Source organism: Chroicocephalus ridibundus, chromosome 17 (assembly GCF_963924245.1).
Source record: "Chroicocephalus ridibundus chromosome 17, bChrRid1.1, whole genome shotgun sequence".
Classification (NCBI taxonomy): Eukaryota; Metazoa; Chordata; class Aves; order Charadriiformes; family Laridae; genus Chroicocephalus; species Chroicocephalus ridibundus.
In genome coordinates this window covers 4,367,671-4,587,198 of record NC_086300.1, presented here as the reverse complement: position 1 = coordinate 4,587,198, position 219,528 = coordinate 4,367,671, and the positions used below count along the sequence as shown (strand labels likewise).

The 219,528-nt window shown below is 53.3% G+C and overlaps 12 protein-coding genes across 56 annotated transcripts; 7 read left to right on the top strand and 5 right to left on the bottom strand.

Annotated features, from left to right (window-relative positions):
• Window positions 1-227: 227 nt before the first annotated feature.
• Window positions 228-52,465, bottom strand: MAPT (microtubule associated protein tau). 2 transcript variants are annotated; one of them, XM_063354786.1, is made up of 14 exons: window positions 52,367-52,465; window positions 29,020-29,109; window positions 27,558-27,644; window positions 26,096-26,182; window positions 24,376-24,441; window positions 17,859-17,914; window positions 15,212-15,344; window positions 14,540-14,590; window positions 13,818-14,083; window positions 10,589-10,681; window positions 10,349-10,441; window positions 6,656-6,737; window positions 5,922-6,034; window positions 228-3,210 (listed from the first exon to the last, which is right to left on the bottom strand). In XM_063354786.1, exons 2-14 carry the CDS (start codon window positions 29,060-29,062, stop codon window positions 2,995-2,997), a joined length of 1,386 nt encoding a protein of 461 aa, XP_063210856.1. In that variant the 5' UTR covers window positions 29,063-29,109; window positions 52,367-52,465; the 3' UTR covers window positions 228-2,994. The 2 variants fall into 2 exon arrangements, with proteins under 2 accessions (XP_063210856.1, XP_063210857.1); XM_063354787.1 differs by lacking the exons at window positions 10,349-10,441; window positions 10,589-10,681.
• Window positions 52,466-61,049: 8,584 nt separating this feature from the next.
• SLC25A39 (solute carrier family 25 member 39) lies at window positions 61,050-67,676 on the top strand. Of its 3 annotated transcripts, XM_063354428.1 has the most exons (12): window positions 61,050-61,205; window positions 63,433-63,541; window positions 63,617-63,676; window positions 64,337-64,381; window positions 65,084-65,193; window positions 65,327-65,394; window positions 65,526-65,650; window positions 65,836-66,009; window positions 66,138-66,247; window positions 66,417-66,498; window positions 66,599-66,679; window positions 66,762-67,676. In XM_063354428.1, the coding sequence occupies exons 2-12, from the start codon at window positions 63,445-63,447 to the stop codon at window positions 66,878-66,880; spliced, it is 1,071 nt and encodes a 356-aa protein (XP_063210498.1). In that variant the 5' UTR covers window positions 61,050-61,205; window positions 63,433-63,444; the 3' UTR covers window positions 66,881-67,676. The 3 variants fall into 3 exon arrangements, with proteins under 3 accessions (XP_063210498.1, XP_063210499.1, XP_063210497.1); XM_063354429.1 differs by lacking the exon at window positions 64,337-64,381; XM_063354427.1 differs by lacking the exons at window positions 61,050-61,205; window positions 63,433-63,541; window positions 63,617-63,676 and having other exon boundaries at window positions 63,688-64,381.
• A 427-nt stretch (window positions 67,677-68,103) lies between these two features.
• RUNDC3A (RUN domain containing 3A) lies at window positions 68,104-75,000 on the bottom strand. Its single transcript, XM_063354430.1, has 11 exons — window positions 74,764-75,000; window positions 72,456-72,571; window positions 72,112-72,245; window positions 71,289-71,374; window positions 71,058-71,147; window positions 70,862-70,942; window positions 70,523-70,688; window positions 70,137-70,294; window positions 69,438-69,575; window positions 69,175-69,281; window positions 68,104-68,941 (listed from the first exon to the last, which is right to left on the bottom strand). Exons 1-11 carry the CDS (start codon window positions 74,841-74,843, stop codon window positions 68,799-68,801), a joined length of 1,299 nt encoding a protein of 432 aa, XP_063210500.1. The 5' UTR covers window positions 74,844-75,000; the 3' UTR covers window positions 68,104-68,798.
• Window positions 75,001-76,944: 1,944 nt separating this feature from the next.
• Window positions 76,945-91,283, top strand: SLC4A1 (solute carrier family 4 member 1 (Diego blood group)). 7 transcript variants are annotated; one of them, XM_063354377.1, is made up of 22 exons: window positions 76,970-77,083; window positions 79,790-79,869; window positions 79,970-80,066; window positions 81,100-81,169; window positions 81,302-81,402; window positions 82,617-82,690; window positions 82,884-83,061; window positions 83,138-83,273; window positions 83,512-83,653; window positions 84,259-84,334; window positions 84,979-85,163; window positions 85,814-86,024; window positions 86,133-86,336; window positions 86,557-86,705; window positions 87,413-87,607; window positions 88,371-88,538; window positions 88,789-88,878; window positions 88,995-89,161; window positions 89,279-89,532; window positions 89,619-89,788; window positions 90,024-90,197; window positions 90,575-91,283. In XM_063354377.1, the coding sequence occupies exons 2-22, from the start codon at window positions 79,852-79,854 to the stop codon at window positions 90,653-90,655; spliced, it is 2,940 nt and encodes a 979-aa protein (XP_063210447.1). In that variant the 5' UTR covers window positions 76,970-77,083; window positions 79,790-79,851; the 3' UTR covers window positions 90,656-91,283. The 7 variants fall into 7 exon arrangements, with proteins under 7 accessions (XP_063210448.1, XP_063210451.1, XP_063210449.1 ...); XM_063354378.1 differs by lacking the exon at window positions 79,790-79,869 and having other exon boundaries at window positions 76,945-77,083; XM_063354380.1 differs by lacking the exons at window positions 81,100-81,169; window positions 81,302-81,402 and having other exon boundaries at window positions 76,972-77,083.
• Window positions 91,284-96,038: 4,755 nt separating this feature from the next.
• UBTF (upstream binding transcription factor) lies at window positions 96,039-115,633 on the top strand. Of its 12 annotated transcripts, none has more exons than XM_063354499.1 (22): window positions 96,039-96,315; window positions 100,535-100,650; window positions 103,423-103,598; window positions 103,885-103,968; window positions 104,662-104,817; window positions 105,600-105,664; window positions 106,259-106,388; window positions 106,860-106,970; window positions 107,278-107,411; window positions 107,829-107,970; window positions 108,313-108,354; window positions 109,124-109,237; window positions 109,432-109,587; window positions 110,068-110,223; window positions 110,452-110,562; window positions 110,652-110,740; window positions 110,927-111,116; window positions 111,345-111,392; window positions 111,628-111,696; window positions 112,097-112,243; window positions 112,649-112,768; window positions 113,205-115,633. In XM_063354499.1, the coding sequence occupies exons 2-22, from the start codon at window positions 100,593-100,595 to the stop codon at window positions 113,316-113,318; spliced, it is 2,412 nt and encodes an 803-aa protein (XP_063210569.1). In that variant the 5' UTR covers window positions 96,039-96,315; window positions 100,535-100,592; the 3' UTR covers window positions 113,319-115,633. The 12 variants fall into 12 exon arrangements, with proteins under 12 accessions (XP_063210569.1, XP_063210572.1, XP_063210568.1 ...); XM_063354502.1 differs by lacking the exon at window positions 96,039-96,315 and adding an exon at window positions 96,670-96,807; XM_063354498.1 differs by lacking the exon at window positions 96,039-96,315 and adding an exon at window positions 96,776-96,964.
• Window positions 115,634-117,362: 1,729 nt separating this feature from the next.
• ATXN7L3 (ataxin 7 like 3) lies at window positions 117,363-126,736 on the top strand. Its single transcript, XM_063354295.1, has 13 exons — window positions 117,363-117,538; window positions 119,349-119,464; window positions 119,570-119,702; window positions 120,419-120,590; window positions 121,480-121,577; window positions 121,858-121,880; window positions 121,988-122,033; window positions 122,281-122,312; window positions 122,417-122,485; window positions 123,438-123,481; window positions 123,625-123,696; window positions 123,999-124,132; window positions 124,453-126,736. Exons 2-13 carry the CDS (start codon window positions 119,414-119,416, stop codon window positions 124,599-124,601), a joined length of 1,023 nt encoding a protein of 340 aa, XP_063210365.1. The 5' UTR covers window positions 117,363-117,538; window positions 119,349-119,413; the 3' UTR covers window positions 124,602-126,736.
• A 228-nt stretch (window positions 126,737-126,964) lies between these two features.
• On the bottom strand, window positions 126,965-133,602 carry TMUB2 (transmembrane and ubiquitin like domain containing 2). Of its 13 annotated transcripts, none has more exons than XR_010073566.1 (8): window positions 133,155-133,602; window positions 132,839-132,903; window positions 132,568-132,745; window positions 132,389-132,444; window positions 132,128-132,304; window positions 131,426-132,011; window positions 129,123-129,200; window positions 128,850-129,025 (listed from the first exon to the last, which is right to left on the bottom strand). XR_010073566.1 is itself a non-coding variant. In XM_063354298.1 (5 exons), the coding sequence occupies exons 4-5, from the start codon at window positions 128,602-128,604 to the stop codon at window positions 127,297-127,299; spliced, it is 906 nt and encodes a 301-aa protein (XP_063210368.1). In that variant the 5' UTR covers window positions 128,605-128,843; window positions 128,971-129,051; window positions 129,123-129,200; window positions 132,128-132,259; the 3' UTR covers window positions 126,965-127,296. The 13 variants fall into 13 exon arrangements, 11 of the variants coding, with proteins under 11 accessions (XP_063210368.1, XP_063210370.1, XP_063210367.1 ...); XR_010073565.1 differs by having other exon boundaries at window positions 128,850-129,051; window positions 133,155-133,601; XM_063354298.1 differs by lacking the exons at window positions 131,426-132,011; window positions 132,389-132,444; window positions 132,568-132,745; window positions 132,839-132,903; window positions 133,155-133,602 and adding exons at window positions 126,965-127,660; window positions 128,063-128,843 and having other exon boundaries at window positions 128,971-129,051; window positions 132,128-132,259.
• A 6,174-nt stretch (window positions 133,603-139,776) lies between these two features.
• LOC134524785 (G protein-activated inward rectifier potassium channel 1-like) lies at window positions 139,777-154,563 on the bottom strand. Of its 6 annotated transcripts, none has more exons than XM_063354950.1 (4): window positions 154,435-154,563; window positions 152,090-153,601; window positions 145,028-145,244; window positions 139,777-142,440 (listed from the first exon to the last, which is right to left on the bottom strand). In XM_063354950.1, exons 2-4 carry the CDS (start codon window positions 152,738-152,740, stop codon window positions 141,860-141,862), a joined length of 1,449 nt encoding a protein of 482 aa, XP_063211020.1. In that variant the 5' UTR covers window positions 152,741-153,601; window positions 154,435-154,563; the 3' UTR covers window positions 139,777-141,859. The 6 variants fall into 6 exon arrangements, with proteins under 6 accessions (XP_063211020.1, XP_063211019.1, XP_063211018.1 ...); XM_063354949.1 differs by lacking the exon at window positions 154,435-154,563 and adding an exon at window positions 154,162-154,281; XM_063354952.1 differs by lacking the exon at window positions 154,435-154,563 and adding an exon at window positions 144,419-144,497 and having other exon boundaries at window positions 142,287-142,440; window positions 152,090-153,685.
• Window positions 154,564-154,715: 152 nt separating this feature from the next.
• MPP3 (MAGUK p55 scaffold protein 3) lies at window positions 154,716-178,091 on the top strand. Of its 6 annotated transcripts, XM_063354946.1 has the most exons (20): window positions 155,089-155,278; window positions 155,892-155,978; window positions 157,840-157,950; window positions 159,547-159,665; window positions 160,177-160,254; window positions 161,844-161,924; window positions 162,479-162,616; window positions 163,581-163,662; window positions 164,308-164,393; window positions 165,875-165,949; window positions 166,985-167,181; window positions 168,056-168,120; window positions 169,322-169,342; window positions 170,149-170,190; window positions 170,618-170,782; window positions 171,507-171,587; window positions 172,995-173,088; window positions 173,925-174,033; window positions 175,468-175,590; window positions 176,502-178,091. In XM_063354946.1, the coding sequence occupies exons 3-20, from the start codon at window positions 157,926-157,928 to the stop codon at window positions 176,682-176,684; spliced, it is 1,764 nt and encodes a 587-aa protein (XP_063211016.1). In that variant the 5' UTR covers window positions 155,089-155,278; window positions 155,892-155,978; window positions 157,840-157,925; the 3' UTR covers window positions 176,685-178,091. The 6 variants fall into 6 exon arrangements, with proteins under 6 accessions (XP_063211014.1, XP_063211013.1, XP_063211012.1 ...); XM_063354947.1 differs by lacking the exons at window positions 155,089-155,278; window positions 155,892-155,978 and adding an exon at window positions 154,836-154,973 and having other exon boundaries at window positions 176,505-178,091; XM_063354945.1 differs by lacking the exons at window positions 155,089-155,278; window positions 155,892-155,978 and adding an exon at window positions 154,836-154,973.
• Window positions 178,092-180,078: 1,987 nt separating this feature from the next.
• On the bottom strand, window positions 180,079-188,319 carry LOC134524786 (ras-related protein Rab-18-B-like). Of its 3 annotated transcripts, none has more exons than XM_063354955.1 (7): window positions 188,097-188,319; window positions 187,963-188,018; window positions 187,739-187,800; window positions 185,432-185,504; window positions 184,339-184,457; window positions 183,400-183,541; window positions 180,079-182,522 (listed from the first exon to the last, which is right to left on the bottom strand). In XM_063354955.1, exons 1-7 carry the CDS (start codon window positions 188,261-188,263, stop codon window positions 182,347-182,349), a joined length of 795 nt encoding a protein of 264 aa, XP_063211025.1. In that variant the 5' UTR covers window positions 188,264-188,319; the 3' UTR covers window positions 180,079-182,346. The 3 variants fall into 3 exon arrangements, with proteins under 3 accessions (XP_063211025.1, XP_063211026.1, XP_063211027.1); XM_063354956.1 differs by having other exon boundaries at window positions 183,400-183,466; XM_063354957.1 differs by lacking the exon at window positions 180,079-182,522 and adding an exon at window positions 182,532-183,130.
• On the top strand, window positions 188,310-197,222 carry DUSP3 (dual specificity phosphatase 3). Its single transcript, XM_063354959.1, has 3 exons — window positions 188,310-188,522; window positions 194,000-194,226; window positions 196,178-197,222. Exons 1-3 carry the CDS (start codon window positions 188,401-188,403, stop codon window positions 196,381-196,383), a joined length of 555 nt encoding a protein of 184 aa, XP_063211029.1. The 5' UTR covers window positions 188,310-188,400; the 3' UTR covers window positions 196,384-197,222.
• A 139-nt stretch (window positions 197,223-197,361) lies between these two features.
• Window positions 197,362-208,790, top strand: SOST (sclerostin). The gene is made up of 2 exons (XM_063354958.1): window positions 197,362-203,595; window positions 206,918-208,790. The coding sequence occupies exons 1-2, from the start codon at window positions 203,376-203,378 to the stop codon at window positions 207,337-207,339; spliced, it is 642 nt and encodes a 213-aa protein (XP_063211028.1). The 5' UTR covers window positions 197,362-203,375; the 3' UTR covers window positions 207,340-208,790.
• The last annotated feature ends 10,738 nt before the right edge of the window (window positions 208,791-219,528 follow it).

Genomic DNA, 219,528 nt, shown 5'->3' with positions numbered 1-219,528 from the left:
CGTAGTAATGAACTTTATTTCCAAATTCACTTTTTTTTTTTTTTTTTATATACGGCAACAGTGTAAACCAGTTGTTAAAACGCACGATACACTATGGACATCCACAGACAGAAGCTAAGCTAGAATGATACACTGAGATCAAACCTTCCCTCCCCGCCGCAGCGCGCACGGGGCTGCCAGCACCACCGCCGGCCTGACACCGGAACGTCACTTAACAAGCATATTCATTATTTTTTTTTTTTTTTTTTTGAGTGCAGAAACATAGGGGGGGTTTGTGTTTTTTTTTTTTTTTTAATTAGTGCCGGTTTTAACCCTTTTCAGCCCAAGATGTGTGGAGCAAAGGAGAAGCCATGGGTCAGGCTGTCCGGCTGCTCATGGAAACCATCAGGCCTGGGTCTGAACGCGGGGCTGGGGACGTGGCTCGGGGCTGCTGGAAGGGGACAGCGGGTGACACGGTGGCTGGAAAGGGCTGTCGTGGGACCCCCCCGGCAGCCCCCTGGGGGGGAGGATGGCGGCAGATGGGGCTGGGATGTGCGCGCAGCCGAGGATGCTCGCAGCGGGAAGGGGCACCTGTGTCCCTCGGGAGCCGCACGGAGGGGTGGCAACGGGGCAGAGGACGCTCAGCTACGCGCCATCCCGCAGCCGAAAAGGGTTAAAAGGGGTGACTGGCGGTGGGTGGTTCTCCCGCTTGCTCGTTTTTACAGAGGACAAAAAAAAAAAAAAATATCATCGCAGCGGCTCCTACACCCGACAGCGCGACAGGGACAGTCACAGACTGGGGGACAGAGTCTTACAATCATAGAGTCAACTGAACCGCAGCGAGCAACAAGCTGGACGTGGGCGTTGGCGGGACCCGTTGGTGCTGGACCAGCCTCTCCCCAGCAGTAAAGCAGCTCCCGGGGCTGCAGAGACAAGGGTTGGACCCCCCCCCCCCCCCCAGTAAATTGCCACCCCCAAACCCAACCGTCCTCCTGCGATGCCAGAGGCCGGTGCTCAGGTCCCAGCATGGCGCAGAAAAGCCCATCAGAGCCCGCGCGGGGCGTGCGACGGCAGCAGCAGCCCCGGCAGGTCCATCAGCTCCCGCTGCGGAGGGAAGCGGGAGGAACCGCTGCTCTCCCGAATTAACAGCCACCAAAACAGCCCCCGTCTCCATCTCGAGGGGAAGCGGTGCCCATCACCCCAGTGAGACCCCACACACTGCGACTTTGGCCCCTTCCCCCCACCCCAGGCACCCCTCTGCCAGCTCGACCCCCCCCCAGCTCAGCTGGTGCCTCGGGGGGAGCCAGGGTGGGAGGACGCACACCGAGCTGCACCGGGCGCATCTCAGCCTCTTTGGTTGTCGAAGGAAGGGGCGTGGGGGGACGGCCACGGGTGCAGCACAGCCCCAGCCCCCCCCCATGCTTCCTAGGTTGCCACAGGAACAAAAGCAGCATAAAAATGAAATCAATCAATCCATCATCTCTTTTCCCCTGCGTGGTGCTGGGGGGGGTGGTGGTGCTGTGTGAAGGAGACACCGCGAGCGGTAACGTGCTGCGAACGCAGACGAGGAGAGGTCCCTGGGGGGGGGGGTTCGGTGCCAGGGAGCAGCCCGGGGGACCTGGGGGAGCTGCCACCATGCGCCAGCTAAAACCGCCCTCGCACCGTCCCCTCGCGTCCTCCCGGTTGTCTCCTACCGCTGCCAACGGCCCGAGAACAGCAGAGCCATGGAGCTGCCGCTTCGCCATCTCTTAGCTGACCTTGCAGGGGAAAAAACAACAACAACAAAAAAAAAAAAAAAAAGAACAACCCAAAAATGTTACAAGCTGCACCCAAATCCAGGGGCCACCCCAGCCCTGGAGCTGCGAGTGCCCCTAGCACAGCATCCCCGGGCCCTGGGAGGTGCAGAGAGCCGGGAAGCCCCCGCCGTGTCCCCCCCAGCCCTCCCCAGGGAGCAGGGCAGTGGCTCTGCGCCCACCCCTGCGCCCGGCAGACATGCGGTGCCGGGCTGCCCCATCAACACCGGCTCCGGGCACAACCCGGAGCTCGGCAACGCTCCCCCTCAGACCCTCCTCGCTGGGAGCCGGCACGGGGCAGCTCAAAACTACTTACAGCATTATTATTATTTTTTTTAACACATGCTCATTTATGAAAACAATCACCCTGGCACGGTCCAAGCATATACAGACAAATCTACTCTACGACACGAGGGGCTGCCAAAGGAATGGGGAAAAGCCTCTACTCATCCACTCAGCGGTTCCAGCACAGCCACGGAGAGGGGAACGGCCATCCGGGGCCCCTTCCGCCGTGAGACACCCCGGCGTCGCCGGTACTCCAGCTGCCGGAGCTGAGAGCGGGTTTAGGGGATACCTGGCAGTTATCTTCATACACATCTCGTCTTTCGGAGGTAAAAAACAAAAGGTTTTCTTCCAAATCAGCAGGCAAATTTAACGCAGAAAGGGAGGGCACCTCCCTGCAGTCCCTGGCTGCAGCACCCACTACCTGTGCTGCCCGCAGGCCAGACCTCCGGCCCGGGCATCGTTAGGGCAACGAGCAAGGGAAGGTGACGTTCCCTCCCCGTGAGGGCCTCCCGCTGCCATGCGCTGCGGTGTGGGGTGCTGGGGTCGGCATCGTGCTGCGGCTGCCCCCTCTGTCCCCCTCCCCGGGGCGGTGAGGGTCCCCACCAGGGCGGGTGGCCCCAGGTGGGGCTGGGACAGTGAGGGACCTCGTGGGGGGACGAGGGGAGGGAGTGGGGGACGGGGACGGGCTGCGCGCTCCGAGGAGCAGGGGGAGAGGAGGTTTTGTACCTCATAGTGTCACTGATTTTGAAGTCCTGGAGCTAGAGCTGAATGAACAGTAAAAGCAGGTTAAATCATTAACCAGTTAGGGGATGGGGAAGCAGCTGTAAAAGGAACAGAGGAAGAAGGCCAGATTATTATTTTTGTTTCTTTTCTTTTTTTTTTCTTTTTTTTTTCTTTTCCTCCTCGTCTTCTCTCATCTTCGCCCGCCGTGCCCCGATCACAAGCCCTGCTTGGCCAGCGAAGCGGACACTTCGTCGGCTAGCGTGGCGAGCTGGGGGGAGTCCACCATATTGATGCTGCCGGTGGAGGAGACGTTGCTAAGGCGGCGTGGGGAGGCATCTCCGGAGATGGTGGGGGACTTGTAGACGATTTCGGCGCCGTGGTCGGTCTTAGCTTTGGCGTTCTCGCGGAAAGTCAGCTTGTGAGTCTCAATCTGCAACGAGAGGAGAGGGCGGTGAGCGGGGAGGACGCGGGACGCCATCCGGAGAGGCCGTTTTTACCTGCCAACTGTCCACTTGGTCACCGCCATTGTGCAGGTGGGGGGAAAGTTCAGTTCATTGGCCCGATGCCCCCAGTGCTCCCAGTCCTCAGGCATGTCCCTTCCAGTAGCCCACACGGGGAACGGGCACAAGCAGAGGGGATGGCGGGGCTGGAGCACCTCGGGATGATGCCAAATCCTTCCCAAGCGCCCAGGCCCGGTGTGGCGGTAGGTCCCAGGCACCGGACTCGGCTGGCACAACCCGGGCTACTCCCACTCCCCTGGCAGAGATTTACGGAGGGGGTGGGATCCCCATACGGTGCATAAGGCTGCCCCTTAACCCACGGCCCAGCTGGGCACAAACCGCTGCTCCCACGAGCCAAACCCCTCTCTCCCAGCGAGCGCGAGGGCCAGGGAGGGGAGGTGAAGTGGATCGGGTTTGCTACTTACTGGTGCCCTCCCCAGCCGAGTGCAAGGCTGGGAGCTGGCTCTCCGGGGGGGTGGGTGGCTCCAGCACCAGGGACTGGAGCCCAGCAGGGTCTGGGCTCGGGGTCCGAGCAGCCTGGGGACGGGTCTTGTCTTCCTTGCCTTTCTCTCTCTACAGGTGAAGAAACCCGCCCAGGGCGGTGGGGTGCAAAAAACGCATCAGCAACAAAAACCAAGACCCAATAAATGTCAACCAGAAGGAAAAAGACAAAAAAAATAAAGACAAGAAATAGAAAATTGGGGAGAAAAAGATCTGAAAAATAGGGCCATTCACTGACTCATAGGAAGAACAGCGGCTGCCTTTGGAGACGGGAAGGAAAGCTCGCCGTGTGCCGCAGAGGAGAGCAGACGCTGCTGGCACAGGTACTTTGGCAGAGCACAGAGCGCTCTGGCTTCCCACGGGGGAGCCAATGAAAGAGTGGCACATTCAGCCTGAAAAGCTGTGGACTACGTGTCCAAACATGGATCTTCTGTGTCGCAAAGCAAGGAGAGGACTAGGGACATGGGAAAGGCTGGGGAAGGGGCAGCGGAGCCGCCCACAGCCGCTCTACATGGAGGGTTGATGGGGGCTCAGCTGTGTCCTGTCCCCTCCCTAGGAACAGAGTGTCCCACCTCAGAGCAGCACTGCCCGAGGATGGTCCCTGGTGCCAAGGTGTGAATGGGAATGGGCTGGACGAGGAAAGAAATCTGAGGCGGCATCTGAACCCCAGTTACAGCGACAACCTCCTCCAGGTGTGGATTCAGGCAGGGTATGGGCAAGCGCCACGCAGGAAGGCTGAGGCAGGGGATGTGGCTGCTGGGTCACACCCTCGTAAATAAATTCCTCCTCCAAAGGGCAAGTTCTTCAAACTATGGCCCAGTGAATGTGCCGGGATATGAAAGAATCATCGCTGGAATCATAAAAACGATGAAAACGGGCTTAGTGAAGCACAGGGCAGTCTGATGCGTAGCAGCAGCGAGAGAAGGGTAAGGAAGTCAAGCGATCCCTCAGTCAGAGGCCAGCGCGCCGCTGGGAGATGAAGAGCTGGGAGGTGCACAGAGAAAACGTGGCCAAGAACAAAGTGCCAAAATACAGGAGCCAAAACAGAACTTTCCCCTCCCATTGAGAAAAAAAGTGTTTGAAAAAACAAGCAAGATAAAACCCACTTTTCCCCACAGAAATTCAACCATGCGTGTCACCAGGCTGGAGTCTCAGCTCCGTGCTCACCTGAGCTCCCTGCTCCCCTGCCTGCAAGGGACCTGGCTGTCCTTGAAGCGAGGTTGTTGGAGGCGTTTTACGTAGGTAAAACTTACTGTGAAGTCACCATCAAAGCCTCCAGCGGGAACGGCTCACCCCAAGTTCAGTATTTCACCTGATTGTCTTTTTGTCTTTCAATTTAAATCCCCCCAAACGCACACCACTCCCTACAGAGTCCTCGGCCAGTCTCAGCTGCGAGACCGAGACTCAAAGAAGGAGGAGTCACCTTTTTTCTGAAGTGACGGCCTACTGCAGAGTCACCTTTTCTAAATAAAGCTAAGCCTTTAATGCTCCACTTTCACTGGGGAACCAACAGCTATGCAGCACCCTGAGCCGCCAGCTTTGTGCCACGCCACTGGGAGTAACTGGCAACGCAGTGTGCAAAAGCAGTTGCTGCCGGTAGCACCCCTTCATGTGAAAGGTTTGAGACACAAATGCATTTCTGCACAAACTTCAGAGAACAGCAGAAAGAGCAGGAAACCACAGGAGAGGATATCACTTAGATTCACGCTCATTCAGGTGGCCACGGGCCAGAAAGGGGACAGACTGCCAGCCTTGCAGCTCTGCCACAGCTGTGCTCCAGCAAACGTCCTCCAGGTCGGCAAATGCAGGCCAGGAGCCTGCGGCCCTGCCCGCCTGCAGCGAGCCGCTGGCAGGAAGGCAAGCTGGCTGCTCGGGCAGGGCTCTTTTTGTCCTCTGAAGGACTAGCATGCACAGCCCACCCCCACGCTAGATCACGGGCAGCACATCCTTTCAAGCGCTGGGGAAGAAGCGCTGCCTGGTAAGCAGAGAGGAGAGGCCACGTGGTCTAAAGATGAGCTGGGTGAGCAGGACCTTCTCCGAGTCCAGACTTCCGCCGCTCTTTGCTTGCACACCTGCTCCCAGGGCAGACAGACACTCGCAGCAGAACAGCCTGCCTGTTCTCGACCCAGTGCCCCTTTACCTTTTTATTTCCTCCTCCAGGGACGTGGCTGATGTTATCTAAGGACCCGATTTTCGATTGCACCTTATCTTTGAAGTCCAGTTTCTCAGATTTCACCTCCACCTGGCCACCGCCTGGAAGGGAAGAGCACGAGCTGCGTTAGTTCCTGTGCCAGCCAGGGCAGGCTGGAGAGAAAGCACTGAGGTCTGAGCTGCTGCTCCGAGGTACTTCAACCAAAGCACTCGGAGACCGAGCAGAGGGCGAGGACCAGGAAAACAGCAGCAAGAGGGACTCAGTGGTGATCCAGGAGCCACGGCAAATTGGAACCAGGGTAAAAAGACTTTCCAAAGAATGCTGTGCAGAGCTGACGTACAACCCAGTGTTTTACAGAGCAAAGGGCGGGGAGCTAGCCTTACTCCCCTGAACACCAGCACTCCTCCCTATTTATTCCTAAACACTTCCCACTTACAGTGATCTGTTGTCACAGACAAGCGTGTTCATGGATAGCACCAGATCCCTCCCCTACCACCAAATGGTCAGGCAGACTGGAGTGGGTCTGGCAGTGATGGAGCTGGGAACAGTGTCCAGCACCCCAGGGCTCACTCCGACGCTCTGGTCACTGCTCCACGTGCCTCCCCTCGCTCCCTGCACTACCCCAACCCTCTCCCCGTCTCCAGATGCACACCACAACGCAGCCTGCGAGCTCCCAAGGACCAGCACCCGGTGCTGCCAGGTGCCGCGGAGTCAAAGGGTACCTGGTTTGTGATGGATGTTGCCCAGGGAACCGCATTTGGATGTCACGTGGCTCAGGTCGACTGGCTTGTAAACGATTTGAACCTGTCCGTACGAGAAAGGAAAAGGCAATGAGCTTATTGCCACCCTGGGCACCCTGGGGAGGGGGAGGCACAACACACACCGGCACCTGATCTGGATTCAAGGGAAAGGACAGCTTAAACCCCAGTAAGATTAATAATACAAAAGAAACTGTCATCAGAAATGGGAGATCATTAATGCCCATGTGCAGTAGCCTCTCTTAACATGTCAGCATGCACAAGATCACCTCTCCACAGAGGGGGGAAGTAGAGGCAATTTTAAAGTGCTTAAGTGAGAGAGAAAGTGGAGTGGTAATTAATTAAGATTTGCATACACATCATCCAAAAGGAGGAGATATACCAGAGAGAAAACGTAAAAAATAAATACCTTTTCTGGTGTAAAACATAAAGCTTATGTCCACAAAAACTGAAAGAACAGAAATGATCAATGTGCACAGAACTTTTAAAAGAGTGACCAAAATATGCATTTCTGAAAAATGCTGTAACGGAAATAAGGGTTAAAAAAAACCAAAGCAAAGTCTAAATATCTGGCAGGAGTTTACATAATATAAATTAAAATGGCAATTACGATATACTGAACTGGAACATATTCATGATATTATGCTGTGTTTTTCATTTGTTTTACCCATTATGTCTCTGAACATGGGCTCCAGCAATTCCACTTAAACCACCCCATTCCGAGACCAGCCGGGGCACCGTGGCGTGCCTGGGCACGGGGCCGGCAGCCTCTTGCGCACGGACAATCGGGTTACACGAGACGCACACACAAGGAATGGTTAACGTGGAGCTGTTTAGTGGTTACGTTAGCGGTTAAACACCACACTGGAAAACACCAATGACTGGAGAGGTCTGGGACCATCAGGTGTGTCGGGGACGGCAAACCACAGCACATACACACCAGCTACACCAGGAGCAGGAGACAAGGGGGTGAGAAAACATCCCCATACCCCTAGAAGTTACTTTGGACCCTGGTTTTGGACTCACACCTGTGTGTGAATAGGCTATTGCTATAGTTAGTGGGGCTGTGCAGGAGAAACTGGATCATCAACACCTCAAGGTTGGTTCCTACTCATTGGGAAGCGTCTGGCTCTCAGTAATAGTCTGGATTTCAAGGGGAGTGTTTTCACCAAGTACCATGGCGGGCGTGCTGCTCTCACAGCTCTCGGGAAGGATGTGCCAGCACCAAAGGGACTTTGCAGAGGCCAGGCAGCCTCTGGACCAAGGTGGCCAAAAGCCAGCACAAAGGATTCACCGCAGCCACTGCTCTCCATCGCACCTGAGCGCCCTGTGTTGACTCAAAAGCCCCAGGGTGAAGGTGCATCCTTCTGTTACCATGTTGGCCCCATGTCCACCGGCCCCATCACCCTCAGAGCTCGGTGCTGGACTGTGGTTGTGCACACCACTGAGAAACACTCCCCCCTCCATCGTGCAGCCAGGAAAAGGAGGGGGGAACAGAGGTTCAGTGCCACCGTCCCACCAGCTCCAATGCTCACGCATACCAAAAGGCACATTTGACAGAGAGTAGAGACAGAGAGAGGGGAGAAAAGCAACCCTCGGGTCTGGGAGCACACTGCACACAGAGACACGAAGACAGCACTGGGGAAAGATCACACATTTAATGCACTGGGCAGGAAGAGAGCTAGATGCAGTCGGAAGGCAGGGAACAGACCCCAGAAGAACAGCTGGTGCCTTTCTAATCCCAGCCGTGACCCCGAAGGGCCTGTGAGCAATTCGGGCACCACTGGGACTTGGGACTGAAAGACCTCCCATTTCCAGAGCAAGCAATCAGCAACTGAAACACTTTCTGCTCTCATTCCAGTTCCCTTCTTTTACAGACAGGACTCGATTAACCCTTCCCATCCTGCTGGGGAGCAGAGAAGGGTCCTCCCCATTTTAGCAAGGAAGGAAAAGGGGCACAGAGTTGATTGCCCAGGAAGCCAGTGCCAGAGACCTGGGGATCCCACCTCTCAGCATCAGCAATGCTTAAGTCAACTTTTGCCTAACGAATCAGCTTGTGAGAGCATCAGCTGGCATTAAAAATAAAAAGGTACCAACCCCACGTTACTGTAGCAAGAGTTCACTCCTCTTGAAGTAGCAATGGCTGGGCAGGCAGTCACCGCTGACAGTGTCGTGGAGGATTAAGACATCGAAAGCCGGTGGTGTCTTGTTGCCCCTCCATCAGAGGAGCCCCAAGGCACAGCTCTGCCGCCAGGAAGCCTGTGCAGCCACACTCTGGCCATGTCAGCACAGGGCTTCACTCCGAGCACCCGCACCCAGAGCTAAGCTGCTGCTTTCCGTGTTAACACAGCCAGGCAGCGATCACACAATTTTCACTGCTGGCAGAGCTCGGGGCCGGGGGGGGGCGATGACAACCTCCAGCCAAAAAATCCAGATAATTCTTAACCCACTGCAAACACTTGCCCATGGTGTGAGCTCTCAGTGGAGAAAAGGATGAGCTCACCACCCCATGCTGAAGCTAATTACCAGCCACAGCACAGATGATTCATGACGAACACTAACTCCTGGCGTTAACAAGTGGTCCACCACGCACCAGGCAGTCCAGCCAGTGCAGGACCCTGGGGTAAGAAAAAGCAGAACAAGCATGGAATCTGCTTCACAGAGGTCTGACCTCCGCAAAGCAGTTCCTCTGGCCCGTTAAATAAAAGCAGAATGACATCAAATTTAAGACGGAGGTTGCAAACCCAGTTATATGTCCCAGTGCTTACATGCCAAGCCCTCTGCAACACTCATTTTCTCAGGGAGGGCGTCCACAGAATCAAAAACAGCACACAAAAAAAATAATCCATCGGCAACATCTGAGGGGCACTAGATAGCTTCCTCAGATGGCCACAGACCAGGCAACCACAGACCCTGGGCCACACTGTTTGGGGTCTCAGAGATGCTCCTTCCTTGGTTCGTCATCTTTCCTGGACCCGAACTCTGTCTCCAGAGAGACTGGGGTAAATCCGCCAACCTCTGTGGAGTTTCTCCAGGTTTCTGGCACAGTAACTGAAAGCTGAGTCTGGCTATTTAACTGCGATGGCTGGAAATGCCAGCATCCAAACCGATTCACTCAATATTACTTTAGGCTCAGCCTCCCTGGGCACTGCCAGACACATTCGTTAGCAAGGAGAAGCTTAGTATTTGCATGGAACATACTTGCCTGATGGGAATGGGCAGGAACCTGCGTTTTCACATGTTGTGCAGAGTCATGTGCAATTTAGCAGTACATTAAGCAACCGGGACTGCGTTTGCTTTTAAATCTATCCACCTACTGCATCAGCAACTACGTCACTGTCTGCTAGAGGCCACCCATCCTGCAGACAATGAGGCATTAAGCCTTCCAAGTAGTGTAAAACCTTTTGGTTAACAGGATGTTTTGTTACAGACATGGTTTCTACATGGGTCAGTTAGTTCTGTCCATGTCAGGCATGTACAGGACTTGTTAGGGTTCATCTAACCACGTCTTTTGGGTTAATGGGGTTAAAGGAGAGCACGTCACCAATCGCTATCTGATAGCAGGGTCGCTGCAGATAGCATTGGCGATTTAGTGTATACAACATGCCACTAATAATAAGGATTATTACAGTGCATTCAAAGTGTGAAGGTACTCACACTGCCTCCTCCCGGGATGTGTTTGATATTATCCTTTGAGCCACACCTGGATTGAACGCTGCTAAAGTCCAACTTCTTATTAACAATCTGCACCTTTGGTAGCCAGAAAAGAGTCATTGCACGTCACCAATAGCTATCTGACGGCAGGGTCGCTGCAGATAGCATTGGCGGTTTAGTGTATACAACATGCCACTTATAATAAGAAGTATTATAGTGCATTGAAAGTGTGAAGGTACTCACACTGCCTCCTCCTGGGATGTGTTTGATATTATCCTTTGAGCCACACTTGGATTGAACGCTGCTAAAGTCCAGCTTCTTATTAATAATCTGCACCTTTGGTAGCCAGAAAAGAGCGTGAGAAACAACATGACCATCTGCAGCTTGACCATGCGTTATATCACTAAAACCAGGAACCTGCCTTCTAGTGCCAAGAGCAAAGGAGAACCTCTGGCTTGCCACTTAGATTTGTCTACTCATGGGTTGGAAACTGAAGATGGAGGTGGGCAGGTTACAGCTAGAGAGAGGATATATCTGGCTAGCAAAGCAGCCCTGGTTTCCAGGACAGAAACACTAACAAAAAAGCAAGCTAACTCCATTTTCTTTCATTGAACAAAATGGGGAACTTGCTGGGCAGCAAACATGCTGGAAGGCACCAGTGCTCTGGACTCAGCTTCTGCAGAGCCAGTGGAAGGATGAAGGATGGAGCTGAGAGAAAAATGCCTGCTCAGCCCCATCTCCTGTGCCAGGGAACATGCCCCTTCTCTAGGACAGAGAGACGGGGCCTCACATTTCAGCAGCTTGAGCAAACTGGGCAAATGGGAGCAGCTGGCTGGGGCAGCAGGCTGGAGAGCAGGAGTTGTGTGTCCAGCACGGTCTGGGAGAGGATGCCTGAGCTCTGTGCTGTGCAGGGCTCAAACTCCCTCTACAGTTACAAAGAGAAAAAAGCAAATGCTGCCAGGGATGCAGTCCCATGTCTCCAGTTTTCTTAACTCCTGTATAGATGAGATGAAAGGGGCAGCACAGACCACCCCCAAAGGCAGCAGCTCTATCGCGTATTCCTAACACCACCTCGGGTGTGAGAGAGGATGGAAATGGCTTTGTCCCACAGGGGAACCACATACCATGCTAACTTCACTCTCCAGTCCCAAGGCCTCTATGCCCTCTCCTCCCACACACAGATTTTTGTACTAATTAATTAAACTGTTTCCCTTTAGGCCTTGTTTTCCCTGTTTGGGTTTTATAAGGGCAGCTATGCTGGAGTGACCCGACGTATAGGAGCAGCTGTTCCAGACAAGGCAACGATGAAGACAGTCCCTGCTCCTTCCCCTGCGTGGTCGGGATTGGCTTTACAACCTACACAAGTATAAACCAGAGGTAAATGCAGGTGAAAACCAGCAGGCACACAGGCCTGCGCTCCCTCGGGAGAAAGCCTGTTTGAAGCACAACCCTCACGAGAGGAAGAGAGACACGGCATCCTGCAAGAGAGCAGCATCACAGTCCCTAGATACAGTCCCTAGATGACAACACCCACAAAGCTGTCTAAGCAGGCAACCTCACTCTCTGTTTCAGCATGTCCCCAGCCTGCTGCTGCTGCTGCAAGGAGAGCTCCTCGCTATACCCCGGTTCTTTAGCATGAGAAGCACCAAGGCTGACACACACCTCCAGCATCATTTTCCAAGTTTACATCAAGTAATTCTGCAAAGCAGGACACAGTTCTGCAAAGCCTGGTCCAGCCAGAGCAGTAGTCTGATCCAGGAACAAAAAAAGTGCTGAGACAATGCAGAAGTACTGGAAGAGATGTGGCCTGGCTGACTCTTGGCATGTGTGCCCCAAGTACTTTTCCTTCCCTAGGCTGGGGGGGCCAAAATCTGTGTGGAGAGCTGGCTCCAGACCCATCTTCTGGCCACCCTAAAATCAAACTTGTGGGATCAGCCCCTTCTGCTCCAGCTGCAACCATTCTGCTAAGAGCAGCCTCGTGTCCTACAAACTCCCCAACAGAGCATCCAGCCATTCTCCCCTGCAAAGAGCAATGAATTGTCCCAAATTCAGCTGTTCTTACTCTTTCACTGACAACAATAAACATGTTGCCTGACAGAGAAGCGGACAGAGGAAAAAAAAACCTCAACTCATAAAAGCTGGATTAAAAAGAATGAGCAAACAATTTAACCAATTTACAGTAAATAGAAGTTTCTTTCCAAAATCCCTGAAAAGTGGTGTTTTGTGGGGGTGGCAGGAAAACCTTGTGCACATAAGGAAGTGCCAAAGCACGCTGCTATTTAAGATGGTGAAGAGAAGCCATCTCAAAGCCTCCCCCCATGCCAAAGTCGAACATTCGGAGCCACGGGGTTACCTAGTCGCATAAAATGGCATGCACTGCACTCAGGGAAAGATTTATCATGGCTCTGTTGCATTAGCAGCCGCAGAGCAAGGTCTACAAGGCGGTGTTCACCCCCCGGGGCAGGCGAGCACAAGCACACGAGGACTCCTGACTGCACCAGCCATCAGACGTGCAGTTCTGCCATTTAACATCTGTATAAGGGCCACCAGACCATCACCAGTCAGAGCCCATCACCACGGGCTTTCACGTCTCCAGCCATGCAGCAAGGAGGATTTTATAAAAGCCTCGGGACACGGCCACACAGTGCAATGGAGCAGTGCAGAGAGGCTCGGATGGGTGCTGAGCAGCCAACACCACAGCTGGAGCCGTGCAACCGCACACTGCTGCTCTCGGGGCTGCGCGGACGAATTAGCTCACACCACTCCCTCACCCAAACCCTCCCCTCTGCTGGGCTTGCAAAATTTAGCACAAGACCCTGGTTCCCAAGCACTTGCGGCGCGGAGTTCACTCTGCTGCTCATGAAACTGCCTCTCTGGGAGTGAGAAGTACCAGTGGTTGAAATAGTGCCACCAGCTCTGGCCGTGCCACACTGCATCATGCAGCAAGACAGCGCCTGATGGCAAAACACAATCCAAAACCTTGCCAACAGAGTTGGATCCAAAACCACAATGTTCTGAAAAAATGGGACCCTCACAGGGAGGAGACCATCCTGTCTGCTCGCTAATGAAGACATGGAGGCAGCTGCTCCAGATCACACAGTATACGATTCAGAAACACAACCCTGATCTTGCGACTCTTCAGGGCTGCAGGTCACAATCTGCTCTCCCTAACTGGACACCAGGAGGGAATGTCATTCCCCTGGCAGCCAGTCCATACACTGACGTGCCACTCCATGAAAGCCACATCACAAGCTCTCTGCAGTCCTCTCTGTGGGACAGCTCTACTGCACTAAGCCAGGCAAGCAATTTCAGGACAAGCACCCAACCCAATCAGCCCAAAAAACTCCAAAATCAGCATCAGGCTGGAGATCAGCTGAAGCATGGCTGCTCACTCTGACCCCAGCTCGGCTGCTCTCCCTTCCCAGATGCTGTCCCTACAGACAGCCCCCTGGAAAGCAGAGCCCACATTTACCTTGCCACCTCCGGGCTGGTGCTTCAGGTTTTCAGTTGAGCCAATTTTGGACTTCACATTTTTCAGATCAGGCATGGGTGCGGCTGACGGCTGGATGCGGCTCTTGGCAGACGCAGGAGATTTCGGTGGTGTGCGAACCACTGCCACCTTCTTGGGCTCCCTGGCTGGTGGGGTGGGCAGAGAGGGAGTGCGGGAACGGCTGCCTGGAGTCCCGGGGGAGCCGGGACTGCTGTAACCGCTTCTGTCTCCAGACTTTGGCTGCTCACCTGAAGTTTGCAGAGGGATGCAAGCACAGGATAAGCAATCTGGGTATGCAATCCCTTCCCCACTCACTGCCTTCCTCTATGGGGCTGATCTGTCTGGTCCCAGGGCCCACCCACTGCTCCTAGTGAAGACCATCAGCAGGGGAGAGATGGCTGCACTTTCTTCTACTTCATTTTGAAGTGAAAACTGTGACTAAAGGCATTTTTCTAGTATCTCAGAAGGAAGATGGTCTTCATTGTCTGGACTAATGGTAAGACTCCCCACCCAAGTGTGACATTAGCATGCATGACAAACTACAGACAAAAGACGCTCAAACAAAACTACTTTTCTATTAGAAATTTGGAAGCATTTTTACAAAATTATTTTATGCAATTAAATAAGGCTGATCACTGAGCAGTTTAGAAGCGTCCCCAGCCTGAAAAGAAATGGATGAAGAAAAGAAAACCCTTATACATCACCTTTCTCAGACTTTGCTGCTGCAGGAGGTGGTTTTTTCTGCTCCTTTCTGCCTGTTTAATGAATGAGAAAGATGCTTAAACATAATAAAGCTGGAAATTTAATTGATTTAAGATTTTATGCAGCTCTGGTTAAGTATAAAATAGATATATATCCAGTGAAATGCACCGTTTTAATGGAAATTTACAATGCCTGATGCTTTCTGGTGGTTTCTTCTCTGAAAATAATGGGCTAATCTCCATTCCTGCAATCGAAGAATTGATCCTCTTGCCTCTGGTCTTTGTGAAATATTGTCAAAAGAAAAGGAATAGATGGATTAAAAAAATGAAGCTGCCTAGATCTTCCAAATTGGAGGAAATTCCAAAGGGATAAAGCAAGTGCCCTCTTCTACACACTGGCAACTGTATGAACGGAGCAGATAAAGCAGCATCCAGAAGGGCTCATTTCAGAAGAATCGTCCCCAGCTCTGCACCCACAGTCCCGTGACAAGGCTGAGCAGCCCCCAACCTGCTGGCCATGCTCTTGCTGTGAATGACCCCAGCCTGCACTGAGGCAAATTTGTTCACTACCTCAAAACAATTTCGTAGAGAACCAGGGAGCACCACCAAAGCAGAGCCTCTATAGTCAGAGACCGCAGGGGAGGGCAGCAGCACGCCGCTCTCGCCATCACCTACCGGAGCTGGGAGGTGTCTTGGGGGCCGTGGGTGTCTTTGCTGGGATGCGCGTGGCATTGGTTGAGTTCCTCTGAGCCTGCCCAGCTGCAGATCGCGGCGTGGCCGTCTTCGTGCCACCTCTCATCTCCGGGCCCTGGGGACGCAAGGGGGAAAGGCTGATGCAGGGGGAATCTGCCTGGTGATGGGCCATCACACCTCATGGATCAGAGCACGAGACCCTCCTGCTTCCGACCTTAACAGCCCACAGGAGCTCCCACAGGCTTCCCCTCACGCAGGCAAATCCGCGATGTGCCTGTTCACACCCCATTTCCCATCCTTTGTCTGTTCTCCAAATTCCATCTTGTTTCCCCTGTCCTGGTAAGATTTTGTACAGAAGATAAATAAATCCATGGACTAGACCAGAGGCTCCATTCAGGAGTACAGTGCCAGACTCCAAACACAAAGAAGCACCTCCTTTATCCCCACCTGTAATACACTCCTGTAACACGTACACAATCTGTAATGGCGTGTAAACAGCAATATGCTATTTATTGTCTTCTGATCCTGCAGAAAAACCTCCCCGGATCTATAAACTAACACATCCTCTTTCTGATGAGTTTCTAATGCTGGTCCGTGTACAAATGCTCACGAAAAACACGCAAGTGACAATTTCCATGCTAACTGGTCCCAAGGCAGCAGGGAACCAGAGCAGAGCCATAGCAATCCCTATTGCAGTAAAACCGTATCCCATTGTCTGCAACCTGCAATCTCTGCTCTTCCCCTCACCATGGGTGTATTTGTATGACTAAACACCATAAAGGGAAACTCCAAGCTACTTTTTACATTGCAGAATAACCACGGATGTGCGTGCATTTCCTATTCTCTGTGTAGCACCTGGCAGATCTGGCTCTGGCACATTTCAAATACATCTGTTGTTTACAGCCAACGCATCCATAAAACACAGCATAAAGCTGCAAAACAAAGAAGAGCATAAAGAGACCGGGAAACGCCTCAGAGAGACCAGGTAGCACCCGGCAGCAATGAGCTATTTTTGCCGTATCGCAGCGCAAGGCGCCTACATGCTGGTGAGATGGACCCAGCTGCTTCAAACACCAAAACTGGAGCCAAGTCTGGCTACGGCCACTGAAAGGTGAAGGGGAAGCACCTCCCACCCTCTCCACTGAACGGGACACGGAGAAGCTGCCCAGCCAAGCACTGCCAGACCTGTCAGGAATGCTTTAAGGTATTCCCCAAGGCAGCCTTGCCTCTCTCACATCCCATTTCCTTACCTTGGCTTTCATTTCTTGCGTTCCTGAACTGGCAGGTCGGGATGTGACAGAAGAGACTCGTTTAGAGGTGGAAGCAGGGCTGGAGGGTGTTTTCGAAGGGGTTGTGCTAGAGGAGGTGTGTCGCTGGGGGGGGATGGAGGGTCTAGCGCCTGGGGGTTTGGCAGTGGAAGGTGAGGATTTCTTAAACATGGAAAAAAAATAAAATTGGAACAAAAAAAATCAGTATGGATGGGAAACAAAAGGGGATCACTAACATGAACTAGGATTAGAAGGTGCAATATCGAACTGGGTGTGGGACAGGCGATGGCTGGTCCTGCCTTCTCCCTGCAGCACAGAGCTGGGCAAGAGCTGCGGGGCCCGGGGTCCCATGGCTGCACTGGCAGACGGGGGATATCTCAGCTCTTTATCTCCCACGCAACTTAGCACCATGTGTCACCCCCATGACAGCATGCCCTTGCCACTGCCCTCCACACCAGGGGCACGTTTTACCATTTGAACCGCTCTGTTTACTCCCAAACTCTCCATGTGCTCTGCCAGCAAAGACGCTGCAGGTACAGCACTATCAACACCAGGATTTCTGGGAGATGCAGATGACTGCTCCCAGATCCCCCAAACCCACCATATCTGCTTTATCAATAACAGATCATTGGTTTTTATCCAGACTATTCCTTGGAATCTTGTCAAATGTCTAGCCTGATACAACCCTCCAAACCTCCCTAGAGAAAGACCCAATTTCACATTGTTTGAATATACATTTTCTCATCTTTAATTCTTCACCAACTGAATTGCCCATCAGCTTGTCCATTACCTCACCCAGGCACTAGCCAGGGTAATGGCCAGCTGAGCTAAACCTTCTCCAAATCAGCAGTGTGACAGATACCTTTAAACTTCTTTACTGAATTCACTCACTATTAAACTCTATTCCTTACCCAGAACACAGCATCTGCAAGGCCTAGATGATTTAATTTTTTTAATTACAGGTTTTGTTCTTTTCACTGTTACAGCGCTTGTCCCCAGTACAGCCCAATGCAGTTTTGAGTTTGCTTTCGCACTGGTTTGCCCCAGCAAAGCCAGCTGGCTGCTTTCCAGTCTCAGGCTGAGAAAATGATTAACCACCCACCCAATCCCACGAGCCACATGTTTGGTTTAGATTTGGTTTGCTTCCTCGCCCTCAAAGATCACCACGGATTGCACCATCCAAACCGGGGTGAGGGAAGACAAAAATAAAAACGTTCTTGAAATATAGATGGAAGAATGGAAGGTAATGGCAAGGATTCCTAAGAGGCACAACTGCAGTCCAGGAGAGGAGGAGAGGGAGTTGGGAACACGCACAGCACTTAGGGGGCTGACGTTACCCCTGGTTTTGTTTTTTAGCTTACCTTCAGTTTCTTTTCCTCAGCTTCAGTCCCTTCCTTGTCTTTGCTGTCCGTACGACCTGAGAAATGGAAACACACAGTTACACTTCTTGGGACTGGTCCGTAAACTCCAGGGAGATGACAACGCCTGCGCTACAGCAACATGCATGCTGGGTGGGTGTTCCATGTTCCTGCTCTCCTTTAAATTAAATCCTACTCTTAGAAATATTACAAAGTCACCCATTTCTTGCAGAAATACTTCCACGTCGTAACTTTCTGACTTAACAGATTATCCTGTGCATAGGCAACAGCGCATTAGTCACCACTGGAGCATCAGACACACGCAACAAGGTCTGTATGAGACCATTTTGCCCAGATTTACACTCAGTTCCAGTAGCATCTGTTCAGTTCAGGACACAACAGTTCTCTTGAATCCTAAACATCAATCTCCCTCTCTAAAACACCCATGGGTTCTACCAACCATATATGTAAAGATTAAAATTGAAGGATGCCCCGATCCTCGGAGCACCAGGTTGCCCATGATCTCATTTAAAGTTGTTGTTCAGTGCATCAACTTTGCAAAGCATTTTTATACCTGGCTGTTGTTGCTTCCCATCTCTCCTGACACGCTGCTTTCAGCCTCCCCAGCAGAGCGCCTTCCATCTGGGTCAGACCCTGCAGGGTCTTAAAGTTTTAGCTGTTGTCCTACTTGATTCGTATGGAGCACAGAGCGACTGACAATATTTCAGTGTTTTGTCCCATTAGTCTACAAGCACAACAGACTGCAGTATTGCTAATTAGGAGATTAGAAACAGGGAGGAAGTAATGTTTGTATTATAAGGCAGTCATAACAAAGCTCCTTTTCCCAGTCTTCAGCTAATTCCTCCCTAATCTGGGAGGAAAAGCTGCTGGTATTCTCCCCAGTGTTTTGGAAACTTGCCCTGGGGGGGTCAGCCCTTTCCCAGTGACATGAAGAATGTTGTTAATCCGGCACTGAGGACCCTGACCCATCCCAGCAGCCACTCCCAGAGCTGCCGGATGCACTACCCTTCCCAAATTCAGTAAAACTACAGACTGGAGCAAGGCTGAAGCTGAACAGCCAGAAAGTATCTCTGTCTTTGAAGGAAAAGACCATTAAATAATTAAAGAAATTCCTCCTATTGGGTCAGAAACTGGTTGACTCTGGGCAATGCATCCCCAGACGGCCATCATTTTCAGGCTCCGATGCTAGCAACAGAAAGCCATGCCAATGCCCTGCAGCACATGTGCAAAGCTTCCCGCTGGTTATTAGGTAGTGAAAAAATGAGAAATATGTTATGAGCTTTAGCTCCAATGGAAAAAGCTACATCAACAATTTCTTCATGAACCCCACGCAGCGAAGAGCGCACTTCTCTCTGCCGCAAACCAGAGGGGCAGTGAGCGGGATGTCCAGGCTAATGGAAGCAGCCAAGCCAGCTTTTGGCATGCGGTGCTGAGGTGAAAGGCAGAGCTTCCCCCAGGACAGGCCCTGGACAACTGGAGATGAGGTACAACACCGTAAGACACCACTGGGTTTTAATGTGTGTCCTGCTGCCCCAGCTTATTAACACAACTCACTGCAAAACCTGCATTTGGCCACTGAGCCAAATGACATCCCTCTGATATCCCTAGTGACATCCCTCTGACCCCCAGGAAAGGTGGAAAATAACTCTTGGAGAAAGAAAAAGTGTAAGAGCTGCTCTGCTGGCAGGGATGCTAAGACTGAGATTGTTGCACAAACACAGCGGCTGCGGGGTCTGCCTGCCCGTCCAGCCCAGCCCGGAGACACACATGCTGTTAGATGTGCCCAAGAACCAGCCCTCCACACACACCGGCAGCTCCCACAAAACACCCCAAATACAGCCATCGTGTTGCACCACGCAGGGACACGCTGTCCAGAACTGGGATCGGAGAAGGATGCTTTGTAAGAGCATCAGCCGTGCCCTGTAGTGAGGAAAGGTCCGGCCAGCTGCAGACCTTGCCTCCCACAGCAGCCAGTAGTGGTTATTTAAGGGAAAAGTACAAGAAACAAGACCAGTGTAGGGCCTTTTCCATGGTTAGACCTGCCATCTCACTTGCCTTTTTCCTCTCTCTTTAGGAAAGCCAATACAAAGAGTTAGTGGACCGGACAGTGGACACATGCAAACTGGATGGCATGTGTCTCGCTGGAACAAGCCGCAGCGTGCGCCGGGTTAGCCCCACTCCAACATGCCAGAAAAACATCCATCGGGTCTTCATCTTCTCCGGGAAGGTGCCAGGTGCGAGTTAAGGTCCCCAACCCCACAGATCCAAGAAAATCAAAACAAAAACAGGTCAACAAAGCATAATCTGGGACACGCCAGCACCATGCAAGGGACGCAAAACTGAAGCGTAAGGGTCTGGCAAGTACGCCAGGACATCCAGGATTAAACTAAAGAGGGAAGGAGGGGAGGAAGAAGCAGCGGCGTTTTGTAGATCAGTTCACAGCAAAGGTCCAGGCCATTTCCCAAGCAGCAGGATTCAAGAGGTGGCAGCAAGCTGAAATACTTGTGCAGGCAGCCTTGTCGTGAGCAAGCCACCGGCAATGTCAGCTCAGGGCAGGCAAACGTTGCACACACCTTTTAGGAGAGGGACGCGACTGACAGCTTTATCTGCAACCTGGGCACCAGGTTTCTTCTTGGGCGTCCGGCGTTCTCCTGTATCTGGCACAGCCTCTTCCAAAGGAGCATCTTTGTCTTTCACATGATCTTTTAACTCAAAAGGGAGTTTGGCTGTTTCTGGTAAGGGTCCAGAATCTTCTCCCTCCTCAGGCTCAACTTCTTTTTGGGAGATTTCAGAAGGCTCTGATGGGGTGACATCTGTGTCTTCTTCCCCCTTTGATGGCTGTCTCTTCTCCTCTTGGTCCTCCCCTACCTTATGAGATTCAGTTTCCACAAGAAGTGTCTCTCTTGGTATGTCTCTGAGGACATCTTTGGACTTGTTTTCTTCAGAGGCATATTCTTTAAGAGCTTCCTTGTCTGCTGCTGGACACAAGCCCATTTCAGGCCTTGGTGAAATATGCTGTCCCACCAGGGAATGAAAATCCTGTTCAGAAGTTTCGTCAATATCACGGTCCTCATCTCTTTCCCGTCCACTGGCATCTTCTTTTAATGGGGCTCTGGTGTACAAAGGAGATGGCCCATCTTTAATATGGGAGTCATCTGTGCCACCTGGTCTTGCCAACCCCTCAGTGCGCACATCATGACCTAGCTCTGCTCCCAGCGCCAGATCCACACCAATGCCTTCTCTGCCTCGCTGATCCCACAACTCATTGTTGTCTTCAGATGCTCTGGAGTCTTGGTACATATCCAGGGGTATTGGGATGGTGACCTCGATTCTGGTGGGAGCTGCTGTTGTGCCCTTCATTTCATGCGACAGAAGAGGCTGCTGGAGAACCCCAGCTACCTGCTTTGTGGGCTGGCTTTCTCTTTTTGTTGTGTCTCCCACATGTTCCTGAGGGCCAGGTTGTAGCTTTGGAGAGCATGACTCCCCTGGAGTTGAAGACGCAAGGTCCGAAGCACGGGCAAACAATTAGCACAGGCATATCAAATAAGCAGTCAGACAATGTAATGCTGAAGAGGGATTAAGGATTTCGACTATCTAGAGGAAAAAAGGAAGTCCCACACTGCCCCACTGAACGGACAACTCACTTCTACAGTGGCTTTTGCCTTTAAAGAAACTCTGATCCCCATGGGAATCAGGAACAGTGACAGCCACAGCGCCTGGGAGAACAGACTCCTTCCTGGACCTGGTCTCGGGGGTGACTGGGGTATCCCAGGCTTGTGCCATAAAGGCCAAGATCAGCCACATCCGCACTTTATGAGCTAGTTTAGCTAGAGAGGGTTCCAGAAGCCAAAAACACACCCATTTTCTAATCTACCACCACCACTGGACCATCAGTTTGCTGGTCAGTGACCACCCCTTCTTGCCTCAAGGGCCTCAATAAAACAGGCCAGACACCCTTCCCTCTCTCACGGGCTTACAAAATCCTTCAAGCCCTCTCCTCCCTGGCAGGAGATGTTCATGCTGACATGGCATCAGTTACATACCCCCCAGAGCTCAAACCAGCTCTGCTTTGTTCTCCAGAACGTTTCTATTGCTAATGAGCTTGGGGAAGAGCACTCCTGTCTCTCCTCTCTTACCGCTGTGTATTTCAACAGCCAGTGCAGCAGACAGCCTCAGTGGAAAGGAGACTGTAAGTAAAAAATGTGGCTGTAGCCACAGGGCCACAGCAATTTTGGACTGTGCACCCACTCAGGCTAATTAGAGCTCCAGCACTGCTGCCACTATTTGGGCAGAGTAGAAAGTGTGACATTTAAAACCCAAAACTTAAGGTCACAGAGACACAGATCTCTTTTTTTTTTTTTTTTTTTTGGTAAAAGAGAGAATTATGTTCTATCGCTGATCTCATGCATGACACAGACCTTTACAATTTCACCCAACAATTGCTGCATTAAGCCATATATTCTGGTTGAGCTGGAGCTTTTCTGGTAGAAAAATCACTCAACTGAAGCAAAGATGCACTGAGCAATGGAGAATTCACCCTGAATATAGGTAAATTGCTCTAAAGTCAACTGCCCTAGTAAGAAGGTCCATCTTATATTACAAATTTGTCCAGCTTCAAATACTCTATGGTCTTTTTGAGCACTGATGGGGTAAACTAAAGAGCCTAGATCAGAGCACTGCAGTACTGAGATTTCAATTGTTGCTTTGTTGGATTAACAAACAAGATCAAAACAAGAAAAGAAGAAGTCAAGACTGACTCGGTCTTTTATCAATGTTCTCCCCGTTTGAGCCATAATGGTTCAGTGAAAATACCACACAAAGACCTCGGAAATTGTGGTTTAAGAGAAATCCTAAGTTGGCACCTACTGGAAGGTAGTATTTGAAATGTGGCACCAAGAAACACCTTTTATAACCACAGGAATTTGAAGGGTGTTTATGCAGTAGCCAGCAGACCGTCCTGGCTCATTTCTTCGGCAAATGACCAACACTACCATTAAAGATGCCAGTGCAGAGGCGTGGACAGTCAGTTCATTAGCTGTACTTCCATACTGCCAGACCTGTCAGCGGTTCCAAGGCAAACGTGCTGCACAAGGTCAGGAGCTGGGAGAATGCCAGCAGAGTGAAAACTGTGAATCAGAAGATGCTTCGCCACCTGAGACTCCAAAGGCATTTTAACACGTTCCATCTTCACTGCAAAGATCATCTTTTCAAATCCCACAACATGAAAAACGAAGGCAGCCAAGACTGTGTGCGTGTACTGATAATAATGTTTTCCTCCCAATCAAAGAGAACCATTAAAAGGAAGCAGTGCATTATTACAAGTCCACTTTCACAGAAGTAACAATTTACATAAGAAACTAGAAATGTCACGTATAGGTTATATCAGAGCTCCAGCTCTGATCCCAGGACAGTACAGACAGGTCTTATTAAAAATCTGGTGAGAAATAGCAGCTAGAACCAGACTGAACAGGGCACACAGAAAAGAGAACTTCACCCCCCTCCTGCTGACAGTCTTGATTTCTTTTTTGTAGTGACGCTGCTATTTTGCTAGTCCAAGAGCCGCTGGACAGGCAAGGAAAGGTTTTATTTTAATAGTAGGGAGCAGACTGCACAAAACTATGTTGATCTGTGTGTGGAAAGCAAAGACAACCTGAATTCTGCCCTGAGCCAAGAGGCAAAGATCTGTTTACTTCTTTAAAAGACATGGATGTCTGTAAATGCAGTAATGCAGCCATGAGGAGGAAAGATGCTGGCCAAGCAGATAGAGGAATTTTTTATGTCTACTGCACAGAAAACTGCCTTACAAAATGGGGTTTAACGAAGATTTTCACCAGCGCACCAAATTAGCACTACGGTGTATTAGTGCTAGCAACACAGCTGTATCAAAGGGAGTTTGAACCCATACATCTGCCCCACTGGGGACAGAATTAAGCCAGCACTGTGTGCTTTGCGAAAATCCTGCCCTGAAGTTTTCAGTCAAGTCTGAACTAAGTGGAATCAAGAGAGGCCTTCCAGAGAGCCATGAGAAAAAAAGACCCTTAATGTTAAAGTCAGGGCATCAGTGAGTAGGTTTGAGACATGTTTCAAGTTAGAAGAGGCACAGTATTAGAGAAACAATTCACTTCCTTCATGTGCGACGTGCAGGACCCAAAACTGGCTCAGTTCAATGCTGACCAGTTCCTCCTGGCTAACTGCGCCATCCCAGCTCTATTTACTACCTTTTCTAGCCTGAAGGATGCCCTGTTTTGCAACTGGACAAACAAGCACCTGGGCTTCAGCAATCTGAGAGCGAAATTTGGTGCATGAAAAGCTGCAGCTCCCTGAAATGAGTATGTTGGAACATTCAAAGCATGTATGGCCCTCCCCTGTCAGGAACAGGGAGAACTGCACAACTGCTCGTACAGTACAGAGCATTTGCATTACAGAAGACAATTCCCAGTAGCAACCAGCCACACGTGTGGGCAGCAATAACGACCCCAGCGACAGATGATTCACTAACCTTGAGGGACATCTCCTGCAGCATGGTCCTCCAGGTTGGGGGTGGCTCCTACACCCGCTTCTTCAGCTGGTCCCAGTTCAGAGAAAAAATGGGAAAAACATGATCAAAACGAGAGTTAAGTTTAAGCATGTGCCTGGAGAGTTTATTTACCTCCCTGCTGATTCTGCCCATCAGCACTGTATTATGAGCACGGCAGCATCGGAAAGGAAACCAACCCATGCCGACGATGGATCTAGCTAGATTTATTCAGCTTGTGCTGTACCAAACTGGAGAAGTGTTTCACCAACTCGCACATCCTGGGTGGCAGGTTAGTACAAGCTCCCTCAGGCAGAGAGGTGCAGTAAAAACACTGTTCAAACAAAGTTCCCTGTTAAGGAGCAGGGAAACTTGTGGATTTATATCCCCTCTTCTACCCCCACCTAGCGTTTACATTGCCGGCAGCAGTCACATGAATGTCTCTTACCTGAGCCCTACCTTCTTGGTGTCTACTAGCTTACTGTAATGAACTCTGCCGAGGCTATGTGACGCCTGTAAATCCAAGTCTGATATACATCTGACACTTCAGGAATACTGGTACATTAGAGAAGCACAATTTTCTTCACAGGAGCGATGGTTTGTCTCTATCACAATTTTTTGAATTTATTATAGGACTACTTTCAAACAGGGTTAATCAATTATATCTGTATGTCACAGTTCTACAGTCAAACTGGGACTTTCTCTGTTTTCCCCATCTTTTTTTCCAAAGAGTTCAGGAGACACTGCTTCTTCCTGGCTCCCTGGTACGGTCAGATCTTGAACCAGAGACTGCGCGTTCTTGCTAGCAGACAAGCCACTCTGCGTTTCAGCCCAGGGCTCCACCAGCAGCCTGGGGACTGGATGCATGATAGACAATCTGGCTGCCCAAGGGAGTGTGCTAAGGGCTTGTTTCAGTGCTCGGGCATTGGCACAACCCCATTTCCACCCACTACCTTTCTCAGGTTCTGCCTGATGCTTCCAGGAAAAGTCAGTGGCTACCACACAGGGGCCACATACTCATTTTTCACAGACAGACCTGACTCTCCCAGGATCTCCTGCCCTCTTGTACACACAAAGCACTGCTGCAGCTCACTCCCTTCTTACTCTGCCTCTGAAAGACCCACATCCCTCACTGGAAAAACAGGTCCAGGTGCAGCGATTCCCCACAGAGCATTCAGGCTGAATTAGCCACTTCACTTCCTCTGCATTATCCTTAAAACACGCCGGCAGCCAAAGGACTGCTGCAGTGGCCTGGTTTTCACCTGCCGCTTCAAAGACAACCGCACAGGCTGGGCTGAGTGAGAGCTCCAGCGAGACAAGCAGCAAGGTCCTGCGGTGACCGCCTCTCCTCGCCAGCAAAGCGGGGCTGCTGGCAGAGGGGCAGAGATGACCAAGATCGACAGGAAAGCACTTAGCCTGGAGATAGGAGGCGAAGGCACCATTGAGACACCAGATAGAAAGACTGTCAGATGGGGAGGTGAGAAAGAGAAAAGAAAAGGCTGCCAAGTTTCCCCCAGGATGAGGAAGGCAAGAGGCCAACTGTAAGTTAAGAATTATTTCTGCAGGCCGTGGAGAAGCAAGAAGCACGCATCAGGAGCAAAGCATGCCTGCAAGAAGTTTTGCAGTGTTATTTTAAAGCACTAACCAGTCCAGCTCTCTGCTTTGTCTGCATCAAGAGATGAAACTGCACCTTGGTCTCCCTCACCTGTGGTTCCTTCTGGGATCTCCCCGTGCTGTTCGACACCACCCTGATCCTCGTGGTCTCCTTCCTCCACTAAAGGTGCTGTGGCATCTGAAAAACAACGCAGCTTTCACATAGCCGTCGAGTGGCAAAACCCTGTGGAGGCCAGGACATGCCTGAAGAGTGTTTTGCTCAGAAAAGCACCCGACTCCCTTCTTTGAGCCAGTACTTGTGGAGGGAGACAACTGCAAATGACACAGCAAAGCCAGTATCGCAGGGACACCATGAGCTGCCCCCTCTGCCGCACAAACCACACATCTCCAGCGAACTCCTTACGCAGCTGGAGGCTTTACCATAAACACTGTCTGTCTCACTGTCTGAAAAAATGCACAGCTAAATATGGCCGCTGGTGCCTGATCTGCATGCGCGGCAATGCCACCTGCATGGGGACCTCACTGGTCTGGAGCGGGAACGAAGAGCTCCCATCGGATACCTTCATAAACCATCCCAGCACCGTGACGCCGTCGCACTCTGGGCAGCTCTGAGACAGACAGATACCTTCTCCATCTCCCAGAGGGATGTCTGCTCGTCATGACAGTCCCAATCCAACTGGAAAGAGGGACAACATCCTCTTCTGCACCAGCCAGGTTTTACGTATTGATTTATTGAGCCACACAGACAGGAACAGAGCCACTTCACAGATCAGTCGACCCACACCTCCAGCGGGACAGGGCTGGAACAGTCAGCATCTCTGTCCACCTTTCTTTTAGATTAATTTTGCAAACTAATGCCTTTACCCAAAGTCTCCAAGAGGCAGATACTTGGGATTAAAGCAGCCAGAGGAACACAGAAAGTGCAGTTAATTAAAGGGGTGAACAAGTCACTCAGATAACACTCTGGAGCAGCACAGACATGCCCCGAGTCCTACCAAAGGTGGCTTTTACATCAGCACAAAGTTTTGTTTTATGTATAGACTCTGCCCATCCCATCATTCCAGCATGAAATCATGCTGTAGTAAGGAACGTATAAATACAGAGGGGGCAAAAAAAGAGCTATGAGGTACAGCTAAGTCTGAAAGGGAACACAGCGGCCAGCATGTGCTGTGAGTATTTTGGGGAAGCAGAGTGATGCAAACCTCTGGCCCTGGGAGCACACAACACGGGATTGCTCCTGGCTGTGCTAACAGGAGCTCGCAGTCACTGTGTAAAAAGTCTTCAGGAAACAAATCGCAAGCAACTTCCTGAACTATAATTAACGCTTCACCTTCTCTTGCCGTCCAACCCATTCTCCACCTTTAAAGCTCATTATCTCATTCTGCAGAGTGGCAAACATTGCCCGTGACGAGACTAATGAAGAGCATTTGTCCAAGAGTGCAGACACTCCTCCTGAGAAATCCCACCAGAACACCGCATAGCGAGTCTTTCAGCAAGGTTTACCACGACCCCATCCATCATGGTTTCAAAGCAGTAAGTCAAAGAGCTCCCACCTTCCGTAGTTGGGGTGCTCTTTGCGTCAGATGTTTCAGAAACAGGCTCATCCGATCCATCATCGACTGGTATCTGAAGGGGATAGCCTGGAAAACATTCAAATACTTATAACAAGTCCTTGGCTATGAATTATGGCCTGTGAGTTACAAACTCTGATTGCCCAGATCCACAGCAGCAAGAAACTGTTATTGGAGAGTATAAAACACCTGAACTAATAAGCAAGCAAAGCGTGAAAATGCCAACCAAAAGCACCAGTGTCATCACCAAAAAGAGCAAGCAGAAACCCATCAGCAAAAGAAAAGCCCAGTGAACCGGACAGCAAAGCATGGCACAAGCAGGAAAGGAGATCTTAGCAAAGTAAGCAGAAAAGATGTACAACTTCTGAGTCACGGTTGTCCTCTCTGCCATTTCTGGAGCCATTAGCCTCCCTGCCAGAGCAGGCTGCTGAACACTTCCATGAGGCGTTAATTCTAATCATTGCAAACCAGCAAGTCTTTATAAAGGGTCTGGTGTAGCACATAACACACTGCACGAAGACTTGGTTGCAAGAGTCATCTTTTGGAAGAGTAGGGCAAGAGGCGTAAATCTCCTCTCTGCAAGGAGTCTGGGCAAATCAAATAATGAAAACCGGAGAAAATGACTTGGAAAAGAAGATTCAAACTAACATAAGCAAAATCCCTGGGAACCTGTGATGTGTGAAGCTGAGGCTACAAGCTGAGAGGAGCTATCAGACTGAAATGCATTACAGAAGCCGGGATGAATGGATGCTGCAGATTCTCTCCAGGACAGAGGCATTCCATTTAATCTGGTGTAAGCTGTGTCCAAAGCACCTCAAGAAAAGAAAATTAAGATGATGTTCATATGGAGCATAGCTGGGAGTGAGTCCCACCAGGTTTGCTGGTGTTACGTGGGTGTCCAAGCTCAATTGTGGAGCATGGTGGAATGAGAAAGGAAAGGCTTCTTGAGAAATGCAGGTCTGAAATATGGGGCGAAAGACTCTTGCATGGCCCCCACTCCCAGACCTCTCTGTTCAGTTCTCCCCATCTCCCTGTGCAGGTGAGAAAAGCAGGCAGCAAGCAGCTGTGTCTCCAAATAAAAGCAGTGCTGTATTTTTATAGCAAACTGAGGAGTGAACATAGAAACATAAATTTGCAAAGCTGGAGCAATAAGATCATCACTACTCTGGATGCTGGGGGTTCTCCTGCTCTTGCTGGGCAATGATATCAAAGAGCAGCATTATCCTACAACTATGAACATCAGAGCATCTTGTTGGCCACCCATTGTCTGCTGGCTGCAGCCAGCTGATCCACGGTAACCTTCCAGAGACACATACCACCTCCTCCTGGGCATCCCCAAGGACCCCTCGCGCTGCCACACTGGCCCCGCTCTCCCCATTTAGGTCATTCTCTCAACAGTGGGCAAGGCAGGTCCTTTACACCATCTCCTCCTGGAGGTGCTCACCTGATGGGATGTGCTTCTCTTGGCCAGCTGCGTGATCCTCCATCACGGTGACGTCCTGACGCTGCTCCGCTATCTTATCAGCAAAGTTACCTGAAGAGGAGAGTAAAAACAAACATCCATCAGGTAAAACCTGACACAACATGCCGTCCTCTGGAGCCCAGCTGATGTGCTCCCATCTCCTGCTCCACGAGACAATTTTGGTTTGCCAGCCAATTTCCAGAAGCATTAAACGTCCTATTGCAAGCAATCAGCCAACAACAGCCAGACACCTTTTCAGCCACTGTAAGAAGATATCTATTTTGTTCCCTTTTCATGATGAGGCCCGAAATCACACCATTGTGCTCAGGGAAGGTCACAGCTCAAGATACCTGTTGGGTTTCACACCAGTGCTGAAATACTCCCTGCATCAATGCTAGTGCCTCCAAATCCACCAGGAGCATGTTTTGTCCACAGTAGTCAAGTGGAGAAGGACAGGAGGAAGGGAGTGCTAACGTGCCAAACTGGGATCTAAAGGGGCTGCCCCAGCCAGACCACTCTTCAGCAGAGCTCTCAGCGCAAAAGGTCACAGCAATCCACACTCAAAACAGGAAAAAAAAACACCTAGGGGCATGAGCCAAAAGGAAACACGGATTTTGCATAAAAGACATATAAAGGAGCAAATGTTCCTTGTGAACAAAGGGAAGTTCTAATTATTCCTGCACAAGCAAAAGCATGTGCCTGTCACTGCATCCATTGCAATAACAATATAGGCAACTTCTGCCCAGCTGCAACATCAAAATTCCACAGGTATTTCAGATGTTGCAAGCAAAAGGACTATCCTGGTACACACAGGACACTGCTCCGCCACCGTTTTGTCACAGGTGATCACTGGGAGCAGCATATTTAGTGTAGATGTACTTCTGCTGCACACTCCAAACTCTGCATTTGCCAATTAAGCCAGCCTCTCAACAGAAGTATCTGCTGGCAAGGTGTGATGCTGCTGCAGGAAGGGATGCCTCCCACCCCTGTGGATACACCCAGCAGGGATACACGGCTATAATGGTACACTGATCATCTTGAAAGCAATCCAGAAGTGACATACAGGGGTAAACCAGGACTCTTCAGAGACGGATTTGGACCAGGGACTCTTAGAGAAGAGGGTCTGGCTGGGAGGACAGCACAACAGCTGCTTAACCCTGAATCCTTCTTGCAGTGCTCGGAAAGCCAACACCTTGGCGTAGAGCAAATCACAGTAAACAGGTCTAGACACTGGAGTGGAAGTAGAAAGGTGCTGAAATTCAGTTATTTTTCTAATGTGCGTCCATCTGTAAAAGGAAATGAAGTCGCCAACAAACATCCGCTTCTGTGAAGCAGGGACCGTGTTTCTTCTTATTCTCCATGCTGGTTGGACAGACATTGCTTTTAGTTGACTTCCTAATAGCTGATATAATTACAGCCATTGGCAGTGATTAATAACCAGCTATTAGTGTAATGGCACGTTTGCCATGACCGTCAGGAGTGAATGAATCCAGCAATGAAGCTCAGGTTATGAGCAGCAAGGAAGCAAACTCATGTGGTTTTGTTTGCCGGTAATAAATTAACAGGATATATGGAACTACACAAGAGAAACTCCAGTGCCAGTAACCAGATCTCTCATCCAGCTTTTTATAAGCCTTAGCAAGATGACTATGCAATTTAATTTCTGCCTTAGACAGCTACAAAGCCATTTGACAGAACTGTATCAAGTAAGTTTGAGAACCTGCCCTGAAAGGAAATCACCCATATGGAAGTATAAAATAGGAAAGAATTAAGTACCTAATTTTTGCGCCATTTTTTTTTGGGGGGGTTGCCCATAAAAAATGATGGGTCCTAATTATTTAGGCATATGGCTGCCCTCCTCCCAGAGCTCAAAGGATCATATTGATTATATCCTGGTCTCATCTGGCCACTTGATATTATTTACAGGTCTACATAGCACTGAAATACTAAAATATAATGTTAACCTAGCGTACAGGGCACAAAAGCAATCTGGGCATGAACATGAGTGTAAAATGACACACAAATGTGCTGCTCGTGCGGGTGCGTGTGCATGCAGAGAAGAGTGACCTCTCTGCCCCAAACGCACACACGGCTCTGGGTACAGCTCTCCCCATGCACTGCCCAGTCTGTTGGTAGGAAAACGTGGATGGGAGAAGCACTTCTTACCCCACTCACAACTGGTGGTCCTCCCAGCCCAGCTCAGTTGACTAAACATCTACAGATATTAACATCTTTGCTTCCCAACTGCAGACCCAGAGGCAAACCACTCACAAATCTGCTGCGCTGGATTTAAATCAGGCTTACTGTTTCCTTACTCTGCCTCCTTTTCTCTCTTCCTCCCACGTGTTTTTTGCAGCAGAGCAATTACTGTCTCCCCCAATCTCCCTGGAAAGATACATTTAGGTCCTTTCATGCCTCTGGACAAGAATTTCCTGGGACACCATCCAGGGAGGACTCCTAGCTTGACAGCTAGAGAGCCTGCATACCCCGCCGGAGGCTCATCTGCTGGCTCCGTGGACAGCATCCGACACAGCCGAAGACCTTCCACTTTTCCTCTGAATAGAGTATTTAGCATCCGTGCAACCCTGGCACAACAACAGCGAGCCGTGATTCAGCAAAGGCCGGTGGATCTGCTGGCGGGCGCATGGGGTGGCCCGGTCACAGGGCTGACTGTCACCCTGCTTCCCGCTGACCTGCCAGTGCCGAGGCTTTTCAGCACAAAGAAACGGCCGGGTGTTTTTTTACAGAAGCTGACGATCTTGCTATCTGTCTGAGCTTTGCAAAGCAGCCTTTAACGCTGTGCTGCTCGCAGCTGGGCAGAGACAGCCCCTGTTCCCACTGAGCTCCACGCATGGCAGGATTCAGCCGCCTCAGAGCTAAAGGACTGGAGGTGGGCTCGGGAGGATGCAGCCATTAATTTTTCAGAGACATGAGAGAAAGAGCTGCCTTTTCTGTTACAAGGAAAAAAGCATGACCAAAAGCCACAAAGATCCATCAAAAAAAACATTCAATGAGACCCTGAGAGCACCTGAAACCTGGCTGCAGCTTAGAAAGTTTGGAGACGCTCATTCATTTGGAGATGGTGATTTCAGTTTGCAGAAGCATCTCCCAGCAGATGAAGCACAATGTCCTCCCGCCGTGTCTGCGGCACGGCAGGCAGAAGAGCAGAGTCACCCTGCGCCTGAGCCACGGTGTGCAGCAGCCGGTGGCGGAAAAGAACAAAACCTCCTCAAACTGGCACCAGCCAAGAGGCAGGGAGGGGGATCCAGCTCCCACAGGGTTCCCACGGCATCTTGCTTTCAGCTGAAGAAATGCCCACTCAACAGATGCCCTTCTCGCCAGCCCTGCCGCTCTTTCCTAGTGCTCGCCCTCCGAGGCCTGGCAGGGCTGAGATTTAAACCCATTACAATAGGGCTGATGAAGTTTCATCAGCACCAGATAAGCAAATAAATAACATTAAGCGCACAAAGCGATTCAATGGGTAAGTAGGAGCGAGCCGCCGCCGCCACCACCATTATCTCTAAGCTGCAAAGCTCTCCCAGCAGAATTTGAAATACCCAGGCCATAAAATCATAGGTCCTATTCACTGGGAATGTCACCTATAAAGACATTTTATGCCTCTCCAATGGATGCTGAACTTCATTCTCTCCCTCTTTCTTTTTCAGCCATTGTAGATGTCAGCTAAGAGCATCGCTCACTCAAAACCATGCACATGGTCTTGGGACAGATCTGTCCACTTAAAACCAAGAAGCAAAATGAATTGCCTATATGCAACCCCCTTCTTATTCTAGTGCAAAAGTCTCAGCTTTGCTTCAGTTTATTCATATTAATTTATTACCTGAGTGAAAGAGATAATTTAAACCTTACTAAAACTGCGCATTTTAGAATAGACTGAAAATTGTGCAGTTGAAAAACTACTTTGAATTTTGAAAGAAGTCTATAATATCCTATTTGTTTTTCAAGTGGGGGAAGGGGAAATCCCTCTTGGCGAAAAACATAACATTAAGGAGAAAAAATGTTCTAAAAAAACTGTAAAACCAGCTCCACCTTGAAGCAATGGTTCAGTAATGAATAATCATGCCAAGGATAGCTGCGCAGAGATAAACTTCGGCAGCACCCTCTGCATGACAGATAAAGCACAAACCCTCCGAAGAATCTTATCCATTTCCAGCAGAACTATTCTTGTTAACCAGGAACACTATCTAAAAAGCAACAGCCTATCCCATAATTAACAGCTCCTCCAAACCTCACATTTTTCAAACCCGCAGCCCGCCTTTGGAGAGAAGGGGCGTATCGAGCAGTCATTTTGAGCTGTGCAACAAGCCGCACAAGGAGGCGAGTAGGGGGGCAAAGTTTTTACTGCCAAGGAGAAAAAGCTGCTGATTTCTGGCAGCGTAGGCTCAGCCCACCAGTCCCTCTGGTTTTTGCTCTGTTGTGCAACCTCATTAGGGCCCTAAACATAAACGCAGTTTGTCTGAGAAGCGAGTTTAACCAGTGAGAGCTCGTCCATCTCCTGCCACCAAATGCAATTGCTTTGCCATTCGCATGGGTGTTCAGACGAGACGCAGGCTGGCACACAGCATATTTCACTCCCAGGCTTGGAGTTGCTTTCCCAATGATAAAGGATTACAAACAGTGGCCTCCAACTTGTCTGAGAGTTGAATATTGCCATTCCCACCCTCAGAGCAGCGTAACCTGGAGAGGAGCAGATATTCTAATTTTCTGTAATTGGAGTATAATTGCTGTGGGCTGGAGGTGTGCGTGGCTCCATCAGCGGAGCAGAGGGAGCGCAGGGCGGCTTGTGGCATTCAGGCCACCGGGCAACTCCAGTTGCACTTCACGACCCAGACAGCAATGCTCAACATTGCCGTAACCAGGAGCAACTCTCAAGCGTTTGAACAGCATTTCACAGCTGAAGCTAGCCCCAGAGCAGTTCCTGCAGGCCTCTGTTGTACAAAATGTCAGGGGCTAAAAGCCAAAATAGCAGTTTACACCCCAAAGAATGCAGGACCACATATCCAGTAAAGAAAAGCCTTAAGTGAAATGATGCAGAGCCTTAACAGCCAACGACAGCACTCAAGTTTACATCAGGAAGGGAAAGCTATTAGTCAGCACAAGGTCCACAAGACATTTAAAGAGGAAAAGTAATATAATTTTCCTTGTGGAGTTTGGCAAGGATACCAAAGCAACATCCCTCCTCTCCCAGGAGGTTGCAGAGACCTGACAGTAAAGCCCATCAGCTTTAGGTGATGGTTCCCACAGTGCCTGCAAAACCACACTCCGCCTTTTGTCCAACACTCACCAAGGTCTCCGTGCCAGCCCGCACCCACCTGACCTTCCTTCCTTTTGTGACACACCGATCCTGAGTCCAGACACCAAAGCCACATCCTGCATTCGTGCCCAGGAGAACTGGGCCAGAAGTGAAAGCACTGCTCTTCTGCCGCTGTCCATCCTGCAAAGTTATTTTCTAAATAGCTTGTTAGGCTTGAAGGCATCAATAAAATGGCTTGATCTGGTCCGTCAGCAGAAGTAAAAGCTAACAGAGCACAGCTGGGGTGGTACTGTTTAGAGTAAAGCCAACTGCTCGATTCATGGCAACCTCCCGCCCCTGCACAACCCACGCATGTGAAAACTGGTCCAAATGAAACAACTGCTGCATCCTGCCTCCAAGAGGAACTGTAACAGCAGCTACAAATACTATTTCCCAGAGAGGGAAGAAGAATGGCAACAGCCTATGCAAACCAGGATTAAAAAAGAAAATTAAATTAATAAATGAATGAGAAGTTCCTGGCTAGAACACATTTAAGCCCTGTTCATAGGGTATAAAGCAGCCCCAGGTGTTTGAAATAAACTTCTCCTGTACAGCAGCATGTTTCTCCTGCCTGGTGACCCCTCTGCACTGCAGACCACAAGGCCACACGGCTCCACACAGCCCCGTGCCCAGTCTGCAGCTCCAATTCCTGCACAGCCAGCAAACGGGCACCCCAGACGTCTTTCTGGAGCACAGTCAGGGCACATCGTCATCAGCACAAAGACACAGCAGAGTCCCCATTCTGCTGCCGCTCAGGCTAACCACCAGCAAACCATGCACAAAGCCTCCAGCACTCTCCATCTGGGAAGATTTAGATCCCAAATTAAGTCGGGCAGCCCAAAGTCTTAATTCCTTGGCAAAAGGTTTCTCCACAGTGAAAGGTAAATAAAACCAGGGCTGAAAACAACATACCCTATTGAGAGTTGCCTGGTGGCAGAGGGGGAAGAAAGCAGATGCCGGGGACCACACAGCTGTGCTTCGGTGCCGCTCAGCCTTGCGTAATCTGTGCCAGACGACATCATTAGCACTGTCACAAAGGAGCACAAAAATGCATCCCCGCAACCCTTCTGGTGCCAGGAGATGAGTGCTCCCACCATGCCCGTCCAAGGAAAGTGGGTCAGCAGCTGCACCCCACTCACCCGTGGGCCCAGCAACACGCGGGGTTACAGCCGCAGCCCAGGGATCGACAGGACACAACCCAACAGCCGCCGTTCCTGAACGGCTGTGGGATTATCCCGGATCACAGAGGCAGAGGTAGAGTCTCGATCTGCAGCAATTCCAACTGCGCAGCTCCAGGGATCACGAGCCTGGGAACTAATGGCTCGATTTACATACACACAAATCCCAAAATAAACCAGGCGTTGGCAGATCTGCTTGCGGCTGGGTGCAGGGTTTACTAGCCACACATTGGTAAGAAAACAGGAATGAGAAATTTCAGCAGGTGAGTGCAATGCTTTGAGAGAGACATTTGCAGGATTTGCACACTCTGGTACTCATCGCTGGATCCAACCAAGCAGCTCCATCTTTCACACCAGCCACTAAATGTCCAAGCAATCACCCAGCTAATTTCCAGACATGGGCAGATTAACGCCTCTTGGCTATTGTGTCTCATGCTCAGCTGCAGCAGTGTCTTCCTTCTCCGTTATTTAATCAGTAAGGGCAGTTTCTTGTTGCTTGAAAATGAAAATTCAACAAACATGAGCTATCTAAGTGTTACCTCTGAAGGGTGATCAAACACAAACAGGGTTTTAAAAAAGGCATCATTCCATCTGAATTACTTAATTAAAATGGAGTGACAGCCCCGTGAAATAACATCAGCCTGAAAGGCTGTTCATAATTCATAAGCAACTTCCTTTTCATCTCCTTTGTGTACTTTTCCAAGTAGTGTTTTTCCAAGACGCTGGCAGAGGAAGGAATATGGACGGTGATCTCATTAATCGCAAGCACTGCCTAATATGAAGTGAGCTGAGAAATAACATGGAGTTTCAAGTTATCTAGCCGAAAGGCTAGAAAAACTTCCTTCAGGTTCAAAGGCAGACAAGTGCCTCTTAAAACAACAGGAGGGTGTTGCAAAAGAAATAACCTCCAAAATGCATCTTTCTTCATTTTTTTCCCCACATTTTTTCCACGTCATATTTTAAGTGACCCCTTGGGGGCCTGGAACTTTTGACACCTTTCCCTAGAGGCAGGACACCTTCCATGCAGACCTGAGATGGGTTTGGATTCACAGCAGAACGGCTTTGAAGCACAGGAGCCTCAGCACAGCAAGGGTGGTCACATTGGCTTCACGCACACCCATTTGGGACCTGAAGGTTACAGAGACCAAGCAATAAACAACTCCCACACCAGCTAATGACATATTACCATGTGTGGAAAGGAGATGGGGAAAGGGGAGGGTGGTAACGTTGAGGGCGGTAACGTTGAGGGCTAAGAAGCCCCAGGCGATGAGATGCCACGATTCTGTACAAACAGCACCAAAAGGAACAGAAAAGCTGGGTTCGAAGACACAAGAGCTCAGGGAACCATCATTAAATAGCCCTTACAGATCTAACCTCTCCACAGCCAAGGGCTCTGCAAGCTAACTGCTGGGGGTCACCAGCTGGCACACTCAGTCTCCAGGGCACACTCATGGCTAGAGAAAAGCCAAGGGATACTCACGTGCTGACAAGTTCCTCAGTGTTGCTGAGAATTAAACTAACAGAATTTGCCATCCCAAATCAGCTTAGGCCCAGTTCAGCAGCTGCCTCCAAGCAGGGTGGCAATTAGGAGACCAGATTATCCAGGCGCACAACTCCAGCCCGCGGTCCGAGCTGCAAGAGGAGCTGGACTCAGGAGATGGGAAACGGTTTTATCCCTGACCAAATAAAAGGGCACCACAAATGTGGCCTCTTCCAAGAACAATGTGCTGGGGATCACTTGGGGGGCAACGTAGGAATATTAACCCTAGATCTTGCATCAGTTGCTACTGGCAGAAGCACGAGGTGGTTTGCCCAAAACGTATTGTCATTCCCATCCACCCTGCAAGGTGAACAGAGGTGAAAAGGCTTGTCACAGAGCAGGCTGGGGACAAACCAGAGTGGAAGCCAGGCTCCAACAGATGCCACAACCTGCCTGCTCCCAGCTGCACTGCGTTCCTTCAGGCAGGGCTCTCCGGAGCAGCACTTGAATAGAGAAACCAGAGGAAGCTCCTGAGGGGCACTACAGAGACAGAAGGGCAGCAAAGCCCCACCTTCACCTCCCCTGAAACCTCCGTGTCAACCTGCAGCATCTTCCCTCCTTGATCTTTTACCCCTTCTTACCTTTCTTCTTCACTTTTTGTCTGGCTTATCTGACCAACTCAAAGACAACCTTTTGCAATACCACTACACAGCCCCCCCCACACCGCACGCCCCAGCTTCCTCTGTGCACTTTCAGGAGAGCGTTTAAGGGTGACCGCTGCCCAGGCAGGTGTCAGCACTCCATGTCACCCTTCTCATTCTGTACTGTGATGCAAAGATCAGGCTTTCTCTAAGTCCACTAACTTTAGCTAGATTAAAGCTCTGATCAGATGGGCTTACACGGCAGCAAAAAAGGAAGCAACAGTAGTTTTAAAGCTCACCCTGTCTGTTCAGCAGGCTCCTCCTGAATAGAAGGAAGAGAAGCCTCTTTAGCAGGGATTTATTAGGCTACCTTCGGATTTCTTTCCAGCCCCCTGCTAGAGTATCTTGCAGTTGTGCATTTCACAGAGCCATGAGATGGTCTATGGGTGGATAAATTCTTCCTCCCCCAAAATCCTGCTTGCTTGGGAAGCCTTTAAGCAGTTGAACATGTAGAGCGGATCAAAGAGAAGGCAGGAGATCTTATTTACCAGCTAATTCTCTTTGACTCTTCCCATCCCAGGCTCAGCCCAACCCGCTGGAAATCAGAGCATCTTCCCTGCTGCTGCAGGTTTTAAGGCGGGCTCACCAGCATTCAGGCTCGTACCAATAATTATTCACTTAACAGAAAATGGTGGAAGCCTGATATTTCCCCTGTGCTGCCTTTCAAAGGCTCCGCTGCAGGCTGAGATGTGGCTGAACTGCTACGCATGGCAGTGTGGCAGAGCCCTGGGACAGTCCCCCCCTGCCTGCTGCTGCCGAACAGAATCCAGCAGGGAAGGAAACAGAAGTTGATGTGTTCTTAGCATGTTACCTTCCAGCAACAGCAGAAAAGTAACGCTAATGTGCGCTTAAACAGGGAGATGGAAAAGAGAAAAGAAAAGTTCCCAAAAATGCCGCTGGAGTCCTAATGAATGAGCACAGGGGACAGCACAATGCTGTTCTGCCCCATCAAAAGTCTCCTTTACCTTGTCTGGCAAATTACACCATGAGGAGGAAGAAACTGCTTTCCTGAGAGATTGCATTGCCTGAAGAGAGAGAGACATCCATCCCCACTAACTGACAGCTGCCACACGCCTCTCTGTCACTCACGTGGGACAATTATAAAGGATGTTCCCAAGATAAGCAGTCGAGTAAGGTCCCTTTCACACAGTAGTCGGTGGTAAAATGAGCCTGGCAGGGCTCATCTGGTCTGGGGACACTTGCAATCTACCACAAGCAGGACTATTAGTGTGGCCAGCAGTTTCTTATGGTTATCACAATCTTATTCATTAATATGAGGTCAAAAACAAACTGGCAGGACTTATTTCATGCTCCAGCAGGTACCACAACACATCCGAGGGCAGGGAAAGGCTGACAGATACGGGATCACCCCTATTTCCCCCAAACACAGCCAGTTTGGAAAGGCACTGAGCACTGTCACACCGTTCTTGTCTTCCCAGACAGAGCTCCTGAAATGCCATTCAGTCAATTGAAGAGCTGAAAAATACCCCAAAACTCACTCTTTATTACCCAGCCAGACACCAAACGCCCTTAAACAAACCGGAGGGCGAAAACACCTATGCTGGCTGAGGAGACAGCGTGGAGCCAAGCTCTCAGACGGGCGCTCACCGCACCTAGCAGGTGTGGGATGTGATCGACTGACGCGCCAGATAAAGGCGTTTCGAGCAGGTTTAGTGAATAGCGACTCTTTGAAAGCAGCTCTGCTGTTCATCTTCACACGAGCTCTCCAGCACCGTCTCCATTTTACAACCTACTGCTTTGCAGCACAGCCGTGTGCTGTAGGACCCAGCAGAGATGATGGCCAGCGCAAGACCCAAAGCTCTGCTGATTTCCTTTCTCCACAGGCTTTTATAGTGGCACACGTACAACAGCATCCATTTAGTGCACCAGAGCCACAGGCTAGAAAAATGTCTGAAACCTGGTGTGAACGTGGGATCAAGTACGAGCCCTGAGCCATCTGCAGAGCGCACACAGCACAAGCACGCTCTGTATTGAAGAGTTTAAGTTAAATATTCAGCATTTAAGTGCAAAAATTGCAGAGTCCACTGCAAGGAGAGAACCCCTCTGTAGTACTCAGCTGCCTTCCTACCAGCCCCACGAATCTTTCCTTCCTTTGCTGCAGGAGAAAACAGCCACCTTTGGGGCGCTGCAGAGAGACAGGGCGTCCCACGACACGCACGCAGGATTAATCCTTCCTGCGCTGGGAAGGGCCACATCCTGCACTTCCCAGGAGACATTCTGGCCACTGGCCTCAGGGCAAGCAGTGAGCAGGCTGCACACCTTCCTCTCTGTGTGCAAAGACAGACGATGCTGCTGTGTTTGGTGCCAGGCTCAAAGGATGCTGACACTGAAAAGAAGAGATCAACGTGCAACCAGAAGCCTCAAAAATTAAGATAATTTAATGAGAGGAAACTTCACACACACCTGTAAATGGACTTGAAGATCTGGATACTTCCTATCGCCTTCCACCTCAGCCAAGACGGTAATGTGTATGTGTGCGGTGCAGCACCACAGAAAGGCCACAAATTTTGTGGTGAAAAATGTACATCCCTTGGCCTCAAAGCAGCAATATTTTGACTGTGAAAAGATCCAAAGAGTGGGGCCCCTCTGTCAAAACTGGGCAGAGCAAGGCTGTGATTCGACAAGCCAGGCTCAGATCACACTGCTTGGTCCTTATTCCTTATACCACCACCAGCACTGCTCCAACACCCCACTGGGAGATGGTTCAAGGCACTAAACCAGCCGAAACTGAACCCCTCACAAGCAAAAGTTGTGTGTGTGACAGTAGTGCTATGGGTCATCTCACCCCAGCTTTGGAGCACCAAGGTAGGAGAGGGGGAAAGCATGGGAGGCCAGCACTGTGCCAGCACCAGCCGCCATCCAGCTGCACCTTGAGCCCCTCCAGGTTTTGCCTCCGGCTTGAAAAAGACACTGTCAAGACACAAGGTATCTGTTTATTGCTTACTTTGATCTCAGGTGCTCCTTTTTCTTTGATTTCACAGTGCTGACAACATTTGCTGCACCCTGACAGAAGTTCTGTAAATATTCAATGCTGCCACAGTAATGAAGATAAATATAAAAGATTCTTCATGCCGCAGCTCTAGCCTACAAATGGGAGTGATCCTAGTCAGAGTGCACGGTACAGAACCACGAAAGTGCTGTGGACACTAACGTTGCAGATTTTCTCAAGGCAAGGAAAACATTCGAGGTATCTTCTCAGATTGGGTCTTCATTTCTTAAGTTATTTTGAGCTGTTTTAACACATGGATAGAAATTAAAACGATGACAACAGCACCATCTGCTTCAGCTACTGCCATGCCACTGTGGCTGGCATCACTCTTGCAGTGACAGAAAGCCTGTCCTAGGGAAGAAGCCAAGTCCGGGGAGTTTTCCTAGGGAGCACTGTTTTACTTCTGCAGGATCCAGGCCTGCAGAGCTCCTGGCTGCAAAGGTCGATGATGCAGAAGTGGTTTGTGATGTGGTACAGCAGAGAGGCTTCCACTGCTGCCACAAGTAACAGGGAGGGAAGGGAGAGGGTGTCCCAGGCAGTTGCGGTAAGCAGCGATGCTCACTGCCCTCACCAGGGGCAGAAGCCCAGGGTAACATCTCAGACACATACCTGCAGGAACAGACATTAACAGCTTACCTGAAAAACCACAGTTTACACTGCAGTAGGAACCCAGGTCTCTTTGCGCTCCTGTGACAAACCATCACCGCACAGTTTGCCCACCGTGCTTATGTCACCAGGCCATTACTTTTAGCCACTTGATTCCCAAACTGGGCACCAAATACCCTTTGGCCCCATAGTGTCCAGTTCCAGCATCCCAAAGATGACTGACAGCACTGGAGGGCAGCAAGAGGCCTTACCAGGACAGTCTCTCTATAAATACAGGGGAAGGAAACAGTCATGCATTCTTGACACACTGATTTCTTACCCTAGAAAGAAACAAACATGCCAGACCTCACAAGCTTTTGGGGCTTTTGCAGGACTTGTCCTCACCCCAGCAGTCACTATGCAACAAGACAGGGCTCAGAAAAGGCGGTTTTAGCTTCTGTCTAGCTTTTCTGCATTATTTTTGCTTTTCATGACTAAAAGACACTTTGGATCGGGTCAAAAGTCAGAGTGTGTTTTCTGAATGTCTTTTTTTTTTTTTAAAGCCAAAAGACACAAACAATAGGACATTCATCAAGCATTTCTGCTATACTTACATCTCCCTTGTCATGTTATTGCATAACAGCAGAAAAAACACTGTTCCCTCAAAATGTTCACAATGGTATTTATTAAAAACTAAAAGCAGCAGTAAGAAGATAAATGCAGAAAAAAAATTCTAATCTGGAGGAGCTCAAGAAAATAAACCATTAGCAGGAGAGCACAGCCTCGGGCTGAGTGCATCGTCCAACTCCTGGCAGAGAGAGCAGGGACTGGGACATGCCAACCGAGCCAGTGAGCGATGGGGAGATGGGTGGGCACCCCAAGGGGTTCCCACCTCTCTGAGCAGCAGGACGTGGCTGCCCCAGTCACAGGGAGCAGCTGATGGGACCACTCATGGGCTGCCACCATTCCGCCAAGGGGGTTGGTGCTTGTTTTTAGCTCCTCGTTTCACACACATCAAGTAAGGATGGACAGCAAATAAAAATCTTTATACATGAAACACATCCCTACTGAGCGCTCAGGTGTCTCCCCTCCAGCTGGTCTTCGCCCAGTTTGGGCCACTCGGGATGACAACCAAGCAGCAATCTGTCTTGCCTTGATTCTACTTTTATCGAGACCACGAGCAGATTTGCAACAAAAGCAGATGCAGGCAGCGTGAACAGTGACAATCCACATGGGAACTCAGACCATAAATTCAGCCAGAGAGTTGTAAAACCGTTATTTCCCCTCCCAACCCAAACGCTAAAGGAGGAACAAGTTTAAAAATTAGAATCCATGTGCTTTTAATCCTTCATAGGAATTAGCTAGAAGTCCAATTGGTGCCCATCTTCCTTCCCACAGGGATGAAGTGTGGAAACTGTCCGAATCTAAGACTGCTCAAAGTCTAGGAATTCAGGCTCAGTCTTCCCCAGTACATTTGTTAAAAATAAATGAGGTGCAATCAGTCTCCTCAGGGGTTTTATCCCCTTTCAGCTCTAAATGCAGCTCTGCTGTCACACGTATGATATGTATAAAAGGACAGCCTGCTTCAGAGCCTTACTTCTTGCTTAAAATAATATTGCTCCTGGTCTCAGGTTACGAGGGATCCATTCATGTTCGGTAAGGTCACAGGCTCTCACTAAATCACTAATACAAAGGCTGGAATAAACGGGGTTGCCAGTATTTCAGTAGCGCTTCTTTTTATTGCGGCGCATGAATAGAGACAGACTATTTGAAGCGGCTCTGACCACACCTAGAGCCACAGCGCTTTGTCGTTCCTTATCGAGGGAGGCAGAGAGCAGTTTACTGCCGGTGGGAGATGCTGGCTTCTGTTCTCACATCGAGATCAGGCAGCAGCAAAGCAAACCCCACCGCACCCTGACAGCTTTACCCGTCCTACAGAACTGCCCATTTTCACAGATGGGGAGCGTATAGTGCACTTCCCTCTCTGCAGACTACAGGACTTTAGTGCCTAGCGATCCCTACTCCATTCCAAAAACTCGTTTTACTCATGCTGATCTCCCTTCAGCATCACCCAGCTATGCCCAGCTCCCTCTTGCTAACGAGGACTTTCTAGTATTTCACCCAGGCCATTTCAAGTTATTTTGCCACGAGCACTGGTAAGGTGCTTTTCATCTGCACACAAACACTGCTACAATCACAGTACAGGATTATTCTATTTAAGAACTTAATAGCCAAGAGCCCCTCAGACGTTGGCAGAGCAAACAAACCCATGGAGTCAAAAACCCCTCCATAAGGGGAGTACGTGAGCAACAATAACTAATGAAACGTGCTTTGGAGCTGAGCATGGACCTCAGACAGCCGTGACAATAAACCCTATTATTAGACACAATAAAAGCAGTGACATGTTTGAGAGATTAAGCATTAATAAGTGCCTTCACATTAAACAGTATTCATGACTCTCTTCCCCTCTTGCCTGGAGGAACCTGGGAGAAGGGAGGAGCTGGCAAGGTAATTCAGATAACACTAAAACAGGGGAAAGGCAAAACTCATGCAAAGTAGGCTACAAAACTGTAAAAATAAGGATGCAGCGATGACAGCTCAGCAGTGCTGCAGATGAGAGGTTCCCAATGCTGGAAGCCAGGCCCCATCTCGCTCTCAGCAAGTCCAGTTGCCAATCTCTTGCCCAAGGCAAGGGCCAGGCAAGCACCGGCTGCCTCAGGGAAGAGGCTCCCAGGAGCACTGCAGAAGAACATGGATCTGGGTCTGCCAGGCAAGATTTAAAATGGAAGGGAAAGAGGACAGGAACAGGGAAGACTGATGAGAAAGGGAAGGAGACAGGACAGCAAACCCACGTGTGCACGTGGTGCTTGGATTTGGCAGGTGCCCAAGATGCACACACTGCTCAGGAGGAGAACAAAACCTGGGAGCATCGTGGTAGAGTCCTTCCTCCAGCTCACAATTGTCCTTTTTTCAGATCATTCATCCACCACCGCAACCCCTGCAAGTCTCCACAAGTCCCAGAGAGTCACTCCCTCTGTCACATTACTGGTCAAATATCCTCATTTTAGACCCATCCTTTCTGAATCTGTTCTCTTGCTTAATGATGGGCAGCAACTACAAGCAACACCACAGCTTGAGCAGTAGATATTTAGCTGGACTTTTACCTGCTTTCCTTTTCACACCCAACAGCAACATTTATTACTTCTGCTTGCATATGCCCGCCAGGCTCTCAATTACTACACCAGAAGATGCCAAGGGAAAAGCATGCAGTTTTCTGTCCAATTTGGAGATGTCCATTGTTAAAAGCTACTTCTACAAATCCCTCCAGCTAGCTCCAGGGCAGCATTGTTTGTCATGCTGATGAGGCAGTAGGTAAAACCGCATATAAAGAAGTAACTTCAGAGGGCAGAATTTGCTTAGGGTAAAATCTGCCCTTGAATTCAAAGTAAGCGGGAGCTGAAAATGAACCACAAAAGGCAATTCTGCCTTTGGAGCAAATCCCAGCTTTGGGCTCACTAACACCTGACGTCTGACACCACAAGCTACAGCTACCGGCAGAGAGCACACGAAGCTCCAACGTTTGTAACACAACCACACACGCCAGCTTCATCACCGGTCTCACCTTAAACCACAAAGGTAATTCAGTCCCAGCAACTCTTACCCCATCACATCCAGGATCTGCAGTGGGAGGGTAATAAAATACTCAGCACCTGCATGGAGCTCATCAGCACTTTGTACAAGGTAGGTCAGCATTAGGGAAGGAACACGAGACACTTCTACATCTCTTAGGTTTCCTTCACTTCTGACCATACTAAAGTGAAGTATACTTTCAGATAAAAGTTGTATTTTTATTTCCTCTTGCCAGCCTGCACTGACACATAACCCTGAGAGTTCACAAAAGGCTAGAGCTACAAACCAACCTCCAGGAATCTCATCCCGCTGGATTATCCCTTCTCTTGGGAAAGTCTCTTCTGGCACACCCCTTCTGTCATCGCTATGTCCTCAAACTAACCACGCCATGAACACACCCACCTTGAGCCCTGCAAACCAGGACAGGAACATTTGGTCACCTAGAAACCCAGTGCAAGCAAATTTTCAGCCCAGACAAATATTTCTGACACCACAATGCTGACATTCTGCTGATCACCACTCCAAAGCCTCCTGCTGCTCTTGCACTCCTCCCACTGCTGTACCTCCAGTCACCGAGGTCCAACAGCCCCTTCTCTGGACAGGGACCCAGGGAGAAGACAGTATGGCACATATCCCCTCAGCCCTCAGTTTGCTTTACTCCATCTCTTTGGCCCCCTTCCACTTGCATTTTGCTGCATCTGATGCATTTGAGCCTGACGAAAGCTCAGGTGGTCCCTGTACTCATCACCCACCACCGGGGAATAATCCCCTTCAGCCACCACCAAAGACTCAAAGGATATGTGAAGCCACAGCAGCCAGCCAAGACAAACATTGCTTGCCCATCACTTTGCCCCATATCTTGACTTTGCTTCACACCTGCTCTGCCGTCATTCAACCGAGAACTTGCACAGCTGGACAGATGTGTTCCCTGCACCAGGAAGCTCACGTGAAGTGACATTTGAGAGAAAGGAGCAGAGCTGCTTGTGAGCAGGACACAAACACCTTCATGGTAAGACCAAGCCAATGCATGCAGGATGTAAGTCAAGCTTTGATCAAATAAAAGATTAAATGTTTCTTAGGCAGGGAAAAATTTCTCCACTCTGAACATCCCAATTTCAACTACAAAAGGGCATCTCAGCAAACACTTCCAATGTATGGAAGACAGTTGATTTAGCTCAAAAACAGATTTTCAGGCCAGCACAAACATGCACATTGCTGAGCTGGATGTGTTCAAGTACCATGGGAGAGGCTTCTTTAGATTTTTTGAGCCATTTACTAACACCTCAAGGAATTTTATTCTGCAGCAAGTGACCTGACACACTGATGAAATCCATCTGAAATTGCATCAGGCACTTCCAGGCAGACAGCCTGGGACAGGAGCTGATGGGGAGCCATAAAATGAAATGCTGACAAGTGGCAGAAAGCCCGGCAACTCTGTACCACAGGGCATTCAAAGTCACACACATGCTATTCAAAAACCATGAATACAAGTGGTTTCATCACCTCTCTTGTAAGTCCTGAAGATTCTCCACAAACAGCAGATTTTAATACAGCCCTTCTTCCTATCGACTTGTATAATCTGTGCCTTAAGACTGCACCTCATCCTGCAATAACCCCCATCGGCCTTCGTCCTTCCACCACAGACAGATGAACCACAGCTCACTCAGAGCAACACCAACCAGCCCAACAGGGACAAATCCACCTGCCTCCCCAGGGCACTAATGGTGCAATCCCACCAACCACTGAAAAACAAGTCAAGAAGAGTACTGAGGGAGGGTACTGAGGCAAGGATGGACAGACAGTGATACCGGATCTGCTCTAGGAAGAGGGGTCAGGGCAGGTACAGCGGGGAGGCTCCAAAGATGGAAATAATTAGCCCAACTGCAGCATTAATCCTTTTAGCTTAACAGAAGGTATCCCCTGGTGTTCCCTTTCCTTGGATATTTGAAGAAAAGACATTGAAAACAGGAGCCACGCCACACGTAATGACTGCCTTTACTAATCGGACTGCTTGGAAGGGAAAGATCAGTGGACTGATTTCCAAGGAGCACGAAGGGCTCATTAGACTTGCATAGAAAATCCACTCAAGTCTAAAGGCACAGATATATCTCCTCCAGACTCCAGTGTAAACTGCATGTGCTTTCCACAGGCAATTTAAAAAACAGCCTCCAACCGGCAGATTTCAACTTGAAACAAAGCTCCAGCTCACAGATGGAAGAGATCCACCCTGCTGCAAGAAGAGATTCAGAGATTCATTCAGTCCCTCAGGGCAGAGCTGTGCCCACCTTAAAAACCACGCAAGAGGTAACCTAAAGGGCCACAACTCTCTGCTATTATCCACCACATCCTGGGGTGATCTGCAAAGACAGCTTGGGATTGAGGGCTGTTCATGCCAAAAAGCCAATGCCACACAGAGCAGACACGCTGCCACTTGTGCATCTCCAAGACGGTGCAGTGACCCAGATCAGCAAGGGCTGCACCTCCAGCATGGCCCAGCCAGCCTGGTGCTCTGCGAGGGTTTGGCAGGGCCAACAAACAGCCCACCGACCTCTGCCCAGCATCACCCACCCTGATTCTCTTCCTGCAACTGGTTTGAGATGAGTGGGAACATCTCGGCACCGCTCTACACGGATTAGCGATCCAGCTCAAATTACCTCTGCAATTACCCCCCTTCTTTTCTGTCTCCACAGGCAGGCAGAGCCCCGCCGGCAACCTGTGCGTTACAGCACTGCCTCCTTCATTGATGAGCATCCCAACTGCAAGGACATGCCCTTGGGGTGAGCCCCAGACACCATGCCAGCCCACCTCTGGAATCTGAACACCACGGTTAAGCAAGCAAAGATTGCTCTGGATGGGCAGAAAAACCTAGAAAGCCAGCCCAGCTCTGCTGGGACTGCAGTACTAGTGAGAGATCCCCCGAGAGCTGCTGTCCTTCTCCCAAGACATCAGCTAGTGCTTCTCCGAGCAGAGGCTGGGAAGAGCTGAGTCTGGGGTTCCCCTTCCACCTGGCTACAGGGCAGGCACACAAAGGAAACAAGCAGTCGATTCTGATTTTGTTTCGCAGTCTGAGCTGTTCTGGTAAGGCTAGAGAAGTCCATTTGGCTTTTGCAAGAAAGGGCTCACAGTATATTTCACAGACTACATAGGTCTGCGTACCGTAGAGCAAGCTATATACCCAGAAAGCACAACACGCGATGCTGCTGTTTGGGGGTTGGCTGCTTTACCCCCCTGCAGACCCTCCCAAACCTGCACCATGCTCCAGCAGCTCCAGAGACAGCCCTGACGCTGCACACCCTCCCAACATCATCCACATGAAGGACTCATGAGAATGTCACGAGTCCCAGGCACTTCACTGTGAGCTTCCAACTCTCACAGTCCAGCCCCACACCTACATACAGCCTGGGAAGCAGTAAACCAACCTACGAGCCAAATTGGAAAATACTGGGAGCAGGGTGGAAGCCAGCACCCTGATTCTATCTTGCCTAATTCATCAAGTGTCAGAGCATTGCTACAGCTAAATTCGCAGCACTCCCTCAAAAGATGCAGAGGCAACAACCAAGCCTCACCAGCAAAATAAGCTTATTCAGATCAAGACAAACTCAAATCTACACCTTTCTTCCAGCTTTTGAATAACATTCCTACTGGGAAAATATGGAACAGACACCCTCAGCACTTCCCTTCAGACACTGCTTCATGATCCACAATCAAACCAAAAGGGATTTGCCTGAAAGTCTGCACACAGACACATCCCAGCACCAGCATGTCAAATGGCAATGCCAAGTGCCAGTACAGGCGCACACGGACACCCTGACCAGCAGAGCCGGTACAGCTGGGCTGCTGTAAGCGTCAGGACAATTGGTTATTCCCATGCTGATGAACACAGGCTTTCAGAAGAAACGGCAGAGACACCGTCTCAAAAGCATTTTCAACGTGGCTTTCTCCAGACGCTTCTAACAGCCCCATGATGTTGCGAAGCCCAGCTTCCAAATGAGGATACAAACATCATCGAGGAGCAATTTGCTCTACCCCCCGTTACTACAGAGTAAGAACCACTCAGCTAAGCCCCAGCACACATGCAAGGTGGTACCCAAACACTTCCCAATCCTGCGGCTGGCAAAACCCTTAAAAAAGACCATGATGCAACACAGCTCAACAAGCATGCAATGAAGTTCTTCAAAACCAAGCAGAGGAGCATGAAAGGCAGAAGATTAAGACGCCCACCTTACTGGCATGCTACAAGTGTCCCTGACTAGATACATCGGGCTCAGCCTCAACGTGGAAAGAGCAGTTGCAGTGTCACATTTCCCTCATTTTTATCCCATGAGGGCTGCTCTTCTGGACAGGGGAGCAGACTTCCCCACGGCTTTCGGGAAGGAAATGAGAAAGCTGCAGCACTACTTATTCAGGACGGATAAATACATTTACTTGGTCCAGCTGGGTCCTGCCGAAACTGCAGTTTATTACGCACAGAGGAAATGGAACTGTTTGAATGAAATGCCTTGGGAAGGAAGAGGCTGGAAGCAGAGGGCATCAAGGCAACCCAGAGGAACTGATGCAGGGTGAAGAAGACTAAATTAGAAGCCCGACCTGTAAATACTTAACATAGTACTTGAAAAGGGCGTGTGATGAGGGAGGGAGAGACACAAAACCCATACTATTGCACTTGCCACCTGAAGGGACTGGACCCATCTTCTCTCCATGGGAGCTCCCCACAGGGCACACAGAGGTTCTGTCACTTCTGTACTCATCCCAGCTAATGAAGGACAAATGCCCCTATCTTATCTGTGTTATCACCTGTGCCTTCCAGAGTAGCTAACAGCCTTGCTCTGCCAGGCAGAGACCACAACATCTTGATGTGCCTCATGTTGTGTCAGATGGGATCTTTGCAACAAGCTCACCTGAAAGCTGCAGATCAGCAGTGAGCTGTTCCAGAGCAGAGCTGAAAAAATGGTTCTTTTATTTAAAGGCTTTGAACGATAACAACCACGCTTCACACTTTCACTCATTAAGCCAGGCAGAGCTGATTTAGTTCACATTTCTCAAGGGTCAACTTCTGACCATCACGCTATGCAAGATGAAGACAGACCCACAGCACTGGTCACCTCCATGCACCCACTAATGGTCTAATAACATTTTAAACCAAACAGAGCTCAACAGGTCTTTCATTTTAAGCTTTATCTGTTCAAGACTCAACTGTCCTAAGACCGCCTCATGCCGCAGTCAAGCCTTATGGGGGATGGAGACCCAGGCAACCAACCTGTGGGACAGGCATCACATTTTCCCAGAGCACAGGAGCTGGGTCTCAAAAAACCAAACACCACCCGCATCTTAATTCCAAAGCCCTGAACACAAGCCCTCATTTTCAAGGGCATTCGGCAGCATGAGGTACCTCTGCTAACACTGAGGGATGGCACAGGGAACCATGCCACAGCCATACGCCTCCTTCCAAACACCATTATTTTATCTAGAGCAAGAATAAGAACGCGCAATATTATCAGGGGTCAATTATCTGCCTGGAAAACATCCATGCACTACAGTTAAGGCACCTTGCTTTTCTCCTTAGTTGCACGTCTTGGGGGGAAAAAAATAAGCTTTTTGCATATCAAAATGGAACAAAGTGTAACTGGGTTACACTATTTCTCATTTTGAGAGAGAATAAGATTTCAACATTCCTTCTCTCGAGTGCAGCCTGTAAACGCCCAACTGAGAGCTGTTTTGATTGACCACCTTGAGGGAAAAAAAAAAGGCAAAAAAATTTTAATTGCACAAGGAAAACGATTAAACACTCCAAATCTGAGGTATTGGCAGCAAAGGTAAAACCCCTTCATCGGATGTAAGAAGGCAGCCATTGCTCGACAGAATGAATTAGTGATTCTCGGTAGTGAATTTTGTTCCACTCATTCAGACACGCGTTAGACATCTGCCCAGATCCACGCAGATAAACGCGAGGCAGCTCAGGAATACGCTGCATACAAATTGCTGAAGCGACAGCTTAGCTCATCTCAGCTGCTCCTTCCAGCCAGCCCGTTTCTAAGCAAGACCAGCCTCTCGCTGCAAATGGAGCTGCACCTCGCGTGGTGGTACCACCAGCAAATGGAAGGAGAAACTCCCTTTAAAGCGATGGCAGCTGCCCTCTGCAAACGAACAACAGGATTGCGTTTCTAGGTGTTAAAAAAAAAATTTTAAAAATCACCTTTTCCTAACCAAATCCACCCTTCTGCTAACACGGCAGACAGGGGATGCAGGCAGAAATCTCCATCCCTCACCTGAAGTAAGCGGTTTCTACTCCTTATGGGTTTAATTGCTCCGAGCCAGGAGGGCAGGTGTGCCATGCAGCGCACCTGGGAACACCTGGCCAGAAAACTTCCCTTTTCAAGCCTGTGAAGTTAGACTTAAAACAAAGAAATACCCAGCAAATAAAGGAAAAAAAGGCAAAACCCAGAAAGGGGGCCAGCCCCGTGCCCCGCCTGGTGCGTTTTTAGGACAAGAAAGAAGGGGCAGCACGAAGAGAGGCTAATGGAAGGCAGAAGGGGACAATTCCTGCATGAGATGGGGACACCTGTGAGGGACATCCAGGGTCCACCGAGACCACCAGTTACACCATCCCAGCCCCAAACCCACCGGGATGGGCACCAGCATCCCCAGACCGGCTGGAAAACACCCAGGGTTTAAGAGCAGGGGAACCCACCTTGGGCGACCGCGCCGTTAACGGGAACTGTTGGAACCCCTTGGCCGGGCATCTGGGGGATGCAACAAAGCGAGGCAAGTCCTGGGTGCCGTGACCTCAATAACGCTCTCCAACCCTCAAAATTTCGGGCGGGGCGTGGACAGCTCCGTTTTCTGAAGCGTCTTTACCTCATGGTTTTCTATTATTGATTAATTTATCATTGCTAATGACAGCTACCCCACCACCACCACCACCCGCCTTCCCCGAGGGCGGCTGCAGAAGATGGCACCGCGCCGGGGCGGGAAGGCGCTGCCCACCCCTCCTGCCGCAGCCCCCGGCCCCACCTGCCGCAGGGAATGGGGCAAAAAAACGGCGAAAAGGGGGGAAAAAGAAAAAAAAAAAAAAATCCGCCTGTCTGCCTGCCTGCCTCCCTCCCTCCTTCCCTCCCCGGCGGGCACACCTGCAGCCGGGCTGCCGCAGGGGACGGCCCTGCCACCGCAGCGGCGAGCGGGCTGCCCAGGCAAAGCGGCACCGAGGGTGACACGCCCCTCCACGGCGATTTTTTGGGCTGAAACGGCTGGGTTTAGGGTTTTGGGTTTGGTTTTTTTTTTTTTAATTCCTCCCCACCCGTTTCACGCTTTCAGCGCGGGGACAGCGAAACGCAGCGCCGGTAGACCGGTTGAAGGGAGGGTGTCCGGTCGTGCAGCACCCCCCTCCCGCACGTCCCCCCTCCTCGTCCTCCCGCCGGCCGGAGGCCGTGCCCCTACCTGCTGCTGCAGGGGAGTCCGCACCGGAGCCGGGCGGCGAGTGACAGCGGCGGGGCGGGCCGGGGGGCGGGCGAGCTCCGGAACCTTCGCCGAGCCCGCGGGGGGGGTAGGGGGTGGGGTGTGGGGGGGGAGGACGCAGCGGCAGTGCGCATGCGCCGCGCGGCTCGTTACCACCACCACCCCCCCCCAAAGGAGCGTGGCCCCCGGCGCGTGCGCGCTGGGAGGGAGGGGCCGCCGCGGTCTTTTGTCTGCGGGAAGTGGGCGCGCGCGGCCCCGCCCAGGAGGGGGCGCTCGCGCGCTGCCCCTCCCCGCTCACCAACCGTCCCCGGCGCCATTTTGTGCTCGGCACCGACGGACCGCACGGCAAGGGAGAGGGGAGGTTCTGTACCCACACACCGGCCTCCGCCCGGCCTAGGGGGGATGGAGGCACCCTGGGCTCCCAGCCCTGGCTCCCCTTCTCTGCAGTGAGCCAGGAGTCCCACACAGACGCCTGTTCCAGGGGCAGATTCACCACCTGAGGTTTAGCTGTGCTGCCAGCTGGTGTCCTCAGTATCGTAGAATGGTTTGGGTTGGAAGGGACCTTAAAGCCCACCCAGTGCCACCCCCTGCCCTGGGCAGGGACACCTCCCACCAGCCCAGGCTGCTCCAAGCCCCGTCCAACCTGGCCTTGAACCCCTCCAGGGATGGGGCAGCCACAGCTTCTCTGGGCAACCTGGGCCAGGGGCTCACCACCCTCACAGCAAAGAATTCCTTCCTAATCTCTAACCTAAATCTCCCCTCTTTCAGTTTAAAACCCTTCCTCCTCGTCCCATGGCTCCCCTCCCTGATCCAGAGTCCCTCCCCAGCTTTCCTGGAGCCCCTTTAGGGACTGGAAGGGGCTCCAAGGTCTCCCCGGAGCCTTCTCTTCCCCAGGCTGAACCCCCCCAGCTCTCTCAGCCTGTCCCCACAGCAGAGGGGCTCCAGCCCTCCCAGCATCTCCGGGGCCTCCTCTGGCCCCGCTCCGACAGCTCCGTGTCCTTCCTGTGCTGAGGCCCCAGAGCTGGACAAAGCACTGCAGGGGGGTCCCACCAGAGTATAGGGGCAGAATCCCCCCCCCCTCACCCTGCTGGCTGTGCTGCTTTTGCTATCTAAGGAGATGAAAATCCTGACAGCTCGCTAGCTGCTAACAGCATCCCATTACCACCCTCACCAACCCCTGACAGGAGCTACAGCATGCAGCCATCCAACTTTAATTGCATCCACTTGTAAGCTCCACACTAACAAAGGGAAAGCAGCCTTCTGCTACGCAAGGACAGCAGCTCTGCAGCCATTATCCACACACCTCCAACTACATGTACAACAGATAGGCACCGGGATTCCACAGCAGGCATGGAGGAGCAGTGGCGGGCAGCTTTAATGAGCGTCTGGTTCAGCAGACACCTGTGGGAAGGAGTCAACAGGTGACATTTAATCACTCTGAGGCATTGGGGAGCACTGGGGTCCCCCCACCACCCAATACAGAAGACACAACCCAGCCTGAAGACTGGAAAGTGGAGGGAGAGGCTGAAGAAACAAGTCATGCTCCCAAAAGATCCCTCTCCACCTTGCCTGCTTCATCTGGAAAAGCAGCGAGATGCTCTGGCTTTGATCAGGAGGGTTATAGACACAGCGGAGGTCCCTCGATGGAATTACTGCCGCGTATTACAGGGTTACTAACCCTGCTAATTGGATTTAGTGGAGAAACTACAGGAGGGATCTTCTGTCAGACAGGCTCCAGGTTTCAGTTTTTCCTGAGAAACATTCAGGTGCAAATCAAGGGCAAATGTCCAGTCCAAGAACAGGCTTCTGGCAGAGGTTGTGAGGGGGAAGCTCAATAGGGAGAAAGAGAAGCAGTTGTGGAGCCCATAGCACCAGAGGTTTTAAAAAGCAGACTGGGTTGGGAACAGTCCATCTCTGGAACAGAGATATCAAGGTATCCTGTAGTCCTATGAAGAGTCAAAGCCTTTCTCTTACTACAGTATCAATAACTGCAGAAGTACAAAGTACAGTCATATGAGGGGAAAAAAAATAATCTGGATTTATGAACATGTAACACTGAGATATTGACAGAAACAGGAGAGGCATCTAAAACCAGGAGACTTTTCTGCCCATTTTTAAAACGGCTAAAAAGTACCGACTATAAATTAGCTGGAGAATTTTCCCCAGGGTAGACACATCTCTAAAAAAAATTACCACTACTTTGGGAACTGTAAAATAAATATTCCAGTGCTGCAAGGGGATCCATGCTTGTGAGACAAGGAGGAACAAGCTGAATTTGAACTTACAGTGCAAGCAGCTAGAGTCCAATTCTGGAACAGCAGCTCTTCCTACAGGCGGTACAGATGCACCGGGAACACAAGACTGACTGCAAGTCAGCTGAGCATCCTCTAACAGGACTATTTCTTCATCTGAAAACAATAAAACCAGAAGAGACTCCCTGCCCTGATTTCTAACAGGAAGTACTCAGGATGACGACAGCTGGCTTTCTGAAGTCGTCCCAAAGCTGAGTTCTTGGGCACCGAGTCGCTTTTGGATCCAAGAGATCATGGGCTGGGCAGCATCATTGGCCAGTCCCAGCCGATGTTCAGGCACAGCCACTCTTACCACATTCTGGCCATTTAGAAGATCTGTTGGCAAAGGCTAGTCAAGAATTAAATTCATCGGCTGATGGACCACGGTACTGCCAGCCTCAAGTGAAACAGTGATGATGCCCCGCAGTCAGCCCTCCAGGACTGCAGTCACACGAGCGAGCACCTTCTTGTCGCAGCCCAGGACACAGCCACAGGACATGGTGGCACAATACTTGAAAATAAACTGCTCAGAGTATCATCAGCAGTCCTGTCTGGAAAAGGCACAACGAGCATCTTGCTGTTTAATTCCATCCGCGTTCAGAGAAATAGAAGCGCATGGATCTTCTTGGTAAACAAGATTACTGCAAAGACATAATCAAATCCACATCCAGCTTCTCCTCACCAACACCTTGCAGGGCCAAAAACATGGGCTGGATGTCCGTGTCAGAGGGGTGGCAACTGGGAAAAGGGTCCCTTGTTCAGGTGCCCTCACTCCCCACGTCTCGCACACATCTCCAGCTTGCTGCCGGTCCATCCCTTTGATGTAAAACCCCATTGTGCAGCAGGACACTCGTTTTGTACTACATCTCAGGTACAGCCACCCTCCACCTCCGCTCCCCACTGGCACGCACTGTCTGCGCTGGATGGATGCAGGATGCTGCTGCTGCTGCAATACCGAGGTGTTACGGGAACTGCCGGAGCCATCCGAGTCCCAAAGTGCAGCTGAGTGCGCCGAGCCCCAAGTGGAATGAGCTCACGGTAATCAAGAGATCTTGCGCTGGCCAAGAGGAACTGCAGAGAAAGGCTCCGTAGGCAGATTTCTTACCTGTTCGCACAGCAGGCTGACAGCTGAGGTAGACTTTAATCACTGCATGGAGCTCTGCTGCCCACTTCATGTTCATAGGCTGGTTTTGATTATAGGAAAAAGAACCTGGGAATTTATCCTACAATTCTAACTCTGTCCAGGCCTCCATTCCTTTTGGCCCATACTGCTGCAAGGTAGAAACAAGACACTGTTTTTAACATCAAATTATAAAGGAAACCTTTAGGAAGGAAAACATTTAGCTTCCATACCTGTTTCCCCATCCATAAAACAGGACTCATTTTCCTCACAGTTGAGTTTTGTAACTTGTTCCACAACTGTATCGAGGTTTTCGGCGCTGCGGAAGGTAGGATGCGATTTCTCAGGTCTCGCCTGCAGGGGGAATTGACCTGCAGAACTGCAACTATGTGATGAATTCTGGGTTACAGTGGGTTTAAGCCTGATGTCCCCAGGGCCTCATCTATCCACAAGGTGCTTCATTTCAGTCACTTAATTCAGATTAAGGATGGCTTTTGCAAAACCATAATGGGTCCTAGCTGAAATAAATACTCAAATTCTGCACTAGCTTAATTCCATTACAGCACTCCTCAGATCTCTTTAGCAACCTGGCCATTAAAGTACACCTAAAAAAAAAAAAAAAAAACAAAAAAAAGGAAATGGGCTAATGGCTTTCAAAATGGTTTCCAGCAAGGAGACAGGATTGATCTTTCTGAGACAATTCCAGATGCTATTGCACGTGGACAGACCACAGGATAACCCCTCCATAAATAAGGATGCCCCAGGCAGAGGCAGCCCCCGGACTCGCTTCCCAGGGCCCAGTGGCTGATGCGGACATGGCGTGGGACCAGGGAGCCGGCTGGGTTTCGTAAGCTCGCTCTGCTTTGAAGCCTCTCCATGGAGGTGGCAGCAGGGAGCTGGGCATTACACAAGCGGTTTTCCCAGCCGTGCTTGTACTCTGTCCGTGACAGCAGGGCAGCGGGCATTGCCCAGGTCTGCGTGGAGCCGACCACAGCAAGGCTCACACAAACCCTCCCCAGCAGCTCTGACTTTGCAGCTCGAGAGGGGAGTAGAGCTCAGCTGGCTCCGTTCCTCACGAGTCGAAACCAAATGCGTGTATTTGCAACTCAGAGACAGCTCTCTCCAACTGAAGTCAACTTACATTTCATTTTTACAGGCAAGCGGAGCATGATACACCCTAACAACCACCGCCACCGAGGCCAGCGGGACTGTTAGGCTGTAAATCAGAAACCGCCTCCGTGTTCGGACGCGCAGGCAGTGAGCAGGCTGTGACTCAGCAGAAAGAGCCAGCCAGCAAGGTCTCCTCGCCTCCCAGCAGCACTGAGCACCGGGAAAACACATTCACCACTTTCCCTCTGATCATTTTAGCGGATGGAGACACCTGGCAATTGAAACTGAGGCACTTGCACCATCTTATGCACTTCCCTCTTGCCCCCACCCCAGCTGGAAAAAAGTTTATTCCTTTTTCTTTGCAGCTGAGCAGTGTGGAAGGCATGCAGAGCCTGACACCTACAAAGAGACAACGTAAGACTCAATACCCCTAAGGATATATATAGTTTTAATTAATCATTATTCCATTTCTAAATTACCTGCTACAAGAGGCTTTCCAGATCATTTCAACCCTGTGTATCTGTAAGAGGCAGAGTTGACTCATTAGGGATTTACAGGATGTATTCACTTACGCGACCTTGAGGGAATTATGAGGTTCCTGGCCTCACACCACATAAAGTCAAGCTTCCCTTGTACCCGCTATTACGGAAGGGCAGCGAGGGCTTGCAGAGAATTCAGGATCCCTTCTGTCCGCATACCCAGGCTAACAGCCCCTGCAGTTCCTCTCCCTCAAGCACAGACCCAGGGTGTTTATAGCCTCTGCCCAGATGCCAGCCGCCGCTCGCAGGGCTGGTCACAGCTCCTGGCATTAGCTGCCCCTCTCGTTGACAAACTTCAGAGGTGCCAGCAGCCAGAAAGGGCCTTTATTCCTGGAGGAGAGCAGCCGCTGCGGCTCTGCCAGCCCTGCGGAGAGACAGGGAACATCCCTCTGGGGTGAAACAGGCTCTTTACCAAACACCACTGTGTCTGCAGGCTCTGAAGCCCTAAACTGCTCCTGCTCACCCTCGGCAGAGGCTGCTGGTGGCCATCTGTAGATTGCCTGTCCTTGAAGTCTTTCCTGTTCTTGCCACAGGATGGCGCTCACAGGGGAGTGGAGATGAGTGTAGGCACCGGTGCAGTCTTTATGCCTTGAGTTTAAGGCAGGGCAAGAGTTCAGTCCTACTCTAAATCACAGAATGGTTTGGGTTGGAAGGGACCTTAAAGATTATCTAGTTCCCACCCCCCTGCCCTGGGCAGGGACACCTCCCACCAGCCCAGGTTGCTCCAAGCCCCGTCCAACCTGGCCTTGAACCCCCCAGGGATGGGGCAGCCACAGCTTCTCTGGGCAACCTGGGCCAGGGGCTCACCGCCCTCACAGCCAAGAATTTCTTCCTCAGATCTCATCCAAATCTCCCCTCTTTCAGTTTAAAACCGTTTCCCCTTGTCCTATCACTACACCTCCTGATGGAATCCCTCCCCACCTTTCCTGTAGGCCCCCAACTCACAGCCTCAGCAGGTGGGCGGTGAGTAAGGGAGAAGATCGCATTATGCAGTACCACTAACAGGTTTTGCAGTGAAGTTACCACAACCACACAAATACAGAGGCACCAGGCACCTCTAGACCGCAGGTTACCAGGAGGACACACCAGCTGGAGCACCACTGTGCTCCCGTCCCCGTCCTCCTGCCGCAGGCACCCCCAGTCAGCCCCTACTTGTTACCTGCTGGGGCTGCAGAGGGGCACAGCCTGTGCTCCCTGGCAGCGTCCACCCAGGTTTCAGGGGGGCTTTGAGAGCCATCTGCTGTTGTCAGCTCACATTACAGCGTCTGAGAGCACCTCCGTCGGCAGGGTGCGTGGGACACCCCTCAGCACTGCTCTGCTACTCTCCCGTCAGCCCGCGAACAAGCCAGTTTAAAGCATCTTCTCCAGGTTAAAGCGCCAACAGGAATAAGACCAACTCCAAGAGCTCACTTCTTTGCACAGAAGGATTCAGGATGCTCCACAGGAAACTCAGACACTTCCAGTACAGTACAAAGAGCAAACCTGGGCTGCTACGTTCAGCAGAGATGGGACTTTAGCCTCCCAGACGAGTTCCCCAGGTAAAGCCACGGCTCTTACAGGAGCGGGTAGAAGTAACAGAGAAGGCTCCAAGGCTCACCCCTATCAATGGGGACACCAGCCCCTGTAGCAGCCCGGTTTTGAGGGCTGCGCCTCTAAGTAAAACAGCCCTTTTTAAACTGCATCTTTCTCTTGAGGCCAGAGAAGAGACTTAGGAGCCCTTTCCTTGCACTTATTGGTGAATAAAGCCACGCTCAAACGGGAGGACTAGAAATTCAAAGGACAACCTGTAGTCCTCCAAGCAAAAAAGAACTTCCAGCTGGCTAATGCATATCAAGGTACTTAAAAAAGCTCTTAACAGACCACATTTGCCTTTCTTAGGCTCTAACCAGCACGGTGCTGGTGTGCCACCAGCAAATGCATGGGGCTCTTGAGCAATACCATGCCAAGAAGTGTTCCCTTCTGCTCGTCTGACTTCTGCTGCCCATCCTGTGCAGCTCCTTCCTTTGCCAAGAACCTCTCTGGGCTTCTATGTTTCCTTTGGGGTACGCTAATAATTCAAGCACGGCAGAAGAATACATGCCTGCAAAAGTTTAGGGGTAACACACCATACAAAAAATAGACAATTAGAGACCTAAAGTCCATGAGTGTCTTTCCTTGGCTGCCACAGTCTGTGCTTCAAGCCCGCAATGCTTGTCTGCACACCCCAACCCACCTCCCTGGGGGCTCTTGCAGCCAGCGTTACATAGCCCTAATAGAATCACAGAACATGTTGGGTGGGAAGGGACCTCTAAAGGCCACCTAGTCCAACCCCCTGCAGTGAGCAGGGACATCTGTAACTGGATCAGGTCGCTCAGAGCCTCATCCAGCCTGGCCTTGAATGTCTCCAGGGATGGGGCCTCCACCCCCTCTCTGGGCAACCTGGGCCAGTGTCTCACCACCCTCAGTGGAAAGAACTTCTTCCTAATGGCTGATCTAATAGACTGGGCTGGGTTAGAAGGGACCTTTAAATGGTCCACTCCTTTAACTGCCTCCACTCCCCAGCCCGTTTTGGGTTAAAAGGCCTCAGCTGACCCCTGCCTTCCCCCCTGGACCTCAGAGTGGGGTGGGAGCAGGCTCCTGGTGCTTCACTCCCTCAGCAGCACCTGAGAGGAGCTGGTTCCTCCTGGTGTTGGTGAGATGAGGCTGCAGAGAAGCACCTGCCCTGCGGCATCCTGGAGGGGTTCAAGGCCAGGCTGGACGGGGCTTGGAGCAATGTGGGCTGGTGGGAGGTGTCCCTGCCCAGGGCAGGGGGTGGCACTGGGTGGGCTTTAAGGTCCCTTCCAACCCAAACCATTCTGTGATCCTCGGCATCCTCGCTGCGGTCCCGGCTGCGTCCCCGCTCACGGGGCCGGGTTTGTGCTGCACCAGCCTGGCTCGGGGCAGCCCTGGGGCCAGTGTGGGCTGGGGGGGTGTGCAAACCGCAGTGGCACCGGGATGGGGAGCGTGCCAGCCCCAAGGCATCCAGCACGGTGAGTGTGCAAGGTGTGCCCCTCCGCCAGCATGGCAGGCGTGCAAGGTTCCCCTCCATCAGCATGGTGAGGGTGAGTGTGCAAGGTGTGTTCCTGCCACCATGGGAGGATGAGTGTGCAAGGCACCCTTCTGCCGGCATGGTGAGTGTGCAAGGTATACCTCTGCCAGCATGGTGAATGTGCAAGGTATACCTCTGCCAGCATGGTGGGGATGAGTGTGCAAGACATCCCCCTCTGCCAGCACAGCGAGTGTGCAAGGTGCACACCTGCCAACACAGTGAGGGTAAGAGCGCAAGGCACCCTTCTGCCAGAGTGGCGAGTGTGCAAGGTGTGCCCCAGCACGGCGAGTGGGCAAGGTGCGCCCCCCGGCACGGCGAGGGTGAGTGTGCAAGGCACGCCCTTGCTGGTGTGGCAAGTGTGCAGGGCCCCCCCAGCACGGTCAGTGTGCAAAGTGCACCCCTGCCGACACAGCAAGGGCGAGTGTGCAAGGCCCCGCCCCCCCGCGCGATGAGTGTGCAAGGCCCCGCCCCCCCGCGCGTGCCCGTGCGGTGCGGGTTCCCCCCCGGCCCGGCAGGGGGCGCAGGGGCGCGCGGGCCGCAGAGCGCGTGCGCGGCGCGGGGGCGGAAGTGGCGCGCGCGGGCCGGCGCGCGGCGGTGGGGCGCGGGGCGCCCATGGGGCTCCTTAAAGGCGCCGCCGCCCGTCCCCCTCCCGGTGCCGGCGGAGGGAAGCGCCGCACGTGGCTGGAATGAGCAGGTGGGGCCGGGCCCCCCCGGAACACCCCACCCCACCCCCCCCCCCTTCTCCGTCACTCCCCTCGTGACCCGGCACGCGCGGCCGCTGCCTCAGTTTCCCCCCGGTCCCGGGGGTGCTGGGGGGCTCCCGGCCTTGCTGGGAGGGTGCGGGGGGAGCGGGCCCGCGGAGGGGGGGGGCGGGCGGGCGGGCGGGCTGCAAAGTCTGGAGAGGAGGGGTGGAACAGCGAGGGGGCCTGCAAACACGAGGACAGGGGGTGCAAAGCTTGGGGGGGGGGGCTGTTTCAAGTGCCTGGGGGGGCTGCAGACCCCAGGACAGGGGGTGTAAAGCCTGGGGGGGGGCGTGTCAAATACATGTTGGGGGCTTGAAACCCCAGGACAGGGGGTGCAAAGCTTGGAGGGGGGGCTGCAGACCCCGAGAAAGGGGATGCAAAGCCCGGGGGGAGGTGTGTCAAATACCTGGGGGGGGGGGAGGGGGGGCTGGAGACCCCAGGACAGGGGGTGCAAAGCCTGGGATGGTGGTGTCAAGGACCTGGGGGGGGGGGGCTGCAGACCCCGGCAGAGGAGGGTACAGCCGGTGGCTGGGGGGGCTGGCCTGGGTGCCTGCGCGCCCCAGGGGACACGCAGCACCCATTCGGGTGCTGCGTGTCCCCTGGGGCGCGCAGGCACCCCCAGTGCAGGAGGGAGGCTGCTGAGCTCCTCGCGTCCCCCCCCCCCAGCTTTCCTTTATCACCTTAACACATATTTACTTCCCCCCCTCCTCCTTTGCACCAACCGTCACGGCGCTGTGCCCAGCCCCACCAGTGCTCCAGACCAGCCTGGGTGGGTTCTGGGTGGTGGTTTTAGGGGCTTATTTTTTCCCCCGCATGGAAAAGGGAGCAGCTCCCAGCTGAGAAGGGAGCTCGGATGCAGGCAGGGAGCCCTGGAGGTGCTCGGACCCCCCTCGAAGAACCGGAGAGGGCGGTGGCACGTATAAATAACACATTTTAAGCCATTCAGGTGTCGCGGCGCTGGGAGGGTGAGTTTCTACCCCCCCGCCCTGGCTTGTGTCGGGGTTTAGGTGAAGGGCTGGATGCGGCGCTGGGACGAGCGCCCTGCCCACGGCTCAGTTTTGCAACAGCCGCGTGTTCCGCGGGGAACGTGCCAGGGCTTCGCCACCGTCGCGTGACGGGCGCAATGGGACCCGTGCGGGTGGGACCCCTGCCCACCCCGCAAACGCCACCCAGCTCTCCCGGTGGGGCTGGCGTGTGCGGCTCCGGGATAGACCCATCCCTGCCCGCAGCCTCGGGCACCTAACGAGTCCAGAGCCAGGAATGGAGAGATTTGTGGCTGCTGTGACCTTGCAAAATTGCTGAGTCAGATGAAGTCGGGGTTTTTTTGCTGCATTCCCTGGCTTTTTTTTAAAAAAAAAAAAAAAAGGAAAAAAAAAAAAAAAGGCCTAGGTTCCCAAAGCCTGGAATGGAAGCCCTCCTGCCATGGCCGTGGCCCTGTCCCAGTGCAAGGACAGTCCCTGGGCTGCGGCAAGGGGGAGCAGCTGGTCCTGAGCCTGCAGGGCACGCTAGGGCTCGCTTGGGCTTGCTTCTCCGCGTCCTCCTCCCGCAGGAAGGGTGCGATATGCCCAGCTTCCCGAGGGCAGAGACGCCAGCCCCGGGGGCCGCAGCCTTGCCGAGCCTCGGGGCGGGGGGGGGGGGCAGCAGTAGAAGGTTTTGGATGTGCCAGCTCTTTTTGGGGTGCTTGTTGCAAGCTTGCACGCCCGGTGCGAAGGGGGGGTTTCCCCCATCGCTCTCCCTCCATGGCTCTGCCGCCTTCTGGGCGGGCTGTCGCGGCGTGTCTGGTCTTTGGACTTTGTTCCTTCCTGTCCCTTAATTTTCCAAATGCAGGGAGGGGACGATCCTCCCTCCCCAAGGACACAGAAGGCTGGCCAGGATTGTCCCCACCTCTTCAGCCAGGCTGGGCCCGCTGCCAGCAGTGGGGCCGGGGGGTGTGTGTTATCGGGGCTGGGCTGCCTCCAGGACCGTCCCTGTCCCCCCCCGTGGGGCAGCACGATTACTGGGGGGGCCGCGCCTGCCCTGTGCCGTGCCGATAGCGTGGCCGGAGGTGGGACGCCTGTCCTCGCATCGGCAGAGCAGGGATGCTGGGGGGGGCTCCCTGGGGACCCATCGCTCATCACCGGGCAGAGACACCCCCGGGAGCACCCTCAGCCTCCAGCATCCCTCCCCCGTGTGTTGCAGGGGGCCAGCGCCATGGCTGAGAAGACGTTGCCGAGCCCCGGCGGGGGCATCACGCCGCTGCAGCAGATGCTGGCCTCGGGGACGGGGGCCATCCTCACCTCCCTCTTCGGTGAGGACAACAGGGAGCAGGTGGGCGCCGGAGGCTGGTGGGGTCCGGCAGGTCTAAAAGATGGTGTCGTTTCAGTGACGCCGCTGGACGTGGTGAAGATCCGGCTGCAGGCTCAGAGGACCCCCTTCTCCAAAGGTAACCCCGCTTGGGGCAGGGTGGGGGTCTCCCGCCAGCCCCCCCCGCCCCCTCCTCCTCGGGTCAGCCAGCGAGCAGCACACGTGGGTGTCTCGGTTGGCAGAGCCGGTGGCAGGGATTTCTCTGCTCCTGAGCGTGGGGCCATCGCGAGGTGGCACGTTACCGTGGGCCCCTTGTCCTGACAGGCTCCGGGGGCCCCGCTGGGGGAGGCGGGCTGATGCTTTGCTCCATCTTCCCCCCTCCGCAGCCCTGTGCCGACGCCGAGCGGGGTCAGCGCCGTGCCCAGCAGCCCCCTGCCCGCCGGGGAGCAGGGCAGAAGGGCTCAGCCCGCTCCGACTGCTCGCTCTTTCCCCCGCTGCCTTTGTGCCTGTCTCCACGCTGCTCCCCACAGCTTCCACAGGGCAGGAGAGACCCCATGGGTTCTGCCCCCCCGGTCTGTGCCCCTCCCTGTGGGGTCAGCGGGCTGGGGCTGGTCCCAAGGGACTGGTTTGGTGATGGTTGGGGGCTGCTTGGGAAGTGGCTGCAGGGGCATCCAGCCCCTTCACCCATGGAGCTCTCCCACTGCCCGGCTCGGAGCTGCAGCACACGGATGTGCCCCGGCCCGGGGAAGTGACATGTGCCCCGTGTCATCGCTCAGCGTGTCCCCGTTGTGTGTTTCAGCATTGCCAGCACAGTCTGTGCCCTGGGGTGCTCAGCAGGCCACATGTGAGTACGCCTAGGGGCTCCGCGCAGCTCCTGACGCTGGTGGCTTTGCTTTCCCAAGCCTTGACCTCGGTTTGCTTCCCTGCTGGTGGCAGCTCGGGCTCCTCCGGCTGAGGGGACATCCCTCTCTGGTGTGGGGGCTGCCGTCATCCCCAGCCCTGCAGCTGCTCCTGCAGCCCAGCTTTGGGGCTGGCAACATCCCCAGGGGGTCTTCTGGGGGTCTGTTGTACAACAAACCTTGGCTGCCTGTGGTCCTCCTGTCCTTGCTCTGTCTTGTCACTTTGTGCTGTCACTACATCAAAGTCCCCTTTGATCTCCGCCATCTCCTTGCTCCCTGGCGTCCCTGTGCCTGGCCCGAGAGCACGATGGTGGGGTTATGCTGGCTCCCTGCGATGGCTCCCCACCATGCCGGGACAACGGAGCTGACACCAGGCGAGGCACAAACCTCTCCTGCCGCTGGCAATGGCTCTTGCCGTGCCCCTGACCCCACAGCGGGGCTGGATGCCCCCCAGCCCGTGGGGCTGGCTGTGGTCAGACCCTTGCTGGAGGGTTATCCCTCTCTTTGCCTGGGGCTGGTCCCCACCGGGCTCAGGCATTGAGGGTTCAGCTCTCTCCTGGAAGAGATGGTGGTTTTGGGGATGACATGGGCTGGGCAGAGGGGAAGGGTCCCCTGTCTAACGGTGATGCTGTTGTCTCCCACCCCAGGGAAGTGTTTCCTCTACTGCAACGGGCTCATGGACCATCTGTACGTCTGCCAGAACGGCAATGGCTGCACCGCCTGGTACAAGGCCCCCACCCGCTTCAGCGGCACGCTGGTAGGGGCTGCGGGCGCAGGCAGGGTGGGCAGGGGTCTCCCTGTTCCACGGAGGGGGTCGGGGTGTTTGCTGGGGGGTGGTTACTCATCTACCCCCTCTAATGCCTCTCCCTGGTGCTCCGCTTTCTCCCCAGGATGCCTTCGTGAAGATCACACGCTACGAGGGCATCAGGTCTCTGTGGAGCGGCTTGCCCCCCACCCTGTAAGTTTGAGCCCTGCCTGGGGGGCAGTCTGAGTGCTAACGCCTGCCCGGGCACATGGGCATCCACACCAAGCCTCCTGCCAGCCCCCGGGGAGGGCACGTGTGCCACTCACACCCCTCCTCCTCGGCAGGGTCATGGCTGTGCCAGCCACCGTCATTTATTTCACCACCTACGACCAGCTGCGGGACTACCTGCACGCTCGCACGGGGAGCCAGGGGCACCACATCCCCTTGCTGGCCGGGGCCCTCGCCAGGCGTGAGTACCCCTCCTCTCCGGGGATCCCCCACTGCCCACCCTGCATCCCCGCAGGAGAGCACAGCAGGTCTCTTGGCTGTTGGTGCCCACGTTCGGCACCTGGCTCTCCTGGCACGGCGCTCAGATGGCTCTGGGACGGCTGCTGGAGCGGATGGCACTGATGCCCAATGTCCCCTCCATTGCAGTGGGCGCAGTGACGGTCATCAGCCCCTTGGAGCTCATCCGCACCAAGATGCAGTCCCGGCAGCTCAGCTACCGGGAGCTGGGTGTCTGCATCCAGTCGGCGGTGGCTCAGGACGGCTGGCTGTCCCTCTGGAGGGGCTGGGGACCCACCGTGCTGCGAGACGTCCCCTTCTCCGGTATGGCTGCAGGGGGATGGGGTGGCACTGGGAGATGGGGACGAGCACGGGGCAGGGCAGCCCCGTGCGTGGGGAGGTTGGTGTGTCTGGGGTGCCTTGTAGCACTGGTGTTTCTTATCTCCTCCCAGCTCTCTACTGGTTTAACTATGAGCTGGTGAGGGAATGGCTCTGCAGGCAGGCCCGGCTGGAGGAGGCCACGTTCATGATCAGCTTCACATCCGGGGCCATCTCCGGGACGGTGAGTGTGGGTCCGTGGGGTCTGCGCCACGCAGGGGCTCGCGCAGCTGTGAGCCGGGGGGGAATGACCTCCATGGGGAGCAAGGGATGGGGCTGGGAGGTGACGGCAGAGCTGGCACTGGGCAGGGATGGCGAGGTCCCAGCTCACCACCCGGCCGCTGGCCCCGCAGGTGGCTGCGGTGCTGACGCTGCCCTTCGACGTGGTGAAGACCCAGCGGCAGATCGAGCTGGGAGACAGCGAAGCGCACCCAGGTGAGGAGCCGGGCTCCGGGGGGATGTCTGGGGGGCCGCTGGGACTCCCCGGTGGTACCTGGGCATCCCCGGACCCTCACCTGCTCCCTCCTCCCCGCAGTCACAACCTCCAAGCCTTCCTCCACATGGCTGCTCATGCGGCGCATCCGCGCTGAGTCTGGCACGCGGGGGCTGTTTGCAGGTAAGGCCGTGCCCCCCACCCTGGGCTGGGCTACAGGGGTGCCCTGGTATCACCGAGGGGCTGATGGGGGCTGTTCCCGCAGGCTTCCTGCCCCGCGTCATTAAGGTGGCACCCGCCTGCGCCATCATGATCAGCACCTATGAATTTGGCAAGACCTTCTTCCAGAAGCTGAACCAGGAGCGGCGGCTGCCTGGGTTGTGAGCCAGGGCTGGGACAGGGCTGGATGTGGCTGGCCCCCCGGTGGGGGGGAACGGGGACGCTGCCAACCCCGCTCCCGGTGAGGCGCCCCGGGAGCAGCGAACCGCACTCGGCTCTGCAAAGCCCAAGTGCCTTCGTGCCATGCTCTGCCTCCCCCCTGCCTGCGCCCGCGGGCAGGGCCAGCCCGGCCCCCTCTCCATCCCCAGCCAACCTGGGGGACACCTGTGCCTGCTGCTGTGACACTGCGGGGGGGGGGAGGGGGAGTCCCCCACACTCATCCCTTGAGGCTGGACAGATGCTGCTGCTGGATTCACGGATGCTCTGGCGAGATGGGGGTGCCCTGGGAGACTCGGCACGGCAGGAGATGGGAGCCGGGGCTCGGTCAAGGACCAAATCCTCGGGGGCTTCTCTGTGTGCCTGCCCGGGCCCCCCAGCCCTGCTACAGCTGGGGGTCTGCCCCTTCTTGCCATCAGTCACGCACAGCCTCCCCTTGCCAGCACTGCGCGGCACGGGGACACGTCAGGACCCTCTCCCTGCCTCCGGACCTCTCCCACTCCGGGTGTCCCTGTCCCCTGGCAGACCCTGGGCTTGGACCCTGTGTGAGGACAGACCTTGCTGCTGCTCTGGGGGGGCCGGCAGGCATTCTGGTATCAAACCTCTGCCCCTGCCCCCTCCCTTCACCCCGAGGACCTGCCCCAGCATTGTACCCACTGTGGGTGCTGCCCCAGCTTGCTCCGGGACTCCAGGGGGGGAATTTCTCTTATTTTCTTAAATAAAAGGAAATTTTATTTGTCTCTTAGGGCAAGGATTTCTTTCCCTGCTCTCCGCACGCTGGGGCTGTGGAAGGCATCCCCAGGCAGTTGGGGGACGGCAGGGCCAGCCCTGTCCCTCCCGCGTGGGCACGTGGTGCTGTCATCCGCCAGGTCCTTGCTGGGCTTTCACTGGGGGTAACAGACCCCAGGACCCCCCTGCTACCCCCAGCAGCACTGTGTCGCCCCCCCTGCACCCGCACTGTGGATGGGGCAGGGATTGCCCCATCCTTGGGTGACCTGCTGTGTCCCAAAGGTGCTCTCTGTGCTCTGGGGGGGCCGGAGGAGGCTCACTGCCCCCCCCCCACCTCCCTCCCCCAGCGTCCCTGCCTGGGACAGGACCTCCTGGCGGGGGGCACAAGGGGTCTTTTCACCCCTTTCCCTCTCCCGACTCGGGGGGAGCTCACGGAGGCCAGCTCGGCTTGCTGCGTTTATTGATTCCTTTTGCTCCAACGAGGCAGATGGGGCTGAATTAAAAACCAAAAACACCCAAAACAACCCGAAACCCAGAGAAGGATGGGAAGGAGGAGGAGGGGAGGGGAGGCGTATCCCTGTCGTGGGGATGCTGCTGCAAGGAGGGACAGCTGGTCCCCAAAGGAGGGGACAGGCCAGCCCCCCTGTGGCGCCTGGGTGCGAGGGGGGGCCGGGGGGAGGCTGGGCAGTAGAGGGCAGGCGAAGCCCGGGTGGGTGCCCGAGGGAAGAGCGGTGCCCCCAGGCTGAGCGGGACGGACACTGGGGCTGTGCCCGGACCCTCACCCCCGGGGGGGTTATGGCCCCGACCCCCTCCCTCACCCCCCAGCAGCGGTCGCTCCCGGTGTCCTCCCTTGGCACAGTTCACCCCCGCCTCCCCATCCCCAGCTCGCACGGTCCCAGTCCAACGTCCCCCATCCCAACGGGTCCATGTCCCCAGCCAGGGGCCGGGCTGGGGGTCCAAGGCGCAGCCGGGGTGGGGTGTCAAGACGGGGAGGGGGACACCCATCCCTGGCCTCCCCGGTGGGTTTGGTGAGTCCCTTGTTGATCCTGGGGTGGCGAGGTGGGGGGATGAGGTCAGTCCTCTGCCGTGACGCTGGTCTGGGTGGCTGGGCCGTGGGGCAGCGAGGGGGCTGGGGGTCTCAGCTGGGGCTGCGGGTTGGGCTGGCTTCGGTGCTGTCGCTCACCAGGCACTCGTTGGACTTGAGGCTGGCCAGGGACTTGCAGCTGGGCAAGGAGGCCAGGGAGCCGCAGAGCCCCAGCATGGAGGGCGTGGGGTCCTTCCCTGCGGGCACAGAGCGGGGCGTCGCGGGGGGACTGCGGCCTCGCACCCCCCAGCCCTGCCACGGGGGGACAGGGACCACCTCTGCGGGGGGGACCTGGGAGTCCTCGACGGCAACCCTGGCATGAGGAGGGGGCTGCTGGGAGGGGACGGGGGGTCCTGATGCCTGGGTGTGTGTTCAGGGACATGCTGAGCCCCATGGGACACCCTGCAGTGTGTGTGTGGGGGGGTCTTACCCAAGGGCCCCCAGGGCTCGCCTTCGCGCTTGCCCTCGCCCAGGCGCTGGGAGTCGGAGCTGAGGCTGTTCTCGGCCGAGAGCTGGTCGGTGCTCACGAAGCTGTGCCTGCGGAGGGACGGCGCTGAGCCCCCCCGTGCCGCAGCCCCCCGGGGCCGCGACAGCCCCTTCTCCCCCGTCCCCTGCCTGGGGCAGACCCCCCCGGGGCAGGATGGGGAGCTGGGCGCGGGTTGGGGCGGATCTTCCCCCACAGGGGGGGGTTACCTCCGGAAAAGCTTGCTGTCCGAGCCGCTCTCGTTGCCGTTGAGGGTCCCCAGCGAGGGCCACTGGTTCACCAGGGGCGTCACCATCTCCTTGGAGAGCTGGGTCAGCTGCGGGTTCTCGCAGGGGATCAGCCCCGTCCTGTGGCAAAGATGGGTGCTCAGCACCCAGCACAGCCATGAGTGCCGGGGACCTGCTGGGCAACGCATCCCATGGGGCATACGGGGCATCGGGGACCCACCACGTCCCTCTGGGCGTATGGGACACTGGGGACCCTCCAGGTCCCACAGGACATACAGGCACCAGGGACCCACCACGTCCCATAGGACATATGGGGCATCAGTGACTTGCCACATCCCACAGGACATCTTTTGCACTGGGACCCTCCATGTCCCACAGGACATATGGGGCAGCGGGGCACCATCATGTCTTACATCACATATGGGGCACCTGTGTACCGGGGACCTGCCACCTGTCACATCCCTTGGGGTGTATGGGACACTGGGGACCCACCGTGTCCCACAGGGCATATGGGGCACCCCGGCACCGAGAACCCACCACCCATCACACCCCACATGGCGTGTGGGGTGCTGGGGACCACTGCTCACCCTGCCCCTCAGGGTCGGTGGGGCACTGGGGACACTCAGGCACCAGGGACCCCCCACCCACCGCACCCGGCCGCAGCGGCAGGTCCCCACTCACAGCTGCTCCTGCAGCTCCAGGATGACGCCCTCCAGCTCCCTCTTCTCCAGCTGGTTCTGCACCATCACCTCCTCCAGGCGCAGCTTCAGCCGCTTGTTCTCCGCCTCCAGGTCCTTCAGCTGCGACTCCCGCAGCCGCACCAGCTCCTCCAGGTACCCCTGCGCGAGGCCACCATCAGCAGCACCCCGCTGCCCCCGCCTGCCCCCGCCATGTCCCCAGGGACACCCAGAGTGAGAAGAAGAGGGCTGGGTCACCGCAGCAGCGTGATGATGGGCTGCGGGTACCACTGGGCTGCAGAAGCAGGGATGCGGTGGGGGGATGCTCTGGGGCTGGAGCATCCCGGGGGGGAGTTGATACCTGGTCGGCCCCATCCCGGATCCCGGTACCTTTTGGGCATAAACGATGCGAAATTTCTGCTCCATCTTGCGCCACTTGCTGTACCAGCTGTCCTCGTCGGTGACCAGGGGCAGGTAGGGGTGCTCGGGGGAGCTGTCTTCGCTCGTGCTGCTCTCCACGCTGCCCCGCTCCTCTTCCTCGCTCAGGTAGTCGTAGCTGGGGCGAGGGTGGGGGGAATGGGGGCTCAGCATGAAGCTGGCCCAGCATGGAGCAGCCAGCACCGCAGCGGGGGGGCTGGCACACACCGGGGGAGCCCAGCTGAGCCCCACCGGGGCTCTGGGGGAGAGACGGTGGGGTCCCCACCCCAGAGAGGGCACCCCGGCTCTTACCTCTGTGTGAACTTCAGGTAGGGCGTGTAGTCGATGACCACGGGCGTTTTACCGTCCATCACCTCACCCTTCAGGCAGAAGCTGAGCGGCAGCAGAAGGAGCAGAGGGTCAGGGGAGCCCCGGGGGGCCGGCAGGGGGGACGGATGGGGCAGGGTGCCCACGTCCCACCACATCCCACCGCGCCGCCCGCCCCTACCTGAAATTGATGGCGCTGAGCCCGATGAGCGTCCCCGTGAGCACCACGGAGTCGTCCCGCAGCATGATGGCCCCATCGTCGTAAAACCGCCTGCGGGGAAAAACGCGGCTGCACGTGCACCCTCCGGCACCCAGAGACCCCCCGCGGAGCCCACCCCGGCGCACCCTGAGCACTCCTGGCATTGCTTAGGCGTGTGCGTGGCCGTGGCCGGCCGTGCCATGGGCTGCTCACCGGGTGGTCTGCGAGTCCTTCACGGCTGTGTAGATGTACTCGGACATGCGCTTCTCCATCAGCACCATGCGGATCCAGGCACGGCCCTGCAAGACACGGCCCCGCGGGGCAGCCCTGAGGACAGGTGCCACCTTCGGCTGCCCCACACCATGCTCCCGCCTGCTCCCCGGGCTCTGGGCATTGGCAGGCGGGTGGTCCCCACCCAGGAGCTGCTTTTGGCCCTGTTATTCCCCCACAGGGACCTGCAGCTCCTGTTTTGCCCCAGTGATCCTATGGGGTGAGATGGGGCTGCAGGAGGGCAGGGACAGGGGCAGAGAGGGGATGGGAACAAGGATGGGGTGGGATGGGATGGGGATGGGCTGGAATGGAGATGGAATGGGCATGGAGATGGAATGGGGATGGAGATGGATGGGGATGGGGAGGGATGAGGATGGCATTGGGGTGGAGATGGGATGGAGATGGATGGGGATGGGGTCAGGGAGGGATGAGGATGGCATTGGGGTGGAGATGGGATGGAGATGGATGGGGATGGGGTCAGGGAGGGAGGGGATGGGGATGAGTATGGGGACGGGGTGGAGGTGGAGGAAGATGGGGTTGGGGAGGGGACCAGGATAGGGAGGGGATGGGATGGGGTGGAGATGGATGGGGATGAGGATGGGGATGGGATGGGGATGGGTCCATGTGCTAGGGACAGGATGTGTATGGAAATAGGGCCAGGAGTGGGAATGGGGATAGGGACAGGGATGGAAACATGGAAGGGATGGAGATGGAGTAGGGATGGGAATGGGGACAGGGACAGGGCAGGGGCTGGCACCTTCCTGACCTTGGCCCTGGCGGTGTTGATGTTCTCCATGTTCTCGATGCTGCTGATGCAGTTGTTGGGGACCTTGCTGCAGGCCAGGCGGATGTAGTCCCAAAACCCGCGCTGCCCATCCGAGCTGAACCAGCTGACGGGGCCTGCGGGGACCGGGGCGCTGCCGTTGGGGGCTGCCCATGCCCACAAACCCCATCGGCCCAGAAAGCCCCAAGCCAGAGCGCAGACATACTCCCCAGTGCCGGCACGTGCATGCATGCATCCCCATCCACCGTGATGGGAACACAGACAGGGATGGGGACAGGGACACGCCAGGGGCTGTACGGGCACCTGTCCTCGTGGACCACCATTACCTTTAAAGCGGTGGCTGAGGATATGCTCAAGGATGGCGGCGAAGTTAAGGAACTCCTCGGAGGAGTCGTCGATGGGCTCCACCGTGTATTTCTCCATCAGAGCCTTCACTGAGAACCTGGCGGGGACATGGGTGTCACGGGTGGGAGGGGACAGGCCCCCAGCGCCCTGCTCCCAGCGCCCTGAACACATTAGGTTTCAGCAACGGAGCAAAATGCTTTTGCAGACATGGGCTGTCGAGGCCGGCAGCGGGAAGAGGGCGGCGGGCTGAGCCGTGGGCCGCGGCTCGCTGACCCCCGTGTCCCCATGTCCCCGGGGACCCCGCCGGGGCGGCCGCCGCTCCCCCACCGTGCAAGTGGCCAGGAAGGGCGAACAAAGGCCCCCTTCCTCCCCGGGCGTGCGCGGGCGGTGATGGCTTCCCCTTCCGCCCGGCTGCTCGTGCTCAGCAGGGAGAGATGCCGAAGACACAAAATCCGCTGAGCCTGGCAGGACAGCAGGGGACGGGGCAGGTGTCTGCAACGGGGGGGATCGCCCCGTCTGTGGGTCACAGCCACATGTGGGGAGGGTGAGACTGGGGATCCCCATGACGGCAGGTGGAGGGTGCCTCGTCAGGGCAGTGGGGTCTGGAGGTGCCTCGTGGCACGGCAGCAAGGTCTGGAGACATCCTGGTGGCAGGCTGAGGGGTCTGGAGGTGCCCTATGCCATGACAAGGAGATCCAGGGGTCCCCGTGTCATAACTGTGGGGTCCTGGAGGTACCCTGTGACATGACAAGGAGCCCTGAAGGGTCTCCATGTCATGACAGCGGGGTCTAGAGGTGCTCCGTGCCATAGTGAGGAGACCTGGGGGTCCCCACCTCATGACAGTGGGGTCTGGAGGTGCCCTGTGACATGACAAGGAGCCCTGGAGGGTGCCCATGTCATGACAGCAGGGTCGGGAGGTGCCCAATGCCATCGTGAGGAGCCCTGGGGGGGCCCCATGTCACGCCAGTGGAGTCAAGAGGTGCTCCATGACATGACAAGGAGCCCTGGAGGGTCACCATGTCATGACTGTGGGGTCAGGAGGTGCTCCATGACGTGACAAGGAGCCCTGGAGGGTCACCATGTCATGACTGTGGGGTCAGGAGGTGCTCCATGACATGACAAGGAGCCCTGGAGGGTCACCATGTCATGACTGTGGGGTCAGGAGGTGCTCCATGACGTGACAAGGAGCCCTGGAGGGTCACCATGTCATGACTGTGGGGTCTGGAGGTGCCCCGTGACATGACAAGGAGCCCTGGGGGGCCCCATGTCATGACAATGGGGTCTAGAGATGCCCTGTGATATGGTGAGAAGCCCTGGGGTCCCCCAGACCCCAAAAGCAGGACCTGGGGGTCCCTGGCACGGTGACCCCAAGCCTCGGTGCCCCCCACGCCCCCCAGCAGCCCCGGGGCCAGGCTCCGGTCACAGCCCAGCACAGGCAGCCCCTAACCAGGGCCCGGGGCCAGGGGGGGAGAAACTGACCCCATCCCCACGCTCGGGGGCTGGGGACAGGCAGGGACCACCAGCCCGACCACCCCTGTCCCCACCACCCCATCCCTGTCCCCCCCATCCGCGGCCCCCCCGCCCCGGTCCAGCCGGGCGTCGCCATGACAACCCTCATCCTCCATCCCCGCTGCCTCCATCCCTCCATCCCCGCCGCCCGCAGCGGGGCCCTGACGTCACTTCCTCGCCCCCCCCCCGACCCCAGGGGGTCCCCGTCCCCCTCTCCGACCCCCCCGGGCCCCACTGACCCCGACCCCCATCGCCCCCCCCCCCCCCGCCCGCCTCCCCCACCTCGACCCGGCTGCTCCCGGCACCGGCAGCCTCCATGTTGTCGTTGTGTCCCCGGACCCCCCCCTCGCCCCCCCCCGGACCCCCTTCATCCCCATTGCCCCGGCCCCGCTGCCCGCAGCCTCCAGGCCCCCCCACTTCCCCTTCCCCTTATCCTCATCCTCTCTGAAATCTGAATTTTTCCAATTCTGAATTCCTCCAAATCTGAATTCCCCCCCCCCCACCCCGCTCCGCTCAAAGCGACTGCAGCAACAACAAAAATAATTCCGCCTCCCTCCCCCCGGGGTGAAGGGGCCGCGGGGAGGAAGATGATGAACCCCCCCCCGCCCCAGCCTTCCACAACCCCCTTCCCCATCCTCCCCCCGCCACCGTCTCCTCCATCCCCGCCAGCGGTCGTCGTTTCTCTCTCCCCCCTCCCTCTCCCCACCTTACCTCCCCTCCCCTCTATTTTCGGGTGCCCCCCCCTACCCCGCTGCCCCCCCCGTCCCCCGAGGCCCTCACTTGCAGACGGTGATGAGGTTTTTCCTCTCCACGGCGATGTTTCGGGAGGAGGCTTTCTTGGAGGAGAACCCCAGAGCCATGGCAGCCTGCGGGCAGCTCGCCCCCACCCAGCGCGGGGGGAGCCGGCGGGGCCACGGCCACGGGCGATGCCCCTTCTCCCCTGGGCACCCCCGCCCCCCCCCACGGCACCGCGCAGGCTTTGCTCTGCCGCCCCCCCCCCCACCCCCCCCTCCGCGATGCCCACGCCAACGGGCCTTGCGCCGCCTTCCCCCCCCCCCCCCCCGCCCCCCTCCCGAAAAAAAAAATAAAGATGCGGGGTCTGGTCCCCTCCCCGACTCCAGCCCCCCCAGATCTCTCTCCCGGGGGGGGGAATAAAGGAGGGGATGAAGGTGGGGGGCAGCTGTCCCCGGGGGGGGGGGGTCCTCCTCCCTGCAGGGCCCAGCCCCTCGCTGTGACGTGCCACCGGTGGGGACCCCGTGGGCAGAGCCACGGAGGGGGGGGGACAGGCTCCGGCCAGACCCTGGGCAGCCCCCAGGGAAACTGGGGGGTCCTTCACCCCCCCCCCCGCCCCGGGCTAAGCTCGGCCACCTGCCCCGCCCCCCGCCTGCCGCGGGTCCTGGCTTTGGGGGGATGCTGAGCATCACACACACCTCGGGGGCTGTGGGGTGCGTGGGACCCCCCCGAGCAGGGGGTGTGGGGGGGTGCGAGGCCCCGGGGACTGGCTGTGCCGGGGGTGAGGGGGCAAACCCTGCAATGCTGCCAGCACCCGGCTTTTGTGCCATGCCTCAGTTTCCCCATTGATGTGACAGGGAAATCGGGATGGGGGGGGGAACACCACAGGCACCCATGTCTCCCCCCACAGCACCCAGATAAATCAGAGTCACCCTGAGCAGAGAGGTAAACCTCCCCCAGCCACAACCTGTGGGGACATGTCCCCCCCCTTTCTGTGACCCCAGGGTGCCCCACGCCCTCCCCTGCCCCTGCAAAGGGGTCCCAGCCCACAGCACCCAGCTGGGGGGCAGCGGGGAGCCCTGGGGGGGGAGGGACCCCCAAAATCCCCAGAGCTGCTGCAGGGAGGGGAGCCCTTGGCAGCACCCAGATAACGTGGGGGGGGCTGTTATCGGAGCACCCAGCCTGCAGCTATTGCACCTCCCGGCTCCGCGGGAGGTGCCACCGAGTCCCCAAAATGCGTGATGGGCTGGCAGCCCACGGCCCCCAGCCTGGATGGTCGCCCCAAAAGGGGGGGCAACGCCGTCCTGACCCCACAAGCTGGGGCAGGAGCCAGGACGTCCCTGTGGGTGTCCCCAAGCAGTGGGGTGGCCGGTGTGTGCTTATGTATGCGCGTGTGCATGTGTGCGCACATGTGTGCACCCGCGTGCAATGCTTTCCCAGCCCCTTCTCCCCTTCCCTGCCCCCTGGGATTTGGGCCAGGGGGCCGGGAGCCCTTCAGGGGCCTTGTAAATGTAGAGACACGCATGTGCGTGCACACGCGTGTGTATATGTGCATGTATGCACCTGCACGCACGTTTGCATGCCTGCACATACACGCACGCACGGCTGAGCGTGCGCGCCATGCGTGCATGCACACGTACACGCCTGCACACCCAGGTATGCATGCACATCCATGTATGCACGCACTTGCACGCGCACACGCCTGCTTGCACACCCGCGTGCACCCACAAGCGTGCACACCCGCGCGCGCTCACGCCCCCCCATTCGCCCTGCACCGAAGCAGCCGTGCCCGTCCCACCACCTCTCTGCCAGGCACCCCGGGCACAGCGATCCCCGGGGACAGAGGGAACCCCGGCCACATCCCCCGTCCCCTCTCGCCTCCTCCCCCGGGGGAACCTCCCCAGGAACCCCCATTTTTTTTTTAAAAAAAAAAAAAAAAAAGAGAGAGAGAAAAACCCCAACCCTGCGTGAAGGAGGGGGACAGCCAGAGGATTCCCGGGGATTCCCCGCAGGGAAACCCGGAGCCTCGTAAACAAGATAGTGGGGGGCACGGGGAGCACGGCACGGCCTAGCCGGGGCAGGGTGAGCGGCTGGGGAGGGCTGCGGGGCGAGGGCGGGCAGCGGGCGGGCAGCGGGCGGGCAGCGGGCAGGGCGCAGCCCATCGCAAGATGTTGCACCCCGATAACCTTGTTTACGGGGGGCCCCAGGGGGAGAGAGGTGGGGGCCGGGTGAGCCCCAGGGGGGGGAGATTAGGGAGGGGAGCGTGACTCAGGGCATTTGGGCGCGCTCCCCCGCGCCGCGCGGCTCTTTCCCCGCGGGCAGCAGCAGGCAGAGCCCGGGCAGGGGCGTCGCGGAGGCACCCCCAGGGGTAGGTGCGGGGTCCCGGGGTGTTGCTGGGTGAGGGGAGCTGGGGGATGGGGGGGCGGGGGGCTGCGGGGCCAGGCGAGGCAGGGGCAGCACCCCCGGGTGCCCCCGGCGTAGGGTGGTGGCTGTGGGGCCGTCAGTGAGGTGTGCTGGGGTGGGAGGTGCTGTGACAGGTATGGGCTCCACGCTGAGCCACGATGGTACCTGCTGCGGGAGGGAGCTGAGCCACGCTGCGTGGATGGCGTGGGATGCACGGAATCCATATAGAGCCACGATGGGTACCTGCTGCATGAGGGATCCCAGCCACGCTGCGTGGATGGCGTGGGATGCACGGAATCCATACGGAGCCACGATGGGTACCTGCTGCATGAGGGATCCCAGCCACGTTGCGTGGATGGCATGGGTTGTATGGAATCCATACTGAGCCATGATGGTACCTGCTGCTGGAGGGATCCCAGCCATGCTGCATGGATAGCATGGGATGTATGGGCTCTATATGGAGCCACGTTGGGTACCTGCTGCATGAGGGATCCCAGCCACGCTGCGTGGATGGCGTGGGATGTACGGAGTCCATACTGAGTACCTGCTGCGGGAGGGAGGTCCTGTACTGAGCCACACTGCGTGGATGGTGTGGGAGTTATGGGCTCCATGCTGAACGCGTGCTATGTGTGCTTGGGGACCTATGGGCTCTATACTGAGCTGTGCTGGATATATGGCATAGGAGGCACGAGTCCAGTCCTGAGTCACGCTAGCCGCCTGGTGTGGGAGGTATGGGCTCCATCCTGAGCCCGTTGGCTCTGTGGTGTAGGAGGCACGGGCTCTATACTGCGTACAGGTGTTGGATGGTGTGGGAGGTGTGGACTCCATACCATGCCCATGATGTGGGATGCATAGGCTCTATGCCGTGCCCGTGGGGTGGACGGTACGGGAGGAACGGGCTCTGCGCTGTGCACGGGAGGTGGCCGGGGCGGGAGGTGTGGGCTCTATGTTGCACACCCGGGGCGGGACGTATGGGCTCTATACGGTGCAAGGTGTCACCGGGACGGACTCGGCAGGTGCGGGCGACCCAGGCGCAGGGTGCCCGGTGCCCAGGGGGTCCCGCAGACCATCACCGCGGCCTCGGGCCCCGGGGCGGCAGCGGGGGGAGCGGGGCGGGGGCCGCCACCGGCGGGGCGTTATCAGCGGGGCGCAGCCCGCCGCACCGGGCTGATGCAAGAGCCGCCGGCGGGGCCGAGGGGGGCCGGGGGGGGCCCGGGCCGGGCCGGGGGGCCGGGGGCCGCCGGCGCTGCGGGGCCAGGCGGGGCAGGAAGGAGGAGGCCGGGTCCGGAGCCGGCCCCGGTTCCCGTGGCCCCGCCGCCGCTCCCGCGCCCCGTCGGGGATCCCGTGGCCCCAGCGGGGTCTCCGTGACAACCCCCCCCCCGCCTCGGCTCCCGCGGGCCCCGGCCGGGAGCGGGCTCCTGCATCACCCGGGTGAGATCTGGGGGGGCTGGTGTCCCGTCCCCCCCCCACCAAAAACCCCCACGCCCTGACCTTGCAGCCCCCCCCTCCCGCCTCCCGTGAGCCGCCCCCCGTGTGGGGTCCCTGGGTCGGGGTGGCGGGGGGCAGCCGGGGTCCCCGGCCCCCCAAGCTGGGGGGTCCCCACGGGGGGCTGGGGTGGGGAAGGGGCTGGGGGTCTCGGGGCAGGATCCCCCCCCGGGGACTCTGGGTTGTGGGGGGCAGATGGGGGGGGTCATGGGGGGTGAGGGGTTACGAGGAACGGGGGACCCGGACGCCCGGCTCCCTCCGGGGCTGCCCCGGGACCCGGCGGGGGGGGGAGAGCGGCTTGCGGGGGCAGGGCGCCCCCTGGCGGTTGTCCCCCGGCATGGCCCCGGGGCAGCTGCGGGGGGAGGTCGGGGGGGGCAGCGTGGGGGGGCACAGGGGGTGCAGAGGGGGAGTTGCAGGCACAGGCTGCACCTTCCCCCCTCCAGGCACCCACCCACCGCCCAGGGGGCTGCAGAGGCTTTGGGTGCTGTGCAGGGGGTGGGGTGGGCAGCAGGGTGCCCCCCCCCCCGGCTCTGTACCCTGGGTTGCTGCAGGGTGCTCCTGCCATCCCGCTTTGAGAGGTCCCCATGAGCTCCGCTGTGCCTCAGTTTCCCCTTTCTCACCCCAGTGCTCTGCCGGGGGGCTGTGGGAGCTTGCTGGGGGCGCAGGGTGCTGCAGTGTGGGACCCCAGCCCCTGTGCGTGGGTCTATATGGGACCCCACCTATGTACGTGCGTCTATATGGGATCCCACCCATGTGCGAGGGGTCGTGTGGGACCCAGCCCATGTCCCATAGGGGACCTGACCCTGGGTGTGGGTCCACAGGGCACCTGACCCCCAGGCGCAGGACATGGCAGGACCAGCTGGCATGCGTGGGCATGGGTGGGCCGGGGCGGGATGCCGCGTCCCTGGTGGGAAGCTGCCGGGGCTCTGCCGTCGCCTGACGTCGGTTCCCATCCCGGATGGCGGCAGGGCAGGGCATCGCTTCCCCGGGGACCCCTGGCCCTGGGACCTCCCGGCCTGCGGGGAGCAGGTTACACGGGTGGGGGCTGCGGGAACGGCCGCGGCGTCCAGCCCCAGCCCCATCCCAGGGGACAAACCCCACGTCTCCGGGGACACTGAGCGCTGCCCAGACCTCTCCTAACATATTTTCTCTCCCTTTCCCCTCCGCGCCCGCCCTGACGCCGCAGAGCGCCGGGTTATGGTGCCGCCGGGCTGATTGCCGGGACGCAGCGAGGCAGCGGCGGGGGCCATGGAGGGGCCTGGCCAGGTAGGGAGACCCGGCCCCGAGCCCTGGCTCTGCTGCTGCACCCCGGCCGGCTCCCACCCCCCATACGGCCCCGCTGAGCCCCCTTCTCTCTGTCCCACAGGAGGCCTACGAGGAGAGGATGAGGAGGAGCCTGGACCCCGAAGGCTACGAGGACCCTGGCATAAAAGGCTCCCACCTATCACTGGGGGAGATGAGCAGTGAGTGGCTCTCTCGGGTGCTGGGGGGCACTGGGCACGCGTGGGCATCAGCATTGCATGGGGGATGGCATTGCATGGGCACCGATGTCATACAGGTGACAGCATTGCAGAGGTGACGGCGTTGCATGGGTGACAGTGTTGCATGGGTGACAGCACCTCCTGGGCACCGGCGTCGCATGGAAACTGGCACCAGGGGGGTGCCAGCGTTGCAGGGACAGCAGTGGTTCAAGGTCGCATGTTGCATGGGTGCCAGAGTTTTGTGGGTGCCAGCTCTGCACGGGTACCAGCATGGCACAGGCTTGTTGCACGGGCACCAGCATGGCATGGGCACTGGCATTGTGTAGGTGCCAGCACTGCATGGGCACCAGCGTTGCATGGGTGACAGCATTGCATGGGTGACAGCATTGCATGGGTGACAGTGTTGCATGGGTGACAGCATTGTATGGGCACCCATGTTGCATCGGCACCACATTGCATGGGTGCCAGCATGGCACAGATGTGCTGCATGGGCACCGGCGTTGCACAGATGCGTTGCACGAGTGCTAGTGTTGCATGGGCACCAGCATCGCGTGGGCGCCAGCATCGCATGGGCACCAACATTGCGTGGGTGCCGGCATTGCGTGGGTGCCAGCGTTGCACAGACGTGTTGCACGGGTGCCAGCATTGCACGGGCAGCGGGGCTCGCTCGGAGCCCGGGACGGTCAGGCAGGGACACGCAGCCCTCGGGATCCCGTCACCCACAGCCCTGAAGCCCGTGAGGTGCCACCTCCGGTGCAAGGGCTGTGGGTGTCTGAGCTTGGGGACACCTCAGGTCCTTGAGGCCATGACCAGAAGCCCCCTGGGAAGGGAGGTGAGGGAAGGTTGGGGGGGGTCTGTGTGCCCCGGAGCATCCCCTTGCCCGAAGCTTTGTTGATTCAGAGCTTCCACCCCGAGGGGGTGCTTGGGCTGTGCCAGCTCCCGACATCCAGACCCTCGGGTGCCCGTTGGAGGTGACACAGGTCGGGGGGGTAATGCTGCCGCCTGTTCTGCGCAGGGGCCGGCGCTGGCACCGGGTCCCCCTTGCACGCGTGGAGGGCCAGAGCCGAGGAGCTGACGCCCCTGCGGTGAGTCCCCAAAATCGGGGAGGGAGCTGCATGCTGTCCCCCCTGCCCGGCTGGCATCGGCAAGGGGGGGCTGCTGGCACCCGTGGGTGCCCGGCGCTGACCCCCCCCATCCCGGCGGTGTGTGTTTTGCAGCCAGTATTTGCCCAGCCGCCGGGGATGCTATGACGTGGATGGGAGGAGGCGCGCGGCCGGGGCCCCCCCGGGACAGGCGAGCCGCCGTGGCGGAGGGCAGCGTGAGTGACCGTGGGGGCACCGGGGGACAAAGCCCAGCCTCGGCGTTTCCCCCACCCCCCACCCTAGCCCTCCGTCGTGCCGCCCACCCTGGCATTGCCACCCCCAGCCCCGCGCTCCACGGGATGACCGTCACCCGGGCGTCAGGGCACGCTGCGGGGTGACCGCTGCCGCTTGCCCGTAATTGCCCGCTGATTGAGGATAAATAAAGTCTTTGTTTGGGGTGAGGACAAGAACCACTTGGGGCTGAACGCTGGCTGGCGCCGGGCGGCTCGGTGGCAGCGGCAGCGGGCCCAGACGAGGACAAGCTCATGCCCACGTGCCACGGCCAACGCCGTCGGGGACACTGGGGACACACACACACACGCACCCCATCCCCTCTTGCGTCGGCACAGCACCCTTCAGCCGGCAGAGCAGGATGCGGCACATGCAGCATCCCCCCGCTGGGTGACCTGGCCGGGGGGCAGCGAGGGGACCGCGGTGGTCCCCAACAGGGGCAGAGGGGGACGGGGTGAGCCTGTCCCCGCCACCGGGGCGGCCACGGGCGGGCGGGAGCCGCACTGGTGTTTACTGTCAGCAAAGGCAAAGTGCTCCGGGATTTACGGTGCACACAGGGCGGCCGCGGGGCGTGGGGCTCGGCCCCCACTTTATAGGGCTGGAGCTGCGGGGCCGTGGGGGGCGCAGGGGGGGCCGCAGGTAGGCAGGGGACGGGGACAACTTGAGCTCCTGGGGTCTGGCTGGCCGGGAATGTGCTGTCCCCATCCCCGTCTGAGGAGCAGCGCTTGGTGCTGGGGTGCTGTGCCGGTGGTGGGGCAGAGCGTGGCCACGAGCCCTGCCCCGGCGATGTCCCCAGACTGTCACCCTGCCCCGGGAGCTTGGATGCGGGGATGCGAGGGGACGGAGGTGGGCACCGGCGAGGCAGGGGGGTGATGGAGGGACACAGCCAGCAGACCCCAACTGGGTCTAAGGATGGGGGTTATAGAGGTGGGGACACATCCAGCAAACCCCAGCTGGGTCTGGGATGGGGCAATGGGTAGGGGACACGTACAGTGAGTCCCAGCCAGGGCTGGGGTGGGGATGATGGAGCAAGGGACACATCCAGGCAACCCCAACTGGGTCTGGGATGGGGGTGATGGGGGCAGATGCCTTCAACAGACCCTGGGAGGGTCCGGGCAGGGGCAGGGACCAGCTAACGTGGTGGTGGCTCCACTTGCAGCTCCGTCGGTGACCGATGTGGACCTGGAGGCTGGGGGGAGCAGGCGGCCTGTGTCCCAGCGGGACACCCATGAGGTGGGTGCTGCTCCGGTGACCCCCATTTCCGGGGGTGGACAGACTGTGGCCACCTGGGGACCAACCCCACGCCAGCCCCCGGGGACACCGGGGATGGGAGAGATGCTGGCACGGGCAACCACAGCTCTGGGGCTCCTGGGGGTCTCTGGTGTGGTGTGGGGGACCCTGACACGCCCCCGGGCTCTGTCTGCAGGGCTACGTGGAGCTGCACGAGCTGGTCATGGACATCACGAAGGAGCTGTGCTGGATGGAGGCCGGCCACTGGCTCAAGCTGGAGGAGGACTTCAAGGAGGCCGGGCACTGGGGCCAGCCCCATCTCTCCTTCCTGACGTACCGCAGCCTCCTGGAGATCCGGCGGGCTTTGGCCAAAGGTGGGGACACCGGCTGGAGCTGGGATGGCAGCGGGGACCCCGCTCTGGCCGGCTGGTGACGGTGCTGTCCCCGCAGGTGCTGTGCTCCTCGACGTGGCGGCCACCTCGTTGGCAGCCATTGCCAATGTCCTCATCGATCAGATGATCTACGAGGGGCAGATCAAGCCGCAGGACCGAGATGACATCCTGAGGACGCTGCTGCTCCAGCACAAGTATGTCCAGGGCTGACAGCCCCATGGGGGTGGCACCCCGGTGTCCGGGCTGGATCCAGCCCCAGCGTGTCCCGCTGGAGCCTGGCACGGGGTGGAAAAGCCCCTCCGCGTTTTGGCTTTGCCTCCCAGCCCAGTGTGAGGATCCCCACGCACCCCCGGGGCTGGGGCCATCTTATGGGGTTTTGGGGAGGGGTCAGCGGCGCTGGCCCGTCTGACACCATCCCCCCGACTGCTCTAGGCACCCCAGCGAGGCCGAGTCGGTGCGGACCCTGCCACCGGCGCAGCTGCAGCGCTCGGGCACCAGCCGGGCAGAGACGGAGCAGCCGCTGCTGCGGGAGCAGCAGCCCCTGGAGATGCGCAGGCTGGCCGGGGCAGAGCAGGCGAGCGGGGACCGGGTGGCGGGCAGGGGGGCACTGGGGGGCAGGGGGACACTGGGGGGCAGGGGGACACTGGAGGGCAGGGGGCAGGGGGTGCTGGGTCCAGCCAGGGTGTGGGGAGGGCTGCTGGGAGACGCGCACACACACACACAGGTGTGTGCACACACGCGTCGGCACATGCAAGCGCACGCCAGCCAGGAGGTGTGCGGGGTCTCGCGCGTCCCCGGGGAGGGCGCGCAGCCGCTGGTGCACGCTTGCACACCCGTCCACACGCGCTCACAGGGGCCCGAGCAGGCAGACGGGCACGAACACGCCCCGAACTCCCACGCACACTGCTTTCTCTCGCCCTCACACGTGTGTCCACCCATGCGCTTGCACACACACGCATGCACATCATGGGTGCACATACACGCGCACACACGCAAGCAGGCGAGGCGTTGCCGCGCGTGGTGCAGAGTGGTAGTGAAGGAGCCGGGCTTACAGGGGGCAGAGGGGGACATACAGGGGACGGAGGGGGACGTGTAGGGACGGAGGGGGACACACTGGGGATGGAGGGGGCCATGCAGGGGACAGCCGGCTGACTCCTGCCATTCGTCTGCCCGCCGCAGAGCCCGAGCGGGACCACCAAACCCCAGCTCCCCGAGAAGATCCCCGAGGATGCCGAGGCCACGCTGGTCCTCGTGGGTGAGTGGTGGGCGGGGAGGGGGGGTGCGGGGTCGGGGCGGCGGGTGCGGGGCCAGGGTGCGCAGCGGGAGCTTCGGTGTCTGCCTGCTCGCTCACTCGCTGCTTTTCTTGCGCCTTTTTTGACTCTCCCCGTCCTCAGCTCTCGCCGCCGCCTGCTGCCGCTCAGCGCTGCTCTCTGGGTCCTGCGTCCCCTTGTCCCTTGTCCTCATGATCCCTTTCTCCAGTCCCCTGTGCCCCTGTGTCCTCACTTCTCTCTGTCCCCTCTGTCCCTGTGTCCCCATGCCCTCCTGTCCCTGTGCTCCCACGCCCACCTGCCCCTGTGTCCCCGTGTCCCGGTGTCCGTATGCCCCCATGGTCGTGTATCCCTGTGTCTCTGTGTCCTCATGTCTTTGTGTGTCCCATTCCCTTTGTCCCCCCATGTCCCCATGCCTCTGTGTCATCTTGTCTCCAAATAACTCTGTCCCTGTACCCGTGTCTCCTTGTCCCCATATCCCAATGTCCCCATGTTTCCATGTCCCCATGCTCCTGTGTCCCCATGTGTCCATATCCCCATGCTTGTGTCCCCATGTCTTCTGTGTCCCCATGTCTCTGTGTCCCTGTGCCCGTCCCCCCGTGACCCCCATCCCATCCCGTCCTCCCCCCAGGCTGCGCAGCCTTCCTGGAGCAGCCGACGCTGGCCTTCGTGCGCCTGAAGGCCGCGGTGACACTGGACGCCGTCCTTGAGGTGCCCCTGCCCGTCCGCTTCCTCTTCGTGGTCCTGGGCCCTGACACCCCCAATGTCAGCTACCACGAGATCGGACGCGCCGTCGCCACCATGATGTCTGAGAGGGTACGGCTCGCCTGCCACCGCCACTGCCACCGGCACTGGCACTGCCATCACCACCAGCACTGCCGTCCAGGGTCACAGCACCCCTGAGCACCCCAAAGTCCCCAGCCCTGGGGCCGCACCCTCTAATAGGGGTCATCCACCCGTGCCATGTCCCTCTCTGTGCTTGTGTCCCTGTGTCCCCATACACTCGTGTCCCCTTGGCCCCATGCACCTGTGTCCTCATCCCTCTGGGTCTCCATGTCCCCATGTCCCCATACACCCCCGTCCCCATGTCCCCATCTCCACGTGCACCCCTGTTCCCACACTTACTGTGTCCCTGTGGCCCCATGCTCCCATGTCCCCATGCCCCTGTGTCCCTATGTGCCCATGCCCCTGAGGTCCCCGTGTGTCCAAGCAACTGTGTCCCCATGCTCCTGTGATCCTATGTCCCCCATGTCCCCATGTCACCCCTTATCCCCATGCCTCTGTGTCCCCACACCCTGTCCCCAAGCCCCTGTGTCCCCATGGACCCCCTCATCCTCATGTCCCCCTGTCCCTATGTCCCCATGATGCCCCATCCCTGTGAAGATGCTCAGGGACTGGGCGGGTGCCCAGCAGCACCCAAGTGTGCCCAGAGACAGCTGAGCGCCTGTCCCCGGGCCACCCTGCAGGTCTTTCGCCGGGATGCCTACCTGGCCGAGGGCCGCCAGGACCTGCTGCGGGGGGTGGAGGACTTTCTGGAGGCCAGCATCGTCCTGCCGCCCACCGAGATCCCGAACGAGCAGCTCCTCCGCAGCCTGGTGCCGCTGCAGCATGAGCTGCTCCGCCGCCGCTACCAGCCCCCCGAGAAGGCGCCGGGCGAGGCCTTCCTGAAAGACCTGGGTACGGCGAGGACCACCTCAGCCCCCCCGGGATCCCCGGTCCCCGTGGCTGGCGGGACCCCCTTCTTGCATGCGGGGTCCCCCCATGGCCACCTGCTTGTGTCCCCAGGGCTGGAGGAGCCGGCGCCGGAGGACGATGACCCCCTGCGCAGGACAGGGAGACCTTTTGGGGGGCTGGTGCGGGACATCCGCCGCCGGTACCCCAAATATCTCAGCGACATCAAGGATGCTCTCAGCCCCCAGTGCCTGGCCGCCGTCATCTTCATCTACTTCGCGGCGCTGTCACCTGCTGTCACCTTTGGAGGCTTGCTAAGTAATGGGGGGGACAGGCTGGGGACAAGTTGGGGGACAGGGGCGTTCCCCAGCTGGGCACAGGGCTGGGGGAGCAGGGTGCCACCGCCTGCAGCACCATCCCCTGGGGGTGCTCCTGGGGGGGCGATTGCACCCCCTAATCATGGTGCCGAGGAGTGTGGGATGGGGGGACACGGTGCTGTCGTCCCCCCCGGCGCCCACCAGCTCTGCCCCTCCACCAGGTGAGAAGACCAAGGGCATGATGGGGGTCTCGGAGCTGCTCATCTCCACCTGCGTGCAGTGCGTCCTCTTCAGCATCTTCAGTGCCCAGCCCCTGCTCGTCGTCGGCTTCTCGGGGCCCCTCCTTGTCTTCGAGGAAGCCTTCTACTCGGTGGGTGCCACCCTGCACCCCTGGGTGCCCCCCGCCTGCTGCCAGTGGTCCCCACAGTGGGCTCCTGGGGCCACCAGCCTGGCAGAGGGATGGGGTGCTGGCAGGCGGGTGATGGCACAGGGGTGCTGCCATGAGGGGATGTCATGTGGGGGGTGGCACAAGGAGGACGGCACAGGGGGGTGCCACGTGCAGGATGGCACTGGTGGGATGGCACGTGGGTGATGCTGCGTGGGTGATGGCACATGGGTGACACTGCACGGTAATGCAGGTAGAGCCATCTGAGTTGATGGCACAGGGGTGATACCACCTGAGGGATGGCACTTGTGGGATGTCACATGGGTGATGCCACAAGGGTGATGCCATGTGGGTGATGGCAGTCGGGTGATATCACGCAGGTAGAGCCATCTGGGTGGTGGCGCGGGGGTGATGCCAGGCGCATGACACCATGTGGGTGATGCCAAATTGCTGGCACCATGTGGGTGACACCACGCGGGCGATGCCAAGCAGGTGCTGCCATCGGGGTGATGCCAGGGGGGTGATGCCACAGGAGTCCTGCCACATTGGGGTACCACTATCCCCGTCCCAGCATCCCCCAGCCCCCGGGCAGGAGGTGCAGGGCCACCGTGGAACCCCGGGATCCAGCCCACCTGGGTGCCCATGCTGGGGGCTCCATGGGGCTGACGGGGCTGTGCCCTCTGTCTCCCCAGTTCTGCAGTGCCAATGGCATGGAGTACATCGTGGGCCGGGTCTGGATCGGCTTCTGGCTGATCCTGGTGGTGCTGGTGGTGGTGGCCTGCGAGGGCAGCGTCCTGGTGCGCTACCTGTCCCGCTACACCCAGGAGATCTTCTCCTTCCTCATCTCCCTCATCTTCATCTACGAGACCTTCTCCAAGCTCGTCACGGTGAGGGGCGCAGGGGTCCCGCAGTGGGGAAGGGGGTGGGGGTGGCTGCAGATAGTGGTCATCACCCGGGTTTCCATAGAAACAGTGGGAGCCAGGCGAGGGATGCAGGTGAGGGATGGAGCCCAAGTCCCAGCGTTTTCTCCCCCTTCCCAGGTGTTTCCTGGCTCGTGCTTCTCTCCGCAGGGGGATTTTGGGGCTGGGAGGTGAAGCCCAGGCAGATGTCCCACCTGGGCTGCAGCAAACGTGGTCCTTGCCCAGGAACTGCTCAGAGCGCCCCAATTTCTTCCCCCATGCCCTGGCCCAGACCCTTCCCTGGTGGCCAGGAGCAACGGGACGGTGTCACCCCACGCCCTGGGTGCCCACAGGGACACCTCTGGTGCTGGAGAGGTGACAGGGAGGACACATGCCCCATCACACCCTGGAACCCTCCACCACACCGAGGTGCCCCCATGCGCCCCTCTACAAGCTCAAAACACCCCCAAACACCCTGGGTGACACATGGTGTGCAGCGGGGCCACACTCACCCGTCCCTGCTGTGCCACCCAGCCCCTGCTCCGGCCCCATTTCCAAGGGAACGTGGAGAAAACCAAACCTAAAAATCTCCCCCTGCTCACCATGTGCCAAGCTCCAGCCTCGCCGGTCACCCTGGCACGCACTCTGCACCCACGCACCCGCCGGGACGGTGCCGCGGGGCTCCCAGCACAGCAGGAGGGGTGCAGGGGGGGTTCCTACCCTCCCTGACCCTCTCCCCTCCCCTCCCCAGATTTTCAAGGATCACCCGCTACAGCGGCATTACAACGTGAAGGCCGTCGTCGAGCCCAAGGTGCCGGAGCCCAACACGGCGTTGCTGTCCCTCGTCCTCATGGCCGGCACCTTCTTCCTGGCCTTCTTCCTCCGCAAGTTCAAGAACAGCGCTTTCCTGCCTGGCACGGTGAGGAGAGGGGGGGGTCAGCGGTGTGTCCCCCACCCCACTGGACCTGGGGTCAGCACCGGGGGGGCGGGAAATGGGGGCTTGGCAGGTGCAATTTCCCCAAAGGGTCTGGCTGAGACCATGCAAACTCATTGCATGCTCCTCCAAAGGTCTTTGCTAGAGCCCGCTGCCGGTGGGGACACAGTGAGGGGGACCCCCTCGGCTGGGTGGGGACACAGGGGTGTTTAATGGGGTCACGGTGTCCCCACAGGTCCGACGCTTGATTGGGGACTTTGGGGTGCCCATTTCCATCTTCATCATGGCGCTGGTTGACTTCTTCATCAAGGACACGTACACGCAGGTCCGGGAGCAGCGGGAGGGCAGGGCTGGGGCGGTGACAGGTGTCCCCAACAAGGGGACATGGAACCAGGTGCCCCGTCCCCATCCCCTCACTCCCCTATTTCTGCTCCCATCCAGAAACTGAACGTCCCCAAAGGGCTGGAGGTCACCAACTCATCCGCCCGGGGCTGGTTTATCAACCCCATGGGGAATGACAACCCTTTCCCCATCTGGATGATGTTCGCCTCCGTGGTGCCCGCCCTCCTGGTCTTCATCCTCATCTTCCTCGAGACGCAGATCACCACGTGAGGACCTGGGGGGGGGGTGTAACAGGGAGGGCAGGGAGGGCTGCGGTGTGCCTGGTGGGACAGGGGTGGAAGGGGACACCCCACCACCGACTCTTCCCTCTCTGTCCCCGGCAGCCTCATCGTCAGCAAGCCTGAGAGGAAGCTGGTGAAGGGCTCTGGCTTCCACCTGGACCTGCTGCTGATCGTGGCCATGGGGGGGCTGGCCGCCCTCTTCGGCATGCCCTGGCTCAGCGCCACCACCGTCCGCACCATCACCCACGCCAACGCCCTCACCGTCATGAGCAAGACCTCCGCTCCCGGCGAGAAGTCCCAGATCTTAGAGGTCAAGGAACAGCGCATCAGCGGCTTGTTGGTGGCCGTGCTCATCGGTGAGCTGGGGAGGTGCCCCCCACCTGGGGTGGCGAGGGCTGGGTGCCCCCGACAGCTCTCCCTGACCTCTCCTTCTCCACTGCAGGCGTCTCCATCCTCATGGAGCCCATCCTGAAGTACATCCCTCTGGCCGTGCTCTTCGGCATCTTCCTCTACATGGGCGTCACCTCCCTCTTCGGCATCCAGCTCTTCGACCGCATCCTCCTCTTGCTGATGCCACCCAAGTACCACCCTGACGAGCCCTACGTCACCCGGGTGAGTGAGCCCTGTGTCACCCAGCTGGGTGGCTGTGGACTTGGGAGTGTCCTGGGCTGTGGCACCCCACAGTGCTGCCTGCTCTGGGCTCCCCAAAGAGCTTCCTCCTTCGGTGCTGACCTTCACTGGGCTCTTTGGGCCACCGGTTGTGCCACCCCCCAGCACCCAGCACCCTGGGAAGGGTTGGGGGTGCTGCACCCACCACCCTGACCCCACTGGGCTCCTCGTCCCGCAGGTGAAGACTTGGCGGATGCACCTGTTCACCTTCATCCAGATCATCGTCCTCGCGCTGCTGTGGGTGGTGAAGTCCACCCCGGCCTCGCTGGCGCTGCCCTTCGTCCTCATCCTCACCGTGCCCCTGCGGCGCTTCGTGCTGCCCAGGATCTTCCGGGACATCGAGCTCAAATGCGTATGTAGCCCCAGCATGGGATGGGAGCCACCACGGTGCTGTCCTTGTCCCTGTGCCTGTCCCTGTGTCCATCCCCATCCCTGTCCCCATCCCTGTTCCCAGACCCATCCCTGTCCCCATCCCCACCTCTGTGCCTGTCCCCAACCTCATCCCTGCCCCTGTTCCATAGCCATCCCAGCCCCCATCCCTGTCCCCATCCCCATCTCTGTCCCTATCCTTGTTCCCATCCTCATCCCTCTCCCCATCCCCATCCTCCTTTCCATCCCTGTCCCCATCACTGTCCCTGCTCCCATCCTCACCCTTGTCCCTGTCCCTGTCCCCATCCCTGTCCCTCTCCCCATCCCCATCCCACCTAACGCCCCCTCCCGTCCCTCCAGCTGGACGCGGACGACGCGGTGGTGACCTTCGAAGAGGCGGAGGGCACGGACGTGTACAACGAGGTGCAGATGCCCAGCTAAGGGCTCACTGCCACCCACCCCCCCAGGACTGCCCCGCGCCCCCCCGGCCCCCCCATCCACCCGCTTGTAGCTCCACTGCTGCCATCCCGGGGTGCTGGGTGACGGAGGGGGACTTGGGGACACAGCCCAGAGCCCCGGTCCCCACCTGTGCACCCTGTGAATGGAGCCTTTTTATTTTTTTTCCCCCTTTTTTTTTCCCCATTTTTTTAACATTTTGGATGGTGTGAGCTCACCCGCACTTTGCTACCTGCTGGGGAAGAGGCTGCCCGGGCTGGGGGGGTCCCATGGGCTGTCCCCGACTTTGGCAGGGTGGGATGGCCCATGCCCTGTGTCACCATGGGGTCCCCAAGGCCACCGCCGGGCTGTGACCGGGCACGGAGCCGGAGGAAGACACCCGAGCTCGGAGCAGGGAGGAAGGCCGGGAAGGGACAACACAGGATGGGGACAGAGTGGGACGGGGTCCCCTCACTCCCCCCAACCCCGCTGCCTCCCCCGGGGCGCCCCCCCCACCCGCCCAGCCCCTCTTCCCCAGACGAACTTCCAGTGCTAACGAGCACTCGTGGCCGCTCACAGCATCTCCCGGGGTCGGGATGTAAATAGCCCAGCGAGGGGGTTTATATATTTGCAATGAAGATAATCGCGCTAAAAACGCAAAAAAAAAAAAAAAAAAAAAAAAAAATTTACGCCGATGCTTCCACAGGTAGGATTCGCACAAAACCAAAAAAAAAAAAGAAACCAAAACCAAAACAAAACCCAAACCAAAAAGCACCTTAAAAAAGAAAAAAATGAGAAAAAAAAAGAATAATAGCAGCTGCAAGGAGTGATCTGTATATGTGATGCTAGCGACTGGGGGAGTTTGTAATTTATTTCTAAAGGCTGATTGTGCTCCCGCCCGCGGCCGGGGCCGTGTGCGTGTGTGTGTATATACTAGAGAGAAATTATATAAAAATTTACAATTTTTCTAGAAAAGCTTATTTTAAAGGATCCTGGTCAGGGCCTAAACTCTACGGACCAGTCTGGCAGCGTCGTTTAGCTGATGAATTAGTGTTAGTGTCATTCCTCTTTATACTTTTAGCGTTTCGATTAAATCCGTGTAGTTTTTCCTTGATTTTTCCCTTGCTTGCTGACCGCGTCTTGCCCCGTTTCCGCCGGGATTGATCCCAAACGGGCCGAGCATCCCCTTGCTTCTGCCAGGCCTGCTCCTGCCTGGGTCGGACCCAAGGGCCGCATCCAGCCAGGACGCAGGGCACCCCGCCAGGCGGCGAATTTGCTGATCTTTGCAATATCACGGTGGGGGGGACCCCAAAATCAGCGTGGGGAGAGGGTGGAGGGGGGGCAACCGCGCCCGGGGCTGCACCGCCTCGTGTTTGGGTTGGTTTAGTTTTATTAATTATGTGTCCGAAATAAACAATATTGTGAGCTTTGGGGTTTTTTTTTTTCCTTCCCTTCCTCATCCACCTCTGTATCAGGCTTTAATAAAGAAATGAATAAGATTGGAAAATAATGTGTTTTTTCTTTCCGGTTGGGTATTTGCTGGGGGGGTCGCCTTATTTAATTGCCCCCTGAAAGAGTAGCAGCGTCCTTTGGAGGCGTCCGCCCCCAAGGGATGCTCGGTGCAGCTGTACTGAGCTGCTCGTCGTGGCATCCCGGGATGCTCACTGAATCCCGGCATCCTGGGGTGCTTACAGCATCCCAGCATCCCAGGGTGCTCACCGCAGCCATCCCGGGTGTCCTGGTTTCATCTGGGATAAAGTCAATTTTCTTCCCAGTTTTGGATTTAGGATGAGAATAACGTCGATAACACGTATTGTTTTAGTTGTTGCTAAGCGATGCTTATATTAAGTCAGGGGCGTTTTTAGCTTCCCATAGGGGTGGAGAGGGAGCACAGACAGGACAGGCTGGACAAAGGGATATTCCATACCATGGATGTCCTGCTCAGTATAGAAATGAGGGCTGGGGGGCGGGACAGGGATCTACAATCACTGCTCGGGACGGGCTGGGCAATCGACCATCGGGGGGTGAGCAATTGTATTGCATCCCTCATTTTGTATGTTCTTCTATCATTATCATTATTATTATCTTCTCTTCCATTACTGTGCTATTACAATGCCTTTATCGCAACCCACAAGGTTTCCTTTTTTTTCCGATTCTCCTCCCTATCTCACTGGGGGCGTGGGGGGGTGGAGGGAGTGAACGGCTGCGTGGTCCCGGTTGTCGATTAGGGTTAAACCGCGACACCAGGATGCTCCCCATGGCCATCCCGGCATGCTCCCCATGAACATCTCAGGATGCTCAGCATCGCCATAACCATCCCCGGGATGCTTGCTGCATCCTGGCATCCCAGGATGCTCCCCATGGCCATCGCGGCATGTTCCCTGTGGCCATCCCAGGATTGTCCCCATGGCCATCCCAGCATGCTCAGCATCCCCATGGCCATCCCCAATGCTCACTGCAACCATCCCCAGATGCTCCCCGTGGCCATCCTGGAATTCTTGTGACATCCTGGCATCCCGGATGCTCCCTGTGGCCATCCCGGGATGCTCAACCCCCCCTGGCCCCTCTTGCCCCCCATGGTGCTGCCCCATTCCTGCTGGCCACACGCTGTCCCCGCTCCGGGGGGACACGCTGAGCCGCCTGCCTGGGCCTGTTGTTATAACACGCCGCAGAGCAGACCCCAGCCCCCACTTCCAGACCGCGCCGGCACTAAATTGACCCCGATTACTCGTAATCTCATTAACGAGAGCAATCAGTGGGGCTGCTGCCCCCATGGAAGACACCCGCCCATGGCCCAGCTCTGTTGATAGGGCCGTGGGAAGGGATGCGCCCACTTGCCCCAAGCCTTTCTATGGGGCAGGCAGCGGGGTCAGCACCTGCGGCTGCTCCTGACTGCGGCCGTGACTGTCACTGTGACCCCAAGGGCCCTCTGTGGGGCTGGGATAAACCCCATTGTGGCCTGCAGCGTAGCTGCTGGCCCTCGTTTTCTGGAGACGGAGCTACGTGGCTGACATTTTTCAGCCCAAGGCCTGCAGATCCGGCAGCTGCCCGTCCTTCTGCCGGCCTCACGTGGGCAAGCCACGCTGGGTGCCACCGGGAGGGCTCTGCGTGCCACCGCCGCCACCGGCCAGACCCGCTGCTGCCATCCCTGCCTCCAAAACCTGGTGCTGCCACACCGGTGATGGAGGACGGCACGTGCCCGCAGCCGGGGCCGCCTCCCTGCGCCCTGTCCTTCTCGCTTTCCACTCGGGAAGAGCTTTTTATTCTCCAGGAGATGTCAGTGAGGTCACTGCCACCGGCTCCAGCCTGGTTTGGGGAGGGAGGGGGGGGGGTGGATTTAGGTCAAGTTCTCATTTGGGCTTGATTTATCCCAGCGAAATGTGGATGGGGGGGGTGATTTGTGGCAGGGACCCGCGTCGGCATTGGCGCTTGGCGGGGTGTGAGTTGCGAGGGCAAAAAGAAAAATAATATTAATTAATAGGTTTGCTGATGAGGAAGGGGGAGCGCAGAGCTGGAGACCTGTGATCGGGTCGTAGCATCACCTCTGGAAGGGGGAGAGCCCCGGTGCTGGGGGGGGTGCAGGGTGCCGGTGGGGGGTGCAGGTGCCGGTGGGGTGCAGCATCCCTGCGACAGCCCCGGATCTCCTCGGGGTGCACAGCAGAAAGCGTTCTGTTACTGTTTGTGCACTGAATTAGTGAAAATGCAAAGAAACGCACCCCCCCCCCAAAAAAAAAAAAAAAAAAAAAGGCTGCAGTTGTGCCATCTTACTCTGCCTTTATTTGCAAAAAATACTCATTACCCAAACAAGAGGAATTTGAAAATTCCCTTGGTAAGAAGGAAGTCCTGGGGAGGGCAGAGAGGAAGGAGGGGAGTGTTTGGGGGGGGGTGTGTATCTGGGGGGAGTCCCAGTTTCTGCCCCACCTGCTGCAGGGGGTTGTGGTTGATTTCCAGGGCGCGGGTGTCCCTCTTCGGTGGCAGAAGTCACACAACCGCATTGTGGGGCGGGGGGGGGGGGGGGGGGGCAGAATCTGCGCTGACATGGGGGCTGTGGAGCGTTTGCGCTCCCCGTCCAAAATGGCTTTTTGGTTAAAAATTAAAAATGTTGATTTTCATTTTTTTTTGTCCTGATTATCTCCAAATATTTTGGTTTGGTTTGGGGTTTTTTTTCCCCAATTTTCTTTTGCAATTTTTCCCTCTTGCAAAACAGTGACTTTTCACCTAATTTCGCCGAGGAAAAACAGTTCAGCTGAGGGCCTTTTCCATGCAGAATAAATATATACTTATTTTTTTTTTTAAGCTTCCACTGGAGGGATTAACTGCTCAGCGCTGGCGCGGCTTGGCACACCTTGGCGGCCGCTCCGGCTGGAGGCAGGACTGCAGGGACGTGGCGGAGGGGCCGTCCATCCGCCTGTCCGTCCGGCTGATCCTTTGCTTGGGAATAAGGCCCAAAAAAGCCACTTGCACAGCCAGGTTTTCCCCCGTCGCCACCCCTGCGCCCCCAAAATCACCCTGGGGGGCCAATTGCTCGGAGATTTGGGGCTTTTTTTTGGTCTTTTCCATATAAACAGGGGTGAAAAAAACCCGGATTTTGGCCGCTTCCGTGCAGCCGGCCGGAGAGGCGCCCGCAGCCAGCCAAGCCGGGTGGCCCCGTGCTTTGACCCCCGCATTCCCAGGCCTCATCCTGCACCCACGGAGGAAGGGGGGGCGTTCCCCACTGCCTCCCCATTCTCCCCTGCCTTGCGGCAGGTGCCTGCCGGAGCTGCCTGCGCTGGCCTGGCCGGGGGCATGCAAATGGCCGGAGCTCGCCGGTAGCGCGCAGATGGCCGAAGCTTGCCGGTAGCGCGCAGGCGGCCGGTAGCACACAGATGGCCAGAGCTCGCCAGTGGCCGGTAGCACACAGATGGCTGCAGCTTGCTGGTAGCACGCAGGCGGCCAGAGCTCGCCGGCAACCGGTAGCACGCAGATGGCCGGAGCTCGCCAGTGGCCGGTAGCACGCAGATGGCCGGAGCTTGCGGTAGCGCGCGGGCGGCCGGTAGCGTGCAGATGGCCGGAGCTCGCCGGTAGCGCACGGGCAGCCGGGAAGGCGCCGGCGGCCTGGAGCAGCCATAGCGTGCGGGCGGCCTGCGACCGTAGCGTGCAGGCAGCCCCGGCCGGCCGGTAGCGTGCGAGTGGTGGCGGCGGGGTGGCCGGTAGCGAACAGGCAGCCCGGGGCTGGCCGGTAGCGTGCAGGCAGCCCGGGATGGCCCGTAATTTGCAGGCAGCTCGGGATGGCCGGTAATTTGCAGGCAGCTGCCCGGCCGGGATTGGCTGCGGGGAATGACGCCCAGCACAACAAAGGTGGAGTTGGAGAAATTGCATTAAAAAAAATTAAGAGAGAGAGAGAGAGAGAGAGGGAGAGGGAGAAAGGGAGAGGGGAGCGGAGGGAGGGGAGGAAACTGCCCCCCCCGCCCGCCCCGCCGGGGAAATCCCCCACGGCGGCCGTGTCCCGGGGCTGCGGGGCGGGCAGGGAGCGCGGCCCCGCCGCTCCCCGCCGTGGCGGAGGGGACCCACCGGGGCGGGAGGCGGCTCGGCACGGCTTCCCCCCCCCTCTCCGCTCCCCCCCTCCGCTTCCCCCCCCCCCGCTTTTTTTTTTTTTATGCAAACGCCGGGCGAGGATTGTTGCACATGTAAGGAGATTTTTTTTTTTTATTTTTTTTTTTTCCCCTTTCCCCCCCCCACCCCACCCCACCCCCCCCTACCACCACCCCACCCCCCCCACCACCCCCCCCTCCTTTCCCTCCTCTCTCCTTCCTCCTCCTCCTCCTCCTCTTTTTTTTTTTCTTCTCGCCACAGTGTTGCAAAAGCAAAGAGCAATAAAAAACACGGCGGAAAAGCGGCGGGGCGGCGGCGGCCGGCGGTGCCGCTTGGGGAGCGGCGGAGGCTGGCGGCGGACCCCGGCGCTCAGAGCCCGGCTGATTGGAAGAGCAAAACGCAGCGCCATGGAGGCGGGGGGAGAAAAAAAAAAGCGCGATCGTCTCTGCGGGGACTGGAGCGCGTCCACGCCCGGGGCCAGCGCTGCAGAGCTGGCTGCCGTTCAACCGCCGCTTCCCCGCCCCGGCCCCGCCGAGCCGAGCCCCGGCCCCGCCGAGCCCCGGCCCCCCAAAGCGGCGGGCCGGCAGGTACGTGCCTGCGCCGGGGGAGCGGAGCCGCCGCGCCGCGCCGTGCCGTGGCCGCGCCGCCCGGGCTCGCCATTCGCCGCCGCCGCCGCTCCGCCGGCGGGGCTGGAGGAGGCGCTTTGTTCCTCCCCGAGCTCCCAGCCGCCGCGCACCGGGCTCGGTAAGGCGCCGTCGCCACCTCTCCGCCGGGAAAACGGGGCTTTTCCATCCGCCAAAACGGGGTTTTTAGGGATTTTTTTTCTTTTTTTTTTCTCTTTTGCAAAAAGGTTTTTTTTTTTTAAATTTTTTTTTAATTTTTTTTTTTTTTTTCCGCGCAGGCCCCCGCGGGCAGGAAGCCGCCGCCGCCGCCGGGGCTCCCGCCCGCTCCGGGCCCGCTCGGCTCCGCGCCGGCGGGGGGCACCGCGCTGGGGCTCGGGGCGGGGGGGAGCTCAGGGCTCGGTCGGCCTCGCTGTGTGTGTGTGTGTGTCCCCCCCCCTCCCCTTCCCTCCTTTTCCCTTCCCTTCCCTCTCCTCCTCCTCGCTCCCTCCCTCCTTCCCGCTCGCCCTCCCTCCCTCCCCGGCTGCCGCAGCTGGATTTCGGGGGCAGGCTTCCAGCGCTGGGCGGTTGTTTTTCCCCAGCCCGGGTGAGTCCCGCGCCGCGGCGGGGAGCTCGGCGCCGCGCTCCGGCGGGTGCGTGCCCGGGCTCGTCCACCCCCCCCCCCCCCCCACACCCAACCTTCTATCCCCCTCCAACCTTCTGTCCCCCTCCTCTACCCCTTCCCCTTTATTCCTCCCCTCCCCGCTTTATTTCCCCCCCCCCCATTATTTCCTTTTTATATTTTTTTTCCCCCCCTTTTTTTTTTCCGCCTTTCTCCTCCCCCCCCTTCTTTCTTCCTTTCTTCCCTCCGGACCGGGAGCGGGGCTGCAGCCCCCCGCTGGGTGGGTGGGTGTTTCTGGGCTCGAGGAGGGGTCGGGGGGGGGAGAAAGGAGGGGGGGGGGGCGGTGGCGGCGGTGGTGGGGAAAGCGGGGGGGGGGGGGGGATGGATTGGGTAGGAGCCGCTCCCCGGGGGTCGGTGCGGGGAGGTCGCGCTGCCCTCGCCCGGCTCGCTGCAGCTGCCCGGCCGCCCCCCAGCCGGGCATCCCCGCCCCCCCTTCCCCCTCCTCCTCCTCCTCCTCCTTCTTCTTCTTCTTCTTCCCCCAGCGGCTCCGGCGCGGGGCTGGGGCTGCGGCGGCTCGGCTAGAGCTCCCCCCCCCCCCCCTCCTCCTCCTCCTCCTCCTCCTCCTTCCACCACCACCTCCTCCTTCTTCTCCCTCTCCTCCTCCTCCCCCCCTCGCAGCCCGGAGAGGTGGGTTTGTCTCGGCTTTATAACCGCGCCGGCTGCTACGGGTGGAGGGGAAGGAGCGGCGGGCGGAGGCGGGCGCAGCCCGGCCATTGTGTGCCGCGGCGGAGAGCGGCCGAGCCGGCCGGTAACGATGCGGGGAGGGGGGTGGCGGCGGATGGGGAAGCCGCGGGGGATGCGGGGGGGGGGATGCGGGGGAAGGAGCATCGCATCGCTCCGGGAGGCCGGGGGGGGGAGCGGAGAGGGGCCGGGGGAGCGCGGAGCTCTCCGCTCCCCCCCGGCCTCCCCTCCATTGTCTGCCCGGGTGTCGCTGGAGGAGGGGGTGGGGGGGGGTGGCGGCTCGCTGGCGCCCGGGTGGGGAACCGGGGGCGGGAGGGGGCCCGGGGAGGCGCCGCCGGGGCCGCCCGCGCTCGGTCCCACCCGGTTCCTGCTGCCTGGCGGAGGAGGAGACTGGAGCTGGCCCGGCGGCGCAGGGCATGTGCGGGCTCCCCGCCTCCGCCCGACGGCCCGGCCCCTTCCTCCCCCGCCTCCTCCTCCTCCTCCTCCTCCTCCCCCCCCCAGGCGCGGGATCCGGTCCCCCCCCCCCCGGGGGATCCCGCACCCCCCCCACAACCCCCCCACGGGGATCCCTCTGCGCGCGCAGCGCGATCGCCCCCGCCACGCCCCGCCATGATCCGATGGATCCCTCCCCCTGCCGCGATCCCGCCTTCCCACCCCCGGATGGTGCCGGCCGTGTCCGTCCCCCCCGGGGCGATCCCCGCTCCCCGGCAACCCCCCCCCCCCCCCCCCCCGCCCCGTCCCGTCCCGGGGGCTGGTCCGGTCCCACCCACCCCGGGGCGATCCCCCATCCAACCCCCGAGGTGGTCCCAGATCCGTCCCCCGGGGGCTGATTGCCCCCTGGGGAGATCCCCGACTTCCCCCCAGGGTGATCTCCTGTCACCCCCCGGGGGGCTGGGCTGGTCCCACCGACCCCAGGGCGATCCCCCATCTAACCCCCGAGGTGGTCCCAGATCCACCCCCCGGGGCAATCCCCCCCCGGGGTGATCCCCCATCCCCAGGAGTGGATCCCACCCCCCCGAGGGCTCATCCCCCCCCGGGGCAATCCCTGAAACCCCCCCCCCCGAGGCAGTCCCAGATCCGACCCCCTCAAGGGCTGATCCGATCCGTCCCCCCAGGGCCTGGTGGGCCCTGCAGTCCCCGGGGGTGATCCCCGATTCCCTTCCCCGGGGGGGCTGGTCCCCCCCTGGGGTGATCCCCATCCTGCCCCTGGAGGCTGATCCCCTGGAGCAATTCCCAGTCCCCCCCCTGCGGCTTGCTGGGCCCTGCTCCCCCCCAGGGAGATCCCCCATGCCTCCCCCGGGGTGATCCTCCCTTGGCCCAGGGCCAGCATCCCCACCGCGGGACCCTTCCCCAGGTCTCTCCTGGACCCCCCAGGGCTTGGACGGCCCCCCCTCCAGGATCCTCCCCACCAGTGCTGGGATTCCCCCCCAGGCCTGGATTCCCCCTGGGACCCCCCCAGGCCTGGGGCCTGTCCCTCCTTCCCCGGGCCTGCGGCCTGTGCCGGGGGGCCATCCCTCCTCAGGGCTCCAGCCCTGCTCCTCCCTGGGGATCCCCCACAGGCTGGCATCCTGCCCCCCACAAACTCTGGGGTCCCCCCACTGAGGCCTCTCGCCTGCTCCCCCTTTGGAGGGGTCTGGGGGGATCCTTCCCCTAGAGGCCCCCCCTGTTGAAATATCCCCCCCCCGGGTGGTTCTCTCCGCCGCAGGAGGGCCGCAACACCCCCAGGGCACGGGGAGTTCCCCACATGGGCACCCTTCCCTTGGATCCTGGATCCTGTCCCCCCCCCCCGGGGAGGATCTCACTGGACTCGTGGTGTCCATTTCTTTGAGACCCCCCCTTTTCTTTGCGGGGTGACCCCCGCTTTGGGAGATCCCTTGGAGCCCTGTTGTCTCCCTGACCCTGGGATCTATGGATCCCTCCCACCCTGCCTCAGGGAGACCCCCTGGACCCTTCTCCCCTCAGATCTGTGGGGATCCCCCCCCACATGCTGCCCCCTCACCCCAGGGACATCCCACCCCAACCCTTTCTCCCTGCCTACACCTTCCTTTTCTCCTCCCTCTGTGAGGGCTGGGGGTATTGTGCCACCATTCCAGATCCTCCCTCCTCAACCCCCCCCAGGATCTCAGGGACCCCCCCCATGCACCCCTCTTCTCCCTCTACCCCTTTTCCAAAGCCCTCCCAAACCTCGCAGCACTGGGTGTGGGGTGGATCCCAGCACCCCATTCATCTTGAGCGGGGGGGGGGGGGGGGGGGCTGGACACCTGGGTGAGGCCCCCCCTGTTCCCCGTCAGGGGTTGGGGTGCCCCCCCGGCATTGGGGGGGTGCCTAGCGGGGGTCTCCCTTTGCTTGCAGAGCCAAGTGATCTCCGGTAGCGCACGAGGGAGCCGGCGTGGGCGCAGGCAGGTGGAGGATGAACGGCGAAGCCGAGTGCCCTGCAGACTTGGAAATGACAGCTCCCAAAAACCAAGGTGAGTCCCCCCCCCCCCACACTGCCACAGCCCCCCCACACCCCATTCCTACGGGAATACCACAGCTATGGGGCATTTCCTTCTTCCCCATCCCCGAGAAGCATGCAGATGCTCGCGCTGGTGCAGCCCCTCTGGCACACGGCAGCTGGAATGATGCTTTTTTTTGGGAGGGGGGTGTTTTGGGGGGTTGGGGGGAGCTTTTGAAGGGGGGTGGGGCTGGCACAAAGAGGTGCTGCCTTTGCCGTTCACATCTGGGCTGCATTAAAAGCCGGAGCCGTTACCTTGGGCCTCCGGCTTCCAGACCCCGGGATGACATCAGAGGTTCAGCTTTTATTGGAAAAGAGGGAGGAAAACAAGGGCGGGGGGGGGGGAAAGGGACGTTTTATTTAGGGGCAGTCCGCCTGGGTTCTGCTACCTGTGTAAAAACTCCCCGTGTGTCCCCCCCAAAGCTGTGTGAGCACGGTCTGGCCCCCCCCTCACCCCCTGGTCCCCCCCGTTTTTCCTCCCTTGCCGCAGTGGGTTTGTTGCCCCGAGCGAACCCGGCGGGAGCACGTGTCCTTCGCCGGGTCTTGAGCTGGATTTAATTACACCGGGGCAGCTTTCCTAATATAGACCCGGCCCGGCCGATGCCAGGAGAGCCGGGGATAAATTGGTCCCAGGGCACAGACAGCCCCATTCATCTTGGCGGGCGAACTCTGCAATTCCGGTGTTTTTCGGCAAACCCCCGCTGGAGGGAGGTGGGACGGAGGGGACTGGGGGGGCTGAGCGTGGGGTCCCCACTCCGCTGCCAGTGCAGCTTTTGGGAGGTTTCCACACTGTTTTTTAATGTATTTCTGCGGGTTGTGGTTATTTCAGTGGCGGGGTCACATGGGGCCAAAGGTCTCGCAGCATTCCTGCGTTGGAGGGGGGAAACTGAGGCACGGGGTTTGTCGGTGGGGGCGGGTTTTGGGGGCATCTCATCCCCTTCTTCATCCCCACTTCGTTTTTGTGGCTGTGCTGCTTTCGGTTATTTCTCCTGATTTCTGCAAGTAAAATCAGCACCAGCTTCACGGCCCGATTCTGCCTCGTTGGTCCTTGCCTGGGGTGGGGGAGGGAGTCTGGAAAGTGGATGGGAAAAACAGGAAGACAAAATTTTGGGCTCAGTGCCCCCCCATCTCTGTTACTCCCCCAAGGCACTGCAGGGGCTTTCCCATCTCTTTTTGCCCTTCGTGACATTTCGGTGCTCTGAAGCCAGGAGTGTGGAGACACATCCCGAGCCCCTGGGCTCTATGAGCTTTATGGGGGGGCTCTTTCCATCTCCCCTTCCCCCACCCAGTTAATCCCTAACGGACATGATGAGGTAACTGTGGAGACCGTCTGGATCCCAAACTATTCCTGCCTCAATCCCTAGCCTGGTCCAGGAGGTGAATGGGGTGGGGGGACAGGTCGTGGATGTGCTCCCCCAACAGCTGCGGGTCTCACATGTCTTTTAACATCCCTCGCTCGGATTTGGGATTCGGGGGGGGGGTTTGCCCTTTACCAGATGGATTGCAGGGGCAGGAGGCAGTCGTGGTGTTTTTGTGTGTGTGGAGTTTGAGCGGAGGGAGAGGTATTTCTGGGGGCTTGTTTTTTCTTCCTGGGGATGGAGGGAGAGATGCTCCCCTCAAATCCACGGTGGACTACGCTGCCCCCATCTTGCCGGGATACTCTGTGGTCCCTGAGGGGCTCCGAATGCCCTAGTCTTTGCCCTGGCAGTGGCGTGGGGCAAGGAACACCGTGGAGAGCTGGTCCCGTGGCCGGGAGCCCTCGGGCTTGGGTGCCTGTCCCGTGCTGAAGCAGACAGGGCTGCGTGGGCGTGTGGCTTGGGGCTCTGCTCCTCCTCCAGCCCGTCCCCGGGGACCTCTCTTTCCGCTCCCAGGACCCGCTGCTTGTCCCCAGGGCCACCCGTGTTTTGCAGAGCGCCCAGGGCGCCTCTCCCCAGCCCGGCAGTGGAATTCCCCTGCTGAGGAAGCGACCCCAAAATCGGTGCTGGATGGGGCATTCGGTGCTGGGATATCCTTCCTGCTGCCTGTCCTGCCACAGTGCCGCTGCCCATCCCGGTTGCTCCAGGCTTCCTGGCTTTGCCACGTGCCCATCCCACCATCCCGGCAGTTTGTCCGGATGGGAGCTGGGGATGCTCCTCCCGGCACCTCGGGGGATGTTGGGGTGGCATAACCATCACCCCTGCGCCGGCAGGGACCCCACTGCGAGATGGGGGGGATGTGCTGGGCTCTGCCCTCCCCCTCCAGTTGTGTGGTGTCTGAGCTTTGACCTTGGCAGAGGTCACCATGGAGCTAGGTCCCAGGTGATGGCAAGGCTCTCCAAATTGAAGGAAAAGCAGCACTGGGGGGGTTTTCCATTGCTCTGGACACCTCTTTTCCACTTAAAAAGTGGGTTTTCCTATTTCCTTCTTGGCTGGAGAGCACGTCACTCCCGCCTTGCTCTGCAGGGCTTTGCTCCCATAGGAAATATCCCTCTGCTCCCGCACGGTAGAGCCATCGCCTTATCTGATGGTGTACTGGGATGAGCGAGTCTCTCTGGTTTGCACCGAGTGGATTTTCTAGCTTTGCCCGGGATTGTTTTGGCCCGTAGAAAGTTGCTGGAGGGTGATGGAAACAGCCACGTCCCTTTGATCTTTAATCTGGAGAAGGCAGAGCATGTGGAGATGACGTGTCCCGGCGTGTGGTCCGGAGCTGCACGCTGGGAGCTGTAGTCCCCGTGTCCAGCTGCTGAGCCTGTTTCTTTGCTGCTCAGACCGCTGGTCTCAGGAGGACATGCTGACTCTGCTGGAGTGCATGAAGAATAACCTGCCCTCCAACGACGGGAGCAAGTTCAAAACCACCGAGTCCCACCTGGATTGGGAGAAAGTGGCTTTCAAGGACTTCTCGGGGGAGATGTGCAAGATGAAGTGGATGGAGATTTCTAATGAGGTAAGCGGCAGCCGTGCGGGGCTCGGAGGGGTCCAGAGGGACCAAGCATCCCAATGACTTCCCAGGGCTGTTCGAATCACTCATGTTCAACGCCCCGAGTCCTTGTCCCTTAGTGCCGACGCTGCCCCGCTGACGGTGGCATTGCGAACCCCTCGGAGGTGCAGGGACGGGTTGTTTGTGCGGTGGCATCATGAAACCCTGTGGGTTTATGTGGTGCTGAGTGGGGACCTGCTCTGTCCCCTGCCCACAGCCTGTTGATATTTGTGGCCCTTTGTTAACCCCACAGGTGAGGAAGTTTCGGACCCTCACAGAGCTCATTATGGACGCCGAAGAGCATGTGAAGAATCCTTACAAGGGCAAAAAGCTCAAGGTATCGGGCAGGAATTGGGGTCGGGCACTAAAGGGGGACCTCCCCCTTCCCCGGGACGGGGGACTGTCACCCATGTGGCACCCCAGACCCATGTGGCTCTGCCACCAGAGCCCCTGCAGGCACCTCACCACCCGTAATCCCCGCGGCCGGCTGCCCAAGGCTCCGGAGGCCGCGGGCTCTGGGCACGGGCCAAGTCCAGGGTACATTTAATATGGCCGGCTGTATTGCTGGCAGCCTGCGTCCAAGTTTAGTACTGGGGGGGCTGGGAAGCCGCCGTCCTATTCCTGGCCTGCCGGGTCGGGTGGGGTGCTGCTTTCAGACCACTGGCCCGGGGCAGCCGATGCTCTGCCACCGGGAGGTGGATCCCATCCCCTCCTCCTGCCTCAGTTTCCCCTCTTGCAGCACAACCGCTTTGTGCCAACAGCTCTGGGTGGTTGGAGGCTACTTCCGAGATACCCGGCCCTGGGATAGTGTAGTTCCTGGGGAAGGGAGCCCTTGTTCCCACTGTTTTTTTCCCCCCTTGCCTGCAAAGCCAGGGTGTTCCCATTTCAGGGAGCTGGATCACCAGCAGGGCTGGATGGAGGCAGGTCTCCCCCAGTACGGGGGGGAGCTGGGAGCCGGCGGGGTTTGGCTGTGCCCTCCGTGGTGCCACCGGCTCCACACTCAGTATCTGCCGCTCTGCTGTCTCCCCAGAAACACCCCGACTTCCCCAAGAAGCCCCTGACTCCCTATTTCCGCTTCTTCATGGAGAAGCGGGCCAAATATGCCAAGCTTCACCCCGAAATGAGCAACCTGGATCTCACCAAGATCCTGTCCAAGAAATACAAGGAGCTTCCCGAGAAGAAAAAGGTATGGGGCGGGGAGTCAGAAAGCCCCTTGTGTGCCTCTGCGTGCTGGGCTCTGCCTGCCCAGCTCTCCCAGTAAAACCAGCAGAGCCCAGCCTCTGCCTGGTGAGGGTTTAATCCAGTTTTCGATGGGAGAAACCCGGGTGCTTGGTGCTTGTTTAGTCCCGTCAGACCAGTAAGACTTCCCTTCCTTTTCCTGTCCTGGTTCCCAAGATCCATGGGGTGGAGACTGGCTGGGTCTGTCCGTTGGTCTGTCTCTTCCAGACGGACCTGGATGGTGACTTTGCTGTTGGGTGGATCCGTATTTAACGCTGGGGTTAAATCACGCGCCCCGCCGTGGCCACCCTGTCCGAGGGAGGGATGGAGGGGCAGGCTCTGCTCCGAGCGGTGGGAGACGCTGGGAGGAGGAGAGCTGCCCATCTCACCTCTGGCTCCGGAGGTAACCCAGGGCTTGGCCAGAGCCTGGGACAGCATTTTGGGTGCCCCAACTCAGTCTGGGTGGACTTGCCACCAGCAGGAAAGGTCCAGGACACAAATTCCCGCTGTGCCCTCTTGGCCAGGGCTGCTTGGGTGCAGGGAGAGGGGAGAGGTCCTACCTCCAAATCCCTGGCAGGCTGGAAACCCTTAACCGGGAACTCTGGGACAAGTCTCATGGGCTGGAGAGCCCTCCAGTCCCTTTGCGGGGGGTGGGGTGCCTAGGCGTCAGGGTCGACAGGGATGTATCTGCCTGCCCCATCCCCGGCGCTGACATCCCTCTCCACCTCCCTGGTGCCTTTGTGTCCCCAGATGAAATACATTCAGGACTTCCAGCGAGAGAAGCAGGAATTCGAGAGGAACCTGGCGAGGTTCAGGTGAGCGGGCAGCCCCCCCCACGTTTCCCCTCCAGGCAGGCACAGTCTCCTCTTCTGCATGAAGGTCATGGAGGAAGCCCTGATGGGCACTGTGGCTTGAAAGCAGCAGGGAAGGGGAGATGATGGGAAAAAAAAGAGCCAGGAAAAGGTGTCTGAGAGCAGCCCTGCGGCTGGGAGACTCGGTGAGGGGGAGAGAGCGGAGTACCAGCCGCGCTCTGGGGATTAGGGTCTGCAAGGGGAGGACGGGAGCCCTGCCGCTGGCACAGTTAAAAGCTGAAGTGACCACCCCATTCCCCCCAGACGTTCCCTTTGAACATTGTCGCTGTGACCCAGGTGGTTCCTGGCATTCCCAATGACCTGCCGCCGCTCCAGGAATGCGGCCCAGCCCGGTGCAGTAAAGGGGATGCTCGTAGCTGATGCTCCCCCAGGAGAGGCAGACTCGAATCTTTCCTAAAACCCTCTTTCTGCGGGGACCCTCGGTATCTGAGCCCTGCAGCGATGGTTACCCCTTAGCGGGGAGGTTTAGGGGGGGCTCTCCTTCCACCTGCGACCTCCGTAACGCTCTCCCTTCCCCGCCTGCCTACTGGGTTAAAGGGAAGATCACCCGGATCTCATCCAGAACGCCAAGAAATCCGACGTCCCTGAAAAACCCAAGACCCCCCAGCAGCTGTGGTACAACCACGAGAAGAAGATCTACTTGAAAGTGCGTCCAGATGTGAGTACGGTGGGTGGGAGTGCGTGTGAGCGTGAGTGTGGAGGGGTTCTTTACCCCGCTGCTGGGGGGAGAGGAGGGGGAAATGAGAGAAGCATTTTAGCGGGGGGACGGGATGGAAGACACCGCTAGGAGCTCCCAGCAGTCTGGACGGAGGTAAGAAGGGGCTCTGCACATCTGGAAGAGGCTCTGGGGGATACAGACCCCATGTTTTTGCCTGCAAGTTGAAGGGGTGACCACAACCTGAGTCAGGGCAGGAAAGATTTCCAGCACAGACACCCACCTCTGGCCAAGCCCCACACTCGCACGCACCCCCTTCCCCGGCCGCCAGATCGGCTCACAGCCGCCCAAGCTGGGTGCCGCCGGGCCAAGCCGGCAGGCCACACTATTTTTGCCTTTTTTTATTTTTATTTTTTCACTTTTTGTCCTCTTCTTTTTTTGGATTTTACCCCTCTGCCCTCACCTCTGGCTTTGGGTTTTCAGGCCACCACGAAGGAGGTGAAAGAGTCGCTGGGCAAGCAGTGGTCTCAACTCTCGGATAAAAAGAGGCTGAAATGGATTCATAAGGCCCTGGAACAGCGGAAGGAGTACGAGGTAGGGAGCAGCCTCACCCGTTCCCCTCCAAACTCGTCCCTACGTTCACTCTGAGCCACTCTGCCTCCCGGCCGCTAGCCATCTGCGGCTAGCTAGCCTCACCCAATAGCCAGCATGGGGGTTCAGCCAGATCCCTGCAGGTCCCTAGCGAGTCTGAGCACTGCCTCCTTCAGCGACTGTTTGGGGAAGGGAGAAATATCCCTGGGGATATGATTAGGGCGATGGTTGGCTTCTCTTTCCTCCTCCTCCAGCCCCCAGCCAGGCGGGGATCGGAGCTCATCTGCTGACCGTTCTCCGTCCTTTGCAGGAGATCATGCGGGACTACATCCAGAAGCACCCGGAGCTGAACATCAGTGAAGAGGGCATCACCCGCTCCACCCTCACCAAGGCCGAGCGCCAGCTCAAGGACAAGTTTGATGGCCGACCCACAAAGCCCCCTCCGTGAGTACCGTCCCTCCCCGTTTCAGTATGAGCGATGTGTCCCTCTCTGAGCTGTCGGGTTCGTACTAACAAGGAAACTGGGGCTCTGCCTGGCTTTGACAGCCCCAAGAGCATAATTTTCTGATAACCATGGGCATGGGCTGTCGATGACTCCATTAAACTGGGCCTTAAATATACATTAAATACACATTCGCAGAGAATCTGAGTGAGGTTTATGGTGATGCTGCCCTCTGGATTAGGGCATAAACCCCAGCTTTCCTAAAATGCAGACACTTCTGGCACAGCACTTGACTGCCTGGTGCAGCCCCGAGGGCAGCTGGGGGGATCCTGGGGGGCTCTTAGCACCTAGCCAGCTCCACAGAGGGGGCATGAGCCAGGCGAGTTGTCCCTGATGCTGGGTCCCTCTGTCGGTTGCAGGAATAGCTACTCCCTGTACTGCGCAGAGCTGATGGCCAACATGAAAGACGTGCCCAGCACCGAGCGGATGGTGCTGTGCAGCCAGCAGTGGAAGCTGCTCTCCCAGAAGGAAAAGGACGCATACCACAAAAAATGTGATCAGGTGAGAAGCCAAGGATGGACAGACAGGTGGACAGGCACATGGGCAGCAGCGCTGTGGGGAGGGAGGAGTAGGATGGGAGGGTTTGGGCTACAAATCCCACTGCAAATGAGCCCCTCACCCTTTCTCAGTGCCAGTTCTTGTTCTCTTGACCACCAGTTCCTCCTGAGGTCCTCGGTCACCTCCCTTGGTCCTCTGTCTTCCCAGTCCATGTGGGTGGGACCAGCAGATGGCCCGGGTGGAGGATGCTGTTGCCGAGGGGGCTGAGGCCAGGTCGGGGACTGCACAAGGCAGGGATGGGTTGGGGGAATCTCTGTGTGACTGCATGTCTCCATCTCTCTCCAGAAAAAGAAAGACTACGAGATTGAGCTGCTCCGCTTCCTGGAGGTGAGTGATGTGGGGGTGCTGGAGACCCCAAATGTGGGGAGGGAGCCCTGGACAGGGGTTGAGATGGGTTAAACTGCGGCTGAACTAATGCTGCCATCTTCTGCTCCCCCCAAAATGCGGGTTGAACCAGCCGTGGGTGCTGCGCAGAGATGTCTGCACAGGGTCTTGACCCTTTCCCAGCTGCCCTAATGCCTGACCCGGTGTCTTCCAGTTGGGCACTGGGAGGTGGGGATAGGCTCCCCGGGCCGGGAGGGGAAGTGGGGGGTGAGCGGAGGGCTGGTGCTCAAGGGGGAGTTGCTGTCGGCGGCTGCTGCGGTGCGGGCGGCAGCAAGTCTCTCGCTTCCTTCCCTTGGCTGGGGCGTAGGTGGGGGGAGCCGCACCGAGGCTGTCCCAGCGTCGCGCTCGGTCCCCGGGCGGACGTGACGCGGCCCTGGCTGCGGCTGCAAGGGCAGGGGGGTGGAAACCCCAGGGGTGTGCCCGGATCCGGGCACCTGCCCGCCCTGCCGTTGCGGAGAGGAAGCAGATGAGACTGAGCCAGGGAGGGGACAGTGACATTGCCTGGTGAGGGGGGTGACACAGGCATGGGGACACCCAGGCCACCCACTCAGGCTTGCAGTGCCTGATGCTGGCCCTGGCTGGGGTGGCTTTGGGATCAGGACAACGGAGGGCATTAGTTTCTCCCCCTCCCCAGTGTCCCTATTCCCTGATTGCATCAAAGCCTCGTTAGTGTTAGGCCATCTAACCGTGTCTCTCCTCCTGTGCCGCCCAGAGCCTGCCCGAGGAGGAGCAGCAGCGGGTGCTAGGCGAGGAGAAGATGCTGGGCAGCAACCGCAAAGGGGCGACGAGTCCAGCATCCAAAAAGTCCTCACCAGAGACGGGCAAGGTGAGAATGGCAACTGGAGAGATGGGGCAGGACATGGCAGAGACGTGGGATGGGGTTGCTGGCATTTCAGAGTGCTTTCAGGGCTTCGTTCCTTGGTTCTTTCAACATGTTTTTCCTGGGGTTGGAGGCCACCGGTGTAAGGTAGATCCCTCTCTGGGCTCGCCCCCACCCACAGCCCCATGTCCCTCCCGCAGGCCAGCTCAGAGAAGCCCAAACGGCCCATCTCTGCCATGTTCATCTTCTCGGAGGAGAAGCGAAAGCAGCTGCAGGAGGAGCGGCCGGAGCTGTCAGAGAGCGAGCTGACCCGGCTCCTGGCCCGCATGTGGAATGACCTCTCCGAGAAGAAGAAGGTTGGTACCGTCCCCGACCCTTCTCCTCCATCCCTGTCTCTGTTGGGCATCTCCAGCAGGCCGGGGGTACACTGCCTGTCCTTGTCCTGCTGCGACGGGCTTGGCTCATCCCCGGGCACCGCAGCTCGGGGACGATTGTCCCCTGGAGCGTCACAGCTCCGGTGGGCCATCACCCAGGCACTGGTGTTTGCACCGATGAGTGCCACCGACTGTGCCATCTCCCTCTTGTGACCCGGTGGGTCAAAACCCAGCAGCTGAAGAAACCTTGGAGGGTCCTTGAGCCTCAATTTAAAGGCTTGATGTTTTTTCTGGTGGGGGGGGAGTCCTGAGATGTGGGGGTGTGTGGTGGGGGGGCTGCTGGTGCTGCCGTGGGGATGGCACCGGGGGGAAGCTGCAGCGTCCTGCTGCTTGGTGGCCTGGGGGCCTGTGTGCCCGGGGGGGTTGTGCTGCCCCTTCACTGGCACGGTGCACCCTGCGCAGGCCAAGTACAAGGCGCGGGAGGCGGCGATGAAGGCACAGTCGGAAAAGAAACACGGCTCAGACAAAGAGGAGCGCGGGAAGCTGCCCGAGTCTCCCAAGACGGCCGAGGAGATCTGGCAACAGAGCGTCATCGGAGACTACCTGGCTCGTTTCAAGGTGAGGAGTGGGCCAGGAAAGGAGGTGGAAGTGGGATCATCACTCCCACCAGCAGGAATTGCCTTGCACCTTCTCCCTTTCACATCTGAGGCAACAGGCTGGGGCTGGGAGCCATGGGGAGGACGAGGGTCACACCAAGGGAGTGGGTGGTCCGTGGTGGAGCTGGCGGTAGCCCCCTGGTATCTTGGGTTTATCTCGTAACATGATGTGGGGGTTTCTGTGCCACAGAATGACCGGGGGAAGGCACTGAAGGCCATGGAAGCCACTTGGAACAACATGGAGAAGAAGGAGAAGCTGATGTGGATCAAGAAAGCGGCGGAGGATCAGAAGCGATACGAGGTGGGTCTCTGCTCCTTTCCACCCCTTGCCGTGCCCCCGCGGCTGGCACTGACCCCGTCTCCCTGACCCTTTTCTCTCCTCTGGCTCAGAGGGAGCTGAGCGAGATGCGGGCCCCTCCGTGCTCCACCAACTCCGCCAAGAAAATGAAGTTCCAGGGAGAGCCGAAGAAACCCCCTATGTGAGTACCTGGGGTCTGGAGTCCGAAAAGTCGTATCTGGCTAGGCAGCTGGGCTGGGGCAAAAGATCCTGGAGCAGCCTGGACCATGGTGGGATGGTTGGTGGTTCGTGCGTGCTGCTTGTGGACACCCTGGTTCTACATATACAGCATCTGATGCTGTCTCTGTGCTTTCCCTCCCCCTTGCAGGAACGGTTACCAGAAATTCTCCCAGGAGCTGCTGTCGAACGGGGAGCTGAACCACCTCCCGCTGAAGGAGCGGATGGTGGAGATCGGCAGCCGCTGGCAGCGCATCTCCCAGGGCCAGAAGGACCACTACAAAAAACTGGCGGAGGAGCAGCAGAAACAGTACAAGGTGCACCTCGAAATCTGGCTCAAGGTGAGCGTCAGACCCTGACACCCGGTGGGGGGCACTGGGGATGTCCTTGAGGATGCTCAGCACAGTCTGTGCTCACAGCCTGCCCCTGGGCAGCCACCGTCTCCAGACCCTTTTTTGGCATTTTTTAACTTAAAAGGCCTTTAAATAATATAGGTGGGGAGGGGGTACCCTGTGCTAGTCCTTCCCCACTCTGTCCCTGCGCCTTGACAGTCTCCCCTGTTTCTGCAGAGCCTCTCGCCGCAGGAGCGAGCTGCCTACAAGGAACACACTTCCAATGTGAGTATCCACCCAGCACCGCCATAGGGAGGACCAGGGGGGGCTTGGGGCTGGGCTGGGGTCAGGTTGGGGTGTGGGGTGGATAAGCCGAGCTCGGGTGAGCCCCGCAAAGGGGTTCACCCCCGTAGCAGCTCGGCAGTGGGGTTTTCTCTGCGCTGGGCGCTGGGAAGGAGCTGAGCTGGAGCCCTGCAGCTCTAAATGGTTTTGGTTTGTGTTGTGTCCCCCCCCCTTGCAGAAACGCAAGAGCATAGGGAAGATCAGGGGCCCCAACCCCAAGATGAAGCCAACGATGCAGTCCAAGTCGGTGAGTGGAGTCCAAGTCTCCGCACTGGGGACACCCAGCACCCTCCTCCCAGGGGGGACCCAGACCTGGTGCTCCAGGCGTCCTGGTGCTCTCTGCCACCTGCCTTATCGTTGAGGCAATAAACCCTCCGCAGATGGGTGCTCAAAACCCACCCTGGTCTGATTTTGCCCCCGCGCCGCAGTCTATAACATCCACTTGTACCCCCTCCAGGAGCCTTTTTGGGGCTGTTTGTAGCATAAATGGGGAAAAGCTCCCAGGCAAGGTGTTGGGGTAGGAGGCACCTGGTCCTGCTGGGTGGATGGAGGAACCCAAAGGCTGATGGTCAAGGATGGGGAGGTGCACCCATGGGTGCTGGTGTCCCGGGGCACCTGCCCGTGACCAACCCCCTCCCGCCCTGCAGGAGTCAGAGGATGATGACGAGGAGGAAGACGAGGAGGAAGACGAGGACGACGATGAGGACGACGACGATGACAATGGCGACTCGTCAGAGGAAGGCGGCGACTCCTCGGAGTCCAGCAGCGAGGAGGAGAGCGAGGACGGGGACGAGGTGAGGCTGCGGTGGGTGGGTGCCGCGGGGAGGGCAGCGGGGCCGTCCCGGGGCCCCGCTCCGCTCCCGTACCGCTCGCTTTGCCCCCCCGCCCTCACCCTCCTCCGGGGCTGGGGGGGGTGTCCGCACCCGGGCTCAGATAGAACCGTGGCGGAGGAGGTCCTGGGAAGCGGTGGGGGGGACACGGGGAGGCGAAGGGGACCGGGATCCACCCCCCACCCACCCCCAAAACCCCTACCCGGCGTCCCCGGGGAGGGTGCGAGGAGCAGCCGCGGGGCGTAGTTAGGAGCAGCCTCGGGATGTAGAGGTGGGGGTTTGTGCAGAGCCCCCAGTGAGCAGAGAAAAATTCTCCTGTCTTTTTCCTGGTGGAGATACTGAGTCTGGTCTCGGCTCCGTTTGCGCCAGTGTGAATGCCGAGTAAGTCACCAGAGTCAAAGTTTTACACCGGTGCAACTGAAATCAGAGTATGCTGGATGGCGCTGGGGCCAGAAACCGTGTCCGTGCCTTGTGCTCGCCACCGGACAGGTGAGGTGTTTCGACCCCCTCGTTGGTCTCAGCTCACGCCTCTTCCTTCCCCGGCTTTAGAGGGGGGAAACTGAGGCACGAGGCGGGTCGGGTACCCTACCTCGGATCGTGTAGCGAGGCAGTGGCAGAGGTGAGGGTAGGACCCCCGCGCGCTGCTCCAGCACGCTCCCCGTCCCCCCCCACCCCACCCCACGGCACCCCCGAACTGAGCCCTTGCAAACTCACTCCTGCCCCCCGTCCCTCCTCCATCCCCCCCCTCCCCACCCCAGGGTGGCAGCGGTGGGAGGGATGGGGTTGGACCCCCCCCCGTGCCGCAGCGGGGAGGGCGAGCAGGGGGCAAAGGGGGGAAATGATGGATGGCAGTCAGGGTGTCCCCCTTTGCCGTGCCTCTAACCGCCCCCCCCCCCAACCTCTCTGCCACCCCACTCCTCCCTAGAACGACGAGGATGACGAGGACGAGGATGATGAGGATGAGGACGACAACGACTCGGAGGGCAGCAGCAGCTCCTCCTCCTCCTCGGGGGATTCCTCCGACTCCGACTCCAACTGAGCCCGCCAAGCTCTCAGTAACGGCGTTTGGTTTCTCGGTTTCGGTCCCAAAATCCCCCCGCTCCTCAACACCCCCCCCTCAAAAACCTTCCTCCTCATCCTCCTGCCCCCCCCTAGCGAGCTGCAGCCCCCCCGCGGGACCCCCCAACCCGGGGAGCAGGGGCCGGAGGGACCCCTCCGTTGAGCTCACACTACGGGGGGGGGGGAAACAGGGGCCGCTGCCCACCCTGGGCTGGGGGGAGAGGAGGGAGCGAGCGCCGCCCCCCCCCGTTCCTCCCACCCCCCTTTTACTCTCCCCTTACCGAGGGAGTGGAAACGATTTCTTTCTTATTTTTTTGGTTTTTTTGGAGATTTCATTATTTTGGGAGGGTCGCCCTGTCCTCCTCTCCTTCACACCCTCGCTACCAGCTCCGGACTTTATAGAAAGGAAACAAAAAACACACAGGAGAAAAAAAAATCATCCCCCTCCCCCCTTTTTTTTATTAAAAAACCCACAAATGAAAAAAAAAAAAAAATACACCCCCTCCCCACGCAGACCCTCCCGTCCCACCCCAGGCAGCGGGTGCGGAGCATGAGCCGAGTTGCTCAGGACTCAGCCGTTGGGACGATGTCTCTTTTCACCCCCCCCTTGCTCTCTCTGCGCACCTCCCCCCCCCGGTGTCTCGGGGGAGGGGCTCCCCCCCAAAAAAAACCCCCCGACTTGTACAGTCTGGAAGCTGCACCGGGAGCTCACCGGGACCTCAGCATCCACGGCACTTGGGAGCTCCGGCCACGGACCGTGACCATGGAGGGGGGGGGCGGGGATGGATGAATTTGGGAGGGGGGGTGGGGGTGGGAAATGCGTGTGTGTGCGAGCGTGTGTGCCGGCTGCCCCCCCCCCCGCCCGGGGTCCCGGCTGCTCAGCGTGACCAAGGTGGGGGGGAGCGCGGGGGTGCCGCTGGAGCACCCCTCTGTGTTGTCGGTGGTTGTTGTGCCGTTGTATTTTATTTTATTCTTTTTTTTTTTTTTTTTCTTTTTATAAAACGAGAAAGACCCATCTTTTATTTTTTCTTTCCCCCCCCTCCCGTTTCCCCCAACTCCCCCCCCCCGCCTCATTTTCCCCTCCATCTCTGGTGAAGCTGCTCCTCTCCCTTCACCCCAAACCCGGAGGGGGGGGGTGGCCAGCACTTCCCTCATCCCAGTTACCCCGAGTTTTCCCCCCCGGGGGGCGCTTCCCCCTACCCCCCCCCCGGCCATGCTGTAAATATTAGTGCGGTTTGGGTTTATTTTGGGGGGGGGGTCGATGTCCCCCTTCCCCCCCGGGAGGGGGATGGGGCCGCGGGGACTGGGGTGGGTGTGTATGGGGGGGGCCCTGGCAGCCACTGTCGGGGGACTCCCCCCCCCCCAATTTTTTTAAGCAGACACGAGCACCAGCAATCCCACGGCACCTCCCTGCAGGGTTCCCATCCCCCCACCCTGTCGTGTCCCCCCCCCAAAAAACGCCCGGTGCGATTGGGGACCCCCACCCAGACCCCCCCCTCTATGGGGGGGTGGGCCACAAGATTTGTCCCTTCTGTTCCCCCCCCATCCTGTCCCCGGAGAGGAGCTGGGCTGGGGGACAGGATTTGTGGGGGCCCCAGGGAAGGGGGTGGGGGGCAGCTTCCCCCCCCCCCCCCCCCGGCTGGGGAGGCTGAGTGGGGGCTTTTTCTCTCATGTGCTTTAATTTAGCCATTTTTCACTTCACCCGAATCTCAGCCCTATGGGTGGCTGGGGGGGGGGCAGAGAGGGGGGCCAAGCTGCAGGTTTGGGGGTTTTCTGGCTGCAAGGGGGGGGGGTCCCACCCCCCCCCCCCCCCAGCACCGACCTCCCCCAGGTTTGCTGCTCTCAGTGCCCCAACTCCGACTCCTTGCCTCCCCCCACGAAAAAAACCCCAATTGGGGACCCCCCTCAATCACACCCTCTCGCCTCAAATCGGGCTGAAAAACCACCATTTTGGGGAAAATGACCCCAACCCCGGGGTGTGGGGTGTGGGGGGGGTGTTGAACCCAAGTGCCCCCGCACGGACAATCCCCCTGTGTCCCCCCTGGGACCGGGGCCCCCAAGAGAACCCGGCCGGCGTGTGCCCCCCCCCTCCCCCCAATGTCCGTCTGTCCGTCCCTCTGTCGCCTCACAGCCCCGCCCCCCCCCCCCCCCGCCTCTATTTGGGATTTTCCTTTAATTTTCTTCCCAATTTTTAATTCCCGCCCCCCCATCCCCTAAGGGGAACCCATCCCTTTTTTCTGCTGAATGTACCCAGCACCCGTCGTGTTTTAGTGGATGTGTTTTTAGTACAAAAAAAAAAAAAAAAAAAAAAAAAAAGGGCAAAAAAAAAAAATCTTTTTTTTTTCTTTTTTTCTGTTTTAAAAAAAGAAAAATAATAAAAAAAAAATTAATAATAAAAAATGAAAAATTCTTACAGCGCCGACAATTGGGGGAAAAGGCGTTTGCGCTGCAAGAGAATTGAAGCTGAGTGCATTTTGGCACTGCCACAAAAACCCGGGATCCTTTAGATGGAAGTTCTTGTGAATTACATTAAAAAAAAAAAAATAATAAAAAAAAAAAATAAAAAAAAAGCAACAAAAAAAAAATCATCTTTTTTTTCTAATATTTAAAGAGTGTTTTTTGTAGGTTTAAAAAAAAGACAAAAAAAAAATTAAAAAAAAAAATAAAAATAATAATCCCGACTTGGAATTTGTACGGCTGAGCGGGACGCGGGGGCCTCGCGTCTGCGGTTTCCCGGTTTGCTTGGGTTTCGGTTCTTTTATTTTATTTTTTTTTGAGTTTTTTTTTTATTTTCTTTTTGTTTTGGTTTTTTGTTGTTTTTTTTTTTTTTGTATAATAAAGTGAAAAATAATGTTTCTGTTCTCATGTCATTACTATAAAAAATAAAACTTTAGGAAAAAAACCAAGTGTGAGGAGTGTTTTTCCCCCCTGTTGTGGGTGGGTGGGGACCCGCTGGGGGGGGTGTCCCTGGGGGGATCTCTGGGGGTCATTTTGGGGGGTTGCGTGGGGCTGGGGGGGATCCGTGGGGATTCGTAGGAGTCACTCCGGGGGGGATCTGTGGAGCCCTCGTGGCTCAGGGATCCGTTAGGATCACTGCGGGGGGGGTGTCTGTAGGGATGAGGATTGGGGGGCTCCATCGGAGTCATCGGGGGGGTGTGGGGTGTCACTGGGGGGGTCTGTAAGGGTAGGAGGGATCTGTAGGGATAGGGGGGATCTATGAGGATCGGGGGATCCTTGGGAAGGTGGGGGATCCCTGGGGATGGGGGGGTCCATAGGGATGGAATGTCTATAGGGATTGGGGGGGGGTCCATAGGGATGGGGGATCCTTGTGATGGGGTGATCCGTAGGAATGGGGGGGATCGCTGGGGATTCGGGAGGGCCATAGGGATGAGGATACACAGGGATGGAGGGGTCTGTAGGGATGGGGATCCACAGGGATGCGGGGTATCCACAGGGATGGGGGGGTCCATAGGGATGCTGGAGTCCATAGAGATGCGGGGGGTCCACAGGGATGGGGATCGACAGGGATGGGGGGGGGTCCATAGGGGTGGGGGCTCCATAGGGTTTGGGATCCGTTGGTATGGGGGTGCCCATAGGGATGGGGGGATCCATAGGGACGGGGGGGATCCGCAGGGACGGGGACCGTGTGCTCTCTGTACACGGACCCGGGGGGGGGGAAGCACCGGTGCACCCTCAGGGAGGGCCCCAGGCCACGCCCCCGTCGTCCCCGCCCCCTCTCGCCCCGCCCACAATCGCCACACCCCCGAGTCCCCGCCCCCCGCCCCGCCTCCTCCCCCCCCCCCCCCCGCCGCTCTCCGACACGCCACCGGCCCCGCGCGGCGGCGGCGCCCCGGCCGCTCCCATTGGCCGCGCCCCGCACGGCGCCTCCCCATTGGCGGCGGGCGCGGGGGCGGGCCGTGCGCGCGCCGGGTGGGTGCGGCGCCCCGCCCCTTTCCCCCCCTCCGCCCCCCCCTCCCCCCCCCCCCCCCCCCCCGCTCCCTCGGGCCGCCGCCGCCGCCGGGCGGAGGGAGCGCCAGGCCCGGCCCGCCCGCTCCGCGCTCCGCTCCCGCCCCGGCCCCGGCCCCGGCCCCGGCCCCGGCAGGGCGGGCGGCGCTGCCGCCGAGCATGGCGAGCCGCCGCCCGGCCCCGCGGCGGAGCGGTGGGGGGCGCTGACCCGGCTCCGACGGGCCCTCCGCTCCGGTGAGTGACCGACAGACCCACCCGCCCCTCCCGCGGCCCGCAGCTCCCGCTCCCGGGGACCCGCCCCGCCGTGGGGCCCTGCGGCACCGTGTGGCGGGGGGGGGGGGCCGTGATCCCGCCCCGGAGGAGCCCGGCCCGCCCCGGCGCCCTCCCGGCTCCCCCCCCCCCCCGCCCCATGAGGGCCCTCCCGGCCCCGGAACCCCCCCTTCCCGCTCTCCAGTTGCCTCCCCCCGCTTCCTGCCCCCCCAATCCCCAGCCCCCTGCAGCACCCGGCCCCTGCAGGGGTTTCTCTGCCGTGTCCCCCCCCCACTCGCGAGGCGTGTATCGCCCCCCCCTCCTCCCCCCCCTCCCCCCCCCCCAAGGCTGGCATCGCCCCGGGGGAACAGGCAGGGGGCAGCCCCCCCCTAAGGCTGGGTGTAGCCCCCCCCCCCCGCTCCTCCCAAACTGGGTGCACCCCCTCCAGACTGAATGCCCCCCCCCCCTCCCCAAACTGGGTGCAGTTCCCCCCACCCCCCCGAATTGGGTGCACCCCCTCAAGACTGGGTGCCCGCCCCCCCATTGTGGGTTCCGCCCCCAAGCTGGGTTCAGGCCTCCCCCCCCATTCTGGGGGCACCCCGCCCCGGGTGGGTGCAGCCCCCCCCCTCCAGCAGGGTGTATTCCCCCCCCCATTCTGAGTGCAGCTCCCCCCCGCCCCCGCCGGGTTCCGGGCACCCTCCCAGCAGGGTGTAGCCCCCCCCCAAACAGGATGCAGCCCCCTGCCCCCCCCATTCTGGGTTCAGAGTGTGTCCCCCCCCCCCATTCTGGGTGCGCCCCCCCAGCCGGGTGCCTGCATCCCTTTTGTTCAGCTCCTCCAGGCCCTGCCTGCAGCGAAAGGGGGGGGTCTGGGCAGCCCCCTCCCCGCCCCCCCCCCCATGGTCTTGCCTGCACCCCACCACCCTCCCAACTTGGGGGGGGGATGGCCGGGGCGGGGGGCCAGCAGGAAACACCCCGGCGCGGGGCTGGGCCGGTGCCAGCCGGTGTTTCCTCTTTCCGCGGCGGAGGGAAGAGAAATCCCCGGCCGGGGCCCGGAAGCGGGTGCCGGGGTGCAGAGAGGGGGACACTCACGCACACACACATGGGGACCCCCCCGGGGTCCCGGTGGTTGGCTCGGAAACCCCCCTCCATGGCAACCGGGGGGTGCCCCCACCGGCCAGTGCTGGCCGTTGGTGGGTGCAGGTAGCAGCATGGTGCTGGGGGGGGGGGGTCTTGCTGTGAGTTTGGGGCCCCCCCAACTTTAGACCCCCCCCGTTGGAGAGGGTTGGGGGTACCCTCTGCGGAGGGGGGGGGATACGGTGTCCCCTGTCCCTGCCCTGTCCCCTCCCTCCAGCAGCTTCAAGGGATGGTGATGCAGCAAAACCCACCACCCCTCTGCGGGGGGGCCAGTTTCGGGGTGCATGGGTGGGGCCCCCTGTGTCCACCTGTGATTGTGGGGTGCTGGGGGTGGGGGGGGGCTCTTGGAGGGGCCTGATGCCTTGGCGATGGTTGGGGGGGGTGGCTGGTAGTGGGGTCCAGGGAATGTCCTCCTCCCCGGTGGTCGGTAGGGAGGGGGAGTGCCAGGCTTGGGGATCCCCATGCCCCCCCCCCCCCCTTTTTTCCTGGGGGGGCTCAACCAGGGCTCTTAGGGACAATCCAAAGGTCTTGGGGCCTATTTCCATGGGGCAGGGGGTGGGGTTTTGGTTGGGGGAGGGGGGCGAAGGAGGCGGGGGAGGGGTTTCTGCTGGCCAGGGGAGTGGGGTGCCAGCGTGTCCCTGTGTCGTCCCCCCCCCTGCAGTGAGACACCCCCCCCGCGTCCCGTGCTATGAGCATTCGGCGTGACTTCTCCGTGAGCAGTTGCAAATGAAAATGGAGGATATGTCTTTGTCTGGCCTGGATAACAGCAAACTGGAGGTGAGTGGCCCCCCCGGGGGGCTGTCCGGCTGTCCCCCCGGGGCTCTCCAGCTGTCCCCCCTCCTCTCTAACACTGTCCCGTCCCCCCCCCACCCCATGCCCCAGGCCATCGCGCACGAGATCTACACGGACCTGGTGGAGGATGCCTGCCTGGGGCTCTGCTTCGAAGTCCACCGGGCGGTCAAGTGCGGCTACTTCTTCCTGGACGACACGGACCCCGACAGCATGAAGGACTTTGGTGAGCCCCCCCCCCGCCCCGGGGACACGGCGAGCGCCCCCCTCCCAGTGTCCCCATGGAGAGGCTGCTGGGGAATTGGTCGTCCCCATGTGTAGGGGTTTGGGTGCCCGAGCGTCCCCCTGGCAGCACCAGGACGTGCCTGGCCCATCCCAGAGGATCCATTTTATGAACCGGGGTGACCTGAACCCCAGAAATGTCACCCCAAGGTGCGGGACTCTGCCCTGGGGGTGGGTGGGAGGAGGAGAGACACCCCCCCTCCCCCCCCGGCTGCACTGCCACCAGCTCCAGGCCCCCGATGCCGTTCTGAGGGTCCAGGAAGGGACCAGTGGCCCAAGGGACTCCCCCACAACAAAGGGCCGGAGCTGGGGGTCACGGCCTGAGTGTCCCCTTGGCAGTGCCAGGATGTGCCTGTGCCGTTTTATAAACCCCTGGGGTGACCTGAACCGCAGAAATGTCACCCCAAGGTGTGGTGATCTGCCCTGGGGGTGGGTGGGGGGAGAAGAGACACCCCCTCCCCCCCCGCCCCCCAGCTGCGCTGCTCCTGGTTTCAGGCCCCCGATGCCACACTGAGGGTCTGCGAAGGGACGGGTGGCCCAAGGTGGCCCAAAGGGCTGGAGCTGGGGGGGGGATGGCCAGTGTCATCCCTGCAGCGGGGGGGGTGGGGTGGGGGGAGTCTTGATGCTGGGGGTGGGGTCTGACGCGTGTTCCTCCGGCAGAGATCGTGGACCAGCCCGGCGTGGACATCTTCGGGCAGGTCTACAACCAGTGGAAGAACAAGGAGTGCGTGTGCCCCAACTGCAGCCGCAGCATCGCCGCCTCCCGCTTCGCCCCCCACCTGGAGAAGTGCCTGGGCATGGGCCGCAACAGCAGCCGCATCGCCAACCGCAGGTCAGCCTGGCCCCCCTTCCCCCCCCCCCCCCCCCCCCCCCCCCCCCCCCCAAAAAACAGCGGTTTGGGGGCTCCCACGGTCCCCCCCTGCATGGGGAAACTGAGGCACAAAGGGAGAATGAGGGTGTGGGGCTGTCTCTTCTCAGCGGGGGGTGTGGAGGATTTAGGGACCCCCCCACCTCGGCGCTGGGGTGGGAATTGGGCATCCATGCTCTCCCCCCTCATTGCTTTTTGTTGAGGGGGTGCACATCCTGGCCCACCAACCCCGGAGTCCCACCTCCATCCAGCTCCTCGTGCTTCCTTCCTTCCTGGAAAAACAAACCGGGAATCCTGGCTCCTCTATCCTCCCCCTTTCCTTGGTGGCTGCTGGGGACACCCCCCCGTCTTGGAGCCGGGGCTGGGGCTGTCTGGGGTGGGCATGGCAGAGCTGGTGGGGTGCGGGATGGATCCTGGGGTGCTGGGGAGGGCTCTGGATGGATCCTGGGGTGCCGGGACGGATCCTGAGGTGCCAGGGAAGGGTGCAGGACAGATCCTGGGGTGCCAAGATGGATCCTGGGGTGTAGAGACAGATCCCGGGGTGCCAGGGGAGGGAGTGGGATGGATGCTGCGGTGCCAGGATGGATCCTGAGATGCAGGGACAGATCCTGGGGTGCTAGGGAAGGGTGTGGGATGGATCCCGGGGTGCTGGGATGGATCCTGAGGTGCTGGGAGGGATCCTGGGGTGCCGGGGAGGGTGCGGGATGGATCCTGGGGTGCCAGGATGGATCCTGGGGTGCCGGGGAGGGTGTGGGATGGATCCTGGGGTGCCAGGACGGATCCTGGGGTGCTGGGGAGGGTGTGGGATGGATCCTGGCTGTGGGTCCCTGACCTTCCTCCCCTCCCGGTGCAGGATTGCGAGCAGCAACAACATGAACAAGTCGGAGAGCGACCAGGAGGACAACGACGACATCAACGACAACGACTGGTCCTACGGCTCCGAGAAGAAAGGTGGGGGGACGCGGGGTGCGCGGTGCCAGCCCGGCCAGGGGGCCCCTGGCCCCCCATGAGGGGTGGGGACCCATCCCTGCTGCCTCGTAGCCCTTGAACCCCAGTCCTAGCCACAGTGCGGTGGGTGGCGGGCTGAGAGCAGCCCAGTGGGGGGGTCCCCTGGGGAGGGGAGCGTCCCAGCAGCGGGGCTGGAGGGGTGGGCTGGCGGCGGCTGTGCAGAAATCGGGGCTAAATCCACCAGAAATGGTCGAAATCATCCCTTCTCTGTCTCTCCCTGTAGCAAAGAAGAGGAAATCGGATAAGGTGAGGGGGGCGAGGGGTGCCTGGGGGGGGCAGGGGGGGTCGTGGGGGACAGGGGGGGACCCCCCCCCTGCACCCCCCAAATTTCCCCCGCCCCGCTCTCCTTGCAGAACCCCAACTCGCCCCGCAGGTCCAAGTCCCTCAAACACAAAAATGGTGAGTGGGCGGGGCTGGGGGCGGGGCTTAGGTTGGGGGCGTGGTCTGGGGGGCGTGGTCGGGCGGTGCGAGGGCGGGGCGTGAGTGGGCGGGGCTTCTCCAGTGGGCGGGGCTTGCTCGGAGGCTGGGCTCTCGCTGGGCGGGGCTGGTGGCAGCGTGGGGGGGACAGGGGGGGACACAGTGGGGCAGGGGGGAGGCGGGGGCCACGGGGGGAGGCAGGACCCTCCTCACCTCCCTTCTCTTCCAGGCGAGATCGGCGGGAACCCCGATCCCTTCAAGGTGAGCCCCGGGGCGAGGGGGGAGATGGCGCCCGGTCCCTCCTCCGTCCCCCAGGATGTCCCTGTCCCTGCCCTGACACCACTCTCTGCCTCCATCCCCCACAGTACAGCAACTCAGCGGGGATCAACTACGAGACGCTGGGCCCCGAGGAGCTGCGGACGCTGCTGACCACGGTGCGTGGTTGGGGGTGTGGGAGGCACCGATGGGCGCAGAGGAACCCCCGTCCCCAGCTGGACGGGGTGCATGGGCGCTGGGACTCCCGGGGTCTCTCCTGGCTCAGCTCCGGCCTGGCGGGGATGGCTTCTAGGCTGGGAATGGGACATTCATGCTCTGAACCTGGTGACAGGGACATGCAGAAACCCCTGCACCCTGCTGGGCAGCAGGTCCTGATCTTGGGGGATGTGGTGGCCTGGGGTGGTGGAACTGGTTTGTCTGGGGGTAACAGGATGGCACTGGGAGGAGATGGGATCATCATGGTGGAGTGCAGCCTGTGGTCCACATGGCTGCTTCTCTGCCCGCTCACCCGTCCCTTCTCAAAAGTAATGTGGGCAGCAGGGCGAGGTGGGGGGGGGATTTTTTCCCTCTGCTCCACTCCAGTGAGACCCCCCTGCAGCGCTGCCTCCAGCTCTGGGGCACCAACAGCAGAAGGACATGGAGCTGTTGGAGCGGGGCCAGAGGAGGCCCCGGAGATGCTGGGAGGGCTGGAGCCCCTCTGCTGTGGGGACAGGCTGAGAGAGCTGGGGGGGTTCAGCCTGGGGAAGAGAAGGCTCCGGGGAGACCTTGGAGCCCCTTCCAGTCCCTAAAGGGGCTCCAGGAAAGCTGGGGAGGGACTCTGGAGCAGGGAGGGGAGCCATGGGAGGAGGGGGAAGGGTTTTAAGCTGGAAGAGGGGAAATTTGGATGAGATCTGAGGAAGAAATTGTTTGCTGTGAGGGTGGTGAGCCCCTGGCCCAGGTTGCCCAGAGAAGCTGTGGCTGCCCCATCCCTGGAGGGGTTCAAGGCCAGGTTGGACGGGGCTTGGAGCAACCTGGGCTGGTGGGAGGTGTCCCTGCCCAGGGCAGGATTTTGGAACTGGATGGTCTTTAAGGTCCCTTCCAACCCAAACCATTCTATGATTCTCTCCCCAGCAATGTGGGGTCATCTCTGAGCACACCAAGAAGATGTGCACCAGGTGAGAGCGCCCTGGGCTTTCCCTGCTCGGTGTAGGGCTGTGGGGGGTGCCCAGAGTGCCCAAATCCCCATGGGAGCTGGGGGACACACACAGAGCAAAGTGCCTGACTCAGCCCCTGCCTCCTCCTCCTCCTCCTCCTTCAGGTCCCTGCGGTGTCCCCAGCACACTGATGAGCAGCGGAGATCGGTCCGGGTTTACCTCCTCGGTCCCTCCGCGTAAGTGAGCACACACGCGGGGTCCAGAATGGGCCGGGGCCACTGTCCCGGTGTGGGGACAGGGACAAGGCTCTGCCACCCAGTGTGGATGGAGACCTGGGGGGGGGGCTGCATGTCCTGAGCGAGGGTGGGGACAGGGACACCTTGGGGTGGGGTGGGGATTGGAGGGCTGGGATTGGGATGTGCAGCCCAGCCAGGTCCCGAGGAGCTGGGTTGAGCCCCTGGGGTCCCCCTCACATTGACGGGGGCTCCGTCCCCACCCCATCCCGGGGGCTGGGGACCCCCATAACGCCTCTGCCCAGGTCCCTGCCCGAGGCGGAGGGCAGCGTGGAGAACGACAGCTTCGAGGTGGCGGAGAGCCAGGCCATCATGAGCCGGCTGCAGTGGGACGGCTCCTCCGACATCTCGCCCTCCGACTCGGCCTCTTCGAAAGCCAGTGAGTGTCGAGGGCCGGGGGTGGGGGGCAGATCCAGTGGCACAGACCCCTCTGGGAGGAGCAAAACCAGGTGTTCCAGTACAGGAGGGGACAGACAGACGGACCATGGCTATCCAAAGCCACCTTGAAGAGTCCCTAGAGTATCTGCTGCGCTGGGACATCTTGGCACTCACCTTCCCGGGGTGGGGGGGAATATTTTGGGGTACATTTTCCGAAGTCTGGATGGGTAATGCGGGGGGATCCTCTCTGTTTTGGGAGGGGCTCCTGCTGGCCCAGCTGTTCTCCAACACCCCCGTCTCCTTCCTTTCCCCCTCCCCCAGGTACAAACAACTCGGAGTCCCGCAAGACCAAGAAGAAGAAGCCCCACTTGGGGCTGGTGAGCGGCGCCCCCGGGCTGGGCTCCAGCAAGAAGAAGAAGCCCAAACCCCCCGCGCCCCACACCCCCAGCATCTACGACGACATCAACTGAACGCAGCGGAGCTGATGGGGCGGGGGGGGGACGGACAGATGGACAGACAGGGGCTGGGGCAGCCCTTTTCCCCCCCCCCGCCGCCCCCTCCCTCCCCATTCGGACACAAAAGCGGGTACTCGGGGCGCAGAGGATGGAGGACTTGGCCATCGCTGTAGGGGAGGGGGAAGCTGGATTTGGGAGCCCCCATTAGTGCCCCCTCTTTCTTTCCCCTACCCCCCCCCCCCGGCCCCCGGTGCCTCTATTTATTCTGTGACGTAGTTTTTGTACGTGGGGCTCCCATCAGGGCTCTGAGGGGGTGTCTCACTCAGAGACAGGGGCACAACCCCCCCTTTCCCTTCGCACTGCCCACCCAAAAGCCAGCCGTGTCCCCCTGCCCCCCCCCCCCCCCCCCGGGCTTGCTCCTCCAGAGCACCCTTACCCCAGCGGGGGCGGAGGGGCACCTGGGCCCCCAGGGCAGGTCCGGACCCAGCTGATGGGGGGCCATAGATCCCTCCTCCCCCAGAAAGTTGGGGTGAGCCCCGGGCCTGGGGCTGCTCCCCCTCTCCATGCCCCGGGCCGGCGCTCGCTGGTCGGGCTGGCTCAGGATGGGGGGGGGGTGAGCATGCTGGGCAGGGGGGGCTTTCCCCTGCTCAGAGGACACAAGTAGAGACACCCCCCCACCCCCAAACCCGCTGTAACCAGCTGGATTCGGCTGCTGGGAGGTGTTTGGAGCCCGGCCCTGCCTGCACAGGGCTTCTGGGGGCGGGGGTGTCTGCATGCTGCATCCTTCGTGTTTGGGGCTGTTTTGGGGGGGGGGGGGGTGGCTGTGGGGCTGTGTCCCCTGCTCAGGGTGGGGGGGGAGCAGCTGTGACCTTCCTTGCTTGCCAAACTGGGCTCTGTGTGGGGAGGGGGGACCCCAACCTGCTGGGAAATGGGCTGTACCCCCCCCCCGCCCCCATTACAGAGTGAACTGGGGGGTGGGGGGAAGGAATGGGACACAACCCAGCTTCAAGGCAGAGCCCCCCCCCGACCCCTGCAGCCTCACAGCCCCAGCGCTGTGTCCCTATCTGCCTGGGGACCTGCTGCTGTGCTTGGGGGGGCCTTTGGGACCCCTAACAGCTCCAGCTGGTGTTTGTACCCCCACAGGCTCTGGTCTTTGGCTGGGGGGGGGGGAGGCCAGGACCAGCACCCTGCTGTGCAGGCTTGAGGAGGATGGGTCCCTCTGCCCGCCCCCCCCCCCGCCCCCGCCATTTTTCCATTGCAGGGGCTGTGTTGGGGATGGGGTTTGCTCAGTTTCCCCCCACACACACTGTGCATTCCCCCCCCCCCCAAGCTGTCTGACACCCCAAGTTTGGCTGTATGTCCCAGGGTGGGGGGGGGGGGGGCTGCTCCTGTGTCCCTTGACCACCCCCCCCGCCCCCCCCCCCCCCGACATGCCATGGCAGCATGGCCGGTCCTTTCGGTGGGTCTCACAAATTATGGTGCTCTCGACTCTGGATTCACTATTGTTTTAAAACTGCTGCTAAAGGCTAGTGCTGTGGCAGGGGCTTTTGCCTTGGGGGGGGGGTGGTGGGGTGTCCCCACAGAGCCCTGGGCACCCCAAATCGCCGGGGGGGGGGGGGGCCCCCAGCTGTGTGGGGACCCCCATGCTACCTCCCTGCTGCAGTCAGTGGTAGCTCCTGGCACAGCTTTGGGGGCTGGGGCAGGAGGGGGGGGGGGTTTGGGGGGGCCGGCCACTGGAGCACGCCAAGCTGGCCTTCGCGTGCCCTGGGGCCCAAGGACAGGGTGGGGGGGTGGTCCAGGTACCCAGAAACATGGGGGACCACACCCTGGGGGCCCCCCTGCCTCCAACCGCCTGGGGAGGGCACGGTGACTGGAGGGGACAGCCTGAGCCCCTACAGCTGCAGGAGAGGGGCTGCAATTTGGGGTCCAAGGGGCGTAACGGCGCTGGGGGTGGCCCCCCCCCCCCTCCAGGTCCATGCCCTCACCCTCGCGGCAGAGACGGTGACCGCCCGGGGCTCTCCTGACCTTGAGACTTGTATTTTTGCGCACGTACTCCAGCCCGTACGGGTAGTTGAGCCGTTGTAAGGTCTGTGTGTCCCATTAGTGGGTTGTGGCTGCCCCTGTAAATAAAACTGCATCTTGACTTGGTATCTCTGGCTCGTGGCTGCTGTACAGCGCCGGCGCCCTGCTTAATTACAGGTGCTTAATTAAGCAGGGCCATCATACCCCCCTCTCTCCCACCGCTCAATTTATCAAAAATCCACTCTGGGAGGTCTTTTTTTGAACAAATCCTTCCCAAAAGCATGGGGAAGGCAGTGGGGGGTGGCTGAGCCCCAGCTGCGGTTTCACCCCCCGGGCAGGAAGGTGAGCGCTCGGGCTGACATTACACCTTTTTTATTTGCTTTAAAATGTCTCTGGGAGGAAGCCACAGCCCGTTCCGGTGCTGGGCTCGTACCCGCTGTGCCGTACCCAGGCCAAGATCCTGCCCCAGAGACGGCTCCAGCCCAGCGCTGTGTCTCGGGCAGGGGGGACACAGCCCCTTCTGGGGGGGAACAAAGTCCAGCACCAAGACGGGGAAGGACGTGCCTTCAAGCTCCCATCGTGCCGGCTCCAGTCACTGTAACGCCGTGGTGAAGAAAGCGGCGCCTGCCCAAGCACTGTGCTACCAACCGGGGCAGGATAGTGGCCGTGCCACCTGCCGGTCGAGTCCCTACTGTCCGTACATCCCGAATGCCAGGAAGCTGAAGAGGACGGTGACACCGATCAAGGAGACGGTGGCCGGGGCGGTGAAGAGCTGCCGGTAGTTGATGTGGAAATACCAGACGACGCCCAGCACCACCATAACGGTGGGGACCAGCAGGTTCCCTGCGCCCAGGGGGAGGCCGCCGGCGGCAGGAGCGGCGGTGGCGGGGTCGGGCAGGACGGTGGCAGCGGTGGTGGCGCTGCGGGAGCGGTGGCAGTGGATGACGCAGTTGTCGGTGATGTGGAGCGAGCGCAGCGTCCGGCCCTGGTCTTGCAGCAGCTGCCCGCGATAGATGAACTTCATCTGGTTCTCCTGGCCCGGGAAATACTTGCTGCAGGAGGAGGGAAGAGGTCAGAGAGCTCATGGATGCACCTAAAAAGACCTGGGGCTGGGGGAAACCCCCCCATTCCCCCATTGTAAAAACCCATGAGGGTTTTTTGCCTGGGGGGGGGGGGGGGCAGGGGAAGACAGCTATGGCACCGCCACCATGCACCGTCCTGTTTTTTAAACTCATTATTTTAAACTCGGCACCTCCTCGTTATTTTTGGAGGGATCCCTCGGCAAAGCAGGGGGGGTAACGGCACAGCGGGAACGGATGAAAACCCTCCACCGTTCTCAGGCAGAATGGTGGGGAGGGGGCTGTCTGTACAAGGCAGGGGGACAACAGCCGCCGGGGAGGGTGGTTTGCAACCAGGCAGCACTCCCTTGCATCCCCCCCTCCCTCGGGACTTACCTCTTGAGCCGCCCCACGGTGTCCTCGGGCCGGACCACAGCCACCTCCTCTGTGTCATTGAGGAATTTGAGGCGGATCTTGATGAGGCCGGAGCACACGTCGTCGTCCCCGGGGCTGGGTGGCCCCCCCTGGCTGCCCGGGGCGCTGGGCTCAGCAGCCGAGGTCCGTTTGGGCAAGCTCTGGATGTCCAGCAGCCGCTCCAGGCCAGGGTCGGGGGGGCTGCCACTGTCCCCCTGCTCTGCCGCCGGCCCTGACGCCGCCCCCCCTTCCTCTTCTGTTTTCTCCTCTGCGTTTTCGGGGACACTGGGGGGCTCCGGGGCTTCGTCCACCCCCGCTGTCCCCACGTACCGCTCCACATGGCCAAGCCGGATGACGGCTGCGTCCCCCGCCGCGACGATCGTTCCCAAAAGCTGGTTGCTGCTGTCAGCGACGTAGGTGGACAGCCATGCCAGGACCAGAGCCAAGACCAGCACCACAATGCCGGCTACCACCGTCACCTCGTCCCCCACCCCTCGGATGAAGGTAGCGGCAGGGGGCTCCATCTCCAGGGCCGGGATTCCCTTCCCTCAGCCCAGCAGCTTTTTCTCTGCCTCAGCTCTGCCACGAAGCCCCTGCGCCGGGTGCGAACTGGCCGTGCGTCAGCAGCGGGGACCCCCAGGCTGCTGCGTGGTCAGCTTGGGCCCTAAAATAAATCCTGTCGCTGCTCCAACGGCACAAAGAGCTGGAGGGAAGGGAGATTTCTTTACTGCAGACGCTTCTTTTTATTACCGATATACTAAACCTGCAAAAACCAGGGACAGGGAGACACCTGTGGGGCAGCCCCTGCTGCCGTGGGGTGCTCTGAGGGGGCCAGGAAGGCGACAGCCCCTCGGCGAACGTGGGATTTCTGTTAGGGAGGCAGAACTTACGGCTCAGGAGTTAATTACCTCGTCCCCGCTGGGAGGAGGGTGATGCTATCGCTTCCTACGCGCCAATTAGGAACACGGCACCTGTAATTACAACCCGAGCTGGAATCGGCCGGGGCAGGAGGGAGCCGTGCGCTCAGCGGGGCCGCACTTACCTCGCCGGGGCCGGCGGAGGGTCCTGGGGGGCTCCCGAAGCCCCTCGGTGCCCAGCCAGGGTCACGCCATCCCCGAGCCTGTAAGGGAGTAGAGTGATGGCTGTCAGGGGGCCCAGTTAAATGTTGCTTAAAGCCTTCCCGGTTCTTTCTGCAGCGGTCCCTTGCCTGGGGAAGGGGCAAACCCCCTCCCAGGGCCCACAGGGAGTCCCAGACAGGCCCGGTGGGGTGCAGGGGGGCCCAGGGGGTCCCTGGCAGGCCGGTGGGAGTCCCTGACAGGCCCTGGGGGGGCCCGGTGGGGCCCTGGAGGCTCCGTGACAGGCTCTGGTGGAGCGCTGGGGGTCCCAGCAGGGGTCCCTGACAAGCCTAGAGGCCCTGGGGATGCGCGGAGAGCACCGGAGGGTCCCTACTAGGCCCGGGGGGGTCCCGGTGGAGCCCAGAAGGGGCTCTGACAGGCCCGGGGGGTCCCGGTGGGGACCTGGAGGCTCCGTGACAGGCTCTGGTGGGGCGCTGGGGGTCCCAGTGGGGGTCCCTGACTGGCCCACAGGCCCCGGAGGGTCCCTGCCAGGGCCGGGGAGGTCCCGGCGGAGCCCAGAAGGCCACGGGGGGTCCCTTGACAGGCCCGGGGGGTTCCGGGGGGGGGGGTCCCGGGCGGGGGGGTCCCGGGGGTCCCGCCCAGCCCCGCCCGCACTCACCGGGTCCTGCCGCCGCCGCCCGCGCGCCGGAAGCGCCACGTCACAACGCCGCCGCCGCCGCGGGAGGGGGGCAGGGGGGCCGCCGGCGCGCACGCAACGCGTCACGGCCGACACGCCGGGCCACGCCCACTGGGCGTGGCGGCGGGGAGGGCGTGGCCGCGCGCTCAGGCCACGCCCCCAGGCGGAGGGAAGGGGCGGGGCCTGTGAGGATGGGGCGGGGTTACGGCGCGGGGGCGGGGTTACGGCGCGGGGGCGGGACGTCGGGCGCCCCGCGCGTCCCTGGGGCCTGTCACCGCCCCCGGGGACTGTCCCCCCCCCTCCCCGGGGCTGTCCCCTCCCAGGGCCTGACGCCTCCCCTCTGGGGCCTCGCTGTCACCTCCTCCAGGGGCTGTCACCCCCCCTCCACAGGCCCTGTTCCCTCCCAGGGCCTGGCTGCGACCTCCCCAAGGTCTGCCACCCCCAGGGCTTGTCTGTCACCCCCACCCCCCGGGGCCCTGACACCTCCCCTCCGGCGGCTGGCTGTCACCTCCTCCAGGGGTTGTCCCCTCCCAGGGCCTTGCTGTCACCTCCTCCAGGGGTTGTCATCCCCCATTCGCAGGTCATGTCCCCGCCCCCCCCCCTCCCCCCCCCGGGGGCTGGCTATCACCTCCCTGCGTCCTGTCACCCCCCGCTTCATGGGCCCTGTCCCCTCCAGGGCCTGCCTGTCACCGCCTCCTGGGCCTGCCCCCCCCGGGGCCCGGCTGTCACCTCCTCCAGGGGCAAAAATTGCCGGGCGCAAAACCGCAATACGAATTCCAACATGGACCGATCCAACAGAACACAAAACGCAGGGCCAGGCCGTCTCACTGCAACCACCGGGAGTCGCGACGAACGACCCAATGCCGGTTCAGATACGGAGCGATCCGGTACTAACGCGTCACACGGACAACGCAAGAGCGTCTCAGGCGGCAGCCGATGCACCCACGGAGGGAGACCACGCAGTACAGCGCCAAACACGGAGCAACGCCATGCAACACACAGCCACGTACGGAGCGATATGACGCAAAACAACAAAAAGCACCGGGAAGCGAGGCAGGCTCACGCGGCAGGCAGAATCAGAGTGCCCCAATACAATACAAAGCCAGAGCAAAGGATGTGTGAGACGCCAGGCTTTAAGATCTTAGCCCAGAAGAGCATGAGGATGGAATGCCGTAGGGGATCTCTATGGAAACACAGCTTTCCAAGAGCAGAGCTGTTATTCCACCCCAGGTCACCTCCAGCAACATCTGTGATGCAAAATGCACTTTCAGCTCCGAGCACAGGCAGCTCCAATCCTGACACGGACCAACAGTACGCACAGACGCCACGAACAACATCACGCTGAGACCCTGTAAGACTGTGAGCGAGAAGAACAGCTCCCGTAGGGACGAACGACACCAGCAGAGAAGCCCGACGGTGCCACAATGGCGCCAATGCCTTACGGCAGCCCCAGGAAAGAGAGGCAACAGCTGCAGCCCATGAGAGACCACCATCAAAACCATGACGATGAACGCATGAGAAGGTGGGCTTTAAGACCTAAACCCATTAAGGACACAGGAATGAAATCCCAGAAGATTACTCTGCAAAACAGACCTTTCGACAGAACTGCAGGTGCCACCTGGCTTGCCACCACAGGAGCTGACCACTCCGAAACATCTACGATGCAACGCACACCAGAAGGTACGTAGGTATGTACGAAAGCGTATCCACGCTTTAAGGTATAACGGCAAGACAAGAAGGGCCCGACCAGCGCTATGCCAAGGAGGCGATGCGCTGCAGCCTCTCAGGACGGCTACCGAGGCGCTGCTGATTGCAGAAGAGCTACGGAGACTTCAAGACCGGAGGAAGGTATTATACAAGACGCAGGAGACAGAGCACACGAACCACGCAGACACAGGCTGGAACCGCCCTGCCCGGCACACGCTAGCGTCGTGCTGAAGACTAACCTGCTCCCTTTACTTGCCCGGCTGGCGCTGGTCCTGGACAGCCCTCTGCTCTACCCTGACTTTAAAACCCCTCCCTGCAATTGCCAACCTTGTGCCCGCCTCCCAGCCCCTCCCCAGCCCCGGCCCCTCAGCTTTCAGAGGGCTGGGGGGTCTGCATCCCTCCTCAACAAAAAAAAACCCAACACGTCAGCTCTCTGGGACGTTTCTGTAGTCGCCAGGTTCCTCTTCATCATCTGCAATAAAAACACACGATGGACAAAACAGTGCTGGCAGTCAGCATCGCGCCTGTCAACGCCAACCTCCTCCACAAAACCCCCCTCTTCAAAAGCACCGTGGGTGTTCCACTCACCTGCTCCATGCCAATTCCCAAGTCGGATGCTGTAGCAGTCATCGCTTGTAGCGCCTCAGATGCCAAGAGATGCAAAATTACCATTGCGCTAGAGAACTCATCACCCCACGCTCCTCCTCTCTACTACCCGGCTCACCCCAAGGGCTCGTCCAATTCCCGAGGGAGCCCACACGGTGCCTGCAAAACCAAAGGTAAACGCTCAACCAAGTTGCCGTATAATATTTTGCTATTAGACACTGACGCGGCCCGCACCCGCCTCACCTTCTCAGGCTGCTTGTTGGCGTGCTGCTTCGGCCCTCCGAGGCTGCGGGTGGCACCTGCAAAAGACAAAACCAAAGGCACGTGCCGAGATACCGCCCCAAACTGCAGCCTGCCCGCAGCCATTCCCGTCTCCCGCTCCTTTCCCGTGTCTGCTGGCAATCCCTGCCTCTGCCACTTACAGGTTGGCACGCTGAGGCTTGGGTACCGCCTGCAAAAACCCAAACAACAAAAGATGCTTGTGACTTCACCAACGCTATGACACCCGAGAAATAACCGCTACTTCATCCCACTAGTCGGTGCTCTCCTCGGCCGAGTCACCTCCGGTGCCAATATCCCGATTTACTCGTTAGTTCACACCTTCAAAATAAAAAAAAACCAAAACAATGAATATATAAGCTAGTCGTATAACCCTCGGTCACGTCTTCCCTCCGACACCACACACCGACTCACCTTCTCGTGTCGCCCCGCTTGCCTCTCCTCCGCCGCCCTTTGGCGCACGGCTCATCCCTCTGCACCTGAAAAAGCAAAAATCGAACAAGTCACCCAGGGGCCGAGTGCTACCGTAGAAATCCCAGGGCTCTTGTTTCCATTTAGGAATAACATCTAGACTCCACCTACAGACTGCCATTAAAAAAAAAAAAAAAAAAAAATTGGACCCAACGTTCAGCCCCCCCCCGGCCCCCCTCCAGGGGCTCCCATCACCTCCATAAAACACTACGGAGAGGCCTGGCCCTGCCAACCGCCACTTGATCGGAGCTGACCGTACCACCTCTGCCTCAGCGGTCCGGGCAGGCCAACACGTAAACCATAGACTCCTAATCCTCTTCCACCGACCCCGGCTCCGCACCACCGGGCAGCTGTCCCGGAGGACTAAAGTGCCATAGAGACGCGCTCCGGAGGACTGAGCGGGCACCGCCGTTATCCTGAAGGGCTAAAGTGCCACAGAGACGTGCTCCGGAGGACTGAGAGGACACTTCCGGCAACCTGGAGGACTAAAGTGCCATAGAGACGCGCTCCGGAGGACTGAGGGGGCACTTCAGGCACCGCGGAGGGCCTGGAGATGGACCCGGGCGGGCGGGACAGAACGCGCTCCGGGTGGCGGGGAGCTCGCCGGAGCCCCGGCGGTCGCGGTTCGCTCTCCGGCCGCCGCTCTGTGGGGCCCGGCGCCGGCCCAGGGCCAAGAAGCCGCGCGTGCGCGCGAGCTGCGGACCGACGCACGGCGCCGCCGGGGGCGGGGTCAAAACTGGCGGGGGGCGGGGCCGGGGCGCGCGCGCGGCAGCACGCGGTTAATGATCCCGCTCTCAGCGCTCACTGCGGTGATGAGCCGTGACCGCTCTCAGCCCGCTTTAGTCCAGCCGGGAACCGGGACCACTTACCGGCCGCGGGCCTCCCAGCTCCCGGCCCTGCCCGCACTCGAGCCCAGGCAGCGACAGCCAGCGCCTCTGCACCAAAAACCTGCCAAACAGGGGGGGTTTGCCCCAGAACGACCCCAGGGACGCTGCATCGCCCCGCGCGGGGCACCAGGGCCGGGGGGTGACAGCAGTGAGTCCGACGGGGCTCCAGGAGGGAGGCAGGGCTAGCACCTCAGCCACAACATAAAAGTTGGTGATTTTGGCTTTTGAGTGTGAAATTATTTTTTTTTTCTCCTTTCCGGCTGCACAAATCCATATATAGCACAGACACTTACACTCGTGTATCTGTTTACACATATATATTTAGGAAATTTATATTATCTGTTTACACTTGTATAGAAAATCTGTTTAGACTCATACATTAACACCTAAGACACAGAATATCTGTTTAGACCGATTGCTTACACATCTATTTTGACACTAGTATCTTTTTATAAATAAGTTTTTTTAAATATGTTACATAAAAGATCTTAGAATGGAAAAAGAGAATCCTTAGAGATAGAAGTTTTTATTTTGAACTCATTTTACATACATAAAGGAATATTATTTTCCTATACGTAAATGAGAGATTTTTCTCTATTTCAACGCCTCACACCCATAGCTACAGGTTTTAACATTTTTTAATCCATCCCAAGATTGTTCAGCCCTTTTGGGGCTGTGACCTGCCTCTTTTGGGGGGAACCCCACGTAACCCCCACATCCCCCACTCATATGCTCCTCCGCCACATCACCACCCCCCCCAGTGACATCACAGTGCCCCAAATGACAACATTAAACCCCCTCAAACACACAAACACCCTTTTTTATTCACCCCAAAAGGTCCAAAACGACCAGACCCAGAGCTGGCCCCTTCCTCTCCGGGGTCTCTGCCACCGGCTGCAAACTTGGGCTGGGGCATCTCTCCAGCAGCACGAGACACGTACAACGAGGCACCTGAAAAACAAAAATCCCCCGTCATAGTTCAGCATGCCAAACAAAAAAAATAGCACAGAAAAGTGCAGAGGAATTCCCTCAGACCGGGGGACGGGACAGTAGCCGAGCTACAGGAGGATTCTAGGGAAACAGCTCAGCTCGAAATACAGAATCACAGAATCTTAGTGGTTGGAAGGGACCTCTGAGATCATCGAGTCCAACCACCAAAAAAAAAAAAAAAAAAAACAAAAAACCCACCAAAAAAACCCACACCCACCTACTAAACTCCACACCCACAACCCCACACATAACACCCCACCACAAACAATAATCTTGGGCACTAGGGCATGCCCTGAAGAGCCATGTCTACACGTTTCTTAAATACCTCCGGGGATGGTGACTCCACCACCTCCCTGGGCAGGCTCTTCCAGCGCCTGACCACTCTTTCAGTAAAGTAATTCTTCCCAATATCTAATCTAAATCTCCCTTGTCGCAGCTTCATACCATTTCCTCTGGTCCTGTCGTTATTCCCTTGGGAGAAGAGGCCAACCCCTGCCTCTCTACAGTTTCCTTTCAGGGAGTTGTAGAGGGCAATGAGGTCTCCCCTCAGCCTCCTCTTCTCCAAAGAGGAGCACGGCCTTCAAAAGCCAGAGCGATCTGAACTCTTAAAGTCAGTTTCGATGCTGTTTTGAACGCGATCTTAGCGTACCAGTGAACCCCTCTGGCTGGTGTTGGGAAATGCCCAGCCCCTTCCCTTTTGCTGAAAAGGTGTGCCTTAGGTGTATACACACCCAATACTTACACTATAAAAGTCTTTGACTTTCGTCTGGCACTAATTTCACTTGCACGGCTGTGAATTGATACCATTACACTATCTCTCTCCAAAATACATAGTTATAATTTGACTACGGGTTTTTTTTGTGTGCTACACAAGGAAGAGGGACATCTGGCCAGCGGCACGGCCCGAAAGAGATGCTACTGGGCTGCCGGGGAAACGCGCCACTGAAAGCCAGACAGAAATAAAGTACTTCAGAGCACGCCGTCTAAATATCAGGGGGAAAAAAACCTCAAACATTACATTCAGATACCTCTTTTTAAAGCTTTAGAGCAAATACCTTCCTTGATCTCTGCAGCACCTTGCAGCACTTCATCTCCCTTTCCCTCTCTCTCATCCTGTCAGAGGCTCCCGTTGGTCTCTGCTCCACAGCTCCTTTATCTTTTTCTCTGCCATCCAAGGGGTCCCCGCTCGGTTCCTCTCTCTCTCTCTCACTCATCTCTCATTTGCCAAGATGCTCCATCAGGCTCCGGCACTCCCAGAAGATTTGGCAGGAGCTGTTGACGCCTGGGGAGAAAGAAGAGGGTGGTATGGGGGTCCCAGTGGGGTGGGGGGGATACTGAGGGGGCAGATCCAGCAGGTCCAGAGGGCTCTGTGGGATCCTGGAGGGGGTGTAGGAGGGTCCCAGGGGGTCCTGGGGGGGTCCCATAAGTCTCCATGGAGCCCTGGGACAAAATGAGGGGTCGTGGGGTGCTCTGGGAAGTACCAGTATGGTCCCAGGAGGATGTGTGGGGTACCAAGGGGGGCTCCATGGGGTCCCAGAGAGCTCTGGGGTGTCCGGGGGAGTGCGGGAGGGTCCCAGGGGATCCTAGAGGGCTCTTGTGCAGCTCTCAGGGGGTGTGTGGGGTCCCAGAGGGATGTGGGGGTTACTGGGGGGGGGGGGCTCCAGGGGGTGTCAGAGGGCTCTGGAGTATCCGGGGGGGCTCCAGATGGATCTGGGGGATCCTGGAGCAGGTGTGGGAGGGTTCCAAGGGCTCCAGCAGGTCCTGGGGGAATGTGGGGAGTCCCAGAAGGCTCCAGAGAGTCCTGGGGGAACATGATGGGGGGAACATGCTCCCCTCATCTCCCTCCCTCAGCGCCTCAAGTCGCCCTCGATGTCCCCACCCAGGCCCCTACAATGCCCCCCTCTCAGGCCTCCCCCGGCCCCCTGCCTCCCCCCACTCAGGGTCTGCGCTCCCCCAGCCCCCCTCAAGGCCTTCCCAGCCACGCCTCAGACCCCCCCATCACCCCTCAGGGCCCGCTCAGCCCTCCTCATTCCCCCGCAGGACCCCCGTTTCCTCCACGTCCGCCCTCAGAGCCCGCTCAACCCCCCGCAGTCTCCCTGGGGGTTCCCTCCGGCCGCCCATCACCCCTCAGGACCCCCGACCCACCCCTCAGCCCCTCCTCGGGCCCCCGTTCCTCCAGCGCCCCCGTCCCCCCTCAGGGACCCCTCCCTCGGCCCCCGTCCCCCCGCGGAGACCCCTCATGTTCCCCGCCACCCACCCGCTCACCTTGACGCGGTCCAGCTGCCTCACGACGTGCTCGCCGCGGCCCCGCAGGCCCGGGCCGACCGAACACCCGCCCGCCGGCCGCCACCTTCCTCCAGAGCCCTGCCGCTCCGCTTTCGAGCTGGGCGCCATTTTCTCCCGGCCCCCTCCGCTTCCGGAGCGCCCCGGCCGCGCCCACTTCCCTCCTGGAGAATCCCCGCTCCATTGGTCTATCGCCGCCATCAATCCCCATCACGCCCCACCCAAGGGAGGCGATCTGACCAATCGGAGCGCGGCGCCCGCGCTGTGATTGGCCCACCTTCCCGCCTATCCGCCCGGGAGCGGTTGCCATGGTGAAGACGCCCCGGCGGGAGCGCGAGCCCGTCACCGTGGCAACGGGGCGGTGCGGCCCGGCCTGCCGGCGGGGAGCTCGCCCAAACCCGGCTTTTTCTCCTTAAAAACTTTATGGATTCGTGTGCGACGGCACAAAATAAACCCGTTGCGCAGCCAGCCCCGCCCCCGCAGCGCTTCCTGGGGTCAGGCACGTCGAGGACGGAGGGGGCTCCCGCAGCTCGGGGGTAGCACCGGCTGCTGCGGCTTCGTGTGGGCCAGCGCCCGCGGGGGCGGACGTGGCGGTGGGGGGAGCACGGCCGTGGGGGTGACGGGAGAGACTCCGGGGAGCTCTGGTGAGCCGTGGAGGCTCCCAGCATCTGCGCCAGGGTGGGTGTCTGCCTTCTGCCCCCTGCCCAGCTTTCTGTCTGCACAAATCCAGACGGATTTGGCTTTCTCAGGAGCCCCAAGCTGGAGCACGCAGAAGGACGTGGGGGCAAACTAAAATATAAATTCAGTTCAGAGGGCTCCGGGGAATACCCAAATGCAAATGAAGGGCTTTGGCGCACACCAGCAGGGCCATATGACATGCTGTGGGGCTCAGCGCGCTCGATGGGAAGTGGCCGGCAGCCACCACCAGACCCTGTGGAAAAATCCATCTCCCAGCACCACTCGCACTGACCCCTGCTCTTGACTCCAGACGTATCCAGGGCACCTCAGGGTGCCAAAAGCAACCAGAAACAGCTTGAGGACCTCATGCAGCCTTGGAGGGGCCCTGGATGGCCCCTGGATGGCAAATGCTACCAACAGCCCAAAGCGTCCCTGGCACTGCAGGCAAGGGCTGCCTGGGAACCCGCAGTGATCCCAAAGGGGTCCAAGAAACCTTGGGACCAGGTCCCACCCCTCAGACACAACAGGCGACCTTGTTCCCCTGGGCACCATCACAGGTGCTTACCGAGTCAAAGGGACTGCAGGAGCCACAGCCATGAGTACGAAGAGTAAACCAATCGTTCATTACACATAACTCTTGGGACTGACACTTCCACAGGGCTCGGTGCCATTATGCCTTCCCCTTCTGTGAAACCTGAACAGTTGCTACTGGACCAGTGTTCATCAGTCTGGAGGGGAAGGAGCAGCTCCTCCTTTGCCCTTGATGTTGCAAGTCACCACGTGGCTGTCAGCCTCCCTCGAGCTTTTTCCTTCGGGGATAGAATTCATTTCTGGTATTTGAGAGTCAAAATCCTGATTGCACCTGCCTGTGCTTCCGCCTCACCCTCAGAAAAAGCACATTTCACACCCCTCAGCTCCCCGCCACCTCACCAGCCTGGCACAGGGCGTCATGTGTGCAGTGTCACGCCGAGACCTCCGATCAGAGCACAGAACCGAACGCTGGGTGGCACGGGGGGAGTTTTTGTCGCTATCTTGATCACCTGCATCGCCCAGCAGCAAACATCAGGTGGCAGCTGGCGGGTGGCCAAAATGCAGGTGCGTGTCTCAGCCAGCCATTCCCGCTGGTAAGCATCCATTGATGCTTGCTGTGCTGGCACCACATGTTCCACCGGAGCCCCCGGCTTGTGGGGTTGCCTTTGTAGCTGCGGGCTCAGAGCTGGGCCACCTGCCAAAGAAGCCGGGGCACGTACCGCTCCCTGCTCCTGCTCACATCATTCTGCACGATCCCGGAGCTGGGGGACAGTTCGCTCCCACCTGGTTTCCAGTTTGGGGCCTGATCTGCCCCCTGGCCCGAGCTCCTGGTGGTGGTACCGGTGACCCGTATGCCACATGCGGCTCTGCAGTCGCTGTGGGCCCTTGGTGTCCTCCTGGGGCCACGCAAAGCTGGCTACTTTCTTCCTCCTTGCCCTCCTGTATCTCTGGGCACCCCGTGGTGTCATTTTGCTTGTAAGAGTTTGCTTTTCGACTCCATCATCCTTACTCTCTTCCAGAGCAAATACACATCTCGAGGAGTAAGAGTGATAGTGCGCTGGAGCCCTCAGTCTCAGGAAGACATCGTTCTGCTTCACGCAATAGGAACAGAGTCGCCACAGGGTTCCCAGAAGTATTTCGACAATTATTTTTGTCACAGTGGGCATCGCAGAAAACCACCATAGGCTTGCAAGCTCTCGTACAATACATTCAGAGCATTAAGATTCTGTGTCGCGCTGAGACTGGTCTGCAGGAAAGTCTCGGGAGGCCACGGCTAAACCTACTCTGCAGCTATAGGAGCAGCCCAGAACTGGGAAAACCGAAAATAGCTTATGACCATCCTCCAGAACGCACGGCACAGAATACTACTGCCTTACGTGTCTGACAGCTGCATAACACGTGCGGAACAGCCCTTCACGTAACTATTTGGAAAAGCAGATACAGGGTACTTTCGCTCATTGTTTCTGTGGTGGAACTGCACGCTGAGCTGACTGACTCTCAAGAATGCTTGAGACCGAAGGTAGATCTAATTTTATTTTATACTAATACTGGTTATTCTGAAGAATGGGGAGAGTCATCGTCCAACCAAGCCCTCATGCTGTCACCTAAATATCCCATACTAATACATTTAATAAATGAAAATACAGATTTCAGCACATATATAACGTTGAAATTCATGTTGAAAACAAACAAGAACGACAACAAGCAAATCCTACCCCTGTGCAAAATAACCGTTTTCCAGTTTCACACCATAGGCAGCAAACCAAAAGCAAGAAACAGTGATTTATGCAAGCCAATCCATCCCTGGCTTGGACGTATCACTTTCCTTCTCCGTTCCACGCATTGCCAATTGATATGGCCACAGCAACCCTTTTTAAAGTTGACTGAACTCTGTCCACGTAACAAGAGCAGAATTTGATCCTTCTGTTGGGGAGCGCTCTGCTAGTGAGAAGCACCCTATACGCTGATCTACCAAACACCGCATTTTACAAAATAGGTTCTTTTTCAAGTTGTTAGGCTTGCTCACGAACGACTGGGAAAAAAAGACCCCTCTTTCACAGAGTGAGATGGGCAGCAGAATAGCTGAATAGGAATGCAATTATTCTCAAGCGTAGAACCCCAGGCAATCTAAGAAAGTCAAAGTCTAGTTTTCACCGTTCCCTGATGATTAGTAAGGCAAACAGTTGTTTCAGTTATGCAAGGTTTGTTTTAAAACCAGAAGAGGATTTTCCCCTCTCGCTCAAGGCCAGTCACTTAGAAAAGCTGTATGACACTTTAAAGAGATACCAAATACCAAAATACCAATGCCTCTGTGTAAATCTTCACTGGCATCTTTTTGGTCATTTCTACAGGTAAGGTTGCCACATTCCAAGGATGATCATCTAAAATACTCATTCAACAATTGAAAGCAAATCACCATTATTAGCAGCAGCACTTTGAGAGAATACTCCATTACGCTCAAAAACGTGAAAACCCTCTCTCAGCTGCACACTTACCATGTTACAGATCTGTGCTGCCTTTTCTTCCCATACTTTAATACATTTATATTAAAACAGTGTTCTACCATGCAATAAATTGCGTAGTATTGTAAATGTCAAATCTACAAAATTATTGAGAATCACACATAAGGAGATATGGCGAAGACAAACGTAACAACAAAAAAAAAAAAAGGAGCAACATCAAAGACCCTCACCATTCATTAGTAAAACTCTGAGATGTGCACACGCTATTGTCCGTTCCTGTAATGACTGAAGGTTATCTAGCACTTTGCTTTGATTTACTTACAAGGAGTCTCCAAACTAAAATTTCATGAAGTTGAGGAAGGAGACATACCATGAAGTTGCGCTACCGACCTCAAGGTCCCTTCACAGTGAGTCGGGATAACGGTTGTTAAAATTCAATATGTGATCCACCTGATTGAACGCTGGGGTCTAATTTTGGACAGGGTAAACGATCGTTGTGTTTCTGAGAGCTTGTGTGAGTCAAATGACACAAACGGCTACGGCAAACCACCTCCTTTACCTGAATGACCATGAACGAGACTCTGGGGGCACAGAGCTGGCATGCCACAATCATTGAGAGAGAAGGATGCGTGCCACCAGGCTGCACAGGAAGGTCACCTTCCAGTGAGGTCACTGGGAGAACTGGACTATGACCAAGCAGCATCACAGATTCTTCCTGTGTCCTGCTCTTCTGTACATTAGGAACAGTCCGAGATCTGAGCTACACAAAACTGCGTTTCAGCTGGTTTTACACCCTTTTTGGCTCGATGTCTGAACGTTTCACTCTGCAGCTAAGGACCTAGTCCTCGCTTTATGAAAAAGCATCTGCGTATATGGAAGACAATGTAGATTTGCAACGAGCATGCCAATACACATCACTGGGGCAGCGATCTCTTTGGCACGACTGCCCCTCAAAGTCCTATTATGCTACTGAAGTTGTATCTGTACAGAGCAATTATACAAAAAGGATCATTCTTCCTGAAAGTGGCAAAACCAAATTATGACTTTACTGTAAGACAACTCTTTCAGGTCAGCAGTCTCGAATGCAGTTTATCAGCAACAACTCCTGTTGCTTCTGCTCTTAAGAGAGGCGGTCAGAGTTCATTTTTCGAAGTTTGGCAGGAAAACTCCAATTTCTCTAGAGCGCACATACTTGGAGGGTTCTTCTGTAACTTGAGATCGCCAGTAGACTGAGTCAAAGCCCCGGCATTTATTTTTAAAGCTTTCAGCTGTATCCTGTCATCACTGTCTTCACCGTCAGGGATGGGACTTATTTCTTGAATTTTCAAGAGATCTCCAGTACTGCAAGTCTTCTCAGTGTTACTGGAACTCATTCTCAGGGCTCTTCTTGGAAAGTCTTCCTTTCTCGAGCTAATCTTCTGAAGTTTAAAAGGGAGCTTGTTTTTCTCTCCTGCAATATCAATACAGTCAAGTGAACAAACCTGTTCTCTTCTGGTTTTGTTATTATCGGCAGGACTATTCAAAGGAGATGACAGGGACAGGTTTTCTTCTTGCTCTTTAACACTGTAAGGAGGAGTGGGGACTTCAAACGTAGCATGAAACTGAGAATAATCGACACGGAAAAAGCCATCTTCGAGGGACATTACCGGGAGGAATCTGTGACCCCAAAGAACTTCATCTTCTGTATATGAGGTCCTAGCTTGACACGTCATTCCTACGGAAACAGAGACAAGAGCATGACGTTCTAGCGTAGGCAAGCAGACTGGCATACCAAACAAAAAATACAAGGTAAGGCTGATGGATAAAATTCAATTGTAGCATGTAAGCTAACAAATTTATAGATTATAAAACGGAGCGATTGCTCCTAGTCAATCTCTCGACACTCAATGGAGTGTGCCTAATTGATTTTTATGCTAATATTGGAGGAAATATTGCAGACTCACACCAAGCAAACAGCTTTTGATAAAAGCAAAACATAAAATTAAGGCAGTGTTAGCTCGCTAGCAACAACCATCTTACAGTTTGTATGTAAACAATGTTTCCTGGAAGTCACCTCGTGTCCTGATTTGAGGTAGAACAAAATCAATTTTCTTTTTGCTGATTTTACTTTGAAGTCTCTTCTAACTGACTGCACCCTCTGAAAGTAACAGTGTGTTTTTCAGGTGGTGTCTGCTTCCAGAGGGATCATGTCTGATGCTTATACTTAACACTAAGGAATGGTGTGCAGAGAGGCTCTTGCTTATACTTATTGCTGTACCAGCCAAGGTCACCTCACTTTGTTATATGCCCCGTTGGAGGGTCGGAAGAGCATAGAGAGGTCGCACCTGCGGGGAGAAGCGGACAGGAGAGGCGACCCAAAACTGGCCAACGGGGTATTCCAGCCCATCTGCCCCATGCTCAGTATAAAAGCTGAGGGATCAAAGGGTCAGCCTCTCTCTTCAATGGCCGGCGTCGAAGGAGGACTCTATCTGTTTGTCTGCCCCTGATCCTGACCCGTGCGCTCCTGACTCCAGATCTGGAATCCAATTCCTGTCCATCCCGGAGTCCAGTCTGGGACTTCTCCAGCGCGTGCCAGCGACGTGATCCTCATCCTGGGAGCTCGATAGAGGGGTTGTATATATGTCATTATATTCTTATTAACATTATTGTCTTGTCTTTTCTTTGTTAATATTTTAGTTTCATATTTCATTAAAGTAGTTTAGTTTCTTTTCAACCCATAAGTCTCTCTCCCTTCTCTTCTGGGAAGGGAAAGAGGTTAAAAGAGAGCATCTGCCATTCATTTAGTGGCTAGCCCAGCCTAAACACGACACCTTGGGAGAAAGAACCATTGCTTGGCAGAGACTTAGAGCATTCTCTGGCAAAGATCGGGTGTGGGGGGAGCCAAAGCTAAATGAAAAATGTAATATTCCATTCCTTATACAGGCTAGGCTACTTTTTCTCCAAATAGTATGTCAAGACGAAAGCGGCGCAGAGACGCTGCAGCTGTCTTCCACGCTAAGACACAGGTACCGCTGTAAAGCTTGTAGAAGAATTTGTTCCACTTAATACAAACATCATTGGCAAGTACTTACATGTGTGAACTGACACCTAAAACGTGTCCGTCACCTAAAACCCAACAAATCTGTTACAATCTCAGCACAACCGTGCTGGTGATACAAATACCCCAGATGAGCAGACCTTTAAGACTTCTGTCATGGTACCCTTCAGAGGCAGGATTTGCAGTCAGTAAGCCCAAACCCTGATTTGCTCTCCCATTACTGCTACGTTAATTCTCAAACAAGCGCAAAAAGTTTCCCTTGCGATACCCAGTTAGGTAATTGCATTAAGTGTGGTTGTGAATGCATGCTTATCTACGATACACGGTTCAGTTGCGGGATGACAAGAGGCTTCTGTGAGGATCTAAAGACTGCCGCACTCGATGTGAAACAGTGTTCTGCCCCGGTGGACTGTGTATTTATTTAGAGCACGTGGATAGCAATCCGTCAGTTCTGCTTCCCATCCAGCGTGAGATGACTGCACTTGGCTGTGCCAGAAGGACATTACTGTTTCCAAGGCAGGAACTGGGCACCCGGTAATCTTGTTGAAAGAAGGATGAAAATTCTCCTTGATTAATCAAAGTTTAAAAAAATCCTCAAAAGAAGGGAGGGGAAGATCAGAATATTGATGAACCTACTGAACAATTTGGACTTTACCAGCACGCATGGATCCTCAACGCGAAGCTTCTTACGTGACTGCAGCGCATTGTCACAGGATTCATAAAGGAATTAAGTCCTCAAAAGACAAGGTCACAAAGTCAGCTGTCATCTGGACAACACCGTATCAGAATTTAAAAAAAAAAATAAATGCCCTGCTCATATGTGCTGATAACCACATGTTCTTACAGTCTTTACAACTATGTGGTCTGTATTTCTACTGTAAAACTGGATCTGTTATTTCGCATTCAGTTTAATGCAAGCTAGGCTGAAAGTGACTTTACAGCACTGGCAACTTTTAAAGCTCAGCGTTCCTTCGGCGTGGTGGTCCTTCAAACAGAAGCCTCATATGGGTGTTGTACTTCTCTACATGCCACACTCAAAGAGTGGCAGGGGCATCTCTTCCTGGATGTACTGGCCACTTGGGGCATCTGTAATGCGGGGCCCTGTGGGGCTGGTAAAGGCCGCTGAAGCCCTGTAGCATATGGCAGGATACTCTGGAGCATCCAGGATCAGCATCCTGGAAGGATTAACAGCTGCCTCGCTAAAAATATCATGACTGAAAACAAAGACGAAAAATTAGAGCATGCATATTATTCTGAATCTTACCGGTAGTCTCAACGATTCCTTCAAGGATGACAACTATTTCAAATTGCTCGCTTCTTAGTGATCTTTGCGAGAGACAAAAAAAGGGGCTCTTTGAGTTAATTTCATGACAGATGGTTAATGGGGAAACTAAAAACAGCTGGTCAGCTCCAGTTCCAAATCCAACATCCAGTTCACACTGGTCTAGTGGCAGAAATTCTCCCTCCGGTGTCTGTCGGGACTAAAGATGAAAAGATGATTTAGTAATCACCATATGAGGCAAAACACGAAAAGCAATGCAACGAAGTTTAAACCTGCCTCTTTCAGAACATTATCATCTACATATTAGGTCCGCGGTCTTCATAATGGAGATATGAGTAATGCTAAATACTATAAGGATACTATACATGACCAATTTTGACTTTTCTTATTATGCCACTAGATCTCATCATCATCTACAAACTTTACTATGAGATATATAATTTTTTTTTGACAAAAACGTCAGGTACCACACTACACACCTCAGAACGGATGTTCACCATGAACATCCTGCAGCAAAAAGTTCCCATTAATGAGAACAAAATCTACAAGCCAGACACATTCGAATCCATTGCCTGAATTCATGTTTTGTTATTTTTATACTTTACTAATTTTTGTTTGTCAGACACTAACTCAAAGGTAAGCACCATAGTAATCATACAGTGAGTCCGGTAACTGACACTTCCACTATCTGAATCGACATTAACAATGCTATTGTCCCTTGCCAATTTGCGCGTACCACCTACTGCATGTTGATTTTGATAATGAACTTACGATCATTATTAAGCTAAGTGGCCCATTTTTATTCCCATCATTTCACAGGTCCAATAAAAATACTGCTATGATACCTTCCCCCCCGCCCCATAGCGTTATCCCAAAATCTTCCTGGTATTCAAGGTATAACTAAAAATTACATCAGTTGGCCAGGCAGCTCCTCAGCTGATTGCTTTAAACGTCTTTGGTGGAAATTGCCCGTTAAAATGAAAAGCTTTGCAAAGCCTATCTAAAATCCTTTCTGCTTATTGGTTATTAGAAAGCCCTTAACTTTTTCAGAAGCCAGCTATTGATTATAAATGATAGATTATTCCGTAGATACTAATTAATTAACTGTGTTGCACTGGTATTGCCAAACGTATCGCTTCCATTGCTTGGAAACCCCATCCATCAGTCCCGAGAGCAAGCCGAAGCTCGCAGTTTTCCCGTTGACTTAGATCTGATTGGTAGACTTTTAAGAAAGTTTCTATCTTTAAAAAAAATCCCTAAGCAACCAGTGTACCCTTCAGATTGTCTCTCTGCTTCACCTGTATGTTAAAAACGCTGAATTTTAACTGCCTGGTATCTACTGGTGATTACACAACCAGTTAGGTAGCTAGTAGAGTACAGCTCCGTACGAAATACAATACATGATTTCATTTATGTGCTACGTGTCTCTTTTTCTGCTGAGGAAAAATAAAAATTCTTCCTATCTAAATAACCAAGTTCTCCCTCTCACCAGAGTCAGTTTCTCCACTACTGGTGAGGACAGGGAAAGGAAAATACGAGCTGCTTGCTTGTAAAAGCATTCTCATGGATTATTTGTGCTTTGAAAGGTAAAAGACGGTGCTATAAAATAAAAGCCATCGAAACCACTACCGCGTAGCAATCGTGACGGTCTCTGTTATATGCCCAGGTGGAATCAAACTACTGCAAAAACATCCTTTCTCTTTTCCCGAGGGGCCCTGCAGAACCGAGCTGCAGACTACGCCACTGCTTTTGTTGCCTGGCTACTGTTCTTTCAGCGGGCGCACAAATTGGTTGGCAATGTATGATCTTTGCTCCAAGGCAACAAGGCTCCACGTGAGCTGTACAAACGAACAGCTAAACCCGAAATTTTCCCAAAGTTCAATCAAAGACAATTGCCCAGACAAAGATGCGCATATTTGCACAAGTTGCTGCCTGAACGACTTAAGAACTGTTTCATCTACAAACCATTTTTCTCTGTGGAAGAGTCTTCGATCAAATCCACTCAATAGTAAACAAATCCAGCGAGGATGATTAGAGGTAACACATCTGGGAGAAAGAAAAGGTTGTGCTTGAGGTATTCAGTATCTTACAGACAGGACGGATTTACGCAGGGCATGGAGAATTTTTAAACTTATTTGTTAAACAAAAAGAAATTAACCTGAATTAAGCCCTAATACATTAAGACTCCTAGCCAGTGACCTCTGATGTGTGTATATATACATATATATATATATTTACTCAAAGGATCAGGAAACAGGGCGGAGGACTATAAACTGTCAGGAGTAAGTTTGGAAGGAACACTCCTGATTCTTTATTTTGATCACCTGCATAACACAAAGCCAAATAAAGTCCGCAGATGAACACATGCTCGAACAAGGGCACAATTACTTAGAAATGCCCCAGCTTTCATTTTAAATGCGGCCAGAGATGGAGAATCCAAAGGTCTAGATGAGTTGCTCCGAAGGTTAGTTGCCTTGCACCTAAGAAAAAAAGACTCCTTCTGTGTCCGGATTTTTCCACCTTTAACTTTCTGCCACCGGATCTTTGTGCTGTTTCTTACTGCTTGGCAGACTTCCATTGCTTAATCACTTGATCTGTTTTTGTGGCTGACCCAATATTTTATGCCCTTTGAGTCTTTGCTCCTATCCTTCATTCATTCTCGGCGCTTTTCTAAACCCTGTTGTTTATGCACATCCTTCTTTAACCGGACACAACACGGTTTTATTATTATTAATCTGTTTTCAGTTCACTTGGTTAGAGAATTCTCATAATTGTGTTTTGATACCGAGGTAGACTAATTAAGCATCGGAGTAGAAAACGCGGGATGCAAAAGGCAGATAATCCTTAAGCTTAATATCACAGTATGTTGTGGAGAAACTCGGGAATCTAGAGAACGCTGAACTGGTACATGCTACTTTACCACACGGTCCTACAGTATTTTCACTTCTAGTTGAGAGGAAAAACCTTTGTCTCAGCTATTTGCACTTCTGCCCTACCCTCAGACTAGCAACTTGTGAGAACCTTTATTATGTATTACATTATAGAAATAATACGAACTTGTTACTTTGATAATAAATTACATCTAGAGCTCTAGCTTAAGTAATTGCCAGGATGATTGCTACTTTATTTTTAATAGAGTATAGGGGCCCCAAGCTGCGCACACAACCGAATTGGGGTGAGCTTGTTCAGAGCGGGGAAGAGAAGGCACAGAGGCAATCTAATAGCAGCCTTCCAAAACCGTGTAAGAGGAGGGTAAGGAGAAGATGGCGCCAGGCTCTTCACAGCAGCGCACTGCAGGAGCCTGACAGACAACAGGCCTAAGCTGAAACAAGCGAAGTTCTGACTGGATTAAAGAAAAACTTTTCCATCATAAGGACAGTTAAGCAGTGGAAGCGCTTGCCCAGCAAGGCTGTGCAGACTTTGTTCTTAGAGGTTTCCAAAATCAGACCGGAAAACGCCCAGAGCAAACTGGTCTGACCTCCTAGCTCACCACGCAGCAGGTTGGACTGGAGACCTCCCAAGGTCCCTTATAATGTGAATGATTCTGCGATATTAAAAAACATATCATTTGCACTTTCCGCACGTGCCCTGCTTATCGAGTTATTGTGACCACAATATCATAGAATCAGAATCACAGAATCATTCAGGTTGGAAAAGACCCTTGGGATCATCGAGTCCAACCATCAACCCCACTCTACAAAGTTCTCCCCTACACCGTATCCCCCAACCCCACATCTAAACGAGTCTTAAACACATCCAGGGATGGTGACTCCACCACCCCCCTGGGCAGCCCATTCCAGTGTGACCACTCTTTCTGGGAAGAATTTTTTCCTAATGTCCAGTCTGTTGCAGCTTGAAGCCATTCCCTCTTGTTCTATCGCTAATTACCCGTGAGAAGAGACCAGCCCCAACCTCTCTACAATGGCCTTTCAAGTAGTTGTAGAGAGTGGTGAGGTCTCCTCTCAGCCTCCTCTTCCTCAAACGCCAATATCGTCCTCAAAGAGCCAATATCACGGCTCTTCTTACTTATTTGCCATGACTGCCGTCTGCGAACTTTGTTACAGTTTCGTTTGCTTTCAGCTTTTTCAAAGCTGTTAATTAGTACAGCTCAAAGAATAGGTGCCTGCTGGTCATAACCCAAAGCGTACTGGCTCTACGGCTACTATGCCTCATGATTCTACTTTTAGAACTATTGCTCAGCACGTGTTGAAAACAGGCTACGATGATTTTACATTCCTCGGCTTCCTGAATCAAAATGCCCTACACTACTAGATGAAACACTTTACAGACCACTTTACACACCATCATGCTTATCAGTGACGTATGTAGCCCCATCAAGAGAGGACAGAAATAGGCACCATAACTAATTTTTTTAAAAAATCGATACTGATTGCCATACGATGGATGCTGGTTGCTGCCACTGTCACCAGATCACTCAGGCACGCTAGCGAGCTCCAGGAATTAACAGGCAGAAAAATTCAGTTCACTGTGCCACTGAACAGGCCAGGACCTGGAATGGCACATTTTCAGCAGCCAGTTCCAACCAGCTTCTTGCTATTTCTGGCCCCAAGAGTTTGCTTTTTCCTGCTTCTAGAGCACTCAATGTAAATTGGAAAGACTCGGGTTTTTGGAAAAGTTTTTGCTGAAGCACACATGCTTAGTCTTGTAACTCTGTTTTCCAAACTCTCCACAACTCAGTCTATAAAGGGACTCTGGCTTTTCCGTGACATCACTACACCATGCTGCTGCGCAGTCCCCGGCACCACAAAAACAGCCATCGCAGCACGGTGGCACCACTATAATCTACCCAATATCCTGGGAGTACATCACACTTCCAGCAAATGCCATTCAGACAGACTTAGGTTGGTGTACTTTCTTTACAAGTGTAAATCCTCAGGGCTCCATTGGTCCCACCGACACACTATGTTCACGACTAAATATGGCTCCTATCTCGAGTACAAAAGTGTGATAAGACGTGTTTCTTCACATTCTTTCACTGTGACACCAGTTTTAAAAAAATTCTAGCTATCTAATCGGGTGCAGGAGAAGCGTAGCAAGATCAGCTGTCAACAGCACTGTGCGAAGCACAGTGGAGAGAGCACAAATCACAAAAAGGCAGAACTGGCTAAAGATAAATGGTAAGCGAGTTCCAGCACACTCACCAGAGGTTTAGGGGACACACAAAGCTACTTCAAAGCAGCTGATGTAAATTCACACGCTGCCGTAACGGCTGCTGTGGCTGCTGGAATGATGCGTCCAGTTCAAGGGGCACCTCAGTGAACTGAGGAGGATTTACAGAAAGACAGAGGAACTAATATCACGCCTTTTAATGAGGACCGAAGGGGCAGCTCGTACACAGACACTCACTTTTAAACTCTCCTGTGTCCATAGCTTATATTTACCAAAGCTTGCAAAGTAGCTTGAAGACAAGTCATGGGCATGATGAACATTCAAAAGAAATCAAGTATTACTCACTGAATCATTGTCTAGTCTATGAAACAGCTATCATAAGCCGAATCGGTCAAGCAGGTCCATCAAATGTCCTTGTGTCTTCTGTCCCAATCACCTGCATACCAGCATTGCGTAGCAATAGAATTACCATCAGAAAGCGTGCTACCTTGTGGGCTCAGCGTCTTATTTCAAAAGAAGTTTACAGCAAATTACTAGCACTGCAAAACCACAACTGTGACACTGCTTTTATTCCACTTTGACTTGCATTCTGTCTTGGACGATGGACAGGATTTAACACTTCAGAGGAGGCTTTCTGCTAATTTGTAATAGTTAGACCTCAACAAAAAAATGGTTTAGCTGGCTTTCTGATTCCTACAAAAATTGCTCCATTGTAACGCCTGACAGCTTGTTCCCATATATATATACACACGACCTCTTTTTGAATCTTAGCAGATTCTACATTTTAAACGGTATTCTGCAGCAAGAAAAATTAACAGTTCAGTCAAGCTTTCTGCACAGCAGGAAAACAGCCTTTCGCATTTACCATTGTCTCATCACCTACTCTATCATGCCTGTTTCTGCAGGTTATTAAAATGGCCAAACAACTGCTCCAAAGAGAGAATTACCACAGAGAATACAGAACATTTACGACATTCAAATATGATATTCTGCAATTAACATCATCACTGGGATCCAGCTTCTGATGCTCCCCATCAGGCTTGCTGCTGTGACAAGACGTAGCTGCTATGAGCTGCTATGTTGCTTCATCTCGGCATGCCGCACGCAGCGTTTTCCTTCCATTCTTCTCCCGCCCAGCGTCTCTTCAGACTTCAGTGCCTCCTCCCAAACCCTACCGCCTCCTGATGATTTTTTTTTTCTTAAGATCGCCTTCGAATTCCAGTATTCTTGCATTCTGAATTACGCGGACCATTGTCAGTGATTAATAGATATCGGTGACAATCAAAGGGCATTTCCACTGAAGAACCTGCACAATCCCTCTGAAACACTGGGAGGCTACTGGCTGGAACCACAGGGGAAGGAACTGCAAGCTAAATCTCCCCACGTTTCCCCAAGGGGAGGAGGTGGTCAAGGTTAATCTTTGTCCTCATTTAATGACACCACAAAACGGGTATAACCAATTTCTTATTCCCAGCCATAACCTGCTAAGGGGCATGCCTTAGTGTCCCTGCCCACAGCTATCCTGTATCCTGACACATCCATCCTTCCTGACCAAACCGTCTTCCTGCCAGCCTCACAATCCACTGCGATGCCTCTGGGAGCTCTCTGATGAGACTGCCCTTTCCCCTGTGCCTGCTTGGCTCTTTCATGGCTCCCACTATGAGCAGCCACGGCAAATTGTTCCGAAGCCCTTCTTACCGCCCCAGCCACATGCACTCCCCCGCATGCCAAGGGACAGGGAAGCTGACGCTGGGGCAGGGCAGAGCCCACCAGCAAGCAGCAGCAAGGACCGCGCGGGGGAAGCCCCATGCCACCTGCACTATGGGCACGTGGCTGCACTTGGCCTGTGCCTTGCCTGCATCACCCACCGCAACGCAGGTCTCCTGTCCTGCCCGCTGTCGCGCCAGGCCTCACCTTGATCAGCTTGCAGCGGATCTGGGCAGACACCATGTGGCTGTTGCGGAGGTTGCCGACACGGAACATGAGGCAGAGCTTGCCATCCCGCTGCGAGACAACTGCCGCACGGCTGAACATGAGGGTCTCGGCTCGCTTTTTGGGCTGGGACATCTTGATGAACATGCAGCCGATGAGGAACGCATCGACAATGGAGCCAAGCAGTGACTGGAAGAGGAAGAGCACGATGCCCTCAGGGCAGCGCTCGGTAATGTAGCGGTGCCCGTAGCCAATTGTGGCCTCAGTCTCTATGAAGAAGAGGAAGGCGGAGGGAAAGTTGTACACGTTGGCCACACACGGGCTGTAGGCATCGTCATGTGCCCGGTGCAGGTCACCTCGCAGGTAGGCGATGCCCCACCACATCGAAGCCATGACCAGCCAGGCAACCGTGTAGGTCAGCAGGAAGATGAGCAGGTTCCAGCGCCACTTGAGGTCCACCAGCGTGGTGAAGAGGTCGGAGAGGTAGCGGCTGCTCTCGCCACCCAGGTTGCCGTGTTGCACGTTGCAGCGCCCGTTCTTGTCCACGAAGCGCTGCCGCTCCCTGCGGGCGCCGCTGCAGGCCAGGCCCACCGCCTGGTACTCGTCCCCAAACTTCCTGCGCAGGGCAGACATGCCGCCGGCCGCCCGGGGCCTCCGCGGGCGCGCTGGGGATGCGGCGGGGCAGGAGGGGGGCGGCCGCGGCACCTCGCTGCCTCCGCGCAGCACCGGCCGAGCACGGCGCCGGCCGCGCAACGGGAGTCAGCGGGAGTCAGCCGCCGGCAGCACGGGGGACGAGCGAGCGGAGCGGAGCGGCCGCGACGAGAGCGAGCGGCCGCCGGGATGCGCAGCGGGCGGGGGACCGGGGCGGGGGCGGAGCCGGGGCGGGCGGGGGAGCCCGCGGGGGGGCGGAGCGGGGCCGCCGCCGCGGGGCCGGGCTGGTCACCGGCCTCTTTTTGCCGCAAGCCGTTCGCAGTCAGCGCGTCGTTCCGCGCTCAGAGACTCCCCCCCGCGAGAGGAGGGATGATGGGGGCGTGACACCGGGGAGGGGGGATCTTATCAACGCTTATAGATACTGAAAGGGGGGGTGTCAGGAGGATGGGGCCAGGCTCTTCTCAGTGGTGCCCGGGGACAGGACAAGGGGTAACGGGCACAGACTTGCCCCTGGGAAGTTCCATCTCAACAGGAGGAGGAACTTCTTTGCTGTGAGGGTGGCAGAGCCCTGGCACAGGCTGCCCAGAGAGGTGGGGGAGTCTCCGTCTCTGGAGACATTCCAACCCCGCCTGGCCGCGTTCCTGTGCCACCTGCTCTGGGTGACCCTGCTCTGGCCGGGGGTTGGAGGGGATGATCTCCAGGGGTCCCTTCCAGCCCCGGCCAGGCTGGGATTCTGTGACGCACCGGCAGTGGACACTGGCAGTGGACACCAGGCTGCTGGAGATGAGAATCACGACGTGAGCGGCAGCGAGTCATCTGCCGAGGGTTGTGTTGCCGGCAGCACTAGGAATTTTAAAAGGAAATCATGAGATAGATCAGCTCTTAAACAAAGGAATGCGAAGATGCTAATCCTCAGTCCGCACTTGATAGAAATAAGTATTCCATGCAAACATTAAATTCTATAAAGCATAAAATTATCATGAATGTTTAGTAAATACTTTGATAAATAGCTTGGTTATTCTTTCCAGAGAATGCTCTGTGCTGCAGACTAGCCTTCATATACAGACAGATTTTTAAAGGATGTTTTACTCCTTCTTAGGAGTCAAGTAAAGCTCTTGCTTGACTGACCGAAGCAGCTATGCTCCTAAATGATTATTTAGTATTGCATCTGGTAAGCGGCTAATAGATTGTCCTATCCTTACTTCTCAGGACTTTTAAGGATTGAAGAGTGTCCTGGTTTGAGGACTCTGCCAATCTGTTCCTAACCTATCTCCCAAATAATACTGTTTTTCGTTTTTTTTTCTAGAAAAGAAAGATGCTACCTCTGTAGTGCCTAGCGGATCTCCTGCCGTACTACTGTGATTTTTACTGACCCTCTCTTTTTTGGTCTCTCCATTGGCTACCTGTTTTACTTGCTTGAATACTGCATTTTGTCTTTATGGCCTGGATCGCTTCTCGTGCGTGCCCTGCCCGCTGTCCTATGCGATCAGCCTGGGAGCTCCTGCTGCCTTGTTGACTGGCCGCCAAACATCCACCAGCACGATTTGCCCCGCCAAGTATTTTTGTGCATGCTCCAACACCAAGTCCCCCCTCGTGGGATGACTTCTCCTATAAAAAAAATAACCCAGAAAGCCACCGCAGTGTCCTCCTTCAGGTCTCCCAACGCCACAGCACACCTGACAGCAGCCGTGGGACCAGGACGGCCTGGTCTTGGTCCACCACCGAGACTCGCTCCCCAAGGCTGCCTTCAGACACGGGGCTCTGCAGCCCGGGCGGGGCAGAGCAGGCCGAGGCCCGCACACCGCCCCGCCGACGGCCCGAGCTGCCCCGGAGCCCTTCACGGGAAAGCCCCGGCCGGCGCCGCCACCGCCACCTGGAGGGCGAAACCCCGGGCCGGCGGTGGCCGTCGCCAGGCTCGACGGTGGCGCTGCCGCTCGCACTCTACGCTGCTGTTACGCGGCGAATCCCCAGCGGTGCGCGACGAGCCAGGCTGGCTCCAGCCCGCCCCGCTCCCGGCGTAGTCTCCCGCTCGGCCCCGGGCAGGTCGGGGGAGGGGGAGGAGGGAGGCGGCGCGTAGGACGGCTCTGAGGGCGCATGAGCGAGGCGCGCAGCGGGCTACGGGGACGCGAGCGCCCGGGAGCTGCTCTGTGGGCCTGCTGGGGCAGGCAGCCAGCACCGCAGGGGCCCGGACTTGGGCCCGAGCCCGCACCCGCAGGTAACGGTCGCCCGGCGGCAGCACTGCTCCCGAAGCGCGGCTCGGCCCTGCGCCTGCAGCGGCGGCCAGGGCGGCGCCATTTTGCAGCCGGGCGGGGCGGGGCCGGGCCGGGCCGAGTTCTGACGCTGCCTTGGAGGCGCAGGCCCCGGCGGGGCGGAAGTCTGCGGGGCCGATGGGGTTTGCCTGGCAGGCTCTGCCCGGTGCCGCGGAGCCGGGCCTGGCGGAAGCCCTGCGGAGTCCTCCGGGCGGCGGAGATGGGGCCGGAGAGGCGGTCGCAGAGCCCGGCCTGGCGGTTGGGGAAGCAGGTCTGGAAGAGGACGTCTCCCTGCCGGCGTGCAGGAAGGCCGGCCCGGGGCGTAACCTCGGCTCGTACCCGCGGCTGGGCCGTGAGGAGGGTCGTCCGCGCTAGCCTTGCCGGCGGCAGAGTCATCGGTGTGCCCGAGCTCGGTGGAGCGCACGGAAAGCTGCCTCCGGGGCGGGGGAGCCTGCCCGGGGGAGCGGGGCCGCCTGGCCGTGCTCCGCCCCTCGGGTCCCCGCCAGCCCCCGGGTCGGCCTGAGGGGCGCCCGGCCGAGCGCAGGCCGCCGGCCCGGCCCACGGGCGAGTCGGGCGCCTGCTGTGGGGGCCCGGGGGAAGAGCCCGTCCCCGCGGTGCCCAACAGGGAACGGTGTGCCGCCCCCTCCGTGTGCCCTTCAGCCATGGGAGCGGTCGCTTTTTAGGGCTGAAGTAGGCACAATACCCAGCGAAAGACTAGTTTGGTCAGATTTAGACACTTTTTGTACGCAAAAGCCAAGCGAGGAGAAATCCTGTGTCGTAGCTATCAGCTATGATGTTATTAGCATGCAGATGTATTTTTCAGACCTAATCACTGGGCTGATCTCCTGGAAAGATGTTAACATTCAACTGCTTTCTCAATTTAGATCTTCCACTGCTTTGGCCGATTCATGTGGATTACAGCAGCTTTGTGTCGTATTAGGCTATGAACCACGCTAGGTTTATTTTCCAAGGTAATGGGGATATGCCAAAGCATATTATGCTTCCATTTAATCCCAGCTACAGCATCGGTTCAGTATATTTAGCCCTTTCCAAATATCAACAGTCCTTTTCCTGGGCAGGGAAGGTGGCTCAAACATTCTGTCTCAGGAACAGCTGGGCAAGGATATGGGTGAAGAATGAATTATGGTTTAGGGTGGATGTTTTTAAAGAGGAAAATTGTATTTGATCCTATTTATACTACAGGGATGAAAGCAGAGATTCGTGGTTTTGAGCCCCTCTTGCAAAATATCCCATGCTGGGGCTGAGTTTAATCCCTTGAAGCTAGCCCTGAGTATTGCCATGGAGCATGCTGGTGACAGGTCACTGGATATGGAATGCTTTTTGTTCTGACTGTTCATTCCAGTCAGTCCCGGCTAATGGGATTTTTACAGAACATGGGAAATGCCTCTAGGGGAATGTTTTCATAGCTGTGCCTAACTCATCTAATTCTGGTGCTTCTGAGTTTGCTGACAGATTTCTGAGACAGGTATTTTCCAGGTTCCTGTGTAAGATGCTTTTTTTTTTTTTTGCTAAGAGCCTGGAAAATAACTCAGGTTTTCTTGGGTTTTGGTGCTAAAGAAGTTTGACTGTGGGAAGCACACATTCTTACAAAGACAGAGCACGCAATTAAAGTTCCCTTTCTTGATAATTAGAGAAGATTTTAAATACGTGTCAAATGAAAGGCAATAGTCAAGGAACCAGAGCGGTTGAATGAATTGCCTATACATTTCTTTCGGCATGAAGTGTGGGTGTGACATGTTTATTTCTTCAAAGCAATAGGTAATAAAAATGCTTTTGAAAGTTAATTAAATAAATGTGTAGTATATATAATACTCTTGAGTACAATCCATGCATTAGAGTGAAATTTCAACACTCTTTCAGTTCACTTGCTTAGAGAACTCAATTATGTTTTGATACCAAGGTGGACTAATTAAGCATGGCAGTAGAAAATAAGGGGTGTTAAAAACACAGGTGACTATTGAGCTTACTATCTCAGTACATTGTAGAGAAACTCAGGAAGCTAGAAAATTCTAAATTGGTACATGCTAATCTATCATTCAGTAAAAAGGTGTTTTCAGGCAGCTCATCAAAATAAAGTTGCATTAGAAAACCATCAAACTTGTGTCATGCAATCAAAATATCAGAGATTTATCTGCAAATAGAAACACAAGGAGCATCCTTTATTGCATTTAGCAAAGAGTTGGAGTGTCCCACATTTCTTCCTAACCCTTTTTGAGTGCTGTTACGGTTGGGTTTTTTCTGCAAGCATTACTCTGATAAATTTTATGAACGTGAATGAAATTTTAAATGCCCCGGAACACGCAAAGTGTTTCGTCTCGGACTGGTGATTATAGGCATAGGTTCAGTTTTGCAGTTTGAGCTGAAATTGTGCTGGAGTCATTTGCTCACGGTGACAAGAAAAATCAGCAATAAAAGCATCTAATGGAATTTTTGAGCAACAAAAGCAGCCTTTTTGCTATTTCTGTGCAAAGGGTATTTATCGGTGCTTTCAGACATCCATTCTGCAGCATGCTTTTTTTCTTGTCTGTCTCTTCAGACAGGTTACTAAGGCCTTCTAAAACTGTCTATCTTGAAATTAGAATAGGGAAGCACCTGCTCTCTTCAGCATCAGCTTTATCCAAGATACCATATGGCTATTGTATAACAATATTTTTCATGTTGTTACTTGCGTAGCAGAATAACTGCAGGACTCTGCCTGATTCAGGTTAAACTGAACACTTGAGAGACATATGTACTAGGAATTTACTATTTTTACATGATTGCCTTTTTTCTCGCATGCTTGAGCTTAGATATTACCTTTGCTCATTTCAGGACTGCCTCTGAATCGCAGTCCAGAAAGAAGAAACAATCGTGTTGATTTAAGTTGAACGGTTGTCTCAAAGATTAAGAACAAAGCCATGCCAGTGCTTTCGGAAGACTCAGGTAACTAATGTGCATGCTTTCAACAGACCAGTGACCGAAATCTTAGTGTACGTGTTTCACTCTGGAAGTGAATTCAAATGGAGTTACGGAACATAGAATTAAGACAGTTCAAATAGATTCCTTAGCAATTACGTAAAAGAAAACAAAGGAAGGTGGAGTATAAAAGGTGGAAATTAATAAATTTAGTCAGATCTCAGGAAACGCCTGGTTTCATAACAATCCTAGAGCCCCTGAATATATGCTGGTAGACAGGCTCCTAAGAACAAACGTGGGCCTCTCAGTATGACACTGTCTTCTACACATGCTTACTAAAGATCAGCCCTTAGACCTCTGCTGTGCTACTTCTTAATATTTTCTGAATAGGTGCTGGTAAAGTTTGTTAATATTCTTCCTTTTGACTTAAAACAACCCCGGTAATTCCATTCACGGCTTGCTAACCAGCTTCTCCAGTATGCTGCCCAGAGTGAAGTCATATACGCTGATGATACTGAGTTTTTAAAGCAGGAATGAGTTTGAGCCTCCTGGATCCACTGCACTCTAAAGTTCATGGAGAGAATAGCCAAATGAGCAGATTTTGCCTCACCTACCCCCCCCAGTTTTGTTTTGTTTTTTTCTTCTTTTTTTTTTTTGTGGTCCACCAGCAAAAACACTAGCATTTGTCTGGCCCTGTATGCTGAAAAATTGGGATGTTGATGATTTAAGCACTTTTTAGAAAACCTACCACAATCTTTGGTTCCACTGCAGTGGAAATCTACACCAGTCCTTTCCTCCTGTGGTCAGACCTGACTTCTAAGAGCTGCCTCAGAGGCAGAAGGGGCAGGATAACACTTGTGCAACAAAGGAGGTACTTCAGTCATTTTGCGAGTCTGCTGTGGCACTTTAATAACTCAAAGTACGATAGAGGGCAAACTGTTTTAGGAACAAAGGGTAATTAACATGAAGGGGGAAACTTCAAAAGTAACGTCTTTAAAAATATGTATTGCTTTGGTAGCTTTGGCCTTGGAATCATTGAATCAGAATCGTGTAGGTTGGAAAAGACCTTGAAGATCATTAAGTCCAACCATTAACCCAGCACTGCCAAGTCCACCACTAAACCATGTCCCTCAGCACCACGTCTACACACCTTTTCAATACCTCCAGGGATGGTGACTCCACCACCTCCCTGGGCAGCCTGTTCCAATGCTTCATCCTTTCGGTGAAGAAATTTTTCCTAATATCCAATCTAAACCTCCCCTGGTGCAACTTGAAGCTGTTTCTTCTTGTCCTATTGACTGTTCCTTGGGAGAAGAGATTGACCGTCCCCGGCTACACCCTCCTTTCAGGGAGCTGTAGAGAGCGAGAAGGTCTCCCCCTCAGCCTCCTTTTCTCCAGGCTGAACAACCTCAGTTCACTCCTTAATATGATCTATGTTATATTTTATGCTACGTTTGCCGCTTAAGAAGGGAGCATTACAAAATGATAAGCACAAATCTCTGCAAACGTAATGATCACCAAGATGGTACCCAAATAAACGTAGTTGATGTTAAGTCTGCAATAGTAGATCCTGTGAGACATGCTGTCTACAAAGTTTTTGTTCTGTCTTGAATTTAAATTTAGGGTTGCATGAAACTTTGGCCCTTTTGACATCTCAGCTAAGACCCGATTCAAATCATAAAGAGGAAATGGGATTCCTTAGGGACGTCTTCAGTGAAAAGAGTCTCAGCTACTTGATGAAGGTAAAAGTTCATTTATGAACATACATTTTTCCTTACAGGTTACTTATTCTCTCTTCCCTTGATTTATCAACTGTTTACTTTGCCAAAGCTTTTTTTTTTTTTGGTAGAATTCTTTACTGACCAAAGCATGTATTTATTTAAGCACAAATGTAAAGAACATTCATTGACGATTAGCATATTTTGTTCAGAAAAACCATTTCTGCCTTGATTGCCAAAACGCAGATACAGTGCCCCGTACCTAAAAAGCGGTGTGAGATGGCTTAATTTTTTCCCTTATGCTGCTGAAGTCTTAACAGATTCACTGGCTGTCGCTGAACCTAGCACAAGCAAAAAGAAAACAAAGAGACTCCTAAACAAAACAAAAGTAACCCCAAGAGAGATTATTTTTCTGACACTTACCTCAGAAAAATTAGATTCCTTAAATATAAAAATATTCCAGCATGCGCATATTTAGGAAGTTTTGTATGTGTTTTGTATCTCTGTAGTAATATACTTGAATAATTTTTTCCAGATTCATGAAAAACTCCGTCATTATGAAAGGCAGAGTCCAACTCCTGTTTTACATAGTGCAGCAGGATTAGTTGAAGATGTGAGTAAAAATTCTTGTCTCCTTGTTTTCCTACTATTTAAGTCAGCTTTTCTAACACATCAAAGCTTTGCAATTGCGCTGTATGTGTACATATTTCGCATCTTCCCCAGCTGCCTTTGGAATCTGTTGGCTAGTCTCACTCATGATTGATCAAGGAAATGAGAGCTCAAAAAATATCATGTCATTAAATGTCCAGTGAAGACAGAAACAGGCAGGTAGAACAGAAGGATGCTTTTAATGGCCTTCGTAAGGGAGAGGCTGCAAAAAGCATTCAGTCCGTTCTCGGCGTAGACTATCCCAGCTAAGCATTCAGTCTTAAGGACTGAAATCCATCACAACTCAAGCAGCATTGCTGTTCACATAGAATGGTTTGGGTTGGAAGGGACCTCAAAACATCATCTAGTCTAACCTTTCACTGGGTCAGGTTGCTCAAAGCCGTGTCCAACCTGACTTTGAGCATTTCCAGTGGTGGGGTATCCACAACTTCTCTGGGCAACCTGTTCCAGCACCTCGCCACCCTCTGAGTAAAAAAATTCTTCCTCATATCCAATCTAAATCTGCCCTCTTTGTTTAAAACTGCTGCCCCTTGTCCTATCGCTACAGGCCTTCATAAAGAGCTTTTCTCCATCTTTCTTTTAAGCCCCCTTTATGTATTGAGAGGTAGCAATAATGTCTCCCTGGAGCTACTCTTCTCCTGGCTGAACAACCCCATCTCTCTCAGCCTGTCCCCAGAGCAGAGGTGCTCCATCCTTGGATCACGTCCTGGTTTGGGCCAGATTGGCCAGTGACGAGACAACAGATGCTCTCCCTCACCTCTCACTTGAAGGAGAAGAAGGAGACAGATCAAGAGATTTATGAGTTTAGAGAGAACTAAACTACTTAAATGAAGTATTTTCTTCTTATTTTATTAGAATCTATGATTCTAATAAAATAAGAAGAAAATAATGAAATAGATATAATATATACAAAACCATACCGAGCTCCCAGGATGACATCACCAGCAGACCCTGGGGAAGTGCCAGACTGGACAACAGATGGGAGCTGGATTCCAGAACACACAGATCAGGCTCAAAGGCAGATGAACAGACAGAGTCCTCCTCAGGCATCAGCCACTGGAGAACCCAACCCCTTCATCCGTCAGCTTTTCTACTGAGTGTGGCAGATGGGATGGAACACCCCATTGGTCAGTTTAGGTCACTTCCCCACAGGTGTGACCCCTCCACGGGGCAAACAACCGACTCAGCTGGCCCTGGTTGCCACACCAATAAGTATAAGCAAGAGCCTCTTTACGTACTGCTCCCTGGCATTAACTATGAACATAGGTCCCATCACTCCCAGAACAGTTTTCCGCACAACACAAGTGTAAAAGTAAAATAAATAGTAAAAGTAAAATAAAAATAAAATAGATGAAGAAGCTTTTATTTCTTTTAGGATTTATGCGCTATTGATTGGGTTTTTTTTTGATCTGCGCACACTACTTTGAAGGATGATAGAAGTTAGCAAACGCTCAGCAGAAACACTCGCTTGCAAATATATGATCTTGTTTGGTGGACTCCTTTTATTTGAGGTTGTTAATTTTTATTTTAAAGGTAATAGAAGAATTGCAGACCGCACCAGTGAATAATGAAGAAAAAGAGCTACTTCAGCTGTTGTCAACACCACATCTCAGGGTAAAGAACACACCAATTCCTTTACAGAATTTACAGAATTCCTTTATGGAATTCCGATAGACTGTTTTTTAATGGAAAAGGTACATTGGAGAGTCCCTAAGAGAAAGGAGAAACCTCCTACAAACTGTAGTTCTATTCCAGTGTGATTTCCTGCGCAGGCTTTAGGATACCAAGGGGGTTGAGAAGACACAGTGTAGGCCTTTCAGGCGTCATGCACCACCTTGTCTTCCCTCCGTAATATTTTCTGAGGAAGCAGAAAAGAAAAGGATGCCCTTTCTCAACTTCTTGCTTTCCATAGTCCACCTCCATTCTGTAAGTTTATTTAGGCTGAGCTTTGTTATTGCCTAGATTTACTTTAAAATATCAGCATATATATATACACACACACATATATATAGTTTACATGATGGGTAAGATAAACGCTAAATCTTTTGGGAGGGATTTATGGTGATGTTAGGAAGGGGGAGATTTGTTTGCTTTATTGTTGGAAACACGAGAACTGGAAACTGTAACATTACCCCATTACATTACTGTTTCTTATTTCCTTTATGCAGGCAATGCTTGTAGTACATGACACTGTAGCACAGAAGAACTTTGACCCAGTCCTTCCACCTCTACCCGATAACTTTGATGATGATTTTGATGAGGAATCAGTGAAAATAGTTCGGCTAGTGAAAAATAAAGAACCCTTGGTACATATAAGATAACCCATCTCTAGTCGTAAAACTCTCTAGTGCAAAAGCGTTACTGTGAGTATGGAGGAGATACTTGAAGATGTCGTCAAATAGTCTGCAAAAGCTAGGAGTGTTCTGAAGCTAGTAAAATAACGTTAAAAGAAAACTTTGATAAATACACCTTCACGATTTTGCGTGACACGCTTTATAGGCATAGGTTTATAATGCCAGTTAACGCAGAGAATGTCATCTGTGAGGAAGCTGCGTATGTTGGAACAACTACGCTTATTATACATATTCTTTTCATATTGTAGCTGACATTCAAGTGATTAATACCTTCATTTGCATGAAAGTCAGTGATGTGTGGTAACAGTATGTTTGATAGCTGTATGTAAACGTTATATTGACAAGGTACTAATTTTATGCAAATGGAAATGGAAGAATTGATTTCCTAAGAAAAAACAATTGCATCAGGGAAGAAACCTGCAAATGTGCGCTTTGTATATGACAGTATGTCGTAGAAGAGAGCAGTGGCTTAACTCCTGATTAAAGCTTTATATTGCCAGCAGAGGTAGGAAAATTAAAAAAAAAAAAGAAAATCTAATGACTTGGCTGTCCTTGGTTTTATATGGAAAAGTGCTGGCTGTATTGTATAAAGATTCAAAATACACGTAGAGAAAGCTTGTAAGAAATTCTGTTTTGCACACTTGAGCGACTTTGATCACCAGAATGTAGGGAGCGTGAGCACTCGGCAAAATGAGCAGAAAGGAAGGTGTGCACCTTCCCACGATCGCGTGACACAGGCACAGGCAAGTTGAATAATGACGAAAATTGGCAAGGAAGAGGACAAAATTTACAGAGCAAATTAATTCTGGTTTAAAAGACATGTTAGCTTACATGTTATTTCACCTCTCGCTGTATTCAAAGCTAATTTCCTGTGATGGTTTCTTGGGGGGGCTGAGGGGTGTGTGTTTTATTTCAGGGAGCGACCATCAGAAGAGATGAGCATACAGGAGCTGTGATTGTAGCAAGGATCATGAGAGGTGGTGCAGCTGATCGCAGTGGTAAGTTTCTGAAGAAAAGAGGATTTAAAACTGCATTTGTAAACTGTTCTAAAATTTCCAGAATTACGCATGCATACATGTACTGTATGCACATACCTAGAGTGATCATCTTTAAATCTGATGGTTATTAATTCCAAAATGTCCTTTAGACGCGAGTGTTTAATATATGTATAGACTGTTTTGTAAAAAAAAAAAAGATAACAGCTTATCGAAATCTTAATAGGCAACTGTTAAATGTCAAGTCTAACATTCTTCTGGGACTGCGTCGTGTTGATCTGTCAGTTGCTGGCCATATCATTCCTGCCTTTACAGTCAGCAGCGCGTCTTCTGACTCTACAAGATTTGGTCATCCTCGTGAAACTATTCCACGTTTGCATTCTTAGTGATTATCCAAATATAGAGGCAGTGATTTTCCAGAGTATCTTGCCACATGTTCTCTATCTCCTCGCTGGTCTCCTGTGAGACTGTGCTGCATGAAAAAATGGAATAAGGGCAGGAGGCTTCGGAGCACGTTGCCAAGAGAGGCACTCCATTAAGCTGGGGGAGGGAGGAGAGGAGGTACGTGCTGTTGATTTAGGTCGGACATCAGAGGAGTGGTGCTTTCCAGTCTGTAGACTTACTTTAATTTACTTACCGTCTTTTCAGGTCTTGTCCACGTTGGAGATGAACTAAGAGAAGTCAATGGTATTACTGTGCTTCACAAACGACCGGAAGAAATAAGTCAGATTTTGGTCTGCACCGATTTTCATTTCAAAATCTTTTCTGTTGAATGATCTAGTAATTACAATAGATGGTGAAACGTAACCGTGAGTTTAAAATATAGAGAGAGAGCTAAAATATGCAGTCCCTACTTGTCTTTGCATTAAGAGTTTTTCTTCTACCAGTGGATTAGTCTCCTTTTGACGTCAGAAACTTCTGCGAACTGAGTCGCTACCAAGTAAGATAGAAAGTCACATATTGCTCTGTCAAGAACTTCCCTTTCATGTTTTGTGTATGACAGGCAAATTGCAAATTAAAAGTGCATTCCTAGAAGATAAGCGGTTTATTCATAATACATATGTTGGGAAGCTGAAGAAAGTCTGGGCTGTGTGTTCCGTAGAGCTGTCAGTCTGTTCGTTACCAGCAGATTCCTGGCGACATTAGCAAATTCTTCCTTCAAGCTTCTCTAACGTTAATGCCCACAAATCTCGGTAACTCTTTTTAAACCTCCACATCTGTGGTCAGCATTGCAGAAAGTGTCATAGCTCTTGAGCTTATTTATCTCTGACTCCCCTCTTGTGGCTCGGTTGCCCCTTGTCCTGGTGTGGAGTGGAGTTAGGGACGCAGTAAGAAGAATGGCAACACTAGGAGACTGACGTATCTGGCATCTGTTCCATCACCTAATTTAAATTTAGACCAAAATAATCCTGAGTAAGGAGCATGACTGCTTTTAACTTGGGGTAGGAGGACCAAAATCATATTTTGAAATACTGTAAAGTTTTGTTGGTGGGGACCCTGGGACGCTATTCCTCTGTCCCGTTTTAAATGCCTGCAATGTAGAAGTTTCGTTTTCACAGTTTGTTCTTTGAGGAAGAGCTACAAAAGTTTGTCCAAGCTGATTGTCCAGGTTTCCTTTTTAATCTGTGCAGAATAGCAGGCTTCTCTAGTTCATCTCATCCAAAATAAGGCGTCTAAAATAGATCAAATAAACCTCTTCTAGATTTCCAAAGCACCTAGAAGGGCTTTTTAATTTACTAGCAAAGATTTGTAGAGTGAAAGTAGATTTTTACTTTGTAGATGTTTACATTTCACCCTAACCGAGTTAGCCACTACATGGGAAGATATAGTAATATTTTTCAAAGGACCTTTTAAAAATACTTAGTCTGCAAAAACTTAAGTTAATGTCATACTAAAAGCCACAGAAGTATTTAGTGCCCTGTGAACTGTAATCCAGAAATTAATGTAGTTGCTAAAAGCAAATGAAGGAATTTTAACGCAGGTCTTAGTATGTTCTAGCCAAGTAGATACTTCGGATGCCTCCATGCAGAAGACACTGTTGTGGAGGATTCATGGAACATCATGATAATCTCTGTAATGAAGTTAAATAATGGATTAGCTTGGCCTATTAAAATTCAGAGAAGAGACAGACACTAGCTCCTAAACTGGAACTTGAATAGTCTGCATTGTGTCCTTGTCCTGCTTTCAAAGTGAAAAACATCTCTCTCCTTCTCAGGCTCAGTCTCAGGGATCGATAACATTAAAAATAATTCCAGCCATCAAAGAAGAAGATCGTCTAAAGGACAGCAAGGTACGCAACTTAGTGAAATACTGAAGCACGCTTTTTCATATTTACACAATCTGGCATCTCTATAAAGGCAAGATTATTGCTGTTTCAGTGAGGAGTGCCCTAGACCCATAATTGAACTAAAAAGGTAGTAGAGCACTTTCTTGTTGTAAAATGCAGTGCCTTTTTATTCAGTAGAATTACTTAGATGACTTCTCTCTTCATTGGCTGCACGCGTTCTTTCATAGCATTTCTGAAATCTGGTCTCTTTTTGTTCACGTAATTAAACTTGGTGTTCCCTGCCGGTCTCCTCTTACCGTGACAGCTGCTATCTGTGCCTTATCTCTGGGCATATTGCCACTTGCTTGATTCAGAGCAGACCTGTTTGCACACAGAGCGGCATTCATCATTTGACCCCGTGAAACATCAAACATCAGCGTGCCTCTGCGAGTGCTTCACTTGTGCTCCTTGATCGGCAATGGCTTACTGTTCCACGGGTCCCTTCCAGGATTCCTTTGTCAGCCTCTATTTCTGCTGCCCTCCTCTCAGTTGCCGAATTTTTCCTTGAAGCCCCACAAATCGCTTTTAAAAGTAGTTCTACTGTGGTGTGTTAAATAGTGGTAAGATACAAATCCGAAGTTGGATAGTAGATTTTGATGCATTAAAGGAACATTTTAAGGACAGTCTTTATAATCAGGCAGCTTTGCCATAAATCCCTTTTTTTTGTTTTCTCCCTTCCCTCGATTTTTTTCCTTTTTTTGTTGCATTTTGTACTTACATAGGCTGTGAATTGGGTTTCTTGAGACTTTGATCTTTGTGTCTCATGTTCCACAATGCCAATCCACAATGACTAGGTACGTGCTTGAAAGTTAGTTTATTTTTCTGCGTCAGTCAGTCAAAATGCAGCAGATTTCTAGCTTTCAGTATTTTTGAGTATCCTAAAGCGTAGAGGAGAGATGAAGTATACAGTTAGCAGTATAAGCATTGGGGAAGCCTTTCAAAGGTAACTTGAAACTCCAAATAGGACAAGAAGAAAGGATGTGTTACTTTCTTTTAAAGGTGTTTATGAGGGCGCTTTTCTGCTATAATCCCAAAGAAGACAGAGCCATTCCCTGCCAGGAGGCTGGGCTGCCGTTTAAGAGACGACACGTCCTCGAAGTTGTAAGCCAAGATGATCCCACGTGGTGGCAAGCAAAGCGTGTCGGAGATACCAACCTCAGAGCAGGCTTGATCCCCTCAAAACAGTTCCAAGAAAGGTTTGTCAATGAAGATTACAGAATTTTTTTTTCACACGTGTAGTGTCACACTGTTTTTTGCTGCTTTTTTTCCCCAGGAAATGAAGGGCAGGATCATGCCATGGTGAATACCAGATGCTTAGAGGAAAGTACTAAAAATCTCCATCTTCTCCAATTATACAATGCACTTCTTAGCTTTCCTTGGCTAGTTTGCCACTGACGTGCTTTGTAGCGGGAAGACAGAAGCACTTGCTGAACAAACACGTATGAAATGAAATGTGGAATATCAGTCTCTTGACCCTCTTCTAAAGCAAAAATATCCCTCAAGTCTTGTATTTACAGTACAGAAGTCTTATATTTAAGAAGGAATCTGATTTTAGGCCACTGTTCTCATTGTCTGATTCTTACTACAAATTACTGGGTGTATCCGCTTTGGACTGTAGGTGTTGCGAAGGTGGGGGTCTCTTGTGGCAGACAGGAATTTTGCCCATCCTTTGTAAAAGTGGCAAAGAGAAGTTGGATTATCAGCAGGAACGGAATAGAATAGAATAGTTGTTGTTTTCCTAATCTTGCAAAAAACATTGGGTGGGGGAAAGGAAATTAAAAAAAAAAATAATTACATTGATAAAAGTAACTTGCTATTGATTTCTGTGCTCTGATGTATGAAAGCCTAAAATGTTTTAGAATCTTCTCTCTCAGTCACTTATCAGTAGCAATCTGGGACCGTCATAGTTTTAAAGAAAAAGTCTTTTAAAATGTTGAGTTGGAGACGTTTTATGTTTTTCAAGGAAAAGCACTATTGCATTCTTTATTTTCAATGCTATGTGTGTAACATGCTGTACGTTCTTTATAATTCTGAGCTTACATGGCTAAAATGCAGTTATTCTCTATTTAGACGATTGATTTACAGAAGAACAATAGGCACCCTGCAGAATCCCAGAACTGTGAAGAAACCGTTGTGTAAGTCTGTTCTGTTCCTTCAGTGATGTCTTAGTTGATACCAACTTCTCACTATTTTTCTGTTATTTCAGTAATGATGTGTTGGAATATGTTTTGTGGAATCTGTCATTCATTGATTTGCATGGACACAAGCTGCCACGTGAGAGGATTTGAGTTTGAGCTTTATCCAGTGTTGCTAGTGCCTTTTGTTTTCAAAAAACATGGCTGTCCCTCTCTTCCTACTTTCCAGAACGTGAGGCCTTACATATTGTTTAGACGCTTTAAAATTTGCTAGGGTTCACATTCTTTCCTGCGGTTTGGAAGTTGAGAGCTGCAAAAGTAACGCAATGCACACTTCTTGAAATACTTACGTAAGCGCGTGAAATGACACTAAGCTCGTATGGAAATAAACTATAGCTTTAAGGAGGATAAAAATCACTGGAGCTGGCAATAGCATCTGCATTTCAGGCTTAGCGTTACAGCGCAGGTCTTAAGCAGGCTTTAAAGTGATTTTTGTTTGCAGCTCCAAAGCCTCTGTCAGCGAATTATTCGCACAAAAAGTCCTACTTGGGATGAAATTGTTAGGCAGTGATGGAAGGCAGAAGGCATTCTGTAGTATCCCAGAACTGAGTGTTCCTGTTGCTCTTGGGTACTCCGGCACGGCTGTTACTGATGTGTGGGGCAGCCCTGTGACCGTGCGAAGCCAGACGTTGTGCTAGGAGTGCCGGCCTCCCGTAGACTAGGAATCGGGAAATCGTCCATCTTCAGTGACAGAAGTGCACTTCTGACGCGTGTTGCATGGCACGTCTCACGAAGAGATACAGGTGTTCTTACGGACATACAGGTATTCTTTTGCAACAAAGAGGAGGGAAGGTGCTCAAGCAAATTATAAAATAGTATTACTGACTTAAATGAAGTTTTTCCAAAGCAGTTTCCATTACATTCAGTGTTAGGAGGCATGTAATGAGGATTGGTACTTAGGCTTTTTGTCAGCTGTTCTCAAGACAATTAAGCTGATAACTGGTTATAATACTAAATTTTAGCCAAAAAAAGGTCCCTAATCAGTTGATAAGGGTCCGTTACTGCATTATTTTTTTAAGATAGAAAAGCCTGTTAAGCAAATCAGACCAGAAGGACCTTCCTTGCCGTTCTCTCTAATTTGACTCCATTATTTGCCAGTGTTTTAATATCATACCAACTCTGCCTTTCATGCTAACTACAGATGATCAGTCTTCTGATAAAGGTAGGTACAACCAATGCATTTTCTAAAATACTTGCTAAGCTCCCAAGCAAAGGCAATAGTAGATATAACGTGTTCCTACAGGAGTTTCTTCCTGTGTTACTGTTGAAACTAATTTAATTTGGATTGATGACTTAGGTAATGATAACTTCCAAATTTACTCCTGATTCAAGAGAAAAGATTTGTGTCTTCTGGTATGCATTTACATGTTCTGTAGGTTTCCGAGTGAGGTTGATAGAGTTGCAAGTTAAATGCAGTCTTTGTGTCTGGTATTTTTTTAAAAATAAAGAAATATTGGGGTTTAACATTTTAGAGCGCCTGTATCAATCCAAATTGATTTTTCTTCACTGTTCCTTTGGACTGTTTTCTGTCTTATTTTCATTATGAGCGACTGTGTTGGGCTCATGCTGTTTATATGTCGCTGTACCACGCGCCTTGCCAAATATCAGGTATTTTCTGTTGAATTCTGCATGCTGTGATTTTTTTCACATTGCAAATGCTTCCTGAGAATAATATTCCGAGTATTGGTATTCCATAAACTTCAGTCAAAGTACTAATCACATTCTATAATTAACCGGCGGTAACTGGTATACCCTATCGAAGCGCGAGTGTGAAACTAGAGCCTACCTTCAACAACAGAAAATAGCTCTGATCTTAGCTGTGGAAATAACGCAGGATATAAAACTTCTCCTTCCCTGGCCAATGCGCCAGACTCGTGTCGCAGGCACTGTTTAAGGTATTTCCCTGCTCCCGTCTCACTCTCTCCTTCCCTGTGCCCTTACCCCCGCCCCCCTTTTCTTCATTTACAGAAGACTGTGACTGTGAAGGATATTTCAACGGACAGTACATAGGTGAGAAACCAAAATCTCTTTCCTCTTTCCCAACATCCCCCCGCAAAAAAACAACCAAGCAAAGAAAAAAATCCAAATCCCCCCCCCATTAAAAAACTAGCTTATTTACATTAGAATTAATTACTCATACATTAATAAACTAGATTATCTCTGGGCATAGGCAGAGTTGGACGTTGGCATAGCCAACACTTGGCAACTCAAGGTGATGCGAGGGGTTTTATATTATACATTTGGCACTTGGTTTTCTACCTGATATGCAAATTTTTCATCTGTGAGATTAGCGTATGTGCACTGGCTTGATTATAAAAAAAAATTTGTGAGAGTAACTCATATTCGAAGACAGAATAACTTCTAGTTGAACAAGCTTGAAAATTTAGAGAAGTTTATCGATAACATGGGTTAATATATCTTTTGTTTTCCTCTGCAGCTGGCTTACGCAGGAGCTTTAGATTAAGTCGTAAAGAGAAGGAGAACAACCTGAATGAAGGAAAGCAAGCAGAGCAGGCAGACGCAGCGGAGTTCCTAACGTACGAAGAAGTCACAAAATACCAGCAGCAGCCTGGTGAACAGCAGAGGCTGGTGGTTTTGATTGGTAAGATACACAATTGGCTCAAAGTTTTTCACGTATCTCCCTCTTCTCTTATCACCTGCATTCCAAGAGGCTTTCTTGAGGTGTTTCGTTTGGGGTTTTGTGGTTCTGGTGGTTTTTTTAAAGGTTTCTCTGGTTTTGATCAGGAGTTGTCCTCTTCTTTTAAATTACCTTTAAAAAAACAACCAAACAAAAAACCCCAGCCAAACTCACCAAATCCTTCTAAAAACCTAATCCTCCTCCAATGCAAACTATTCTATGAAAAACAACGACGCGGGACCATTTCCCATTTTTCCGATTGACTTTCCATTGGTTCTGACTCAAGCATGTGCATAGTTACGCTGTCAGAACAATTGATGAAAAGGTAGATATAATTATCTAATAAAATCTTGCATGCAGTTTTAATTCCGCGTGCTTAACAGCTTTGCGTTGAGCCAGTTTCCCAAGTTGTCATAGAAATCAAGGGCGTCTGACAAAACTGCCTGCTAAGATTACAGATTTTCTGACCTAGTGCCTGACAAATGTTTGTCCGCCAGCTGTTCAAGGATTCAGTTTGTTCCTGATAACGTTCTTCAAAGCAGAACGTGGCAGGTCATGAGATCCCTCATGTCCAGGTTTCTTCAGGCACACTCCTGTATCATACTATTTGTGGGAAATCGATATTATTTATTCTCTTTGCGGTATTTCATTCCACACAGAAATCTGTCAGTCAGTTGTGTTTTATTAGGTTGTTTGGGGGCCAAATTAAGTGAGCTCAAGCAGAAGGTTGTGTCGGAGAACCCCCAGGAGTATGGTGTTGCAGTTCCACGTGAGTAAAATTTACTGACTTTTGTGTGTCGCCGCTTTATTCCATAAATGCTGTGGAATACAGTAGTGCTAGCTGCATTGATTGATGAGTGGTAATTTGTGTTTGGACTATCACTTACATGCGTATTTCAGAAGTACTTCAAGTTATTTTTCTCATTTTAATATCCTATGTTTGCCCTTAGTAGCTGAATACATCACTACGTAACTTGGCACGTACGCACTTTGGAATTCTGTCAACTCAGTTGATTTTTTTGAATTGTGTTTTCCCAGGTGAGCAGTTTGCATTTACTCAGCGTCCATTAAAAAAATGAGAAACTGAATGCAGGAAGAAGAAATAAGATTGTAAATTGCAAAAAGAACTCGTGTGAAAGCCAGTATCATAAGATTTAGCCCAAACACTATGTATGTGTGCTTAAAAGAGGATTTTTTCTTCCGAATATCGTACCAGCTAAATTGTAAAATAAATACATAAATATAAAACAGATAGCAATAAACTAAGTCAAAATTCTCACAAGATTTTAAATAGTTGATTTGTATGTCTAGGCTGTTCAAACAAGCCCGTCACAGTGATAGAGAAATTAGTGATTCTGGTCCACGTTTGTGGCGAGGGTTACACTGAAATTTTTTTGCTGGATTGTTTTCCAAAAAAAGGTTAGACAAAAAAAAAATAAATCCATCAATATTTGTATTCCCCAACGAGCTTTTTGCAAACCAAAAAATTAACACTGAGGGCACTATTCATGTTATTTAAGACCTTCAATAAACATCAGTCAGGCAGACATTCAGTTACTTAGCGGTAGAACTCAAATGGGTTATTTTTACTCAAATTTAAACACGTACACAAAAAATAGCAGACATCACTTCTATGGTCAGGCGTAGATCTGTAGAATGATCACCAAAGCTTCTCCTACAGTAATAACAATTATTAAAAGAAATGACAACATCAAAGGGAAGGGACATGTGTAATTATGTAAGATTCACAGTAGCGTGGGAAAACAGCCGGGGATATTCTTACTCTAAATTCAGAGGCAACAGAATAGGACTCTATATATCTCCTATTTTTATTTTCTAAGTTTTAAAGAAAATGAGAGTTCGATATTCCAAACACTTAAGAGATACTGTTTTCCGTAGGATATACTCTGCTGCTTCTACGAGGTGTAAGAATTATGCCTCCTAATTTTTGTGTTAGTTATAGCGCGCTTGGGAGCAAAACAACTTCGTTGTTGGTCTCACAATTTTTGAGATTTGAGTTTAAAACAAAATTACAATGCTTGATTTATATTTTATGTTAATTTGGATTTGCCAGCGTGTAACTACCTTATTGGAGGTCATGAACTAAACAGAGAAGATACGGAGCCGTTTGCAAAGGCTGATCTGTCTCCTGTGTCTTGCTTCCATTCTCTTCTAGATACGACCAGATCAAAGAAAAGTCATGAGAAAGAGGGAGTAGAATATAATTTTGTCTCTAAGCAATCATTTGAGACAGATGTACAGCAAAACAAGTGAGTTAATCTTAAAATACTGGCATAATTGACTGTATTGCAAAAATATTGCTCGTTAAATCTTACATCACATGCATACCAAAATCAGGTGTAAAGTTGGACCAGCTGTACTAGAAGGGTTCTGCTTTCCAAGTGAAAAGCTCAGTCTGAACTGTTAGCATGAGCTCAGAAATTTAGTAAGAAGAAATTTAGAAAGAAGACATTTAGAAACTACATAGGACTAGTAGGAGGATCATAAATTAGAATTTAAACCTGCATATAAGAAGTAGTATGCCTGGTCAGAACGGAATCTAGTGAAAGCAACAGATGCTTAATTGGGCCTACTTATTCTCCATTTCATACGATGGGTAACAAGTTTTATTCCTAAGTCCATTTTAAAGCATGTTGTAGACTGAACCCGTGAATATGAAGGACTTTCTGTAAGATTGAATGTGTTTCCTGAAAGTACAGATTTTTGGCTAGTCTCCCAGAACATGGAAGAATTGGGGTCCCTTTCCTTGCCAGCTTTGTTCTATTTTCTATGAAAAACATCCTCTTTCTTCTATTAGGCTTGAACATCCGTCAACTGAATTAATGCAGATTATTCCCCTATTTGTCAGCAGTGGTGATTAGCTATTAGTGACGTGGGAAGACGACTCTTGCTACTAAGCAACGAGAAGGAAAAAAATAATAAGAAAAAAGACAAAAAAAAACCCAACTTTTTTTTTCTCCCCCCTGATGTTCCGCCCTTCTCCCCTCCCCCCATTTGACTACCGGGACTTCAGGAAAACAGCTGTCAAATGTTGTACGTTAAATATTCTTTGTGGATGGTATTTAAAAATGTATTGACTTTTCAGGTTTGTGGAACACGGAGAATACAAAGAAAATCTGTATGGTACAAGTCTTGAGGCAATCCGGTCCGTGATGGCGAAAAAGAAGGTTTGTTTGGTGGATGTGGTACCTGAAGTAAGTTCTGCAGCTTATTTTAAAGAAAGGAAATGTTTCTTACTAGGCCGCCAGCCTGCGTTAGTGATGTTGTCATTTGTGGCTACTTGCTGTGCAAAGAACAACCACGCGCTCAGAACTTGTGTTTCTGACAGGCGGCCTGACTGCCAGCTGAGCGGAATGGGGCTCTTCGGGAGGCAGCGCAGCATTTAGTGTGTCAAACAGGTTCATCCTCCCCCTCTGCTCTGCCCTGGGGAGGCTGCACCTGGAGCGCTGGGTCCAGCTCTGGGCTCCCCGGATCAAGAAGGACGGGGAACCGCTGGAGAGGGGACAGCAAAGGGCCACCGAGATGCTGAGGGGACTGGAACACCTCTCTGATGGAGAAAGGCTGAGGGATTTGGGTCTCTTCAGCCTGGAAAAAAGGCGACTGAGGGGGGATCTTATCAACGCTTATAGATACTGAAAGGGGGGGTGTCCGGAGGATGGGGCCAGGCTCTTCTCAGTGGTGCCCGGGGACAGGACAAGGGGTAACGGGCACAAACTTGCCCCTGGGAAGTTCCATCTCAACAGGAGGAGGAACTTCTTTGCTGTGAGGGTGGCAGAGCCCTGGCACAGGCTGCCCAGAGAGGTGGGGGAGTCTCCGTCTCTGGAGACATTCCAACCCCGCCTGGCCGCGTTCCCGTGCCACCTGCTCTGGGTGACCCTGCTCTGGCCGGGGGTTGGAGGGGATGATCTCCAGAGGGCCCTTCCAGCCCCGGCCAGGCTGGGATTTACAGTTCCCAGATGTCTAGTTGATAACAGCCTAGATAACAGACACTTTATCAGCTCTCGCTGTGGGATGTTGCCCTTGCCGTAGCAGTAATGCGCATCACCCTCCTGGCCTGCTCAAGTCCTGGAGAGAACACTTAGAGCATGGATGGGCTTTTCATTCTTTCCTCCTATTGCCTCCGAAGCGTTACTAGCGTTGTAACCAGTCACAGCATACCTGCTCCATAATCCCTCCATACTGGGAGTTAAATCTTTGAAATTTCAATTCAGGGTTTGTAACTGGGATACAAAAAGACTTGTAATACTACCTTAGGTGAATTCCGGGTTTAATATTTCCAGTGTTTGGCCTCTTAAGCAAAGCAAACCATGACTCGCCTGCTTTTTTTTATACTTTTCTCAGTGTCTTTTGCCATGTCCTTGTTCCTGGTAGCGCAGTGCACAGCCAGGCAGATGTGCAGTTAGGCCCTGCTACACTAAGCTCACGCACTCCTGTACGCTAGCCGGGACACCGACATCAACCTTTCTTTTGAAGAGCAAAAGGTCGCTGTGGTCAGGTGTGTGGTACACAGGACTTCACACCACAGCGCGTGTTAGTGAAACTGTCGAACCCAGCTTGAGTAGATCATTGACATATTTAAAAAAAAAAAATAATTAAAAAGCGGCGTAACAAAAAACATCTGTTCACAGGCAGTAAAGCACTTGAGGACTCCCGAATTCAAGCCTTACGTTATCTTTGTGAAGCCTCTCATTCCAGAAAAGAAAAAACATGCCCTAAAATCTGCCATGTCAGAAGAAATCTCATCCCCCCTTGTAAGTATTGTAACCTTAATCTCTTCTTTTTAGACATGAAAGAAGTATTTGAGCTATCATTGGGCTATCACTGGGCTATCACAGCGTGGGGCCCTGTGCACATTTAGCCTTTCAGCTGGAACATTAGAATGGGATTTTTGACTCCCTTAGAACTTGACTGTGTAAATAACATGAAGGAAAGCGCACATCTTCCACGTGGGTTTGTGTACATCGCTCAAGGCCGCAGCAGGGGAGGCTGCTACTGAACTCCGATCTACTACTAATAATTTTGTATCGCTGATGAGCAGCCCCATCAAATGGTAAGGGTAGCCACCTATTCCTGGTACCTCCAGAGTGCCACCCACCCGGGCTGTTAATCTCACAGACGCAAAACGCAGCACATGGGTGTCTTGCAAGGACCAAACCACGACCAACAGCAAACTGGTGATGTGTAAACGTGAACAGAAACGCTGAGAGCGCGTGTCATTACTTTGGGTAACCTGAAATTGAATTTATACACAACAACTTAGTTCACCTGGTAAATTTTCATGTAAGCCGTTAAAATTACTGAATTTGAGGACAGTGGGTCCAGCATTTCTTCTCAGCTTTTGAGGAGTATGATTTCCAGGTGTAAGGTGAGGCCGCAACTCTTAACTTCATAAAATGCAGCGTCACCATCTTACGTCCCTCCTGCAACATGTTTCCCCCCCCCCCCATCACCTCTTGCATTTTTGAAACAGCCTACCAAACTGCAGCAGTAGCATACCGCTCCTCGATCTCCGTTGTTGTGCCTTACGCACCCTTCCCTAATGGTAGCAGCTGTTGTTCCGTTGCCTTTCAACGTAATGACTTATTATGCTAATATACTTTTAAAATGCTAGCAATTAAAAAGACGTGCTGTGAATTTCATACCGTCTTCTCATGTTGGTCAGCAGGATGAAGAACAGCAAGAAATTATTAATTCAGCAGCATTCATTGAAGAGCAGTATGGCCATTTAATTGACACCGTACTGGTAAAAGAAGATCTCCAGAGTGCATGTAACCAGCTGAAAACTGTGTTAGAGAAACTAAACAAGGATTCATTTTGGGTGCCGGTCAACTGGGTTAGGTCATAGCTTGTTATCGTCCGTTTAAGGGAAAGACTGTATAAAAATGTCTTGTAAATATATGGATTGGAAGAGGGAAATATGTCAAACTCACTTCAGAACTGCTGGTCTATCTAGAAGGTAATAGATAAAGACTGTAAGAAAAATTAACAAAGCCAGAAGCTGACACTGCCTTCCTGAATCGAAATCTTGACTAGCAGCTGTCATTTAAAAGTGAATACTCAAACTAAACAGATCAGTAAAAGATCGGAGTGACTTTTAGACTGTAAATAGTGAATTTTGTACAGTAAAGTTTCACAGAGGGTCCCACACTTCCAAAGCGTTTCCGTAGTGCTAGGACACTGACCACCTGGAATTTTCATCTTTTGGCCACAAGTTTTGTGGCGAGAGTTAAGGCATCCGAACAAGATACGTTTCAGGAACCAGTCTTCAGCTGGGCGGGAGGGATGTCCTTTGGAGAGCGCGTACACTGTGCCAGTTACTTAAACGTTCAGCTGGCTGCCAGGCCAGGAAAACATGTTTCCCTCCCCTCGGGATCATTAGCTGCAAATCCTTTCCAATTAGGCACTAAAACTAGGCCAGTTATATTAGTTGTATATATTTTAGTGGCTGAGGATGGGTTTGGGTTTTTTTTTATGTCCATCCCACATTTCCCCCGGCTTCCAAGTTGTCTTGCACAGGCATGAGCCTGCTCAGCCATAGCTTACGCTCACTTTCCCGATCTCCTCCTACTGACGCAGGACAAATGTTAAACAACCTGTGAACACACCTGCGTGACTCCCCAGCTCATAAACCAGAGGCATTTTTTAGCCTACGTGAAAATAACTGCCTCTTTGAAACAGGACTTTTAAGCAGCTTATTTTCTACAAGACGTCTTTGCAAAAGCCACCCGATGGGATACCACCTGGACACCAACGGAGTAGCTTCAAAAAGGCCGCTAAAAGGAGGAGGCTGAAGTACCGAGTAGCCGAGCCACAGCTCCCAGTCATCACCCTTCCAGCACTTACAATTACCTTTGTTCTAAATCGAGTAAAGGCTTCCAGAGCATCTAATCGGTCACATCAAGTCCTGAAGAAGAAATCTTAACTGTTAAAGGACTTCGTACGTATTTCAGGATGAATATCCAAGATTTTTAGATGGGTGTCAATAAGAAAACGCAGAGAGATGATTCTGGAAGCGCCTTGCTTTATAATTATTTGAAAAAAAATTGAGTATTGTACAGGTGCATGTTAGCTGAAACGAGTTTCTGTTTCCCATTGCCTGCTGAGGTCTCATCTTTCCTGTGTGCTGTGCCCTTTGACAGGATCCATTGGTGCACCAGTCCCAGTCCTTGCATCTTAACAGTATGGTGTTATTCTTGTTCCACCGCATTTAGCAAAACTACCACCATTGCATATTAAAAGCATCTCTCTTACATACCAGTGTCACCAATGACTTATTAGCATTCTCAGCCAAGTCTTCTGTAGGAGAATATATAACACTACTCGTTAATATGGACCGTACCTTCTACCTCCTGCCTGAGAATACGCCACAGGTTATCTTAGTGATACCTACAGATTTTTAATACATATATTAATGATCAGTCATCATTGCCTTTTTCTAAACAATAAAAATTAGCGCTTTTTTTTGGTATTAAAGACATCTTAGTTTGTCTAGAATGGGACACGAAGCACGTAAGTTCAAAAAACACCCATCATCAGGTACCTTTTACAACCAGGTACCCCAGATACCTCACATTTGGGGTATTAATGCACTGAAACACTACTTTGTTTTGCCCTTTCAGATAGTATAGAAAAACGTGTAGAGAAGCTGAGGAGGAACAAAGGGAATATGGGGGGCAGTTAACAAAAAAATGCTTTCCCTTACAGTCGCTAATTGAGCACAACCCATCCCAAGCTGTGTCTCATGTGGGAAAAAGACTGCAGTTGTAAGTAGTAAAACCCGTGAGCTTCTCAAGTTCCTAATTAGCAAGTTGAAAAGGTACAGCAAAATAATAAACCTCCCTAGGATCCACTGGCTTCCTAAACTTCCAGCGAAAAGTTGACCGGCGCCGTTACTGAAATGAGCTTCCACTTCTGTAGCGTAAAAGCAAGGTTCTTCTTCTGGTGATCTTTACGCAAAGGAACAGAACATTAGGGTTTATTGCTCTGCCCTGACTGAAAATAATATTTTTTCTTATGCATGTGAGTGAGCAGACAATAGAAAGATTAAATCTTGAATGTGATATACTGGCACGTTTTCTTTATACTAAAATACTGGCAATGTTTATTGAGAATATCAGAATAAAATAGCAACAAAAGGCAACTCCAGCAAAGCAGCCGTTAGCGCTAAGACCACACACGCGCTTTTTTTTCCCCATAGAGGCAGTCCTTCCACCCAAATTTCTAACTTGATTTTGTTCTAGAAAACGCGTCCCTTGCTCCCTTTACCAATGACCCAACGCTTTCTTACCACTTTCAGATATTTTTAAGGTATGGGTTTTTTTCCAGTTTGATACACAGTGAACTAAATATGTATAATTTTAAGAGCACCCCACCGCAACGTGTTTAGTTTGAAGTTATGATAAAATAATATTCGTACAAAACAAGAGTTAAGTACATCCCTGCCAACCAGCCTCAGAGTTCTTTTGCTCATCGGCAGGCCTACGCTCAACCAGCCTCTCCGAAATACCTTCGTTTTCCGCAGCGATGTTCATTATTATCCTGTTCTGCTTGCCTTTATCTGAGCCATAAACAGAAACGAACGCATCTGAAAACACATTTTTGGGCTAATGAAATGATGTTTGTAAGGCACCTATAGATATGTATAGCTGCAAATGCCCGCGGTCCAACAAACTCCCGGTGTCTAACCCCACAGATAAAGTCTAGAAGCGTAACCGTATGCTTCTGGTGTCCTAGCAAGAGGATCTGGGATAACTTCCAGTGATACCCCCAGCTGAATTTGTAACATAGGTTGTTTTCCTTGATATTCGAGGCGAGAAAGGCAAAGTTAGACAATCAGACGATACCTTTTTCGCTGAGTATAAGCATTCCAGAACGGGAATAGTTCACTCAGACCTAAACGCTAAATTTTACACTTAGTTTTGCAAATCTGGAACTCCAGACGCGCTTTTTGTAGCTTCTAGTAAGAGCGAGTGTATATATTTACATTCCTACTTTCAGACCTGACTAGATTCAAAACTGAATGAACGACTGGTTCGTTTAGCTCACTTCCCTCAAAAATTGCTATTACTATAAAAAAAAACCCCAACAACAACAACAAAAATTCATACATTAATCAAGGTAGATCTTGGTTCTGGGTTTCTTCCTCCCCCCACATACAACGGCGGGAGCATTCATTCAGCAGGACGGCATTTGCAGCAAACTGAGGCGCGATGCAAAGGAAGATGACGTTACTTTTCAAAGGGCTGCCAGCTGTTTAATGATGTCTAAAAAATACACCATTCTTAACGGGGCCTCCTAAGGACGGCAGATACCGCCTGCAGCGCAGACCGGCAAAGCGGTTTTGCCCACATTCGAGAGGACAGCAAGAGAACGCCATCTTCTCTGCAGTTTCTTCTTAACCCCAGGAAATGTAGGAAAGAAGCGACTCCCCTGGTGACAGGCTCAGTGCACGCAAGCCATGCCCGTCACCGGAAAAAAACCCACACAAACAGCAGAGAACGCAGCTGGACCACTGTCTGGCCCGCTGCTGAGCAGTCACGCATCTCTGTCTTCTCGCGATGGCCTCCTTGCTATCCTTCCCACCTGGTTTTATGGCTTTGCTACAGCTGCCACGGCCTCCCGTCTTCTGAACTCAACGTCCTCATCTTATTTTCTCGTGTCCATGCTCCGTCTGCCGTCACACCTGGAGATTCCAGACAATCCCAAATGGTGACATGCTCCCGTTTTGCCCATAGACACTCGGCAGTTTAACGATCTACAGCCTCGGTCGCCTGCTCGCAGGACGCCTGTCCAGCTGCTGGCGGTGACACCAACAGAAACCGCTGTCTTTTCTGTCCTCTCAGAAGCTGAGAGAAGTATTCCAAAGGGACATCTCACAGACCGAAACCAAGATGCAAGTGTAAGCAGCGGTCCGTCAGCTGGCTGGAAGCGGACGCGTTTCCACTGCTACAGACATTAAAAACGACTACAAGATCTGCCGTCCCCCCCGGACTGATTTCAGCAGAGGGAAACATACGGGAGGGATATCCCGACTCGGCAGCCACTTACACCCCCTGCGAGGCAGACAGAGGCTAATGCATGAACCCAATACAGGCACCGCTATTCACTCCAGCAACAATTACACCGGCACGCTTGTCGCAGAAGACGACGGCTCCCCAAAGAGGAACTTTGCAGAGAACAAACCAGAAGAGTTCCAAAGTGAGACCGAAGTTCATATGCCTTGTCTTCAGCTGTGTTGCGGCAGCATCCATGACGCATCACTGGTGAGACTCGGGAAGGCACTAATACATTAACCTGATGGCGATGAATCATCAACACGTACATCTTTTAAAAAGTGCGATTTCTCTGTTCTGTCTGGACGATGTCCTGTAATGAACGACTGACTTTGGATTTGTCACTTGTTTACGAGCACTTCAGTTTACATTTTAAATTATTTTAACATTGTCCCCAAATGTGATACTTTTCCAGCGTCGCGGGCAGCCAAACAGAAGTCTTTTGTAGGCATTGGTACCGAGATCAGAGCCTAGGCTAACATCTCCCACGACTGCGTTTGTTTTCAAGAAAAGGCAGCGAGTGTAACGGGGGAGGGAAACGGCAGAAGAAAGGTCGTTATCTGGCAGAACTGCAGCATGGGATTGGCAACGGACAGACTCATCCTCGTGGAAAGTCTTCCATAGCCAGCACATTGCATATAAAACTTAGTTTTAGCCCAGTGATTGCTGAAGGAGGGCAGGAAAACGGGTTTGCAGAGAGCCCCCTTAACGGCAAAAAGGGCCCAACGTGGAAAGCAGCCCAAAACGATGACTCCGTTCCCCCAGCGATCCGCAGCACAAAGCGTTTAAGAGCAGCAAGGGGTAACCTACAGCGTACTCCATGAAAAATGGTTGGTTTTTTCTTTTTTTTTTTCCTGCCAAATGCTACTAGATACGCCTCTTCACTACAACCCTAACGTTAAGTAGTAACTCAACTTACTATCCAGGGACGAGTAGCAATTTTGACTGCTTAAAACCATCTGGAACAGGGAATCACTGCCACTGCTCAGGGTGACTCCCGACCGTTAACTACATTTAAGGGAACCTGGGTGCCTAAAAGGCTCCCATGCCATTCTGGGGAAGAGCAGCTTTTCAATAACACCCCAAAACGAAGTACGACTTTATTGTATGCCAAGGCAGGAATTTCAGAAGGAAGTCCACGTTGAATGCCATGCAGCAAAAGCACACTACTTAAAGCAGCGTTACGATTTTAATAGCCAAAAATCTGACAGTTACCAGAAAAATGTCCGGAGTGATCAGTTGTGCGTAAGGATAAAGCCTATTCTGTTAATGAACAAAAATGTATTTTGCTAATGGGCTCGTGTTTTGGATCTACGCAATTAATGGCAGGTCAAACAAGGCACAGGCTACTTTTTGGCATCCCCGCTCCCCTTTTTTTTTTTTTAAAAAAAAGCAAACAAACAAAAAAACCCCCAAAAGGTCTACTCCATTCAGACAGAAGAGCCACCTGTAGATTTATGAAAGGGGACAGTATGCACCACATAAGCTTTTATCCCGCTGCGCTGAAGACTCCGCTAGCTGGACTCCCCGCTTCTCTGCATCTTTATCCCAAAGACCTGGTGTCTGCAGGATCTTTATGACCAGCTCCTCAAAGGCGTGCTGCACTCCGTCTTGTGTCTTGGCACTGGTCTCTGGTGTAGGGGGAAGAGAGGAGGGGGGGGGGAAAGTATTTTATCTTATTTGCAGTATTCCACTTTGTAAGAAGTTCTTTTGGGACCAGAGAGAAGATACGATTTTTTTTTTTTTTTTAAATGAGCGAAACTCCTTTCCATTCTCCCTTAAAGGCACCCTTATGTTGAACACGATAAACAGAAATGCATCCCCGTCCAAAGCACGTCATTTTTCCACCTAAAAAAATGTCACAGTTCCCCTTTCTCTCCATAATGGAGAAAAAGAAATTGTTCTCAGGTTGTGACAGTAAATCTACACGATAATTATTCAGTAACTAAGCTGGGAAACAAAGACTGCAGAGGGAATGACACGTTTTCCCCTACGCATTTGTTCCAGTTCCTTTTGGAAATCTTCTCAAGAAGCTTCACCTAAAAGGTACTTTTTTTTTTTTTTCTTTTTGTTTAAAACACAGTTTGTTCCCCATCTTTGTATCTTCACATTGTACATTTTATTGTTGGTCTCAGAATATTGTCTTTTATGTTGCTGCAACGGAAACTTGGAAACGAAAAAGAGATTGCTCCAGGTGCTTGTGACATCAATCAGGAGAAACATTCCAGTCTTCCGGGCTCTGAATTAAAAAAATCCTGCTAGTTTCAAAAGAATATATAAAATTCATGCCTACGCAGTATACGAAGTAAATCTCTTTCAGAGAAAATTACTCCCAGTCCATGCAAGAGCATTTCCGAAAAAAGTTAAAACCTGCATCCATGCATATGAACTAACGCAGCAAAAGGAACACAAATTAATTAGGTACTAAAAAAAAAAAAAAAAAGGTAAATATAAAATAAACCAAAATAAACATATGAATACTCAAGTTTTTGGCACAGAGTTACATACCTATAAAAAGCAGTGAGCGTTTCCTAGCAAACTGGAGTCCTTCCTTTCTCTCTACTTCCCGATCAGGCTGCAGAGACGAATGAAGAACATGACTGAAACACGCTACGCTCGCCGCTTTTAGGAAGTCCCCGGAAAAGCACCACTGGAGAAGTGCAGTTTTATTGGAAAGAAAGAGGTCTGTAAAACCACCCAGCAGCAACTCGACTTTCCCACTCTACAGACAGCTCACCGCCAGACGGGCTGTCGGGGCGTCAGGCTGAAGAGTAGCAACACCAAATCAGTCGGAAATGAACGCACTGCTGTCTTCTCAGTCAGCTAGGGGTAAGTTACATGCCAGAAAGGAGGTTCCAGTAGTCAAAGAGCCGAAAAGGCATATCAAAGGACGTGAAAATCAACAGATTTGGAAAGGGGCAGAAGAAAGCCTAGTTCAAGACAGCCACACCGGGAACCTCTGGTAGTAAAGCAAAAGTGAGACATCTCATCATGCGACAGGCCTCTAAGATGTATTAAAACACCCCAAAAACGTACAGCGACCAGCGCACCTCCCACCCACACAGACGCGTACTCAATAGCGCCCTGAAGAGCTCAGTTCTTCCCCGCCGCCTGGTCAAAACGCAAGCAGCGATTGTGCTGTTGCACCGCAGTTGACTTTAACGGCATACAGCAGGTTTTAGGGCAGAACCTCTCACTGTCTTCAGAGAATCTCTCTCTCAACAATTACATCCCTCTAGGGGAGTTTCCATTAAAGTCTTGGATAAGATCTGCTTCAAAAATGAGGTAGTAAGTGGCGTCTGCCCAACCCAGGGTCCTCAAGTGACAGAGCACATCACCTTCTTTCACAACAGATGGGTTAGTTTCAGCACTTATCTCACATTTATACTCTATATCAAGGCTGAGTAATCTGTGGAAGAGTGTAAGAAGATGCATTTCTAAACTGACCTTATCGGTTTTGTTGCCAACTAACATCTTCACCGTGTTGCTTTTGGTGGTATACGTGTCCAACTCGTTCAGCCAGCTCTCTAGTCCTGCGAAAGTGTCTTTTCTTGTAACATCATACACTGGTAACAGAGGAAAAGGCGCTTAACAGCTGCAGAGTCTTGAACGATGTTTACTTCAGTATGGCAGAACTCAGCCCCGCCGAGCTAGCTACCGTCCCGAACAAAAAGCAGCACCAGGGAATTGCAGGAAGACGCATAAACCGTATCCTCTCCCCAGAGCTGGGGCACGATGGCTGTGCTCACCCGAAGTCACTAGAGGTTACAGCCCGTGAGCGCCCCTGCAATGGATCTGTGGCTGGAAATCAGGCTGACCAGTTGAAATCCTGTACCCGTTACTAGGTCTGAATTGGGCCACACGGAATATTTTAAAATAGGTTATTTTGTCACCTTATTTCACGTGTAACTACCTGCACGCACTGCTGCTAAAAACCTGGATTCTGAGCGAGAAGTGACTTTTGGTCGCTGGTAACTTCGTAACTGCGTTCGCTTAATCACTACAGTTTGAAAAGCTGCATCACACTCAGAAAGATTATTTTGTCCAGCGAGGAGGTGTTCAGCCTTCCCAGCCCCCGAGGATAAGAATCCCTTCTTTTTCTAACTGGTGTCGCTGTGCAGAAAGGGACTAACCCTCCACTGCTTCTGCTACAAACCTCCTGTCTTACAGTAATCGCATCAATAGTTTCCAGGGAAAAAAGTAAAAACATCGGGGGGGGGGGGGAATACCAACACGAAACTCAGTCTGCCTTATTACCAGGAACTCACCAAAGTAATTACGACAAAGCTAATAATTCACCCACTCAACGTCTTGCAGCGTGACATCTCTGTATTTTTAATTTAAAAATATTTTGAAGCAGCATTATTTCCTGCCAGCGGATTTGCATACTCAGTGTTTGCGCTAATAATGCAGTAATGTTGTAAAAACCGTAATTGTTGCTGTGATTCTCTCAGACAACCTCCTTTTGTAACGGCATAGACATATAGGTAGGAAAGACCCCACTTTTCACAATCGTGTTTTTCTTCCATACGCGTCCTACCTAAAACAACCCCTTGAGCTCCTCGGTAATAACTGGGAGTCAGCGTTCTAAAGCGTTCCTGTCCTGCTGTGTCCTACAGAGGAGGAAAAACAAACAAACAAACAAACAAAAAACCCCCCAAACAACAAAAAACTAAACCAAAAGAACCCCACCCAAACCAAACATACAGGAAATCAAATCTATTTAGAACAAAACCGGTATTTTAAACTACACAAGATAAACAAAGTTAAGTTTCCAGGAAGGATGTACGAAACCGTAAGACAACAGAAGGAGGGAGGCGGTCAGAAACCAGCAGCAGCAGCGACAGAAAGTGGGGAAGGAGGGGCAGGAAAGCAGGGAGAGGACTCAAGGGAAGGTTCAAGGGATGAGCACAGACACCTGCAACACGGGCGAGGCAACGCGAAAGTCGGTGGGACTCAGGAGAGACGTATAAGAGGCTATTGCTGCAAGCCAGGCAGCTACGCTGCGTCGGTTAGCGCTCAGCTGAACCGAATGAGATGAGGAATAACTGGTTTTCCAGCGAGAGACACTGCAGAAAAGGAGACACAGTGGTTCCCAAAAATCTCCCTTCGCTCCCCCACAGCAGGAAAGGAGAATCCGGTTAGAGAGAGTTACTTCAAGTGTGCGAAGATTGCGCAGATAAGCAATTTTCAGTAGTTTCATGCCGTTATTACTGCAGCGTGTCACACTCACTCCCACGAATCTTTGAAAGCGCTCCTAAACGCAACGTGAAATTCAAAAACCCTCAGAACAATAAGGAAGCAAAAGGATTACACAAATACGGTTTTCACCAGAAGAATTTATTTAAGGGTATGTACAGATTACAATAAACAGACTAGCGGCTATGTTTTAATTTATTTCTTCTTTGTTAAAAGAAGAAACTAAAATTGGCAATGTATTTACTTCATTCTGGTCATCGTTCCTAAGGGTATTGTACTCTCAGGCATCCACGCACACGCAGACACTGAAGCAGAACCCTCTTTCTGACCCTGATGGGCTGTACGTGCATTAAAGTTTTTATTTAACATTGTACAAGCTGGTTTCCCCCCCCCCCAATTAGCAGTTTCTCCTGAGACTGTCACAGACTGCTGCAAAAGTGCCTTTTCCAGCTACACAACTTGTGCAAGTTCTGGCCTTGCTTTTCATTCCACAGCAGGGAGACACACCCCGGGGCGATTATTAGGGAAAATGTATCTTGGTCACTCTCAGCAAAGCTCCCGCTTTGTGCGCAGCATGTTCAAAATACAGCTAATGTACATGCCCACAGCACGTGTGACTTTTATCCCTCTTGCTCTGCGTTCTCGACGCAAAGCGTGAATGAAAGCGTCGCGGTTTGGGCCGAACCGACCACCTGAAGCGTGCGACAGATGCTCTCCCCCACCTCCCTCCATAGAGAAGAAAGTAATTCAAGTTTTGGCATTTACATCACTTTTGTTAATACCATCCCAAGGCACATTTGTGCTCTTTCCGATAGTCCCAATAATGACTGACTTAGTAATGGTGCGTTCTTTGTCAAATACCTATGACCGTGCATGTAAAACCTCTTCCTTCTAGGGCTCTTTCGTTCCGTTTAGGAGAATAAATGTGGTGCTTTAATATTATAAATAATCCTGATGACACAGCTGCTATCTGATTTCCTAGTTTGCAGGTGCTGGAAATACAGCATCAGGAAGTTGAGGACAAACGCTCAAGTCTCACAGTAAACCTGAGCTAACCTTTAAAATAGTTCAGGACCAAGTATATTCCACCCCCCTCTACGATTTTAACCAAAATAAAGCATCTGGACTGTTTCTGGTATAGTGTAGACACAGAGTCACTGCACAGCCCCTACAGGAAATCGCAGAGCTCGTCACTTTTCTGCAGTTTTACTGAAGTTTCACTTAAGACCCTGGGAGCGCTTCTGGGTCATACCGGCACGAAACGCCGGCCTTTCCTGCAAGGCTACAAGTGTAAACACTTCACAGAGGGTTCGAGAAACCCAGTGTGCAGGAAAGAGCAGACAAAATCTCCGCCAGGATGGAAGGAAGTCCCAAACCCAGAGCAACGAAGTATTTGTCAGTGTTTTGGAAGTGCCTTGTCTGCAAATACGGCTGCACCATCACGACACACGCTCACCCTACGTGCGTGCGCGCCGTAAGGACGCAATCTCAACATGCAGAAGCCTTTAGCAAAGGGGTGGGGAAAAGGAAGGAAGAGGGGAAAAAAAAAAACAAACAACAAAAAAATCACACCACCAAAGGAAGCTCTTACAGTTTTCGCATCTGCGGAGAACAAAACCTCTCCGTGTCTGCCTGGAATAAAACCTACCCATATCGCAAGCTGCACTGCATGGCCGTCTATCACCATTTTCTTCACTTTAAAATCAACACCTACGGCGTAATGAGAAGGGAAGGCTCGTCAGAATGAACGGGCGAAGGCCCGACCCCGCAGCATCCCCCCGCCCGCCCCCGACCCTGCGCCGGGCCCCGCTCCGCCAACGGCGCCCGACGGCGCCCGGGTCCCGGCTCGGGGCGGGCGGGTCTCCCACTCACCCACGGTGGGCTTCAGGCCCGGGTCGAACGCGCCGTCCGTGAACCTCAGCAGGAGGCTGTGGGGAAAGGAGCCGAGAGCTCAGCCCGGGGCGGAGAGCGCCCGGCCCGGCCCGCCCCGCTCGCCCGCCCCGCACCTGGACTTGCCCACGGCGCTGTCTCCCACCAGGAGCAGCTTCAGCGTGAGGCCCGCAGCGTCCATGCCCCGCGCTGCGGGGGGCCAGGACCGGCCAGAAACCGTCGGACCGAAGCCGCACAGGGCTGGGCGCTGCCGCGACCGAACGCCGCGCTGCGCCAGCCGCATCCCCGCCGGGCGCCGCCGACAGAGCCAGCCGTCGCGACTCCGCCCATCGGGCGGCGGCCGGGGCCAGGCGGGGCGGGGCGGGAGCGCCGGGCCCGGGCGGCTGCGCCAAGGGGCCTGCGGCTGGCTGGGTCCCGGCCATGTCCGATTACCGGATCTCGGTGGAGGAGCTGAACGACCTCCTGGCTAACGGCAGCGGCTGCTACAGCCTGCCCAGCGCGCACAGCAACGAGGTGGTGCCGCGCATCCACGTGGGGAACGCGTGAGTGCCCCGCAGCGCGCCGGGCCGGCCGCGCCTCAGCCCGCGGCGGGAGCCGGGGAGCGGAGACCGGGGAGGCGGCGAGGCCCTGCGGGGCGCTCACCGGGGAGCCGCCGGGACGGGAGGTTGGGCCGGAGGAAGCCGGGCTGCGGGGTCTGGCGGGGCGGGCCCGGCCCGGGGGGAGGCCTGCGGCGGCCAGGCCGGAGCAGCGCGGCTGCGGGCGGGCCCGGGGCAAACGACGAGGCTCGTGAACGGCACCCGCTACAGCGTGCGGTACCCTGTCGAAGTCCCAAATCTAAGCTACAACAGAGCTGAAACGAGGTTAAAACTAATGAAGTTGCTTAACAATGAAACGCACCTGCTCAGGTGTGTCAGCACTGGGGGGTTTCTTCCTCATTGCCAAGAAGTTGTGGTCATCACGGAATGGGTTGGGTGGGAAGGGACCTCTAAAGGCCATCTAGTCCAACCCCCTGCAGTGAGCAGGGACATCTGTAACTGGATCAGGTCGCTCAGAGCCTCATCCAGCCTGGCCTTGAATGTCTCCAGGGATGGGGCCTCCACCCCCTCTCTGGGCAACCTGGGCCAGTGTCTCACCACCCTCAGTGGAAAGAACTTCTTCCTCATGGCTCATCTAAACCCGCCTTGCTCTAGTTTAAACCGTTGCCCCTCGTCCTATCGCTACATGCCCTTGCCAACAGCCCCTGCCCAACCACACAGAAGAGGGAGGAGGGACAAGATGCCATGAGGGATATGGACACTGCCGTGTGCGGGGGCCCAGGCACGCCACCACTGTAATAACCCTGTGTCGGATGAGTGGGATAAGCTGGAACATGAAGGACAAGCAAATGGATATTGGATCTCGGTTGAACCACGTGTAAAGTAACCTAAAGGAAGCAAGACTGTAATAAGAGTTGCCACCCCGTGCGTCATTAGTCAAATGAATGTTTCTGCAGTCTAAGCCCTAAAAAAACCTCGTCCTGATTAAGTATTCATGCCTGTGGTGGGGGCGTTACGGGTATAGCTATGATGAAAGCCCTTAAATGGGGAAAAGTGTTCAGGGTTCACCAATAGCATTTCTTTTCTCGGTTCTATGATGTTTATTCTTTGCGCCGAGATTATGATTTCAGTTATATGTCCATATCATATCATATTCTTTGTCCCCTTTTTGTCCATCTTTGTACACTTTATCTCTGCGAAACTGAGGACTTTTTGATTCGTGTGTAGTATACTGGATGCCTGTTCTTACTTGAAGCTTGTAACCCCTAAAGAAATGTAAGTCAAACCCATAGGTTTTCATTAACTTTCTCCCAAGCCAAAACAAATGGTGTTTGTCACTGCCAGTTGATGCAGGACATGCGCATCTAGAGATAGGACCGAAATTATTATCTCAGTGGCCAGCCTGATGTCTGACAGCCACCTTCTCCTTCATATTTCTAGCAGCTACCTGGAAGAAATGAAGCCGTAGCCTGCAAGGTGATCGGCGCAGCAAATTATTAAAAAATAATTTTGAAAATAGTTGGCTACTGCAGAGCAGTTTTCATTGTTCAGTAGCTGGTTTTAATTATATAGTATGGACTTTAATACATTCAGATGCAAGGTTGTCTAGGAACAGAGGATGGATAATACCTGTCTAGTGGAAAGCTTTAACACTGAGAAGGGCTTTTTATGTAATAATTGACAACCAAAAATATCCGGAGCACAAGCGCAGTTTGCAGCATAAGAACAGTTTAATTGTTAGTTGGATTAACAGAGAGCGTGCAGTTCTACTGCCAGTGCTTTTAAAAGGATGCTGAAAAACTGTGGAGGACAGCTAAAGGTAAGAAATAACTTTGTGGGCTGAAAAAGCTATTTCACAGTGGGAACAGGCAACCTACTTAATTTATCAAGACTTCGTAGGCAATAGTATCTTTGAAGCATCGACAGAGAGTTAAGATAATGCTGAGGTCTAGTTGAATGGATGACTGTCTGTTAAGATTCAGTCGCTGCGGAGTGAACTTTGATGTTCTCAAACTGCAAATAACACTAATTCTTAAGAGGATTTTTTTGTGTCGAGTGGGGTTGTGGTACGCTGCCTTGCAAGTAGCATTTGCTATATTAGTTGTTATTCGGAAAGAATTTGAAATGGCGCAGATCTGTCCTCGCGCCATTTCCAGCTACACGTCCCGCGTCTGTGCTCTCCTTGTGTAAAGATAAGGCTGAAGAGGGACCTGTTTTTCTGACTCGACTCCTCCTATGGACTGCTGGGGAGGTGAGCCTCCTCAGCACTCAGGCTCTCAGGCTTTCTGCACACGTGGATCCGACGGCGTGCGAGGCATCAGTAAAGCTTTTACTAACTGTGTGCAAGAAATAAGCCATCGCTTTGCCTGGGGCTTGTCTTTGCAGCTCCTTAGCCTGTCTCGTTCTGCTCTAGCATCTGCGCAGAGCTTGGAAGACACCTCGTGTTTGGAGCTGTCTTGGTGCAGCGTGCATCTGGTTGGCGCTCACCTGGTATCTCGCTTCTGGTGTTTGTTGCACGGATCTCCTTCCTGAACCTCTGAGGAGTGGTTGGAAGCACTCTGGATTGGGCTACAGGGACGGCCAGGAAGGCGGTGCAGCAGGAGGGCAAAGTAACACGGTCTTTTTATCTGGCACTCAAATCTCTGCTTTGACTGGGATGGACCAAGCACCACAGGGCTGCATTTATGACTACAATCAGCAGAGATTTTATAACAACAACAGTTCACAGAGTAGCCACATCTATAGAGCTTTAACATGGGCGGCTGGAATCCCAATACACGGTATAAAAGCAATAGAATTTGAACAGGAACTCTCACAGGGAAAAATTAAAACGTCTGAGCGAGATTCAGAAACTTGTGTTGGAAACCTTTTAGAATATTTTGCGTAGGGGTGCTGCCGTGTCTCCGTGTGAGTAAGTCATCTTTAGATAAAAATGACAATGCAGAGACATTCAGGCAGATGAGATTAAATTGGGTCGTAGCGTAGAATAAAAAATGTATCTGTCAAACGACTTCAGGTGACAGGCAGAGCCGAAGTACTAGATCTTCCGTGCAATACGTGAAAGTCATAATTAATGAAAACACAGAGGTAAAATAACAAAACAAAATATTTTGAGAGAATGCTTTTGCATGTTGCAGTAGACAGTTCTAACCTCTCAAGAAGATCAGACAAGATTTGTGAAGACAACAGTGAAAATGCAGTCTCGCTAAAACAAGAATTAGTGTATAGGTGACGGACAAGCACAATTATGTATTTTTTGAGCAATAACAAAATAAGAATCTGGGATACACGGGGAGTACAACTCATTTTCTATTTCTGTGTAAGTCAAGATGCGTTTGAGGGAAACGCCTTCATCAGCTGGAAAGAACGGAGAGTTGGAGATGACACCAGAGCGGGGGGAGCAGTCAGTGCGCCGGAGGGTGGGGGTTTATTCAGGGCAACCGTGTCTTGTCAGAACCAGCGTTCTGCCAGAAAGCAAGCAGGCTTCGTTTTCTGAACTCCTGGCTAAGGAAATCTGTTCGTAGGTTTTTTTTCACAGGCTGTGGGAAGCCCGTCACAATTCAAGCCATGTCTCCAGAACAGTTTTGGTTAAAAAGGTTCTGGTTACAAATGCCCAGTCTGAGTTTTTTGTCTGCTTTAATGTGCGTGGGTAACCCCTGAAGCATTTCTGTGTTCTCAGTGTGCTGGAAGCGTGCTGGTGTGTTGTAAGGGGTGTGAAAGGCATTCTCCCAAAATTACTACTAAATGTAGTGACCGTAAGGGACGAGGCGATGAAGAAACAATTTTGCGTGAATGTAACAGTGGAAATTAAAACGTGTTAACGTGCTGGCGTTTTTTTTTGCCATTAAGGACTTGGCTTATTTGCTTAAAATCCCATAGGGCAATACTTTATAGCCTCGTGTACCCCGAATCGCTGGTGCGTGGTTCTCCAAGGCCCGTGTTTTGTGGCTGGTAAAATTGTTCATCTCTGTTCAAAAGAAACACTTCTTCCTAGTGTCACTGACAGGATGAGGAACTCTCAGTCTTCCATCTTGAGAACAGACAAGATTCTGTGGTTTTTCTTAGGGAAATAGAAGCAGCTGATGTTAGCGTCTCTCTCCGCTATTTGGAGGAGTTAGCGTTTCAACATCGAACGTGATGCAGGGGAATGAGATGTTAAGGATGGGAGAGATCCAAAGACTGTTTGGAAAGGGAGAAAAAAATGGCACACAAATACTCTTTTTCACCTCTAGCTGTGTAAGAAAATGATCTACAAAATCTGCAAAATGCACTGGGAATGCATTTGCCTCCAGGGGAGCCAGTCTGCGTTGCCAGATTCAACCACGATTCCAGGACGTGAGTTCCTGTTGATCCTGACCACTATCAGATACGTACCGATCTATATACTCTTACTTAAACCATGTACTCACCCCACGAAAGCCCAGGGACTCGCAGCTGAATTAACACTTTTTGTTTTGGCCTTGCACCGTAGGATTTACTTTTGTGTCGCAAGCAGAATTCCCTAGGCACTGATACTTGTCCCCTGGCACAGATGATGTCCTGCCAGCTGGAAAATCTGTCAACATTTGTTTGGGTAATGAAGTCTTTACAAATACTTGGCTCGTTGCCATAGTTGTTTGGCACGGACAGCAGAAAACGCAGAAGCTTCACTCGTGCGTAAGGATTCATCTGCTTACGCTACAATTTAAAGGGTGAACAGTCATTAGGAGAAAAGGAACGCTCTAGATGTTCGTATAGCCTTGGATTTTGTAAAAATTGTGAGTGAATATGCTCAGAGGTTCATATAGATATGAACCAACTAATTTGGGTATTTATTTTATCTTCTTTAGAATAGCGAGGTGTCCAGCAAACCCTCAGGTGCGTTGCCATCTCTTAGAAACTTGTTTGAAAAGATACGGCACAAATGCTTATCTGGAGCTAAGCTTAACGTTAAGACTCCTTGTATTTGCAGCTTATGACTTGAGCCGTAGGGAGATTTTCTAAAAGGTTTTTGTTTCCACATCCAGTTAGACACAGACTGAAAGCTGCCTTTAAAAACAATGAAGGGACTTATGGCCGTTTAGCCCACCTCTTCACAAAGCGTGCGGGAACCGAGTTACCTTTCGAGTAAAGCCGTGTGTCACGTTCTGCTAATGTTGACCGGTGGGCTCAGATTTTACCGATAAAAACATACATTGGGTTTTTCCTTCCCAGGAAAGCGAGGCAAATGTTGGGACTGCCGTATGGAAATAATCAGACTCGGAATGAAAAGTAGTGGGTTTATGACAAAAAGGAGCCAATGGTCTCCTGATACTATTTAATGGTTATCTCACAGACTGCGTTCTGTGAATTTATAACCTGTAGCTAATTCACTTCTGGGCACAGTATATTTAGCATCTGTTCACAGAAAAAGGTTTTCTTTATCGGTGCCTTCTGGGGACATCATAGATACTGAGATGATTCACCAAGTTCTAATTGTTTTCTTGACGCTTTTTATCGTACAGGTTCATGGCCAAGAATATTACGAAGCTGCAGCGTCTGGGGATAACCCACGTTCTGAATGCGGCCGAGGGGAAGTCGTTCATGCACGTGAACACTAATGCCGAGTTCTATGAAGGCACAGGCATCAGATACCACGGCATTAAAGCTAACGATACACAAGAATTTAACCTCAGTCGCTATTTTGAGGAAGCAGCTGATTTTATCGAGAAAGCACTTTCGCAGAAGGATGGTAAGGCAAACTGAAATATCCTTCTACCGTGTTTTTTTTGTGCACCGCATTTGTTTCTTAGCAATTTAATTCACTGTTTATAATGGTTCTTTGCTCAGATTAGCAGCTGAACAACCAAATCAGAAACTCGGATCAAGGCTCTGGATCAAAGACACCGGAATACACAATAAAACATTTTAATCCTCTGTCGATACGTGTAGGTCTCCAGTATACGCAAGTGGAAGTCTGTCACTGTAGAGGTGACTTTGAAAAGTGGAACAGCTGCTGCGCTCTGTAATAGTGCCTTTCTGGGAAGATGGGTTCTTATTTTTTCCTTAGAAATGATAAATCACAGGAAAAAATAAATAAGTTCAGGCTCTCGAAGTTGTTTTAGGACACTACAAATTATAGATAAAGGGCAGAAGTGATACAAGTACTGCATTACTGAAGGGTACTCACACGACCTGCTCTACGTTCTTTTTTTTTTTTCCAAATGTACAGTAAGGATAGAGACTGTGGCCTTACAATTTTTATTGCATGAAGTTAATTATTTTATTTGACGATTGCCACATTATTCCCTAGGATTGCAGGAAGGCTGGCCATAATATTTGCAATGTTGCCGATTGCCTCATTTCTCTACAGCGCGTTTCCTCAGAGCAGAAATCCTGGGACATAGTGCAGTGGGCCAGGCGGCGGCGGTGGTCGTTGGACTATTTCAGCATACCAGTTTCTTCTACATGTTCCACTTCTTTCTCGCTTCATGACTGAAGACGAAAAAGGAGGAACAATAACTCCCACAATTTTAGAAGTTCTTTCTCTGACATGGGCAAAAGGGCTACCAGAGCTGCGATGGGCTTTTGACGGATGGCAAGAAATTTTACCTCCAGTTTGGTGGAGCGCGACAAATTCTAAAAATTGAAATGCAGCTCTGCCGGTTAGTATTGTGACTCACTGAAAGAGGTTGCGGTAGGAAAGAAGAGTTTCACAGTGCCGGCTGTGCCATGGCCGTCCCTCCTCAGTTTGATCTAAACAGTCGCAGAGTCAATCTAAATTTTCTGTTTGCCGATTCTTCTGGTCGTAGGAATTGTCTACCACGCCTGTCGCTGTTCTCTTACTCTGGTAAACGAAGAGGAACTTTCTAGCAGGGTGATGCTGGAGCCAGTTTTAAGATTAACTCGCTACTGAAATGTGATAGTTTTGCCTGACGTTGAAGTGCAGCGTAAGGACCGTGAAGTGAAGAGGGATGCAGTAGTATTTTCCTTCAATTTCATTTTATCGCTGTGGTTGCATGAAGTTCTGGAAGGCAGGTTTGGTAGGCGAAAGGCCTGGAAGGCAGCCCTTAAGACACTGCCTTTCACAGAGCAAGGCTAGAAACCCTTTTGCTTCAGATCATTTGCAGAGGGGAAGTCAATTCTCTTCCATGATATGATCAAGAATCTCTAAATCTTGCTAATTTATGGCTACGGGCTCTTAAGGCACGTTGAGAATGAATGGATTTAGCCGTTGAACTTGCTGCTGATAGAGATTTGCCTTGAGCTGCTTTCTGTCGCTGTGGTTCAAAGCAAGTTGTGGTTATGATGAAAATGTGTGTGTATGGTTCATCTGTTCTCTTGTCTCGGAAAAAAATTTGCTCTGGAGAGTAGCCTGGGTCCGTATCTCCCGCCGCATTTGGGAGGAGGAAAATTTTTGTGTCTGGAAAAGCAGGTCAAAGAGGAAGCAGCTGAGAAGCGATGAAATCGAATTGGATTTCTCAAAGGGGGCAGCGGCCTGTTTTATTATTGACAGACTGTGTAGCTACGAACAGAGTGATAGCACCTTTCTTCCAAGTTCTACATGTCTCCTGTGGCATTCAGAATTTGTATTTCTCAAGCTGCTGAAGGACTAGTATTATGCTTCATATCCTAGCTATTTCATGTTGCTTCTCAAATTTATATTCCGGTATAACCCAAATTATGACCTGTCTTCCCTGCAGGACAAGTGTTTGTGCATTGCCGTGAGGGCTACAGCCGCTCTCCTACGCTGGTCATCGCCTACCTCATGCTGCGCCAGAACATGGACGTCAAGTCTGCGTTGAGCACTGTCCGGCAGAAGCGAGAGATTGGCCCCAACGATGGCTTCCTAAGGCAGCTTTGCCAGCTCAATGAGCAGTTAGTGAAGGAGGGCAAAGTGAAGCCCTAGAGCAGAGCACTGTAGTATTTTTTTAAGTTTCTCAAACCATCAGAGGACATCTTAGGTACTTTAGATTCCCAAACCCCAACCACCAAGCTAAATCGCGTCATGTCAGGGAGACAGAATTCCTGCTCTCGTCTAGTGAAAGTATCTTTCTCGAACACTGGGTCTGTCTTTCAAGATGGCACAAAGTTGTGTCACTGTTTGGAGCTGTTGCAGTAAAGAGGTGTTTTTAGAGGGGTGAGTCCAGTGATAACAGCCGTCTTCACGTGTATTTCAGACTCTGTAGCAGATGTGGGTTTGCATTGACACCGAGTGTGATTCGCTTAAGCCTTGTCTGGTGTCCCACCAGCGCACCATGTTCTGTGAGCCCCAACACATCTCTTCACTCAGTCTTAATTGAGGTACTGTATTTTCTAAAGCTTCTTTTTCATGCACACAGGTGCCTAAAGTTTGAGTGTAGGAGCTTCAAGGAACGGAGAAGCAAATATACAAATGCACAGATGCACTCGCTTGTAAAATGAAGTGTATGCGGCGTGGTTTACTGTGGATTTATGCAATACACGGTGTGTGGTAGTAAAGCCATTCAGAGCCCAATCTTGATGCACACTGTATTTCCAAGAATGTTTGTACCTCCTGCTGTTGTGATTGATCTGAAATAGCCTTGATAGTAAATACTCTTTTATTTTTTGTTTTGAAGTCGTACTAGGGAAAAAACGTCGAGAGCAAACGTTGAGGCAAAAGCTTGAGCAAGGAAGAAATGATGTCTGTATTTAGGAGTGCTTGTACCGGATGTATGATAAAGTCCTAAATCTCAGAATATAATGGCTCCCGAGGCTTGTATTGAATTACAGCGTCTCTCTCCTTTATTTACTGTCACTGTTTATTAACGAAGAATGGAATGAGCACGTATGCAGATTACTTCCAGTAGAGCAGCACGGGTGTGCTTCCAAAGCAATTTGCAGAAGTAGGCTCTTAACTTCTTGGATTGCTTGCACGGTATCATTGAATAGAAACGAGCATTGTGACGTACCACATGGTATAGGAAACATCTCCTTTCTATTAAAATAAATGACGTCTGGGTTCTGTTTGACGTACAGGTGAAGTGAGTCATTGCGGTGTTGGGAGAGGGAGCTTTGTTTACAGCACGCCTGACTTGGTGTGTGACTGTGTACCGCTGAGTTACAGCACCGGATTAACACAAAGGATCTCCCACTGAAAACTGGGAATCGGTGGTTAAACTAACGGACCCTGAGATGCGTGTGTCCTCTTTTTATGTGTGCTTTAACGTTGTTCTAGATTGAAAATCTTAACACTATTTTAAGCAGAAACACGGTCGTATTAGTAACACGCGTAAGCCCAGATTTAGTTTTGTCTATTTGGTTCACTAATCAAAAATCGCAAAGGATGTACTTTGTTTTACTTCCAGTTTTGGGGGTTGTGTGGGCTGGGGGTGTGTGTGTAGAAGTGGGGGGAGTTCTGCATCACTAGATAACTTTCTTGGAATTAAACTCCAGAGGTGACGATTCTGGTTGAAAACCAGGCTTATTTCTGTTTCCTTGCAGGAAAGGAACTGCCAAATCAAGGAGCCTTTTCTCTTTTGTGTCCTTTAAAGGGACAGTTGGGGAACACTCCGCATCGTGTTGCCTTGCGCCTCCCTACGCTCAGTCAGTATTCAGTGCTTGCTTTCAATCAGGATAGTTCAGAAATAATGAGCGGTAGTCAACTTCATTGGCTAATTACCTACCAGTTTCCTTTCTCCCATTGTATCAGTATTAAATGAATTGCTTCTGCAAAATTCCTAGTTGCACGTTTCATGCTGCGCAGCTCGGGGAATAGGAATACTGCCCTTATCTTTTCTGCTGTAGTGACTTTTTCATTCTGCAGTCTTATTTATAAATCATCCTTTTAAAATCTTTGCTACGGGCATAGATTTATTTTTCTTTTTCCTATCTCATCTCACACCCTGTATTCCTAACACCTATCTGCACTACAAGGAAAAAAAAAAAAAAAGATTTCACGTGTATTCATTTTGTCTTTGACCTGTTACTTAGAACTCAAAAATTCCAGACCATTAAAGAGCTAAGAAACGATTAGGCATTAGATTTTTGTTACTCTTCCATAGATTTTAAGAAAGCTGATAGTTGTGAGATTAAAACCAGGATGTCATTAAAATTGAGTCTGTTTACCTTATGCGTTTGTATTTGTCAGTGTCAAGAAATACTGACAAATCAAGACGCACAGGGATATCTTCTTATATTCAACGTGGTTTTTTAATTCATAGGACACTGCTCACTTCTAGTGGTAACTTCAGTGATGCTCTGGCCCATTCATCTCAGCATAACAAGGCTGATTTAACAAAGGTTTTGTCATATGAGGGTGGGGAGGAGTAAATAAGGCTGCTATGAATTGATTTTAAACATCGAGCTCTAAGACGGTGTGTCCTGAGTTACTGACAGGTGACTCAGTAACGAAACCATTTCTAGCTCTGCTTTTAGAGCCGGCTAAAAATAGTTGGAATGTCAGACCACTGCTCCATTAATGGATCGTACGCTTCCTCTCTTAGTCTTATCTTGCTGCTTAAATACAGTAACGTTGCAAATTCCTCTGCCTGTTTTAGCTGGCCAAGAAGAGCTTGTACGTCTCTAATCCGTGATGATGTACTGTATACTTCTAAATTTCTGATTGGAAAAGGAAAGATAGTATAAAAACGGGAATGAGAGCTTTCTTTCCATGTAATATGAAACTGAGAAAGTATTGGAAGCAATACGCCGTTTTATTCTTCTGAAATTACTGCGCGCCTGCCCTTTGCTGCGAGACGTTCCCTACAAGCGTGCTAATCGGGGAAGGTATCTTCAAACAACTGTTTGTTGCAAATAGCAACACTACATTTTTTTTGAGTTGAAACCTCTTGGTTATAGCTAAAATAGCGTCATCTGGATTTACGTCCCTGTGTTTGCCTGAGTAGCAGCAGCGTGGTGCTTTTTGTGTAGATGGCACTCCAGAGAAGGGACGGGGTCTCTGAAATACGCATCTATCATAGAACAAAGATATCTACCATGTCAAATCCAGCACAATGAAAGAAAAAGCAATAGCTTGGGGTTTTTGCACTTAAGAGTTAGTGAAGTTGGGGAGGGGCGAAGAGTGGAAGTGAGAAGCTAATCGCATTTTATAGCAAAGAACAAAGAAGAACGTCCAGATAGGTAAAACGATGATCTGCGTAAGACTAAATTCACCACCTACTCAGGCTGAAGTTGGCCTTTCTCAGCCATTGCATAAGCACAGGAGAGAAGTTTGTAACGAAAAATAGAAATCCAACGCAAAAATAACATTCTCTGAGTGCTTTCTTCACCCTTTGGTCCTGCAGCTGGGACTACAGTGCTGGCAAGCGGTGTCTGTCGCGCGCTGCTCTGAACCACAGGTACTGCCAGAAAGTACTTCACCAGAGAAGGTTGCAATATGTCACTGCGGAAAAGCGAACGCTTCGTGAAGTTATTTCGAACTTGGAACGAATAGCATCCGAGTGCAGGACTAGCAGCCACGACATGTTGTATTGTAGTTCCATTTTTGGATGTTGAGCCTGTGTTAGCGTTGGACGTGTTTTTCTCCTACACCGTGAACATGCCTGGCTTGCTTCTCGTGGTGATGTGAGAATTAATTAATCTTCCTAAAAGGCTTTGAAGATGAAAAGCGCTGTGTGTAAGAACACTACGTGCTCTCTGAGTTGAAAAACAAACTCGTGTCAAATATATCTTCCTCCTGCTGAGCAAAGGAGAATGGCAGAAAGAATATTTGCGCAGTTTGTTTTCGTGATTTAAATATTTTCATTGAGTTGTCTTCTGTTGTCCAGAACTAATTAAATCTGTGGTGCTAGAACTAGAAGCGGGATTTTTTCCTTCTTTTTTAAAATTAGTTCTGCTAGTTTAATGTTTTTGGCACGGAGGGATTATCTAATGGAATCTCACTTGGTATAGCGCAGAGGTTTCTTCTAAAATTATTTTTCTGAGCTGTGCCAAATGAGTACAACTGAAAATAGAACAGACCTGAGAGGTGTCTCCTAAGGATTTGTTCATGAGAATTGGTGTCCTATTAATTTTTTCTAATCTGAAAAGAACTCCTGGAAATGTAGATCGTGCGAGTAATTCAATGAAGCGTTGGTTTGTGTTTATTTGCCGCGTGCCAAGGTCGCTGGCTGGCTGGCTCACCAGATGGAGCTGTAGGCTTGTTATTCTTCCCTAGATCGTCATCGTTCCACCCCTGAGTAATGCTGTCACGTGAATCTCATGCTGTCTTGTCACTGAAAAAGGCAAGCCACCAGAATGATTTCTCAGGGCGTTTGCAGGTCTCTGGTGGGTGAATGCTACGATTCCATTCCTTCTTGGCCGTGGTTCAGGACTCGGGTTTTCTTTTGCTCTCCTGTTCTGCTTTTCAGCTGCACTCCGTGGCGCCACAAGCTGCGATCTCACTTTGGACAAGGTGACTATTGGCGAATACCCCTCCCTACAAGGTGGTATTCCTATCTGACAAAAATAATAGCAGCTTAAAAATCTTTGTTTAGTTCCCGGTCGTCCTTCCTGACTTGTTCAGTTTTAAAACAAAACTAAACAAAAACCAAAAAAACCCCAACAAACCTTAAGGAAAAAAAAAAAAGAAAAACCCCCACACCATTTTATTCTTTTAAAAGCCATTAGAAGACCACGTCGGTGTTTCCAAAGAAAAGAAAAATAGCTGTATTGTAAGGCCTGAAAGCGGAGCTTGAGATCAGTTTTCCAAGCTGGCGTCCGTCTTTTCTTCAAGAATCTATTTCATTTGGTGGGCAACGATGTGGTGTCCCTGGGAAGTCGGGTGTCCCTTGCTGTTGAGTAGATGTCACCCGTCGCTCCGAGCCAAAAATAGACTTACTCATAAATGAGAAAAATTATGCTTGGAAAAACGTTTGCAATGGCCGAGCGTTTGGGTTTCCTGCCTTGGTGAGACCATCATTAACTGCTTCGAGTAAAGGAGGCAGTTATTAATGAAAGATCGTCGGTGCTGCTGCTGATTATAGGGAAAAAGGAATCAGCACATCTGAGTCAAATTACGTGACGCCAGTCTGTATTAAAGAATGATATCCTGACTGGCGGTGGGGAAAAAGAAAAAAATCTTCTAAAAAGAAAACAGTGTGCCATATCCCTCCGTAAAAACGGAGCGATTTCTGAGATGGGAGGATGCAGAAGATGTGGGCTGGAGGAAAGGAGGAAGGGGAGCAGACAGTAAGGGCACACAGTTGTGTGCAACGCAATGCACGGTGGCTTTTGGAGAGTCTTTGGAATATTTAGAAAGGAGGGCTTTCCTAAGAGCGCTAATCTCTATAATTTTGGGCAGAGGGAAAGGGCAGAAGACAAAGGCTGTCACAATGTATTTCAGATGCGATTATTTTAGGAAAGGGCCGTTGTAGGGAGCAGCTAGGCTAAAGCTCATCGGACTCGGTACCGCTAGCGCGTCTGCTCTGTGCGTGTCTGTGAATGCGTAAGGCTGGAGGGGTGAAACGTCCTCGGGTCATTGCTCTTGTTTAAGTCTGTTATTTATCATAAAGGTCCCACCAAGGGAGAATACGCCTCCACTTTAAATTTGGTGACACCTGTTTTCCGTGCCGGGTCAGGGGAATTGTCAGAATGGACGAACCTGAGGTAATGAGTCTTACCTTAATGAGTAGTAGGTAAAAGTCAGATAGCGAATCACTTTGGAACCCCTGGCGTGCTGTGACTCTGATTTGCACCAGGATGTATGTGACAAACATTGCAGTGACACACACGGGTGTCCCTCTACTCCTTTAAGCAAACATTTTGCTTTCGGTAGCTACGATAAGCTCGATGTAGTATTTAACCCTACTACGAGCTGAGGTGCTTTCCAATTCATGTATTTAGCCTGACATAATTTGCAAACAGCTTGAAAGTGTTTGTGGCCTGAGACAAAGAAATGATGCAGCTGTCCCCACTCTCAGCTTACTTTTGCAAGGGAGAAGAATACCCCAGGTGAGATTTTAAAACATGGCACATGAACGGACACATCTCGGGCATATGTGCCCTAGACATCAAGTCATCAATTCTCTCTTTTTGCTGATTGCATCATGAGTGGAAATCAGTCTGGTCACGTTCTTGTGTTTAAAATAAGCAAATGTCCTATATTCAACACTTGTGCAGAACGGCGGCAGCAGCAGTAGTATGCAATGAATTTAAACAAATACAAGTGCTTTTCTTTTAAAAAAAAAAAAAAGTGATAAAAATGTGAGAAAGAGCACATCAAAAGCACGACGTACAACATCCTGGCTTTTTACCCTAGCTAACATATCCCAAGTAGCCAAGTTTTTAAAGAAAACTAAACAAAACAACCTCTCATTTGGAAAAGCAGCTCTTCCCTGTTTCTTTCAGTACGTTTGTGAAACAAAATGTAGAGCTCCTTGTTTTGTAAAGGAAAAAGAAGCTACCTCCCCCCGGTCATCTGCCTGCAGAGGCTGAAAAGCACAACTACTGAGCTCCAGCTTCTAGGTCTGCTTTATACCGGGGGTGGGGGGAGAAGAGGAAGAACAACAGTAAAAATAAGAAGTCTGGAAAAACCTTTGGAAAAGACAATAGCCAAAGATTCAAATATGGAGGTAGAAGCAGGTTTTAATTATACCATTGTTAGGAAAAAAAAAAACACCAAACCCTGCAGAAAGGCTTGTCAGGTTGCAATTCATCCTAGTCTTGTCAATCACTGTTGTTGCCAGGCACAAAAATGAAGCGCATATGAGAAGTTTTTATATAGAAGTTGTAGAATATTGTCACTAACCCACCCCCACACACCCATTTTATTTCAGAGTGACAAAAGCTGAGATGAATGAGTTGTTGTCTGGCCCTTCCCCTTTGTATAGTCATTGGCTGGCTTGGTTCTAAAAAGGATTTAAAAAAGGGGAATAATGTGCCTTTGCCTGGGATCTGAGACTGTCAGGGTGCTGAAAAGCTAATCTGTGAGCTGCCACCATGCAGATCTCCTGGGCTGTGTGCTCTGTCTGTGTCTTAGTACAAATTGCATTTCGATCCGTGGAAGGGTGGCAAATGTTTAAAAATGATGCTACAGAAATCATTCCCGAGATCACTGAAAATACCGAAACTCCGGTGGAGCAGACTTTCAGCAACAACAACACAATGAACCAGGCAAAGCACGGAGGAAGACACATACAACAAGCTCCAGACCTTAATGGTAAGAAAACCAACATCATTATTACTGTTGTAGACCCTAACAGACAATTTGTAAAAGAATACTTGATTTCCTATATGTTTATTTATTAAAACCTTGAGGTGTGGACCTAATGCTGTGATAGGGAGTTAACATTTGCTGTTGAAGAAGTATCAGTGTGAACTTTAGAAGGGATATACCAGAGTTTACTGATGAGGAATGTGGTCTGTCTGTTGAACAAGCCTTAGGTACTACAGTTCGTGCTCCTCAGGTGCTACAGCTGCTCTCCGCAGACACAACTCCAGTACAGAAAACCTGGAGAAGATAACTGCTTCAGTTTCTCTGGGGTTTGTGCTTGCAAGCCCCGTGAGGAAATCTCACAAGTCCTCTTTTCTCTCTTGGATGTTGCGATGGGGCAGTGGCTTGACAGCGGAGGTAATAATGCAAATTCTTAATATTTAGAAAGAGCCTGAGCTCGGACAGCAGAAGCGGCGGGTGGGGGCTGCGTTCAGCCAGGTGAGAAGTGTGTGCTGCTCGCTGTCCTTCGCCAACGGCCAGATTTGTCAGCCAGATGCCAGCAGCCAAAAAAAGGTGTTAGAAACAGTTAAAGCACTCCCCAAGGGGAATTTATGCCCACATTAATTGGAAGGGACTCTAATTTTGCAGAGGTGCGCAACCTTGGAACTGGTTTGGCTCCTTGAAGAGCGCTGGCATACTTGATACGGGCACCGCCGATAGCGGCCAAACGCCCGACCTTGGCAATGATGCAAAACACAGGCTTTGCGAGGAGAGGTGGAGGATGGGGAGTTAGCCCCAAACGGAGAAAGGTGGTTTTAAAGAAGTGTTCTGCTGGCAAATAGGGAGAACATGGTCCTCCAGACTGACACGTTTGGCTACCAAACGCACACAGCAACAGGGCAAACTGAGAGTTTCCCCCATGGCGCATTGCAGATCTGAACTAGCCGCCTTTTTCCAGGGACTGCTGGAAGGGAATTGCGTTTTTCTGCTGCAGCTGTCAGTTAAGATGTTTAAAACCATACCAGTAACAATATTTTAAAAGATAAGAAAGACAGATAAGAAAGATAGATAAGAAAGATAAGAAAGACAGAAAGAAAAAGAAAGAAAGAAGGAAGGAAGGAAAGAAAGAAAGAAGGAAAGAAAGAAGGAAGGAAGGAAAGAAAGAAGGAAAGAAAGAAGGAAAGAAAGAAGGAAGGAAAGAAAGAAGGAAGGAAGAAAGAAAAGAAAGAGAAAGAAAGAAAAGAAAGAAAAGAAAGGAAAGAAAGGAAGAAAGAAAGAGAAAAAGAAAGAAAGAAGAAAGAAAGAAAGAGAAAGAAAGGAAAGAAAGGAAAGAGAAAGAAAGAAAAAGAAAGAAAGAAAGAAAGAAAGAAAGAAAGAAAGAAAGAAAGAAAGAAAGAAAGAAAGAAAGAAAGAAAGAAAGAAAGAAAGAAAGAAAGAAAGAAAGAAAGAAAGAAAAAAGAAAGAGAGAGAGAGAGTAATGTTTTTGAGAATGCAACTTTATAAGGGTCCTAAATCCCTCGAAGGGGCAGCACTCTGCCTCTCACGGGCAGCCCCACCATCCCCCAGGTCAAGGCAGGTTGGGTTTGTTATTACATCTGAAAACTTTCATTTTTTTTATCCTCTTACTACTCTGACATCAACTGGGGGGAATCTATCCCACTGATGTATGCGTATTTTTTGAAGTGGAAAGGACATTTACTTAAGCAAGAGAGAGTGAAGGAGACTGGCCAGTTACTCAAGGTGTGCGATGGTCTCGCGTAGTTGTTTTAACATCTCCAACACAAGGAATCAAAACGATGATCCAAAGTGGCCAGACCTTCCCGGGACACATGACGTTGCACTGGACCATGGATAATTTTGCAGTATGTAGAACCTCTACCCGTACAGGACAGGACATATATGCACAGAAAATAAACCTGTACGTGCCTGTATATTTAGCTCGATCTGTCTGTGTGCTATGGTGGTACGATACACCTGATTCAGAGCATTATTTTTTACATAGACAAACATAATTTTCTTAAATGCTTAGGAAACCTGGGAGGATTAGACTAAGGGCACCTGGAGTTCAGTTGCTGGCATTTTTGTCGCAGCATTATGACCAGGATCTTTCCTTTCATCAATGCAGTCCTTAGAACTTTTTAAAAAATGAAATCTTGTTAGCTGTACTTCGATAACTGTAACCGTGAGCACTAAAAATCATGTTTCTGTACTTTGCAGGAAAAACAAAAATTCAAATGTCTGTACAAATAACCAGTTCTGTCACTAATGACTCGGGGGCAGAATTCTCTTTTGATGCACTAAGGAGGGAACCCCCTTGTGCACAGCCCGAAGGGGCCTGTCAGACACGGGCTTCTGTTGTAAACTGACCTTTGACCGTGTCCACCACAATTCCCTGAGTTAAAACTATACTTTTGACTAAGAGAATAACATTAACGTGCGTTTGGCTAGATGAAGGTCCTTGATAAACACCCGCAAAAATCAAATTCTGTGTCTTCCAAACAGGTCAATTAGCCAAGCATGCCACTTGGCAAAAGAGACGCCTTCGGAAAAAGGCTGTTCCTACTATTGGAAAGATTTTTCTAAATCCTTATTGCTAAAAAAGCCTTGTATGGCCAAACGGTTCATTTGCCTATAGCTATCCATTGAGAAAAAGGGGGAAAAAAACCCCCCTGTAAGATTCCTAATCAGGCAGAAGATGTCTCTAGCTGGCTGAAGGAAATCCAGTGGGACATGTGGGATTATCACGGAGAGCAATAAACTCGGAAAACCTAATGCCTGAAGAGCAGGAATTCCTTAGCAGTGTCGTTACCTGCTAATTTCCCTAACCTGCAACCCATTATGCTAGTTAAAAATCACTTAAGGAACACTTTCTTTGTTGCAAAAGAATTTAAATCCGGAGTCAAGCCTTGAAGTCAATAGAGTTAAGGGAGAGCAATGGGGGGAGGTTTTGCCCACGGGTAAATGAAGGCAGGAGAATCCCATCACAATTTCCCGTGAAGTAACCGCGGCTGCTGGGGTTACGCTGCAGAAGCTCCGCTGCCCCCCTGCGCAGCCCTGATCTGGAATTCACCGAGTGGCAAGAGAAGGATTTTATTCATCCGTTTGTACATTCTTATTCAAGGGTTTCGTAAGTAGAGCAGCCAAATATTCAGAGGCCGCACGAGTGGGTCTGTGGAGATCCTCTTCTCCAAATCTGCCCTTCAGGATTGTCCAGCTTGTATCTGGCTCAGAGCTAGACCGTCTGTTACAGAAAAACAAAACAAAAAAAAGTGCTTTCTCAAGGATAGGGAAGCAAGTAGTCAGTAATTACCGTGTTTCTTGTTTGCAGATGCTTCTGACTTCAGCTGCAGAGAAATGCGAACCACCCGCTACGTCACGGAGGGCCCTTGCCGCAGCATCAAGCCTGTCAAGGAACTGGTCTGCTCTGGTCAGTGTGTGCCCTCACACCTCCTTCCCAACTCCATCGGCAGGGGGAAGTGGTGGCGTCAGAACGCCCCGGACTACCGCTGCATCCCGGCTCACACTCGCACCCAGCGCATCCAGATGGCTTGTCCCGAGGAAGAGACTCGGACTTACAAATTCCGAGCTGTCACGTCCTGCAAATGCAAGCGCTACACTCGCTATCACAACCAGTCGGAGCTGAAGGACTTCGGCAAGGAAACCGTCAGGCCTCAGAAGAACAAGAAGCCTCGTCTCTCCAGAGCCAGGAGCAGCAAATCTAACCAGCACGAGTTAGAAAATGCTTATTAGAGGGTGTCTCTGAGTGATACAGCCTAGCAGCTCTGGATATTTTTACAAAACATCAAATGGCACTCACAGGCCACAGCATGACGTTCTGACTGCAGTGGGTTCCAATTCCTTCTGCTAAGATGGGTCAAAGGCTCACATAGTCAAAAAAAATCTATCAGATGATAGCAGTTATGGTCTGATAAGAGAATGAGATAAAACAAGCTGGAGGTAGCAACACCTAAATTCAGTCTGAGAGGAGAGGTACACCTTGGAGATTCAGGTGAGGTCAGGTGGGTTGTACAAGTAGGAAGGGAGAGGAAAGTGACGCTGTTACGGTGACAATCACACTTTGTTAGAAGTCATTCTACCCACTTTATGTGAAAAAAAAGACAAACACTGAGATCTCTTTCCTAGTTTTGTAAGTGCCACGATGCAGGACAAGCACGCGATGAGGGAAGCACCAGGAGAGTTACCACTCTCTGAATGGGTTGCAGTAGGTGTGATAGCAGGGATTTGAACAGTTGTGGTGACTGAAGTCAAATTGTTGGGAAGTTACCATCCTGTCAAGATGTCCTCATGCCCCAGCTGTTTCCTCTAAAACACAAAAATCAGAATACGACACTCGTGTTCTCAAAAACAAAAGTGTGACAAAACTATTCCATACATTTCATTAAAAGTCTGTAGGATCAACGGATTCAAAATTAGGATTTGACAACTAAAACCGTATTTGGTTTAGGGACAACGATTGGTTTCAAGAACAATTAAACAAACTCTTCTAAGTGGAGCAGATTTATGAAATGGATGCTCCCCTCAAACCAGATAGCCTCACTGACACGTGTCTCGTAAACAGCTAATGATGTGCGTAATCCAACATAAAAGATACTGCTTATTCCTTATTTCCTAGAACACAATTGACTTTAGTACCAGCTTAGCCGTCTAAATTTACATTTCCTATTCTGTAGAGTTCGGATTATCTGCCCCCCACCTCGTAGTGCTGTGAGCGTGCAAGCCAAGTTCTGGGAGTAAGGTGCTGGTTCTGCAATTCAGAGTGAGCCTCCGCTAACGTTAGCGTCACGAATTCCTCTAGAAAAGCCTTTGGTCTGTGCAGCTTTGGTAAGTCTTTAGTTTGACAGCAACTTTCCTTTACTTAGCTTCTCAACATTCAGACTAATTAAAGAATATTATTAGAAAGTGAAGTGTCACGTGCTGTATATATCCTGTAGAAGCGCTAAGCCTAGTGTCAGATGAACACAGTTTGGGATGAAGACAGTTCCTCGCTGTTCTTATTTTCTATGTAGAGTTTATGCTGAAATCATATAAACTATGGAAATTCGCGATGTCGATAGATTTTGCGATCATTTTCTGTGGGACCAGAACCTATAGAGAAAAGGTATTGTTTCAGAGAGTGAATTACGTATTTATTTTTTTCTCAGAAATTATTTATGCAATGTTTTTCCTTGTAGAGAATAAGAAGTAATACTGCTTTAAAAATATTAGTTTGTTATTTTTTATTTTAAATACGTTCTTAATAAAGTAGAAACAATGATTAATTATAGGAGGACTCATTGATTTTCAGCTCTAGTGTAAAGCTGATTTGCTGCAAAGCCAGTGAGTTACGGAACAGTAAGGGCATCGCCTCCAATTCCTGTGACAGAACGTGTCAGGGTCCTTAATTCGCAGTCACTGACCCCCACACCTCTAAAGAAACGCCATCCTGGAACTTCTTGCTCCGATGCATGACATTTCTCATAGAAAAAGGTCTTCCTGGGCAGATGCGGAGCTCAGAGCTATTTCCATATTCTGTTTCCCCCGGGGAAGAAAAACTCAGCCCATTTCAGTTCCCCTCCTGCTCCCGGTGACATTTCCCGATTCATATGTTCACAACCTGATGAAGCCACTAAAGAAGCCAAGAGGTCTGTGAACTCTCGATCAAGATTTCTTGATGGAAATCTGATTGCTTCAGACTTCTCTCCTTGAAAAAAAGCGTGGAATGCCCTCGCAGGTGCTGCCAAGCAACAGTTCAATTTTTTAACAATTTGGTATTGTAGACCTATGCCCATTTTCATTTTTAAGGCCACGTTCTTTAAGAAACAAAGACATCTTCCAATGAAGTCGGGGAAACCTGAGCTTGGCCTGCACAGAGTGTGCAAATCTTTCAGCGGAGCTGTAAAGACGAACAGCTTTTTCAAGACAGTCAGTAGATAACGCGGCCTTTCACTGCTCTTATTTGATACCTCATATAAAACCTAATACAAACAGTTGCCACACCTGTGACAGCATTTTCCAGGCTTACCTTTGACTTTAGCAATTTGGCACTTGGGGCTTAATTTTTGGAAATCGACATGAACACCCGCAAGGGCTTCTGAAGTGAGAGTAGTTCAGTTCCTCGGAAAAGCTATTCCACAGTCTCACTGGCATCTACAGTTACTGGAATATTGTTTTTAAAATGTTGACTGTGATAAGCCAGCGAAAGAGACTTACTCCACTTTATCTGAGACCTCGGACTGGATTCCAGGCAGTTCCCAAGTATGGGGCCTGCTGCAGGTCAACCAGGAATGCCTTTCTCCCAACGGTTTCACGTTTAAAGACATCCTCTTCCAAAAAGCACCCCAGTCCTCCCACACGGCTCTCTTCCACCAAAAGAGCCAAAGTTTCCCGCTGTTAATCTGCCATTCAGAATCTCGCCGTTTTCTCACAACGTACCGATTATAAAAGCACGTTATAAAAGCTTTTACAAGAATACCTGTGCGCAGGGAGGCCTGAGGCACTTACACTACCGTATTTCCTCCCAACGCCCGTCCCGTTTACAGTCGCTTCTCACTGGTTTCTTACCATCGGTGAGAAGTGGATCAGAGGAGCACTCCGCAGATACGCTTCGTCTTCTGTAGTCTTACTCCCGAAACAGTTCCCTCCAACCACCTCCTCTTCAATTTATGTTACCAGGAGAAGAACGCGAAATGGCAGTGTTCTGCAAACAGCTGGAACACCCAAAACGTGGGCTGTTCCCCAGAGGTAGACCGCCACATTCTGCCCCCACACGCGCATCCTTTTCTAACAGAGTTTGCTCATTCATTTTCTCTCGTACGCTTCTTTTTAAAAAAATCTCTAATAAAGGTGCACCTGACTTTAGCCTCACATTAGTACGTCTTTCTTACAGCTGTTAGTAGGGCTCTCCAACAGGACAGAAATTTAGAGAGTGACTTAGTGGTCTGATAAACTATGTCGTCGTCTGCTGAGAGCGTTATTTGTGCCTCAGGGGAGACGCTGCCCAGAGGAGATGCCGTCTCTCACCCGGGGTCTGCGAACGAGCGTCTGCAGGAAATTTCACTTTGTCTTTCACATCCAACCTATGTGCTTCCAGCTCTTTACAAAGGAAAAAAAAAAAAAGCTTGCTACTGCACACAGAGGAAATAGCTGAAAACAGAGCGCCTTTATAGATTGCCCTTACATGAGTGAAACATTACGGGACAGGAAGCATTCACGGGACAGGCTCTTTCAGAGTAACAAGTGCTCCGAAGGGGCTTCATAACGGGCAGAGACCTGCTGTGTGCTCCTTTTACACAAGCATTAAATGTTTTTTCTTCAGGACTATAAGCTCTTGAGGCAAGAGTGAATTTCCTCATTGTAATTTTTTGCAATAAAATAGCACAACGGTACGTAATTTAGGTGCCGCTGAACTATAAGTAGTAACGGGTCACTGAATTTGCCTTCGCTTGGCTGGAGGCAGCCGCCCGCCAGCAGCTGAACGGCAGCCGTAACGGGCAGTCCACAGAAAAACAAGCAAGTTGCTTATTTCAGACAGGATTCATGATTTCTCCACATCAGCTTTGAACATTCATTTGTCCCCCATTTTCATGTCCGACTTGTGTGGACAACAAGCCGTGGCACCTTCTCTACAATACACTCACTGACTGACAACAGTGTGCGTGCCTACTTTATTTCTTTTTCTGGCAGAACCACAATTCTGCTGTTATTCAGCGAACGATAAACTCACAGGCAGCACAAGCAGCCTGCTAGCATCCGCGAGATCCCAAAGATTTTGCGGGAGGTTCAGCTTTTTAATTACAAACTGCACAATAAAGAACGTAACTTTATCCAGCGAGGCCCTAGGCCCAGAGAACACGTTCCGTGTGTATTGGGCAAATGTGGTTGAGAAAGTCAGCATCGTGAAATATGGAAGGAACAAACATGTGTTTTTTTAGCCATATGACATCAACTTATAATTAGCTTGTTTCACTCAAATTGGCGCAGTATACGGGCTCGCAGGACAACTTCTCTATAGTAAACAGGCTCAAAAGTCTTAAATTAACATGGAACGTATTTATATGGAGCTTGAGTTTGGATTGAACATACTGTGCAGCTGTACCCTGAAATTTGAACAAACTGAAACTCCCCTTGATAGGCAAGTAATGGAAGTCCACCTTTAAAATAACTCGCAGTTTAAAATAAAGCCAGCACGAGTTGCAGAACTTGCAACGAACACGGCTAATGTTATTTATTTACACAAACCAGTGCAACGTCTCCCCTTTCAGTCTTAAAGCCATCAAAGGACAATTCTGCACATAGTGTTTTCCGGTTCTATACAAAGGGATGGACATTTCTCTTCCGTTCCCAGAATTGTGGGAACAGTTTTTACACTGAATGTTGGCGAGTTGTAACGTCGAGCTGCAGTGTTTCACGGACAAGGCTCACGATGCCTTCTTGTCTTTCCATTTAATTAGGAATATGGTGCTTTCTGTATTTCTTGATGCCACAATGAATTTTATTCTCACTAGAGTATAATAAACGTTCTGTGCCCAAAGCCCAACACAAGGAAGCAATGCTGGTTCTGTCTCCACTAACTATTCCTGACACCGTACCATGAGCTAGCTGTTTCTTTCAATCCTAAAAGCTCTCACTGCTCTTTTATGAAGACAAGTCGTTACTGTGAAAAGAGGACAATAAAACTAATCAGTAAAAAACCTGAGTAGACGTAAAACTCATCAGTACCAGCCCTGCTAATTCTGAAATAAAAGTATAAGGAACACAAAGACAATCTTCAAGAATACTATCTCACCTCTACCGCGTCACAATGTACGGCTAAACTGAACGCCTCCAGGATGGGGCAGCCACAGGTTCTCTGGGCAACCTGGGCCAGGGGCTCACCACCCTCGCAGCAAAGAATTCTTTCCCAACATCTAGTCTAAATCTCCCCTCTTTCATAGAATCATAGGGTTGGAAGGGCCCTCTGGAGATCATCTAGTCCAATCTCCCTGCCAGGGCAGGGTCACCCAGAGCAGGTGGCACAGGAACGCGGCCAGGCGGGGTTGGAATGTCTCCAGAGACGGAGACTCCCCCACCTCTCTGGGCAGCCTGTGCCAGGGCTCTGCCACCCTCACAGCAAAGAAGTTCCTCCTCACGTTTAGGTGGAACTTCCCATGGTCAAGTTTTCAGTGTAAACTATCACTACACTCCCTGATCCAGAGTCCCTCCCCAGCTTTCCTGGAGCCCCTTGAGGGACTGGAAGGGGCTCCAAGGTCTCCCCGGAGCCTTCTCTTCCCCAGGCTGAACCCCCCCAGCTCTCTCAGCCTGTCCCCACAGCAGAGGGGCTCCAGCCCTCCCAGCATCTCCAGGGCCTCCTCTGGCCCCGCTCCGACAGCTCCGTGTCCTTCTGCTGTTGGTGCCCCACAGCTGGAGGCAGCGCTGCAGGGGGGTCTCCCCAGAGCGGAGCACAGGGGCGGAATCACCTCTTTCGATCTGCTCGCTGCACTTCTTTTTGATACAGCCCAGGATACGGTTGGCTTTCTGGGCTGTGAGCGCACATTGTTGGCTCATATTCAGTTTTTCGTCCACTAATACCCCCCAAGTCCATCTCTGCAGGGCTGCTTGCGATGCAGTCATCGCCCAGCCTGTGCCCGTGTTTGGGATTGCCCCGACCCACACGCAGGACCTCGCACTTGGCCTCGTCGAACCTCATGATGTTCACACGGGCCCACCTCTCCCGCCTGCCCAGGTCCCTCTGGGTGGCATCCCTTCCCTCCAGCGTGGCGACCGCACCGCCCAGCTTGCTGTCTCTTTCAAACACTTCAGTATCTAAGCTTGCAATCCTTCCCGACCCTGCTGCTACCGGGGGCTGCCTGGTCCCTGCTGGTGCCACGAACACCCATTTTAGCCGTCCCAGGTGAGGCAGCGTGTGATGTGAATCACTTTTTTGCCACATGTTGGCTACTCAGATTCTAACTGATCTAGGCAGGGCTGTCACGACACTTCAGCACTAGCACTTTAGGTTGAAATTGTCCCTTTCTTATTGATTTTTACAGCACCCAGGATGTGGAAACACTGGTCTGTGCTCGGTGTGCTTAAGAGTAACGCCATCGTTTTCATCTCAAAGGGAAGCAGCCCCAACTCCTTGACTGAGTTACAAGTCCCGAGTGATGCATCTCCATACTGAAGACTCCCACATCAGGCTGCCTGTGGCAATAACCTTCAGACTCACGCTTTCTTGTTCATGGCTTTCCAGGCAATTTAAATATACTCGCAAGCCAAGGAACAAAAGTGTATTTATTTCGTGGTTATCAAGCCCCTAAATTAAGCAGACATCTTTATCGCTTCGCCAACAATTTAATGCTGGTGGCACGAGGTTATTTCAATGTCTTAAGAAAACATCTCAGCTCTGGCTAAATAAATAAGTGATGTCATTCTTCATTCAGGCTACCAGATTCTTTGGTGTAAAAACTTCCCTCAGGAGAGGCCTTGGGACATAGTGGCTCCTCTGAGACTATTTACATCCGTCAGATTCTCTAATCTCTTCTTCCTTCCTTCCTCCTGGCTATTTCCTTCCCTTTCACTATAAAACGGAGGGTATTTAACTCTAATGCTTCCAGTCTGCACAACATGCTTTTAGAATTGAGTGGTTGTTGTTTTGGGGTTTTTTTATAACCAGAAATAAGGCTTAATTTCAGGTAATTACTCTCCCATTTGGAGGGGTTTGCTATTTGCAGGGCCTTATTTTTTTTTTCTAGTCAAATTAGCAGGAGAAGTTAGTTTTAAAAGTGATAGTTTTCTTCTAAAATTGTTCTTCAAGATTAAGGGTGGTGCTCAGAACCAGAAGCTTTTCACTCGTGATGAATTTCTGCATGTCTAGAAACAAAAGTAGCGCTATCAGGAAATCATTATTGAGGGGAGAGAGGGGGAGGGCAGACAATTGCCTAGACTTCCAATGAATTCAGACAATGCATGCGAAATTTCAGCCTGCTCATCAATTAATATGGGCCTCTGAATAAATTAATCTTCAAATCAAGTGTCCAGGGGCCTCCTAGGAGCCCAAAATAGGCCCAGTCATTTTAAAAGATACATTTTTCTAGAATGTATGTTGTCATTAACATCTTTAATATGGCATCAAGACCTAGCAATCAGTCGTAAGGATTATTCTTTGGACTTGCACTTGCAGAAAGAACCGAACCATAGTACCTTGTGGAGTGAAACGCGTTAATAAACGTAAAGGTTTGATGGAGCGCAGTTCAGCGACGGGAATTAGCGAATAGGATATCCTTACTGGGAAAACTGGTATAGTTTCAGAATTTAAGTATCATATCCTCAAGCATGTCACTTTCTTCTAGTTGGAAATGCCGTCTGTAAGGAGTTGAGCTAGTTTTTCATTATTTTGGGATGCTTGGAACCTCAAAGCGGCCATCGGATGCGTATGCAACTGGTTTGTAGCATAGTCTGAACAGTTTGCATGAGCGATCAACTCAGTCCACATCCGATTTACTTTGAAGCTACACAGCTCTCAAATATATAATTCTGTCTGGGTCAGCAGTACCATTACCCTGTATTTACTGAAATACACCAGTCTTATTTTGAAGTACATGTTAAATACAGATGTTATACCCAATGACTTTGAACTTGTATTTCTCTGCAAACAGGGAAAATGTAACTTGTAGTATATATATAGGATGCTCTGCTATTTAGAGGGCAAATAGAAGGCCCAAGAGCAGTGGAAATGACACGTGCCTAAGGGCATTCACATAAACCCCCCTGTGGAATAAGTACTAAATTGGCCAAGAATACAAAAGTACAGCATTGTTCACACATTAAGGAAAGTCATAAAATCAAGAGGCTTCTGAGGTAGAACACAGCCCCAGCTGGCACGCGAAGAGCGCAACATCTGAGATTCCCTGTACAAGGTTGTTTGCGAAACTACACAAGGGATGGAACCGAACGCGCTTGTTCCGTGGCCTTCCCTTGGGACGAATAGCAGATATGGGGACGAGACGGTACTACAGAACAGATAAGCGGCCTACACGCTACCCGAGCCAACATTTCGTCAAGCGTTGATGAAATGCTGTCCTTTGTGCAAACTTTGCTCACTACAATGTACCAAAACACACCTCCATCCCGGAGAATGTCCGCCCCCGAGGTGCAAACACTCCTCCTTGAGTACATTAATCATAATAAAAGTACGTATGACTAAAGTCACTCAAACTCCACTTTGAAGATAAAAAATAGTATAAAAATAGCCCGAGAGAGAGGGGATTGCCAGGGAAGACACCATCGCGAAGAATTCCACCGCTGATTTCCAGGATCAGTCGACGGGCTGAGCCTCTCTTCCCCCCCATAGGGACGCCTTTGGGTAAGACTTCGATTAGAAGAGAAGCTGGTCCAGGAAACTCCTTTTTTCTTTTAAAAACAAAACATAACTAAGAAGAAAATCATGGCCAAGAGAAAACTGCAACCCAACAGCTCAGTGGACCTGTACGGATTTGTGACATCTGGATCCTAAGACAATATCTAACGGACCATCACCCAGATTACAGTTATGCAGTTTAAAAAAAAGATCATTCTACTCATGAACGGCCAAAAAAGCCACACTGCTCAGCAAAAAGAAACACATTTGGCAGTGATAATGGAAGGATCCTTCACATCTGCAGCACCCGACAATATTAAATGAGTTAATATTTAAGAAATTCACATAACAGAAAAAAAAATTTCAGAGGATTTCTCGAGTCATGGGCTATGAACACCGAGACTCCGGGGACTACTTCTAAGGGGAGGTGGTCTGGGAAATGACTGAAAAAAATGACCCTGTGTCGAATATGCTCACTGCACAGGAGAGTACACCTCCACTGGAAATTTCCAGGTGTCTGCAAATTTAAAGAGCTTGAAAAAGCTTTCTTTGATTACAAAAAAATCTCAAATATAATTATGCCACATTCCCAAGTAAAATTAAAGAATCTTGCATAATGCTTCATCAATGAGGAAATCTTTGGACCATTATTCCATAGTTGCCAAAGAGAAGCCCTTCCTGTTCCAGCTACGTCTAACTTCTCCATGCTAGCTTACACTGCCACCCGCTTCGTATCAGAAACAGGGTAGAGAACCACATTTTAATTTCAGTGTTCTTAAAAATCTTCTGTTGTACCCTCAGAACCCTTTCGACTCACACTCTGTTCTTTCTAGTTTATAGAATGGATTTCTGTGCAGCTCACAGGGTGTAGAGATCAAGCAAGACTCGTGTTCTTAAGAAGACAAAAGCTGTCTGTTAGACTCAGCTGCGGGTCTGCAACCTGCCCTCCTGGAGAGACGGCTTCATCGGTACCAGCGGATGTAGAATTAGCGATGGTTTACAGAATCAAGCATCAACCATTTTAGAATCATGGAATGGTTCAGGTTGGAAGGGACCTTAAAGATCATCTCGTTCCACCCCCCTGCCCCGGGCAGGGACACCTCCCACCAGCCCAGGTTGCTCCAAGCCCCGTCCAACCTGGCCTTGAACCCCTCCAGGGATGGGGCAGCCACAGCTTCTCTGGGCAACCTGGGCCAGGGGCTCACCGCCCTCACAGCAAAGAGTTTCTTCCTCAGATCTCATCTCAGTCTCCCCTCGTTCAGTGTAAAACCCTTCCCCCTCATCCCATGGCTCCCCTCCCTGATCCAGAGTCCCTCCCCAGCTTCCCTGGAGCCCCTTTAGGGACTGGAAGGGGCTCCAAGGTCTCCCCGGAGCCTTCTCTTCTCCAGGCTGAACGCCCCCAACTGTTTAGTCCAGTTGCACGCACAGGCATGAGTTATATCTCTTGAGAACCAAAACTGAGAATTCTCAGCAACATTTAATCTCTCACAAATAATTTTGACATACATAGCAGGTAAGAATATTTGGATTTAATGCTTCAGTTTAATAACCTCTCATATTACGAGTAAACAAGGATTAACCTGTCAATTGGTTTAAACTGAGCTCTCTCCCTTGACTTCATTTAAATTATATTTTTTGCAAGCAGCTGAGGACAAGGCCAAGTACATGGTTTACCTTAAAAAAACCCCCACATGTCCTTTTGGACATACTTTGTAGGAAATCAGCACGTAGCAGTGTTATTTCAAAGTATTTTTACTCAGATGCGATATTAAACTCTACACAGGTACAAGGTAGGGTGTTTCTTTAGTCTTCTTTTTTCATTATATTAACAAAGATAGTTGTCTTCCTTAACATATTCAGTATTTTACATTTTAATTTTCGTCAGGAAAAAAAAGTGTAGGCACTGACTGACATATTTTTTTGATTGTAACTGCAGGAAGAAAATTATAGCGTGCTCTCTTGCCCCCGGTTAAGAATCATAGAAAACATGAGGATATTAAAAGGTGTATCAACAGCCATAAAATGGATCTATGCTTTCTAACTGGGGAAAAAAGGGGGAAAAAAATAAAAAAAAAATTTGAATGCGCTGGCCTGATTCATTTGTTTCTAAAGAAAAGAAGAAAAAGCACCTGGTCATGCTTTGCTTGAGAAGCTGAACAGTCTGTTATTGCCTTATCGGAGTGCATTTAATAAATGTATTTTAAATACTAAATAACACAGCACTGGCGTTTACCCTTAGACTAAAAAAACAAAAAGAGACCCGTATATATAGTGTTGCCATGTATTCTTTTTCATGCTGTCACACCCATCAAGGTGTTGCCACTGTTAAAAGTTAAATTTAATTACGGTCAGGTAGGCAAATTTGAAAGGTCTAAAACCAGCTGGAACATTTAAAGTAGTTCTTGTCGTGGAGGTCACAGCAGTCATCTGTTACAGATAACGGATATTTAAAGCAGTTCCTTCTATGATTTTCTGTAGATAAACTATACTAAAGGCAAAACATAGTAAAATATAGTCAGCAGGTACACTGTAAAAACTTCGAGGCTGCAAGCTCTTCATGTATGGGACTAAAAAATCCCAGCCCAGTGAAGGCAGTTAGGACTCTACCGTATAAATATAAAATATTAACGGAATAAAATAACAAAAGAAAAGCAGGTTAAACATTCTGGTACTTCCAAGCAAAACCAAAGCCTCACATTGGGAAAGGCACTTAGTGAGTGTTGCCACCAGCCTGAGGGCTTTACAAGATTTAATTGCAGAGTGAGTTGAGTGAGGAGACTCTCGGCTTTTTTATAGTGCTTTTTTTTTTTTTTTCCATTTAAGAATACTGGAACGTGCTTTTAACAACCGTGAAAATGATTAAGCTATGTATGTATTTCTAAAAGATCCTCTTTGTTTGTGGAAGTGCCGCGGTGACTTTGGAAAGGCTGCTGCTCACGGGGAAGTAATTATTTAGCTGCCGCTTTCTTCTCTCTCTCTTCTGTATATCACAATACTGGTTTTTTGCACCGTCTACTGTATATCTCGTTGTATTTTTCATGCAGTGACTGTTCCAAGCCTCCTTAGCCAGCCATTGTATTTTTCCTATTGGAAACGCGTGTCTTGAGGTGCTCTCTCATTGCTGCCTTTTGAAAATGCTCAGACACAAACCTCACGGCAGTTGCCAGTTCCCTGGCCGCTGCCTCACACCGCACGGCTCCACGGGGTTTATTTCCTATCTGCCATACGTTTATGGAAAAGTAAAGCCTACACATCTGCTAAAGTTAATTTGGAAAAACATTCCCTGATTTCAGAAGGCACAAGCTGCGTGACCGGGGAAGACAAACCAGGCGAATTACCAAGCCCCAGTACCGCGGGAGGAACGGCTGCGGGAGGAGGATGGACAGGGCAGTCCCTGCTCGCTGCTGCCTCTCCTCAGCGCTACACCTCCAGCGCCGCTTAAAATCTATTGTTAAGCTTCATGTCAGATTCCCTTTTATGTTTTGCCAAGGTAAAATGTCATCAAAATGACGTTCCTGTCCTTAAGGCAAAAACTGACTTCATGATCATCAGGCTCTTTTTAATTTTGTATATATATATATACATAAAGGCGTGTGCACGTGAAC

What these genes read in the sequence shown, in the direction of transcription:
- TMUB2 (XM_063354298.1), bottom strand. Translation starts at nt 128,604, where the DNA reads ATGGAGCCCCCTGCCGCTACCTTCATCCGAGGGGTGGGGGACGAGGTG. An exon ending in ACCGTGGGGCGGCTCAAGAG is followed by an intron (nt 127,661 to 128,062) that starts GTAAGTCCCGAG and finishes CTCCTCCTGCAG; the next exon opens with CAAGTATTTCCCGGGCCAGG.
- SOST (XM_063354958.1), top strand. Translation starts at nt 203,376, where the DNA reads ATGCAGATCTCCTGGGCTGTGTGCTCTGTCTGTGTCTTAGTACAAATT. An exon ending in ACAAGCTCCAGACCTTAATG is followed by an intron (nt 203,596 to 206,917) that starts GTAAGAAAACCA and finishes TCTTGTTTGCAG; the next exon opens with ATGCTTCTGACTTCAGCTGC.
- DUSP3 (XM_063354959.1), top strand. Translation starts at nt 188,401, where the DNA reads ATGTCCGATTACCGGATCTCGGTGGAGGAGCTGAACGACCTCCTGGCT. An exon ending in CGCATCCACGTGGGGAACGC is followed by an intron (nt 188,523 to 193,999) that starts GTGAGTGCCCCG and finishes TTTATCGTACAG; the next exon opens with GTTCATGGCCAAGAATATTA. An exon ending in AGCACTTTCGCAGAAGGATG is followed by an intron (nt 194,227 to 196,177) that starts GTAAGGCAAACT and finishes TCTTCCCTGCAG; the next exon opens with GACAAGTGTTTGTGCATTGC.
- SLC4A1 (XM_063354377.1), top strand. An exon ending in CCACCATGATGTCTGAGAGG is followed by an intron (nt 85,164 to 85,813) that starts GTACGGCTCGCC and finishes GCCACCCTGCAG; the next exon opens with GTCTTTCGCCGGGATGCCTA. An exon ending in GGGACATCGAGCTCAAATGC is followed by an intron (nt 90,198 to 90,574) that starts GTATGTAGCCCC and finishes CCGTCCCTCCAG; the next exon opens with CTGGACGCGGACGACGCGGT.
- ATXN7L3 (XM_063354295.1), top strand. Translation starts at nt 119,414, where the DNA reads ATGAAAATGGAGGATATGTCTTTGTCTGGCCTGGATAACAGCAAACTG. An exon ending in AGAAGAGGAAATCGGATAAG is followed by an intron (nt 121,881 to 121,987) that starts GTGAGGGGGGCG and finishes CTCTCCTTGCAG; the next exon opens with AACCCCAACTCGCCCCGCAG. An exon ending in GTCCCTCAAACACAAAAATG is followed by an intron (nt 122,034 to 122,280) that starts GTGAGTGGGCGG and finishes CTTCTCTTCCAG; the next exon opens with GCGAGATCGGCGGGAACCCC.
- MAPT (XM_063354786.1), bottom strand. Translation starts at nt 29,062, where the DNA reads ATGGAGGATCACGCAGCTGGCCAAGAGAAGCACATCCCATCAG. An exon ending in CAAGACACCTCCCAGCTCCG is followed by an intron (nt 14,591 to 15,211) that starts GTAGGTGATGGC and finishes TTCATTAAACAG; the next exon opens with GCAGAAAGGAGCAGAAAAAA. An exon ending in CAACATCCATCACAAACCAG is followed by an intron (nt 6,035 to 6,655) that starts GTACCCTTTGAC and finishes CTTCCCTTCCAG; the next exon opens with GCGGTGGCCAGGTGGAGGTG.
- LOC134524785 (XM_063354950.1), bottom strand. Translation starts at nt 152,740, where the DNA reads ATGTCTGCCCTGCGCAGGAAGTTTGGGGACGAGTACCAGGCGGTGGGC. An exon ending in TCCGCTGCAAGCTGATCAAG is followed by an intron (nt 145,245 to 152,089) that starts GTGAGGCCTGGC and finishes TTTCATCTTTAG; the next exon opens with TCCCGACAGACACCGGAGGG. An exon ending in AGGAATCGTTGAGACTACCG is followed by an intron (nt 142,441 to 145,027) that starts GTAAGATTCAGA and finishes CTGTTTCCGTAG; the next exon opens with GAATGACGTGTCAAGCTAGG.
- UBTF (XM_063354499.1), top strand. Translation starts at nt 100,593, where the DNA reads ATGAACGGCGAAGCCGAGTGCCCTGCAGACTTGGAAATGACAGCTCCC. An exon ending in AACAGCGGAAGGAGTACGAG is followed by an intron (nt 106,971 to 107,277) that starts GTAGGGAGCAGC and finishes CGTCCTTTGCAG; the next exon opens with GAGATCATGCGGGACTACAT. An exon ending in ACCTCTCCGAGAAGAAGAAG is followed by an intron (nt 109,588 to 110,067) that starts GTTGGTACCGTC and finishes CACCCTGCGCAG; the next exon opens with GCCAAGTACAAGGCGCGGGA.
- LOC134524786 (XM_063354955.1), bottom strand. Translation starts at nt 188,263, where the DNA reads ATGCGGCTGGCGCAGCGCGGCGTTCGGTCGCGGCAGCGCCCAGCCCTG. An exon ending in TTGGCAACAAAACCGATAAG is followed by an intron (nt 183,542 to 184,338) that starts GTCAGTTTAGAA and finishes GCACTTCTCCAG; the next exon opens with TGGTGCTTTTCCGGGGACTT. An exon ending in ACGCTCACTGCTTTTTATAG is followed by an intron (nt 182,523 to 183,399) that starts GTATGTAACTCT and finishes CCCCTACACCAG; the next exon opens with AGACCAGTGCCAAGACACAA.
- RUNDC3A (XM_063354430.1), bottom strand. Translation starts at nt 74,843, where the DNA reads ATGGCTCTGGGGTTCTCCTCCAAGAAAGCCTCCTCCCGAAACATCGCC. An exon ending in TCAACACCGCCAGGGCCAAG is followed by an intron (nt 71,375 to 72,111) that starts GTCAGGAAGGTG and finishes CGTGTCTTGCAG; the next exon opens with GGCCGTGCCTGGATCCGCAT. An exon ending in AAGGACTCGCAGACCACCCG is followed by an intron (nt 71,148 to 71,288) that starts GTGAGCAGCCCA and finishes TTTTCCCCGCAG; the next exon opens with GCGGTTTTACGACGATGGGG.
- MPP3 (XM_063354942.1), top strand. Translation starts at nt 154,853, where the DNA reads ATGAGCGAGGCGCGCAGCGGGCTACGGGGACGCGAGCGCCCGGGAGCT. An exon ending in ATCGTCTAAAGGACAGCAAG is followed by an intron (nt 165,950 to 166,984) that starts GTACGCAACTTA and finishes TTTCTTTTAAAG; the next exon opens with GTGTTTATGAGGGCGCTTTT. An exon ending in AACTGTGAAGAAACCGTTGT is followed by an intron (nt 168,121 to 169,321) that starts GTAAGTCTGTTC and finishes TGCTAACTACAG; the next exon opens with ATGATCAGTCTTCTGATAAA.
- SLC25A39 (XM_063354427.1), top strand. Translation starts at nt 64,171, where the DNA reads ATGGTTGGGGGCTGCTTGGGAAGTGGCTGCAGGGGCATCCAGCCCCTT. An exon ending in GGGTGCTCAGCAGGCCACAT is followed by an intron (nt 64,382 to 65,083) that starts GTGAGTACGCCT and finishes CTCCCACCCCAG; the next exon opens with GGAAGTGTTTCCTCTACTGC. An exon ending in CCCGCTTCAGCGGCACGCTG is followed by an intron (nt 65,194 to 65,326) that starts GTAGGGGCTGCG and finishes CTTTCTCCCCAG; the next exon opens with GATGCCTTCGTGAAGATCAC.